This window comes from Chanodichthys erythropterus, chromosome 13, assembly GCF_024489055.1.
Source record: "Chanodichthys erythropterus isolate Z2021 chromosome 13, ASM2448905v1, whole genome shotgun sequence".
In the NCBI taxonomy this organism is placed as follows: Eukaryota; Metazoa; Chordata; class Actinopteri; order Cypriniformes; family Xenocyprididae; genus Chanodichthys; species Chanodichthys erythropterus.
In genome coordinates this window covers 44,093,835-44,382,192 of record NC_090233.1, presented here as the reverse complement: position 1 = coordinate 44,382,192, position 288,358 = coordinate 44,093,835, and the positions used below count along the sequence as shown (strand labels likewise).

Genomic DNA, 288,358 nt, shown 5'->3' with positions numbered 1-288,358 from the left:
CTTGACTGAGGTATGTTCACTAATCCTTCAATACATTTTATAGGCATCTTGTTATCTGAAGTTTGTGCTGGGTTTAAATGTATATGCTTTGAACAGCCTGTGCCAGCATCCACACAATCGGTGGTGAGCAACCTCGCTAGATCTAAGCCGCTTTTCCACAACACAAGCGAGAGAGTGGCACTCGATTACAATGGCCACTGTCATGCATTGCCAAGAGGGCCCATTTTATAGTGATAACATGTGAAGCCAAATGTTCTCCACTGCTGATGCTGGGCTGGGGATGCACAATAGCTGGGAACTGCTGAGTAGTCACAGTAGGAGATTAAATAGTACTTTGAATCATTTGTTCAGATAATGTAAGATGTGACTTTGTTGAGATTTGCTTCACTTTCTTAGAACATGAAGCTCAAAGCATTTAAAGAGGAAATAGTGCTGCAATCTACTGTAGAATATACTGCATTCAGTAATCTTGTGTTTGCGTTAGCTGTTATGTGTATGTATGTATGTATGTGCACTGGCAAAGCGAGGATGGCATGACCTGCTTGATGGTGTTTGTTTCAGCTGATCCAGCAGTTTGCTGTTTCAGCTCTGTGCAAGCCCCAATCTAATTCTTCTATTGCTTTTCAAGGAGCTTCAGGCTTTGAGGTCTCAAGTTTCTGTCCTAAAAAGATGCAAATTATACTATCTGTAAAATTGAATGTAGTTTGTGCCAAGATTTTTCTGAATACCACAATAAAATGAGTGTAGGCAGGATTTACTTTGTGGGTGGGTCTGCTAAATATGTTTTACTTATTTTTACCTATTGGCAAAATTACAATGAGATTTTCAGTGAGAATTTCAGCTGACGTGAGCCAACCCTGCAGTCTGCTTTCCACTAGTTTGTCGGCGTCGGCTTGGTGTGTTCCTGCCTTTAATTGATTAATTGAAAATTACCTAACCATATAATGTGTAGAACTGTAAATGGTTTAACATCATTCTATATGTAATTTTACTGTAAAATACTGTCAAATGTATGGTTTCTGGATTCTGGAAAAATTGCCAATTTTGCCATATCATTTACAGTAAAAGTCCCTGTGTGTGTGGCAGGGGGATTCTAGACTTAGCCCACAAAGCCATAATATAATAAGAAGATTCCTTCCTTCAATGACTTAAACAAAAATGCCACACTGTCTGCGAAATATCAATTATTATTCAGTATTAAGCGCAACACTGAAACAGGTCAGGTGCAAAATTAATGAATCAAACTCATTTAAATGCCCCAATCCCTCTTGAGGAATTTGTAACGTCTAATAAATTAGAAAAGTGTGAACAATAAAAATAAAAAGTGTGAACAACTGTAAAATGTCAATTTATGCATTTTTATTTTACTGTCAATTTTAAGTAGGGCTTACTGACCAGAGTTCATTTAGAGCCAGAATTTCAGCCTGACTTGTTGATTTTGTACTCTGATTGATCATCAGTAACTTTAATCTCTTGTATGATTTTAATAGCGCACGGTCATTGTATTGAAAAGTCTGTGAAGATTCTATTTTGTTTGTTAGTTCCATAGAAAAAAAATAGCAACATATGTGTTTGGAACAAACTGAGGTTGTGTATGTAATGACCCATTTAAAAGCATAATCTAAAACCAAAACAATTTTCTTGGCTCGAGAGAACATGATCTATGCGAGAATACAACAAAGTGAGAATCTTTCTGTGCATTGTGTGTGTAAAGCAGCTTTATTTTACAACACAATTCTCAGCTGAGTTAAAAGGATGAGGCATGTGGTGAGGTGTACAATAGGTGAAGAGATCAGACTGTTCTGCTTACACTTCCTGTTGTGTTTTAGGCAGCAGTGGCTCCAAAATATTATCACAGCTGCTCAATGAACTTTCGAAGTTTGCATTGGGAGAGAGATGATCTGGTTTGCTGACAAGATGTGTTCCTTATATAACTGCATACTCTTTTGCCAAGTAAATACAAGTTATTCTTTAATTATAATACATTTTATAAACTGAAATCTTTGTAATTTGTAATAAAGTTAGTCACACATACTGTACTCCTGGACTCTCTCTATTCCATGTTACAAAGACGATCTAGTCTAGTCTTTATAACATGATGTACTTACCTTCAAGCTCACAGCACATAATGCGCAGCCATTATTCTTTTTTTTTTCTTTTTTTTTTTTTACACCCGTGTAAATCTCCTTTGTGCTTAATTGATTCTCAATGTCAGACTGTTCCACATTCCCTCTCTTATTGTGTAACGAACCCAACAGCTATCTATTTACCTATCTATCTATCTATCTATCTATCTATCTATCTATCTATCTATCTATCTATCTATCTATCTATCTATCTATCTATCTATCTATCTATCTATCTATCTATCTATCTATCTATCTATCTGTACAAGTAATGCAACTTGATTAGTCTTTTCTAATACAATACACCGATTTAAGAAAAAATAATAATTGACACCTGACATTGCGAGTAATTTAACCAATATTATATAAGTTGATGAAGTTTATGAATGTCTAATTTTTAACTTGACTGTCTGCCTTCAGGGTAGATAACTGGCCACACAGATTTGCAGCGTCCGGGGTTGCAAGTCAGGGCTTGAACTTAGATATTGTGAATTTGATTTATGTCTCCTGGTAGGACATAACGTCTGCATAGCATTGAATCCCAGAGGAGTCATCAGTTCTGAGATACACATGCCAAAGTACACAATCCTGGAGTTTTGTAGCCAGCAAACCACGACTTTTGTTTCCAAAACATTCCACAATGCTAAGATTAGATGTCTGATAATAGAAACTGTCTAATGTCAAAGAAGAAACTGTTGATTGGTTCTTTTTTTCCAGGCCGACTAACTAAACTGCAGGAGAATGATGGCATGAATCTTATATAGAAAAATATATAGAAAAAAATTATGTGGTATTTTACTGTCTATGTGTGAATCCCTTTGAAACCCACATACCTTCTCCCCCGTCAGGAATTATCCTCCCAAATGCAGACGAGTACTGTCATTTAATTTGCTATGCATATATTTACACACCAGTCAGCTGAACACAGTGCAAATATCCAGCTGCTCAGCTGGGGTGTGAGATTTGTTTCTCACTAGTTTGCTCATGGTAAGCTGAAAAATGTATTCCTAATGCTTCTCAAAATGAGCAGAGCATTAAAGAAGCCAAGCAAAGTGATGGAATAATTCAAGACAAGCAGATTAATGGGATAATCTCGAAAAGCTCAGCCTGTGCTGTTAGTAAATTTGCTTTAACCATATTTATACCGTTTAACTTACAGCACTGACCAGTTGATTGACTGACATTTCTGTTTGCAGTAAAGGATTTATACATTTTGAGACTTTATTGTTGGAGCAACTATAATTTGATGAGAAAGAGTCCTGTCAAATGTGTTCAGAAATATATTCCCTCACTATATATGTGGGATAATTGCAAGAATTACATATAAGAAGAAATGTACAATCTTTCAATCAAAACTTTTGATTGTTTTTAGTAAGTTTGATTTTTTTTTAACATATTTTTATTGAAATTTAAGCATGTAAAATGACAAGAAAATAAGCCAAGAAAATACATTTTAAAATATTTTAACCACCTTCCCAGAACCCCCCTTGCCCTACCCACCCCCCACCCCCAAAGCATCCAAAAAATTAATTACATGGGTAAGGTTATTATACAAAGGCTAAGACAGACATATCCACATATCTCAAAATACAAAAGCACAACATGTATCAATCAGTAGAGTGAGAGGTATCTAACCTTGCCTGTGTTGATATTTGGTTATTTTCCAGGAAATTTATAAAAAGATCCCAAATTTTATGGTAGTCCTTTAGTTTGCCCTTTATACTGTAAGTTATTCTTTCAGTTGCAATAAAATGTGCCAGATCCTTCAACCAATGATCAATAGATGGACCTTCTATGTTCTTCCAGTAAAATGCTACCAAACGTCTTGCAAGGACTAGACAAATGTCAATCATTTTAGTATGATAACCTGATAGTGATAAATTTACAGGAATTAAACCCAAAGTACATATTTCAGGAGTGACTGGAAATGGTTTTGAGATTATTGAGGAAATCACTGTTGTCACTTTTTGCCAGAACGTCTTAATCACCTCACATTCCCAGATACAATGAAAGAATGTTCCCTTATGTTTTTTGGCATTTAAAACAGATGTCTGGAATGTTTGGGTTATACTTATTTAACTTTTCAGGGGTTACATAAGTATGCATTACCCAATTAAATTGGATCAGTTTAAATCTAGTATTAATTGATAAATTTTGGGCTCTGATACATATCTGGCTCCATTCTAAATCTGAAAGGTCATACTGCAGATCTGTACCCCAAGCAACTCTCTTGGATTCAGATGATTCTTTAGAGCTATTAACAAATTTGCAATAAAACTGTGAAATTTGGTTTGTACTAAGATCCTCAAAAAACATAGCTTTTTCTAGTTCTGTTGGTGATGGTCTAGATAGGGAATAATTTTGCTTAACATTGATATAACTGCAAATTTGTAAATATTTAAAAAAGTGTGTCACTGGGATTCCAATTTTTTCGTTAAGATCTCTAAAGGCCATCAATGTGTCTCCCTCAAATAAATCTCCAACCTTACGGATACCCTTTAATGCCCACTGTTTGAAGCCAGAGTCATTATTCCCTGGTCTGAAGTCCCTGTTTCCCCAAATAGGAGAAAAGTAAGAGAGAGTTGGAACTTCTCCTAGTATGTGCTGAACATCATTCCATACTATTAAAGTATTTTTAACAAATGGATTTTTGGTAGCCTTTTTTAGATTCTTATACAAGTCAGAGTATAAATACAGGTCCATACTCATTTCGTTTACAACTTTCGATTCTATCTCTACCCAGGGTAACTGTGGCTTTGAGGAAAACCAATAGGTGGCATTAGTCATCTGGGCAGTCCAGTAGTACCACTGCAAATTGGGTAAACGTAAGCCTCCTCTGTCATAAGGAAGATATAGTAATGTTAGCCGAAGTCTTGCACGTCTATTATTCCAAATGAATTTGGTTAATTTTTTTTTCATACTAGAGAAAAAACCTAATGGAGGGGAAAGTGGAATAGAGCGAAATAAATACAGAAATTTTGGTAGAATATTCATCTTAATAATGTTTATACGGCCAATCAGTGAGACTGGTAGGGAGGACCATCGGTCAACAGATTCATTGACTTTGGCTATGACTGGATTATAATTGGCAGGGACTAACCTGTCAACTGTAGGTGTTATGATTATGCCTAAATATTTGAAGCCATCGACTGCATTATGGATGCCCAATTGGTGGTTGACGTCTTTCATGGGTATTTAAAAAGAGTATTGATGATTTGGTATTATTAATTTTATAGCCGGAGAACTTTCCAAATCTGTCAATCAGTTCGAGCAACGCTGGAACGGATCTTTCAAGCCTTGTCAGAAAAAGAATGGTGTCATCTGCATATAACGCTATTCGATGATCACGATCTTTAATTTTAATGCCCTTAATGATAGAGTTGCTTCTAATTGCAATTGCTAGGGGCTCCAGTGATAAAATAAAGAGCAATGGTGACAGAGGACATCCTTGCCGTGTTCCTCTATATATATTAAAAGTTTTTGACGTCGTATTATTAGTCCTAACTTCAGCTATTGGTTTAAAGTATAAAATTTTGACCCAACGTAGAAATGAGTCTCCAAAACCAAAATGAGTTAATACATCGTTCATATACAGCCACTCAACTCTATCAAACGCTTTTTCTGCGTCAAGTGATAGAATACATGTGTCTGAGGCTTCTCTTTTTTCATACAAAATGTTTAAGACCCGCCTAATATTATGACTAGCCTGACCATTCTTGATGAATCCATTTTGGTCTATACCTATTACAGATGGTAGGCATTTTTCTAATCTTGATGCCAAGATTTTGGCAATGATCTTTACATCTGTATTAAGTAGAGAAATAGGTCTGTACGACTCACATTTAGTAGCAGACTTATCAGGTTTCAAAATTAAAGTAATTAAGGCACTCCTCAGCGTAGGTGGTAGATAGCCATTTTTAAATGATTCTGCGTACATTTCCTTTAGAGGACCAATCAGTTTGTTTTTAAAAAGCTTATACATGTCGATTGGTAGACCATCAGGCCCAGCAGATTTACCATTCTTCAGCTTTGATATAGATTCCAAGATTTCACTTTCTTCTAATGTACGATCTAAATATGTTTTATCTTCTTCTGATATGAGTGGGAACTGAAGATCATTGAGAAATCGAGCTTGATCTTCAATAAAATGGGCTGATTCAGAATTATATAAATCTTTATAAAACAAAACAAAAGCATTATTTATCTCTAAAGGATTAGATGTTGGTTCCCCATTCAGAGTTTCAATACTATTAATGGCTTTTTCTGTGTCCATTTTTTTTATCTGCCATGCTAATAATTTTCCTGCCTTTTCTCCATGCTCATAGAAAGATTGTTTCAGTCTTATTAAGCCATTTTCAGCTTTTGTTATGGAAAGGGTGTTGAATTGAGCCCTAAGTTTAAGAAGTTTGTGATCTATAGTATTTGAAGTGTCTAAATAAGCTTTTTCCTCTGCAAGTTTAATTTCTTTTTCCAATAAATCTAATTCCAATTTAAATTTATTACTTTTTGAGCTTGTATAACAAATTATCTGACCTCGAATATATGCCTTGAATGCTTCCCATCTTATAGCAGCTGAAGTTTCATTTTTATTCTCTTTAAAAAAATTATCTACCTGTACTCCAATAAATTTTATAAAATCCGAATCATGTAACCATTTTGGATGAAGGCGCCAGCGACGAGTTTCATTCATATCACTTACTGATTTGTAAACTAAAGAAATTGGACCATGATCTGAGATAACAATGGAATCATACTGACACAATGTTACTCTTGGAAAGAGGTCATTGGAGATTAAAAAATAGTCAATACGAGAATGACCCTTCGTCACAGTAGAACAACAAGAATATGTTCTTTTACTGGGGTATAACCTATGCCATGGGTCACACAGATTGAGTTCTTTTATGTAATCCCATATCTTTTTCCTAGACTGTGTGTGTGTTGTATCTAAACCTGTTGAGCGGTCAAGACTAGGAGATATTGTGCAATTAAAGTCTCCAGCAATTAGCAATTTTCCTGGTCAAGAAGTAAAAGAAATAATTTTTCAAAAAAAATCGGACAATCTGTATTAGGGCCATATACATTTGCCAATATAATGTTTTCATTTAGAATAGAGCCTTGTATAATTATGTAACGACCTGCTGTGTCCTGTAAAACCTTGGATATTTGAAATGGAACTGACTTGTGTATTAAAATCATTACCCCCCTAGAATTAGGAGAAAATAAAGCTGAGTAAATTTGGCCTTTCCACCGCCTTTGTATTGGTGTTATGTTATTTGAAGAAATATGACATTCTTGCAAAAATACAATTGATGGATTAAGTTGTTTAATTCTGGTCATTACTTGCTTAATTTTAGTTAATTTCCCCAAGCCTCTCACATTCCACGATGTTACTTTTAACTCTGAAATGGAACCCATTACAGTATTAGTGCATAGATTAAGAATTGCATAATATTACAATCTTGTCCCTTAGCTTGTTTACAATAAAATGCAATTTGCCCCATGACTGAAAAAAAGTAAAATATACACAGGATGCTTTTACTAGTACTGGCACCCTGAACTCGCCAGCACTTTGCCCCTAACACAAAATCTAAAGATTCAACACTTTGTGTCACCGATCCTATTGCTAGGAGCAGCATAACGCGGATCAAGAGCATGCTCGTTCATTACACGCTCCCATCAACAAACGGCTGGTCATATTAGAAATTGAACAACAGCCTATAATAACAACTGAAGTAACCAATCAATCAACTTCTAAATATACAACAATTTATAATGAAAATAACTGAAAAACAATATAGATAGTTGTAGAAGTCATTGATCACAACTGAACTAAATATCATCCGTCAAGTGTTTTTGAAAAGTCAATCAATCCTATTTTACTCTATAAATACGTTACCAGTCTCGTAAGAAAAGAGAGAAAGATTTCGTTACGTGACGGCTCCATTCTTCTGTATTCGGCCTTCCTGCCTGAAGGATTATCAGTGTGTATCCTTAAGGTTGCGAATAAAATTCTCCACCTCGACTGGGCTCTCAAATGTGCGGTCTCGTCCTGCGTGAGTGATGCGCAATTTCGCTGGAAATATTACTCCGTAACGAATGTCCATGGCCTTTAGCTGTTGCTTCACTTCGTAGTATTTCCGTCTTTTCAGATGCGTTTCTCTGGCGATATCTTGGAAAAACTTCACTTCGCGCTCGTCGTATGTTATCTTGCCTTTGGCCCGCACAGTGTGTAACACTTTGTCTTTATCATTTGAATTCAAGAAGCGCATAATAAGTGTTTTGGGAGCGTTTCGATCTCGACGTTTCTGTAAACGATGAGCTCGTTCGATGGTTATCGGGTTGGTAAAAGATTCCGGTCCCAGTACCTCAGGCAGCCATCTCTCAAGGAAACCCACCGTATGCGAGCCCTCGGCTCCTTCAGGTAGGCCGATGAGGCGCACATTATTGCGCCGACTTCGATTTTCCTGGTCTTCCAGTTTAACGCCAAGAAGTTTCACCTGTTGCTGAAGGGTATCTACGGTGTTTTGCAGTACGGATACTTGATCCTCTGTGTCGCTAATATGTTGTTTCGCTGTAGACAATCTGTTAAAAAATTCTTTGACGTCTTGTTTAACCTCCTGTATGGCTGAGAGGATTCCTGTGAATTTGACTAAAGTCTTCTCTCATGCTTGCGATTGCGCTCATAATGTTGCTGTCTTGGTTTTTGTCTGTATTTGCGTGGGCTTCTTTAACATTACCCTCGATTGTCATGCTAGCTTGATGATTAGCCTCAGCGTTGGTGTCGTCTTCGTTTCCATGTTTTTTCTTTGTAGTACGCGAAGTCATTGTGGTGTTATATTGTTTACAGTTATTTATATATTTGTTAAGTTATAGAACGATACTAAGGCTGCTAGAAGGAGAAATTGTCGAATGTTGTAGGAGCGTGAGTAAACGGGTGTGATCAACGCGCCGCCATGTTGAGTCTCCCCGTAAGTTTGATTTTTAGTAAGTTCATGTTAAATCATGTGTACGTTTTTGGCATCATTACTGAAATAATTTTGATGACATTTGGAGTGGTTACCTGCGAACTTTAAACAAATGTCCTTTATATATTAATATTTCTGTTGCCTATACCTATCTGAATTTCTGTCCTCTTCTGAACGGAGTCAGTAGTAATAGTGAAAAATAGATTGATTTTCATGAAACAGACGAATAACCCAACTTGATTTCAGAAGTTGTTTCAAACTCAGATACTTACATTTGCACTATAATACTGTCACATTAATTCGGTGATTATGGCTTCACTGTAAAGTGTTACATTTTACCCTATCTAACACTTAAACTTAGTTTAGTTGGTGCAACCTAATGTATTTAGTTTGATTCATTACATTTTCGACTTGAATAAAATCAGTTAATTCAGATAATGAAACTCATTTTAAGGATACATTTTCTCCAGTGTATCATGCCCTTGCAAAAATGTCAGCCTGGATTTTACCCATGAGCGAATTTATGTTTCAGTTTATCAGGGTGTTTGGGCAATTGTGATGTCTCCTTATAACTCTGGATAAAACGAGAGAAGAAAACAAATTATTCTGACAGCCATTATGAAATATTATACACAGGGACGGCTTGCCAATGTTCCCATATTCCACACCTTGAACTCTCATTAATAATATATTGATTGAGATTAATGATGTGTGTCCCTCTTGATACTTTAAATCATTACATGGGAAAATGTCGATTATGCTGTAATTAAAAAATAGCACAATATAGATTGTTAAATACTATCAGCCTATATTTATTTATGTTTATTATTATTATTATTATTATTATTATTTTTACTGCTGGACAAGATTGCTCCTGTACAATAATAGCATCCCATTTCCATTTTAAATTCTATTATAAACAATCAGTAATATTTAATAAAATAAAAAATAAAAAATGATAAAAAAAACATTGATATTTTAACATAATGCACAATGCTACATGAATATCAATGTAAATGTTCATAATTGCAGAGAAATTACTAAAATGAGTCTAACTTGAGCAGAATCGATTTAAACTACATGCCCATGCTGTTTTTTTCAATCTTTATTCAGTATGATTCAGGGTCTCTAAATTCCTGGCAGAAAGACAATGTCCTAAAATGAGTGTTAACAGGAGCCATAATTCCCACTTGTCCTTCTCAAGAAACTAATTTCAGCAAATATCATGAATTAGACTAATACAATGAGATGTCTTTAGCTAAGAGGATATGGCTTTGGAAAGTGCTAAGTACTACCATTAGGGCAGCCTAGCATAGCTACATTTAAGCCAAGGTTACTCAAGCATGGTACAAGTGTAGCTTGAAGATTGCTTCCATAGAGAGGGGGAGGTTTCTTTTAAAAAATGAACACCCATTTCCAAAATTAAGACTGGGCCAGAGGGTGTGTGATATGGAAATGAGAGAAATGAGGCAACAGTAAGCAATAAACATGCTAATTTACGCAAGCATAGCAACCACTTATCTGTAACCTAGAAGAAAAGAGCAGCTGAAGCTCAGTGTAATTTAACCCTACATCAAGAGCTGGACTGTAGCTAACACCAACTTGCTGAAGTACAGTATGTGGGTCAAATAACCATAAAACCCACACAATATAAAGCACTTTTTTCTTGCGCACTAATATACTTTTGGGGTAGGTTTCACCTCTTATGGTGAGGGAGAAAGACTGTGAAAATTGCATTAGGGGACATGCACTTCGTTTGATTTTTTCATCACAATGTGAAAGAAGTTTAAATAGAATTGATGGATCAGCCAGTCACGGTAACAAGATTTCAGTGTTTATCAGTTGAAAACAGAGCGATAAAGGACAAGGGAGATTAGCATAAAGAATGCAGGTGTGTAGGAATGTGAATTCTGTAGACATTACGGTCACGCCAAAATCTCAGCCTGGGTCCTCTGGGGATTATGGTTCACTGAAATACATGACATAAGAGCGGTGTTTTGTGTTGTAAAGGTATTTTGCATGCATTTCTCTTTTCTTTGTTTTACATTATGTACTGGTTGCATTATAGTCACTGATTTAAATTCATAGGACTATGAAATACAGCTCATTGTTAACCTGTATTTGCATGTCTAATATATTCAAGGCAATTGATTGATTGAGCATGCATCAAACCTGATTAGTGACCTGTAAAAACAACCATAAATGTCAGCTCATCCCTCCCCCTTTCATAGTTTATTGTTGCTATAAAATTAAACTGTCATCTGTGTAACCTATAAGATTCCTCTTTGATTCAAGGCCTTTTATATCAGCATATACTGAAATTTTATTTGGTTTTTAATTCTTGTAAAGTTTTCCATCATAATATGTCTTCTATACTATACAGTTTATTTTTCTTTATACAGTTTTCTTACACTTACAGCTTTAGGCAATAGTTTTGACTGTTGCTTCTGTCACATTTTACACTGCAATTTTTTGTCCCAATAAAATTCTGTAAATTATTGTCACTAGGTAGTACAATGGTAATGCACTTTTTTTTTTTTTAAATTCGTACTATTATTTTTTATTTATTTATTTATTTATTTATTTATTTATTTATTTATTATTATTATTATTATTTATTTATTTATTTTTTGCTGTTTAGTTTTTCAATGTTCACTATTCTTCTAAATCTGAAATGTAAATCAGATTCTCATCAGGTTCTCATTGGCTAACAGTGTAAACACATTCATTTGTGAGTAAAACCAGTATTATATTATATTATATTATATTATATTATATTATATTATATTATATTATATTATATTATATTATATTATATTATATTATATTATATTATATTATATTATATTATTATAAAACTGAGTGACTCTGCAAAATGTTTTACTTATTTCATTATTTCAGAAAAATGCAGATGGTGTACTTGTTCACACAGTTGGCCAATGATAGACCCAAAAACACAATCAAGAAATGTAAATTGGAGAGGTTCTTATTGGCTAACTGTGTGAATGCATGCATCTGTGGCCAGATGTATTGGCAGTGATATAAATTGTGTGCTGCTTCAGTATTTGTAGATTAGTTTTTCGCATGTGTATGGTATACTGGAAAACAATGATAAGCAGTTCCTAAGTTTTAAAGGGTTTTATTGCCAAAAACATTAAATATATGAAGAGAGTAAAAATTTACAGTGTTGATCCTCCTGAGCCTCTCCACAGCAGACAGCAAGCCAAAACAGTTTTAACATGTATGCTAAGATTATATGGTTAGTGAAATGATGTTAGCTGATCGTTTTGTGCAAGGGCCAAAAAACAGTGAAATTTGGGATTTTTTTTTTTTTTTTTTTTAAATGTTGTTTGATCAAAAATGACTTTTTGTGGCAATAAATTAAATTAAATATTTTTTTATGACACTGAATGACCCTGCAAAATCTTCTACTGTAGCCATGTGTTAAAGGGTTAGTTCATCCAAAAAAAAAAAAAGAAAAGAAAATTCAGTCATTAATTACTCACCATCATGTCATTCCACACCTGTAAGACCTTCGTTTATCTCAAGAACAAAAAAATTCAAGGTGCCGTAGAATGTCTTTTTAAAAGATGTAATATAAGTTTAAGCTGTCCCCTGAATGTGTCTGTGAAGTTTCAGCTCAAAATACCCCATATATGTTTTTTATTCATTTTTTTATATATACATATATACACACACTTTATAAAGGTCTACTGGTCTTGTTATGAACCATAACATAATCTAAGACCCATTCAGTCACCCACAGTAACAAATGGGAGTCCATTCATATGGAAAAAAAGCAATTCCTTACAAAATTTATGTGGCACAGATGTGTTTGTCAGGAAATATCAGATCAGGACCCTTTATTCTTTCCATATTTTCTGGAAATGCACCAAAACAGCAGTCAGTAACATTTTTAGAGCTTTATAAATGAACACTTTCTTTACAGTCACTAGTGGGTCTGGTGGGATTAAATGAGTTAAGCAAGCAATACACTCATTTTTAAACGAATAGTTGAGTTAAATAAAACTACCCAGCAGGTTGGGCCAACATTTAACCCAACCGCTGGGTTCGTCCATTTTCAACCCAATGTTTTTTAGAGTATACCTACAGAGAACAAGCATACTTGTAAAATATATAGCCTTGAACGTGCTGTAGGTAGGATATGCTTTGGATTAAAATGTCTGACAAATGAATTAATGTAGTAGCCAATTAACAGAATGAATATATATATATATATATATATTATTCATTCTGTTAATTGGCTAATATATATATATATATATATATATATATATATATATATATATATATATATATATATATATATATATATATATATATTATATATATATATATATATATATATATATATATATATATATATATTATTAACTGCATAGGTTGCATTTGTCTGCTGCAGTTGTGAAAATATATGTTGAATACATTCATTGGATCTGTTATACAACCTGGGAGACAATCTCAATAAATGACACAAATGTAGAAGCTCCTGGTCATTAGATTATTCTCACACCCAGCCTCCTTTATTGTAGGATGTCCTGGAATGGATTCTGAAATGGATATTGAATTCTCTCCCCTGGAGATTTTAGATGAAAAAAGAGCATGGCTGGAAATCGAATCATCTAGCGAAGTGAAAATGCTGTGTAAAACTAGGATTTGTGTGAATTGCAAGAAAACATCAGACACACACACACACACACACACACACACACACACACACACACACACACACACACACACACACACACACACACACACACACAGAGACCTTTGTGGGCCTGCACGAAAAAGTGGGGTCAAAGCTAACACAACAATTCTCAAGCTAAGATTTTGTATGTGCCATTCTTCCTTTATGGTTTAGAATAGTCTGGGTGCTGTCAACTCATATCTATTTAGTATTCAATATCAATATGGACCCCTGCATCCATTTCCAAACCTCTGGTGTTCCTCTGCCTGTAAATGTTGTTGTTAGCGGTAATGATTGTTTAACATAAAAGATCCTAATTTTAATTTCAGATACTTTATTTTAATTCCATTCCCCAGACAGCATTTTAAAAAGTGTGATCCAGTCAAACTAGAACATAAAGCGAAATGAACCTGAAGTGTTCTCTGAAAGAATCGATTGAAGTTAATTTTTTTTTTCTTACCTCCTGCCTTACTGCCGAATAAAACCAATTACACAGGAGCGGACTGGTTTCTGGGTGACAGGCTTTGAGCAGCGAATATGAAAAGTGTGTGCATTATGTGCTTGTGTTCAAGTTCAGAATGGGGCCACTTGTCTGTGGTATGAAAAGAAGGAGGTATGGGAGTGTGATCACGAGTATGCTGTGCATGACATTTTCTTTTGTTTACTCCGGACCATTTTGGCAAGAGACGAAGAGCCTCAAATTATTTAGATGAGAAAATAATTGACAGAAAAGAAATAAAATAAAACAAAACCGAACATGAGATGCATTGGCTTCTTTTGAAACTATTTTTGTTGGCAATGGGGAAAAACATACAAACTAGCTGGCCAAATTTTGTCTGAAATGTAGTTACTTGATATTAACTTGTTTATAGAACTGTTGTATAAAAGCAATATGTTCTCGCTGGTGTGGCGCTGATATACACCAACAAATAATAGCACAAATGGAGAAAGAAAAAAAAATCCTTTCTTTCAAGTGAATATACTATGGAAGCCCGTTTCCGCCACTAAAAAAAAAAAAAAAACGCCACTTAAAAAAAAAAAAAAAAAGCCACTAAAAAAAAAAAAAAAAGATTAATTGCGACTTTTTATCTCAGAATTGCGTGATAAAAAGTCAGAATTCTGAGATATAAAGTCGCAAATGCGTGATAAAAAGTCAGAATTCTGAGATATAAAGTTGCAATTGCGAGTTATAAAGTCAGAATTCTGAGATATAAAGTCGCAATTGCGAGTTATAAAGTCAGAATTCTGAGATATAAAGTCGCAATTGCGTGATAAAAAGTCAGAATTCTGAGATATAAAGTCGCAATTGCGTGATAAAAAGTCAGAATTCTGAGATATAAAGTCGCAATTGCGTGATAAAAAGTCAGAATTCTGAGATATAAAGTCGCAATTGCGTGATAAAAAGTCAGAATTCTGAGATATAAAGTCGCAATTGCGTGATAAAAAGTCAGAATTCTGACTTTTTTTCTCGCAATTAACTGATGGTCAGTATCTCTGTCTGTAACAGCGCATCCAACGATAGACGTGCTGCAGTGAAGTCTGAAGCTGTTGGATGTATTAAAATGTGCCACTTCAGCTTTGTCTGATTTATTGCGCCTCCGCCACAGCTGATTCTTCTTCTTCTTCTTATGATTATTATGATATTGTTATTATCGTGTAAAATTCATTAGTGTATCCATTCTGTTAAAAACAACTTTTATTGTCCAAATACCTCGACTGTAATTTGCAGAATTGCATGATTCTATTTCTACCCTTGAGTTGCAAAGTTAATGAAACATGATAGGTATTGGTTGTTTTAGTATTAAGCCCACTAGATGGCAGTAAAAGCTGTTTTTTCTCCTTGAAACGCTGTGTACAAGGTTACCGTGGAAACATTCTATATGCATATTCCTGCGTAATGCATATGTCCGGAGACTAATCTATATGTGTCTCCTCCAGTAAATTCAATATTTCTTTATTGGTAAATCGGCGCTAGAAATAATCCTTTATGATGTCCTCTATTTAATGTATAATAATAACAAAGCAGTAATCCTGATGGTCAGTCGCAATGAAAGGAAACGCAAGCAAAGTAAGAACTGTGAGAAATAACGTTTCACAGTAGTGAGAAAAAGTCAGAATTCTGAGATATAAAGTCGCAATTGCGAGAAATAAAGTCAGAATTCTGACTTTATATCACGCAATTGCGACTTTATATCTCAGAATTCTGACTTTATAACTCGCAATTGCGACTTTTTATCTCAGAATTCTGACTTTATAACTCGCAATTGCGACTTTATATCTCAGAATTCTGACTTTATAACTCGCAATTGCGACTTTTTATCTCAGAATTCTGACTTTATATCACGCAATTGCGACTTTATATCTCAGAATTCTGACTTTATAACTCGCAATTGCGACTTTTTATCTCAGAATTCTGACTTTATAACTCGCAATTGCGACTTTATATCTCAGAATTCTGACTTTATAACTCGCAATTGCGACTTTATATCTCAGAATTCTGACTTTATAACTCGCAATTGCGACTTTATATCTCAGAATTCTGACTTTATAACTCGCAATTGCGACTTTATATCTCAGAATTCTGACTTTATAACTCGCAATTGCGACTTTATATCTCAGAATTCTGACTTTATATCACGCAATTGCGACTTTATATCTCAGAATTCTGACTTTTTATCACGCAATTGCGACTATATCTCAGAATTCTGACTTTATATCACGCAATTGCGACTTTATATCTCAGAATTCTGACTTTATAACTCGCAATTCTGAGATAAAAAGTCGCAATTAATCTTTTTTTTTTTTTTTTAGTGGCTTTTTTTTTTTTTTTTTAAGTGGGGTTTTTTTTTTTTTTTTTTTTTTAGTGGCGGAAACGGGCTTCCATAATATACAGTAAGGGTGTATCGTAGAAATTAGATTTAAAAGTACTGTCACTGCATTTCTGCTAACCACTAAACTAACTACTGACTGTTTACTTAATAACTTGCTTACTCAAGTGGTAAATTAGACATCACTTTTGATTGGAGAATTTTAAATAATAAGAAATAAGAATAATAAGAAATGTTTCTAATTGCAAATCAGCATATTAGAATGATTTCTGAGTAATGATGCTCAAAGTTCAGCTTTAATATCACAACAATAAATTACATATTTTAATATTTTGAAATAGAAAAGTTATTTTAAATGAACAATAATAGTAATAATGTTTTACATTGTTATTATTTTTACTGTACCTGATCAAATAAATGCAGCCTTTTGAGCATAACAGACTTCTTTCAAAAATATTAAATAAATCTTACCGACTCAGAACTCTAACCAAAATGCTTGAGCCTGTTTTTGGAAATGTAGGTTATTTAGCCCTTAAAGGTGCTCTAGAATCAGAATTTGAATTTTCCTCGGCATAGTTGAATAACAAGAGTTCAGTACATGGAAATGACATACAGTGAGTTTCAAACTCCATTGTTTCCTCCTTCTTATGTAAATCTCATTTGTTTAAAAGACTTCTGGAAAACACTTGGATCTCAACATAACACCGACTGTTACGTAACAGTTGGGATCATTAATATGTATGACCCCAATATTTGCATAATGCCAGCCCATTCAACGCATTACCGTGTGTTCACACCGCCGCCGGCGAGAGCATCAACATTCGCCTTGGCCGCCCTGCCAACAACGCTGTACTGTTCATTCAAACCGCCGCCGACGGGAGGGTCAAAGCAGAGCCAACGTAAATGACAAGTCACGTCAACCAATCGGAAGCCTCTACAAGCCTCTACATTCTAATTGGTTGCCGCCGAACCGCGTCATAGCTCATTACCATAAAGTTAACTGATTTCAACTCTCCTCGACGCTTCGCCATCCAAGACGCGCCACGCCGCTCTCGCCGGAGCTCGCCGCCGGCTCTCATTGAAAATGAATGACTAGCGTCACTTTGGCGCTCTCGCCGCCGGCGGTGTGAACACACAGTTAGACAAGGAAGGGCAGTATTAACAGCTGGATCTGTGCACAGACAAGGTAAGCAAGTAAGAACAACAGCGAAAAATGGCAGATGGAGCAATAATTGACATGATCCATGATAACATGATATTTTTAGTGATATTTGTAAATTGTCTTTCTAAATGTTTCATTAGCATGTTGCTAATACTGTTAAATGAGGTTAAAGTTACCATCGTTTCTCACTGTATTCATGGAGATGAGAGTCGTTGCTATTTTCATTTTTAAACATGTGCAGTCTGTATAATGCATAAACACAACTTCATTCTTTATAAATCTCTCCAACAGTGTTAGCTTTAGCCCGTTAGCCACAGAGCATAGCCTCAAACTAACACAGAATCAAATGTAACCATCTAAATAAATACTTTACTTACATAATTCGAAGCATGAATGCAGCATGCATGACGAACATCTTGTAAAGATGTTATATTAGCTGTGTGAACTGTGTTTATGCGATGTATATATAGTCGAGAGCTCGTGTGGCAGAGGAAGCGCATCTCTTAAAGGGGCCGTGCTGAAAAAATCAGTGCATAGTTAATGATGCCCCAAAATAGGCAGTTAAAAAAATTAATAATAAAAAAAAATCTATGGGGTATTTTAAGCTGAAACTTCACATTCAGGGGACACCTAGGACTTATATTACATCTTGTAAAAAAACAATCTAGGGCACCTTTAAGGGTATGTTTACATGACAACGATGTACTAAAAAACATTTTACTTCGTGCAGATGACGTTTTCAAAACCATCCTCGTTCACACAGATCCACGCAAACTACTAAAGAAAGCTGTATTACGCATACCAGATAAGTAGCTGGCGATGTCACTTTGTAAAGAAAGACTACAGCAATGCACATTCTTTTACAGAACAATCGCGCCAAAAGCGCATGCCTATCCACCTTTATTATTTATTATTTTTACAGTTTACTGCACTTTGATATTCTTCTCGTTATTTCCCTAGCGACTTATAAATAGGAAGTCTCGCACATTCACAGAAAACACCTTATTTTTGCACTGAAAGTTAAGGTGGATAAACTAAACACATAATGCGCTTGTGCAAGACGTCACTGTTTTCACAGATTCACGTTTTTGCAGTTTACATGGAGATGATAATGGTATCTCTTTTAAAAACTTCCAATTTGAAACCTGTTTTCAAAAGTTTGTGTTTTCAGGCCACCAAAACGCCATTGTCGTGTAAATGAATGGCCAAAACGCATAAAAAGTTTCCGTATTTAGTTGAAAACGGTGTCGTACAAACAGCCCCTGAATGTCTGTGACTACAAGTCTCTCAGGATTACTTTATAAGTATTCACACTTGATGGTATGTAAAATGTACACATATTATATCTTTTATATATATATATATATATATATATATATTACACACACACACATATATATGTATATATATTTTACATGTATATCTGTCACCGTTTTGCCAGGCTCCACAGTTACCCAACATTCACAATCTCCTGAGTATTAACCAGTCACACATGTTCCCAATCATCTCACCAATCTCCAGTACTATAAGAGCACACATGCACTTCTCACTCCCTCACTGTCTAGTCTCCAATGTGGACGACGCCTCAAAACCTGAAAGACTCTTACCTATTCTCCAGTGACCATTACCTTTGTGACTCTTCCTCGATCTCCAGTGTCTCCCTCATGTTCTCCAGCAACTCATTTGATCCCTTGCCATACTTGCCTGCTCCACTTATCTCTCTCCAGGTCCTGGAATCCACCAATCTCTATTCAGGGAAGTGTACTCAACATTCAGTCTATCCATTCCTGTGCTCCCTCAAGGAATCTGGTAAAAGAGAAAAAGACTGAAAGAACAGAATCAAAATATTGGGGAATACGATCAACAATCACTTGAACTAAATTCAAACTTTCATCACTCGCATAAGCGCCATGACTATTTCAGAGCTTATTCATTAACCATTAAGCCACAGCTCTGACCTCACGCAGATAAAAGAAATATTTTATTTTCTTCAGTTGTGAAAATGTATAAGTAATTTCATAATAAACTGTTAATTTTCTAAATTAGACCGGTTATGTATAGTACCACAGATTAGTGCTAATGTGCAGTTTGAATTAAATGTTATTGATTCATGGTAGTAGGAATGATTAAGAATATGTAAGCATGTCTATCTCCTTCATCAAACAAGTTGATGTTGTGTTACATTGCATAATCACCTCTTTATGTCCTCTTATGCCTAATGTGTACCTGTTATTGCCACCCTTTATCATTTTCCATTTCCGGGCACAGGCAAGGACAAACACTGAGGGATATATCTAAGCATTGGCATTGACTTTCTCATCAAAAGCCACTGGATAATCAATAAATGAAGCACAGCCAGAATTACAGATGACATTACAATGTGTCTTCAGTTTGTTGATAAAGCTGTAGTTATCTCACCTTTACTAATGTCTTTTGACTTGGACGCTTCCAAACAGCAGATTAACACCGGCCTAGAAACATTAGCACCTGGTTTTGCTATACATATAGTGTTTAGTCACCAAGTCAAGTATGTAAATAACTGAAGTACTCTGCCTGAAAAAGGTTGAGAACGTGGTTGGCAATGAGATGGCCAGTCTGCAGGCGTGATGAGTGGGGTTTTCCAATTTCATCCTTCCACAAACTCGCACACTTGACATTTCTCTGATACAATCCCAGAGACATCTTTGAAGAGCATAAAGCCTTGCAGAGACTGTTTCTGTTTCCACCTCATTGATTTGGAAACGGCAGCGATGAAGGCAGCGGGGTAATTAACAGATTTGCAAGAAGCATTGTAAAGACAGCCAATGAAAGTCTTCTGGCTTATTATCTATAAGTAGATTGGAACTAGTACTGAGGAATTTAAAATGTGCCATTTTACACTTCAGCAAAACCTCTCAGAATAAACTGCTGTGGCAAAAGGCAACTTGAGGAAAACAATTTGGTAATTTACAGAACATTTGTAAACATTTTACGAGTGGTATGTTCCAAATAAATAAGTTTAAATGGTCTTATATCTGGAAGAAAAAAAAATCTCCATAAATTCAATGTTGTTTTTTAATGACACCCAAAAACACAATAAACAACATATGATATAATATTACAGATTATTTTGTGTCAGATGAATGTTGCTGTCATATCTGTATTCTGTAATAATAATAATAATTATAATAATATGGTGTTGTTATTGTAAGGTACTGATACGACATCATTGCGCTACATTTTCAAGTTTATTTAACTAAAATAATAATAAAGTAAATAAAGATTATTATTAATAATATTATTTGTGTTAGTTAAAAGTTTAAATGTCATATTTGTATCTTGTAGCAATAATGTTGTTGTTGTAAGATACTAAGTTGACAGTATTTTGCTACTCTTTCATCAAATATAATAAAATAATGAATCATTTTTATTATTATCATTAAGAAGGTTTAACACACTATTTTCATATCTGTATCTTTCTAAAATTTAGCCCTCTCTCATTACTAATGGCAGTAGCCATAGAAACCTTGAGCCTACTGCAACATAAATAAAATGGAGGACAAACAAACTGATGGATAGCTTTGTATTTATGCTTTTATTTATCCATATGTTTCCATTCATTGAGTAAACAATAATGTGATGACTGCAGTGTGTATTTGCCTTTGTGGGATTTTGGTAAACAACTGCACACTTAATGCACACTCACACAAGCCCAGACTCACACCCGAAAACAGACACACATCCACATGGTCGCATTCTTATCGTATGTAAATACAAGCAAGACTGTCTGCAAACAAACACTGTATGATCCCTGACGTTATTCTTAGTATCAACCATGAAATGGAACTGCTTCCAAAACTGCAAATATGCTTCTTTTTTTTTTCACATAAAAGAAAGAGGAAACTTTTGACTTTTTGTCTTTCAAAGCATCTAGGATATTCTTTGTTAAAGAACCGAATGGGTAGGCATAGATCAATATTAAATTTTCGTCTAGTACTCCAAAGGCTGCCCTAACTTTAACCTTCATGGCTTACATTAATGTTAAAGGCATGGTAGGCAATTTCGGAGAGGCTAACAATAGCACACCTCCTTCAAAATACATGAAAGCAAACATGCAGTCTGCACAGCATCACGAGAGATGACGTTAAATTACCTCATGTCTCAAACCACATAACACTGCAATAATAATGAACATCTCACTGAGCTCTTACTTTTACCTCCTAACTGCTGCAGATTCATTTCGGCATCGATAGTGTTGACAAAAAAAACCCCAAATAAATCTGAGTCTGAGGATGTGAACAGCTCCGGGTAACGTCACGGGTTGTCATCTCATAATTACAGTTATGACATGGTGTGAATGCAACATACGCTCATTGTTTTGGTTCAGGAGGAAATATAAAAGGCAGCTGTTTGTAAGTCACTTTGGATAAAAGCACTTGCTATCAATGATTAAATGTATATGTAGGCGGTTGTTGTTTGTTTTTGGTGCTTGGTGCACCGTGGCTGCATTTAACTCCAATTATAGACATACACTCGGAAACTTCCCTAAGCACTTCCCCTCAGGGGAATCCCACTGCCATTTGAAGTACTTCATCAAGTGGATAAGGAAAGTTTATTTGGACAGACCTTTAACCCTCGATTTTGACTGAGGGAGTGAGTCTACTCAACATGTACACTTCTAACAGATCCATAGACCACAATGCACCATGATTGTGATGTCACAGCAGATCGTTCTTAATTTATATATATATATATGACCGATCGTTTCACTAGACAAGACCCTTATTCCTTGCAAGGGATTGTGTAGAGCCCTTTAAAGCTGCAATGAAACTGCAATTTGGACCTTCCACCTAGTGAGCCCCACTGAACTCCACTACATGGAGAAGAATCCTGGAATGTTTTCCTCAAAAACCTTAATCTAAAGAAGGAAAGACGTGAGCATCTTGTATGACATGGGGGTGAGTAAATTATTAGGAAATTTTCATTCAGAACTTGTGGCTACCTTAAGCATTTTTTTAAAACACAGTTATAGTTTATTGTATTGTTATCTACTAATATATTCATATTAAATATTTGTTTACATTTAATTTTTAACAGCCCAAGCATACAGGCCTACAGAATGGAACATAAAAAAATTTTAATAAATTAAAAAAAAAAAAAAAAAAAAAAAAAATATATATATATATATATATATATATATATATATAGCTTTATATCGGATGCAAACAAGTGATCAAGGGCTTAGGGTGTTCTGTTTAAACACATTGTAAGGATTCTACCAGTAGTGGGCACTCATGCAATGTAAGCAATAACTTATATCTGAGTGAAAGTGATGGAGGGAAGTTAGCGAGGGAAGGGCATAAAAAATTGGACTTAAACGCAGCCGCTGCATAGCCTTTCAGAACCCGCTGATCACAGACATGTGATGTCTGCGCGAGCAGTGTGTGCGGAGGAATGGAAATATATATGTTGACGAACATTTTTGTGTCGTGAGACTTTCATAGAGGATATATGTACGTTTTAATATTTAGACCGCTTCTATTATTGATTGCTATCAGGATGTGAAGAGAGTTCTAACCAGAATAACAATAAGTGTTTATAAAACAAATTGCCTACCCTACCTTTAACCTTTAAAAAAAAAATCTGTCTAAATCTGTCTTATTGACTTCTGCAATGAAAAATGTAATATTGTTTTGTTCCTAATATGATATGATGCTAAATGGGATACAACAGTGAATACTTTGATGACCAGCCACACCAGCAATTTATTTTTGCTGGTTTATTTTCCTCACAGAGAAGAGTAAATATAGTCCACGCTCACAGAAATTGACAGAGCATCATATTTGATGCTGAGACAGGGAATTGTTTCTTGATCACTAGGTTGTAACAGTTGTTGCCCTTAGGGAACCACAGACACATAAGAACAAAACAAGTGCAATATAATAGGAGTGGTGGTGACTATTCCCAAAAGAAATGCAGTATGGGTAACTGTTTGATAACTGTGTTTTCTTTTCTTTTCTTTTTTTGTATTTATATTTATTATTTTTTGTATTAATGTGTGCACTCTTAAAAAGGGTTCAGTGGGGTTCTATATAGATCCCTGGGGTTCTTGAATACCATTTTTGCCTAAAAGGCTCTATGTAAGGAATGATTGCACAATATATATATATATATATATATATATATATATATATATATATGTTTTTTTTTAGTGATAAAGTATGTTTAAGAGTTGTTTAAATAAAAATTAATCAAAACAAAATTAATTTAAAGGATTAGTTCACTTTCAAATGAAAATTACCCCAAGCTTTACTCACCCTCAAGCCATCCTAGGTGTATATGACTTTCATCTTCCTGATGAACACAATTGGAGATATGTGAATAAATATCCTGATGCATCTGAGCTGTATAAAGGCAGTGAACGGAATCAATGAGTATGAGCTGAAGAAAGTGCCTCCATCCACATCCATCCATCATAAATGTACTCCACACAGCTCCAGGGGGTTAATAAATGCCTTCTGAAGTGAATCGATGCATTTGTGTAAAAAAAAATTAAATAAATAATAATAATAAAAAAATCCATATTTAACAAGTTATGAAGTAAAATATATAGCTTAACTTACGCTATATATTCTGGGTTTTTTTTGTTCTGTTTTTTCTCCATAATTTCATAATAATACGGAAGGCGGTCTGGCAGAAGCTAGATATTTTACTTCATAACTTGTTAAATATAGTTTTTTTAAATTATTTAATTTAATTAAAAAAAAAAAAAAAAAAAAAAAATATATATATATATATATATATATATATATATATATATATATATATATATATATATATATATATATATAATTTTTTTTTTTTTTTTTTAACACAAATGCACCCAGAGCTGTGTGGAGTATGTTTATGATGGATGGATGTGGATGGAGGCACTTTCTTCAGCTTCACACTCATTGATCCCGCTGACTGCCATTATAAAGCTCAGATGTGTCATGATATAACCTTTTTCTTATAAGTGTGTGTGTGTTTGTTGGTGTGTAAAAGCATATTGTCTTCAAGCATATTGTGTATTTGGTGTCTATTTGCATTTTCATACTCAACCTCACTGCTTGTTCTTAATTGGAAATGGTGAGGTGACAAAGTGAGGCTGGATACAATATAAATCATACACATGTAGCACGTTGAGTCGTGATTCATTGAACCCAGCATGAGTCAACAGCAGCATCTCTGAACACATGTGCACTGGGGTTATATATTACAAAACCTTCAGACGGGCACAGCTGACATGCTCCTTCCACTTAATATCACCAACCTTGTAGAGGAACAACAAAAGTCCTGAAAATCAAACCTTCAGACCTTTTGATAAATGTTACAACATATTTCAATGTCAAGAATCAGACAGCTTTTCAGACCAGAATAAAACAGACAAGACAAATGATTAGTGCACGCCTGGAGACAGTCGAGTTGTCTTTTCTGTTGTATACTATTATAAGATTGTTGCAACAGACGACTTTTATTTGACTTACAATTACTGTATATCAAGCAGTATAGTTAATTATGATTTATTTTAGTTTAAAAGAAAAGGCACTAGCAAACAAAAAATGTCTCATTATAAGACAATGTACTATATTAGGTGAAGGTCAGGCAAAACAGACACAGCCCCACATCTGGCTTAAATTAGAGAGACCATACATTATATGTGTTGTTGTTGTTCCACCAACGTGTGTGTGTGTGTGTGTGTGTGTGTGTGTGTGTGTGTGTGTTTACTTATCCTTAAAGGTGCCATTGAACGTTTTTTTACAAGATGTAATATAAGTCTAAGGTGTCTCCTGAATGTGTCTGTGAAGTTTCAGCTCAAAATACCCACAGATTTTTTTTTAATTAATTTTTTTAACTGCCTATTTTGGGGCATATTCATGTTGCGGCCCCTTTGAATGCTCACGCTCCCCACCCACGGAGCTCGCGCTTGCCTAATGCTGCGTTCACGCCACGTCGTAGTTACCGGAACGTTACCGGAACACGTGACGTTATATTCGGAGCTGTTCACGTCCTTGGACTGGGAATTATGCGTTTCCATGGCACCACTATCAACGCCTATGAATCTACAGTGGTCAGGTGGCATAGCGGCCACGTGGTACATCTGGGAGCTTTCAGAAAACTACGATCTCTACGAGGACTTGAACGCTTTTTACAAGTTAGAATCTCATAGTTACAGGAATTACGAGGCCGCGTGAACGCACCTTTAAACAGTGCATAAACAAAGTTTACGCTGCTAATATAACCCTCAAATGGATCTTTACAAAGTGTTGGTCATGCATGCTGCATGCAAGCGTCGAATTATGTGAGTATAATATTTATTTTGATGTTTACATTGATTCTGAATGAGTTTGAGGCTATGCTCCGTGGCTAAAGGCTAATGCTACACTGTTGGAGAGATTTATAAAGAATGAAGTTGTGTTTATGAATTATACAGACTGCAAGTGTTTAAAAATGGAAATAGTGACGGTTCTTGTCTCCGTTAATACAGTAAGAAACAATGGTAACTTTAACCACATTTAACAGTACACTAGCAACATGCTAATGAAACATTTAGAAAGACAATTTACAAATATCACTAAAAATATCATGTTATCATGGATCATGTCAGTTATTATCGCTCCATCTGCCATTTTTCGCTATTTCGCACACACACACACACACACACACACACACACACACACACACACACACACACACACATACAAAAATGGACATTTCCCCAAAATATCTTCGTCTATGTTCCACAGACTGTAAATGCCTTATATTTAATAATAAATTATTGTATTAATTATTAAAATGTAATGTATTATAGTATAGTAGTTTATGTAACATATTTTCCTTACATTTTTGAGCAAGTGTAAAGAAAGATTATTCAATAATACATGGATACATTATTAAATAATAAACCGCTTTATTTATTTAACAGATAATATTGTAATTATATTTTATAATTTTGTTTAATAAATGTATTTTTTCTTTCTCTATTTACATCTACAGTAGTGATGTAATTATAACACATTTGATTCTGAATAACTGTGCCTGGATAAATATGCAACTCAGAATCTTTTGGGAGACTAGCTGTGAGAGTTATGATTCATTATGACAAACAGTTTTAATATTAGTATAAGTACAAGTATAAATATAAATATTCATTTTCAAGATGCCACTTTTTAGAACACTTGTAGACAGATATCATGCCAGCTTTCAGTCACAAATACTTTACCCAAGACATCAAAGGTAGCCATGTGTTTTAATGAGTATATCACCATTGATAAATACTCTCTAAACGCTTAAAACAAAGATGAGAAACAAAGATGAGGATAGCCTTTCAACAGCTTTGTATCAGGGTATCTTTGTATTAAATATCGTTGTATCAGATTTGACTTTTATTCTTCTTTTTATATATGTAAACATATTTTTGATATCTTTCTTGTCTTCTGCTCTAGTAAGAATGCATGGTTTCACGAACAATTGCTGTTTGCAGAACACATTATCACTTGTATATCAATATAAACTATTTCTCAAATAAGCTACATGTACTGCCTTTACTCGAACAGAAGGAGCTATAGGAATGCAACCACCTTCCAAAACTGCTGAATATTAGAATCATGTCTTTGAGCCTGAGTGCAGGGGTTATTTTTGCTTACCCTCACACAACATTTGCATGTGATATTTACTCTCAAGTTGCACTAGTCTGCTCAGATCAGAAGATTCACATATTTACATACTTTTGATTTCCTCCTTTTTCATATTTTACTTGCTATTGATTAATATTACCCTGTGAAAGAAAAACCCATCTATAAAGTTGTCTAACATGATAAATGGGGCCATGTTAGCATGAGAGATGGGAAATGCAAATGATTGATCTATTTAGTGTGTGGATGTCTGGGTAGGGAAATACTATGTGTGCATATGAATATCCATATCATCCAAGACAGGAAATTCTGATCCCCCATGTGCCTTTGCCCAAGCAAGCATTTTACAACAGGGAATTAAATCTCAACTCAGGCCACCTGGGTGTGAAACAATATAGTACATTGCAGAGATAAACATGTCTTTTCTTTGAAACGGGGGCGTGGGGTTTAGGGAGTTCAGAATAATTCATATTCAGCAGATGAAACAACAATCAGAGCTTCATTAAATGAGTATGTCGCTGTAAATTCTTTAAGTCTGTCTACTATCTCTTAGATCTCTTGTTTTAGAAAACCACATTGTACAGTAAATCTATGTGTCCCTGCAAATGAGAGCATGTGAGATTGTGGACTGCTGAAAAGGCAGTCATTGCCATCTCAAAAGGAGTTGTAATACAAACATGGAAGAAAAGTCTGTTGTGAATGGTAATAAACAATTTTATAAAGTTTGTAAAGTTTAATTTTCCGTGCTGTATTTTAAATAAATAAATAAAGCGGTAATGAACTGCTTTTTTATTTTATTTTATAATATTCTTTGAGGTCCACTTATAATTATATTTGATATGTTTGATTTTTACATTAAAAAATACTAATTTGGATGTAATAGGCTATTTTCTAAGCTGTATTTGACCCTCTCTCTGAAACACTCTGTTTTAGGCATGCCGCATGCATAGTAAACACCCACTGCTATGATTGGGTAACAGTTTTTGCATATTAAAATCATTGTCAACATCCCCGCTACGTGTGTGGGATACTTTTGAAAACTTCCAATGTTCACCTACATCTTTGATCCTGAATCAGAAGACAAAGCTATACATCAAATACTAAGAATCAGTAGCGGCTCCTGACCATACATTTAGGGCAAATTCTGGGTCTAAGTGCTATGCTTATGATAGGCTAAACATTTTTTGGAAGCTTTATATTCTAATCGCTGAAAGCGCTTTTGGCAGAGGTTGCATTATTCAGCCTGAGGGTGGCGCTCTAATGTTGATTGACAGTACACACAACGCAAGTCAAGTCACGTTTATTTTTATAGCGCTTTTTACAATGCAGATTGTGTCAAAGCAACTTTACAGTTATAACTGGTATGAAATTTTGGCTGCACAGCAGCTATTAAAGAAAATGGTGTCATTGCTTAAGTAAATTCAGTATTGATTCATTCCATTGTAAGAATCAATAGTAAGTAATTTAGTTAATTTATCTATATCAGCACTGGAGTAAACAGTGATGTCATCATCCAGCTCAGTTTAATTCACAAAAATTGATGCAGGCAGATCAAAACATTGTTGAATATCAAATGTCAAGTGTCCCCAACTAAGCAAGCCAAAGGCGATGGCAGCAAGGAACCCAAACTCCAACAAGTGACATCAGGTGGCAAACAGGTGTTAAAATGAAGAAAAAAACCTTGGGAAAAACCAGGCCAAGTTCTCCTCTGGCCAACAGTGAACAGTGCATGATTATGATTCAGGCAGCTTTCATAAGTCTGATTGGGATCGCAACAGTCAAAGTATTTATTCCAGTTCCATCTGGTTGAGGATCATATCATATCACGCCGGTATGGGACGGTTTTTGTTGAAGATCTGTGCCACTGGCTGTCGTGTCGATGAGGCCTTCACAGGGGATGATCTAGTTGATAAAATCTCTGCTGACACTTAAGAGCTGCGTTGTCGTCTTGTCTAGCGCAGGTCCTCGATCTCACCTGGATACGGTCCGGATCCGGCCCTGATCCGGCTGACTACGGTAAACCTCGGGATAAACAGCGAGACGAATATTAGCGTAGATGCCATTCTTTTTCTGATGTAGCGAGTACATCTGGTGTTATAGGAAGTGTTCCTGGTTCCTGCTGAACTAATTTATGCAGCCTAACAATTCTTTAACAGATTTGAAAACATAAATTGATAATGTGTTATGTGTATGCCAGGATAAAGAGATGCGTTGTTAGTCTAGATTTAAACTGACAGAGTGTGTCTGCTTCCCGAACAATGCTAGGAAGAAGACTGTCCTCGAAAAAAAAAAACCCAACCCTATAGGTCGTTTTTCAATCTTATTACGATCTATATTTATGTTTTAAAGTCATGCGCCCTCTAGCTGGCGTAAAAATAATGACGTCATGTTACGTCTGTCGTCATGAAATGACGTATGACTGTCGTTACCAATCAAAATGCGTGTTCATTTAAATGCAATGTGTGTACTTTTTTTAAACCATTTGTCCTATTTCCATTTCCAAACTATTTTTTTATTTTTTATTAACGACTACACCCACCCCACCCATTTATAGTGCATATACACTTTATGAGCACATGCATTTCCTGGGATCTAGCCCACGGTCACATGATCACATGATTGCATAATGTTATATATTGCAATGCTCTGCCAATTGAGCTATGCGAAACCCGAAATATAACGCAGATAAAAGTGAACAATGCATTACAATGAAAGTGTCCTGTTGTCAATAGGGGTGCAACTTTAGTAAACATTCCTATGGGTCATATTTCAGGGAAGTGACAAATGTATTTGGTGTATTGGTTGGAGAACATGTTGCTAGGCAGATTGTTTCAGAGTTTAGGTGCAAAATAGGAGAAGGATCTACTGCCTGCGGTTGATTTTGACATTCTAGGCATTATAAACTGGCCTGAATTCTGAGATCGCAATAGACGTGAAGGACTATAATGCGTTAAGAGCTCGCTCAGGTACTGGGGAGTTAAACCATTTAGTGCTTTGTAAGTAATTAGCAAGATTTTAAAATCTATACAATGTTTAACAGGGAGCCAATGCAGTGTTGACAGAACCGGGCTAAAATGGTCATACTTCCTGGTTCTAGTAAGAACTCTAGCTGCTGCATTTTGTACAAGCTGTAGTTTGTTTATCAAGCGAGCAGAACAACCACTCAGTAGAGCCTTGAGGTCATAAACGCATGAACTAACTGTTCTGCATTCTTCATTGAGAGCATATGTCGTAGTCTAGATATATTTTTAAGATGGAAGAATTACTGGTCAACTTTTTTTTTTTTTTTTTTTTATCAGCTATGCATTCCGCTAATTTTGTGAATTGGTACGTTTCGTCAGGGCACAAAGAAATATAGAGCTGAGTATCATCAGCGTAACAGTGAAAACTAACACCATGCTTCCTAATGATTTCTCTCAAGGGTAGCATGTACATAGTGAGCAGCAATGGTCCTAGTACTGAGCCTTGTGGTACTCCATACTAAACTTGTGATCAATGTGACATCTCTTTGTTTACTACAAACTGATAACGGTCAGATAAGTATGATTTGAACTAGGGCTGGGCGATGTATCGAATGCTTTTGTCACGCGCATTTCTTCAGTAAAGCCGGTTCCCTGATTGCCGCTAAATCGCCATCACCTGCTTTCAAATGAAGCGGCATTTAATAGACAGAGCCGTAGTTCACTGATAAGACACGCAATATCGCGTTCAATATCGATATGTATCGCCGTCGATATTGAACGCGATATTGCGTGTCTTATCAGTGAACTACGGCTCTGTCTATTAAATGCCGCTTCATTTGAAAGCAGGTGATGGCGATTTAGCGGCAATCAGGGAACCGGCTTTACTGAAGAAATGCGCGTGACAAAAGCATTCGATACATCGCCCAGCCCTAATTTGAACCATGCCAATGCAATTCCACTAATGCCAACATAATTTTCAAGTCTATTTAAAAAAAAATGTTGTGATCGATAGTGTCAAATGCAACACTAAGATCCAGTAACACTAAGGGCCCTATAATACACCCGGCGCAATGCGACGCAAGGCGCAGCGCAAGCGTGTTTGCTAGTTTGCGTCCGGCGCCGTTCGCGTTTTCCCGTTCAGCACCACGTCCTTAAATTAGTAAATGCATTTGCGGCAGTTAGTGCGCCCATGGGCGTGCTGGTCTAAAAAAGAGGTGTGTTCAGGTGCATTGCCGGCGCATTGCTATTTTAAGGAGCTGAAAATAGACTGCGCCATAGACCAACTCAAACCTGGTCTAAAGTCTAAAGTCAATGGCGCAATATTTTTTTGTTAGAGCGCGTTGGTAGAAACTGCGCCTCTGGGCGCGTCCACAGTGCGCGTTGACTTTGCTTATTACACACAGGGATGTGCATCACACAAACATGCCAAATATTAAAAACAAAAGGATTACAGTGTAAAAGAATATTATTGTTTAGGCTACATAAATATAAAAATGTAATGATGTATAGTCATTGCGTGTAATAGAATTAGGCTACCTATTTTCAATTCAGCCTATTATTACTTATAACGATGAACGAAATTGGCTAATTAATTAAACAATCGTGTCAATACACACACATATATATTAACTGACTCTTCGCGCGGAGCTCTTTGAAAGTCTGCATTTGCAAGCCTGCTTTAACTTTGCGCACGAGCAGATCGGTTTCTTCGCTTGAAAAGCGTTCAGCTTTTCCGCCAACAAATTCCGCAATGTAAATAGCAATCCACCATGGCGCAAGCGCATCTCGCTCTTAAAGGGAATGGGAGATGACACTCTGATTGGTTTACTGAACGTTACGCCTATTACTCATTAAGAGAATAGGGACAACCCATTTCAAAAATGCGCCCCGGCGCACGGACCGTTTTCCGTCGTTAAAATAGCAAAAGTGGAATTGGACACGCCCTGAGTGCACCTGTGCCGTGCGATTTACACTTTGCGTTTAGATCGTTAAAATAGGATTTACACTAGCTTCTACAGTGCTTGTCTGTATAAACTGCAGGGGCATAGGCTGAACTTCTCCATTTCACTAATAGCAACATTGCTCTCACCTTGAAGAAATATGAGATCACCTGTGATATATAGCTGTCAAAGCATTATATGACAGTCACATTTATTGAAAGAACACATTAAGGATAGATATTGGTCTGATGATACAAAAGCACTATATAAATGATCTAATGAATATCAGACTTCAGATAGCTCAGGGTCATATGAACGTTTCAGTCTGATTTTAAGGGGCAGGAAGATGTACTGCTTGAGTTTCACCACATCCTTATTAAACGGAAGGACAAAAAAACAAAGTACAGGGGAATGATACTTAACGGACACAAATTTACAGAAAAAAAAGAACTAAAGAAAGGAAACTGAGAAGAAATTTAAAAAAAAAGAAAGAAGTGACAAAGTGATCTTTTATCTCACTAACCTGATAAACATTACACTATCTAGTCTCTTGAGTCTTTTCAATTGCTTCGCTACTGTAGTTCACGTGAGCTGCTGACCTGTGCTGTAACCTTTCAGTGAAGACACAATTATCACCTAGCCAGAGGCAGAGAAATGGATTGATCTGGCTGTAGTTAACTGTAATTCATTGGCCTCTGTCCACATTAAGAGTCCTGTGGGGAGGATTAATGTGGCAGAGGACCTGATAAACCAACCTAGTTCTCTAATAATGTCCCAGCTCTCCTGTTGTATGCAGAGTGAACTGTTTGCACTTGGGATAAAAACATTGAACATATAGACTACGGTTTGACTTCTGGATTATTTCATATCTAGAACAATGTTCAAATATACCTCAGTGTGCCAATAACATCCCAGGACCTTTGATTCAATATAATATTGATTTGAACTTGTAGTTTTTGAAGAAGTGATCATTGTTATTACTGTATATAAGTCTGGAGGATTAATAGTATGTTTAAAGCATGATTATTTGTTTTCTTTCTGTTTGCTGGCCCATGAAATCAAGTGGGAAGCTTGAATATTGTGTTTTGTTTTTAATTTAAGATTCTGGAGAAGAAGGGCTCAATTAGAGCATGACATCTGAAATATGTTGTCAGAATTATAAAATGCAATTAGGTTTTATGGTTCAGTGAAGTGCATAAACCACAACTGTGGGTAAATTCTGAAAGTGAAGTATAACATTGTTTTCATGACACATATTTTGGATTTCAACAGAAGCTCAATGTGAATGAATTGTGGTTTTCAGTTAAGAAGGGGGCATTTATAGGGCAAAGCTAAATGCAACATCTACAATGGATAGGCTGACTTATTCAGACTTTTTGTAAGTCTGTTAGTATTCAATGAAGAGATTTAATGCAACTTTTTAATCTGAATGATACATTTTCAAAGCAAATATTACGTACTGACAATTACTCTCTCTCTCTCTCTCTCTCTCTCTCTCTCTCTATATATATATATATATATATATATATATATATATATATATATATATATATATATATATATATATATATAATGCATTGATAATGCCCTGATATTGTGGCAATAGTTTGGGGTTAGTAAGATAGTCTATTCAGCAAGGATGCAAAAAAAAAAATATGTGCATATTAGAATGATTTTGAAGGATCATGTGACAGACTGGAGTATTGTCTGCTGAAAATTCAGCATTTGTTCCACAGGAATAAATTACTTTAATATAATATATATTAAAATATAAAACAGTATTACTGCTTTTACTGTATTTTTGTTATATAAATGTGCACAAATTTTTATTTTGTCACTTGCAATTAATAGTGTAGACAGCCTGTCTGAAATGATTTGCCTGCAGTCTGGACATAGCCTAAGATGCTTCTTTTAAAAATATAAAAGATAAAAACGTACTGACCGCAAACTTTTGAACAGTAATGTATATTAAATAATTTACCTTGTGAATTCCACTATTTGCTTAACATGCCTTTATCCACACAAAACACAGTGGAACACAAAACTATGCCAACACTGAAAATTGGCAATCATGTCAATTCACACTCCATTTTCTCTGAATCTGAGCTTAGCTGAGCTAAACCTGTCTGCCGCAGAACAGATGATAGTCTAAGAGACAATTTTCAATTCTAAATTTTGACAGAATACAAAGATTTAGTTATTGCATTGTACCTTTGAATAGCTATATATTTGAATTTGTATAGTATTTAGAATTTGTACAACACATTGTAAGAATTTTAATATTTTTAAAAATGGCACACTTCACTTTTATCATCAGCGCTCTCAGAAGTGAGAACTCCAGCATCACAGCATGTGTTTCTAATGAAATCCCTGTAATACCAGATAAAAGTATCACGGCTTTGTTTTGTCATGTTTGTGACTCTGGCCAGGGCGAGAAAATGCCAAGGAGGAGTTAGATGATATGCTCATAAGTCATGACACTGTGCATTAAATCTAGTGCAGGTGTGGCTTATTGATCTCCCAAGAGAAATATAGTCCTTCCATTCTGTTCCTCTTCTGCTGATATACGGCCACACCAATGTTGTAAATGAGTCTCAGGGCCATTTACAGAGGTTTGGACAAAGGGCACCATGCTCAAAATCTTTTATCGCTGAGCAACCTTTACCACACATTTGTGAGAAAGAAAGAAAGAAAGAAAGAAAGAAAGAAAGAAAGAAAGAAAGAAAGAAAGAAAGAGAATGTTATATAGGGATCAGCTGCAGAAGGAGATCAGTGTAAAGAGGCCAAGATGATCTGCAGAGATGCAATGATGTTTTTTTTTTCTTCTTCTTCTTTTTTTCCCTTCAACATAGAGTAAACAGAGTAGATTGGGGAGAACTTAGGCGAAGGTGTGTGGGAGGATGAATCCAGAGAGTCCAATAAAGAAACACATCGACAGTTGTTTCTCCAGGGGAGCTCCTATATCTCTGTGTAACTGGGGGGAATATTACACATGCCTCCTGTGTACACCACAGTTCCTTATGTGTGAGATTACATTATGCTGACTTATTATTCTTGTGTGTTTGTTTGTTTGTTTTATCAGGGCATGATTGGCATTACTGTATGCATCTGTTGATATGTATGAAAATAATGTAAATATTATTAATTGTATATTAAAGGATTAGTTATTAGTTAATAATCGCCTTGCACGTGCTTCCGCTTTCTGTATTCTTCAAAGCACTTACGCTGTATGTCCTACACCTTTCCTATTCTACTTACGGAAAAAAAAAAACCGAAACTGGTGCTGCGTTCGTTCCATAAGTAGAATAGGGAAGGCGTAGGACATAGAGCGTAAGCGTTTTGAAGAATACGGAAAGCGGAAGCACGTGCAAGGTGATCATTTGTGTTTATAAAGCATATACAGTTGCATTTTTTTTTTTCAAAAATGACCAATCGTTTCACTAGATAAGACCCTGGATGCTGCACACTGGTGGTGGATGAGGAGAGACCCCTGATATGATTGGAAAGCGCTTTGGGTGTACAGTTGTACATATGAAAGCGCTATATAAATGCCTCATTCACTCATTCATTCCTTATTCCTCGTCTGGTATTGTTTAAAGCCCTTTGAAGCTGCACCTAAACTGTAATTTTGACCTTCAACTGTCTGGAGGCCATTGAAGTCCACTATAAGGAGAATAATCCTGGAATGTTTTCATCAAAAACCTTAATTTCTTTTCGACTGATGAAAGAAAGACGTGAACATATTGGATGACATGTGGGTGAGTAAATATCAGGAAAATTTAATTTGAAAGTGGACTAATCCTTTAAAGGGATAGTTCACCCAAAAATGAAAATTGGTGGAAAAACTAATCATTTTTGACTACTGAACCACACACAGACATCAATAAATCAGCATATGAATCTCAATAATGGTGACATGCTTCATGCTGCAATGCATTCTGGGCACACCATACAGTGTGAGTTTTGTATGGTGTGCCCAGAATGCATTGCAGCATGAAACATGTCAGCGTTGTTGAGATTCATATGCTGATTCTTGATGTTTGTTTGTGTGTTAATGTCAAAGGAGTTTAACAATTTTTTTTTATTTTATTTTTTTTTTAATAATTGATATTATCTGATTAAAACACTGCTGGATCTAATACTGAAGAACCACAGAGATGCTATAAGAAATAGTGTGAAATTAATACCATAGATTAGACAAGGTGAAATCAGATTATCAGACCAATATGCGATGATAATGTCTTTATCATCAATAAATAGCTAACATCATCTGATCACATATTATTTCGCTGTACTTGCCATAACAAATAGTTACAGCAGCCAAAGAAAAACTAACATTAAATAGTTAAGAGTCCAACTAAAGCAAACAATGATCACCATCATGGTGAACCAAATTTTACTGACAACATCTAAACCTCTGTTTATTTCAATAAGAACTTTCATACACATATGACAGAAATAATTATAAACCTGGTTTGTAAACCTGGTGTTGAAAAAAAAAAAAAAAAATAAATAAAACTTGCCACTGAAAACATTCCCAGAACATTCTTAGAACAATAACATTTCTAGCTGGGTAGTATGAAACAAAATACAATTCTATGGAAATCAATGGGGCCCATCAACTGTTTCATTACCAACATTCTACAAAATATCTTCTTTTGTATTTAGCAGAAGAAAGATATTTAGACAGGTTTGGAACAACTTGAGGGTAAGTAAATGATGATGTATTTTTCATTTTTGGTGAACTATCCCTAACTATACTAATGTGTTGTGTATATACAATAATTGCAATCTTTAGTTAAACTGAAGCATAAAGTGGTGGCATCTCAAAGAGAGCATGGCGAATACAGAAATATTAATCTTTTTATATTTCAGACAATGCCGTTCATATCTGAATTTGGCTAATTTGCAATCCAGGATCATTGGAAAAACTTGCATGTGGCAACATTTATGCAAAATATTATTTTGCTTCTTGTAAATTGTGACACTTTCATAGTGAAATGTTTAGTAAACGCTACATGTGCATTCAGTTTTATCCAAAACAGATGAATCTGGTTTTATTACAGTGGTTGTTGCATGTATCATGAATGGCGCTAAGTGAATAGTTCAGAAATGGTGCTAAATGTCAATTTGAAAATATCAACATACCCCACCCTCAATCTAACCAATAGTGTTAAGAAAAGCAGATGTGAGATAAAAACACATTTGCTGAAGCATCCATGCAATTATAGCTTACTTTTTTAAGTCTTTGTGATTCTTTATTGTGCCTATTGTTTCACAGGACTCATACTTGAGTGCTCCGCATCAAAAGTGCAATGCTGTACCAGGTGGGCTACTGAGCAAGTTTACTACAATGGAAAAGCCATACAAATGGAGCTGATTATGTGATGCTTTTATCAAAATGTGTTTACAAAAAAAGTGTTTTGAGGTCATAACATAGTATTGTGCAAGAAACTGTGCTAAAATAAGTCTTTATAAATCGATAATTTACCCCTGTAATCAGTATATGTGTAAAAAGGAATAAAAGATGTTTTTTTTTTTTTACTGCCACTAGTGTTCTTTTCAGCTGGAAAGTGCAGTGACTTGTATGTATAGGTGAACTGTATGTATACAGTGAATTGTACACATGATCCTAGTCTGATTGGATGGATGGCATTTCACTTAAACAACAAAATAAACGGCTAATTAAAGATCCTACAACAACATCAAAGACTGCATTACTCTGTCATGGAAAATAGCTTTGTAACTGTGTTGTTTGTTAGCTAGAAAATGTTACTCAAAATAATAGCTATCAGATGTTTGCTGCAGAGAGCAAAAAAAAAAAAAAAAAGAATACAAAAATATACATGTATCATAGGCAGCAAAGAACTACAAAGGACAAATGGGATGAGAGTAATACTGGAACATTATCACTGTGTTCATGTCAGGTCATGTTCTCCGGTCTTCAAATGTACATATTTACAGTAGGCTATATAAAAGTATTTGACAAAGTATTATTTTTTTATTCTTATTTTATTCATATTTGCTGGTTTGCAGAGCATCATTTGCCACTATGTGCATGAGGAATGAAGACAAAATAGGCTGGATAAAATTCTAGTTTCCAGTAGCTCTACTGTAAGCAGGAAAACCACATAAATTCCAGTCTATGTTTCTTGGCTTGTTTAAATGGGGGATAATATAACCTCTGCTCCGTCTATTGGGGACAAAGTAGAACAACATTTTTCATTCAACGATTCAGTGTCTGACAGCCAGCAAACTAATATAAATGCAGCACGGGACCAGCAGTCAGCAAAATGAAACAAATATGACTTTCAAACACAGACAAAACTGAAAGTGCAGATTCCTCTTAATTTAGGCCAAGTGCTTCACAAAACTTCTACAGAGTTCCTTGGCTCGATGCGTCAGAGGAACAGATGGAGAACATAGACCAGTGGCAGAGAGCAGTTATTATGGTCTCGCACATTAACAAAAAAAAAAAAAAAAAAACTCACTGCAAAATAATCCTTGTCGGCTCCGCTTTCCCAAGCCTGTGGAAACACTGATGAAAATGTATATTTTAAAGATCATGATTTGCAGGGTGTTTTGAGCATTGCTCCTTTGAAGAAAGAGCTCAGGGGCTTTTGGGAGGGTATTGCACTGCTGTATCCCACTGCGGTTCAGGAAGACAAAAGTAATATTCTCTGGTGAATTAATGCAGTGTCGCTAATTCTGTCTTCCCTGCCTCTACTCTCTTAGTGCCGTGGGGTTTGAAAGAGTGAATAGAGTAATGAACATGGAAAAAGAGCGACTACTGCCAAAATTCAAAAACATGCTGCTGGATGGATGGAAGGCAAGAAAAAACATTGAAAAGGCTACTCAAATCCCTTACTTCTAGAAGAGGACTCAAAGGATTAAAAAAAAAAAAAAAAAAAAAAAAAATATATATATATATATATATATCCCTGAAATAATCCTTCATTCCAACATGACAACAATGAGTGTTCTGCAGGTATAACATGGCATATGCATTAAATAAAAAATATCAGTCATAAGCCTTGTGGATGTTACAGTATACTTTACAGGCAGAAGACAATGAGTTTCTATACCATTGAAACACTGAGTATTTTAACATTTATGGGCAGGCTTTTACTGAATATTTTAATCTTGTTTGTGGTAATGAACATGATGTTGCAGGTGCTGTTGATGTGAACTTAACTTGTACTAAACCCTGAATATTGATTTTGTCAGTAGGAGAGACACCTTTTTTGAATAAGTGTTATGAATCCCGAGGTACTTGGATGTAAGGTAAATAGTACACCTTGCTGCAACTGAATAATTTATATTCCTGCGTTCTTGCACATATGGAACAGTTATTTTGTTTTGTATAGCATAACCGCAGTAGAGCTCTATAAATATATTCAGCTTTCAGCATTTATAGATTCTTTTTCATAGATTACACAACCTGTATAAGAGGTGTCCCTGGTATGATCTGCTCTTCACACGTGTTACATACAGAAAGAGCAATAAGCCTCTAAAGTACCCCTCAGAGGATTAGGAAAGGGTTTTACAATTTTTGAATGATGGTAAGCAGCTGTGTCTGATGTGATGTATATGGAGATGCTCCACTTTATTGTCTGTAATTAATTAAACGTCATATCAAATCACCAGGGACTGGAAGTCAAATGTTGTAGGCCATGTCGGATAAGTATTCATACCAAACTTCATCATCCACAGTTGAACCAGCCAGCATAAGGATTTTGCTCCTTTTATGCTAATGAAGGGTATAAAGTGGTGTAATAAATCGACAGCTCGGGCTTGCTTTAAATTGTTTTATATTTTAATGTGGGATTAACGTACTCCACAGTCTGTCAATGATTCAAATATTCAAAGAGATGTGTGTCCATTAAAATTAATGGAGTTACTATGCGCAATAAGTACACTTAACCCATTAAAACAGAGATTACTACATGAAAAGCATAATGATTTGGATAGAGAAGAACGGAGTGTGTTGTAACACCACAATCTTTTCTGTTGGTTGAGTAGACAGGATGGTTGTAACACTTTCCAGTGTACTTCAAATGGACCCACAAAGACTTCACAGGATGGGAAAGTTTATACGCTTACATTTTCCACAGTTGTGAGAGACTAACATACACATACACATTTTTGTTTTTTTCCCCATTTTATTTTTAGCAATGTATTTGTATATGTATCAGAAAAAAACATATATATATATATATTTTTAAGTAAAAGGATAGTTATCCCAGAAATTAAAATTATTTCATTCTCATGCCTTTCCAAACCTGAAACATAAAAGAAGATATATTCAAAAATGTTGGGAACCAAAGTTTTGATGACCATTTTGTATGAACAAAAAAAAAAAGGTCACACTTTCATTTATAGTGTCCTTTTTACGTTACATGTAATATAGTAATAGCAGTAAATTATGCATAATTATACAAAACTAACTCTAAATCAAACCCTAATCCAAACCCTATAGTAAGTATGTGTCAAGTCACACCCTGGTCTCGGTTCTGTCATTTGCCCGTTCGTGCTTCCCACACCTCACACTCATTATTTCAGCGTACAACCCGAATTCCGGAAATGTTGGGACATTTTTTAAATTTGAATAAAATTAAAAGAATTTCAAACCACATGAGCCACTAAATGAGTCTAAGACTCATTTAGTGAATGAGACTAAGTGTGTCCTGTGGGCCAAGGCTCATTTAAAATGGACTGTCTCAAAATGGAAAAGTGTTCTATGGTCAGACAAGTCCAAATTTGACATTCTTGTTGGAAATCAATGACGCCGTGTCCTCCGGGCTAAAGAGGAAGGAGACCTTCCAGTGTGTTATCAGCGTTCAGTTCAAAAGCCAGCATCTCTGATGGTATGAGGGTGCATAAGTGCATACTGTATGGGCAGCTTGCATGTTTTGGAAGGCACTGTGAATGCCGAAAGGTTTATAAACATTTTAGAGTAACATATGCTTCCCTTTAGACAACGTCTATTTCAGTGAAGGCCTGGTGTATTTCAGCAGGACAATGCAAAACCACATACTGCAGCTATTAAAACAGCATGGCTTCGTCGTAGAAGAGTCCAGGTGCTGAATTGGCCTGCCTGCAGTCCAGATCTTTCACCTATAGAGAACATTTGCCGCATCATTAAATAAAAAGAACATCATAGACGACCACAAACTCTTCAGCAGCTGGAAACCTATATCAGGCAAGAATGAGACCAAATTCCAACACCAAAACTCCAGAAACTCATAACATTGATGCCCAGACATGCCCAGACATCTTCAAACTGTGTGGCTCAGCATATAGTCAGAGAGGTGGACAACGACGACGGTGCCACTCAGCTATAGTCCCTTCAGTCCAATCGTGATGTCCTCGATGTGCACCAAGCCCATAACAAGCTAATGTCTGCCGTCATGGAGCCAAAGCTGTCTGAGAAGTCTGACCAGGTGTGTGTTCTGGGTTGTACTTCTGTACCTGTGGGAGTCTTGGTGGAGCTAAATGAAGAATAAATGGTCATTACAGTCCATCTGCATCAGAGAGTTTCAGTGTTCCCCACCTGAAATTCTGGAAGTCTTGGTTTCCTTCTATGTCTAATCCCTTCCTCCTCTTCGGATCCCGGTCAGTCTCAATTCTCCTCTTGCTCCAAGTCTCCTATGTTGATGCTCCCACCCTGCCTCCCACTACCACCTCCTCAGCCTGTTCCATGTCAGCAAAATAGATGTTCTTGAATTGTATGTCTGCCCAGTCCTCCAGACCTGCCTGCCCTGCCTCTCCTCAGCCTTTTGGCTCATGCTGATTCACCTCAGTCTGACTCTGTGCCAGTGCCAGCCGAACCCTGGATGGTCAACCCTGTAGCTCCACCTAGGATCACCAGTCAGCTTCACCGTGGCTCCTAGCTCCCTCTGCTCCACCTGGGACCATCGTCTCTATGGCTCCACCAGCCTTCCTCGTCTCATCAGCTCTGCCTTGTTCAGCTGTTGCTTTGCCTGTGCCACAGACTTCCAGGCCTTCAGCTGTGCTTCGTCCCTCCACCCTTCTGGCTCTGTCGGCTCCTCCTTCTCTCCAGCTCCACCTTGGTCCTCGGTCACTCCGTCTTCACCTCAGTTCTCTGGTACCATGCTCCAACTTGGTTGCCTGTCACTGCAGCTGCACCCAGCCCTCCAGGACCTGAGTCTTCATCTTGGCCAGCTTCATCTTGGTCCATCGGCTCCCTGGTTTCTCCTGCCAAGTCTTCCTCATGGCTCCTCCCTCCTTCATCTCTGCTGTGGGCATGCGTCCTGGTCGTCTTGCGGGGGGATATTACCTGGTTTCTCCCTCCCTCCACTCCCCCATGGATTATAGGGAATATTTTGGAACATCTGAAATCCCCTCCTAGAGGTGAGGGTAATGTCATAGCCACACCCTGGACTCTGTTCCGTCATTCACCCTCTCTCACTTCCCAGAGCTCTAACGAGCCGCACCTGATGCTTGTTATTAGAGAGTGTATAGAAATGCTGAAACTGTGCTCATCTGCAAAGGACCAAACTCACCGAATGTTTCCTGTAATGATGTTTGATTCTCTGAAAGGACACAAGTTTTAGCTTGATTTTGAACAATACGCAGCAATACGCGATTTGTGAAAACTTACTTGAGATACATTCTGCTCTTCGTTTCAAAGACTGTGAAAGACTTTACCTATGAATAATTACCTGAGTTATGTTTGATGCATCATTCCAAAGACTTTGAAAAGCCTTACCTGTGAATGCTTAACTGAGTTATGTTGAATGCATCACTCCAAAGACTTTCTAATCATCTGAGTTGTATCTTGTTCTGCCCTTTCTGGTGAAAGCTTTCCTGCTTCAAGTCTGTGCTCTGCCTCCTGCTGTTTCTCACTGGTCCAGTCATCTTGCTTGTCTGCAACAAATTATTTTTCAGATTTTCTAGACTACTTTAATTAGTAAAGTGCAGGATATACTAAAATTTAGTGCATGGCTTTATCAAGCATACTAAGTGGGGCAGAGGGTGCCTGAGCCCTCCCAAGCTCTATAGCACCCCACACTTTTCCAGTGTAAATTTGTGGTGAAAATAATACTGCAGTGCACTCTAATTGAGAGCCATTGGGACAGTTTTGAGACTGCCCAGCATATTTTTGTTACCTTACGTAAACCTTGCTCCAGACAGAGATGATATATAAATCCGCTTCAGCTGTGTGCATATTGGTCTGCATCAGGCCAGTAACTATCTGGCATGTCTGTTCTTCCTATGTGGAGTAGCGTATCAAATCAACAAAAATATAAATCCTTTAGTTTAAACATGCTCATGTGAATAGCCTTTATACAAAGCCCCGCCCCGGACATGACATGCAGGAAAAAAATGGTAGGATAGATCGTGCGCACAATTTAATTTTTTTTTTTTCTTGCATGTCATGTTCGGGGCTCTGTACCTTTATGTACTTCTGTTGTGTTTGTTTTATGTTTTTTTTCTGAGAATAGACATAACTTTATTTTCCTCACTGGAAATTCCTCTACGTGTGTGTCTTGTGTGTAAAAGCCTGTCAATCAACATTACAGCGCCACCCTCAGGCTGAATAACATTAGACAGCTGCCAAAACTCTGCATGTGTTTAGCGATTAGAACGTTCATGTGACATGCGTTTTTGGTCATGTAGTGTAGACAAAGATTGTTTCTGAAATGCTGTGGAAACGCCAATGTAGACAGAAATCATTTTCTTTTTAAAACACCATTTTAAAATGAAAATGCACTAGTGTAAATGGGGCCTAAGACACCGTTGCAGCTGTGTAATATTCTATAGATGGATGACATCAAACATTCTGAGCCATTTTTAGAACACATACTGTAGGCCGTTTAGTTTTAACAACAAGGCACACATTTCTGCGTGACTTTATTGTGTTCTGAAAAAAACGTGAAAGTTTATAACTTGTGATCCTTATTCATTTTGGCCCCGTTTACACTAGTGCTTTTTCCTTTTAAAATGCATGAGTTTTGCTATGGTTATTTACACTACGCCGGCATTTTCGAACCTCAAAAACGGAGACTTTAGAAAATGCTGCAGAGTCCGTTTTAGGCTACGTCTACACTAATCCGGATATATTTGAAAACGGAGTTTTCGTCTAAAAACTCTGCGCGTCCACACTATCATTTTCAAACATTTTCCAAAAGTTGCTCATACTGAAATGCATGAAAACGCTTACACCCCCCTATTGCGCACGAGCAAAGCTTCGACCTGCATTATTCCCGCTAGGCGTTTATTTACTTTCCGGCTCTTTGAAACTTTGAGGCAATGTCGAGGAAAGGCACTGAGTTTTTTAAATGGACCGACAGTGTGGTGGAGTTGTTGCTGCGAGTAACACAGGAGTATAAAGTGGCCAAATCAAGCGAGAATGTAGACTGGGAGATGTGTCTTGGCTGAACTGGTCATATGACTGCATCACATGACTAAAAATGCGTCATAGTATTCAAAAGCCTCCGTTTTCACAGTCCACACTACGACGCGAAGACGGCGTTTTCAAATTGATCCGCTTTGGAGAGCGTTTTCCAAAAGCTATGTTTTCGTTGACTCAAAATGCCGTCTCAGTGTGGACGGAAGGCCAAAACAGAGAGGAAAATATACGTTTTCAAACGAAAACATATTAGTGTGGACATGGCCTTAGTTTGAAAACACCGTTGTAAACCAAAATTGAGACTTCAGTGTACCAAAATTGAGACTTTTGAAAATGATGCCATGGCTGCCCATGTTCGCTCTGCATATATCCTTGACGACCGTGTAAACAATTACACAGAAGGTGCATGCCAATTTGCATACTTATGCACTATTCTATGACGTTTTTAAGTATAAATAGTGCAAGTAGTATGTTCACACTGAAAATAAAAAAAAAAAAAAAAAAAAAAGTACACTTTAAATACCCAGATGATGCACTAACCACGGATTAAATTAATGAAAAAAAAACAAACAAAAAAAAAACCAAAGTGTGGAATGTTGGACACTTCATGCACTCAACTGTCGCAGCTTTAATTACGTAGCGGAGGGGAAGGGGCTGTCAGACTCTGATGTTAAATAACAAAATAACCTTATACAATTCACGCACTACATAGATAAGCACATAGTGCATAAGTACATAGTGTATAGTGTGTCGTTTGGGATGCAACTAGAGTCTGAAATGCAATCTTTGCTGGCTTTTGTTGTCATTTTTAGCAGCCACTGTGCAGTTAAACTCTGCATTTTTAAATACTGCATCTACCTACATGCAAGAGATAACTTTACACTTGTACACCATGTGCATGCCCAGTGTGCATGAACAGTCATGTGACATGCGTTTTAGGTCGTGTAGTGTAGACGGAGATCGTTTCTGAAACGCTGTAGAAACGCCAGAGTAGATGAGTATCGTTTTCATTTTAAAACAAAAACGCACTAGTGTAAACGGGGCCTTAGTTTATGATACCCATTTTTCTCTGTAACCATACGAAGTCGGCAAGTGTATGATACCAAGTGCTTTAAATCTGATTTTTATTTATTTATTTATTTATTTTAATTCCAATCCGAGTGGTGTGCTATATTTGTTTTTAGTTTTATTTTCTTTCTTTGGATTAAAATGTTTACTATTTGTTTTCCCTTTATATTTTGAAATTGAAATTTTTGGGTTAGTGATGGCATAATAACAGTAATTAATGCATTAAAATTATTTCAACTGTTTTAAACTCACCCAGGTCGCGAGGTAGGTTGTTGCGCTCTCTGTAGTTCATTTTACTTTGTAACAGATAAATATGGGACGATCATATCAAAGTTTGATATAAATAGCAAAGACTTCAAAGCAAAAAATTGTTACAGCAATCCCTCGTCTCCCCTCTACAGGGCCATCCCACTATCTCACCTACAGACACAGAGAGAATAGTGTGTGTGTGTGTAAGTCTGTGATCGGAAGGGAGGTCAGAACAGTTAAGCCTCTGTACCTGTTCTACATCAGAGCAAAAAGAGCGTCTTTCGAAATACACTGACAGTGTCCCACCCATTTGGATTTCGCCGTTCGTTCTGTGTATTGGAGGTTCCAGGGCTGCTGGGGAGGAGCGAGGCTCGTCTTTATCAGTAAGACAGCGCCGCTGCTCGAGCGCTACACTGACCGTCTGCCGCGCGCAATCACCGTTTGATCGGGACCCGCGCGGAGTCTCTCCGTTATCTCGCCGCGTGCCACTGCAGCAGAAGGGTAAGAGGAACTCCTGAGAGGATCACTTATTTAATCTCCGCTGACCCTTCCTAGGAGAAAAAAAAAACCCACTGACTTAACTGACACCTGTACAGGGAGATACTTAGTAGATAACCTTTGCGTGTAACTCAGTGGAAAAAGAGAAGTTTTAACCGTAGGTACCGTTGGACGTTTGTAACCTTGGAACTCGTAGCTGCTGTTCGGTGAGGATGGGACCGTTGCTCGTCTCCATCGCCCTCTGCGTGCACCTCGCTGTCCCGCATCTCGTCAAAGGTGAGTGGCAAAGCGCAGAATGCATGTTTTATTTGTGAGTGATGTTGTTTAACTTTAAATTCCCGCAAGACAGGGAGACAAAATAAGAACTGTTATATTTTGGCACATCACAGAATACTCTTAAAAGGCACGTTTAAAACAAAATGTTTATTGTGCATCTCAAACATGCCCTGAAATTAACCACAGAACGCATGATTAGTTTGCAGTAACTGTATATGAGCACAAGTCAGATAAATATTTAAAAATGCCATTCATTATAGCTCATGCTGTTTTTATTGGTCAAATATGTAGTAGGAGAAACATTATTTACACGGCATCCCATTGACAGGCTGCTACGGCTTTCATGATCATACTCCTACGGTTTTTACATCTATGGCAAGCTCTTTTAACATTTAATGCTTAAAACAAACAAGTTTCAGATTTATGCTACCGGTTCTTGTGATTTATTTTAATGATCATCCAGGTAATCCAGTAGAGACTAGCTATCTATTTTTTTCAATTTCACCAATTATTCCTTAGTATATCCCATCAACAGTCATAAACTTAATAGATACTATTCTCTATGCTTATTTAATAGTATACATACTAATATACTTCTCAGTCAATCACTCAGTAAATCAATTTATTTATAGAGCACAAATAAACATGTCATTAGTTGATGACTACTTATTCTTATCTATTCCAGCTTTAATGTTTTTGTATGTTAATGAGACTCTAGTATGTAAATACTATTATGCCTTGAAAAAAAGTCTGCTTAACTAAATGTAAAACTGGAACAGGTACTAGCAACAGTTTGAACCAACCCAATGTCATGAGAAAACATACATATTTTACGAGGTGGCGATTTCGTATGAATTCGTACGATTTGATTTGTACAAAAACGTACAATTTTCAGACAAATCTCATTATGAAGAACCACTCCTAACCCCACCTCTAAACCTACCCATTTCTGGGGATTAAACAGATTGTACGAATTAGCCACCATTTCAGCAAAACGTCAAACAGTTATGAATTGCTGTGAGATTTTGTTGGTTTGAACATACTAGTCTGTAAATAGCGGATCACCTGAATCACAGATCATCACTGAATTAATTTGTTACCAGTTAACCATGGAATAGTTACTTGTCATGCAATACAATAGAGTCACTGTAAGTAAACAGTATGACTATTTTATGAATAGTTACTGTAGAAAAAAATGCAAAAAAGGGATACTAATCAATAATGGATTACTTACAAGTAATTAAAATGTAAATCCTAGTAAAATACAATAAAAAATATCTACTAGTTAGTTTTAAGGAATCACTGTTAAGATAGCTTGCCACATTACATCAGTATTTTGAGAAATGGGAGACTGATCAGTTGACATGCTGGATGGACTAGAGATCCATTTACCAGAGCTCAGTGGATGTTTCTCCTTGTTCTCATCGATCTCCAGTCACAGCGTATGTTTTCTTCTATCGCAGACATGAGAGTAATGCATATCCATTCATATTCAGATGTGCAGTCATTGTGAGAGTGGACAGGTTTCCTGCCTGCTTCTTTTATTGTGAGATTCGCAACAAATAGATTTCAACATTATTTAGAGCAGACTGTTATACTGCTGTATAACACCTTAAAGATAGCGTTCAATGATGTCATGAACCCACGCATAATAATCATTACAAATAAAATCTTTGTGTTTTGGCATGAAATTAATATGTGTTTATTAACTTATTAACTTATACACACTATTTTAGATGCTTCAAATGTGATTTTGTACATTCAGATCAGCATTCTGACTCTCTATCAGTAAAAAAAAAAGTCTCATCCTCCATCTGCCACATGTAGAAATTCCATGCATTCTAAGAGAAGAAGGGGAATCTTATTGCTTAGTTGTTCTGGATTGAGAGAGACTGTGGAAGTCTCAGTTTTGTGGCATTAGATGTTTCTTTAATTTCATAGGAGGAACAAAAACATTTGATACACATCGATTATATATTTGCACAATGCAAATATATAACTAAAAAAATGCAGATAAAATATCTCAGATAATTTGGAAGAATTTGAGAAGAAATGTCTAAGTTCATACTGAAACTTTGATTGCAGACTTTGGTTTCTTGGCAAATCTGAGCACAGTTTAAGACACTGAGATCTCTTTTGAATCTCTAAAGGAGACACATGGGAGATTACTGGGATCTTTTTTTGTCTTGAGAAAAACCTGAGAAGAAAAATTCTTAAATATGCTCTCTACTGAATCTCATTGCAGTCTAGGAGAAACCGTTCTCATCTGCTCTTTTTTTTTTCTCCCTGAGGGGATGAACCTGTTTCTCAAAGTGTCTCCTTGAGGCTGCAAGAGCACTGAAGTATATAATGATGAAGCGTTCTCACGCTTTTTAGAGGTGTTGAATTGTGAATACTTCATCATTTAGTTATATATGTTCCTCAAAAGCAGATGTTATCGCTTTCTAAGTTTGGATGCTGTTTAAGTATAGACATATCAGTCCAAACATTTTTCAACTGAAAGCTATGTTCCTAGATACGAGAACTAAATATTAAAGTAAACTAATATTTGAACATAAGTTGAATGCTTGTAACTTTGTTTGTAGCTTCAGTCTTCTCGACATCACAGGTCTGTGATTTTAAGTATGCTCACCTCTTCCACTCTTGCTGTGCTAGGAGCTATAATTGTAACTGAGCATGGCCTCAGAGCTTCCTGGTGTCAACTGTGCTTCTGCAGCTTGGAGCTGCAGCCTCCTCCTTGAATAATGGATTGTTAGCTACAATACCTCAGGGTGCACTTGTTCCTTGGCTTGGTGAGAGAGTGAAATCATCAGTGGCAGTTCTTCAATTAATCACAGCACATTCAGACGTCACACATTCGACATGCTTCAAGGTGTGATTTGGTGGCATGCCACATTTTCAGTCACGTTTTCCTTTGTTTCTTACACATGAATTAGAAACTTCATAGAGTTTCTATTCTATTATAGTTAAAGGTAACTAATATTATGTTAATTTAAAGTAATAGTCCAGCCAAAAATTAAAATCCTGTCATTATTTAGTCACCCATATGTCATTCCAAACTCTATTTTTGATGTTAAAATATTTGCTTTTAAAATTGAATTTAGGTTAATGTCCAGTGGTGGAACATTTGTTTTAACAATCCAACATCTATGGAAGCAGACGATAGATGACATATCTTGCGGTATGTCTCATATTTTTTTTCCACTGTGTGCGAGACTGTGTGGGAGATTTCAGTGGCTGCTTTCATTGATGCATGTAACTGTCGGGGGGCAATTACAAGCAAACACCCTATTCTCAATGTCAGAGGCCACAGCTGCTGGCTTGAGCGAATCGATGCTCCTTAAACAACTCTCGCCTGGAAAGACTTGCTGTGCATCGTCTCATGCCATTTTGCTAAATATGAAAATGCTGTGTGGCTGATAAATAGGCATGTGGTTTGTCTCAGACAGACCGTGAAATAACACTTGTTGATGACAGGGGGCATGTTGCTGTATGTATGCTCTGTTCAGTTATTTTTTATTTTTTTTGTTTGTTTGTTTTTTCCCCCCCCACACGTTTCAAGCAATTATGTAAAACTAAAGTTGCAATTGTAAGATATAAAGTAAGAATTATGAGAAATAAATTCTCATTTACGAGAACACAAGCTGAAATTCCAAGAAATAAAGTCACATTTTTTGAGAAATAGTCACATTTTGAAATACTAAGTCACAATATGGCAAATATTCACAATTATGAGAAATAATTAGTAATGTGAAATAAAATTTACAGCTGGTAGATGTTAGGTAAGAATTTAGAAACTAAAATTCTGTCATAACAACTCTTTGAGGCCAGGTTCACACCGCAAGCATCAGCGTGAACTGCAGTTGTAGAGACGCGCGTGTATTCACACTGGAAGCGCTTGTACAGCGTTACAGCAGCGGCTCGAAGCTACATATAAAGTGAGCATTTCTTTACAAAGGCAGCTATACATTTGTTTTTATAAGTTGGTCATTTATAAACTTGATAGTCTTGAAAGTTTGTTAACATTGGGAGGTGTACAACATTTGCATATAATCGTCAAATAAATAAAATTAAATTAATAAAAGCCTTGTGTTATCAATTGCTGCACACAAATGAGGTAAGCTTTGTGTTTTACATCATCTGACGCGTGAACGTTACAACACAGCAAACTCAACGAAAAAAGCCAGCAAACTCGGGTTTGATTTGGGTATGCAAGAGCCTATATAGCTGTCTGTGTAATAACTAAAATAATGTTTATATATCATGTTTTCTGGCTAGTTTACTTTAGTTTTTTTATAATATGCCATACTTTAACCCAAACTGAATAATTAAAAACAAGTTTAAATGAGTAAATCTTCTATAAATATTTTTTTAATATACATTTTCTTTCCTGACATACTTTAATTCTTGTTAAAACTCACTAGATATGCTTATTCTGTGCATTATGAGCACTTTTTTGTGTGAAATCATATTTATTTTGGTAATAGATAGGAAAATGTTGATATGTTTCTCTGCTACGTTGCTGCTGCAGATCAAGTACGGGACTTGTTACTACCAATACATACACGATACACTGCTGTGAGCAAGTAAGACATGCTGCTGTTTTACAAAATAGCATAAATAAATTACCTATAGCAGATCTGTACAGGTGGAGCTGGGGAAGTTGGAGGGTTTCTGAAAGCGCACTGCAGTTCTTGCAAGTAGATTGAGTTAAGGATCTATCAACCTGCGCCATCTACAGTTTCATGACAGAACTTTGTATTTGCAGTTCGAAGAAATAAAGTTGCATTTGTGAGATATAAAGTCACAATTATAGAAAATAATTGGAATTATGTGAAATAAAACTGCAGTTGGTAGATGTAAAGTCGCAATTGAGTCACATTTGTGAGAAAATCACATTTTTGAGATTATATCACATTTATCTAGATTTTTCTTTAAAGTGGAAATGGGCTTTTGTACCTCATTGTAGAGTATAGATGAAGTTTATGAGTGACATCCACTATTTATGCATTTGTACTTGCATGTATTTTGTGAGTAGTGAATCTGTTCACTACAGTTTAGGCATCAAGAGCTTTATTTATCAGTATTTATTGCATTATATTTTCCATGTTGTATTGGGCACCCTATCCGTGACAGTGTAATTTTTTCCCAGCTTGAGGACAGGAGTGTGTTTGACAGAGGACCCATGTTGAGAGTGTGAGACAAATTTGTTCTGGTTGGTTGAGCCTGTGGGCCCTTAAGCTCTAGTAGTTCAGGTCTTTATCCCGCACACATGAACTGTGCTGTCAGCGTCAGCTGGCCACTTCATTAGAAAGGCTTCCCTGCGTGAGTCCTGCATGCTTTATTTGTTGTGTGACATTTGCGATTACATTGTGTAAAAATTCAAAGTAAGCACCTTAGAGAAACAATCCACTCCATCTAACGAGAAGACCATCAATTGTGTTGAAAAATAGATTTGCTTATTAAATAGGCCTAGTTCAGATGCAAAGCGCTATTAGATTCCTTGTTAAAAATGTAAATGTGACCACAGCATTTTCCCAGAGTGAACTTACAGAGTGAAATACCGAGTTGATTGCAATTTTGAGCGTTGACATGAACTTTTTTATGATGGAGTACCAGTTGAATTGTTTTCTTAGTTAAGCAAATGACTTTCCTCCCTTGAGAACAACATGCAGCCGTATTACACAAGTTTACCATCTGATAGGCTCACAAGGCTCATTTTGCAGGTTGCTAGGAGAAGTAGATAGTTTTGTCATTTGTTTTTTTCTTCTATCATTTTCACTCTCTCTTTAATGAGTGTACAGAGGCCATTTCTTTCTAGATCATTGGTTCTGATAGGCTCACAGATCACAATTAATCATGAATGAAGCAACATGGCTGCTGTGGTGAAACAGAACTCAATCTTTCCATAATGACCTTCTGTTCTGATGAGGTGTCATTGAACTTTAATCATTGCCCTTCTTTTGCTGTACTCTGGGGTGTAATTGTGGTCATCACTGTCTGGACTGTGCCCATGCAATACAGCTAATAATAAAAGATGGATTCATTCTTCACTTGTTTTGACAGACTAATGGCACCGTTGGTGTTTGTCGATGAGCAAGATTTGACCCGTATTATGTCATGGTAGGGCACCTCCATCACAGGAATAAGATCATGCTAGACTGTGTGAAGAATATTTCATGTGCTTCTGGGAGGACTTGCACTAGCAGTTGGTATTCAGATGAAAGGGAATGTTAACAAATGGCTTTTTCTAAGTATTATAGAGAATTTCAGGAATTTGTTGTTTGTGGGGGATGTGGTGCGCCTTTGGGGATATCCTCAAATGCCACTGAGAGATCTAGAGTTTTCTCAATAATGGTAACTATGTAAGATGCCCAGACCTGTGAACTTACTGCCTGTGGGGCAATCTAAGCTTGGCTGTCTGCTTCGGGAGGAAACATTGCAGTAGGGTAAACTTTGTCACTGTGTCTGTCTTGTCTTGAACTATGAGACAATACACAAGAAAGCAAGACTGATTGCTGCAGATCGTTTTTCTTCTTTACCTGAATGGTAAAGGCATAATGGGAGATGTGAGCTTTTTGTAACAATCCAAGTTAAATAAATAGTGGTGCACCATGAGATGAACAGTGACCTTTTTTTTTTTTTTTTTTAATTTAGGGACAGGGAGTATTACATAGCTCAACTCTTTGTATAATGCTTAGTGAGTTATACTGATTCATTCAATAATTATTTTTGTTGATAATACCCCTGTTCACACATCTCCTGCATACTGGGGATGTTAACATCTAGAATCTTTAGCTCAGGGGTGTCCAATCCTGCTCCTAGAGGGCCACTGTCCTGCAAAGTTTATCTCCAGCCCCAATTAAACACACCTGAACCAGCTAATCAAGGTCTCACTAGGCATACTAGAAACATTCAGGCAGAACTGTTGGGGCAAGTTGGAGCTAGCGGCACCCTTGGCACATATCTCAAGCTCTACTATAGACTGTAGCTAAACAAAATGCTTGTATTATTATTATTATTATTATTATTATTATTATTATTAATAATTTGTAGTGCTTTTCACCAGTACACGCATAAGGCAAATTTATTTCTGGTTCCTTTTGTCATATTTTGTTTGTCTTTATGACCTATGGTGGGTGTAGTGTGTCATCACCGCCTGTGAGTGAAGGGACATTCATAATGAGTAATGAATTAGAATAGCAGATGGCAGGAAGTCAAAATGAATGAATGTGATGTCACTCCCTAGCAAATAACCCTCTTCTTCTCTGTGGGAAACAAATCATCCTCTTTGAGAACATGGCTACCTCAAGTGGCATTTGTTAACAAGGACCACCGCAATACTTATTCCAATGTGGCTAAAGAGTGATGGGATAGAGGGTGGATTGGATCTAGATTGCTGCATATTTAAACAGTTTATTTAAAGCTGTGCTAAAATTACCTGTGTAGCAAGTTCTCCATGTGTTCCCTTAGGTCCATAGCTCTTTTAAGACATTGGTTTAAAGACTAAAGTTGATTAAAGCAAAGCGCTTTGCAAAGAGCTTATTACTTTTAGATCTGATATCAGCAATCATTAACACTAATGTAGAACTGCCAGAAGTCGTTGTATACCTAAAACCGCCAGCGGGTAAAATGTACCCACGCACAAGACTATATTGGTAAAAAAATGTATTATGCCACTGTCTTCACAAAGTAATGTCTAGAGCCATAAAATCATAATGTTTATTCATCAACTATGGCTATTTTAAGCAGGCTAATCACTTTTCTTAATGGTGAATATAAACCAGCCTGCAATGACAGCGAGAATTAGAAGAAAATAAATACGTATTTCGGTGGTGTAATATTATAAGAAAATCACTATGATAGATATGATAAATGGGTAAATTTGACCCACTGGCACTTATAGGTATGAATGCCCTGTTTTTTAATCAGGTTTTATCTAAACATATTTTAACAACAGGGGATAGTAAATAACACAATTTTAGTAAAAGTCAATGACTGGGAGACTTTTTGTACATTTGAAAGACAGCCACGGGTAAATTTTACCCTGTGGCGGTTCTAGTGTTAAGTCTGTATTTGATTTATTTATTTAAAATGCAGATTATCAAGCTGCACTTCACCTACACTAGTAAAGCATACTGTAAGTACATTAGACAGCAGGGTTGTATTACATTCAGAACTGAATTGAGAATGCCTTTTAAAGTCCAATTTAATTAATTAATTTTAATTGAAGTAGTATAATGGCAATTCAAGTTTGAATGTAAACTATAAAAACTATAAAAGCAAAGTCTGTTAAGACTTTTAATGTTGACTCAACCAGACATGGAAAAAAAAAAAAAAAAAAAAAAAAGCTACAATTTTATGGTTTGGCGAATTCATATATATCTATTTAATGTGAAAACATACCTTTTTTTTCTTCCTTTTTTTCTTTTCTTTTCTTTATTTATTTAGAAAATAACTAAGCAGAAGGTCCAGTCCTAAACCTAATCTTTAATGGGGCATAAGCAGATCGTAGGAAAATGTACAAATAAGATTACTATGAATTTGCCACAATTTCACCTTATGAATGTCCATGAGAGTGTGTTGGTTGACTTGGCAAAGCCTGTTTGAAAGTTTTGCAAAAAGTACAAAACATTCATATCTTTACAAAATTCAAATTCCAATTCAGCTTCCTGTGGTGTTTGAACAATCCTCACACACAAAAAAATAGGAATTAAGAAAGAAGGATCTCATACAGTACAGTTTCAAATCAGTAAAATGGTGTGTTGAAATCAATGAAGTAGAAGACATAATAGCAGACCTCAACTGTAGTATGTCATATTCTTTAACATAAACACCATCTACGTAAGGTGTGTAGGAATTAAGAAGGTCCTAAACATCAGAGAAAATTCAAACATTTCATGTCTAGCCAGGTGCTTCATTAGCAAGTAATTTGGAAGTAAACACAGACACTTGGCTAGTCTTTGTGCAATACTGGGAGTGGGTGGATTGTTTGAGAATTATTGGCTGAACTCCGGTTGTGGTTCTCTTGGGTTCTTTCATATTTTTCTAATTAGATTAGCTCCATCACTCAAACTCCTCAAAAGAGTCTAGCCAGCTCTGTCCAAGTTCTGCACTGACTGCAAGTATACGCGTTTCTGTACAGATATGCTGTGCTTAGCAGTTGTGAACTCTATAGAACAGCATATTCCACAAGTACTTTTGGGTATTCACCATCTCTCTCACCTCTGTGGAGCCATGAATTACATTATTCAGCCCCTTTACTGACATGAGATGTAATAAAATTCAGATGCAGATATCAGTTTCATTTATCTAGATCTGAGTGAACTGCATTGAATGAAGGCACCCCAATTACTCTCAGGCCAAGGTTGATGCCTTGGCTTGTTTATTGATTATCAGAAAACGGAGGTTCAATTTGATACTCAGATGCAAACCTTAAGCTGATTATATTCCTCATGCACAGCCATTTCGTTTAATAGCACTCGCTGTCTGTCTGATTTCGAGGCTTACATCTCCAGTATTCTCTGTTCCCAGACACCCTGTGCTCACAGCATGCTATTGTTAGGCACATTAAGTACATTAACCACAGTCGATATCTGAGTATTTGTCTCTCTTCCCTTGGTTCTGTTCTTAGGGCAATCATCTCACGCTCAGTTCAATGCAATTGCTTTCTTTCGGCTAGTTCTGATGTAATCTGATGTTTGAACACCATTGAATGTATGTGTGTGTCTGTCTGTGAAAGTAAAGGGAAGAAGCATGTGTCAAACGTGTTTATGCATGTGTGTGTCTGCCTATATTTTTAGCTTTTATTGTGCGTGTGTTGTTCATTATCGTGCGAGTGCATTTGTGTGTCTATGTGCATTAAGCAAGTGGATGTGTTTTCTCATAATGAGGTGCTATGTGTGCCATGCTCAAAAAGCTTTGAAAGCTAACCCAGAAATGTCATCACATTAATAAGGGCTTCTTCACAACCACAGAAGCTTTTTCAGAAACTTCTACAGCAGTGTGACACCATCCAGTCTCTCCGCACACCTACTCATATCAAACCTATATGCTGATTCTACTGTTTATTGAAGGTCTTAAATCTGATTGAAGCTGCATTTTTCTATCTATCTATCTATCTATCTATCTATCTATCTATCTATCTATCTATCTATCTATCTATCTATCTATCTATCTATCTATCTATCTATCTATCTATCTATCTATCTATCTATCTATCTATCTATCTATCTATCTATCTATCTATCTATCTATCTATCTATCTATCTATCTATCTATTTACTAAAGATACAACAGGCTTACTTGAGATGAAATATGAGAAAAATCAAGGTAAATAATACTTGTGGGTGGAACACTTTTATTGTGTGTCATTTCCAATCAAAGTGTAATTTCATGTCAAATTATTCAAAAATGTGAGAAGAATATTTAATTTTGTTTATGTAGTATAGCTGCTGAAATTTGCCTCAGACATTGTGTGTGTGTGTGTGTGTATGTTTTAAAAGATTTGTTCACTTTCAAATAAAATTTTCCTGATATTTACTCACCCCCATGTCATCCAAGATGTGAAACGATCAGTCATTTTAGAAAAAAATATAACTTTATATGGTTTATAAACACAAATGATCGCCTTGCACATGCTTCCGCTTTCCGTATTCTTCAAAAAGCTTACGCTGTATGTCCTACGCCTTCCCTATTCTACTTATGGAAAAAAAAGGAACTGGCTCCAGGTTCATTCCGTAAGTTGAAAAACAATGAACAACCCTTCAAAACATCTATATTAGTTCCTTGCATACGTCATTTAGGGATGTTGCGGTGACGGATTTTTTCCACCGGTTAATTGACGTGTAAAAAAAATGGTAATTCCGGTGTCACCGGGGTTGCGTGTCGGGGATTTCGGGTGGCCGAAAGTGCGGTCGTGCAGACGTGCACACGTCTCAATTTACTTTCACTTTAATTAGCGGCAATTCAGTAGCATTTGTTTGAATTAATCATGGGTTAATTTATTTTATTCTTAATAAAAATACACAAAACAATAAGACACTCGCTTGTATTACACACATCTTTATTGCAAAATGAATAATAACTTAACACACCATGCAAAAACTAAACAAAAGCACTTATGAAACACCTTTAAAGTGCATTTATTAACAAAACGAACCACTGCACACATCGTGCAAGTATCAAACAAGAAATTATATAAAAAAATTCACTATTCGTTAAATAAGTGCCTGCCTTTTTCAGCAAAAAACAAAACAAAACAAAAACACCGCACAACCATCGAATATGAAACGAACGAACATCAAAAACTTCGTTCCCTGTTGGCATTTGGTTTGAATCCAAAATATTTTCAAATAGGTGCTTTTGCATTTCGCTTTGAAACCAGATCTTACGCCATCCTTTGCCAGTTAGCTTACCTCACTCTCCTCAAATGATAAATGAAATCGGACACCGGCTGCTGCTTTACTGCGGCGCTCGTTCCGCTTATGCTAAATTACGAAGGCACGTAGTCACTAACAGAATTAAGTGCTTTATTGCTATAGGCTAAAACTTCAACACGATGGGGACGGTGCCGGTGGTCAAGTGCTATGACCGGTAGGTGGGTTAAACACCGTGTATCACCGGTAACATCGACTATCGCAACAGGCCTAACGTCATTAAATGCAAAATGGTTGAACTAGTTGTCAAAAACTGTCAAGCATATTTTCTATACATTTCTATTAGATGTTTTTTCCCTTTTTTTTGTTAACGTGTCCTGAATTTATGAATTGTGGAGGTGAATTCACTAATGAAGGGAAATATAAAGTGCTATCAACCAATGATCAACCAGTTCTCTAAAATAGCTCAAATGTGCATTTCATGAAGCTTCATGTGCCAAGCAGTACAGCACAGAGTTTCAAATTCTGACAATGGAAAAACAACAAGGATACAAACAGGGTCAACAGCTGGGAAGAAGAAGAGGAGTAAGGATGCGTGCTGGAAGGGTACAGAGGCAAAACAGTGGAAGAGGTAGAAGAGGCCTTGCACACTCGCACACTTTTCAAAACCTTATCTGCTCTTCTTTGCCCTCCTTCCCTCCCTCCTATATCAACTCTTTCAGCTGACGACTTTGCCACATTCTTCACACACAAAATAACAACCGTCAGTGGACAATTCTCCACACCACATACTGACAATCACATCTTAATGGAAAACACACATGTTCTCCCCTCTGCTCTCAGAGGCAGATGTTTCCAAACTCATCCTTTCCAATCACCCTACTACCTGTCCGCTTGACCCTATCTCCACTCATCTTCTTCAGGCAATCTCCTCAATAGTACCTTCACTCACTCACATTATCAATTCTTCTCTTCAAACGGGTACATTTCCCACAGCATTTAAGCAGGCTAGGATTCCCCACTGCTTAAGAAACCCACTCTGAATCCAGCACTTTTAGAAAACTACAGAGCAGTATCCCTTCTTCCCTTCATTGCAAAGACACTTGAGAGAGTTGTGTTCAACCAACTGTCTACTTATCTCACACAGAACAACCTTCTTGACATAGCTTCAAGAGTGGCTACTCAACTGAGACTGCTCTGCTCTCAGCAGTTACTGAATCCCTGAGACTGGCACGGGCAACTTCACAATCATCAGCACTCATCTTGTTGGATGTGTCTGCTGCTTTTGACACCGTTAACCACCAGATCCTTTTGTCAACCCTCATAACAAAGGGCATCTCAGGAACTATACTCCAGTAGTTCAAGTCTTACCTCTCAGGTAGGTCCTTCAGAGTATCTTGGAGGGGTGAGTTGTCTAAGTCGCACCATCTTGCTACTGGGGTACCTCAGGGCTAAGTGCTCGGACCACTTCTCTTCTTCATCTACATGTCATCACTAGGATCTGTCATTCAGGAACATGGTTTTTCCTATCACTTTTATGCTGATGACACACAACTCTACCTCTCATTCCAACCAGATGATACGACGGTTGCTGCTCGCATCGCAGCCTGCCTCACAGCCATTTCTGCCTGGATGAAGGACCATCGCCTTTAATTCAACCTTGCAAAAACTGCTTTTGGTAAGCGCCAACCCAACACTTCATCACAACCTCTCCATTCAACTTGGTTCATCAATGACAGTCAGGAACCTTGGAGTGGTGATGGGCGACTGTTTAAGCTTCACAGAATATATCGCTACAACGGCCCGGTCCTTGTACAACATTAGGAAGATCTGACCCTTTCTGTCAGAGCATTCCACACAAATTCTTGTCCAAGCTATTGTTCTATCCAGACTGGACTATTGTAATGCTCTCTTGGCAGGTCTCCCAGCATGCACTGTCAAGCCTCTACAACTGATCCAGAATGCAGCAGAAAGAGTGGTCTTTAACGAGCCAAAGAGAGCACACGTTACATACCTAAACTCACTACCTAAGACTTATGCGCCCTCAAGAAGTTTGTGTTCACCTTGTGGTGCCAACCCAAAGGGGCACAAAATCACTCTCACTGACCTTCTCCTGGTCTGTTCCCTGCTGGTGGAATGACCTGCCATGCACTACCAGAGCAGCTGAGTCTACACTTGACCCAGTAATATTAGCTTTGGAGAAAAGTGTCTGCTAAATGACTAAATGTAAATGTAAAGGCCAAGATTGTAGACATGTTTCTGAAAAAGGGACACTATTGTGGACCATGTTCTCAATCATGACCTTATGGTCGAGGCAGGTTGAAAGGTACAGCCGAATATTGGGAGAACAACCATGTCCTCAATCTTTGAAATGTTTGTAGACAGAACAGGTATGTAATCTACGGTGACCGGGAGGAGACATGTTCGGTTCACTTAGTTTTGTGGTGGCCACAACATAAAAACTCGTGGGAACGTGATAATATGTCGTGGCCACAAGATATTAATTCGTGGTAACGTGATAAGTCGTTCCCTCACCATATGATCTAGAGGCCACGACTTTACGTCGCGTGGCCATGACATAAGGGTGCATACATTGAATTGCATATTTGTGACATCAATTTATATATATATATATATATATATATATATATATATATATATATATATATATATATATAGCCTATATAAATAACTTTTTTGTCCGGCAACAAAACACGTGTGATATAATGAATGACATTTTTATACATTTGTAAATTAAATTAATTCAGAGAGTTCGGAAACTGGATGAACTAAAGCTCTGTGATAGTGAGTAATATAAGTGATAATAAGCACATGAGAAAAATGGAAATCAAAATCACCAAACTAAATTCTTTAAATATAAAACAAAGGAGAATCAGAAATAGTATTTGGTCCATGGCAACACTGTGTGCTCGGGTGTACTCGCTCATTCGCGTCTGTCAGATGCCGTGCACTCAACGGTGCTGCTGCTTCTCTCAGCCACTCAATGAACAGAGTAGATGCTAAGAGAGGTGTGACGGCAGCGGGAAAGCAAGACCTCGCGCTCACAGGACAGTGCTGGTGACATTTGAAAAGTTACTGAGGTTTGTCCAAAAAGTCGCTAAATTTGTCGCTAGGCGCTTTTTTGAAAAATTGTCGCCAAAGTGGTCTGAAAAGTCGCTAAATCTAGTGACAAAGTCGCTAAGTTGGCAACACTGAGTGAACGGAACATGTCCCCTCCCAGTCACTGTAATCAGACAATGTTCACATTACTGTAATACTGTATACTTACTATAATGTTATATTACAGTATTCCACTTTCATTTTACATTACACAGTAAATATACTTTATAGATACATAATGTAACACACAAACATACACACACATACATATATACAGTGTGTGTGTGTGTGTGTGTGTGTGTGTATGTAAATACTATAATTTGTTGACAGACAGACAGTAAGTGTAACTGTAAATCCTGCAAGTCTCTTGCAATCAATATCCCACATACAATAATGTGTAAATTTGTACTGTTGAAATTGATATATGCCATACAGATGAAGTGCAGTCTTGTGAATTTTCTGTTATTGTCATCAAAATCGTAGCCATATCTGATACTGACAGAGTACACTGTTATTGACAACATGACTAAGCATTTTGACTATCTTGTTTATGAACAATGACACAGGACTTGTCATTCTGATGGCACTGATATGTTCACTGACATAAATACTTACTTTTGAGAGATGAACTAAGGATTTTGAGCAAGTTTCAGGCTTTTGCAGGTAATCCATTGTGTGGTTTTTGAGAAATGCATTTACTGGTTTGCAAATCTTAAGGATGATTCAAGAAATGTACCAAAGCGACTGAGGAAAAACTGTAAATTATGTCCCAGTGGTTCAGCCTTGAGGACCATAAGTCATGCTGTCACTTGCCATGTGATGCTTTAAACCATCAAGCAAATGTTTGAGAAATTCAAAAAGGTTCAGTTCGGGTAACCATCAAGATTGGCGCAATCACAACCCCTAGAGACTGGAAATGAGAGTTTGTGAAGAGTTGTCCAGCTGTTAGACATTACAGCTCAACCATTCTCATGAGCTGAGACTGTGACACTCTGTGAAACCAAATGCTCTCCTAAAAGCTGACTCAGATGGAATGGGATAGTGTGGTGTTTTTGTCTTTTGTCTCCCAGATGGGTTTGACACAGTGTGTAATTGTATGAAAGGTCATAGCCTCTTGCACCACTCATGATAATTAGAGAAATGCTTGAAATTCAAACAGGTTGCAAGGGCTTGATGTGGGGGTTTGCAGCTTTTCTTTTTGAAGTTCGAACAGATTTTTAGAAAACACCTGTTTCCTTCTGGAGGCCGAAACATTTGGTTTTAAGATCAGGTGACTCAATTTTGTTATAGACAGTGTGTTTGTGCATTATTATACATTGACACTGTAAGTTTCAGTGTGTAGACAGACTATGTCCTCTTCATTTTATGAAAACCAATGTTTTTCATACAAATAAATTTAAATAAGTCTAAATCTAACATAACAGCTGACCCAGCGTGACATTTTGTAAGGCATTAGCCAATAGATTATGCGGCATTACTCAAGATATCACAGTTATTACCTAAATTGTATGAAATCAGAGAGGGATTTTATAGAATAATATGGAGAGAAATTAATATCAGATGTAGCAGACAGAAGAATCATCCCTTGCCTCCAAGGAATGCTTCATTTGTAGTGCTTTACAAAGGCGGCATTTAGGTCAGTGCATTTTAGGAACATAATGCTGAATTGAGTGCTTAATTGATCATGAATCTGTTGTGATACTGAATTGTGGATACTTAATTCTTGGTAACTGTTAACTTGCTGCTATGAAAGTCCATTAACCAATCTGGTGATAGAAACTTAACGCACTGGCCTTGTTGGAAGCGATATGATGTTATTAAACTCATTATTTATGATGTATTTTGGTCCATCTGCATTCGCTTTCTATTTTTTATTGCCACTGAGGTTTAGCATGACTGGAATGTTTTGGCCGATTTCACCTCAACTACATTTCCATATCCTCCATCTTTCATTTGCCTAATTAAATGAATAAATATGCGTTCAGCTTTCTAACCAGTTTACAACTCTGGGTTGTTTTCATTTTTCTCAGAAGGCTACTGCATAAATAAACAATAATATCATTTCTACTGCACATTTTATTAATCACATTGTGAATTTTATGTTAGTGCATTTGTTCTTGTGCGTATTTGCGTGTGTGTATCATGAATAGGGTTTGAAAACGAAAACCGGTTCTTATTCAGTATTCAAACAACGTTCAGTTCTGTTAACATTTCTAACACATAAATCCTTCTGTGGATTTAATACTGAGCTAAAATGCTCAGAGTTCCGTGAAATTTGCAGTGCTGTTATTAGCTAAAAAAAAAAAAAAAAAAAAATCTGTTTTTGTTAAAGCTGCTATCCATAACTTTTTTGGGTTAAAATGATCCAAAAATAAATTTTTTAACAAGTAGATAACCAGTTCAAAACTATCTCCTTATCTTAGCCCAATTCACAACGGTATAAGCTTGTAATAATGTTTTCTAATCCCAGTGTTTCTGTTGGGTTTCAGAGGGAAATTCGAGCACACCGCCGTTCATCTTTGCATCTTTAGGTCACGTCTGTTTACATAAGAACGAGTCCCAGTTAGTAGGCTATATCATGTCAGGATGCTGCAGGTGGCGAATAATTTATAGCCTTTTCTCACAGCAGCTGGAATAATTAAACTTATTTTGATGGTGGATTGTATGGTATGACAAATGAACGTTAGATATTAGACAGTACAGAGATTGCAATCTACAGATAATGCTAATACACACTAAATACACATAGTCACGCAATGCTGATGTTGTTAACATTAACAATTTGAGAACAAAGTATAACAATAATAATACTTTGCATGGTTTGATATGATATGAGCTAAGCGATCATTAGATTTAATAACCATTGGTAGCACAATTTATTGTAATGCTTTTTTTTTTCAGTTGGTCAGAACAGAAGTGGCAGATTTATTATTTACTTGTTCAGATGACATTCTCAGGTGAAAACATCACATGTACAGTATCCACCATTCTCCTCAAAACATAAGATTCATCCGTGCTGAGGAGCCGTGCCAATGCACAACCCACGTAAAGATAATAATTCTGCAAATAACTGCAATTGCAGGTTTTTGAACAGAGATGGCGACAAAGAGGCAAAACTTACGTACTGCAGCTTTAACTGAAATGACGTATAAATTACGATGAAAAACTAGAAACTAAAAAAAAAAACTTAAATGAAAATTAAAAAAAATTGTTGAAATAAATTACTATAAGCTAAAACAGATTTCAATTAAAGCTAAATAGAACTATTTTATTAAAACAAATCAAAATGCAAAAGCACATAACAAAATTACTTTAAACTTAATTTTAAACAACTAAAATTAAACTGAATATACAGCACGATACAGCGTGACCAGTGTAGTCCAGTTACACAACAAATGACTCAAATGACTGTTTTTTTGGGGGTTTTTTTAGTGAATCAAACAAATGCTGTTTACAAATAACTGTGATACTTAAACCAACAATGTTACAGGTAGAAAGTTTTTTTATTATTGAAATAATCTTTTTTTTTTCTCCTTAAATACTAAAATAATCATTAATGGAATAGTCAAGGCACAAGATTTGTTAAGATGAATCTGAAATGGAACCATTAAGTTCTTAAAGATTCCCATTCCTCATCAGGATCATATCTCAATATCATCAGAAATTGTCTGGTGGCTTGTACCAGTCAATATATATATATATATATATATATATATATATATATATATTTTTTTTTTTTTTTTGGAACACTGACTATCAGGTTGTCTTAACTAGAGACATTATATTTTTGAGAAGGTTCTCTCTGCTGTAAAATGGTTTTCAGGATGAGATTGCAGAAGATTTTATTTCAGCAAAGAATTTAGTGCTCTGACGTTTCTAAAATATGTAATGATAGTATATTGTTAAGATCAGTTAAGCATAGAAGTGGCCAAATTGTTACTGGTGATTCTGGGAAAGAAAAACCCACAATGCATGGCGGTACATTCAGACATTAGCTAATCGGGAACCACAGCAGACATTCTTCAGATATGAGTTTATGTGTTTGTGTAGGTGGGTGTGTGGGTTGATGGTTTCGAATGAATAAGCGGATCCGATAGCTTCTTTCCAATGATGGTTTTGTATAGTGGGGTCAGACTGGAAGAGCTGGAACATGCTAGCTTTGTGAAATTTAAACTAAAGAACCTCCGTACACAAAACAGAGAAATAATGCTTGTGTGCTGAACAAGGTCCCTAATGGGATAGCAGTGTTTTATAAAGCAGGTGCCTAGAACAATATTCTCTCATTTGTTCATTTTATTCTGTAACATTTGAAACTTAGCAACACCTGCAGAAAAAAACAGTATTCTGCCATAATGCAGTGTAATGCTCTGGCTAATTTAAAGCAGTCATTGTTTTCACTGTTATTCCTTTGAGAGTTCTATATTATTACAAAGATGCAGTTTTATTAACTCTTTGTGATCTGACAGAATAATTGGTAACATTTAAATTATCTATCTTATGTTACATGCTATGTGTATGTATTGTTATATTGTTGTGCTGACAAGAATAAATAAGATATAATTCATCCATACACAGTATTTCCCTAGAAATTATTAATTTTGTAGCCCATTTATAGCCCAAGATTTATAGCCCAACTGCAGAGTCAATTTGACAGATATGATGAGGTTATATTTCTCATTACAATTAGTAGACAGCTCATATTTTCAGTATGGTGAAATCTACTGGTATTGAGAACTATGTGGAAAAATAAAAACTGTACAGGGCAGCCTGGATTGGTGCTTATCATCTGTGTATCTTTCATTTTTGATCAAGAACTGGTTATTCTGATTGATTGTGTTCGAAAATTGGCAAATTCACCAATCAGACACTTTAGCAGACAGTGTAGAACTGGCATGTGTGATTCAGCTCTTATTTATGGCTGCGTTAGCATTGTTACCTGATTTTGATATAGTTTGATACAGTGCTCATGAGTATGAGTACACCCCCTTTGAAGTAACCTTTTAAACAAAATCTCAATGAACACAAAAACAATTTTTATATACAAGTTTTATATAACATCTGTGTAACTTATAACGTGAAAGTAAGGTTAATAATATAACTTACATTACACATTTTTACTCAAATTAGGGTGATGCAAAATGAGTACACCCCACTGAAAGTCTCTGGAGCAAAGCTAAATTTTAGACTACAAATGTCTAATTTAAGAAGAATTCAACCACAGGTGAGTCTAATTATTCATTACACAGGTGTCCAGCAGACAGTTGACTATATAAGGGTGTTAAAACCCCTTCCCATTTCATGTTGTCAGCAATGGCACTACATGGAAGAGAAATATCACAAGACCTGAGAAAGAAAATAATTTCTTTACACCAGAAAAGTGAAGGCTACAAGAAGATCAGCAAAGCATTACTTATCAGTCAGAACACTATAGCAAAAGTGGTACAAAAATGTAAAAAAAGATAACCACCTCACAGAGACCAGGTCATCCACGGAAGTTGACACCTCCACAGGGGTTGAAGAAAATCGGCATGCGAGTTCACTGCAGTTATCTAAATAAATAGAAAGCCAAACTGGGGTGACTATTTCCCGTGACACAATATGGCGTACACTGCAAAGGAATGGCATGCATGGGTGCCGTCCACAAAAGAAGCCTCTCTTAAAGCCCAGGCACAAAAAAGCCTGCCTAGAGTTTGCCAGGGCCCATGCTAACAAAGATGAAGACTACTGGGACTCTATATTCTGGAGTGATGAGAACAAGATAAATGTTTTTGGAAATGAAGGCTTCAAAACTGTTTGGTGTCGCAAAGGTGAGGAATACAAAGAAAAATGCATGGTGCCTACAGTGAAACATGGTGGTGGCAGTGTCCTTATGAGGGGCTGCATGAGCGCTGCTGGTGTCGGGGAGCTGCATTTCATTGAGGGCATCATGAATTATAATATACCGATAATAAACTTTTTTCCAGGCTTCTGATTGGCCAACATGGCTTTTGACTGCGCTTCATAGTGTGTTTTTGCAATTTCATGTGGACAGGGATTTTTTTTAAACCATGCTTGTGTGGACGCAAATTTTTTTTTGTTAACGGAAGAGGAAAAACTCAGTTTATAAAAATACCTGTGTACCTGTGAACTAGGCCAAAGTTTTTTTGTTTTTTTTTTTTTGCGAAAGTGAAAGTGGAAAAAGCGAGTGCACATTCAAAAGCAATTTTAATACCCCGCATGTTGATAGCGGCTCCCTAATGCCCGCAAATTATATACAAAATGTGGCCATGGATTAAGAATTCATTCCCACAACTTTTTTATTTGTTCCCTAGTTTACTTAATAATTTGGTCCATTATGGCCACGATTTAGTTAAAACGAGAGAACAACCTAACCACAATTTACCTAAAATGAGAGAACAATTAATCAAACTAAAACATGGGAACCAATTAATAAAACGTGGTCACAATTAATTCAAATTCTTCATATCTATTTTTCCCATGTCATGCTGCCTACAACCAACTAGCAAATAGTGATGAAGTTTGGGATTGGTATGATTTTGAGATGTTTTTGAAAGAAGTCTGCTCACCACGGCTGTATTTAGTTCATTACAAATACAGTAAAAACAGTATTTTTGATAAATATTACAGTGTTTGAGAACTCTTATTTCATGGCTATGATATCTATTTTCCCCCCACTTGTCATGTGCAGGGCTCCATAGAAAAATGATGTTTACATAAAACATAATATTGACTCTGTCCAACCTTAGGCGTGTGAACAAATTGTTTCTGTGCTGTCTTTTATAGTATTTGCATACATTTATTGAGCTATTAATACCGAGTGATCCTTATTAAACTCTGCAATATAATCCAGCTTTTAATTTCAGTTTGTTTGGACCAGCAGAAAGTGAGGAATTCACTTATATTAAATAGTGCTTTTCTTAGAAAGATATTAATTATTCAAAAGCATGTGTTCTGAGTTTTCTCCCACCTTTGAGGTACTGAAACATCAACGTGTGTAGATACAGCTTAAATAAGAACATGCCACCTCATAATGCATAAATTTGCTGTCTTCAGCTGGTGAAAAATCTCTGATTGTGTGAGCGTGTGTTTGTGTTTGCGAGGATCCATGTGTTTTGAGTGAGTGCCGTTGTTTGATCTCCACCTCGCTCATTGATTGAAACCATGTGAGCAGCTCATGGCAGCTCACCATTAGGATCCACGTTTCCCTGCCCTGTGATTTCCAAGCACACACAACTTGACATCAACAAAGCCGGGTGTCTTGTAAAGCTCGCACATGTTTTGGCTCAACATTCACACTGCTTCTTTGCACAAACTGTGAAATGGTCAAGGCCTCATCTGCTAACCAGTTTTTCACAGTAGCACGTGCCTACTGGTACCGACCCGTGGTTGACACGGTGGGTGGTTGAGGAGGGGAAAGAGTTGGCGTGAGCTCTTGCAGCATCTGTGACATCGATCAGCCTGGCATACCGTCCGGCATAGGAAGGAAGAGTCATCATCAAAAGCTACATCTGTGACAAGCAGCCCTTACGGATTTGGCCAAAAAGGATTTATGGGTTGAGGTGAGAGAATTCTGAAGTAGTTCTTATGGATGGGTGACCTAGTTGAACAGGTTATACTTTTCCTTGCAAAAACGCATAGAAGAAAAATATACGACCCACACAAGAGCACTGTGTGTGAGTTATGTGTGGTAAAACAAGCATAAGAATAATTTACATTTTAACACCCACCTCTTTTTAAACTTTCACATCTTCATTTTTTGACCCTCTTTTTTTCCCCTGCTTTCTAACATTGTGGCAGAAGCAGTGGGCTTTCATGTTCTTTCACCTGCTGTTTGGATTTGATGATGGCAATTCATGTTGCCTTTTACTTTGCTTTTTTCCCCTCCTCTGGTTCCTTTATTGACAACATCGACTGATGTGGGATACATGTAATTTACTTGAGCCTGGCGCTCTCTCCTCCCATGGCTAATTCAACAGCAGGCTGTAAACATTGTTAAAGAGGACAAACTGGAATCATAAGTCATTGATGCCTGTTTTTCTCTCTGTTTTTTCCTTTGTGTTATAGCTGTTTTTTATTTGTTTTGTTTTTCTATGCTGAGATCTATATACTACTGTAATCATAAAGGTTTATCAGATATACACATTGAAAGTGTACAGTCTTTCTCTTCCAAATAATATTGATGACACTACAGATTTTTGTCCAATCAGATGCTCTCTAGAATGAGAAAGCCCCACATGGTTACACCATCTACAACCAACTAGCAAAGAGTGAAGTGTTCATGTCATTTCAGAATTATCATACACAATTAAAAGTTTGGGGTTGCTACGATTTTCTGGAATGTATTTGAAAGAAGTCCTTTATGCTCACTACACCTGCATTTATTTGATCGAAAATACAATAAAAAATAAATATTGTGAAATATTATTACAATTTAAATTGTATAAAAAAAGTGTTTTCTATTTAAATACATTTTTAATTGTAATTTATTCCATTGATGGCAAAGCTGAATTTTCAGCAGCCATTACTCCAGTCTTCAGTCACATGACCCTTCACAAATCATTCTAATATGCTGATTTGGTGCTTAAGAACCAGTTGAACCAGTTATTTCTTTGATTAATAGAAAGTTCAAACGAAAGGCATTTATTTGTATGGAAGAGGATTAGGGCCAAGCAATAATACAAATAATAAAACCATCTCGAGATTAAAGTTGTTAAATTTTGAGAAAAAAACTTGTTAAATTTCAAGAAAAAAGTCAAGATAAAATGTTGAGAATAAAATCATTAAATTACGAGAAAAAGTCATTAAATTATGAGCATAAATTCGCAATTTAACAAATTTGTTCTTGTAATTTAATGACTTTTTTCTCATAATTTAATGAGTTTATTCTCAACATTTTATTTTGACTTTTTTCTTGAAATTTAACAACATTTTTCTCATAATTTAACAAATTTGTTCTCGTAATTTAACAACTTTTTCTCGTAATTTAATGACTTTATTCTCAACATTTTATCTCGACTTTTTTCTCGAAATTTAATACGTTTTTTTCTTGTAATTTAACGAGTTTATTCTCAACATTTTCTCTCGACCTTTTTCTTGAAATTTAACACGTTTTTTCTTGTATTTTAAAGAGTTTATTCTCAACATTTTATTTCGACTTTTTTTCTCAAAATTTAACAAGTTTTTTCTCCAAATTTAACAACTTTAATCTCAAGATGTTTTTATTTTTTATTATTGCTTGGCCCTAATCCTCTTCTGTATATTTGAAATAAAAATATTTTGAAACAGTATAAATATCTTTAATGTCACTTTTGATCATTTTAATGCATTCATGCTGCATAAAAGTATTAATTTCTTTCACAGACACATATATGGCACATATATGTTCAACCTTAATGTTATGAAGTGATGAGAATACTTACTGTGCGCAAAAACAACAACAACAAAAAAAATAACAACTTTATTCAACAATTTCTTCTCCTCTATGTCTGTCTCCTAAGCTGTTGACGCAATAAATGCAGTGCAGTGCTTCCATGTTTACGTCCGAATGCCGGCTCAGCATTGGCCGACACTGTCCACGTGAGCAGTATGATGCATGCGTGTGGTGCTGATGCAGGAGCCGGCCAATAATGAGTTGGCATTGTGACGTAGAACACGGAAGCGCTGCACTGCGTTCATTGCGTCAACAGTGTAGGAGATAGAAATTGTTGAATGAAGACAATATTTTTGTATTGTTTTTGCACACAAAAAGTATTCTCGTCGCTTCGTGCATTAAGGTTGAACCACTGTAATCACACGGACTATTTTAACAATGTTACCTTTCTGGACCTCAAAAGGTGCGGTGACGTTGCTGCCAATGTGTGGTCCAGAAACCCTCGGATTTCATTAAAAATATCTTCATTTGTGTTCCGAAAATGAACGGTGTTACGGGTTTGGAACGATAACAGGGTTAGTAGTTAATGGGTTTCATTTAGTTCATTTAGTAGTTAAGGTTTCATTTTTGGGTGAACTAAACCTTTAAGCGATTTCATGGGTTCTTGAAGTAAAGTGGGAGAAAACAGGGATTTAAGGCCCTTTGAATGGTTGCTTCAGCTCAAATAAAGTGTTCTTGCTGGTGTATGTGCAGACATATCTCTAGTCTTGGCTTTCTGTGGTAGAATCATAATCATTAATCATCTCGATCATTATCATGACAGCCATTTCCACTCAAACAGACCTTTAGGCATTCCTCTGCAAGATTCCCACTCACTTTACCTGGAGTATATGTGAAAAATAAATCAAATCATCTTTACCAAACCCTCTTAGTGACCTGATGTATATGAATCTTATTTGTCACTCTGACAGTATTGGTACAGTATTTGCAATTGTTGTAGCATTTGCCTGAGCGCTTGACTTGCGTTTGTACCTGTGCTTTGTTTTAGGTTACTGTCTAATATAAATATGAACGTAAATGAGACTTAAATAAACTGATATGTTTATAATCGCAAATGTAGAGAGCAGGTTGACCAATATAATTCAGATATTTGATGTAATTCAATTTAATGTTAGTGCTCTATATGAGAAATCAAATCAGCACATTTGAATGATTTCTGAAGGATCATGCGACACTGAAGACTGGAATAATGGCTGATGAAAATTCAGCTTTACCATCAGAGATATAAATAACATTGTTAGAAAACAATTACAGTCATTTTTTTTTTTTTTTTTTTTTTACTGTATTTTGATCAAATAAATGCAGCCCTGTTGAGCATAAGAAAATTTCAAAAGCTTACAGACTTTTGAACAGTAGTGTACAGTATATACACCTTTTATATTTTACTTAATTTTGAAATATTTGCTAACAATAATCGTATGATTTATATAAATGATTGGCCATTGGTGATAATCAAAAAATCTCCAAACATCATCCAAATGGGTTGTCTAAACCTCTCCAAATCATTGAATTCTGGTGTTCCAATTACAGTAGTCAACATTTGAAGTGGATCAAAACCTTTCATCAAAGTTGTTCTAAAACCTTCTTCTTAGAACAACTTAGTTCTTAGGACAACTCTTGATCCACTTCAAATGTTGACTACTATAGTTGGCCACAGTGATAAGGTCTGTAAAATCAAGCACCTAGCCATGCAGACTGCTTCTACAAACATTTGTGAAAGAATGGGTCGCTCTCTGGAGCTCCGTTAATTCAAGCGTGGTACTGTGTTAGGTTGCCATCTGTGCAATAAGTCCATTCATGAAATTTCCTCACTACTAAATATTCCATGGTCAACTGTTAGTGGTATTATAACAAAGTGGAAGCAATTGGGAACAACAGCAACTCAGCCACAAAGTGGGAGGCCACGTGAAATCACAGAGCGAGGTCGGCGCACAGTGCGCATAAGATTACAACTTTCTGTTTTTTTTATATATATAAAAATTAATTACATTTAGAAGAAACTACAAGATAAGTGTTTAGGTTTTTATGAGTGTTTCTTTTCTTTTTCTTTTGCTTGGACTTGACAATGTGGATGCTGTCACAGCATAACAGAGTTGGAATATAAGGCCTGACAGATATATTTCAACCGAAATTTCAATCAATAGACCAGGACTGACAGAGCACACTCATAACATTTTAGAAAGTTATGACAAGGACGACCTACTTGACTAAAATATTTCACTCCAGGTTGTACTTCACCTTGTGTATGTGGGTGGAACAATGTAGGCTTTTGGTTGAGGCATTGCAAATCTTCAACATGACTACAGATGTCTGTCTTTTTCCGACGTAGGAGTGTATTCAGAATGACACAAGTTGTGTTTCATGGGAAATGTAAAACATTTCAATAAAGTTTCAAAATATTTTTGCTTCTGCCCTTTGAGAAGTGTTCCCTTTTCCAAGCTAGTGGTCTCACTTTTCCTCTGAAGTTGACTTTCCAATTGTTTAGAAACTGTTTTCATTATCTACACATGAGCAGAGCAGATCCCTTTCTCATCATTTTGAAGACTTGCACACTACACACTACAAAATGAAATTGCTTTCTTACTTACAGATTGCAGAGTTTGGAGATGCAGACAGAATACAGACAGGAACTTTTGACAGCTCATTTTTGGACAGGCATCTCACACTAAGTAGCATAATCTCTCTTTAAAAAAAAACCTTTTCCAGACAGTCTGCAGTTAAAATCGTTTGCCGTTTTCAGAAGAGGCCCCTACATGGACTGGCTCTTTTGTGGGTTTATGGATGTACTTACACTTACTTGTCTTTGGAGAAACAAGAGAAAGTACCCTCAAGGGACCTGTGGGATGTATCAAATCGTATCTTCAGATGTGGATTCTCATAGTGGAACGGCTGTTTTTATTGGTGTTGGATGAAACCACCCACCTTGCATAAACGGAGGCCGGTCAAGGTCGTAATGTGGGAGTGAACGACATCTTTACAGGTTCATAACAGAGCGCTCTTTTATCTTTGTTCAGCAAGCCATCACAGACTCAAATTATGTTTCATGATTTGAGTTCAGTGGCTTGCTGTTCTTGTTGATGCATACAAATTCACAGACTGAAGACCGTTCGAAAGGACGGGCCCTTAGTCTTCAAAGACTTTTGCGCTGGCTCCTCTCACTGGGATCAGCCCTCCTGACAGCAACTGAGTCTTTCAGTGCTAAATGTCTTGCCTTTCCGTCTGCTCTACCTGCTATGCCTCTCACTTTGGTAAATTGCATCTTGCTCTTTTTTTCCTTTTCTGTTTTTCTTGTTTAGTCTCCACACTCTGAGCTCTTTATCTCTCGGTGTCGGCTTGTTACAACGGCAGTTGCCTCTAGCGCAGATGTCTTGCAGTGTGTGTGTGTGTGTTCATCCTCTGTATTTTACACCAGGAGCAAATTCCCCCCAGCCATTATATCCAATTAGCAAGAGAATTTCTTTTCTTCTTCGCCGCCCCTACCTCTCAACGCAGAGTGGTAGAGGGGAATTCTGGCTGCATGCTTCTTTGATGAGAACAAATCAAGCTAGTCACTCAATGAGGATTTAAGTGCCGTTAGAGTGCACATGCTATTGTCTTTCTTTTATGTTCTTTATATTACATTCTGACATTTATATCTATTATTTGTGTGCTTGCTGAGATTTGTGTGATGTTTGTTTCAAGACTAGCTGCTGTTTGGAGTCATCATCGGGTGCTAATTATTGTATTCATAGCCAAAAATGAGTGAACACATTGTAATAATAAGGAAAATTGTGTTAAAGTGTCTACATGCAGTAGCACGCTCATTATTGCACAATAAACCTTGATGTGACAGACCAAATAAGTATATACAGAGTGCAATTTAAGAAGCTGTTTTATTTGAAGCCTCACTAAATATTTTCAGTCTTATCTGCATTTTAATACAGCAGAACAGATTTTTTTTATGTGCACCAGTGACCCATTTAGTTGTTTGCATAATGCTTCTTATAAAATGGTTATTTCCTGTCCTTGATTCCGATTGGTCAATAGCTGTGTTTTATTCATGATAAAAACACGGCTATGATGGCTTCACCCAATGGTTCTGTGTATCACTACACAACACCCTTAGCAACCTCTCTTAGCAATGTAAACTGTATGTTCTCAATTGAAATTGTCTGTTGAAGCTTACTGTATTATTTAGAAGAGTTCAGTGAGAAAGAGATCGAGTGAACAAGTTTATTACTTGCATTCAGATTTAGCATCTGAGCACAGCCTCTCGTATCTTATTGCTTACATATGTCTTTATTTTAACCTTGACAAATAAACATCATCAAAAAAGTTGAAAAAAAAAAGTAGAAAAATGTTATAGTGACAAAAAATTTGTAATTTATAAAACAAAATAAATTTCTTAATTTTTCTTTAATTTTTTCCTTTATCAAACAATGTCCCTCTGGGCTTTTAATCCAAAATTGTTTTCATTAAAAAAAAAAAAAAAAAAAAAAAAAAAATATATATATATATATATATATATATATATATATATATATATATATATATATATATATATATATATATATATATATATATATATATATATATATATATATATATATATATATATAAAAGAAAGAAAAATAATTTATATAAAGATTTTATAAATATTGAAACGATAGTTCACCTAACAACATCATCACCTTAATGTGGTTCCAAACCTATATGACATGTATTTTTCTTTTCTGGAACACACTCCAGTGCTATTTTTGTCCATTTAATGTTATCATGGACAAAACATTATATTTATTATAATGTTAATGAAAATCATACATGTTTGGATCAAAATAAATTTTCATTTTCAGGTGAATTTACATTCACATCTAAAGTAAATTTGCACTTCATGTTCATTGTGTTAATATGTTTGTGACCTTCAAATTTCTTCAGTGGAAAACTTTTAAATCCATTAAGCATGTTTTGCACTTTTTTTACTACAAAAGCAAAAAAGCCAATCCCAAAACCCCAATTCAGCAACACAATGTTCAATATTTAAATACACATGCAATATACAGAGTTGGTCACACTGACACACTCTGCTGAACAATGCATCCTGCTTTAAATGACTGCTAACCCACATGGTTCCACTTAAACTATATGATTTATGTGCTGTGCACCGTCATATTAGAGCTGCGAGTCTGTGGATGAAGAATGTCCTCTCGAAACCGTTGCCCACAACATGCAACTGACTGCGTGTTTTCCATAGGTTAGTTTTAAAATGGAAATATTTCTCCTTTGGTGTCCTAGTTTCTCACCATCTAAAACTCTCTGAATTGACAATTTTAGGTGGCAAATAGGTTATATTCAGCACATGTGAATTTACACCGGATTTTCTCGGTGCCAAGATGAGAATGTGGGTGTTTGCAATTTGCATGTAATTTAAATTAATGCCTCAACAGCGTAATAAAGTGTGCGTCTTTTGAGGCAGGTGATTCTGTTCTGCTTTTGAGTCACTGGTAAGTCATCAAATGGCACTCTGACTGATTCCTTAGCATCCAAATAAGATACTTTTAGGTGTTGAATGTTTTCTAAGCTTCTTTTCTACTCTAAAGCCTCTTTTCAAACCGAACCCTTGAGGTGCTTGGCTCAGTATTGATGCCTACATTTGTGAGTGCTACCCAGTTTTTGCTAGACTCAGATGTGGATGATAACTTACATGAAAATCCACAGTCATGAAAGTTTACCTAGCACTGGCAGTCCTTTCACAATCATTTATATTTTTACATGGCTCCCTGCAATGCGCAATTATGATTCTTCAATCAATACATCTAGTGGTCTGTTATAACATGACAATTGATAACAAACTGTATAAGTGGGTATTGCGAATAATCTTTAGGTAATGAAACATGTCAAATTAATATTTTGTGTTTAATTATTTATGTGGCAAGTAGCTGCATAATAAGTGGGATAATTTCGCAGTGGGGCCTTGTATCACCCTAAAGAGGTTTCTTTTGCATGTACTGTACACTGTCCCTTAGTATTGCCTTGCCCCTTTTTATTACTAATTTTTAATATCCATTTGTCATATAGAATGATGTATTATAATGTTGTAACAGTAGCAGTAAACATTTACATTTCAGTTATGACAACTCTTGGGGTGAATTTTTTAACCAGCTTTTTTGGAATGTGGGCATACATATACTTAATTTTGGTGGATGAGATCTAATATGCTGCTGATGAGCAAATACAAGACTTTTTAAAATAATAGACATCAAGGAAATGTTGCTGTAAGATAAGAACCCCCATAGCAGATCTATACAGGTGGCGCTGGGGAGGAGGACGGGTAAATAGAAGTTCCCATTCAGTCGGTCACGTTCGACGTACGTCGGACAGACCGACGAATAGGAATCTCGCTAGAGAGGCCAATCTACTTCGAGTGTAACTAAACGAGCCAATGCACATTGGCATGCAATCATATGCATCAGCTGCTCGCCTCGCAGCGCGGGTATATAATGAGCAGCAGGTGCGTTGCATCTTCAGCTTTTCGCTTCGGAGCCAAACCTTCTATGAAGACAGCTACTGAAAGCGAGTGTGGTGAACGAGTCTCTCTTCAAGACGTCTCTTTGTTGCGAGGTGCAGGCGGACAGCGCAGCAGCGGGGCCGATTCTCCTTTTGTTTTTGTTTTTGCCTTTAATTTGATTGAGCAAAGCTGTAATCAGCGTGAAGGCCGTTCTCACGGCTGGTGAAACGGTGCGCCTAGAGCGCTAAAAAGCTGTTGTTACAGCTGGTAAGAGGAGCGCCTTCAAGGAGAGTGCACACGACAGGCTGCACATTCCCTGTCTGTGCTGCAGCGGCTATTCCCCTGCGTGCTTCAGCACCTAAAAGAGTCAGTCCTTGAAAGAACTAACACGAGTAGTTCGCGTCTTTTTAAAGATGTCGTTCTACTTGTGTGTTTCTGGATGCGGTCGTTACCTGGTGCCTCGGGATGGTCACCAGCGCTGTATCGCGTGCTTGGGCTTAAGGCACGCTGAGGCAGCGTTTGTGGATGAGTCATGTACCCATTGTGGGAAGATGACCATCGCGGAGTTGCGGTCGAGACTCCACTTTCTGCAAAGGGGTGGAGTCCCGGTCCCGACGCCTCGCTCCAATCCTCCTCAGAGGGTTGCTGCGAGCGGCGGGGCTGGTGACTTGAGGATAACGGTGAGCGCGCTTCCTTCGGGGAACCAACCCCCTAGGAACCCTCCCCCCTCGTGCGCTCCGCAGCCAGTAGAGCTGCCCTCGGAACGTGGTGGACCACCCCAGAGGTGTGTACCATCCGTTTCCTTCGGAGCTCCCCCAGACGACCGGATGTCGATCGCTGCATCGGAGGGTGAGCCTGATACTTCTGGGGAGGATGAGTCGGCGCAGTTGCCTCCTTCGGGGGTGACAACTGTGCCCGACACGGACCCGGAAATGATGGCAGGGTCGGGCTCGTGTGGAATCCTCCACCGTGTCCCGAACCCTCGAGGTTGGATGACTGGTATCTCGGTGTGGCCAGGGCTGGTTCTCAGCCCCCCACCCCAGTGCCCTTCTTCCCGGAGGTGCATGAAGAGCTCACGGGCACGTGGACAGCACCTTTTACTGCCCGAAACCGTGTCGGTGGGTCCTCCTCCCTCACCACCCTTGATGGCGGGGCAGCGAAGGGTTACACGCGCATACCCCCTGTGGAACGGGCCGTTGCTATGCAACTGTGCCCTAACTCCACCTGGCGGGGGGAGCCGTCTCTCCCTTCCCGGGCCTGTAAGTACTCGTCGGATCTTACCGGCAAGGCTTATCAGGCCTGTGGGGAAGCTGCCTCTGCCTTACACGCTATGGCGTTGTTGCTGGTCCATCAGGCCACGGCAGTGTGGCACCTCCACGAGGGTGGTCATGACCCACAAGTTCTCCAGGAACTTCGTGCCGCGACGGACCTCGCGCTTCGAGCGACGAAGGTTACGGCGCGGTCAGTGGGTCGTGCGATGTCCACTATGGTGGTCCAGGAACGCCATCTCTGGCTGTGTCTTGCGGACATGAGGGATACCGACAAGGTCAGGTTTCTTAATTCCCCCGTGTCCCAGACCGGCCTTTTCGGTACGCGGTCGAGAACTTTGCCCAACAGTTCTCGGCTGTACAAAGGCAGTCTGAGGCCATCAGTCACATCCTGCCGAGGCGGTCAGCTGCTGCACCTCCACCGCCGGCGGCACCAGACTACCCGTCGCCGAGGGCGCCCTGCAGCCGCCCCGCTCCCGCGCCCCAGCAGCAGCAGCCTCCATCCAAGCGGCGCCGTGGAGCCGGTCGCGGGCGGGGCGCCCAGCCCGTCCAGCCACCCCCCAAGAAGAAGGGTGGCCAAGTCCAAGCGGCCCTAGGACGGGCGACCCGGAGATGGAGGGGACTGCTCTTCAGGAGGTGGTGAATGCACCACTCTTCCCCCGGAGGAGGGCCGGGTGGAGAATCTTTGTTGTTTCCTTTTGTTCCGCCGCTGGCTCAACGGCCAGCGGTACCCAAATTTTCAAGAAAAGAGCAGTTTCCTTATCTCCGGGTCCGAAGAGGGCTTGGAGAGCAGTGAGGGCTAGAACCTCACCACTCTCATCCACCTCTTCTGTCGCCAGCGGACAACAGCGAGCAGCAGGTAAGCAAATCCTCGACTGCTCCCCTCTGTCCACCCGTGGAGGCAGGTAAGTGTTGCACAGCACACTGTGACCCCGCTTCGGGCCGCCCTCACACAGAGAGCCTCCCGGGCCGCGTCCCTGCGTTCCACCTCGCTGCCCCGCGGCGGGTACGCCGGTGGTCCCCTTGGTGCCGCTGGTGCGGTCTCTGGGAGCCTGGCTAGCGCTCCCCAGTCCGTCTCGCTGGCTCCTCCGGACCATCAGGCTCGGCTATGCGATTCAGTTCGCCCGGCGTCCCGGCCCAAGTTCAGGGGCGTCCTCTTCACTTCAGTGAAAGATGTCGATGCCCCTGTTCTGCGTGCGGAGATTGCAGTCCTACTGGCGAAGGACGCGATAGAGCCGGTCCCTCCAGCCGATTTGAGGTCAGGGTTCTACAGCCCCTACTTCATTGTACCCAAGAAAAGCGGCGGGTTACGACCGATCTTGGACCTGCGAGTTTTGAATCGGAGCCTTCACAAGCTACCGTTCAAAATGCTTACGCAGAAACGCATTTTCGAGTGCATCCGTCCCCGAGATTGGTTTGCAGCGATCGACCTGAAGGACGCGCATTTCATGTTTCGATTCTTCCGCGTCGACAGGCCATTCCTGAGATTCACGTTCGAAGGTCGAGCATATCAGTACAGAGTCTTACCCTTCGGGCTGGCCCTGTCTCCCCGCGTCTTCACGAAAGTCGTGGAGGGAGCCCTTGTTCCCATGAGAGAACAGGGTGTTCGCATTCTCAACTACCTGGACGACTGGCTCATTCTAGCACAGTCTCGGGATCAGTTGTGCGAACACAGGGACTTAGTGCTCAGGCACCTCAGCCAGTTGGGGCTTCAGGTCAACTGGGAGAAGAGCAAACTCGCCCCAGTGCAGAGGATATCTTTTCTCGGTATGGAGTTGGATTCGGTCGAACGGGTAGCACGCCTCACAGAGGAACGTGCTCGGTCGGTGTTGAACTGCCTGAATACGTTCAATGGCAGGACAGCGGTCCCACTGAAGTTTTTTCAGAGGCTCCTGGGGCATATGGCGGCTGCAGCGGCTGTAACACCGCTCGGGCTGCTTCATATGAGACCGCTTCAGCACTGGCTTCACGGCCGAGTCCCGAGATGGGCGTGGCAACGCGGCACGTTCCGGGTGCCAATCACTCAGGAGTGCCGCCGAACCTTCAGTCCGTGGTCGGACCCTTTGTTTCTCCGGGCAGGAGTGCCCCTAGAACAGGTGTCCCGGCATGCTGTGGTTTTCACAGATGCTTCTGCCACCGGCTGGGGTGCCACGTACAACGGGCATGCAGTCTCAGGGGTTTGGACGGGACCCCATCTGCATTGGCACATCAATTGCCTCGAGTTGCTGGCAGTACGCCTTGCGCTGAGCCGCCTCAAAGGCCTGCTTCGCGACAAGCATGTACTGGTCCGTACGGACAACACTACGACCGTTGCGTACATCAACCGCCAAGGTGGTCTACGCTCCCGTCGCATGTCGCAACTCGCCCGCCATCTCCTCCTCCTGTGGAGTCGGAAGCATCTGAGGTCGCCGCGCCATTCATGTCCCCGGTGTGCTCAACCGTGTGGCCGACGAGCTATCACGAGCTGCGCTGCCCGGAGAGTGGCGACTCCACCCCCAGGTGGTTCAGCTGATCTGGAGAGAGTTCGGAGAGGCTCAGGTAGACCTGTTTGCCTCACCAGAAACCTCCCACTGCCAGTTGTTTTACTCTCTGACCGAGGGAACACTCGGGACAGACGCACTGGCTCACAGCTGGCCCCGGGGCCTGCGCAAATATGCGTTTCCCCCAGTTAGCCTACTTGCACAGACCCTGTGCAAAGTTAGGGAGGACGAGGAGCAGGTCTTGTTAGTTGCGCCTTACTGGCCCAACCGGACCTGGTTCCCAGAACTCTCACTCCTCGCGACAGCCCCTCCCTGGCCCATCCCTCTGAGGAAGGACCTCCTCTCTCAGAGACGGGGCACTCTTTGGCACCCGCGTCCAGACCTCTGGAAACTCCATGTCTGGTCCCTGGACGGGACGCGGAGGTTCTAGGTGACTTACCCCCCGAGGTACTTAACACCATCACTTCGGCACGTGCACTGTCTACGAGACGTGCTTACGCCTCGAAGTGGAACCTGTTCGTCGAGTGGTGCTCTTCTCGCCGAGAAGACCCCCGAAGATGCTCGATCGGTGTCGTGCTTTCCTTCTTGCAGCAAGGGTTGGAGCGTAGGCTGTCCCCCTCCACCCTCAAAGTCCATTCTGCTGCTATCTCCGCTTACCACGACCACATAGATAGCAAATCTGTTGGTCAGCACGACCTGGTCGTCAGGTTCCTTAGGGGGGCGAGACGGTTAAATCCTCCTCGTCCCCCCTCCATACCCTCTTGGGACCTTACTCTGGTGCTCAGAGCACACCAGATTGCTCCCTTTGAGCCTTTGCTGTCAGCAGACTTAAAGATTCTCTCTATGAAAACTTTGCTGCTGGTGGCATTGGCCTCCATCAAGAGGGTAGGGGACCTGCAGTCATTTTCGGTCGACGAATCGTGCCTAGAGTTCGGGCCGGGTGACAGCCACGTGGTACTGAGACCCCGGCCTGGCTATGTGCCCAAGGTTCCTACCACTCCCTTCAGGGATCAGGTGGTGAGCCTGCAAGCGCTGCCCTCGGAGGAGGCAGACCCAGCCCTGGCTTTGCTCTGTCCAGTTCGCGCCTTGTGACTGTACATAGACAGAACTCGAAGCTTCAGGACCTCAGACCAGCTCTTCGTCTGTTACGGAGGCCAGCAGAAGGGAAAGGCTGTCTCCAAGCAGAGGATGGCCCACTGGATAGTGGATGCCATCGCCCTGGCTTACCAAGCTACATGCGCATTCTATTCTCCAGAGAGTCCCTACGGGCAGACCCTGTTGAGTCCTCCGGTTACCCTTCGGCAGCCGACGTGGCGGAGCGTCTGGCGCCAGGCCTATACTCCGTTGTATCCTTGAGAACCGGATTTAGGCTGGGTTCCATATGTGTGACCCTACGGGGATCCCATATGGCTTTTTCCACGGCTGCTCCTAAACGAAGCCCGTGTCTTTCCCTCTGGGAGAACCCATCTCTCACCGAGTGGAGTCACCCCAGTTCTTCCATATGTTGTACAACCTACAAGGTTAGTCCATATGTACTTATCCATATAACTCCTTCGGGGAAGGATATGGCTTCCGCAGCGTTCCTTATCGCATGTAAGGCTACGCTTTCCCAGCGTTATCCAATTGTCGCACTGAGTGGGTTTGGGAACAACAGTGATCGACTCTCTGCGTGAGCCTGGTCCCACCGTCCTTAGGCAAGGGGTTCAGGTGGCTCACGACAGAGCGCTGGAAGAGGGCAGCCCCTGTGGCGCTTTGGTAGGGATTCCTATTCGTCGGTCTGTCCGACGTACGTCGAACGTGACCGACTGAATGGGAACGTCTCGGTTACATAGGTAACCCTCGTTCCCTGAAGGAGGGAACGGAGACGTACGTCCCGTCGCCACAGGCGTTGTCCTGCTGATGCTGCCGCCTGCTGGGTTCGGCTCCTCAGCGAAAACCTGAAGATGCAACGCACCTGCTGCTCATTATATACCCGCGCTGCGAGGCGAGCAGCTGATGCATATGATTGCATGCCAATGTGCATTGGCTCGTTTAGTTACACTCGAAGTAGATTGGCCTCTCTAGCGAGATTCCTATTCGTCGGTCTGTCCGACGTACGTCTCCGTTCCCTCCTTCAGGGAACGAGGGTTACCTATGTAACCGAGACGTTTTCTTAATCAAGCAGTAGGGCAATCATAGGCTAGGGTATGAAATATATGCTTATATGGATTAAGACCTACGTCTGATTGGCTAATGCTGCAGGGTTAGAAGACCCAATCTGTGATCGGTTTGTCTCATGAATGAACTATGCATTTATGCATTTGGCAAACACTTTTACCCAAAGCAACTTACATTGCGTGCAAGGTACACATTTTATTATGCATTCCATCAGTTGTCATCAGCAACAGGAAATACTAATCAGCTTGTTGTTATGGGTGTGACACATAATTTTCTCTGTGTGTGTCATACGTTACATATTATTTAGGCCTTGAAATGGTTAACTTCAGTGAGCTACTAAAATATTTCATCATTATCTGTTAATGGCCATATATATATGGCCATTTTTTTTTTTTTTGTGAAAATTGGGTGCTCTTAAATCTTTGGCATATGTTTATTAGCAAACATTTTCAGTCTCCTCTTCATGCTCTGCAAAAATCCAGTTTATTTCCTTTTTCTGAGCTATTCCGTGTGTACCACTCTGTTCTATCAGTTGGCTCATGTTTTATTTACACAAACACACATGAACACTTACACATGCAGCTCAACGAGTTATAAAAAAGGCTATGAAGTTGCCCTCTTGCTGGCCCATATGTTCACAATATGCCACCACTGTGATGGTCTAAATACAACTGCTGGAGTTGGGTAATGGAATTAGTCACTATTTCCCATGTGTAGTGGCAGGCAGAAAATGGGCTGAACCCTGATGGCCATGTGCCACACAAATTGATTTAATGAGGAATGCTGAGATATGAGCTATATCACCTATCACCTCAGTTTTGCTGCTGCCAAGTTGCTAAACTTTCTATCTATGTGGATCGAGTTATGGCAAAGCATCAATGTCTTTCTTTTGGAGTTACTTCTTTGATTCATACTGACAGCCAGTTCCTGTTGATTCTGGGAAGTTGTTTAACTTTCTAAAATATGCAGAAATGTTAAAGGGAAAGCAAGTTAATGGTGCAGAGATTCTAGCATTGTAAGTTGTTGGGTGGACTGTTTATCAATATCTGATTCTTCATGGGTTGCTGTGGTCGATCATACATAACCTTTTGCAAATATGCATTGATACTTTTTAAAATCCATGTTGTTAGTCATATTCCCCAAAGCCAGCTGGTTCTCAGCTCAAGTTTAGTGTGCTCTTGTAGTGTTCTGATTTTGCACTTCAGATACATCATCTGATTTAGCTGTTTTCTTGCATTTAGCTTTCACATTAGCCATTTTGCTGCACCCTGCTGAGCAATTTATCTCTTCATCCTTATTAAGAGTGTTTCAGATAAGATTCCTCTGGAGTTCAGCAGTTGAATTTGAAGGAAGACATTATTAAATCAATGTGTCAAACTGGTTCCTCTCAATAATGAGTAATTTCACAAAAATATTGGCATTTCCCCACAACATTTGATGAAGTGCATTAAATGCAAAAAAAAAAAAAAAAAAAAAAAAAAAAATTTATAAAGAGTTTATTAAGAGTTTGTCTATTAAGAGTTTTGCAAGCTTGAAAATATTTAGTAAGTTAGCTGATTGTAAACGTATAATTAAAAAAAATAATGATATGATAATTGTATTTTTTGTAATAAATAAAAGAAAATATGCATTTTGACATGTCATTAGTCAGTTCTATTTAAAATATTCACAAAAGTGTTACCATTATATAACACTGAATTAGTTTATATTTTCATTCACAATATATCAATCATATTTATATGCTGTCAAAGAAAAATAATAATTAAAACAGGATAATGTACTTTTTTTTATTATTTTGTTTTATTTTTAATATTCCCAACATACCATTTCTTTACCTTCAAATAATAGTGAACTATCACTTTAAATGATATGATCAAGAGGAAGTGACATAATTTGAGTCTTCAGAGGAGCCATGTTTCAAACTTGGTAAGCTTTACTCTAATTTAACATTCATAAAGTGTCGTTTTTCTTTTCAGGCTTACATTAGCATATTAATTCTGTCACATAAAATCTGCAGAATGTATTTGATCATAACCCTGGTAACAGGAAGAGAAGCAGACATTTTTTCAACACTATCACAAAATGAATTGTGGGGCTGATTCAAACTTGAATACCCTGTCTACTACCTGGCTAGCTCATCAACTTTTTTACTCTATACAAGTGAAATGTTTCAATTAGTCTACCACCAGATTTTTTTTCTTTCTTTCTTTCTTTTTTTTTTTTTTTAATAAACATTTGATAGTAAATCGTTGGTTGGTTGAGTTGGGATGCAGATGCAAATATAGTTATGTTGCAAACATAACATTTGTCCATTCCGCCATGCAGATCATTGGTCCGTGCTGTGTAGTTCAATAGTTAGCACTGTTTTATTTTGTTTTTGGAGTGTTTAGCTTGTGGTGTTTCCATACGAAAGAAAAAAGCAGAGCATAACAAAATAGCTCCACTGATGGAGAAAAATAAAAAAATAAAAACGGCTGCAAACTGTTGACCCTAGATTATGTTTTTTTTTTTTTTTATTTGACAGTAAATTGGGCTTTTGTGTGCCAGTGTTTGACTTTGGACATCTGTCACATTTTGATGTGGATTTCATGGCATTATGTGTCGTTGTGGTCAAACATCTAGGCTGGTATCAGAAATTTAGTTTTAACCCTCACAACAGTGTTTCAAACACTTTCACAATTGTTTTATTGAGCAAGGCCATTTTCCAGGGTGTCTGTCCCTGTAATAAGTGTTCTGTAAATCGCTTTGGATAAAATACTTACTTACATGCTCTGATTATGATTAACTTTGTTATTAGTTACAAGCCATTGCTTTATTTATTTATTCAAAGCTTATTAAGTCAAAACTCACAACAAATGATACAGCCATCCCTGAGTTTCTTTTGAATGTTCCTTATGAAAACCTCAAACAGCCACTAATTCTGGCTTTAAAGTTAAGCCATGCATAAAAAAACACAATAGCACAGCATTTTGAGTGTTGGTGATGTGCTCAGTGGCCTTTTAAATGCTTAGGTAGTGTAATTTGGATCTCAGAGTGCGTGTGGAGCTGTGCGTGCCAAAGCACAGAGCTACTGAGTACCATCCCGCTGATAAGCAATAGGTTTTTGGCAGGACATTTGAAAACAGATGTGGAAAACACATTGATTTAAAGCAAATTATGCCAATAGCCATAGATCACTGTGGTCAATGTGCCTAAGGCATGGCATAAATGAACATTTATCTGAACAATAATGATTCCCTTTGTGCATCGAGGTGGGCCGGAAGAGCCAATTAACATTGAGTTGTTGCCTTTTATTTAGAGTACATATCCCCAACAGATTTTACATTATGATGTTCATTTTAACTTTTATAGTAGTAAATTAACAGTTTTATTACTTACTACTAACTACTCCTTTTCACTTTTGTGAGGAACATTTTGAAGCGATATTCTGTTCCCTATAAGCTTTTAAATGTTATCTACATGAGACTTGGGAGGTTCTCAGAGGACTTTAAACCCTTAAGTCACCACACTGTGAAATCTATAGGCACGCACTTTCTGCTGACCAGGCAGAAAAACATTAGAATTAACCTGAACTCGGAGGACTGAAAGTCCTAGATTGAAAAGAAGTTAATGATTCATGTTTGTGTTGCATTTATGCATGGGCTTAGCTCCATTGTGAGTATGACTATGTGTGTGCTTGAGGGAGAGAGCAATATGAAAGTCATTAGTTTACATTGTTTGAATACTGTTGTTTGAAGAATGTGCATCTTAAGGATTTCAGGCAGTGCCTGCAAAGTTAAGCAGTGGCCAGTGGGATACAGGATCTTCATAAACTTATGAGGCAAATAGATTATGGTGTTTTACTATCTTATTGAATACAGTATGTTGTGCATTACGCTTAATTGTCTGTCTATACTGAATGGGTCAATGATGTGGCACTGTTGTTTTACTGATCTTTGCAAGGTTGTATTAAAGGGTTAGTTCACCCAAAAATTACATTTCTGTTATTACTTACTCACCCTCATGTCTCCACACCCTTAAGACCTCCGTTCATCTTCGGAACACAAATAAAAACATTTTTGATGAAATCCAAGAGGATTTTTATTTTTTTTCATTCCCAATAGAAAGCAACGTAATTACTGTCATTCGAGGTCCAGAAAAGAGCTAAAAACCTTCTTGGATTCAATCAAAAATATCGTAATTTGTGTTCTGAAGACGAACAAAGGTCTTACATGTCTGGATCGACATGAGGGTGAGTAGTTAATGACAGAAATTTCATTTTTTGGGTGAACTAACCCTTTAAAAATGATCAAAAGTGACGGTAAAGATTTTTACATTATTACAAAATAATCTATTTCATACACATAGTTATTTTGGACTTTCTATTCATTTTTTCAATATTGTGCCTGTGAACAAGAAATATATTGTTTTTTGATGCTGATTATAAGTTAATAAAGAAAGACTGATTGAACTAAAAACAGTGCTTGCAAAGATACTATGGCTGTATAAGTTTATTTTTTTATGTTTAGTATTTTGCTTCCGTTTTACATGTAAGGTATGAGTATATCTATCTATCTATCTGAAATTTGAGGTTATCTGTTTAAGTTTACCTACTTTGTGTGAACTTACACAGGAAAGTCGCATGACCTGCTTTCTGGAATAACCTCTGGATTGATGTCACAACCATCAAATCTGATTTAATCTTTTGATGTCCACACATCACGAATATACTGAGTTTCCCGCTGTTGTCGCATACTAACCATCCTACTTTTCTTTGTTTTAAAAAGCAGACCCTATTTCTATGTCCTAATTAGGAGTTGAGCACATAAAGGTTTATGCCATGATGCTTATATTTATCAAAAAAAAAAAAAAAACCTTGCCCTTCCTGCGCCCAAAACAAGGTGTCTGCAGATGAGAGTTTGATGCAAGTTGTAAGTCATATGTCATTACGCCAGTTCTCCAACATTGCACATGAGCAGAATTTTCCAGCTTCCATTTTCAATTGGATTTGGTCAATTCATTCCGTTTGACAAAGATGCAAGGGATTTTTTTTTTTTTTCTCAAGTGTGTTACTAGTCTGACTACAATCTGATTATTAGACGCAGCTATTGACCCATATACTTCTGTCGATTCTGCTATTAACCTTCCAGGCTAGTCCTATTAGTGCATAGAATCAGCTTTTGTAGACCACGTGCGTGCATGATCGAGTCGTGCATGCCATTCTGTCTCTAATAGTATCCAGCTGTCTTTCAGAGGCATAATGATGTGTAAGAGGAAGAGAGCAGATGCGGTCAGTGCTCTGAACTAGCTGTACACTGTTAATGTTCTACAGAGGCATTTTTGTTTCAAGTGGAGCGCTATTAGAACTAATGTATTGTGCAGATATAAAAGTGCCACTTATGAAACAGAACAAATCATTCTATAATGATTTTCAGACGTCTTTCTGTCAAGGTTGGTCGGACCTATCCTTAAGCTTGAGACTAAGGTACTTATAGAGCACATATCTGCGTCTGTCCGCAGTGATTGTTTGCTCTCCACACAGGTTCTTGTCATCATTTTAGCTCTCTTCAGAAGAAGTGTTGATGTTAACTTAACATAAGTGTGTTGAGTATGTAATCCTCAATGTGATGTTGTAGGTGTAGCATTTAATCCAGCAATTCCATATGATGTTATCACCCCCTGCCATCCTACTGTATATCACTTTACATTCCTACATATTTTTGTAAGGTTTCTCAAACACTGGTCTCAAATGATACACTGATTCTTGAGCCAGGGAATAAGTGTTATTTTGTTTATCTACATTGGAGAGGTATTACATATGTTCGACCTCCTGCTTTTTAATTTTTGTATGCATGTGAACAGTCATATTTTCAAAAATTAACCCCTTGCTTATCTGAGGACAGTAGTACGAAAGAGGATTAGGGCCAAGCAATAATAATAATAATAATAAAATAAATAAATAAATAAATAAAAAAAAAACATCTTGAGATTAAAGTTGTTCAATTTTGAGAAAAAAACTCATTAAATTTTGAGAAAAAAGTCGAGATAAAATGTTGAGAATAAACTCGTTAAATTACGAGAACAAATTCGTTAAATTATGAGAAAAATTTCATCAAATTTCGAGAAAAAAGTCGAGATAAAATGTTGAGAATAAAGTCATTAAATTGTGAGAAAAAAGTCGTTAAATTACACGAACAAATTCGTTAAATTACGAATTTGTTCTCATAATTTAACAACTTTTTTTATTATGAGAATTTAATTTAACAAGTTTTTTCTCGTAATTTAATGAGTTTATTCTCAACATTTTATTTTGACTTTTTTTCTTGAAATGTAACAAGTTTTTTCTCGAAATTTAACAAATGTAAGCTCTAGCGTAAGTTCTGCCGGGAAGACTCTAATGTTACGTCATTCATTAGATCAGATCTAACCAATCATTATGGAACACCTTGGTATAAAGCATCGGCACTTACACTTATCTGAGTTCGCAGATGCTGACGCCAATCTCCACCTCCATCCTCCCCACCACCAGGATGGTCCCTGTCCATATCCATGTGGGGGTCGGCTTCGCCCCTGCCTTCATTCCGGGCAGGATACGCCAAGCCTACAACCATTTGGATGTGTGCTACGGACGGGGCCTAGGCCAAAGAACTTTATCGCGTTGTATAACTTTCTGGTCGTTAATAAATTGTGTTAAAATCATTATGTTATTTTGCCTCCTGAGTCTTTCTGGTAGAACTTTAATCTCAAGATGGTATCTACAAAGTATTGAGTTTTTTTTCTTGTAAAACAAGAGAAATCCATCCATCCATCCATCCATCCATCCATCCATCCATCCATCGCTATTTAACTACAGTTTTGGTTCCCGTTTTTTTTTTTTTTTTTTGGACCATACAATCAATCTCAGTGGGAACTGATACTGTACTTTCTTGTTTTATTGTCCACAGAAGAAAGAAAGTAATTCGATTTGTAATGACATGAGGGTGACTAAATTATGACAGAGTTTTCAACTGTTAAAACTATCCTTTTAACAGTTTTCTTTCTGTCTTTGATAGGTCATTGTGTTGAATTGCTGAAAACTGATTTTTAGTGAATTTTACTGAAAAAAAAAAGAAAATTACTGAGTGTAATGAATAATTTATTTGCGTTGTAATGGGTTTCCAAAAGTATTTTTTTTTTTTTTTTTTTTTTAAGCGGCAAAGGTCAAGAAGCGGCGTATCTCATTGTCACTGACTACATTAATACAAGATTAGATCATGAATATTTTCCTTTATATTCAGTAAAGTTTTAAAGGTAAAGTGTGTAAATTCTGTGTCACCAAAGCCAAAAAATTACAATGATAATTGAAGTAATGTTTCCCAAACAACATGCCTGCCACTGGTTGGACAAACAAATAGTCAGATGCTTATTGTTCATTTATTGCTTATAGTGTACATTTGAAGTATTTTATCAATGCATGATACCTTGAAAATCAAACAGATGACCATGCTTGCTACCATCATACTCTACCAGCTACAGAAAAAAAAAAAAATGTTGCTTAAACAGAATGACTCGATGTCTGTGTTAGACAAAGACACTCTCATACTGAATACACCCCCTGAAGCTGCTGTTTAGTGGGAGGTGACAGGCCCGTCACTTGGAATGCCACTGTGCTAAATGCAGATTAGATCCATTACCCAAATCTGCTCTGACCTTGTCACAATCTGTTGGAAGAGAGATGTGGATGTGACTCTCACAGCGCTCAGCACTGTATGCCGCTTTCACACATCCACCATCCGCTCATTTAAAGTATGATCATTTAGTAATTAACTTTGTCAAATGATGAATGCTCTGAGGAGGCTACTTAGAAACAGTTTCAAATGAATTTGATGAGGAATAATTACTTAAAAAGAGGACATTAGCATTTCTCTGTATCATTGAGAGCTTATAAGTTTAGAAGTCTTTTCTATGCAATAACTGTAGTATAGTTTGATGTTTGAGTGCAAATTGATGGTCAAGTGAACTATTTCTTTGCATTTCATCCAACGTCCCCCTATTCTTGGCTGTAGTTCTGACTCCCATTCAGTGATCTTATATTTGATATAAAGCAACAGCTATCTTTCATATTTCCGCAAGATCCACAAGCCCTCAAATCCTCACTTAACCTAAACCCTCCCCAAGCTTCTCTTTAGCTTCCCTGCTGAATTATCTAACACACCTGGAATTTATATAACTTATTTGTTCTAGTATGTGAATATCAGCCACAAGTACAGGCTTTTATATTTGGCTTAGGCTTGATCTTTTGATATCCAATTGATTTTCAGCAATAAAAACTAATGGTGTGACTGAAAGGTTTCTTGCTGGTCAGGGAGTGCTTTCTCAAACTCAATAAATGCTTATTTGTTTTTTTGTGTATTCATTCTAAGTAGATTGTTATGATACAATCTATGTTTTGTACAAAATATCTTGTCTTTGAATGGACTGTAACCAATAATGGTTCATCAGTGGTCCCATAAACCTTTGCGGCACCTCTGTGTGTGTCATGCTCCACTATCTTCAGTGTGCACCTTTAGGGTGGTATCAGCCTTGTGCTTTCTATACCTATTACATTATATTTGGATATTACTTTCTCCAGGATTTCAGTAAGATTAAGTCAATCCGCCCCGTGGCTTAGCCATATCACCTTGGGCTTGGATTATCTACATGAGTAGGGACTGCTCTGTAATAAACCATCATGATTCATTTCTTCTTGCCTTTTCTAAACTTAGACTCAAAGAGCATACTTTTCAAATGGAAAAATGTGTGTGTGTGTGTGTGTGTGTGTGTTTTTTTTAGGGGGGGTCATGAGAGTCAAATAGACAATTTAATGGCCTGTATGATTGTGTTGTGGAGTCTTGATGTCTGTGTTTGACTATTTTGGCCATGACGTTTGCTTCATTTAAGACCTTTTGCACCTCCATTCTTTTGCATGTTAGATAAAGTTTTGGGGTGGATCACTGTGTGTTTTACTTGGATCATGATGCCAAGCATCTGACATGTGTTTGGGGAAAAATTTGATTCATTTCCCTCTAAAATGAGCTGGCATGGGTGAGAAATGGGATTATAGGGAGATGAAAGGGTTTGTGGGTAATCTGATCGGCTCTTTTCCATTCCATAAATCTCTCAGTGCTTCTCAGAATCGCTGTTGGAGGAGTGGACACTCCTTAAACTGCAAAAGAGCAGAACACATGTTGAGAACAAACTCTTGAAAACAAAACCAAACAAACGTCAACACACACACACACTGGCTTTTAATTTGAAAGTCCAAATATGAGTAAAATATATTTAATATATTTTGAATAGGGAAGAAAAGAACACTAAACTTTATGACATTTATCTGACAAATTATAGGCAAACTACAGCTACAAGTTTTATTTCACTATGCACTTAAAAAAAAAAATAAAAGACAAAAAAAAAAAAAAAAAACTTGGAAAAAAACATACTCTGACTACAACATAATCAGCTATTAATTTTTTGTTGGTTCTCTCTTGTTTTTCTATCTGTTCATAATTTAAAATTATAACTAATAAAACAAATGACTCAAAGTACAACTGTACAATATGCTTACAAAACATTTTACAATTATTTTACATTTACATTTGTAATAATATTTGAATAAAGGATATTGAAATGAATATTTGAAAAGCCGGACAACACTTTTGGCCACTGCTGTAGGTCTTGATAAAATTTACTTCAGAATGACATAATCATGATTTTAGATACATTAAAGAATTGAGTTTGTATTCTTTTTAGGGTTACCATTTATGAAATGTAGATGATATTGAGAAACTGATAAATGATATTTAAGATATATTTCTATTAATAATAATAATAATAGTAAAATTAGTAATAGTAAAATTATATATATTTTTTTTAATTAAAAAGACTATAGCAAATCTACATACATTTTAGACAGCGGACACAAAGACAACCCAAATAGTTTCAGAATACTACAGTTGTTGTGGCATGAAATGTAGTTTTAAGAGTTTTTAATCAAGTTTAGTTTAATCTTCAAATCTGCAGTCAATTTATAAGAATGTAAGGATTTATAAAGTGCCTACTTAAAAATGTGCTTAAATGGAGGTGAAGTTCCTCTTTTATTTAATGAGACAGTCTCATTGTACACGTGTTGACATGTAGTATTGCTGTGTCAGCTAGCTTCTGTGGCTTTTTCTGTTTGAAGAATTGTCTGCAGCTGTTATTTGCATAAATCCATTTATATAAGACTTGATCAAATGTGTGTGCCTAAATGGTGTTGGGTTATGTGTGTGGAAATTAGAGGCACTTTCACAATTTTTGGATTTGATTATGAGTTTCGCAGCAAGTTTTGCAGATGTATCAGAGACTGCTCTGATCCGTCAGGTAGCACAGCCATTTAATCAAAATCAATCTGAGGGCTGTATTTAAATGATTGACTGGCTTGTGGGCAGCCAGGTGAAAAGCCCTGCCATTCAAGGTCAGTAATCTGTACTTTGGAGAGTGTATGAAAGAACTGTTATTTAACGTCTAGTAATGCATGATGCACAGTTTGTCTGTCACAGACCATGTATTCTAGCACTATGACTCATGGCACTTATTTTAAAAATCTGTAATTAACTGTCTCTGCATAACTGACTCAAAGAATATGATGCCTGCTATTGACACACATCCACTTTAGAGAATGGACATTTGAACTGATAAAATTCTCATTGGCATTGATTAAATTTGCCTCTGGCTATGTTTATTAACTAGCTTTTTAGCAGTTATCACTAAGGGATGTATTTTAGAAGTAGCATCAGGGCAGATGGAAAGATATTTGTGAGAAAGGAGTTGTAAACAAAACATAAATGTAACACTCAGTGGCTGGACATGATGGCTTAGATAATGTGAGGTCAAGACAGAGTTTGTGTGTATGTGTGCGTATATCAATGGTATTTGTCTGCAGGCCTACAGTATTGAATATCTAATTGACCTTCATGGATTATTTTTAAGCATTATGAACTGTCATTGTATAGTTGCAAGAATTTAATGGGGACCTATTATGCCCCTTTTCACAAGATGTAATATAATTCTCTGGTGTCTGTGAAGTTTCAGCTCAAAGTACCCCATAGATCATTTATTATAATTTGTCAAATATGCCCCTATTTGGGTGTGAGCAAAGCTGAAAACACCATATGGTGATTTAGTTCACCCAAAAATGAAAATTCTGTCATTAATTACTCACCCTCAAACGTTCCACACCCAATAAGACCTTTGTTCATTTTCGGAACACAAATTAAGATATTTTCGATGAAATCCGAGAGGCATATGACTCGTCCATAGACAGCAATTTAACCACCACTTTAAGGTCAAGAAAGCTACTGCAGTGGTTCAACCTTAATTTTATGAAATGACGAGAATACTTTTTTGGCAAAAAACAAAACAAAACAAAAATAATGACTTCCTTCAAAAACATCTTCTCTTCTGTGTCATTCTCATACACTGTTTACGTTCTAATACGTGCTAATAGGGCAGAATGTCACCAGTCATGGGCCGGGCTTTAGATTTCCCTGTATGCTTAAGTAACCACGCGTTTGGAGATACTATTTTAATATATATATTTTTTTTATTGGGTGGATTTTTACCAATATAGGCTGGTTGTTTACACACACTGTGGACACACATCTGTCTTCAAACACCTTATAAAAGTGAATTTTGCATAATATATTCCATTTAATGCTCAACTTAGAAGTCTTAAAGGATTAGTTGACTTTGAAATAAAAAGTACCCCAAGCTTTTCTCACCCTCAAGTCGTGTATATGACTTTCTTGTTTCTGACAAAGACAATCTGAGAAATATTAATAAATATCCCGACACATCCAAGCTTTATTATGGCAGTATAATGGCAAATATAAAGCTTCCGCCTTACTGCATTCCATATTTTTCAAAAATCTTACGTTGTACGTCCTACGCCTACGCCGGAAGCTTTATATTTTACTTAATATCTTGTTAAATATGGCTATTTTTAATTTTCTTTTCACAAAGCATCGCTTCGCTACAGAAGGCCTTTATTAACCCTCTGGTGCTGCGTGTTTATGATGGATGGATGTGGATGGAGACACTTTCTTCAGCTCATACTAGTTTGGTAGCGCATTACTTCCATTATAAAGCTTGGATACGTAAGGATATTTATTAATATTTCTCCGATTGTCTTCGTCAGAAACAAGAAAGTCAACCTAGGATGGCTTGAGGTTGACTAAAGCTTGCGGTAATTTTAATTTGAAAGTGAACTAATCCTTTAAGGCTACATACAATTGGAAACATGCTTTAATGTACTCAAACCCATTCTTTTAAATTAATAATTATTCCTCATCAAATTTTAAATGTGAAAATTCATAATTGTTTTTTTTTTTTTTAATTCATAAAAAATCTTACCAGTCTCAAACTTTTCCAACAGTAGTGTATATTTGATCAGTATATTTGGTCCCACTTTACATTAAGTAGCCTTAACTACTGTGTACTTACAATGCACTTATTGTGTACATGCATGTTTTTATATTGTACTTATATTTTAAAAACACCTGCATGTAATTAAATCTTTAATTAATTTCTGTTATTACATTTTTAATTACACAGTTGACCCAACCCTTACACCTTACCCCAACCCTTAACCCATCCCATACCACCAAAGCTTTCCCTAACCTTGCCTGTATCCACCTCAATAGCAGCAAAAGTGTTTTGCAATTCACTATGAACCCAATAAGTACATTGTACTTATTTTTTGATGTAAGTACATAGTAGTTAAGGCCACTTAATATAAAGTGGAACCGTATATTTATGCAATATTTGCCATTATTGATATTTAACTCTTTCCCTGCCATTGACAAGATTATTTGTCACTTATGACACAACGCTTTCCCACAGTTGACAAGTTTTTTTTTCCAGCAAAGTTTATATGGTAGGGGCTGCTGTTACAGATCTTCTAAAATAGTACATGATTTCTGGGAACCAAAAACAAGCGAAGAAGAAGATCAGCATAAACCAGCAGATAGAAGTTGTTCAAACATTCAACTTCATATCAAAAACTGCCTAACATTACAGAGAAAAATGTCAAACTCACAAAGAGGTGCAAGCTATTCTGGGGGCCATTAAAGTTTTGTGAATATGATCAAAAATGGTGGAACTGGCTGGCAACTCAAAAATAAAACACGGGTGGGGAAAGAGTTAATTAGCCATTTTCATATTTAGATTTGCTTTTCCATCATCTAATGCTCAATTAATTTAAACTTTTAAATCACTAATACTTAAAAACAGAGTTAAATTTAATATTTATATCAATGTTTAATGGTACATTCAAATATTGTAATGTCTATATTTATTTATAAATCTATTTATTTACACAATAGTACATCATTTCAGTGTCTGCCATCTATCGGTTATCGCCTGTATTAACAGGAAGTTTGACAGCCTTTGTGTAGTTGCATATTGTAAAATGTTAGTTGCTCAGTGCTGTTGTACTGCAGTTTTATTTGAGGAAAAAAAAATAAATAAAAAATATTCTGAGTACTTGGAATGCTCAGAGCCATACAATTGGTTTATCCCTCTAATAGCAATAATATTGTAGAATCGGATGGGATGTTTTGTTGCCTGCTAAAAACTTGGATGATTTGACCACATTTCAAGTCTTTTTCTAAGTTGAACATTTTTAAACCATAATAAGTTTTATATTGTTTCTATTTCTCTGTGATGTTAATTACTGTAAACTAAATGAAAGTGTTACGAAACACTGTACTGACGAACCTGGAGTTTAACTGGCAGTTAATTGATGTCTGAGCTGCCATAAGAACACATCTTGTTTGTGTACACAATTTTTTGAAGTCTACATCCATATTCAGTTTTTGTCATTCAAGAGTTGCTCTCTTGACCTCCACTGCTTTCATCTTTTGAAATGAAGTGTTTCCTCTCACATTTTTGATTAACTGAATGGTATAAACATTAATTTCCCTTGCTAAAACCTGAGAGAGTTGTTTTATAAAGAAAGGTTCTTCAGTACAGTAGCATGCCTGGGATGAGTATAATGACAGCTGTTAAGAACCATTCTGGCTAACTACCATTTCACAGTAATTATATAATAGCTCAGATTTTGAATTATCTGTTAGACCCAAGGGTTTTACAACAGGCTTAAAAAAAAAAAAAAATCGAATTGTCCGGTTTTATTTTCAGAATGAGTGTTGTTTATCAGCCATTAAATATAGCTGAATCAGAAGAAAGAATGAGCTTTTACATATCTAACCATAGTTACACAGAATTAATCAAAGTCTCAGAAGAATGGGGCGGAACAGATACTACACATCAGTTCCAGCACTAATTGAATGAGTCTGTGACGTCTGGCAGCAATGACTTTCTTCCTGTAATCAGTTTACAGAGTCTGTGTTAGAGACGGTGCGGTGTCATCATTTGTCTCAGATGGTGTTTGAACTGCTTCTGGAGAAGTTGCCGCCTATTTCTTCACCCAGATGTTAAAGACGATCCAGTGTCTGATTTATATCTCTAGTCTACGTGCTACAAGGGAAGCACGATATTAACACACTGATGCAAAATGCTACAATACTTACAAAAAGTGCAGTGCTGTGATACAGAGATGGTATCAGAGGGTAATACTATGGTAGAAAACTGGTTAAAAACTGGTTTTAACCTGTTAGCATACACCACCCTTTTAATAAATAAGTAAATAAATAAATAAAAGAAATGCCATACCCAAATTAAATAAAATACAGTTTATGAAGCCTTTGCACTAAAAACATAAGTGTGAAAGCAGACACTTGGCAGTTGGTTATCAAGTCAGTCTGTATGCCTTCCTGCAGTGTAGAAATGTACAAGCCACAACAGGCCTGATCATGTTTTATTTCAAATCTGAATATAACTCTAAAAGTTTAGATTTTTTTTTTTTTTTTTTTTAAGACCATGTCAAGTGATTTTATTTAGAGAAGACTCTAAAATGATAACTGATGTTTAATCACATCTTCTAAGAATCCATTTAGTCTATTGTGTCTGTTGTTTTGTTGTACAAACTGACTCATTCATGTTGTCTCCCTGCATACATTCACACCTCTCTGGCTGGGGTGGCTCTAATTAATATTCTTTTGTCTTTTGTTCTATTCACACTGTTTTAATCCCTCATTTATTTGATCAAAAACTGAAAGCCTTGATAAGTTGACTGAACTCGATTGAGTAAACTCATTCCCTCAATTTAAATGAGTAATGAGGTCTCCCAAAACTTCTTTATGTAAGTTCACTTAGTTATTTTTATGGTATGTTATTGTAATAATACCACAAAAGTTAACTCTTTTCATTTGTGATTCTGATTGCACATTCAAGTTTAAAAACTTTATATTTACACCGTGTTAGTACTGTGAACTTATTTAATTTGAGTCCATTAAAAAGGAATATTTCTTAATGTAAAATTAAACTGCAAGCACTTCTCAAACACTCGAACTAGTGCTGTTAAATTGATTAATCACAATTAATCATATCTAACATAAACATTTGCATTTACATCATATGTGTGTATACTCTATATTATTACATTTATATATTATATGTCCGTGTGTTATGTAAACATAATTATTTGCATATACTGACTATCTGTGGTCATTAAAAATCCCAGGATGTCTTTCAAAAAGAGTAGGGGTGTAACCCTGGCATCTTGGCCAAAATTAGCCCATTGGCCTCTGTCCATCATGGCCTCCTAATCATCCCCATATACTGATACTGTCTCCTCTCCACCATTAAGCTGGTGTGTGGTGGACGCTCTGACGCAATATGGCTGCCATTGCATCATCCAGGTTGATGCTGCACATTGGTGGTGGTTGAGGAGATTCCCTTCCATATGTAAAGCGCTTTTAGTACCCAGAAAAGTGCTATATAAAATACAAGGAATTATGTGCTAATGTTGCATACTTCGCAATGAGATCATCACTGCATCAGAAACCACATAGTTACTGTCTTTAAATAAAGCAACATGCAGCATAACATCAGTGTTTCTGGGTTCATCCTTGACTTAAACACAGGATCTACTCTTCAGCACCATGGTAACCCAGAAAACTCTGACAACTGAAACACTTTAAATCCCAACAGTACATTAAACACTAACACACTCTTTTATTGGGTTGTGCAAAAACAATTTAGTTCAACATTTACTTTCCTGGTTCACATAACTTCTATTAAGTGCAATGAAATTTCACTAATATTTGAGTGAAATTAACTTGTTTCATTTAGTAAATCTGACTGTTAGGTTTTACATAAATTACTGGCAGCAAGGTTGCTTGCTACACAACCAAAACTGCAGCGTTAATTAACACTTCTCAGTGTTTAAATACCAAGTTAAGTGAACTTAAATATACACGTTTTGGGAGACCCCATTACTCAATTAAATTGAGGGAACAAGTTTACTCAATCAAGGTCAAGGTCAAGTTTATTTATATAGCCCTTTAAAACAACATAAATGCTGACCAAAGTGCTGCACAACATACAAAACAAAACATCCTCGTACAATACAATTTAAACACTAATAATAAAATATTGAAAGAAACCAAAACAAAATTAATAAAATTAAGACAAAAACATCATGCAATATAAAACAATATTTAAAATGAAAAATTAATATCAAATTAAGCATATGCCTGAGAAAAAAAGTATGTTTTAAGAGAAGATTTAAATGTAGATATGGTAGGGGATAGTCTAATAGGCAAAGGTAGGGAATTCCAGAGCTTAGGACCAAGACCTGAGAAAGCTCTGTCACCTTTGGATTTAAGTTGATCTGGGTGGAAGGTCTGAGCATTCTTACTGGAGAATAGGAGTGGAGAAGGTCTGAATATATAAGAATCAGTTTCCTACAGTCAACTTGTCAGGGTTTTCAGTATACTGTACAAATGACTTCCAGCCACAGCCTAAGATGAAATCAACTGAGGATAAAAGAAGAAATTAGATCGCTCAAGATATCAGCAGAGGACGAATAAACAACTCCGCATTACTGCTTCACTTATTACAAACCAGTCCCGATTTTTGTCATATGTCTACAAAAGTTCTTATTGTATAGAACAAAAAGTATATCAATGTGGAAATCATGTTCTTTTCTGTATAGAAGCTAATATGTAATATGTAATTAATTAAAGCTGTCAGAATAAAATAGCAGGTATTTATTCATTTTTAATGCTCGAATAACAATAACATAAAGAACATTGCCAAGGGATTACATAAATAGCCCACATAAAATGAATACCAGATACACTCAAAAAAATAACTCATTGGATGAACACAAGGTTTTCCATCCAATAAATATGTGTGGCCCCAACTCAAAAAAAGACGAATTCATCCAATGAAATGCAATTGAGTTGGTCCAACTTAATTTTATCAAATACAGTTTAAATGAAATTGATTCATTTATAAAAAGAATTTTATTTATGCCTGTCCAACTCAAAATAAATAATTTAGTTTGACACAAAAGTTTGTTTTAGTTTGTTTTTATTTAAAAGTCATAAAAGCAGGTATAAAACAGTTATTTACTGTAAAACCATAATATTAAAAACAATGGAAATATGCACTAGCTGTTAGTGATCAATATAAAAAATAAACATTTGCTGTTTAGTAATGAATTATTGCATTCATAACTTTGAAATATTAACCATTTAAACATTCATTTAGCCAACGTTTTTATCCAAAGCAACTTAGAAATAAGTAACAATTCATCATAAGGAGGCAATAAACACAAGAAGTGCTAAAAAATACAAATATTCAAACATTATTCAGAATAGTACAGACTAGAACAGTGAGGGATTTAATAGTGAAAGCATAGTGTTTTTTAAGAGTCAGCAGGATGCCATTAAGTGTTCACAGAAGAGATGAGTTTTCAGTTGTTTCTTGAATATTGTCAGGGATTCAGCTGTCCAGTTATGGTTAGAGATTGCAGATGTTTGAAGAGCGTTGCAATAGTCCAGTCTAGAAATGACAAGGGCCTGGATGAGAAGTTGTGTTGGACGCTCCATTAGGAAGGGCCCCATCTTCTTGGTATATTGTAGTGCAAACTTAAATGACCAAGTTGTCTTTGTAATGTGGTCTCTGAACGTCAGCTGGTCATCAAAGATTACCACGAGGAATTACAGTTGATGAGCCTATGGATAGCTTGGGTCAGGGAACACAAGCTCATTTGCATTTAAAGCAACCCACCCACAAAAAGGCTTGCTCACACCCAAATCGGGGCAAATTTGACAAGCTATAATAAATGATCTGTGGGGTATTTTGAGCTGAAACTTCACAGACACATTCTGGGGACACCAGAGAATTATATTACATCTTGTCAAAAGGGGCATAATAGGTCACCTTTAATAATCGTATTGTGTGGCAACCGTTTTATAAAAGCTGTGAAGCTGTGGTTTACAGTGAATAACAGTTAAGGGTGTTTTAAGGGGGTTTAACAACGCCCCTTAACTGTTATAAATTCACTGTAAACTAATGCTTCTTGGGGCTTATTGTTTTAGGAAATAATCCTTTTGTGGTTGAAAGATCATTGTAATGTTTTAGTGTGATAAGAAACCTTTTTTTTTTTTTTTTTTAAGAAAATACAACATTAAAAATCTTTTGTGCAAGAACTGAGCTTTGAGACATATCTCATTGCCTTGGAATTATAAGGTTCTGTCTGACATTTGTCAAAATTGAGTTATTCACATTTTCTTATTCTGCGACAACTTATTTACATTATGTGATGCTTTTTTAAGTTGTGTACATTTTGGGACTTTTTATTTAGAAAACAAAAAAAGGTTCTATCTACAAAGTTGAATGGAATGCAAAAAAAAAAATGAAAGCTCAATATCTCAAAACCACTCAGAATGCAGATAGAACCTTATAATTCCAACAATGGTGACAATCAACAAAATATTCAGATGGAGACACCAACCCTGAATATAAGAGCTGCTAAAAATCACAATACAAACAGCAGCAAAAATAAAAGCAAATAGTAAGACTTAAAGAAGTTAATAGAACAATTAAGCTTTATAATTTATTTATGCTACAATGCATGCTGGGAGTTTTATAGGCTGCATTTTGGTCATTACATTGCATTTTGTCAGCAATGTAATACCATCCTGTTAGCCTGTGGGAGGACGCTGGCATCCTCAACTGAAGCGTTCTTTGCTTACATTAGTTCAAAGTTACTGCCAGTTTTAATAAAAAAAAGGATGCAATTAGCTTGACAAACTACGTTATTAAAAAGGTCTAAGACTCTGACCTCTGCTTTACTCCAAAAATCATATAGTGACAGTCATTTCTTAATTTGTGCCAGAAGTTATGAAAATGATGAATGGAGTCGATACCTTTAATATGAAATTTGAGCCTCAGCCACATCCATTGAGAAAAAAAATCCTGTATGGTTGTCATGAAAGCTCTTGACCAAACAACATTCTTCTTTTAGTTCAAAAAGTAAGGGTGGCTTCCCTATAGTGGTTCAGGCTGCAGGATAGCCGAATTATTAAAGAAACGTTATCGGCATGATGGTGGCACCATGCCATTAAAGTAAAGTAAAGTAAAGTAAAATAAAATAAAATAATAAAATAAAATAAATAATAAATAAAAAAATAAATAAAAAAATAAATAAAATAAAATAAAATAAATAAAATAAAATAAAATAAAATAAAATAAAATAAAATAAAATAAAATAAAATAAAATAAAATAAAATAAAAAATGCTTATACCAAGGAAGTTTCTTGGATGTGAAGACCAGTTGTGATGTGAAATACAGTGTGGTTTGCTTTCATTAAACTTCAGTGGGCATTTTCCAGACACTGCATGATGTCATGTTGAGACGGAGCACATTTGTGGTACAGTTTTAGTTTAATTTTTTCCTCACCAAAGACCACCTCCCTGCCCAACAAATACACACATACTCTTGTCCCCCGTTTCACAACTGCACAACCTTGTTTTTCATGTTAGACACTCCAGGGCCAAATCCCCAGTGTGCAGCAGTATGTTTCAGAAGGAAGATAACATAAGACTCTAAGAAGGTTCTAGAAACCAGACCCAGCAGAAAGAGGGGAAGCAAGAAAGTGGGAAGATGTAGCATGGGGACTGGCCCTTTCATGTCTTTGAGCTGTCACTCTGCTCTGTAAAAGAAAGATAGAACAGCAAAACAGAAGAAAACCACAAGATACAGTTCACAATGGATGGAGTCAAGTACTTGGAAGTGTGATGTTGTATTTGTATTCATACAGCTCTTTAAAATGCTACAAAGCTGTTTTATGGCTATAGTAATAAATGCTGTTAAGTGTGTTCCTGTGCCTTTGAGTTGTTTTATTAACATAAAGGCATACTTTGTGCCCTGGTTGTGCATGTGTGTGTGTATATTTGCCAGGAAAGGCTGTGTTTGGTACGCATAAGCTTGAATACTGTGTCTGCATGTCTTTGTAGTTAAACTTCTGTCTTGGCTCAGATAATGACTCTTATGAATGCTGTGGAGTAGCAGACATTGGCACTCACCCGAGTCGCTGTGTTGTTGCTGGGTTGGTACAACCGCACAGCTCAGATCTCTCTTTCTTGCTATCTTCAGCCTGTTTACATGGATTATTGGAGCTTTGGCATTCTACATATTGCTGCCTCTGGATGAAAATACCAAAGGAAGTAGAATGAAGTTCGATATCAAAGTCAAAGACATTTTTATATATGTATTTTATATACTTTTCTTGACGGGAGAGTACACAGAGGACAGGAAATGAAATGAGCTGACCTTTCTATGTGGTCCACAGACTAGCATATATCTGCGTAAACTGTATGCTCTAGATCGCTAGACACATGAACTCATTTTAATTACATAAAGTGTAAATAGCTCTGGCCCACGCATTGTATGTACACCCCAGCAGTCTGATGAAGCTATATAATGCTTATTCCACATTGCTCCTTGTACAGACAGACCACTAATATTCCTTTAGAGAGAGTTAACCTCCAGTTACCACCAACAATACAAAACCCCAAACAATTCATCACATGCAGCCAATGAGGATAACTTAACCTCAGTCCTGATACGATCGGGACCCAAGAAGAGCTCTTTTCACAGCGAGATGAATAGGATGAAGATGGAGTGAAGAAGAAAAAAGGGTGCCATGAGTCTTCCCGCTGTAACGTGATCAAGTTGATGGAGGTCGATGATAATGGCCGGAGACAGGTTGGGTTCATTCCTGCATTTAAGGCCCACAGCACAGCAATTAACAGTCAAACACATGCATGCTCAGCCGGATAATCTGAGTGCTGCTGCTGAATGATAAATATGGGCTGGGCTCCGGCTGAGCTAGTGGCGGGGTCAGACGCAACAGCTACGTTTAGATATTGTATTAAAACTTGCCCTACGAGACTGTCCTAATTCCAAAGAGCCTGACCTTCAGGCGATTACGAGAACGGTCATCGGCTACGTTCACACAGCAGCAGCAGCAGCAGTCTGTCGGTCCAGTTGGGAGAGCTAAAATAAGGAAAGGAAATGACAGCCGTATTATATTCTTCTTCTGACTACCGCACATTTTCAGACATCACAAATGGATTTTGAAAGCGAGTTCAGCTGATATGTGCTGTATGACCAGAATGGCAACAGACAGTATCATGTCATTGATATATGTATGAAATCAGTACGTGCTTCCCAGGTTATTTTTTTGCTGTCAGTCACTAATGTAAGGCCTGTCAGCCTCTCTCAGGTTATGAAAAATGTCAGGGAAAAAAAAAAAAAAAAAACTCTCTGGAAATCACATATCTATATGAAAGCACTAGGAGTGTCTCCTGAAAATGATGTTTTGTTGTTTTGTAGGAGTGTTTTATACATTTTTTGGTGACTCAAATGAGCCACCTATTAAATTTCAACAGCTTTGGTGTTATCAGAGAGATTATGAAGAGGATTGACCACCTCTCTCTTTCTCTCTTTCTTCCCCTTCAATTTCTTCATATCCGTCTATAGCAGCAGATGGTGAGGATCCGACTTCAGCAGGTGGGATATATCTAGATATGGTAATTGTTGTGCTCCCCATTTGGCTCCTGTATCTCTCTTTGTTGCACATCCTTCTACTGTTGTCAGTTTTGGCATGTGTGACCTTCCCTGCATGAAATTCACACGTATTTTTCGGAGCTCTTCGCTTACCTCTTTGCCTCACACCTTCTCAAGATCTCTTCTAATGTCACATCGTCCTTGCTGTGTTATTCTGTCTTCTCACCATGATGTTGATGCATAGAGCATCTCAAAACATGCCGCAGAAACACCTTCCTGCCCCCCCGCTTATGATATATCACCTGTTCTCTGTTCAGATGCTGCTATTCTGATTGCTCACTTGTGACTGAATTTGGTTGCTGTCACTGTTGACATTTCTGTCTTGCCTTTTATAAAATTTGATAGTTTTGCAGATTTTGCACATACGTGCACATGCTCTCACACACACGCACGCAGTAATATAAGGTGTTTGCTTTTCTCCACCTCCTCTCGACCTCCTTGGCTCCTCAGTAACACACCCATTGATTCCTCTCATCTCATCATGCCTGGTCAGCACTCACTCTCAAGCCCACTGATCTCTGTGAGCTGAACTGCTTTGAAGAGCGCTCAGACTCTTCTCTCCTGCTTCGTTGTTTTATCGGGTTCCAAGCTTTCAATAAAACACTCCATCCCTCCCGTCTTCATGTTCCCGTGTGCTCTTCTCACATTGTGAACAAGAAGCACATACATCTGTTGCTCTCTGTCACCACAGAGAATTCTTTTTTTTTTTTTTTTTTTTTTTTAACTTTGATCACTTATGATGACTTTGATTTTCCTTTTTAGTTGTTAATGTACAGACACAGTTACTGTTATTCAGCAAATTTTCGCATGCAATATCCAATAATTTCAATGGAAATTTTTGCATGAATTAATTTTGCAGCGAGTTCAAACTGGTCATGCGGATTCACTATTTTTGTTTGTTTAAAGTGTTAATTCTCACAAAAATGAAAATTATCATGTTTTTCCAAACCTGTATGACTTTTTTGTATGACCAATACTGAACCGCTGTTCGGACTTAAACACTGAAGCTCTGCAAAGAAAATAGCGTAGCAGTAAGACAGGGGACAGACAAATTTGTTGAATAAAGTCGTTATTTTTGTTTTGTTTTTGCACACAAAATGTATTCTCATCACTTCATAATATTAAGATTGAACAACTGCAGTCATGTCGACGATTTTAATCAGTGGCGCAAAAATGGGGTATGCAGTATATGCAGTGCATAGGGGCGCCGATTTTCTTTGAAAATCTTTTTGAATAAAACGTTTAAAATAAATTTAAAAAATGATGTTTGTTGAAAAATAATGTTTGTTTAGCATTTTAAATTAGTAAAAAAATGTATATTTTATTATATTAAGTGATATCAACCGCTCACCATTTCGACAAGAGCCGTTGCTCTGTTACGAACAGTCACATGTCCAAAATGGACAAAAGAGGGAAGCGGTCTGGGGCGCAGAACCTATGCGCAGAACAGAAAAGGTAAAAAAGAAAATGAAAAACAGTGTCTTAAAATGAGGACGTCGATGTCCAAGAGGATAACAAGAAATTTGTAAGTGTAACCTATCATTATCAATTTAAGTCTTTGATGTCATACACCGGTCGGTCTGCGTGTAGCGCCGCTTTAAGTCTTTTATGAATGGTCCGCTGAATCACTTTTGTTACGTACAAAATGCAGATTCAGAAATTTAACACTGCTGTGTATTGCGTGGAGACGAACAGTTCTGTTTTGTCTTTATAGTTTCATTTCATTGGCAAAACTGAATAAAACAATTTTTTGTCTAAAATAACACAATATAATCTTACTGAACTGTAATATATAAGTATTGCATTTGCATTTTGTTATATTTGGGACAAAAACAGCACTCACTATCTTGAGTTTTGCATTAAATTAAACTGCATTAAATTCCTATTCATGCAACGGAATGTAATGTCAGATGACATACTGTAGGTTTGGGGTGGGGCAAGTGCATTAAAAATTTTAATTTTAAATCGACAATAAAATGCAGTTTTCTGTGAGGGTTAGGGGATAGAGTACAGAGTGGCAAGAAAATTGAAAAATGTGAGAAAATCCTCTGCAATAATTGATCATATCAATTGCTCAATGTCACATTCATCAAAGTCACAAGTAGACAAACACAATGTAGGCTAGTTAACATAATAACATACAAAAAATATAATCATGTCACAGTGTTTTGAAAAAAGTAAGTGAAAAGTTTAGAGTGAGCAGTTAAACTGCTCAAGACAAACAAGACTGTCCAATAAAGGCATTAAAGAAACTTATTGTTTGTGTTGTAGTGTGTCACATTGTGTTTTGTCTATACTTGTGACTTTGATGAAGATCAGATGACAATTTTATGACAAATTAATACAGAAAACCAACTAAGTCAAAAATTCAATTAAATTCAATTAAATTCACATTTATTTGTATAGCGCTTTTCACAATACATCTTGTTTCAAAGCAGCTTAACAGAGAATGCAAGTCAACATAACAATTTAGAGAATGCAGTTAGCTAATAATGTAATCATTTAGGCAATTAATTTACAAATCACTGTTAGCAGTTTAAACTTGGCCAATGCCAACGCCAACCATGATCTTGCATACTCCTCAGCAAATGTGCAGTTGCGCCCCTGATTTTAATGATGTGTTTAGTACCTTTCTTTACCTCAAAAGGTTCAATGTCATTGCTGCCTATGTTTATTATTAACCTTTATTTAACCAGGTAAGTCAATTGAGAACCAGTTCTCATTTACAATGACAACCTGACCAAGAGGCAGCATAAAAAGCCAGTACAATACAATAAAAAAAACATAACCGAGTTACAAATAACACAGTTATAAACAGTGACACATTAAAAAAAAAAAAAAAAAAAAAAAAAACTTAAAACAAGTACAATGATCTTGAATCATTGACTGAATTGATAGAGAGTGATATTAAAGAACTAAGCTTTAGAGTCAGCTGCAGATGATTCCAATCGTATGCAGAAGAAAACGACCAAAGGAGGTACGGACTTTAGGTATGCAGATTAAAGAGACTGCTAGAGCGCAGATTACGACTTGTATTATGAACATTAAACAATGACTGTAAATATGATGGAGTTTTTCCAATGAGAGTTTTATAAATGAGCAGAAACCAATAAATTTGTCTACGGGAATAAAGAGAAGACCAATTCAATAAAGAATACAGGTGGCAATGGTGCGTGTTAAATGAAGCTCCAGTCACAAAGCGGACTGCAGTGTGGTAAATAACATCCAGTTTATGAAGGAGAGTTTTTGAAGCAGACCTGTAAACTACATTACCATAATCCAAAATTGGAAGCACTGTCATTTTAACCAAAAGCTGTTTTGAAGAATGTGTAAAAGAAGATGTATTACGATAAAGAAAACCAATACGAGATTTAACCTTTCCAAGCAGTATGTTTATGTGAGTTTCATCTGACAACTTGCTATCAAGCCAGCTACCAAGGTATTTGTATCATTCAACATCGATTTCTGAACCATCCAATGAAAAAACTTTAGGCAGATATTCAACATGTGGTAGTTTTCTGTTAAATTTTGTTTTATTTGTATTTAAAACTAATTGAAGACTAGAGAAAGCATGTTGGATGTGAGTAAAGCTGGCCTGCGATAAAGACAGTGGTCAAGGAAGAATTAAATGTATAAATGATAGTGTCATCAGCGTATAAATGTACGTGAAAATCACTTGCAGCAAGAGCAATATCGTTAACATAAATATGTAAAAAAAAAAAAGTGTGGATCAGATACCCTTGGATCATCAAAAATATCTTAATTTGTGTTCCGAAGACAAATGAAGGTCTTACGGGTTTAGGACGACATGAGAGTGAGTACTTAATGACAGAAATTTCATTTTTGGGTGAACTAACCCTTTAAGCCTAGACTAAAATGCATGTTTGAACTATCTTAACTGAAAACAACTTGCACTGACATGTCTTAAAATATGTCAGTGCCATTGATTTGTCTCAAGATGCATACCAGTAATGTTTTTGTTTTCTTCTTCTAAGGCACGTTTATAAAAGTTTTTTAAATGTTTTAATTTAACTAAGGCCTGCTCATGGCTAAATCTAAGCCCTTTTAGTGAAACCTGACCATTGAGTGTTACACATTCACATTCACATTTCTTTGAGTAGGCCGTTTCCTCCACTTCAAACGGACTGGTTACTTATATGCTTTTCCCAAAGAACCACACTATCTATATTGCAGCCATCATATCCTATCCAAAAAACTGTCATTTCATATTAGTTTAGCATTCAAAGTGGCTTTTTAAGCCTGCTTAGAATTTCAGATTAGCACTGCTAACTCTTCAGACAGCCGTACTTTATGCTGATGCTACTGTATATGTTCAATAGTTTACACATACCAACATCTCTTGGTTTCCCCAAGGAATTTATGATCTTTGATGCACATAAAAGCCTGCAAATGTCACTGCTTACAACTAAATTGTGCTCACATTACTTAGCATATCTGCAGTATGTGAAAGAATAAAATATCATCTTAAAAGGGTTGTTAAGAGGGTTATTCTAGGCTTGATTGTATTTATGGGGCATAGTTTAATTTTAACATTTTTTTAAAAAGCTGTATTTTTCATATTTTACCTTTATGCTACACCTCTGTCTCCATTGTCATTTGAACGGCTTGTTTGACTTCCTGCTTCTATGAAGCCACTCCCTCCAAAATACGCAATGTGCCCAGATTTGTTAGCTGGCCCAGTCTATTGTGATTTGCTGAAGCGTCTGGAAACGCCACGCCCCTTACCATTAGTTGTTACATGTGCTTCAGTGGAAATGTAAATAATGGTGTCTATATTGCTGTATCAGATTGAGCCCGAATCAGACCCAGATGAAGAGGGTCAAGCAGAACCTCTGCAATCACGGCTTTTAAAGGACGTTTATGAATGGTACTTCATTTTGAATTTGTGTCAAAGTGTTTAGATATGTTGTCACTGCTGTTTGTTAGCTTTCAATATACGGGTTTATCCTGACTAAAGCTTTACTGTAGCGAATACATGACCGAGTAGTAGTGTTTTTGTAAAGGTAGAGTTTGATTTATAGCATGAGCAACTGTTTGTCTATGAACATAGAAGTTTGTTGGCGTTTATTGGAAAAGTGTAAATAGAATTTAGCTAACTGGCTAGCAAAGCAAAAACACATTGGTCTTTGTTTACATCCTTGATGCAACCAAAAAATAGCAACATAACTATACATTTAAAATACATGAACAAACAATAAAACGTACTTACAGGTTCGGGACCATAAACAGCAGCTTCTGCTTTTAAAGTGGGAACTGCTTCATCTTTCAGTAATAACCTTGGTGCAAATCCAGCTTTGAACTCGTGTAGATTCTGGCAGCTGTCTTCCACGGCGCATCCAGTGTAGAAAATATCACAGATTATAATGGGTTCTATTATCTATTGACGTGTCATTCGCATCCGGTGTACACAACTCTTCTGCTTCCATTATGCTGCGCGACATGGCCTCGCCCACTTAGTTGCGTGTTCCCAGGGGCGTGTTTTGCAGGGTTTATGATGTCACCAACCCGGGAAGAGGCTCATTGTAATCCAAACTGGTCGTCATAACATAACATAGACAATATCTCCGTCTGCATTGAACTTTCAGTGCTATAACTTTGCAGATACTGTTTGTGCTCAAGCAGCAAGATTACACACTAACTAAAGTTAAAAAAGTGAAATCGCATTGAACCACCCCTTTAAATCATTGATTGTCAACCACAAGGTTCATGGACAGATTTCGATCTTGCTTGCTTAGTTACATTTCATATATATTCTGTTTCATTTAAAGGAAATAAAGAAAGTGTGATATGCTACTTTTATACATTTGTCTGCATAACACAAATGCCATTATTTTTGTTCTGCTTTACAGTGTGATACTTCCCTAAATTGTAGATAAAAGGAAAGTGTGCACCCAAAGAAAGATGTCTTCATCCAAAAGATAAATAAATAAAAATGGATTTATGAAATTATGTTGTCAATCTGAGTCTCATAAATCAGTTTTGACAGATTTGAAGCGTGTACATGCATCTTCATTTGACATGAGTCTTTGCGTGTGGACCACATTCAGAAACAAAGCCACAGAGCGAATGACTTTAGATTTTTGTTTGGGATAGTTTTGATTGGTTTCAGCTCTAAAGCTCACATATAATCTGGTATTATTTTGGATTATTTTATTTTCCACAATCCACAAGGGTTAGAACAGTGACCTCAATGGGTTCTTTAATAGGGGCCTGGGGCATTGATTTTAGACTTTAATGTTGATGCCAAAATTATACATTTCGTGGGGTTGTTAAGTACATGCAGAAATGTACTTTTGTGCGTCATCATTGGATTCAATGGTAAACATGTGTTGTGATGCTAGAATCAGTGCGCTCCTGCAGTATACTGCTCAGTCGAGATCCCAAAGCTGTCAGCTTAATAGCATGCTACATGTTTGATATAATTACATAGATTAAGTGAGATCAAAAACACTATTATATAGGTAATCATTAATTCCCCCTCAAATGCATTTATACCTATTACAACACCCTTATCATCAAAAGCTATTTGCATTTAATTGTCTTGCCAAGACTGAAAGCAGGAGGTAAATGGGAAGCAGATTTATTTTTGTTGCTTTTTATTGCCCCCACATGTCTTTTTTACCGAATGAACTCTGACTTGGTATTGAGGCAAACATTACAAACCATACTGGCTATGTTTACATGCATCAATTTTCGTCAAACAAAATGAATTGAATCCAATTGCAGATCTGTTTACATGTACTCTAAACATTGTAATCCGAATCAAATATCCATTTATATGTGTTTTTTATACATTCCGATTAAAACCTTTGCGCACACTCTGCATGTGAAGTCATATCAATCACACTTGCGGAGAATAATTCAGCAATAGTTTTTTTTGTGAACTGATGCCATCTTTACAACTAAAGACGTGAACGTGAACTTGTGCACTGCGTAATGCGTGTCAACATTGCACTACGCATTGCCCCAGAGACTTCTTACATGGTCATTTTTTTGCTTTTGGATCAGATTAGAAAAGGAATATACCACCCCTTCCAATCCGATCGAAATTTAATTCGGATCGAGCTCAATCGGATCAATTCAGGTGTTTATATGAATGCTTTTCAATCCGATTGAGCCCTCAATCTGATTACAAATGGATTATTTGGGTGCATGTGAACGTAGCCATCTTTGTGTTTCAAAGGGTGCAAAAATGGATTCGTATAAGCTCTTTTGACTTTAAATCCCACTTTACTTTCAGAGCTGCAATTGGACGAAATTTAGAGGCGACACTCGGATGACACATGAATATAACTTCTGAAGTTAAAACACAATCTGAATATCAGCTCCTGTTAGTTTTTCCTGGATGGATCAGAACCGTTTTCTTTTATTTCTTAACAGCATCACTGTTCTTTTCACTTCTACATTCTTTGTTCAATTATGGATTCGATATGTACATTTCATATGCAGCTTGAGAACATTCATCGTAGCCCACTGGGCCCTTATTAGTGTAGATGCTATGGAGGAGCGTGTTGCATGAATAATATACTTTCTTCTTCCTCCTGGGGAGTTTGAGTGATGGAGTGGGTAACTGCAGTGAACATTAGTATGCCATCATGCAACTAAAGGTGGGCCCCGAGTTCAACGGCCATTATTATGACCCCTCCATCAGACACTCACATGCTAAAAGCCCTCCTTTTTCAAATGCCCTTCCTTTGGCCACAGCACCATTTTTGTAATCCGAGAAACAGTATTTCAATTTGCTGTGTTGTGCCTTTCCACTTTGAAATGGAAAGAGGTGGCTTCTATTCTAAAGCAGGTTCTGCTATGCCTGGTAATTGTTAGCCTCAAACAGTTGGCAATAATTTGAAGGGTTTACATTAAATGTGGCCTTTTGAAAAGCTCTGTACAGTTTCGTAAGCAGGGTAACAACACAGCTTGCCATATATTCTAGGAGAAAAAAAAAAAAAATGGTTGGAAAACTATTGACACATGTTAAAAGGATTGCTCCCCTAAAAATTAAAATTTGTTGCAAACGTTCCTAAGTGTGTTCATGGATATATAAGCATATGTCAAATATATGTCCATGAATGCATTTAGGACCATTTGCAGCAAATTTGAATTTTTAGTGAACAATCCCTTTAAAGTGTATATGGATATATAAGTATATGTCCAACTTTTTCCGGATACATACAGTACAGTATACTCACATCATGGTTTGATATATTACAGTATATAGCATATCTCAATTGCTTGATTTGTTTGTATCATCACAAAATGTAGATTGTAATATTGCCCAGCTCTAATCTGCTAAATGTGACTATGAAGGTATTATAGACATTATATATATTATATTTGCATTTGCATGATTTTCTGTAAAGCTGCTTAAACTCTGTTTTGTGAAAAGCGCTATACAGATAAATTTGACTTGACTTATATGTGTGATTCATTCATGAATTGTGATATTCCTTCAAAAAAGCAATTACGTTTTGCTAAAGGATTACAAAATAATCACCCTAATCTATCCAAAGCAAACTGTTGCAGGAGTTTTCAATTGGCCATGTCTGTTGTTATCAGCTCTGCATTCTTGGATGGATGTGAGTTGACAGGAGAGAATCTCCGGACTGTTCTTCTCCTGCCAGACTGCTATCATGGTGACATTTCCATGGCATTTCCTGGCTTCCTCTTACATTCTCTCACCCTCAATATCCTAAAGACTTTCCAAGGTGAGCTTGAACTTACTTTGGCTCCCTCAAGAGATTATGCTGCCTTGGTGGAGACCTGGATGGCCACTGATTACTTTCTTTTGCCTCTGTTCTGATTTTACTTTAACTTGTAGTTGCAACCGTTCAGTGTAGTCAGCATGTCTTGTCATATAAGAGCTCAGTGAACTCTGGAAATTAGAGAGAGGGCAGACGGCTCTAAAAGCCAGAAGTGAGTGCTTTTCTCTGCCAGTCTTGGTTCTTAGTGGGAGAGGCGAGTGTACTGGGCAGGAGGCAGTGAACTAGGAGGCTGATACTACACTGCCCGTAAAGGATGAAGACAGAATTAGGCCACGTATGAGCTGTGTAAGCTCTTACCCTGCAAACTCTGTGAGCAGAACATCTCTTTTAATGTGCCTGCATAGGCATTAATACGAAGGTGTGGTTTTTCTGTGGTACAGTGATTCTCGATTAAGGACACAGTGTTCTAAATTACAGCATTGCTTCCCACTGAGGGCACGTAAAATGTGCATTCAACTTTTGAAGTTTGAAGACACATGCAAGTTTTATATATATATATATATATATATATATATATATAATATAAATGTAAGCAATAAGGTACTCTAGGCTGTGCTGTAATGTGAATAAGTCACGACTGAAGGCCGTTGTAAGGTACTTCATGCCTGCAACCCCTTCAGCTGTGACTTATGCATGATACAGCACTAGCCTCAAGTACCTTGTTGCTATTATAAAACGGTTACCACACAATACAAATATTAAAGCCAAAAATATGTATCAATGCAACTTTTCATGAAGCAAACTTTAACTAAAAGCCTTCCCTCCGCTGGAAAAAATAGTCCCTGACCGTGAACAGCAACATAAGTTACATTATTACGCCATTAGATGGTGGCAAAGACTGTCTTTATGAGTGTGTCAGTCAGTAGCGAAGACTTTTACATTGAGAAATGCTTTGACTAATGCTGTCAGTCACAAGAAAACTCCTTAACTTTTAAAGGTGCCATCAAACGTTTTTTTTAAAAGATGTAATATAAGTCTAAGGTGCCCCCTGAATGTGTCTGTGAAGTTGCAGCTCAAAATACCCCATAGATTTTTTTTTATTAAATTTTTTTAACGGCCTATTTTGAGGCATAATTAGAAATGCGCCGATTCATGCTGCGGCCCCTTTAAATTGTGCTCTCTCCGCCCCCTCCCAAGCTCTCGACTCTATCACTGCATAAACAAACATCACACAGCTAATATAACCCTCAAAATGGATTTTTACAAAGTGTTCGTCATGCAGCATGTCTAATCGCGTAAGTACAGTGTTTATTTGGATGTTTACATTTGATTCTGAATGAGTTTGATAGAGCTCCGTGGCTAACGGCTAATGCTACACTGTTGGAGAGATTTATAAAGAATGAAGTTGTGTTTATGAATTATACAGACTGCAAGTGTTTAAAAATGAAAATAGCGACGGCTCTTGTCTCCGTGAATACAATAAGAAACGATGGTAACTTTAACCACATTTAACAGTACATTAGCAACATGCTAACGAAACATTTAGAAAGACAATTTACAAATATCACTAAATATATCATGTTACCATGGATCATGTCAGTTATTATTGCTATTGTCGGTGTTATGTTGAGATTCGCCTGTTCTTCAGAGGTCTTTTAAACAAATGAGATTTATATAAGAAGGAGGAAACAATGGAGTTTGAGACTCACTGTATGTCATTTCCATGTACTGAACTCTTGTTATGTAACTATGCTGAGGTAAATTCAATTTTTTCAATTCGATGGCACCTTTAAAAGGACAATGTATTGCCTTTTGTGGACATATTGGACAAGATACTGGACATTTAAACTGATTTTTTCTTATGAACATAGGACTGACCTGAAGGAAAATGCTAAATCTGAATGCAGGTAATAAACTCACTCACAGGATCTCTTTATCACAATACTCTTCTATATTATACAGGAAGCTTCAATGAACAATATCAATTGAGAACATACAGTTTATGTTGCTAAGGGTGTTGTGTAGTGATACACAGAACAGTTGGGTGAAGCGGTCATGGCCGTTTTTTATTCTGAATAAAACACAGCTATTGACCAATCAGAATCAAGGACAATTAGTTTTAGTTAGTCTTCCTTACATTAATATCCGAATAGCAATCCTACATAAAGTCTTCTCATTTTAAATTTTGGGTTTATTATAAATGCAAAATAAACACGTTTTCATAGAAATGCCTATAATTAGGCTTAGTACGAGTTATAAAATAAATTCTAAATGGTACACAACTCTGCAACATAGATTGGGGTCGGAAATTGAAAAAAATAAACTAGAAAAAAGTTTTGTAATCTTGTTTCATTTAATGCAGATATTTCCCTTAAATTATATTATCACCATAACAAATTGAGTGAAAAGCTGAATGGAAAATTTCAAAATGTTTTAATATTTAGTTTGTCCTTTTGCTTTAATGACAGCAGCACTTGAGCTGTGTGAAATTAATCACAATTAAACATTTATTTTCAAACAATATGCGGTATGAAATCTCACAGCATGAAAGAATAAAACATGTTTGTCTAAAACCAACAGCATGATTTGAGATGACCAAAAGAGCATCTCTGCCTGTACCAAGAGTCAAATATATAAATGTCACAAATGTGATTATTTGATTAGTAAAATAGTGCAGAATTTTAGATTTCTAATTGATTTTATATTGCAACATTTCTTTATTTGAAAATGTTCAAACTTTATTTCCTAGCTTAAATAAAAAATAAAAACAAGTTGGTATAGCTATATTGAGGAAAAAAAAAAAAAAAGGTGCTCTGGAATCCCCAGCCTCATAAGATACATACAGTTCGTGTGCACATGACCTCACCGTTGCTCTGGGCTGGTGCTGTGCTTGATTTGGCTTCACGGGAAGTCTGATTTGAGCTCCAGCTGCCCGCTTGCTCACCTCCCTACCTCCCAAATGCTCGGCTCAATCTGCTCATGATAACTCAGACATGGAGAGGCTGTCTGAGCCCCTCTAACCTCCATCACCTTCACCCTGGAGATCATTTGAGGGGACTGTAATTAAAACACTTACTTCCTCCGGATGCCTAGGTACAATTATCCATTGGGCTGTTTGTTATATATGATGCTCTATATATGGTGCAGTGTTTAATTATCTTAGACGGATTGCTTTATTTAGTGACAGCTTTATTTGCATGAACCTCACAGAAGTCAGATATAGGTGATCCAATCGATGGCTGAAAGGTTTGTTCAGTGAAAACCTGCACAGGTTCAGACGTCAAAGCTGTAATTATTATAATCCAACCAAGTGATCACCATATCTCCATATTAATGAGTTACAATTTCCATACCATCCCAGTGACATTACCACAATCTGCATAAATGAATACATTAGACAGTGTAACACATTTGGGGTGCTTACCTGTCTCACTTCAATAAGGTTTGAGTTGATTCGTATAAGCGAGCAACTAAAATGAATCCTCTTTTGGGAATTTAGTTGGGAGCATCCATCAGAGGGTGATTAATTGCGCAGGAAACATCGGACGCTTTGTTGTGTTTAACCACCGCTGAGGTTTTACTATGCTGCTTTCAAGCCAGGCTCTTCTGATAGATTGGCTTCCATTGTGACTTGTCGGAAAATCGGGATGCGTGCGCCAGCCAACATCAATTACTTTCCTGCCACAAGCACGAGCGGCCCAACAACGGCTGACATTCTTGTTGATCCCCTGACTTGCGCCACAAAAGGGAACAGCACAGAGGACAAAGATTCGTTTCATCGGCCACAATGCCTGGCGATGTCTCTCAGGAACATGTGCAAATGTGGCATACGTCCCCCTCCTTCCTTTCTCTCACTCCTGTTTCTCCTTCTCGTACTGTCTCTCTCTATCCCTGTCTTGCTCGCCCTCTTCTTACTTCCATCTCTCTGGAGGTAGAGAGGAGGCTGTCACAAAGCTTTGTGTCGTTATAGATCGTCATGTCATAGCTTTCACCCTATCCTTCAGCATGCAGAGGACTTTTCTTAGAGTTCTAGCAAGGTTATTACATGGTGTGTCCCTTTAATTAGCTACTATCTAATAGATGATAAGATAATGTTGATATGGTTACCTTCTGTGGCACATTTCTTCTTTAAGTGACTTTTTTTTTTTTTTTTAAGTATGTTGTCTAAGAACACTACTAACTTTTTCCCTTTATAACGACTTGGCCTGACTTCATGCAATGGATACATTTGTATGTAAAACCAACAGGAAAAAAAAAAAATAGTGATTTACAGTATACAGTTCAAAAGATTAAGTTTTAACTTAACTTTTTTTTTAAATACCAAATATATATTATTTTCCAAAATGGAATTCATTCCAAAGCTGACTTTTCAACAACCATTACTCCAATCTTCAGGGTCACATGATCCCTACAAAATGTTACTTAATAAACCGGATGTGGAGGACAGTTGGACGTGGTGTATTAGAGGTAAAAAATTATATAAATAAATACTGTTCAGTTTCTCGCACAAACCAATTGTTTTGTGTCTTAGGACATCAATGTGTCGTCACAAGCCACAGGGTTTAATTTGGATTTGTCTGTGCATTTTTTTTTTTTTTTTTTTTTTACTTTTTTTACTTATATGGACTTATATGGACTAAGTTCCCACTGACATGCATTATAAGACTGACAGACGACAACGGTTGGAGTTAAAAATCATCATTTGTGTTCTACTGAAGAAACAAAGTCACCTACATCTTGGATGCCCTGGGGGTAAGCAGATAAACATCAAATTGCTATCCCTTTAAGAATTTTAAACTAATATAACTTCAAAACATACAAGAAAGTAGCAAATAAGAAAGAGGAGCAATGGAACATAATTACAAGCAATAAACAAAGAGTGCTTTCAGTATTTAAGATTATCTGAACGTTTTCTTTCTCATGTTTACTGTCTATCATAGATAGCGGGAGATCTAATAAGCTGCATTCACACATGGATCTCTTTTGAAATATAATAATTAATGCGGTTTGTCCTGTCCATTCAATCCCTTAAGACAAAACTGGCATAAAACCATTTTGAGACGCAAGTACATTAAACTACTTACGCGGAGTCGCACGCAGCCGTATGCGCGAGCACTCTTCACAAACAAAGCGTCAGCATTGTTTCTGTAAGCGAGTTTTATTTTAAATTTATAAGTCCACTGCATTCCAAACGACATGGAACAACCTCACACAACAACATCAAACAAAGCGCGCGTCCCTCACGGCGCATCCTGTGCAGTGAAGCCCTCGAATGTCGTAATTCGCTTTAACCTTTCCGAACTTTATGAAACATTATTTTACGGAAGGTTGTAGTGGTGTATGTGTGTGAGGAATTGGAAGCAAGCAGAATCCGGGTGTTTCTAAAGCACACGCAGCATCATTGCGCATCTGAATAAAAACCAAGCTCAGAATCGTTTCTGAAATTCTCAGAATCGATCCAGAATCCACGATGCATCAAAATGATTTTTTTCCTCCCACCCCTACTGAATAAAAGTATTTATCTCTTTAAAGGGTTGGTTGATTATGATTTAACTTTAGTTAGTGTGTAATGTTGCTGTTTGAGCGTAAACAACATCTGCAGAGATAAGGCACTCAAAGTTCAGTCCAAAGGGAGATATTTTCTTTTACGGAAATCGCTATTTAAGGACTACAACAAATGGCTGGTAGGGATTACAATGAGCTTCTTCCCGGGTTAGTGACATGTTGGGCTGCTTTAGAGAAGGGGAAGAGTTGTTGTAGTAGAGTGTTGTTGCCATGCCATCATTTTACGTCAGACAGCTTAATAAACGAGGGTCAATTCAACGCTGGACTTGAACATAAGACTAACATGGCGGCACATGCCGATGAGTTGAATCAACTCCACAGCAACTACATAAATGCATCCACTAACCATTCAGAAACATCCAGCTGCTTTCTAAAAGTTGTAACTTCTTCCTGAGTCTTTTCATCAGTGTCCGACTCCGGTTTGAACGATGTAAGGCTGAACACCGCTACTGACAATCGTCATTTTGGCTGTGTGAGATTCTCCAGCTTTGATGTTGTTGAGCAACCGAAGCATGAGCTGTTAAAATTCCGCCCTCTTCTGGAAAGTGGCAGCAGCTCATTTGCATTTAAAGGGACACACACAAAAAACTTTTTTTTTTTCTTTTTTTTTTTTTTTTTTTGCTCACACCCAAATAGGGGCAAATTTGACAAGCTATAAGAAATTATCTGTGGGGTATTTTGAGCTGAAACTTCACAGACACATTCTGGGGACACCAGAGACTTATACTACATTTTGTGTAAAGGGGCATAATAGGTCCCCTTTAAAAAAAAAATGCTCACTGACCACAAACTTATGAATGTTAGTGTTTTTTTTTTTTTTTTTTATATCTTTCAGAGATCCTTGTATTTCACTTTCAAACATTTTGCATCAATCAAACATTTGTTTTGTTTTGTCGGTCTTTGCACTTAAGAGCACATTGATCATATCTCTGTAATTCATCTCTCTACTCCACCCGTGCCCTCTTGCAGAACTTGCTACTGATATTTTGAAAGATTAAACTGACTGCCCTGCAATTTCATCAAGCAACTTTTGACAGGACACAACCCGATGCAGGCACTCTAATGTTTTAAACATCAGTATGGTATTGATAGGCCATGAGATATGGGCCTTCTGGGGGTTCTTATGAGCTTGACTTGCTTGCAAATGCAGGATTTGTGAAGACTAAAAGATTAGAAGCTACTCCAGAACAATCAGTCCATTGCCTGAATTTTGTTTTAAAAGCTCTTAGTGAAATCAGCATTTTGATTGGTCATTCATGACTTCACACAAGGTGTTTTTTTTGTTTGTTTTTTTTTTCCTTTCTTTTTTTTCGATGGATGAAATCAAAATGGTTTTCCATTTGGAGTAGAGACACTCAAAGCATTAAGAACAAATATAAATCTCATATCCTTATACACTAATTTAAGTCAAATCAAATCAAGTCACTTTTTACAATACATATTGTTTAAAATTAGGTTTACAAAACTATTGCCCCGAGTGAGCAAAAAATCAACTGACTTGTGATGAATTTATTACTTTTATTCAGCAAGGGCACATTGAAGACATTTATAATGTTACAAATTTCAAATAAATGCTGTTCTTTTGAACTTTCTCTTCATCAAATAATCCTTAAAAAATGGTATCCACAAAAACAGCATAAATGTTTTTAACACTGACAATAAGAAATTTGAACATTTTTTATTATCATCAATGTAACAGTTTTGTGGATACTTGAGCAACAAATCATCATATTTTAATGATTTCTGAAGGATCATGTGACACTGAAGACTAGAGTAATGGCTGCTGAAAATTCAGCTTTGCCATCACAGGAAATACATTTTGAAACATATTAAAATAGAAAACAGTTATTTTACATTGTAATAATAATCTGCAATACTACTTTTTAAACTGTATTTTTAAAATAAGTATCAAAATAAATGCAACCTTGATGAGCATTAGAGATTTCTTTTAAAAAAAAAAATACTAATAATAATAAAAAAAAGATATAAATCTCCTCATATATATCCTCATAGAAATATAATTTATAGTTTATATTAATATCTTATATTAAGTATAGGGATCTCACTTCAAAAAGTCATAGAATCACCTCATATTTTACAGCATAAAAGAGGGATAAAAAAAACAAGTGGAAACAGAATCAGCTGGGGGAGACAATCCTCCTGCCAAAGCATATTTCAATTACAATAAATGCACATATGTCACATATGATCTAGTTACCTAATATATGGCATATGTATCATACTTTTACTGAATCCATCATTCACTTATAATGTCATTAAACTGACATCCTGTCAAATAGCGTTGCTCTATAACCTTTTCACATACTCATCTATTAATTTCTCCTCTGATTTAACTCTCTGGGTGATTGTAGCAAGTGAGTGAAATGCCATCTTGCTCTCTCTCTCTCTCTCTCTCTCTCTCTCTCTCTCTCTCTCTCTCTTCTCTCCCTTTCTCTGTCTGTGTGTTGACACTTTGCCAGAATAGGTAATGCAGTGCCCACAATATCATTTATCCCTCAAGCTGCCCCATGGTGACCTCAGCAAGTGATGCTTATACTTACATTTCTCTCTTTTTCTATTTCTCTCTGTGACTGTCTCCCATTTCATCCTTTCCTTCGCTGTGCTCAATTATTTATCTTTTTTTCTTCTTCTGTATGTCACTGCAGTCATTCTTGAACCACTGTAGATAGAGATTCAAGCGCTTCACTGCAGGCCATGTTATAAACTGCTGATGTCTGTTTCTAACCCATCTGTTCAAAGCCATTATGTGGGTTGTGAACACTTGCATACATAAAAAAAAAAAACAAAAAAAAAAACACTTCAGTCCGTCTGCTTATTTATATTTGTCTATATTACAGGACCCTGCCACCCAAACCCTTGTCACAATGGAGGCACCTGTGAAATCAGTGAAACGTTCAGGGGCGACACATTCATTGGATACGTCTGCACGTGCCCATCAGGCTTTAATGGAATCCACTGCCAACACAGTAAGTTCATACAGTGACTTGTTTCCTAGTGACTTGTTTACAGCACTGTTTCCCTTAAAGTCCCCCTGTGGTGAAAATCATGTTTTCAATGGTGGTTATATGTCAATGTGGTGTTTTTAATATGCTTTAAGACAAACCATGTGCAAATTCACAAGTCAACACCATTCCTGAGTATTTTCTGTTTAAAACTGCAGTAAACCAAAGACAAACCCGTGGTTTGAAATCGCTGGTGTTTCTGACGTCACCTTGTAACCAATCATGTCGTCCCGGTGGGCTTTAGCATATCATTAAACATGACTGCTCTGAAGCAGAAGAGTCTCTAGAGAATATATCCCAGTATATTTTTCTGTTGATATAAAAAATTGGGTATATTTGGCGTATAGCGGGTGTATGATGTATATAACGATGTTATGATGAACTATATGCCTATATGCCTTAGAAGACAGCTGTCGGACTTGCGAATGGGAATATGGTTTGTGTAACATTAGCAACACATTATTAGCTGTTTGATAATTGTAAAAAGTGATACCATTATTCAGAGTTTACCTCAGTAAGTTCACCGAGCTTGTGTGAGTGAGTAGAGGGGGGCTAATTAGCATATTCATACACTATATTGACAAAAGTATTGGGACACCCCTCCAAATCATTGAATTCAGGTGTTCAAATCACTTCCATGGCCACAGGTGTATAAAATGTTGTTTCTACAAATTGTTTCTACAAACATTTATGAAAGAATGGGTCGCTCTCAGGATCTCATTTAATTCAAACGTGGTACCGTGATAGGCTTCCAACTGTGCAATAAGTCCATTTGTGAAATTTCCTCAGTATTAAATATTCCATTAGTGGTATTATAACAAAGTGGAAGCAATTGGGAACAACAGCAACTCAGCCACGAAGTGGTAGGCCACATAAAATTACAGAGCGGGGTCAGCGCATGCTGAGGCGCACAGTGTGCAGAAGTCGCCAACTTTCTACAGAGTCAATAACTACAGACCTCCAAACTCCACCTGTGGTCTTCATATTAGCTCAAGAACAGTGCATAGAGAGCTTTATGGAATGGGTTTCCATGGCCGAGCAGCTGCATCCAAGCCTTACATCACCAAGTGCAATGCAAAGCACCGGATGCAGTGGTGTAAAACACACCACCACTGGACTCTAGAGCAGTGGAGACGTGTTGTCTGGAGTGACGAATCACGCTTCTCTGTCTGGTAATCTGATGGACGAGTCTTTGTTTGACGGTTGCCAGGAGAACTGTACTTGCCTGACTGCATTGTGCCAAGTGTAAAGTTTGGTGGAGGGGGATTATGGTGTGGGGTTGTTTTTCAGGGTTTGGGCTTGGCCCCTTAGTTCCAGTGAAAGGAACTCTAAATGCTTCAGCATACCAAGACATTTTGGGACAATTTCATGCTCCCAACTTTGTGAGAACAGTTTAGGGATGGCCCCTTCCTGTTCCAACATGACTGCACACCAGTGCACAAAGCAAGGTCCATAAAGACATGGATGAGTAAGTTTGGTGTGGAGGAACTTGACTGGCCTGCACAGAGTCCTGACCTCAAGCCGATAGAACACCTTTGGGATGAATTAGAGCGGAGACTGCGAGCCAGGCCTTCTCGCTAACATCAGAGCCTGACCTCACAAATGCGCTTCTAGAAGAATGGTCAAAAATTCCCATAAACACTCTCCTAAACCTTGTGGAAAGCCTTCCCAGAAGAGTTGAGGCTGTTATAGCTGCAAAGGGTGGGCCAACTCCATATTAAACCCTACGGATCAAGAATGGGAAGTCATTAAAGTTCATGTGCACGTTAAGGTAGGCGTCCCAAGGGTGTAGAGTTACATTCAAGCTATTTTAAGCCATGAAGAGATTTTTGATTTTTTTCACAGGAAAAAATGTAAATGTGCCATTTTTGTGATCTAAGATGAGTTTTAAGGGATAAAATAATTGACTACAGGGGGACAAGGGGTGGGTTGTTGGATGACTATTGGACTACAGTTGTTATATTGTGTTCCACTTTTTTTAACACATGAATGCATCTTATGTAAACACTTCCAGTTGCAGATGGGTCTGAAACCGGCCTAATGCTGGGTTCAGACTACATGATATTTTTGTCTGTTATGATAGTCACTTTGTCAGATTATGCAATTTTGACTATTAAATTCTTGTTGTGTCATAAACAACATGTCAAACTACATGTTGCTTCTCAACCAATCATCGCTTGCTGTCTTTAACAATGTGCATGATGTCATCGAGAAGGCAGAAATAGGAACTGACTTCCGGAAACAAGAGTGTAAACAAACAATGGCTGCCAAAGCAGCATGTTAGCTTAATGCTAATTCCAATACTCACCAGGTTGCTGAAGCACCTCTGCTATAGTTCGCCAGCATTTATCTCTTTTCATTCTGTCAAATTTATTAGTCCCTCGAGGAAACATCATAGTTGCAGTAGTATCGTTGCAGTAGTAAATTTGCAATAGTTACACAAACATTTCCTCCATTGCATAATTCCATCTAGCAGCAACAATACACTGTCAGAAAAAAGGTACAGTGGTTGTCACTGGGGCAGTACCCTAAGGTACAAAAGTGAAAAGGTACTAATATGTACCATATAGCGGTAAGTAAGGTACAAAGATGTACCTTTTCTCTTTTGTACCTTAGGGTACTGCCCCAGTGACAGCACCATACTGTACCTTTTTTCTTCTGAGAGTGTACCATCATCTCTTTTTCGTTTCACAATGCTTGAAAGCTGTGTACGGAAGAGCTTGAGACCTATTGGTCAACTCCACAGATGTGACGGAAATCGTCATGGAGTATGGAAAAAAAAAACAAAAACATATTAGCCTTTTTGTTGTGACATTGTGAAGCGTCACATATACTGCGGCGTTTGTCATTCACTATGACACACTATACCAGATAAAACTATCGATTCTTGTGTTCTGATGCCCATTGTTGTTTACGAATCACCACTATATCTAACGTCAAATGGATTGTGCCAAAATCAGGCTGATATTGTGTTGTCTGAACCTGGCATAACAATCAAATCATTACAACACCTTTACTTTGGTATGTGTGTGTTATATAACGTGTGTATGGTATGTGTGTGCTATATATTTGTTATGTGTCAATTTAGTAAACTTGTTACTGACAGTTTAATGAAACTGTCCAAACTGCAATAGTTATTTAACAACTGCAAAGCATCCAATATGTAAAATATAGCTGCAAGCAGCGATGACGGGTCAAAACCTGGTGGCACCGCCAACCCGTGGGATTTAGGGCAACTGTGCAAAGCAGGCAAAAGGCATTTAAAATGGGAAAACATAAAAAGGACTATGTCAAAGTCATTTGAATACACCACATTTACATTTTTCTTTCAACACCCCGGAAGGTTGAAAAAAAATAAATAAATAAAATAAATAATAATAATAATAATAATAATAATCCTTAGGGAATCAATAGGGCCCTGCGCCTTAGAGGCTTTGGCCATAATAATAATATTTGCACACTAAATTCAGCAAAAACTCCTGCACAATCTGCATATTTTTAAATGCATTAAAAACGTTGCTATAAGTGCATCACACAGCAATTGTCTGCTGCCAGGCATTTCCTTACTATACAGTAGGCAAACAGCAATATGTGAAAAGAGTAGCATGTCAGAATTCACAGTATTCAGGAAAAAAAGTAACCGAATGACCTACTATTTCCTCTGGTATTATGAAGTATGCACCCAGTGGACACTAACTATCCCATGAGGCCATGGGAGTTAATGTAAGCGATTTCAGATGCAGATATTAAACAGTATTTCATTGGTAGTGTCATATTAAAGAATATCACTTTCATTTTTTTTTTTTTCTTTTTGTGGTTAATTTACCAGGCCTAATGTAATTTATGTATGTATTTATATCCACTCAAATGCAAGTGCACACACATTGCTTTTTGCTGTTATTATTGCAAACAGAGACAGATGTTATTGCATGATTTATTTTCACTTATTTATTTTTTTTCCCCACTCCTCTGCTGAACATATGGTCAGAAGCAGTCTGATCTTTTGCCACTCCAGCATAAAAAAGGCAGAAAAATCAACATTTACTGTTGCATATTAAGTGTGTGTGATTGTCTGTGGATACAAGCTTGAGGATAAATCAGAGATGAAAAGGGATTTGAATATAAGCTCCTTAACTGTTCTGCTGCTGTAACTCATAGTGTCTCTATGTCTTAATTTCTAATCTTAAAATTATCTCAGTAATAATTGTTTAACCCAGGAGTTCCTTTCTATTGTCTCCTGGACTTTCCAGTCAGTTGGCATATGGGAGATTTTGCAATTTCCATGGGGTCGGCACAATGTATGAAAATCATTGAATGCTATAGTGTTTGGTTAAATACAGTGTTATTTTAGTATCATTTTTTATAAATATTTTGAATTAGATTTTATTTTTATATTTTTAATATTATTGTAATTGTTGCCTTAGCAACAGTGGGTATGGAAGGTAGGTCAGAGCTGAATGTGATTGTTATACTGTTAAAGGGGTAGTTCACCCAAAATGAAAATTACACCATGATTTACTCACCCTCAAGCCATCCTAGGTGTATATGACTTTCTTCTTTCAGACAAATACGATTTGAGTTATATTAAATAATGTCCTGGCTCTCCTAAGCTTTATAATGGCAATAAATAAAGGACAAGGTTTAAAAAAAGTCCAACCATCCATTAGAGTTTTCAAAAGTACCGACTTCGGTACAATGTTGGTACTGGAATTAAAAAAAAAAAAAAAAAAACGCTATTGAGCAGATACGTAAACACATCTGATTGGCCATTGATATGTCTGTGATTGGCTTCAATGATCAATGCTTCAAAAACATTGTAAATAGTCATCAATGAGGCTCTTCACCGAGTGCTTGCACAGATACACACGGGAGCGTTTGAAAACAGGCGTCTATCGCGGACCAGTCTGCTGTTAGATGCCTGCTTTCAAACGCTCCCGCTTTCAAAACACTTTCAAATTCAAAAAACTCTTCCGTGTGCTTTCAAACGCTCCCGTGCTTTGATCATTGTAGCCAATCACAGACATATCCGATGAGAGCATGAACACAATAGCCAATCAGAGGTGTTTACGAATCCGCTCAACAGTTTTTAAAATTTCATCACTGATTGGTACCGAAGTCGATACTTTTGACAACTCTATCATTCATCATAAATGATAACCACATAGCTCCGCGGGGTTAATAAATGCCTTCTGAAGCGAAGCGATGTGTTTGCTGCTCCGGAGCAGAATTAGCATACACTGTAAAACTTTTCGCTGTAAATTTACAGTAAAGTACTGGCAGCTGGGTTGCCAGCCACATATATGCACAACAGCTTCCGCATTGTATGTCGTACTACATTTTGGGAGTTTCTGGTAAAAGCATTCAGCTCACCAATTTACACCACTAACCTGCTGCAGTCCAGTGCTCATCTTCTCATTAACTGTTTTTCTCTTACTGTTTTTCTCATATTTTATACCTGTTGAATTTACATTTTAATTAATTTAATAAAGTAACGATAAGTACAAGCTTGTGTGTGTTGGTGCTCTTATCCCAGTCTTTTACAATAGTTAAATAAATGGTACCTGCCTCAAGAGATTTAGCAATGTTAAATATTTAATCTTTAAGGGTTAGTTTACCCAAAAATTACATTTCGGTTTGTTGTTAATTACTTTCCCTTGTGTTGTTCTACACCCGTAAGACCTTTGTTCAATGACATGAGGGTGAGTAATAAATGACAGAGGTTTTATTTTTGGGTGAACTAACCCTTCAAAACAGTAATGCACTGGCAGCGGACTGACAAATATACTTTAAATATTAAGAATTTTAATACTAAGAATTGAGTGAATTACATACAGTGAAATGATTGTCAATGAAAAATAAGGATTAACATATTTAATAAAAAATAAATGAAGGTTGTTTTGATCTTATTCATCAGGTCTCACACACACTGCAGCATCGATCACTAAGCAGAAATAGGCAAGCTGTATTATTTCAAAATGTAAGTGTGTTACAAGCCTCAGTGCAAGTAGTCTATTCTTTGCCATAAACCTGATTACATCACATGTGAAATTAGGTGCAATACTTACGTTAACAAAACCATATTTCACAGAAGGCAATTTTCCCCCCTTTCTGGTTCTTGAGTCATGATTAGGGTGTATGTCAAAGAGCCTAAAAGCAGAAAAGCAAAGAGAGAGAGAAGTGAATATTGTGCATTCATTCACCATAGCATTTTTGTGAACACAAGGACTCACAGCTAAGCATATGATCTCAGTAATGTGTCCTGTTACAATTCAGAAAAGATGCATCTTAAAATAATGCTTAAAATAATTGACAAAATAAAATTGTTTATTCACTTAATTCTTTATCATAAACCTGATACACGTGAAAATAAGCACAACACTTACGTAAACAGTGTAGCTCTTGCTGTGTTAACCCCCGCTTTGCAGTGCTAAATGTGTACTGTACAGTGTGAAACAATTCTGAATGCTAGAATGAATCGACATCTAAATACATGCCTTATATTCACAGCAAATTTGCAAATAAGAATGTTAACCCACGTGTTTAGGAATGTACAGTGTAATACGGCGGCTTATGAATACCTAGGATTAATTGTTAACCCTCGTGAAATTCTGAGCAGTGTAAAATCTGAAGTAAGATAACACAGGATTCTGTTTAACCGGGGTTTAGAATGACCCAAGGTTAACTATTTCAAGGGTGAAATGCCCTTTTGTGTTGTGAATTGGTAGCAAATAAAATATCCCAACAGTTGTGTTTCCAGCAGGCATAGTGTTAATGCAGGATAACAAAACTTTTTTTTTTTTTACCCCCCCATGTTGGCAAGCTTGTGTATTAAATTCTCTCTGTTGGAATCTCCCTGAAATGAAAAAGTGGCTTAATAATCACTGGGCACATTTTTCACTGACTTAAGTCTACAGTATATAGTGTCTGCTCAACAGTGCTTCAAATTCAGGCCAATGATGAAGATGCTTTTACATTTTACATAGAATTATTTACTACTTAATCGGATTCATAAGTTCCAATGTATAAAATCCCACATCCTGTGTGTCACAATAAAAGAGAAGGGCAAACTTAATGCTGTTTACAGTGATTTTATGGTTCAGTGGTGCCATTCTAGAGAATAATAGCTATTCATTGTGCCTTCTAAGATTTTCAGAAATAGCTGAATAAATAGCATTCATTATCATTAGATTTACAAGCAAATCCTGTGAAATAAACAGAAATAATACATTTTATATTTTCTTATTTGTATTAGATTTCCATAATGGGCCAGTGTAGTACATATGAACTGACATGATCTTATGCTTAAGAATATAAAATATTAGCATATATAACTTTAGATGATAAATCAACAAGACTCTGATGTGAGTCGAGTATTACTTAAACTTAAACCTGGGAAGTTTTCACTTACTTCTGCTAGGGAAGTCCACCTCCCTGAACTGGCATATATTTAAACCAATTAAAATAATAATAATAATAATAATAATAATAATAAAATGAATAAACATAAAGCATACATGCATACATGCACATATGTTCATTTGAATCCACAGTATTAATAATTATTCTTTGACTAATTATTCTAGCATTCTGTTAAACTTATATTTTGTATCTAAATTATATATTCTATAATAACTGCAATGGGATGCAGTAGGATGCAAGCATAGGTTGCAAGCATGCAAGCATAGGCTGCTGTTGGATGAGATTCCTGATAATGGCAGATGGGGCACAGGTGAGGGGATAATGATGGCCAAGTGTGGATCAGGGCAAGAGCTAGTAAACATTGCGATGGGTGTCCAAAATGTGGGAGGAGAAGAGGAATGAAAAAAAGAGTTATTTCCCTTAGGAAAGAGCGATTAATGTAGTAGTGAAAAGATAAAACGGTAAACTGATTTGCATGTAACCTCAGTTTCTCCAGTGCCAAAATCATGTGTCAAAATACAACAGTTTACTTGACCAAGCGTGGCTGTTTGACATTTAAGTAGAATTGAAGGATTGTTCAGACCTGTGACTCATTTGTTATGTATAGTTTTAGACACTTGAAATTCACCAGGTTTCTGTCTGTTTTCAAGTTGTCCCTTGTGCGTATTTATAAACATTCTCCAGAAGACACACACATTTCTTCAAAAGGAGACTGTATGTCTTATCAAAGCCAACTTTGAAAGACTCATGTCATCAGCCTTGTGTGATTACCTTCAGTTAAGCTGAGTAAAGCTCTGCTCTGTAAGTATGTTTGATAAATCTCAAAACAGCTAAAGGTCTAAAATGGGATCCAATTTCTTTTTCACTTGTTGAAATGGATTGGCACATATACAGTATCTAAAGACATTAGGTAACCAAATCTAGTGTCTGGGTAATTCCTGCAATTAAATGATAAAAGGAAAGTGATAATAGAGCCCCAAGAATGACAGCTTAGTGGGCTTTGTTGCAGCCATGAACAGTCTTTGTAATTGCTGACAGGCTTAATAGGACTGATAAAATTGAGTTAGTGGGATTTTATCAGCAATAATAAACCCTGTGCTGAATGCTGGTCCTTTGTTACGAATGGAAATGACATTGGAATCAGTGTGGAAATGGAGAAAAATAAAAGTGAAGCATGAAACATGAAAAGAAATCTACCACAGATTAATTGGCAAACAGACAAACCCCAGAACAGCTACATAACTTTTTTCCTTAAAATACATATTGGCTCTGCCATGTTTTAGTGACTGGTCTGCTGTTCCTGAGGTAATTGATTTGATTTTTACTTTTAAACACATTCAATACAGCTGCAAGCAACAATAAGCATAATACAGTAGATATTTTAAAGAAATAGTAATTAAACCAGATGCTATTTTTGTCATGATTATGTTTAGTTTCATGGACACATTTTGATATGCTGTTCATTCGTTTCCTTGCTCTGTTTAGTTTCAGCTTTTTTGGTTTCTGATTATGTACCTGTTTGTTCCTGTGGTTATTTATAATTATCATCAGCTGTCTCTCATTTAGTTCCTTGTTATCTTCTGCATATATTCTCCCTGTTCTGTTTAGTGCTTTGTCGGTTATTGTCTTTATGTTGTCTTTCCAGTGTTCTTCCAATGATCTCCTGCGTTTTCATTAAACACTGTTTAAAATATTCCTAGTTCATTCGTATCCTCACCATCACATTACAATTTTATAAAAGCAGATAAAATTAGTGACTTATGTGGCTATAATTAAAATATTGAGCAAAGTTCCAGATTTTGCTAGGTTTTTGCGGTTAACCTTGAGGAAGCTCTTCTTCATACAAAAGCTGTTTGTGAAAAAGATAACCTCCATTTTGCATTAGAGGCTAAGGATTTGCATTTTACTTTATTTTATATTTTGCAAATTGACATTTTAAAATTCTTCTTTTTTTGGAGGGGGTGGGGGGGCAGAGTATAAATGTAGCAACATTCTCAATCATATGCAATTAGCAAAATTATCACAATTAAACTAAACCATCACAGGAACATTCACAATTTTTTAGTGAAACATCATGCTTTTCCTTGTTTTCCATCCTGAACACGTTCTGTTCATACTCAGAATGATCTCAGTCATAGCATTCTACTTTTAGCTAATGTGATTTAATTTTCCTGCATGTCATGGGTATTTTCAGGCTACATCGACAGACATGGCTCATTGAATTATAAGCATCAAGAATAATTCACAGCTTTGTTCATTATCTTTAGCATGGCCTGCCAATGTGACCTTGCTATTTAGATCAGTCAGGGCCAACAGTACTGGATAAAGAAGATAATAATCCCTGTTTCATAGGCAATGTTATGGATTGAAATGTTGAGGTCTGATTCAATTACTGGATGGTACCTACAATATGTATAGTCAGCCGGCCATTATCACAATATATATCCTAAAGGGGTTTATTAAAACAGTTAGCAGAGAGGTTGTGTGTTGCAGTGATTTTATCTTGGATAAGGGGTGTTCTTTGGCTCAGTGGGAAGCGGATAAACCTTACAGATAATGACTGGCTGAGTCTACACTGTCTCGCTCATTACATGGCTACTTGCCAAATAAATAAATGGACATGAAATATTGATTTGAAGTGTTTAAATTATTATTATTATTATTATTATTTTTTTTTTATTATATAAACATTTTACAAAATATATTTGACCACAAAAGGCATACAACTTGGATGGTTGTAATACTGGTCACAAATGTAAATTTTTCTTTCTGTACCGCACAGCTCTGACTTAAAGGGTTAGTTCACTCAAAAAAAAAAAAAAAATGTAATTATTTATTCACCCTCATGACGTTCATGTAAGAAGATATATATAATATGTTCCACAGGTTTGCATTTTTGTGCTGGATTATGCTTGTTCACCTTCAAGAATATTTCACGTTTTGTCCGAATGTAATGGAGGCAAGCTAGTAAAAGCTGTGTGAGTAAACCTCACTCCCCTGGCCTCAACAGACAACTTGTAGGCTGAGGGAGGTCTTTTGGGTCCTTGCTAGCATGCCCCCTCTCATGCCGGAGACGACGGTTCAAATCCTGCTCGGAGTGGTGCTAGTAGGATCAGTGGGGTTACGTTGGTACCGTGACCCGGATGGGAGTGAGATGTAGGGTGGTGAGTGTAACAGAAGCCAGCTAGTAAGAGTTGTGCGAGTAAACCTCACTCTCCTGGCCTCAAAAGGCACACTAGCAACTGACACTAGAGGCTGCTGTCTTTAGTGCGCTTGTTAGCGTGCCCGCATTCCATGCACAAGGCGCCAGTGTGAATCCCTCTCGGCGTGGTTCTAGAAGAACCAGTGGGGTTACATTGGTGCCATGACCCGGATAGGAGTGATGTTTTGGGGGGTGAGTTTAATGGAGGCTAGCTTGGCCTCGAGGCACTAGAGGATGTAGTTTTTAGCCTCTATCCTTGTTAGTGTGCCCACCTCCAATGCCAGAAACATTGGTTTAAATCCAGCATGGAGCAGTGCAAGTAGAACTGGAGCGGTTACATATATACTTGTACACTCTTATACATTACATTCATGTACATTCAAACATTCAGATTTATTTTAGTCATTCATTTTGAATTCTGTAAAACTTTTCACTTAGTTAGCATCCTTGCCGATTTCTGTGAACTCCCTGGGTTGATGAGACCCACTGGTGGTTAGCTCTAATACCATCATCATTATTATTGGGGAAATCCAGCTTGAATCTCTGCTGTGTTCTCATTACTGGAATGATGGGCTGCCATGCTCCCACTGTGTCAATGGGCAGATTGGCAGGCCAACCGGGGATGGAGAGTGAATGGCCAATTATTATAATGGCATGTCACGACAAGCTATTGGCAGGCAGAGAAGCATGTGGATATTGTCAGGTTGGAATAGGAGGAAAGGGGAATCAGGACATTTGATATTATTACTGGTATTGGTTATAATGCTAATAATCCCCAAATCATGTCTTTGAACTACAAGCCTTTTATGTGATATGCCACGTATTGCATTGTTTATGTCGTCACTGAAAGCTCCTTGGATTCAAATTGTGTTTATCTCCCATCAGCCAGCTGTCATTGTCACTTGTGGAAGACTAAACAGTCATCCTGACTGTCACTGTTTAGAAAATTAAACATTACAATGCCATGATAAACATTATTAATATTTTGTTAATCTGTGTACTATTAACCAGACAAGATTCCAGTGACGACAATAATCCATAAGCAATCTCTTTGTTCATATTTGATAGTTTTTTTGTTTTTCTTCCAAGCAACCAATATGTACACACACACAGACACACACAGAACCCACAGAAATGATTTAAATAAAGAAATGGCTTTAATTATTTGTCACATCATGCATGGTTAGAATGGGTAAGGTTAGGTAACTAGTTAAGTTACTTGGTTTAGTACATTTCTTACAAAATGGCAAATTGAAGGCATTTACACAGACAAGAAAAAGTGAAAAAATAAGGTATTCTAAAAGTCAGTTTTAAAATAATTTAAGAATAGCCTATAGAAAATAATGAATAAGAACAAAAACTGTGAACGCAGATTGACAACAGACCCAGAAGAGAAGACAATGCTGAATAAAGTCGTAGTTTTTGTTATTTTTCAACAAATTCTAACTAACCATGGACTACTTTGATGATGTTTTTATTACGTTTCTGGACATGGACAGTATACCGTACATACATTTTCAATGGAGGGACAGAAAGCTCTTGGACTAAATCTAAAATATCTTAAACTGTGTTCCGAAGGTGAACAGAGGTCTTACATGTCGTTCTTGTCATTTGGAACGACATGAGGGTGAGTCATTAATGACATAATTTTCATTTTTGGGTGAACTAACCCTTTAAGACATTGTGATATGTTTTTATTTTTTAGTATTTTTAACATGAATGGCCAATAACTAGATTTTATGGTCTGCACTGTTATGCATAACACAATTAATGATTGCTTTGTTCTGTTTTTCTGTTTATGTCAAGGTTATTAAATTTGAAGGGTTTTAGCTTGCAGAACTGTATTTTTAACTTTGTTTCTTAATGATTGAAGATGCAAAAAGTTCATCAAATCCAATACAGGCCAAGTCTGTGGGATATATCACATGGTCTGACTAAAGGCACTGCAAACAGTCATGTTAAAGAAAATATATTTTAAGAAGTGCATATAAGAGGAGATAATAAAGTGAGGTTAAAAAGCTTTTCAAGCAGGGGCATCTTGAGTGGGCTGGACTACACTTTGGCTAAAACTCAAAAGACACCAGCATTTTTATATCTGAGCAAGAAGTCTTTTGGGTGATTTAATTTGTACTTTGATCAATAAGCAATCTTCGGCTTCTTACGGAATATTCCAGCTGTTACGGTGATCGATTTGGATTGAGGGAACATGTGCTAGGTTTTTGGACCTGATCTGTATTTGATTAAATATTGACAGACACTTGTGTGGCTTGTTTTCTTGGCTGCCTGGTGGGTTTAAAAGAAATATGGCAGTCTGTTCATAGGGAATATGCTGGTGAATATGTTTTTTTATACAGTTTGCAGATGATGTCGAGATAAAACCAGATCATGCCGCCTCTCAGTCTCAGCAGTATTAGAATAATTTTGGCTAATTCAACACAAATACAAACAACAAGTTCTGTAAATGCAGTACGTGCTGAGCTCCTCACTTTGAAGTTAAAGTTAAGCAGAAGCAATCAATATTTTTGCTCTCTTCGTTTAATCTCATCATCCTTTTTAATAACTTAAATTGTGGGGATATTGTGTTTATACTGTGCCATATGCATTGCTGTTGATTTTCTGAGCAACATCTTCCAGAATCAGCGGGAATGTTTACCTTGATCCACATTTCCATTGTGCTTGTGACTGAGAGCATATGGAGTGTAGATATGCAGTCATGTCGGTGAGAGTTTGTCCTCACAGAGCTCTCAGCTCAGCCTCCACCTTGTCACCCCCTCAGAGCTCGACACAAACTGCTCCCTCTGCTCCGGTAATAAATAGGATCATGCCTGTAGGCACCACTCTGAGGGACAGACAGAGAGAGAAGGGTTATGTGTGTGTGTGTCTGTCTGTCTGTGTCACTGTGTGTACTTTTTACTGGCTGTTCAGAAAATCCAAAGGTTACCATTATTACCAGACTTTCTTTAAAGGTGAAGTGTGTCATTTTTTCAATGTTGAAATACTTTCTCCTATCTTATCCTAATAAGCAGAGACAACTATAAAACTATAGGCAAGTTTTAGTATAATTTCCCTGGAGGAAAAAGAAAAAAAATCCCATGAAGTTCTTATATGGGATTATATATTGTGAAAATCTACAATACCCATTATTCAGCAAAACAATCTCCACTATTCAGAAGTGCGTTCAAAAGAGCACTGTAGTACCTTCCCACTCGTCAGTCTCCCTACTTTCTAACTATATTTTGCAATGAACGAAAAATTGTTTCTATATCAACATCTTTGTATCAATAGTGTTATATTTCTCCCTTGTATATTTGAATATATCTCATGCACTGATTCATGGGATTGTAGTGTTCTTTCCCTCATTCTTATACCTTTGTTTTTGTTTGTTTGTTTGTTTGTTTGTTTGTTTGTTTGGTTGTATATATATATATATAGTGCTGCTTGAAAGTTTGTGAACCACTTGCAGAATCTGTGAAAATGTGCATAATTTTAACAAAATAATCATACAAAATGCATGTCACATTTTATTTAGTACTGTATATATAATATATATTCCTGAGGGAAAAATTAATAGGAAAAATATTTCCACAACAAGGCAGCTGGAAAAGTGGGCAGGCACTGTTGTACACTATTCTGGTTGATGACACAAGTGAAATAAAAATGACTTACTTCAGCTTTAAAGACTTAATAAAAGCATTTTTGATTCTGATGCAGTTATTTTTAAAGCGCTATTTCTACATGATCAAACCCTTAAATATATGTTTGTAATCGGATGTATTGCAACTGACTATTGCAATAATGTTTTAGACTTGAATTAATCCAGTTAGTTTAGATATCACTTCATGATGTACTGTATATTTTTGAGTTACCTAACAGAACATTTTAAAGTGAACTTTATGCATCCTTCCTACAAATATATAATATATATATAATATATATTTATTTATATTTATTTATTTTTTTTTTGGTGGGGTGATTTGCATTAACTGGGAAACTAATTAAAATTAATGATTATAAAAGGGTAGTTGGATTTATAGGCCTTTTCAAGACTTGAATTGGTATCGTGCTTATTTATTCACAAAATGATTAGCCAGTTTCCTGTTCACAGAGAAACACCTATTCCTCAATCTAATAATTAAGAATACGGTAGATGAAGCCTAGACATTATTTTCTCCCACAGTAATACACTGAGACCTTTGGTTGAAGTGTGCTTTTATGCTGAAATTAAACTCTTTTGTTTGAATTCAAGATTAATGCTCACTGCTTGAGTCTTGACACACTTGTCTCATTAACAGAAGTAAAGTGTTTTTTTTTTTATTTCATTTTATTTGTTTTAATTATTATTTAAACAGTAGCTGTACGTCAATAAACATTATTCTTGATCACCACAGCTCTCAAGCTCTCTCACAATCTGGGTGGCCTTCCCACAGAGCTCAATGATCCAGTACTATGCGAAAAACCAAATCATCTGGAGATTCAGATGACAATCCCATTCCTGAACCCACAGCCCACACACATCACAACCTTCTAACACAATGCAAAACCAAGAAGAAACAAAACAAAAAAACAATTAAACTCTTGACAGCACAGAAAACGTTAAATGGGGATGAACAGATTTCAAAGTTCCGGTGTTCTGGACTGTGATTATACTGTGTGCAATGTTTCGGGCCATATATTTCCTGGAGTTTTCTTCATAGATTATGCCCTGCACATGCACGCAAGACGTCTGTAAATGAGCACATTATCTAAAAAGCATCAGGTACTGCTTTACGCACAATATTTCAGTACAAACACCTCATTAAAAAGGGATTCACATACATTCTAAATTATAGACATCATAAAAACATTTAAACAAATTCTAAAAACATCTTACAGATCACTAATACACATGGGAAAGCGTCCTCAGAGATGCATGCTAAATGTGTACAGATTTATATTTAGTGTATTCAGTGAAAACATAAAATACAGAGACATACTGAAGTTTATGTTGGTCACAGATGCTTCAGATTATAGAGTTCTTGGAAGGTGTAAGTTTAGCTCTACAAACTGAAAAGAGAACCAAGTTAAACTCAATCATATTCTTTAAACAATAAATAAATAAATAAATAAATAAATTAAAAAAAAGAATATGTTCTCCTGCCATAGTAAACCTAATGCAATACCGGACTGATGTAATAATAAATAGTACTCTGCTGTTCTTGCCCAACAAGCGTATATAAAGCGTATTTCTGTTCCTAGATTTATCTCTTCATTTTTACCCAGATGTTTCTTGTTTGTTAATTGCTTTATGTGTGTGTGTATATTAAGTCTATAATACCTGGGGAAAGCTAAGTATTCCCATTCATCTCACTGACATTTATTTACAGCATTTTTTTTCTAACAGGGCCATGCTAAGCAGTCCAACCTTGACCCCTTAGTATATTACCATATGTTTCCTTTTGTCATTATCAGATATTGTCCTTGTAGGCTGTTTTGGTGCATGGTTCATAGTTTTTGTTTTGTTTTGTTTTTTTTGTTTGTTTTTTAAACAACAACATTTAGCTCACTACTTTTTAACCCTGCTGTTACAGTTCAGCTCATAACTGTAAAAAAAAAAAAAAAGGGCGATCACAAAATAGATGCGGTTGCAAAAATATGTTACAAAGCTAGGGGAAAACACAATGAAATGAAAAACAGAAAATGTTCAAATGCCGACCAATTTATCCATGGTCACAAGGTAAATGGGACTAACAAGGGTCTCATGATAGAAGAGGAGTTCTAATTCGAGGGAGCTTGCCCAAAATGCAAGAAAAGAACAAAGAGTATCGAACTACCCCATGCCACCACCAGTAAGTAATCACTTAAATATCCACAGCCCATGCAGCCCAGGGGCCTCGTACTAAGACTTGCGTTGAATTCATAGTAAAACATTGCGTACGGACAAAGCTGTAAATGTGCGTGCGAGCACAACACCCCACCCAGTCTCCTCCCTTTATTTATTCAGTTTTAGTATGGTAATGAGACCACTTTGGCAAAAGCAAGCAGAAAGAAACAAAACTTTACAGAAAGTGAATTGGAGGTGCGACTATCGGAGGTAGAACTTTGTCTTCCGGAATTAATAACAAAAGGAAAAAAAAAATAAAATGAGTGGGAGAGTTTGGCTGATACCGTCAATGCGGTGGGATCTGAAAATCACACTGTAAATGACCTTAAAAAGAAATGGTCTAATATGAAGGTGGAAGTTAAGCGGAGAACTGCTGCACACCAACAAAGTGTGGGCAGAACAGGCAGTGGTACATGTGTCGGTGAACTTTGAGCAGAGAGTTGCCTCTATTATGGGTGACAATTTACTCTCTGGAATAGTATCTGTTGCTGTGGGAGATTTACTACAGGACTGCCACGAAGGTAACTCATTTCTCATTTGTCTGCTTAACTTTGGTGCACATAGCTTACCTGTTTAATTTTCAAATTCCTGCAATTTAGCTGACCAAAAGTACACCAGAGATTTTCCGTATCATTTGCATTTATGGCAAATGCATGTACCCATTAATAAGGAACAGACTTAAATCACAGTTAACATGTGCCTGTGTTTATTTGGACTAATATGGTGCAATAGCAGGAACGTCCACTGGCACACACTCAGAATCCGCCCCTCCTGAGCAGCCAGGGCCCATTGTGTCCAGCGTTTCCAGTGTCTCTGGCGTTTCCCGTGCTCCCCCCAGTGCTGAGGCCCATCCATCTGGCCGCGTCTTGACGCATGCTGTTCTGGAGTCACAACAGCAAATCGTTATGGCCATCAGAGAAATTAACAGTCACCTGAAAAATATCACTGCCATACTCAGGGACATAAGCCACTCATTAAAGGAATTGGTCAAAAAATGAACTTTGTCTCTGATTACCATTTATATTGTCGCAATCACATGTTGACGGGCCTGAATGGCTTGTTGGTTGTGCTGCACATACATTGGTCTTGGGTCGGGGTCATCTGGTGGTGCTGCCACCTCACCAAGTGGTATGCCGTGCCACAGCACGCCACAAGCCAGCACGATGCAGCTCACCTTGTCAGGGCGGTATAACAGCATCCCCCCGGTCCTGTCAAGGCAGCACCTCCGACATTTCAGTTGCCCAATCGCCCACTCTACAACTGACCAAGCATCATTGTATCAGTGCTTTCGGTCAGTTTGTGGGTTGGTAAGGGAGTTAACAGTTAACATCTTTAGTGGATAACCGCGGTCTCCTGATGGGCAGTTGAATAATTAAATGCAAAAAAAAAAAAAAAAATCAAAATAATAATAATAAAATACAATTAGATAGTCCGATTAGGAAAACCGGCTATCGCTGCAAATTGCATTTTTAATGTTTGGCTGGTCAACTCCATCGTATGGGAACCTTATATACCTGGTAGACATGCGGATGATTCCGTCCCATACAGCTGGCATTGCGCGGCTCAAAGACGACTGGCTTATTCCTGAGCGCTCTGCCAGCTCCCTTTGGAAAGAACCAGTTGCCAGGAAACCAAGTATTGTCAGCACCTGTAAGGGAACAGGTATTGCGTGGCTCCTCGCTGTCTCTCTCTCCAAATTCAGACCCAACTCAGCACAGAGCTCCAAGAGGATAGCCCTTGGAAATCTGAAATGGCTGATAAGTCAGTCATCATCCTGGGCCAGAAAATCATTGTGGTCCCTAAAAGCTTGTTCTCTTCGGATTCTGCCATAGAGCAAATCAAAGGCAGACATTGAAGATGACAGAGAGAAAGAATGAAATTAACCAAATGAAAATAACACAGCAAGAACGTGACTAATAAAAAATGGAGGACCTTACCTAAGGGCCTCATTTACTAACCCTGTTTTAAAAGGTCAGAATACAAAATTTAACATTTAAAATTTGACAGCACTGTTTTATCATTAATTAAATCCCATCACCAACACTTCATTTCAACAACGACTCAGTGCATTGCCAAAGTCATCTCTCTCATCTCACACTTAGTATCTCCCTCTCTAGCAATTCTTGACGCCTAAGAAAAACAACACTTAAGGTGAGAGCAATGCAAAATGAAAGAGACAAGATACTAAGATACTATTTCGGTCTCAGCAAGTGTCACAAGGAGCACAGGACAAGGTGTCAACCCGGATTTTATCCACACCCTGTATGTGCTGAATGTCTAAAGAGTAGAGTTGTAAAAAAGAGAGCATCAAACCAGGCATTGATTTGGGCTCTGCAAAGAATGAAAAAAGGTCAGTGGGTTATGGTCAGAAAAAAAAAAAAATAAATAAATAAAAATGTTGTAATGCCCAAATCAATGCTAAGGTCTCATTTTCAATTGTTGAATAATATTCTTGATGAGAATTGAATTTACAAGAGAAGTAACTGACCGGATGGTCTACACCATTTTCAGTGGTATGTAATAATACAGCCCCAGCACCAACCTGGCTAGCATCCACCTGGATCTGAAAAGGTGATCCAAAACGTTGGGTAGCTAGGACAGGTGCGCTGCTAAGCAACCTCTTAAAATTTTCAAAAGCCTGTTGGCAAGGTAAGGACCACTTGATTACAACAAATGAAAAGTTAGGACAAAAACTCCTATAATATCCTACCATGCCTAAAAAACACATTAACTCCTGCTCAGTACTTGAAGGCAGGGAAGTTATCAATAGCCAGAACCTTAGCCCACACAGGACGCACCATGCCTTGTCCAACTACTTTACCCAAATAGGATACCGCTGCTCAGGCGAACTCACACTTCACTAAGTTAATGGTTAACCGAGCCTCAGCAAGATGTTCAAACAGTTCAGAAGAGATGTTGTTCCCAGGAGTGACTATAGACCACAACATCATCTAAGTATACAGAACAACCCTCTAAACCGGATGTCACCTGGTTCATTAGGTGCTGGAGAGTGGCAGGAGCATTGTGAAGACCAAAACTCATCACAGAATAAGAGTATAGACCAAATGTAGTGATGAGCGATATAATTTCTTGAGCACAAGGGGTAAGAGGTACTCGCCTTGAAACACGCACTGCAACAATAATGTTCGTTCACTATCTTTCCATCCCATCAATTTTGATAGACGCTCAACTAAAGTAAAGGAAGTGTCCAACTCATCTTCATTAAACTTGGGCATAAGATTAAGACTGCTTGCAACATCAAAACCCTGCAAAAATGAGTTACCCGTTTGTAACTGCACAATATTAGACCGAACCTCTAGTTTACCTTCTCTAATTAATTGCAGTCTCTTCGCTTTGATATCTATCTGTTAATTTTCTTATTTTACTATTTTCCATTTCTAAGAGCATTAACTCTTTCTCTTGCTCATAAGTTAAGGAAGGAAAACTTTTTTTAGGATTAACTTGTTATTTAGGGTCTTCAGACAAACAGATTTCTCAGGGTTAGTTGTAAACACACCCAGATCCACTAAGCCTGATTTTACAATAAGTCCTAGACCTTCTTTTAGACTTTTTTCTTTAGCTGTGAGTTCAATGTCAAAGTGTGCTGCTACCTCTAATTTTTTTAGACATTGTGTCAAACTCCTTCTCAGTATGATGTTTCACAAACTCTTCCAACTCTCTTTTTATTTTTGTATTTTTTGTATTATTTTTTTTTTTTTGTATTTTTATTTTTTTTTTCCACAAAGCCTAACAAAACTCTACGTCTAATTAGTTAAAAAAAATAAAATAAAATTCGAATTCCTCATAATCAAAGTAATTTCCCACTACAAAACAATGTTTTAACTCAGGGGTCTCCAAACTTTTTTAAAAGGGGGCCAGATTCAATGTTGTGGACACATCTGGGGGCTGGTTCCTTTTCTATATGACATGTTTTGTTTCTTGAAACTGACAATAGGGTAGCTTGAGATAGGACACAGATGTAAATTTAACCAAGAGCTGGGTTCCTTTAAGCCCTTATATACCATCAGCACCAATACCTCTCAGATAACCAGAGAGATACAGTAGCAGTGGCAGTGCTCTCAGCCTAGCATCAGCACAAAAATAACAAACTAAAACAAAAAATTCAGTGCACAAAGCATTGCTACAACCTATAGGGAAACAACACGTTTTATGAGAAACAAACATTTAACCTCGCTACAATAAACAATTTTACATGCTTGCGGCCAAGATAATAACGCTGCATAAAGTGATCGCACTTCTCATTGCTGATTTAAGAAGATTCATTCATTAAACATTATAAGTTCACATTCAAACTCCTAGGAAAATTAGTGTGCACAACTACATTGTTTTCTAACACTTTTCAACAACAAAATAATTCTTTCTCTCTGATTATAGACAGAAAGACAAATAAAAACAAAGGAAAATAATACGGTGAGACTGGGACACTACATTACAGTGCATATATATTTTAAAACAATGTTCCCTGAATATTAGAATGAGAAGCAGACACAAACAATATCTGTAAAACTTTTTACAACCTCGTTTTTAAAGGGTGACATTTAAATATTATTATGGAGTTAAAACCCTCTTGTTATTTTCTGATCTAATTAGATCACCACAGGTAAAACCACACATGGGCACCTCACTACATGGAAAAAAGTAAAAATATTGTTTTTATATCTAGAACGGTTTATGATATTTAGTCTATAAACACATTTAATATTATACAAATGCACAAAACTGTAAGTTTGACAAAAAAAGTCTGTAATTTGGCCTTTATATTAAAAATGAAATAAAATGAGATATGAGCCTAAACAACACATTTTATGAGAAACAAGCATTTAACTTCGCTACAATAAACAATTTAACATGCTTGCTTAACATTTTTTACAACACTGTTCCCAGAATATTAGAATGAGAAGCAGATATTTAATAGCATCATTTATCAGATGTTTGTACACTTACATGACATTTAAAATAAAATTCACTCGTTCAGGCGTTTTGCTGACGTGTCCTTACTTGGAAAATACATTTAGTATTATGCATCATTTATTTAAACACAAAATCTAAACACTTTATTAAGCACATTTTGTATTTTATTCCATGCTTTGTGAAGAACAAAAAAAGAAGAAGAACAAAAAAACGAGTAATTAATTATTCAGATATTTCATCAATGTCTAGGTAAACATGTAAATGTTTTTGGGATATGTTTGGTAATGCTTAAAGGGGTTGCTGTGGATGATCAGCAATATTTTGTATCTCCACCCTCAAGCTCAGGCAATGAATTATTTAAAATAACCTGCAGCTGCACTAAATGCCAATACAAGAAAAAAGAGAATACAATGAAAGGGGTTTTGTTCTTCAGGCATTGTGGTGAGAATAATCCTAGCAAATAAGAGTGTGGAAAAACAAGCTGTGCACATGCATGGAAACATTTTTACATTTCCTAGTTTGTTTGATTATTTGAGAAATAATCAAAATGTGTGCATTTGTCTTTTGAATTTATTCAGCTGTGAATGATGTTTTTAGAGGTTATGTTGCTCTCCATTTAATCTCATTGTGTAGGAGAAACAATTCTTTCCTATAGACATACAGTACACAGTTTATTGAGGGAAAACAGATTGCTTCAAAATAAGATTGTAGGCGGCAAGCCACACTTCTTCTCAGCCATCTGATTCTGTCGTGTCTGGAACTGCTGTTATCTCTGAGCTGTCTAAAGGCATCAGGGAAAACAAACAGCATGGATAAAGCCTGAATCCGAAAGTTTCATGGGTTGGTGATCCTGGTTTCCAACATCAGTCCTCATAGAGTAGTTTATTCTGCCTAACCGGCAAACACACATCTCATAGATCACTGCTGACCTTTCCGTTTTCCATGTGAATGTTTGGCAGACTGGACAACACGGCCGTGAACATCACTCATGTCATGCTACAGTGTACTTGTCAATCACATTGCTGTATCTGGAAGCTGACAGTAACATAAGCTGAATGACTTGTTGAGGAGGAGGGGACAGGACATAAGAGGATACTCTTATTTTACTTACACTAACTGACACTGCAGCAGAGGAAAAAGGTACCAGCTTGTTCGTTTTCAAAAAGTTAATATTCACATCCACATTTTAACACATTTCATACATGGATGTAGATTTGGGTATCAACGTTAAGGATATGTACCTATCAGAGTTAAGGGACTACTGAATAATTTCTATGTTTAGTGATCACAGTTGACTGAAGTTGACAAATCTGTGCATGTTTCCGTGTCAGGTTTTCATTTGTAAAATAATTGATTTTCCTTTTATACATTAAAATAACAGTTGCAATCTATTTATAAGTTTTATAAATGAAATAATCTTCATTGTACAGTTTGGTCTTTTTATTCAGAGTGCATGGTAGTGGACAAATACTCATGTCCTTAAAGGGTTAGTTCACCCCAAGATGAAAATTCTGTCATTAATTACTCACCCTCATGTCATTCCAAACCGGTAAGACTTTCGTTCATTTCAGAACACAAATGAAGATCTTTCTGGTGAGAGAATGCTGTCAGATTTCCATCTATAGACTGCCTTTGCAACTACCACTTTGACGCTTCAAAAACTTCATAAAGAGATCGGAACTTGATCCATTTGAATTGAGCGGTTTAGTCCAATTTTTTTTAAAGATAATGGAACGCTTATTATGATGAACAGATTTAATTTAGGCTTTTACTCACATGTAAACATTAATCAGCTAATATAAGCAGAAGCTCAACCGAACCTGAAGCTCAAACGTTCCGCATAACCAATGAGGTTCATTCTCGTGTATTACGCACAAGAACAATCGGTAACACTTTAGTATAGAGAACACATATTCACTATTAACTACAACTTTTCCCTTGTTAAACTCCTAATTTACTTCTTATTGATAGTTAGTAAGTTAGTTGTTAAGCTTAGATATTGGGTAGGATTAAGAATGTAGAAAGGTTATGCAGAATAAGGCATTAATATGTGCTTAATAAGTACTAATAAACAGCCAATATTCTATTGATATGCAAGATAATAAGCAACTAGTTAAAATACCTTAAAATAAAGTGTTACTGACCAATCCTCAAAAGAGGATTACTTGATTCATAAAACCGCTTGATTCATATGGATTAGATTCAACATGTTCTCTAACCGATATGTCTATATAGGTCGTTTGTCACTTCGCTGAAATACGATCCATAGGAGCGTTTACTAAAGTTGCACCCTTAATCAACAACACAACACACTTTCATTTTAATGCATGAAATACGACCCATAGGAGTGTTTGCTAAAGTTGTGCCCCTGTCGACAACAGGACTCTTTTATTTTAATGCATTGTTCCCTTTTATCTGTGTCATATTTTGGGTTCCATGTAGCTCAATTGTCAGAGCATTGCAATATATAATAATATGCAATAATGTTATCATGATCATGCGATCGTGGGTTCGATCCCAGGGAACGCATGTGCTCATAAAGAGTATATGCACTATAAATCACTAAGAGTAGGTTTAGGGGTGGGGTGGGTGTAGTTGTTAATTAAAAAAAAAAAAAAAAAGTTTTACTCAATGGAAATAAGACAAATGGTGTAAAAAGTCCACACATTGGGTCTCATTCATGAAACAAGAGCAGAACGAATTTTTGTGTAAATCGTGTGTAAAGTGGTTCTGGCATAAATTTTCGGATTCATTAAAATGTTCGTATTTTCCAAATGTTAGTTGGTACGAAAGAAATCTACACCTGCTCCCAGTCACGTGTAAATAGTGCGTTTAACATCCGAACGTTTTGCTCAGTAATAAGGCTGCATTTTAATTCACCTTAATAAGGTACATTACACAGCATTTTGAAAAAATATCATATATATAGTAATTACATACGTTTTTTCTTTTTCTTTTTATTGTGAGAGCCAGTAATAGCGTCTGCAAACAGAGCATTTTAATCAAATAATGGATAGATTTCAATACGGTTGGGCAAACTAATGGCCCCTTATTTGTTATGGAAATTGTTTCCTATAAAATGTCCAAAATCCTTCGTTTGGTGTCATAATATGATGCCCTTATATAGTTGTCAGTCGGATTTAATGGGCGGGATTTATGGTAATTGAGAATGAACGTGCACGCGCGTCCCATTTACGACTGATTGGAATTCATTAACACACATACACATTTCACTATCACTTCTGACGTTTACGAAGTATTTGTGAATCAGGAGAAGAGTTTTCGGGAAAGTCTCTTTACGCGCAAATCACTCGCATATTTACTCGTATATTTACGAATGTTTCATGAATGAGACCCATTGCATTTAAATGAACACACATTTTTATTGGTAAGGACAGTCATACGTCATTTCATGACGACAAATGTAACAGGCGCATGACTTTATAACGTAAATATAGGTCATAATAAGGTGCTTGAAAAACGCTTAACACTAGAAGTCCCAGAGATTTGTAACCCTCCTTTAGCCAAGTGGATGCTAACTGGCTAGTCTTTTGGCTATCATTAGCATCAATTCATGTGTAAATATGGTAATTACCTGAGCAATCTGCAGGGGGGTTGGGTGTGTGTGTGTGTGTGTGTGTGTGTGTGTGTGTGTGTGTGTGTGTGTGTGTGTGTGTGTGTGTGTGTGAATGGTTGCTAGTGGCTTGTTTGTATGTGTGGGGGAGGGAGGGCTGCTAAAAGCAGAGAACTTGATTGACCATGGGCCGGTTTCAGAAAGGAGGTTAAGTGAAAACTCTGAGTATGTTAACCCTAAAATGAGGGAGTGCAAGTGATGTTTAAAAAGTTAACTCACTCATTCACACTGCAAAAATGCTTTTCATACTAAGTATTTTTTTATCCTATTTCAAGTAAATTTAAAAAAAAAAAAATCTTAAATCAAGATGGATTTTCTATATGAGAAAATGATATGATATTTAGTCTTGTTTCCTGGGGGGATCTAAATTAAGTGCATTTTACTTAAGTAAAATTATCAATATCTGCCAGTGTGGTAATAAAAATAATCTGAATGCAAACGGAAAGTGTTGGAGTGTCTACCCAGGTGAAAAAAAAAAGTGCAGTAAAATACACTTTATTTTAGTACACTTTTACACTTCCATAATGTACAGTGCTCTATTTCCGTGCTCTTATTTTGTACTTAATATACTAAAAGCTCTTCTTTAGTACTTCTTAAGATAATCTTAAGAACATCTAAGTGTACTCAACTGTGCTATTTTGAGACACCATGAATTCTAACTAAAATGTGCTTTTAACATACTATCTCTGTATGGAAAAATGTATTTAGTTACCACTTGTAGTACACTTGAACACATCTTTCAAACAATTTTAAAAATGGACTTATGTATTTCAAATATAAGATTAATAAATAATGAATATATACAAAATGTATTTATAATATATTGCCAGGCAGTGCCAGGATTGTGAGTGATTGCTGGAATGCCGAGTCTCTAGCCATTTTCAAAAAAATGCTAAAGACGTATCTTTTTAGTCAGCACTTGACCCAGTAGTAGTAGCACTTACCTTGACTAATATTCTTCTCCTATCTGTGTATTTATTTATTTAAAAAAAAAAAAAAAAAAAAAAAAATTTCGCTATGAGCACTTTACTGACATAACTGTGACTTCACTCAGCACTTACATACTGTTGTTCTCATGTTGATTTAATTGATTCTACTACTCTCATTTGTAAGTCGCTTTGGATAAAAGTGTCTGCTAAATGACTAAATGTAAATGTAAATGTAAATGAATGTACTCACTCACTTTTTAATATTATTTGTAAATATATGTACAAATGGTTGGTTTCTTTATTTTATTTTGTACTATTTTTATCAATAGATCTCAGCAACAAAGGAAAAAAAAAACATGTGTGTTGATTTCTCTCTAAGATGGCAAAGTGAAACACAAGTTTCCTTGAAGTGGCTCAGCATAGCCCCACATTGTTTACATAACAAAAGCAACTGTTCACAGCTGATTAAGGATATTAGCCTAAAGCCTTCCAGCCCATCGGCTGTCCTGCGGGTTTTATAGGTAGAAAAGCCAAATGGCTGCTCTCTGGGACTTCTAGTGTTAAAGGGTGTTTTTTTTTGTTTTTGTTTTTTTGGAAGACATTCTGATTAGTTTTCTGATCTCTTTATGAAGTTTTTGAAGCATCAAAGTGGTAATTGCAAAGGCAGTCTATGGAAGGAAATCTGTCAGCATTCTGTCATCAAAAAGATCTTCATTTGTGTTCTGAAGATGACCGAAAGTCTTACGGGTTTGGAACGACATGAGGGTGAGTAATTAATGACAGAATTTTCATTTTGGGGTGAACTAACCCTTTCTGCATCGCCAAGTGGAATTAAATTTTCAAATACAGTTTCCAAAATTCTCCATTTATCTACCATTGGTCAGAAAAACATATAGCCTGCCTTAAACTCACCCCATTGGTTGAGCCATGAATAAACAGAGCACTGTTTTGAAAACAGCACAGAGACAGTATTTACACTTTTTGGGAAAACCAGCTTGCAAACGGATTAGAAGATTTACATAAAACAAAGACGAACTTCGATTTTAGAAACTCTTTTGAAACAAGACACATTTACAGATTCACAGTGAGAGCAACATGATTAATATATGGGATATTGCTTGAGTAGTTCCAATTCATTTTATTCATAATTAATCTGATTGCTCTACACACCTACAGTAAATTCATCTCTCTGGGATGGCCTATATATAGTCAGGAACGGTATTGTCACACCACCTGACAATTCTAGCTGCAATGGGTAACCTAGTTTTGTGCATATAATGTGTTTGTTGGTTTTCTTCCTACTTTAAAAGTGCGCTATCCAAAACATCAATTGATATAGTGCTTTTTAGCTACAAAGCCTCATTGAAGGAGCAAAGTGTAGAGCTATTGTATTGTTCTTCACCATTGTTCTACAATCCCATCGAGACAGAGCTTCTATCTGTGTCCCCTGTGCTGCCATATTGCCTACCTCTTGATGGTTTCCCCTGTTTTTCTCTCTCCTTCTTCCTATTTCTCTTCCTTTCCATCTGACCCCAACACTCTTCTCATTTATTTCTCTTTTTCTTGTATCCCAATGCTTCTCTCCCAACCTATTTCTCAGCTTTCTCTCTTTTCATCTCATCTCTGTCATTTCTTCCCTCTCTACTCTCTTGCCTTTTTCCCCATCTCTCCTCCTTCACTGAAGGTTTATGTGCTTCTTTTCCCTCTTTGTGCTGCAGCCAAGCCTTCATCTCTGCTGCCGGAGCTCCATTGGCAGGCTGCCAAAGCCTGTTAGTACAGAAACCTGCCCATTCTTCAAACATCATCCACTGCACTTGCATTAGGACTCAGCCCATCGTTATAGCCAGGCCATCAGACTAGAATCATCCCAGCAGCTTTTTTTTTTTTTTATACTGAGGGGTGAATTCAGTAATCAGTGTGACACTAGTATTTCTGTCTGTCTGTCTGTCTGTCTGTCGTTTGTTTGTATCCAAGTCTACCTCCTTGGTGTATCTTATGAGAAATTGTTTAACACTTAAATGCATCGGGTCTTTATCGACCCGGGACATCAATCTATACCCTCCTCCTCATTCATTTTTCATTAATTAGTATTCCTATCAATTCATTATAAAGAATATAACAAGAAAAAAAAATCATAAAATTATATAAGAATGCATATTTTCCCTTTTTTTTTTTTTTTTTTGTAAAAATTGTATAGGGTCGCTAACGACCCGAGGTGTGTATCAGTGTATGTATATTTTTTTTTGCACAACAATAACTGAATTTTTGATGACGGAAATAAGCACAATTCATGTTTATTTCACAAGGTGGCAATGTCTGATACACAATGATGAAGTGACGTTTCATTCAGACAGAAACTAAAGAATAGGCAAAACATGAAATGGCTCAGTGATTTACTGCAGAGCAAGTACTGAATGCAATCAAATATGAGTGTCACTGTCACTTGATGGAGGATCTGGTGAAGCTATCAGTTGGCAAAACATTGATGCATTTAAGGGTTAAGTTGTAATTAATTTTATTCATAATTAGTAGTACTTTCTACACACACCTACTGTAGAATAATTTCTCTGGGATGACATACGCAGATCCTGATTTGATGAGTTTGACTTGTTCCTGGGTCAGCATATTTTGTTGATCCTGGAACAATATTTATGTCTGAAAATCTAAATGTAATCATATCCCTACCTCTAAACCTAACTCTACCCATAAGTTATCACTGATGTAGAAGCACTTAACTCTGGTTGTAAGCCTAAACTTGACATAAACTGTAAACTTATCCTTCAAATCCTAATCCTGATCCAGGAACAGGTTACACTTGGTGAATCAGGTTCTGCATGATTAATTGTATTAATGTGCAAATTCTTATGTATAAATTTATATTTTATATTATAGATGTATTCATAATTTAGTTTTATAGATGAAGTTTGTTATATTATTTTTTTTTCTTGATAATTTGACTTCAGGATCATACCTCAAGATAACTTCATATATGACATATGTTGGGTCTGACACACAGACCCAATTAAACTTGGGGTTGCACTAGTGCCATCCAAGATCCAGACCCCCAACTGCTCAAGGCACCTGTTAAACTAAAGATGCCGAGCTGAGAGAAAATGTGAAATAACTGAGAGAAAATTATTGGTAATAAACCAAAGCCAAAGCCTTTTGATGAACAAGATTTCAATTCTCGAAAGAATTGACTGAATTAAGCATCTCTTGTTTCACGTTCACTCGATTGTTTAATAGTTGCACTGAATATGTGGACTGCATTCAAGTGAAATATACCCAGTAAATTGGATTATTGCAAAGCATAAAAAAAGTGTATGAACCAAACCAAGCTCCACTATTTCAAACAGGCACTTAATAAATTATAGCAGCTTGGGCTGGTATGAAAGTTAACACAGTGTCATTTTTATGTCTTAAACCAGAATTCTTCAGCTTAGCGTCTGCTATTTCTTTCCCGCTGAGGAGTAGATAAGCTGATAAACTAATGATATACTCTCAGTATGGTTTTAGTCAGCAAACAAATTGCACTTTTCTGTGCTCAGGGCAACAGTAAAAATGAACTGTGTAGTTTTACAGCTGTTTATTGAGACCTATTGAGTAATGAGCCCTTTTGCATCAGCCTTGATGCAAACTGCTTGTCTTGATATAATGCCTGCGACCATGGCATTTTCAATAGAGTTACTGAATCATCACCTGGTAGATCATATATAGTGCTGGGTCTCATCTGATGTAATACTTAAAAAAGAAAAGTAAGTTTCAATTCGAATGCAAACTTTCATCTGCTATTGTTAAACAGCAAATCCAATCATAGTAGTAGAGCACAAAAAGCACTCATACTGCAAATGGAATTAACAAGCATTTAAAGATCCAACAATATGAAGTGTTATGGGAAATATTATTAGATTTATTTGTAAGGACTGCATTTTCTACTGACCTTCATGAAATTCACATCTACTACTGGCATATTTTGTACATTGTTGAAAAGTGAGCAGGGACAAATGGAGTACCTCTTGAAAAAAAAGAAAAAAAAAAGTTTTGTGTAAATGAACTGGCAACACATCTCGTTAATACTCATTACGTATTTTATTTCTCCATTCAAATGGAATATAGGCAATAAAATGCATAAGAACAAGTAGTACTAAAACATTTAGAACCTTTAGAGTTTTAAGAGGAAATATTGCCTGAAGAAAAACAAACAAACAAACAAAAAAAACGCTGTTCATTCTGTAGATTTACACTACCAAAAGTTTGGTGTCGGTTAGATTTTATCGTGTTTATGAAAGAAGTATCTTATGATCACCAAGGCTGCATTTATTTGATAAAAATCAAGTAATGTTGAATAATATTATTATTTAGTATTCTATTTTAATATATTTTAAAATGTAATTTATTCTTGTAATGGTAAAGCTGAATTTTCAGCAGCCATTACTCAAGTCTTTAGTGTCACATGATCCTTCAGAAAATATTTACCTGATTTGGTGTCCAAGGAACACTTTGAATTATCAATGTTGAAAACAATGATTTGGTGCTTAAGAACCAGTTGAAACAGTTAAGAAAATAAAATAAATCTTATGCCAAACGTTTACACAGTAGTTTTGCAAACATTTGTATCTAGAATGACATGGAGTTAATAAACTACAAAAATGTATTATTCAACAGTTTGATTGGATGGGAAACATTTCAAAAAATGCTGAAATGAAGTCCAACAAGATATTATTGCTGAATAATTTTAATAAAGGTTATTCTTACGTGCTCTTTCATAGTAATACAGATGGATTGTTCAATATTTATGAGGCTCATTGTTGTGGTGGACACAATGTAAACATTATAGAAGACGTAGCATATTATTTGGACGCAATCTCACTCCACATATTGAAGCACCATATTAAGTATTGATATTATTCACTTTTGGCTGATAATTGACTTGTCAATCAAGCAGTAGCTGTTGCCCCCTGAATCTTAGTTATCAAAGCTCTATTTATTGTACAGTAACAGACTGAAATGCACTAGAACTGCACTAGTGCACTAGTTTCGCACACCTCTGCCCTCTGTAGCCCCCCATCTCTAACACCGTGTCCCACTGCACCCATCTCTGTTCTTCTGCATGGTTCATCCTCATCCGAGCGGCTCAGAGCAGGTGTCCACGCAGTAGGGGTCACTGCTGCCTACCGGAAAGGCCATTTCCCATTCCATCGGCTCTCTCCTGGGATGTTCGGCTACCAATTTAGTGCTTACTGTTACTGCCCTTCATGCCGGAGTGCTATTCATCTCTCTCATTATCCCCAACTGAGAGCTGCTTTGAGCCGAACAGCAAAAAGGGTGAGAGACTGTCGACCACAGCCAATCAGAGTATGGCCTGAGACTAACTATAACAGCAGATATTGTTAAGGGCCTGATAAAGGGTTAGAAGGTAGTCATAGGGGAGTGTGGCACACTTTGGAAGATTTTTAAAATCCTTCGGTAGTGGAGAGCGGGAGATTCTGGAGTTATTTTCTGTTGGGGGGAGGCATGGCGGTTAATGTGGATTGGAGGAAGGCTTAAAAGACACGTATACACGCATGCTTCACTGACAAACACACACACACACACACACCTCCATCCCCTCGCTCTGTGGAAATGGCCCTATGTGCTCTGAACACTAAATCAGGTTAAGCCTCCACTGTCTCCCGGCTAGCAGAGCACTTCATCACTCACATGGCAGACAATGCCACAGCAAAGGACAATCCCTCCTCTCTCTGTCTGCCTCTGCGTGTGCATACTAATAGATATGAGTTGTAAAATCCTTCCAACGTTTTTGTGTCTCTGTTTGATCTTTACAAAACCACCTGGTGCAGTTTTGAAGCGACTTTCACGTATGTCGTTTTCACAAAAACACGTTTTTGTACAGTTTTGTTTTGCATGTCATACACTGAATGCAACAGATGTGATTAGCCCTTATATGCTCTGTTGAGATTGACTTTAATTTGTGTATGTTTGGGATCTTAGAAATCCCAAATTTAACACATTCATCTGATCCGTTTTGAAAGCCAGTGGGCAGATATAACCATATAGCTTACTGTATCATATTTGATATATGAATTTCTAGCCTCTAAATGACCAACATGATCAAAACTTGCTTAAAATAAATAAATAAATAAACCTGTAGCATACAATCTACTACATACCTTCTGTGAAAAGGCCTTTTAGTATAATTATAATTGTGTCCACCTTCAGGTCATTGTATCCATGCCTTTTTGCTGTAATTACTTTCATATTTTAAAAGGTGAGTATCAATTATGATACAACAGGCACATCTATCATTCATCTCACACACACACACACACACACACACACACACACACACACTACAGAGCTTTGATCTTAAAATTAAGCATTTAAATATATTAAATATTATATGTCTTACATATTGAGTGACAAGTGAGATTTATATGCATTTTTTTAAGGGTTAGAGTTAGGGTAAGGGTTAGAGTAGTCTGTTATATGGATTTAAAAAGCCCATTTATTTGCATTACAAGATATCAGAATTCCATCTTACTTTTTGGCTATAAATAACAACACATGCACCAAATTGCATATTTTTGATCAGTTTGGGACTAGGTTAAATAAACTATTCCATTAAAAAAAAAAAAAAAAATGTTCCTGACTATCATGCCATATATCAGGCTCTACTGGGTTAAATCATTATCCCTCACTTTTGCCAAAGAGTACACACACTTTGAAGAAATCTGATAATATCTATGTAACGAGGTTAGTAGATATGGGAAGAAGGAGGCGGGAACCGGCGAACATTCAACGTAACTTTAATATAAAATAAACAAACAAAACGAAAGTAATGCCGGCAGACCCTCGCGGACGTCTGCCGGCCACACAAACATAACAAAACATAAAATAAAGTCCAGGCCTGGTCCTCTCTCGTCCTTCACTGATGTCGCTCCTCCTTTTATGCCTCCGGAGCTCCTCCGTGAGAGACTCGAGGCCGGCACGCCTCGCAGGTGACGCTCATTATCACTCGCGTCACCGGCCTCGCGCCGTTCCCTCACGGCTCTCGCCCGCCCTGCTCGTCACAATCTATTATGGTAATGTTGTTTCCTCATTAAACCTCATTCTCTGATGAAACTGACTTATGTGAAAATGTTTTGAAATGTAATTTATTTAGCAGGTGCGATCATCTACAGAGTGTACAACTGTCTGAGAATGTGAAAATGTCTTAGGTTACTTGTGTAACCCTTGTTCTCTGAATAGGGAATGAGACGCTACATCATATGACGTTATGGAAACCTTCTGCGTGATTGCGTCGTGAAGCACTCTTGTATCTAACCAATAATGTGACGAGACGTCAGAGGCGGGTGACGTCACGGAGCAGGAAAAACTATAAAGCATACCCAGAACAAAGAACGCTAGCTTCTGGATTATTGCTGAACACAAGATGCTCGTCTCGTTCCCTATTCAGGGAACCAGGGTTACACAAGTAACCCGAGACGTTCCCTTTCATGGGAACTGCCGACGCTACGTCATATGATGTTAGGAGAACACTGTCCCTATATGCTGTAAGACCAAGTACATGTCTGTTATCTTGTATAAAAAATGAGGAACCTAGAGTGGAGCTTACATCCAGGTTGTAAAACCTAGTAAATGTGTGCTGGGATGACCATCCAGCTGAATCACATATGTCATTAATGGATACTATTAAGGCCTTTGAGGCTGCCATACCCCTAGTAGAGTGGGCACGGACAGCTAATGGAGATGGCTGTCCGGCCGCCTCATAAGCAAGTGAGATAGCCTCGACCACCTACTTGCTCATTCTCTGCTTAGATGCTGGGCCTCCTTCCAAACAATTGATCTGTTTTGACCCACAGGGCAGCTCTGTGGACATATGCATCTAAAGCCCTCACTGGGCAGAGCAGATTGAGTTTCTTCTGATCCGAAGTTGTAAATGGGGGAAGATAGAAGGCCTGAAGTACGATGGGACCTGGGACGTTGGTGGGGACCTTAGGCATATAGCCTGGTCTAGTGTGCAGGAACGCTTTGACCATTCCAGGTGCGAATTCCAGACACGAAGGAGCAACTGAAAGTGCTTGAAGATCTCCTATTCTTTTACGAGATGAAATAGCCAGTAGAAATATGGTCTTTAGGGTGAGGGATTTCTCTGAAACTTCCTCTAGTTGTTCAAAGGGAGCCTCAGCTTACCTTTCTAATACCACGGCCAAGTCCCAGGCCGGAGTCCTTGTACGTACTGAAGGCCTCAGCCTCAGAGTACCACGGAGGAAGCGTATAAAAAGGGGGGTCTTTACCTACCAAGGAATCCCCCAGAGGAGCATGGCCTAATGGTGCTGGATGAGATAGGTAGAACCACAGTGGACACTGGGTTGATTCTCCTGAAGCAAATAGGTCGACTTCCGCTCGACCAAAGTTTTCCAAAGTGAGCTCCACCAACTTGGGGTGGAGTCTCCATTCCTCGAGCCTCGGCCCCTGCCTCTACAGGGTGTCTGCTCCCACATTTTGATGCCCTTGGATGTAAGCTGCTCTCAGTGAGAGGAGCTTCCCATGGGCCCACAGGAGGACCCGACGGGCCAATTGCATAGTTGGCTAGACTGCAGACACCCCTGATGGTTGATATGAGACCACCGACATGTTGTCCGTGCGGACCAACATGTGATGGGCCCTCAGCTCTGGGAAGAAGTATTTTACTGCAAGAAATACCACCATCATTTCCAGCCGATTTATGTGCCAGGAACTCTGATGGTCCTCCCAGAGACCGTGAGCTGAGTGACCATTCATGACACCCCCATCCCCCCTCCACACCCCAGACCCGTGAGCGAAACATCCGTCGTAAGCATTACGCGACGACAAGGAACCCCCAACACAGGTACTTGCAGCACCCATTTTGAAATATTTGGGAGGAGTTTCCATTCTGCCAGAAAATTTACAAAGGGGACCAGACTGGCAGTTTCTCTCGAGACTGGCTTCTGGTGTTTTTTAAGCACTTGACTCGGCGCCCTGAATCGGCGAACCGGCAAGGAACAGCCGAATCAAGTGATGATCGGCCCTCCTCGGAGGGTCGGTGGAGACCGCTGTGCCCTGAAGCACACTGGGTGGCAGGGTTAGCTGAATGGCCCCCTGAGGGCGCCAAAGAGGGATGGGTACCAAGTATTTTAATACCCGTCCCTCTTTTTGGAGGGGGCTTCCCTCCAATGTCCCACGCCATTGGCATCAGGACCTCTTCGAAGCCTTCTTGGTGATAATTACAATCCGCAGATCTGTGTTACCCCACAAAGACTTCAGCCATGTCGCCTGTCCCTGTCCCCAAGCTTTCTGTGGGGGAGCATGGGTGGCGACACTTTCTTTGGATGAACGGTCAGACTAGTGCCCTGAAATGGCGAACCGCTCTACAACCCTCCACTTTATTGGAGGCACACTGGAAACCACTGCGCCCTGAAGCACACGAGGTGGCAGGGTTGGCAGAACAGTCTCCTTTATTTTCTTTTAAATTCCTCAGAATTTAATGTATTCAATATTTAATTTAATCCTCAAATTAAATGCAGCCAGATTTTTTTTGAACAGGCTGAATACATTTAGAATACAAAAAAGAATTATAGCTCGTACTAATTCACAAGGTATTTTAGGGAATGAGAGAAAGGGAAACTCCCGTCTACTCAGTTCCCTCCAAATATGAATACATATACATATATATATATAATTACAGACACGTGATCTATGCGCAGCCTCGGCAAACGCAAGATCCGAGCCGTATATTCTTTCTTGCAGACTTAATCTATGCGCTGCCTCGGCAACGTGAGATCCGAGCTGTATATTCTTTAATGAAAACTCAATCCATGCACTGCCTTGGCAAGCGCGAGATCCGAGCCAACAGGAGTGGAGTTAAAAAACTCCCGCTAGTGCATGCTGCTCTTCGGGACATTTTTATGAATGAACACCATCACTGTCAGCTGTGAACTGACGTGCATGCTCCACTCCCAGCAAACAACACATAAATCGTGTGTATCCCCACTCACTTTGTAGTGTAGCACAGGGGGAAATGCGATTCAAACTGCTGTTCACTATTGATTTGTTATAAACGTGTGATTTTGAAACACGATATGTGTGTGACTGTGAGGTGGCGAGTCCTCAGATCGATATCACAATATCCACCTCCTCAGAGCTGGACATGTCAGTACCGGTGCCTCAACCCGGGGGAAGAAACCGCAGAGCATGCTTCCACCTGGGAGACGGCACTGAACCTGGCAGGTAAGGGCAGAGAAATGGCGGCGCCCGTCTCTACCCCCTCTGTCAGATCCATTTGTGAACCTCACGGATGGAGTCTCCGTCCTGCCTCAGCAGAAGCGGGACCCAATCCACGGGGAACACTGGAACACAGTTTTTTCACCCCATTCAACTGCTGTTTCTCGCCATAATACGTGTCTTTTTTATATATAAATACATGGATTGGTGAGAGATGCTCTTGTCCTCAGACGAAGAGATCGTGACTTGTTTATATGTAATAAGACAAACAACACCAAATAAGACTCACGATAACACAGAGTGCTTGCTGAAGACAACAGAAGCTAGCGTTCTTTGTTCTGGGTATGCTTTATAGTTTCCTGGTCCGTGACATCACCCTCCTCTGACATCTCGTCACATTATTGGTTAGATACCAGAGTGCTCCACGACGCAATCACGCAGAAGGTTCCCATAACGTTGTAGCGTCGACAGTTCCCATGAAAGGGAACTGCATTTATTCATGGTCATTCATTGCACTTATGCACTTTTCATGCACATTTCATTACATGTTATGTATGTTTTTCAAGCCTGTGGGCTCTTCCAAACCACAAACAGAACATGAGGGTTAAAAAGAAGAAAACAAAACAAAACAAAAAAAATACAAATTTACAAGGCTCATGCATGTGCAAATGTAAATATGAGTGTTCACATGTGAAATTTATGAAGTTTTCCTTAAAGGGAACCCCTGGTGTTAAGACTTGTATGGCTTAATATAATGTAAAGTATGTCTCTTACTAAAATATGTAATAGAAAACCCATGAAAGATTTACATTATTTAAAAAATCCATGACATATTTGGAACGATTTGGACAATGATCGGCGCCATTTTGTTTGCGTTCCATGTCGGTGACGTCAAATGGTTGCATTCACTGCTCTACTGACACTTTCCTATTGCTATTTTTAATGCAACACAACTCGGAATATAATATACGATGCCACATTGTGCAGCTTTTGGTTGTAATTTTCGGTCGATGAGCCACAAGAAAAACGATGTAAGTCTTTACCGCTTTAAGAGGAGAAAAGAATGGGAAGCTGTGAACGATGTGGATGAATAAAACTTCCTAAAGATCCACGTTTTTGTTCTCTTCACAAGCCCTGGTGCCTTTGAGGCTTTTAGAAGACCACAGCTGAAAGAGCTTACAGTTGCCGATGGACATAAATGTATGCTATAACCAAATGCCGCGCCTGTCGTGGAGACTGACGAAGGTAAGCCTATAACACATCTCAACTGAGACAGACTGCCTCAAAGCGCGTGTGTGCTGTGATGCATGAGACATCTGTAATCACATTAAATAGTTGCATCTTCTCAGCATGTTTAACTGTGTGTTATGCATTCAGGTGCTCAGACAACAGTAGTTCGAATAGCCACAGAGACATTGCACAGCTTCGATGTTTTCATCCTCACTAATTTTGCGCTCTCTCTCAAATTAAAAAAGGCTGATCGTGTTTTAAAAGGAACCCATGGATATTAAGACCTGTATGCATTACTAGATTACCGTTGCACCAAAACATACAGATAAAAAGCCTCAGTTATCAGGGCTTATGAAGAGAACAAAGATGCGGTTAGAAAGTTTTATTCATCCACATTCTGCACAACTTCCTATTTCTTTCTCCTCTATCGCTAGTAAAGCAGTAAAGACTTACATCGTTTCTCTTGTGGCTCATCGACTGAAAATTACAACCAAAAGCCCCACAATGTGGCATCGTATATTATATTCCGAGTTGTGTTGCGTTAAGGCCCCGGTATACTTCAAACGAAATCGAAGAAAGAACTGATGTGACGTCATTTCGAACAAAATCAGGCCAAAACGAAGTTCGTTTTGTGTTCTTTTTTGGAAGTTCAAAACGGCTTGCCAAAGCGAACTTTCAGGAAAAGTTCATTCCAGCACCAAAACACCTTCGTACTACCATTGGTCAGTGACGATAACGTAACAGGAGGTGTTCACTGAGGCTCCGCCTTCACTCGCATGGACCGCGTCTCTGAATCATTTGATCGGTAGAGTTTGTTGAGGTAAGATCTAGACTAGATAGCTGCTTTATAGTACAAAATGAAGTTGTGCTTGTAAAAAAATGAGGCACTAACACTGTTTTTCATGTTTGATACTGTAAAGCTGCTTGATTTTAAGCAATCCATTGAATAAAGTGCTATATGAAGATGTGACGTGACTGGAGTGCTAATTTGCAGAGCTAGTGCTAACATTCCCATGCTGTTATGATCAGACCCTTTTCTTATGCTTTCTATAATAAATGCTTACTGTTTTCTCATTTTTGTTGTGTTTATTTTGTTACTGAGAAGAAAGTGCACAGCACACATTTACATATTCATCTAAACATCGCTCTCAGCAGTGTGGGCGGCGTCAGATGTTCGATTACAGTATATCGCTGGTCATGTATTTCGAACTTTGTTTTACCCCGAAACGAAGAACGAAAAAGAAGTTCGTTTGAAGTATACCGGAGCCTTTAAAAATAGCAATAGGACAGTGTCAGTAGAGCAGTGAGTGCAACCATTTGACGTCACCACCATAGAACGCAAACAATATGTTGCTGCCCATTGTCCAGATTTGTCCAAATATGTCATGGATTTTTTAAATAACATAAATCTTTCTTGGGTTTTCTACATATTTCAGTAAGAGACATCATTTACGTTATATTAAGCCTTAACACCAGGGGTTCCCTTTAAGGGATTTACATCATCATGATTAAATTTATGATGTTTGTACTCATTGACACTACTAGCAGTAAACATATTATTCTGTATGATCATGTCTTACATGAATTCTGGAGCAGTGCAAGTTTTATAATATTTATAATCATATTTCTCTCAGTATTCCTTGTGTCTCAGAGTAGCACAGTGCACATGAGAGCGTTTGGTCAGTGAGCAGGAGTTCATTGACTCTGATGGCTTCTAGTTGAGGGATCTTGATGTCAGGTATGGCAGAGTTTTGTTTACTTGACCTTGAGCCTCTCAGTGTCTGTGTCTCCCCGACTGTGTGGATTAGCTACTCTTCCCCTGAGGTAATCCTCTCTCTCTTGCTCTCCCACATGCGCTCTGACAAGCGTACACACTCTCGCTCTCCCTGAAAATCTCACACACCCACATAACAGATTTAATTGCCCCTCACTGATCTAAAGTCTCAGTCCTTAAGCTGTCTCTCACTCTAGGGTGGCTACACCATCTCAAAAGGACCTCCACTCTTGCCAGGTTGGATCTGTCTCCATGTACACATGAAGTGCCAAATGCCACCTGATCATCTATCAATTCATCTCCAATGGTTCTATGAACACAATGGAAGAAAAAGCAGGAGTTCTTCCAATAAAGAAGGAGCCGAGACGCTTCTGTCCTTACATGCCTACTGCAGGTGCAAGGTCTAATTGTAGTAAATTACAGTGAAAGTGCAGTGCAAACCGCAGTGCGACGCACCATCACCAAAGCCCCACACCGTTCATTTGAGTGAATGTTTTTGCTTTCAATACTTCATGCGGAGAAAGAAGGTACCATAATTTGAGTGTTTTTTGAAGATCCTCTGCTATTGAAAAGTTAAATGAGTGTATTGTGTGGTCACAGAACACTTATGTCATGATCTGAATTGAACTAAATGCTCGAAGATTCACATTCACAGAGACCTGGAAGCTCTTAAAACACTCATTTACTATACTGGTGAGACTGAAATGTTTTCATAGCTTGTTCTTTGCTATATATCAGAGAGCATTTCATACAAATGGCCATTCAAAGCAGCATTCGGTTCTTCTTGATCAGTGTAAATAAACAGACTACTGTGAATATGCATTCATGACAGAAAATGGCACCTGTAAGTTTGTCTTTACATAACTTCTGATGTCTATGTTGTCTTATCGCATTCATGTGATCTGCCTCCAGTTTAATTGTTTTTAATACTGCTGCTACTACTACTACTACTGTTAATTAGCACAAAAACAATATTATTTAATATTAATAATAATAATAATGTATTCATTTATTCATTTATCTATTTATTTATTTACATTTTTGACCAGTTTTTCTCTGCCTTTAAAATGGAACAGTATTTTTTTTTATTTTTTTTATTTATTTATTTATTTATTAACCGTCTGGAGGCCATTGAAATCCACAATAAGGAGAAAAATCCTGGAGTGTTTTCAGCAAAAACCTTAATTCCTTTTCGACTGAAGAAAGAAAATTATCAGGGAAATTTTATTTGAAAGTGGACTAATCCTTTAACATTTTTTTGTAAACTCAAAATATAGTACATAGGACTGTGTAGAGGGGGCCCAGAGGCCTTGAGGGCCTATAAGGGTCTTCCCTAGGGGCCCCGGTCCTGGAATGAGATTTCTACTGGCCCTCCGACCACACACAACCCACAACCCACCTCTCACTCATTCCCCCAGAATTCGCAATAATGCAATGACCAGTACAGGGAGGCCAGTTTACCTTGCAATGTGAACTGAGAGATACAACTCATAAAATCCAAACTACATCAAATATTTCAAAAATTCCTTTGGATATGTTTTACTTAAGTCCAGATGACATAAAAAGTGACATGAAATTATTTTTTGCTGATCATTTTCCAGTCTTGCCTGTTTAAGGGTTAAACTGTTATTTTATGACAGGATCATAAAACAAAAGGCTCTGAAATCAAACTAGAATTATCAGAAATTAAAAATTAAAATTAAAATTCATTCACTTGTTTACGATCCCTTAGAGGACTATGCAGAGCAGAAGGTGCTACACAAGTGCTACTCCTTGTGTTACTGTTACTAATTGGTTTGGCCATATGAACCACATTTTCCCATGGTCATTAAGCTGTGACGCATTTTTTTTTTTTAGGAATTTGAACCAAGCAAATTTATTTCTCAAAAATAAAGTCCCTGTAAAGACAATTCTGAGATTTGTTTCTAAACACTTTATAAATGTTAGAAATTTATTGCTCAAACACATTACAAAGACTGTGAACTGTGTAGTACTGAATTGTGGAGTTAGACCGTTGAACAGTTTTTCAGTTTTTCATTCCTGGATTTTTTGGGCAGGCCTAAAATCATGGCTCGATGACATACTGGAGCCACTGAGCATGGCCCCTCCCCTAACATTTTAACTAGCGCATTTGCATCAGTTCGCTCGATCAGTCGCGAGTTATTGTCAGTACCATTAGTTTCTACAGCCTATAGTTTGCTAGCTATGCCTTTGTCATGGAAATGCGTATTACCTGGTTGCGATAATTTACAAAACAGATCATTGTCCTTATTTAAATTTACTAAAAATGATTATATCAAGAAGAGGTGGATTAATTTTGCGAAGAGACACCTTGATGGAGAGCTGAGGATCTCCACCAACACAATAATAATAATTTTACAATGGATAGTTTTAAACACTTTCATCGGAGACAGCTGGGATTCACTGATAATCTGCTGTTACTGGAGAATGGGGCCAAAGTCTTTGCAGAACGGTCAACAGCTATCATGCATGTCTTTCAAAATAAAAGTATTGCATCAGAAAAAAAAAGAAAAAAATGTTGTTGTTGTGGGCCACTCAGCAGCCCACTCAAAAATGACTTGGAACCCACTTTTGGGTCACAACGCATCATTTAGTGGATTAGCTCATCAAATAGTCAGTGTTGATGTGCGTAGTTATATGTTCATGTTTTGGGTTTATGATGTCAGAAAGCCAAGGATTTCAGAACGAGAATGCTCTTTTCTTCTTGCGAAACAAGTTTTGAGTAATAGTATGTTTTTATAGTAGGCTGAACTCTTATCTACAAAGACTAAGGGAAATTTGATTCCTCATGATATGACCCCTTTAACGAATCAGCAAATTTGTGAAATATAAAAGTAAACATTAGCGCGTAATTTTGATTTTGAAGTAGCTATTAACTTAATGATAATTTGCCCATGTCAATGTCAGCAGTGTGCTCTCAGGTCTTTGTTTGTCAAGTTAATGATCGTTAATGAGAGCGTTAAGCCTCTCTCACTTGAATTAATTAAAACATAATCCTCGTGATTGTGACAATCTCCTGCTATGACGATGGCACTATGTCTGACAAGGGCTTGTTTGTGCACCCATGCTAATAAAGCACTTCTTCAGAGAGAGGAGTGCTTAGAGCATAGTTTTCTAATTTGAAGTTGCATGGTCATTAAGATGTGTGAAGTAGTGAAGTAATTGTTGTGCATTTTGTTTTCCATCACAAGTGGTGCAGAGTTTGTTTCACATAAACAAAAATATGCATATCAAGTGTGAAATCTAAAGTACAGGTCAGAACTACTGCACACACTTTTCATGATTTGAAGGCCAACCATTTGCTGGCACTACTAAAATTATAATTCATAGGAGTACAAATGAATTTCATGTATGTTACATGAGCATTGGCACTGACTTTGTTGGAAAGATATGTATTAATCCCAAGCCAAACCTAGATCAGAAAAATATATAGGGATTTATGGATTCATTGTACATATGCATTCAATGTCCGAAAATACCAGCAGGATTTTAAGTCTTTGATTTATTAAGGACAGATAAGTTAAGCAAATCAAGGCTGCTGTTGAATGGAAGCTTATCCTCCGAACATCAAAGCTAAGCCCTTCAGCTCTGTGATGGCTGCTTGTAACATTTTCTGCTTTTGAGATTTGTGTGTGTTCGGTTAACCCTTGCGATGTTGTCCTCACAAGGATAGTAAAACCTGGTAACAAATAACAGCTTATAAATCATACTAAATGATGTTTTGGGGAAAATGTAAAAATGCAGAATTTTTTTTTGGTGAGGGTTGTGTTTAGGGGTAGGGTTAGGGGATAGAATATATAGTTTGTACAGAATAAAAATCATATCTATGGAAAGTCCTTATATGAAAACCCAACATGTGTGTGTTTATCAAAAAAAAATAAAAGTATACACACTGTATATAAATACCCAAAACACAGACAGAGATTATGTATAAACAAACATTATCTATAGATATGTGCAAGGGAAAATATAATGCACATATAAATTGTGACAGTATAAAATCATTGTCAGTGTCAAGTGGATAATCCCATGAGGCCACAAAAGCTAAAGAGTCACCAGATCATATATGTATTAGGGGCGTAGCGGTACACAGAAGTCACGATTCGGTACGTACCTCGGTTTTGGGATCACGGTTTAATACGATTAGTTTAGGGTCCAATTCTCACTATTAACTAACTATTAACTATGACTTTTGCTTCAATAAATACTGCTTATTAATAGTTAGTAGTTGTTAAATTTAGGTATTGGGTAGGATTATGATCATGGAGAATAAGGCATTAATATCTGCTTTACAAGTAACAGCCAATATCTTAGTATATGCGTGGTAATAAACAACTAGTTAATAGTGAGATTTTTATTTTGAACAGACAGTAGTGCAAAGTTTGTTTCACATAGTAGCATTTTATCCCCTAGTTGGTACAGTACAGCCTCCTATAGTGTATTAAGCACTAAGTAAACACAATGCACTCTTGCATAGGACATCTTTTTTTCATATTCATATTTTTGTCACAATCAGCTACAAAACTGAAAAGCATTGTGTTATAAAAGTACAAAATAAATTGAAAAAAAAAAATGCAACTGTTTATGCTTTATAAACACAAAATATTGCATTCTTCAAAACGCTTATGCTGTATGTCCTACGTCTTCCCTATTTTACTTACGGAAAAAACTAAACTGGCGCCGCGTTCGTTACTTTGTTGAATTTAGGACATACGGTGTAGCGTTTTGAAAAATGCAGAAAGCGTAAGTATGTGCAAGGTCATATGTGCAAGGTCATATTTTGTGCATATACAGTTGTATTATTTTGAAAATGACCGATCATTTAGCTAGATAAGACACTTATTCCTTGTCTGGTATCATTTCAAGCCCTTTGAAGCTGCACTGAAACTGTAATTTTGATCTTCAACCGTTTGGAGGCCATTGAAGTCCACTATAAGGAGAATAATCCTGGAATGTTTTCATCAAAAACCTTAATTTATTTTCGACTGATGAAAGAAAGACATGGATGACATGGGGTGAGAAAATTATCAGGAAAATTTTAAGTGGACTAATCCTTGAATGTTTTTAAAATATATCTTGTATGCTCACAAAGGTTACATTTTTTTTTTTTTTTTTTTTTTTTTTTTTTAATCAAATAAAAGTAATATTGTGAGATTCTATCAAAATATAAAATAACTTTTCTATTTGAATATATATTTACAATATAATTTATTCCTGTGTTGGTAAAGCTGAATTTTCAGCATCATTACTCCAGTCTTCTGTGTCACATGCTCCTTCAGAAATCATTCTAATATGATGATTACTGAAATATGTATTATTATTATCAATGTTTAAAACAGTTGTGTACAATTTTATTTCAGGATTCTTTGAGTAATAGAACAGCATTTATTTGAAATCAAAATACTTTGTAACATTATAAATGTCTTTAAATGTCACTTTTGATTAGTTTAATGCCTTCTTGCTGAATAAAAGTATTAATTTATTTAATTTCCTTAAAAAAAAAAAAAAAAAAAAAAAAAAAAATTATTGACCCCAATTTTGGATGTGTGCGGATATATATATATATATATATATATATAACATTTTTTTTTTTTTTCATTCTTGGATTGTTTAATTGTTTGGATCTACAGTGGGTACAGAAAGTATTCAGACCCCCTTAAATTTTTCACTCTTTGTTATATTGCAGCCATTTGCTAAAATCATTTAAGTTCATTTTTTTCCTCATAAATGTACACACAGCACCCCATATTGACAGAAAAACACAGAATTGTTGACATTTTTGCAGATTTATTAAAAACAAAAAACAAAAAACTGAAATATCACATGGTCCTAAGCATTCAGACCCTTTGCTCAGTATTTAGTAGAAGCACCCTTTTGATCTAATACAGCCATGAGTCTTTTTTTTTGGAAAGATGCAACAAGTTTTTCACACCTGGATTTGGGGACCTGATGGAGGGCTGCAGTGATGGTTGGCTTTCTACAACTTTCTCCCATCTCCCGACTGCATCTCTGGAGCTCAGCCACAGTGATATTTGGGTTCTTCTTTACCTCTCTCACCAAGGCTCTTCTCCCCCGATAGCTCAGTTTGTCCGGACGGCCAGCTGAAGGGTTCTGGTCATCCTAAACGTCTTCCATTTAAGGATTATGGAGGCCACTGTGCTCTTAGGAACCTTAAGTGCAGCAGAAATTGTTTTTGTAGAGTTGGCCAGATTTGTGCCTTGCCACAATTCTGTCTTTGAGCTTTTCAGGCATTTCCTTTGACCTCATGATTCACATTTGCTCTGACATGCACTGTAAGCTGTAAGGTTTTATATAGACAGGTGTGTGACTTTCCTAACCAAGTCCAATCAGTATAATAAAACACAGCTGAACTCAAATGAAGGTGTAGAACCATCTCAAGGATGATCAGAAGAAATGGACAGCACCTGAGTTAAATATATGAGTGTCACAGCAAAGGGTCTGAATACTTAAGACCATGTGATATTTCAGTTTTTCTTTTTTAATAAATCTGCAAAAATGTCAACAATTCTGTGTTTTTCTGTCAATATGGGGTGCTGTGTGTACATTAATGGGGGTAAAAAATGAACTTAAATGATCTTAGCAAATGGCTGATATATAACAAAGAGTGAAAAATTTAAGGGGGTCTGAATAATTTCCGTACCCACTGTATGTAAGACGTTTGGTATATGGTCTTTTGGACAAATGTTTAGCACTACGACCTTCTCTGTTTGTCATTTTGTTTGAACTCTTTAAAATCCAAAAAGTTACACACTCTAACTTTATTCTTTGGCCAGACTCACATGAATCTCATCTCCTGCAGTTTGGTCCTAGAGAGTTGAGGGTTTCCCTAGACCACACAGCTATTGTGACTGCTCTTTTTCAGAAAGCAGCTGTCTATATCCTGTTAGTCTAACCACAGAGGAATAAAAAACAAAGGTGTGCTTTTCATCAGGCTAATTTATGGTGAGGCCTCGAGATGATGGGGTTGAATTTCAATGTCCCACTTCTGTGTGCACGCTGCGGTAGATGTTATAGTAATGACCCCCATCACTGGTGAGCTCAGTATGTCTTGAAACTGATATCATATTTTCCTGTGTGTATTTCAGTTTCTCTTCAGTAGCAGGTTGCAGCTCACTGTTCAAACACTCTGTGGGGCTCATGATGTGGGCTGATGTATCGGTCTAGTAGCTTATCATGTGTCAGTGTAAACATGTGTTATTAAAAGAAAAGACTGCATTCCCATCAAAGCAGTGCTCAGTGTTCAGCAAGGGGTTTGTGTGGGGTTTTTACATTTATTTACATTGGCATTTACATTTATATTGATTTTCTTGCCTTGAACAGTCACTTCAGCAGGATGTTAACAGTACAAATTTCTTATTGGAATTCCTTTTACCATTGTTTATCCTAACTTGCTCCAATGCCGTTGTTCCTTTTTAAGTATACTTTATGAATATAATTTTATGATAAAAGACAGTCAGAGATGTGTGAGACCTGGACTTACATGTGGGCGAAACAAGTTAAATCCGTCTTGGATCATCTCCCAATCCCAAAATCCCCTTCTATACATTGTTCCTGCAGGGCTCCCAAAGATATATATCGCATTTTGTAATTTTGCTCAGTGAAATGCTTAATCAGAATTGGACAACATTCCTATTCCTAAACTTGAACAACTTGTCTCCTCAGTCCCCAGGCATTTGCAGACTGTTATAAAAAAAAGAGGGGATGCCACACAGTGGTAAACATGGCCTTGTCCCAACTTTTTTGAGATGTGTTGATGCAATGAAATTTAAAATCAACTTATTTTTCCCTTAAAATGATACTTTTTCTCAGTTTAAACATTAGATATGTCATCTATGTTGTATTCTGAATAAAATATTGAAATTTGAAACTTCCACATCATTGCATTCTGTTTTTATATGTACAGTGTTACAACTTTTTCGGAATGGGGTTTGTGTATATATATATATATATATTTTATATAAAATATATTTATGTCAACTGTGTCAGAAAAAAAATAATCTTAATTATGTCAGATAACAATTAAGCAAAACGTGGTCAGGTCAAAGTGTTTTACTGGTAGTCCACTGTATGAAGAATTTTTTGGTATAATATTTATGTATCCTCACTTACATAAATGAACTATTGTGTCCTGCACCCACTAGTAAAAATATATAAAAATATATATATATATATATATATTAAAAAAAAAAAAAAAAAAAAAAAAAATATATATATATATATATATATATATATATATATATATATATATATATATATATATATATATATATATATATATATATGTATAAAATATATATATATATATATATATATATATATATTTTTTTTTTTTTTTTTTTTTATATATATATATAATTTTTTTTTTTTTTTTGCCTCAGTTTCTGTTTCTTGTGTCTGTTTCAGATGTAACACAGCTTTGAATTTAATCATGTTTAATTCATCAAGGGCTTGCTTGTTTTTGCTTTGTTGTCAATAGTCAACATTTTCAATCGCTATAATTTGATTACATGGCTGGAATTTTCTTTTAAGCTGTATAAGGAAAGAAACAAATATCAAATAACAAACGGTACAAACCCAATAAATGGCCTTTACAAGTGAATTTGAATGAGAGATGTTCCAGTAATTGCCTTTAAGCCTGATATAAATGATTCCTTTTTCTTCCTGCAGATGTTAATGAATGTGAGAGAAGCCCCTGTAGAAATGGAGGGATCTGCACAGATCTCGTTGCGAACTATTCCTGTGAATGCCCAGGAGAATATATGGGGAGAAACTGCCAGTACAGTAAGTTCATGCTTGTGTTTTTATGGATGCTTCCTTCCCTGTCCCATTTCTTCTCCCTCAGTCCATCCAGTGGGCTTTGTATTAAGTGAATTTTGTGACAGTTCAGAGCATCTGTTTCACCAAGTCTATGGAGAAGGATGCGAGAACAGCAGAGAACAGGCAGTTATGCCCACACACAAAAGACACATTGTGGCAGGGTGAACAGAGATGGGAACAGTGGGTGTGGCGTCATGCCTCGGAAAGGGATTTAATTGAAATAAAACAAACATATACTATTGAAAAGAGATGATTTGGAACATTGTTCCATAATGAAAGGGGGCGATATGTTTTAGCATCTTTTGGAGACCTGACAGCCATTGCTTCCACTCCCAAAAGTTAGCTTACCCAATTACCCAATCTTCCTCAAAAACTGTGTGTATGAAGGAAGAGACCGAGGCATGCTTGGCAATTAAAGGCAACAGTGATGGAGTGAACAGGGTGGCTTTACATTCATCACACTCATCTCACACTATGCAAACTGGAATAATATGTCATTTAACCTTCCTTCATTCAGTAGTCAATGCTGATGTACCAGGCTAATATTTTAACATAAGCTCTATAAAAGAACTGAAACACTTTGATTTAGGTATGATCAAACGCTTTGATGAAATAGTATTTCATCACCTTTCATCACCATTTTATCTGCATTATGTAAAACATTTATATTGCTGCTGCTGTTTTTCGAATAAATGGTCAATGAGACCAAGAGAAAATGCAGACGGATGGAGTGTGACTGAATTACTGAGAGAGATGGCAAGAGGCAGAATATGTCATTTGTTCACAATAGATATGCTTTATCGCCATGAATCAAAAGGGATATTAGTTTTCTCTGGGTTATTTGAGATATCTCAAGACATTTATTAAATGGAGACAACCACCTCTATCATCTTTTTCACGGTTATTACTTTAAACATTAGCAATTTTATACCAGCTTCCAAAATAATGATCAATATATATATTTAAACAATTTGTGGGCTGTTAGTTTAATGATGGCTGTTACTTTAATATTGTGGGCTGTTAGTTTAATGAGGAAAAAAATAAATAAATAATAATTATTCAATTATAATTGTGTTAAAATCAGCACAACAGAATGGAATAGAATGCTTTCATCTGCAATAGTGATGTCATTTTCAATTATCCTCTTTTTTTCTTTTTATATGAGCACAACAATACACAAATTAACAAATAATTTGTGCATGAATTATCTTTATTTGGAGGCATTTTTCTGCAAAAATAAAAAATAAAAAATTGATTTATGGGAATAATTGTGATTCATTTGATTCATCTATTGTTTTGTTAATCCAATTAAAAATTATATTGATTGACAGCCATAATAATGGCACACACACACACAAACACAGGCAGCCATATTAAAAAAGAAATAAAAATTCTCTACCAAACCAAGCCCAGGAAGATGTGTCGCAACATACCTAGAATGAGTTTGACCAAAGCCCTGTCAGAAAGCCTTCACTCATGTCTTCCCACACTGCTAAAATCGATTGCTGCTAAATTCCCCCAGTCATTTGACTGACAGTCTCGCTCTATTCATTTCACCTTTTTGTCATGTTGAATCACTGCCACCTCCTTTGCTTTATTATGTGTAGCAAGCTGGCACACTGCAAATCATTTGCATGTTGAAAGTTTAAGGTTCCCCTCACTCTCTCACTCTCTCTCTCACTCTCTCTGTCTGTCTCTCTCTCTTTGTGTTAGAAATGCTGTAACAATGCAACTACTTTTTGGTATGAGCTAAGTAAACTCAACCCTAAAAAACCTGCTGGTTTCGATGCTTTAGATCCCTTCTTTTTTAAAGTAAGTGCATCAATCTGAACCTTTAACATATATTTTTAATTTGTCTATAACTACAGCAGAAATACCTCAAATCTGGAAAACAGCTATTGTATCTCCAGTTTATAAGGGTGGTGATAAAGCAGATCCAAATTCATATCGTCCAATTTCAGTACTACCATGTGTCACAAAAGTAATGGAAAAACTAATTAATAAGCAATTGATAGGGTTTCTAAATAGATGTAATATAGTATCTGATGTCCAATCTGGCTTTCGTTCATCATTTAGTTGTACTATAGCAGTTATAAAAAAGTTATAAATGATCTATAATGCACTAGAAATACAACAATTCTGCGCAGCTATTTTTATTGACCTTGCTAAAGCGTTTGACACAGCTGACCATTCTGTACTAGGTTAAATAATATTAGTGTGTCAGATCCATCTTGGTTCTCTAACTATTTATCTAATAGATCCCAATATGTAAAGATTGATCAGCAATTATCTGAACCATTAACTATTAACACGGGTGTTCCACAAGGCTCTGTGTTAGCGTCAACTCTGTTTTCCATCTACATTAACAATATCTCTCAGGTGATCTGTAGTCAGAAAACCTATATCCATTTATTTGCAGATGATACTATTCTTTACGTTGTGGGATTGTCATATGATGAAGTTTTAAAACGGGTACAAGACTGTTTTAATAAAATTCAAGAAGCTTTTAATGATTTAAAATTGGTTCTAAATAGTACAAAAACTAAAGTAATGTGGTTCGGGAAAAATCAACAAGGTAATAAAGATATTACATCCTTAGATGGGGCAAAAATTGAAGAAGTAGCTTCATATAAATATCTCGGAATTTGGCACGATAGTTCTTTGACTGTCACTTATCATATAAATCAACTTCAGAAGAAAGTTAAATCAAGACTTAGTTTTCTATATCAAAACAGATCTGTATTTACTATATCAGCTAAGAAATATCTTGTTGAATCCACTGTTTTACCCTTGTTTGATTATGGTGATGTGATATATAGAAATGCACGTAAAGGTGTTCTGGAACAATTAGATGTGTTGTATCATGCAGCAATTAGATTGATTACTAATGCATCATTGTGAAGTATATTCTTCTCTGAACTGGACATCATTGCATACAAGACGAGAAATACACTGGCATATCGTCATTTATAAAGCATTACTAGGGTTACTACCAAATTATCTTCAAAAATACTGCAATTTCAAACTAATACATATGCAATTAGATCATCTAATTATATCTCCTTGACTATTCCTAGAAAGAAAACTACTTATGGTCGTTCTGCTTTCGAATTTACTGCCCCAAATGATTGGAATTTATTACAGAAGTTATTGAAATTAGAGACACATATTTCAGTTTGTGCATTTAAAAAATTATTAATGAGTGCTTTTATTACAATTTTTTTTTTTTTCCTGGTGTATGCATATCTTAATTTATGGCTGTATGTCTTTCAGGAGACTTTTTGTTCTCCTGCCAGGCCTTTATTGAAAATAAGAACATGTTCTTAATAATTTGCCTGGTAAAATAAAGGTTAAATAAAATAAATAAACTTCTTGACAGTGATAATAGAATAAAGAAACAAATAAATCAATTCAGTCAAAGTTAGCCACACTGGCTGAAAAAGAGTATTTAGACATATACGTCACATTAAATTGTTTTAGTTTTGTTCTTTCTTTCTTTCTGAAATGTCTCTAAAAATGGCTTAATTGTCCAAATACTTTTTGGGGACAGTGTATATTGGGAAATATCATACATTCTTCGTTCTTGTACAAGAAAGTCTCTTGTGCATATAGCTGTAAATGAGCAGAATATCAATGAAATGTGTAGTTGCCTATTATAATAATAACAGGATATCTCACTATTTAAAATGACAAAGCATGCAGCTCCCAGTATATCAATATCAAGTCATACTGCTATAAGGATCTCAGGATATGACAAGTCATCTTGATAAGCTGTCACAGTTAAATCAGAAGGCCAAACTTTATACTGCAGTGTATTTACATTCCTCTTTGTAATCATAGGCTCAAGTGTTGAAGGCATTAATTGAAGTCTGCAGCAGCATTTTCCCACTGAGAAACTGTTCTCACAGTTTGCTTTGACATTTACTTGTGTGCTTGCTCATCATTTGTACAACACGACTGACATGAACACATTGTCAGTCAGGATGTTTGCATGTTTTCATTTACCCCCATGTTGACAAAGTTCCTGTAAATTGGTTACATCTCTGTTGTACAAAGTGGCCTTTGCTTTAAATGACTTGTATGTTTTGAGCAACTAGACTTGTTAAAAAAAAACTAAAACAGAGCATGGTTTTGTCCTTTCTATAAACAAATAAATGTATTAGTAGTAGTAGTAGTAGTAGTAGTTGTAGTATAAATAAAATAATAATAAGAAGAATAATTACAATTTCATAACTCAAGATGTTTTGCCATTTTATTTATTTATTTATTTATTTATTTATTTATTTATTTATCAAGACAATTGGTTGTCATTATACCTTGTAAGACTGCTGATTTGTCCAGTATGCAACTGCAAATAATTTGTTCAAATAAAATCCACATTTTTGTATAGCTCTGTTGCACATCTGTATGCACATCATCAATACAAGTGTGTACAAAAGGAAATCTAGTAAAACATATTATGTCAGAACAATGTCTTGGTAACAGGCTTGGGCAAAATTGGCTTCAAAATTTTAGAATTTTACTATATATAATATAACTTTAAGATGTAATCTGGATTATTTAGTTCCATTTGAAAGAGGAATTTCCAAAAAAAACTTCAAATTTACCCCAAAAATCCATAATAATCCATAATATATAAGTAATAATTGACGATGGGCCTCCGAATTATTAGAAAATACTGCACACCCAAAGTAACAATGTGGCCACGACACAAAACAGAGGCTGTAAGGTCATTTGAAATAACTGAAATAATTTGATAATGAACTGTAATGTGGTCAAGACCTGCCTGGAACTACTTTCCTGTGTGTTTCCTGGAATAAATATAACTGCACACCTTAGAGCATTCATCAGCCAGTCAGAATCAAGCCCTGTAGTATAATGTTATTTAAATACTATGCTATAATACACATGCAAAAGGTCTTAAGGGTGTGGAACGACATGATGGTGAGTAATAAATTACATGATTTTCATTTTTGGGTGAACAAACCCTTTAACATGGGCAATTCATGTAGAAAAATTAAATGCATTATTAAAAACTACACTTGTAGCAGTTCTATTAATTTCTTTGAAGTTAATTTAATACTTATTTCTTGATACCTTTAATGTAGATTTAAAATAAATAAATAACTGTACCCTGTTTTCTAAACTCAAGATCAGTAACTGTACTGGAATTAAAAATGAGGCTGTTGAAACTGTAAAATTAAGGGCATAACTCTACTTCGAAAAATAAATAAAATTAAATAATGTTTTGTGTCATGAAAAAGTAGGAAAGCAGTTGTCAATGGAAATTAACACACAGTTGTCAGTGATATGAATGGAAGTTTATTGTGAAAAATGGCACAGTCAGATAATCCATCTCTTGAGAGAACATCCATCATTTTCATCAGTTTTGAAATCAATATTTGGCAGCTTATTTATTCCAGAAGGAGCTCCTCATAGACTTTTATTCTCCATCCAACCATTAGTCAGTATAGAGTGCCAGTGAATTCATGGAGCCAGGGCCGTCGCTAAAATTCATGTGGCCCAGGACAAAATATTTATGGTTTGATGCCTATATTCCCTTGGACTTAATGAGTGGTCTATAACAGAGAGGACCTTAGTGAGCCCAGGACAACCTATGCCAAATTTGATTTAGGGTAAAGTATGTAAATGCATTTCCATATTTGTGGAAAACTGATTAGCAGATTAGCTGTTCAATAAGGTTTTTGGATACGCAGCACGTGTGCACAGAGGGAAAGACACGCACGTGTGTGTGTGTGTGTGTGTGTGTGTGTGTGTGTGTGTGTGTGTGTGTGTGTGTGTGTGTGTGTGTGTGTGTGTGTGTTTAGAGGGAGTGTGAGAAAAATAAAATAATCAAATATCCAGCGAGGAGCCATTCCTGATTAGAATGACAAATTCTGAGCAACAAAATATTAAGGGATCCTTGTGAAGACTCTCAACATGTGGTCTTGGTTCACCTCATGCAGAGAGATATAACGATGTAAGATGTAAGAGAGAAAGATGTAAGTTCTGAAGACCCATTTAAGATTTTTTTATTTATTTATTTATTTATTTAGCCAAATAATATTTTCATTAAAAGTAACAGATGGGAAATCCAGTTTTCAAAGGGTGTTATTTCAGTAGAGGAAATATAAATGTGCTAAACAGGAATTGGCAAATTTGAATAAATTGAGGCAAACCAAAGCAGGACATTACAGTCAAAAAAGTACAATCTTAAATGAAAATCACATAATAAATATCCATTTTAAGAGCATGTTCATATGCTTCTACAGTGACTTTATTTAGTTTCAGTGAGCACCAGTTTCAGAGGTTAAAGTTTGATGTAATACGTCAACCTTGAAACTAAAAAAAAAATAGATAAATATTCAAAAAACAAAATTAAATTAAATTAAACACTTGTGGCTGTATCCATTTTAATCTTGACAAGGAGAAGCTAATTCCCATACAGTTCTTCCTCATTAGCACAAGCACCAAAGATTGAGGTGGCCTTCAATTTAATTTATAGATTATATAGGTCTGGTGTAAAATGGATTCAACTGTCGCACCACTGTGCCTGTAGCATTAGTGATGGCCACTGTCTGTTGGGCTGCTGATGTATGCTGGAAGGTCAATAAAAGCTGCTGCTGTTGCTGTGGTGGGCGGCTGGCAGCCAACTCATTCAAGATGGTAGATCACACACTGAGCCTCGTGTCATCACAAGTCACAACGGCGCCAGAGAGAAAATCTGAACGAAAGGGATCCACTGATGCTCATACAATGATAGACAGAATATCTCTGGGAAATGCTGCCAGCAGTCCTTATGCTTTGCAATATGTAAGCCAAACTGCATGTTGTGTATCAGTGTTAATAGGACTAATACAGTGGTTCTCAGGTTTTTTTTTTTTTGCCATTAACCCTTTAATTTTCATCCACTGGAACACAAAAGGAGATAGACAAGGGATGAAAGAATGGTGAATGTAACTGAAAAGATTTAAAAATGGTCCATACGCTATGATTCACAGATTAAATGTTATGTCGTTATACACAGAAAATTACCTCCTTACCTTCATTCAAATCTGATGTATCAATGCAGCTATTCAGAATTGAATTGAAAATACCTTTTAAATTCCAAATCAGTTCTTGAATTTGGAGGGAGGGATGGATGGAATGTGTGCTGTTTTTTTTTTTTTTGTTTTTTTTTCAGGGAAATCACATATATTACTGTTAAAATGTAAAAATCAGTTTTTGAATTTGGATGGTTGGATGGATGGAATGTGCTGTTTTTTTTTTTTTTTTTTCAGATAAATCATATATATTACAGTTAAGTCCTATAACATTGTACTTGCAGTCTCCACTGGGCTTAAATTAATACCCCACAGAGAAACAACAGATCCACAATGATAAAAGAGCTCTATGGAATTCGTGAAACATCTCTTTGATGTTAAAACTGTGAAAATAAGAAAGTCAGCGCGGTATAAAAAAAGACATGCCAAGAGAGAGGGGAAAAAGAGAGAGGATAAGTTTTGAGTTATTTATTTATTTGTATTTTTTATTTTTTGTTTGTTTTGACATAATTGAACTCTGAATCCACGGATCCACAGCAAACAGAAATCTGTTGTGACTGTAGGTGTCATAAGTTTACTCTTGTGATGTGCCTGTTCTTTGATTCCTCACAAAACTGTCTTTGTGATTGAGGGATAAAAAGGGAAGAGGCAAAACAGAAACTTCTGACTCCTTCAAACAGCACCAGGCAATTGAGATAAATCAATCGGGAGCTATGGAGTGCCAAGCCTGGGTAAATATTAGTATTGAGCACCCGGGGTAAAGAAAAGGCACCTGAAATGTCAAAGCCCAAATTGAATTGAAGATGTATATCAACACAGTGGCCTATGTGCATTTCCAAACAATCAGACCACCACTAGGAATGTATTTGCTATGCAGGAGAAGAGGGATTCTGAGAAATATTAATAGATGTATTTGTGGGGTTACAACCCAGGCAACATTGTTAAATTACACAGAAATGGAGTGGAAAATGAGGGCGTGTGTGTTGGTTTGGTGTGGTGATGCTGTGCATTCAGAACAGGCAATAGATGGTGGACATTTAGATTATCTATACAGCAGAACACCAAATGTCATCTTGCTAATTTCTTTATCTTAGTGGGTTTTTTTGTTTTGTTTTGGTTTTTAATCAGATGAGGAACTAGAGCACTGTTATTATCTTGTTGTAAGGTGGTAGGTTTGAAACTGACAGATTCACAACAGTGAGAAAAGGCAATAGAGATGTGCTGATGACTCAAAAATCTTTATATAACATATATATATATATATATATATATATATATATATATATATATATATATATATATATATATATATATATATATATATATATATATATATATATATATTATATATATATATATATACAGCTATGGAAAAAATGAAGAGACCACTTAACATTGATTTCTGAACTTGGAATGGTCTCTTAATTTTTTCAATAGCTGTATATTACGGCTGTCAACATTAACGCATGCGATTAATTCAAAATCCTTAACATGTTAAAATAACTTGATGCATTTAACGCAAAAAAAATTATGGAAGCATGTGAAATTGAGTTTCAGTTTGATGATCTTAAAGTCCATGCTGATTATATCAGAGATGGCAGAGACAATTATTCATTCCAGTGTCTGTTTCACTTTAAAACACAAACTCTCTGTCATATTTTGTCATTGTATATGAAGAGCACGAGCCCTCCCGCATCACGCTGTTCCTGTCTGAATGGAACGTCAAAACATTCCGCCACTGTATGGCCAGATGATATGAAAACTGTTTCTAGGCTGGATAAAGCAAACCAGCTTCTTGCTATGAAAGTTTTGATGGATGAGGATCGCAATCAAAGTAAAGACAATTGCGGTGACATACAGAAGCATGCATGAGTCTGTTATATTGATGGGCAGCAGAGGTGTCAAGTAATGAAGTACAAATACTTTGTTAACTTACTTAAGTAGAAATTTCGGGTATCTATTGTAGTGATTTTTACTTTGTCCATCCAAGGACACGAAGTAAAATAGGGATTGGTACTCACGTCACAGCTGACGTGATTTTTGGATTACACGTCTCTTAAGGTGTGATTATGGGTACATCAGATGACCACTTCCCCCCCTTTCCCTAGTTCAGGGCACCAGTCAAGGTCGTTTACCATCGGCAGTATGAGAACCCTCCCAACCGGGGCTTTCATTCATTTAGAATTAATGTAAAGTGGTCAGCTGATAAAGTTTATTAACAAAAATATAAACAAGAATAACTAACACAACTACTAAATGAATACCATGAATGATAAAGGAATAAAGTGCGTAAGATACATAGAATACAAGTGATTAAGTTGGGTGTGGCTATGGAAGAGTTATGTTATCTTATGAAAAGATAAACTGTTTCTCTGAAAATAATAAGGTGGAGAACCTTATTATGCACCAAACAAATAACCAAGAGATTATTTGTCATTAACTAACATCAGCTATATTACATCTAATGGGAATTAGGATATTATATACTGATAATATACAACAATGCCAAGGTCTCTGGAAAGAGGTTTGGTTAAGTGATATTTAGTCCGATGACGGTGACGTCTTCCACTGGTTGTGCTGGGTGACAATGCAGTGGGGAGAGGAGCCAGAATCTGTTTCAACAGTCTTGAACACGAAGCTCAGCTGGATACTGATCTCCTGAAGCACCAAAGGGTCCTAAAATCTGGAACAACCAGATGAGGCCCTGGCATAGGTGCAGGAGGTCCTTAACAATCTGGAACACGCAGACGAGTTTGAAGGTTTGCTCTCCTGAGCTTAACCTTGTTGCAGATGTCGTCACTGTCTCACTGGACGGAAACTCTGAACGTAGTGTTTGTTGATGTCTCTTTCCTCACAGGTTGGAGGCTTAGAACGTAGTCATCTTTGTTGCTGCCTCACAAGCTGTAGACTCAGATCATGGGATCTGTTGTTGTCTCTCTGGATGGACCAGAGGCTCAGAATGGTGTTGTATCTGTTAATGTCTGTCCCCGTGCAGGACAGACTCAGAACGATGTATCTGTTGTGTCTTTCCCCTTTGACGGGCAGACTCAGAACAATATATCTGTTAATGTCTCACTCCATACAAAGTTGAGACCCAGAACAATATCTGTTATGTCTTTCCCTGTTTGAAGGGCAGACTCAGAACCGTGTATCTCAGCTTCGCAAGCCGGGACTCAGAACATTGAGTGTCTGTTGAAAGGGTACCTTTATCCTTTTCCGATGAGGAGGATATTGCAATTTGGCGCTTCTCCATTCGAGTGCTGTGATTGGCCGCTGGCATCAGAGGGGACACACAGAGTGTGGCCCACCCTTCTCTCCCCTGTGGAACTCATTTGCATAAAGCACAAAGTTGGAAGTCTTTACAGTGTCTTTAATGTTTACTGCATTTCTCACTTTCCAAACCACCACCAGAATACCTTTGGCAATATTCTAAACATCCAGATAGAGTGAATTTGATTGTGGTTGGATGAGAATAAACATTTACCATTCTGACACCCTATTGGTTTGTACGCGATCCATCACATCTGCACATATCATAAATCATGTCGCACTCCAGCAAGGACAACAGTGTTGGGGGTCGTTACTCAAAAAAGATTATTTCTTAAAAGTTATTATTTCTCCACTACTGGCTCATTTAGGCTATCAAATGGGTGCTTTCTCTTCGTCCTCTGCAAATTAAGCTAGGTAGTTCAGTAGAGAGAGGTTTTTGAATAAATTAGCGTATACACCGGTTTTAAACCTTTTTTTAGCACGACCCTTTTTTATTTATGTGACCCATAGTCATATACAACCATGTAGCTAAACAAGCCAAAACTAATTAATTTAAAACGAAACTGAAGGTAAACCTGCGTTGCTCTCATGGTGTTATACCTCTCTCTTTCGGTGAAGTGGAGCAGTGCTCTTGCTGAATGGCACGAATTGCACTATTGCACTAGACTATTGTACCTTTCTATATGTTATGTTATATGTTTTATATGTTTATACATTCCATGCCCTAATCCCTTCAAAGGGTTTACCCTCCGGAGTGAGAGCTTCGAAGGGATGAAGGGTGTAGGGGTCAAATGACTCGCACTTCTGCGTCATCTTAACGAGACAGTCAAGGAGGATGGATTGCGCAAACTGCGCCCTTTGTTTAACGTTAGGTTATTTATTTATTTTTGGTTTATCGCACCATAATGTATATTGTGTCTATGTATTTTAAACATTTGAATGGACTGATAAAGGGAGCTGTAAAGTATTTTTTGTTGAAGTACAATGTCGTTTTGACCATAATAATGTAGCTACTACATCTAACTTGTATAAATATTACAGTAGTATAGAAAAATACTATACATACATTTATAGGTAAAATCGAGCTCCGAGCCTCCTGTACCTATTCTGTGATGTCAAACAACTTCCCTGTGCAAAGGATTATGGGGGCCCGAAGTGTCCATCAGTTGTATCCTTCGAAATCCTTCATTCTGAAGGGCCCTTTAAAGTGGCCAGTTTTGAACACTTCGGTTTGGAACAACCCTTCAATATGGTGGCCATGATTGTTTTGACTCCAAAGTGCTCTTCAGAGGGCGATATATCCCATTTGAAATGCACCAAGAGTTTATTGCCGTTTGTTGGATGCTCAGACAACCAAACAAATGGCGATTAAACATGTTCAGTCTGGTAAAAACAGACTTCGACCAACGCCAACAGGGTTATCACACCTATCCAACAAACTCCAACAGACGAGTGCGGTGTGAACTGAAACAGCTGAAAACTTCCCGCATTTAGCAGGTTGGCGGGTGTTAATGTCAAGCCCTGATTGTTACTAAGCCTACCCTGGGTACACCAAAACTACCCGCTCTCGACGCACTGATCACACATTGTATTTATGCATATATACACATTTTAGTACGTTCATATTGTTTTCACACACATTCAGAATAATGTTTGGAATTGTCCTGTGTATGTTGGTGTGTACTTTAGTATATATGCAGGTCAAGGCAGTTGGTTTAGGATTTTTTGGCATCTCCATGTGGTCCTGTTCAGTATCGCAACTTGACTTGTCTAAAATGTAAACAAGCTTTTTGCATTTGCACATACTATACAATTCGGTTACAATTATATATAATTTGGTTATTTGGTGTCCTTTTTTGGAAAGACATCTAAATTTACCTTGAAAAAAGCTTAAAAAATACAGTTTTGTGAAAATCACACTTCAATCTGATGGTTTACCTTGCTGGATATAGGCAATGATGGCAAAATGGCTGCATTAACAGATAAATGGTGTATGCTTAATTTCATGATAAGTGTGATTAATCGCGATTAAAAAATAATAATCTATTGACAGGCTTAATTTCTCTCTCTCTCTCTCTCTCTCTCTCTCTCTCTCTCTCTCTCTCTCTATATATATATATATAGATAGATAGATAGATAGATAGATAGATAGATAGATAGATAGATAGATAGATAGATAGATAGATAGATAGATAGATAGATAGATAGATAGATAGATAGATAGATAGATAGATAGATAGATAGATAGATCATTTTGAATTGATATACAATGCAATTTTATGTTGTAACTTTCACTAGTGTAAAGATTTAATGTGAATTCATTTCTCCACATGGATATCAGTTCAGCTGCTGTTATAAATATGCAGTGGTCTCTGTTACTTATGGTCAGAAGTTCAGCGTAAAGGTTCTGATGGTAATTTCATGATTTACACCCCTTGACCTTTTATTCATAACCTTATCCATCCATTTCAGATTGATGTAGTCAGATTTATGCAGTTTTTCTTCAAGACAAACTTTGTAATGTTTAAGAGTCTTTCAGCGTTATGTTAAGAAATGAACTGTTTTTCATAAGTGGTGAACTAGCCGGCCACATAGTGGTTAATCTGCATCCTGTTCATCTTTGAAAGGTTTTCCTTTTATTTTCTCTGTCTGGGAAACAGTAGATTGTCTAGCAGCAGGCATGCTAAGTTTCCTACAACACTGCATTTATCTGGTTTCTGCATTCTATTGTTGTCATTTTTTTGGTCTTTGGAAACACATGCAGAAATGTTGTCTTCCTCCACAGTTTGGTTTTAATTCTCTGGTTTGATCTTACATTAAATGTATCAATAAATCAAATTTACTGTTACTGTAATGTAAATAACATTTAATTAGATATGCATTTATATATTTAATTTTAAGATAACTTAACTTTTTTTTTTTATTTAAAAGAACAAAACTGCAAAACTAGCATAGCTTACATTTCTATATATAAAAATAATAATAACCATAATAATAAAAAATACTTTACTGGTTTCTCCTAGTACATGCCCCTGCTGGACAGCACAGGCCAAATGAAAATAGCAAGCAGAGAAAAAGAAGCAAAGTACGGGCTTGAATAATTGAATCATCCACATAGCCCTTAAGAGGGGATGTAATGGAGGAATGTCTTTGTACATATCAGTATTAAGTAAACAAACTCACAAACATCCTCTCTTTCCCAGAAGGCTTTGAGGAAGTTCATTTTAAGGATGATGATTCAGCATTCCGGTATTGATTTGGTTGATGGGAGACTAATTACTGGAACCTTTTTAAATGGGAACAGAAAAGGTTCAGTTGCAAGTTGCATAAAGAGGGATGCTTGATGTAAGGACATAAGGACTAAAGAGGCTCCAAGAGTCTTAGTAATTCCACTGGGACAAAAAGATAGAGATGCAGGTTTATATGCTTACAGATTAAAATTAGACATTGGCTCAATCTGGTACAATGTATTAAATGGAAACATTTATGCTGAATATTGTACATGGTCCCTTTCAAAATAGCAATAAACCAAATAAAGTAAATTACAATAATGTTGCTGTTTTACTGTATTTTGATCAAATAAATACAGGCTTGGTGAGCATAAGAGACTTCTTTTAAAAAAAACATATTTAAAATTTTACCTAACCCCAAACTTTTGCACGTTAGTATATTTACAGACAAGAAAAATTTGTCATTTTACAGCTTATTATAGGCTTTTACTTCATAGATCCACCACAATGTTATGCTGTATACTGCATGTGTTTTCAGCTCCATGTTTTACATTTTGTTCTTCTCTTTAGTCGTTCTAAGAAGATCTAGGTGGAACCTGGTTGTAAAACATAACCGATAAAATGTTAGCATTGAAAGTGTGCACATTTTATGTCAGAAGATTAAAAACACAAGCTAGTTAAAGCTCTTTTGTTGTTCAGGTCATTGGTAATGCTTCAACTTTGAGAGATTTGAGTATTTTTTGTACAGAGAGAGAGAGAGAAAAAGACAGATGAGAGAGAGAGAATACCTTTGAGGCAAAATGCAAAAAAGCTAAAAGTGATATTTTGAACCAAAATAAAACTGTACTCTTTCTGACACTTGTAGAATATCTAATTGCATTACATTTCTATGGAAGTCATGCTTTTCCAATTAAATGTTCACACAGCTGAGGTATTTAAGCACAAGCAAGCGTACAGCCTGTGAAAACACCATGCTGACTTTGAAAGTAAGAGATGCACCTGAAAGCCTCTTTTTGGAAGAGAGCCTTAAGAAGAAACAAATCACACCTTTCAAGGTCGAAGAGTACAGGAGCATGGAAACATGTTCACTTAAGGCTTTTTATGCACTGTAAAAAAAAAAATAAAAATGGAAAATGTACTGGTAGTTTATGTACAGGAAATTTATGTTAACCCTAAAACACAACACAATGCAATGTGCAATTCAAAATACAGGTAAAATGCCTGTAAAAAAAAAAAAAAAAAAAAAAAGTCATATTTATACAGTACATTGTGCTCTATTTTTACAGACTTTTTTAACAGTGTGAGCTTCACTATTATGAAAATGAGAACACCAAGGCCGATATTGCCCTTAATGAAAACAAAATGCAAAATGGGATTCCTGTGGGTGAAATCATGTCCCTAGGTGGGACGGTGGAAATCAGCTCATAGGCTGAATGAAAGGAAATCATTTTTGTAGCGGAAGAGGAAGAACAGAGTGTGACCATTGGAGAGATCTCAGAGGAGGATAAAAGCAAGGATAGTGATTCCCAGGGCGATTCTAACAAGGACGCTGAATGGTCAAAGGAAGCGTCACTGACAGCCAGGAGGTAGAAGAGTATGTTTGATAAGCAAGGGCCATGTTTTTTTGGTATTTTAAGGGTTAAGTAAAATGTGTGTTCCTTTTCTTCCTAATTAACAGTTTCTTTTGTCCCCCTGCTAAACTTCTGCTTCTGCTAAACATTTACTTCTTGCACCCGGGGACATGCCGATTAAAAGTTTTTTAAGAATTATTTCCTACTCAAGCAACAAGGCACTATTTGACTCCAGTCATCTCTATCCAATAGGAGCAAACTGGGAGTTGCTTTGGAAGGCAACATTCCCATTACATTATGCTTGTTGAAGTTTTCCTAACTATTTGGCAAAACAATTGCCCTTTTTCTATTTTCTCTAGTCATGTAGCACTGATTTCAGTATTTATGTATGTATGTATGTATGTATTTGCCTTTCTATTAGATAGGCAGACAAGTTTTTTTGAAAGCCTATTTTGCCAGCAGTGAAGTACCCCATTAATTGTACGTTTATGGATAATAGACTCTATACAAATAAACCTAGCATCCTTAAATCAATAAAGTGTGCATTGTACTTGTTGTGGATGTGTCATTGTAAGTCTAACCTCTCCATTCATGTGTCATTTCTGTGTATTGAGCAGAATGTTCCGGTCCACTGGGCATGGAGGGTGGAATCATCTCCAACCAGCAGATAACAGCCTCCTCCACTCACCGAGCTCTCTTTGGCCTCCAGAAATGGTACCCCTACTTTGCCCGGCTGAATAAGAAGGGTCTTGTGAATGCCTGGACCGCAGCCGAGAATGACAGATGGCCCTGGATTCAGGTAACAGATTGACACGGGCAGATTAAGTCTGGATGAAGATCCATCAACTGTGAATGAACCTGTAGCAGGGAGAATTTTCTCTTCCTGTCGGCAGGTTTATCTGGGAATGATGATCATTGTTTTTTGTTTTTTTTATATATATTTTTGTATTTTACATATATATATTTGCTTTGATAGATTTTGTTTCATAGACAAGCTAACTTTTTTTTTTTTAGGTTTAAAGCTTCTGTTGTACTATTTATGTGTCAAATTATATTCCAATTTATTTTGCTTTATTCACATGGCATACTTTAGTAAATATTGCCAAAGCAATGTAAAGAAATGCATATGTAAAGCACACAAAAAAAAAAAAAATCAATAAAAAAATAAAAAATATATGTTATATAATATATACTACCAGCCAAAAATTTGGGACAGTCGAGAATTTCAATGTTTTTGAAGTCTCTTATTTCTTTTTGAAGTCCCATTAACTTGATGAAAAATACAGTTAAAACAGTAATGTTGTGAAATATTATTACAAGTTAAAGCTGCAGTCCGTGACTTTTTTTTGTTAAAAATGATCCAAAATCAATTTTTGATCAAGTGCATAAACCAGCCAGTGTTCAAATATATCTCCTTACCTTAGCCCGATTCACAATGGTAAGCTTGTAATAATGTTTTATAAAGTAATCTTTTTTTCTTCTTTTTTTATGAATAATAAAATCTGTAATGGTGGGTTTCCACAGGAAATTCAAGCATGCAGCCATTCATCTTTCCGTCACATCTGTCATTACGTCACATCTGTAAACAGAAAGGACTCTTAGCTAGTAGGCTATATGGCATGTGAGGATGCTGCTGGTAGCGGATCATTTATAGCGTTTCTCAAAGCAGCTGGAATAATTAAACTTATAATTTTGATAGCAAATTGTTATTCAGAAAGGTCCAAATGACAATCCTCAGTGACAACTGGAGACTCACCCGTAGTCAAAAGCAAAAGACTTCAGACTGCGAAGTGGCTACAGAAATTAAAATCTACGGGCCCTATAATACACCCGGCGCAGCGCAAGTGTGTTTGCTAGTTTGCGTCCGGCGCCATTCGTGTTTTCCCGTTCAGCGCCACGTCCTTAAATTAGTAAATGCATTTGCGCCAGTTAGTGCGCCCATGGGCGTGCTGGTCTAAAAAAGAGGTGTGTTCAGGCGCATTGCTATTTTAAGGAGCTGAAAATAGACTGCGCCATAGACCAACTCAATTTGCAAGCCTGCTTTAACTTCGCGCACGAGCAGATTGTTTTTTTCGCTTGAAAAGCGTTCAGCTTTTCCGCCAACAAATTCCGCCATGTAAATAGCAGTCCGCCATGGCGCGAGCTCATCTCGCTCTTAAAGGGAATGGGAGATGACACTCTGATTGGTTTATTGAACGTTATGCCCATTACTCAGTAAGAGAATAGGGACAACCCATTTCAAAAATGCGCCCTGGTGCACGGACCGTTTTTCCGTCAATAAAATAGCAAAAGTGGATTTGGACATGCCCTGAGTGCACCTGCGCCGTGCACTTTACACTTTGCGTTTAGATCGTTAAAATAGGGCCCCTACAGGTAACACTAAAACACACTAAATACACATAGTCACGAAATTCTGATGTTGTTAACATTAACAATTTGAGAATTAAGTGTAACAGTAATAATAATTTGCACATTTGACGTGATCTGAGCTAAGCGATCATTAGATTTAATCACCATTGGCAGCGCAATTTATTGTAATGCTTTTTTCTCAGTTGGTCAGAACAAAAGTGGCAGAAATGTTAACATTTTACAGTAAAATTCTTATTTTGGTCATACTTTCAAGACTACAGTCTGTGATTCTGAAGTACAGTATCCACACCGGTGCGGTGACTGACAGCAAACATTAGATGCACAACCCACATAAAGATGATAATCCCACAAATAACTGCAATTGCAGGTTTCAAACAGAGATGGCGACAAAGAGGCAAAACTTATGAACTGCAGCTTTAAAGGTCCCGTTCTTCGTGATCCCATGTTTCAAACTTTAGTTAGTGTGTAATGTTGTTGTTAGAGTATAAATAAAATCTGTAAAATTTTAAAGCTCAAAGTTCAATGCCAAGCGAGATATTTTATTTAACAGAAGTCGCCTACATCGAACGGCCAGTTTGGACTACATCCCTCTACTTCCTTCTTTAATGACGTCACTAAAACAGTTTTTTGACTAAACTCCGCCCACAGGAATACACAAGAATTGCGTTTGTAGAGTGTGTTTGTCGCCATGTCTTCGAAACGCTGTTATTTTCATCCCACAGTCCAATCACCGGGTCTGATTCCGGCTCAAATTAATATGTTAAAATTAAAGACTTGTTTACAATAACACTGAGCGCATGCATCTCCACGTTATGATAAGAGGCGTGACTTTTCCGGGCACGGTGCGCTCAGAGCTGTCGAATCACAACACAGGAACCGCTGGCATTCTCGTTACGTATTTCTGAAGGAGGGACTTCATAGAACAAGGAAGTCATCAGCCCGTTTTTATGACAGTGGAAACAGCGGTATACAGATAAGTAAATTATGTGAAAAATACTGTGTTTTTTTACACGCGAAACATGAACACATGTTATATTGCACACTACAAACACAATCAAAGCTTCAAAAAAACATGAAAAACTGGACCTTTAAGAGAACTGTTTTCTATTATAATATATTTTAAAATGTATTTTAGTCCTGTAATGGCAAAGCTGAATTTTCAGCAGCCATTACTCCAGTCTTCAGAGTCACATGATCCTTCAAAAATCATTCTAATATGCTGGTTTGGTGCTCAAGAAAAATTTCTTATTATCAGTTGAAAACAGTTGTGCAGTTTTTGTTCGTTTGTTTTTGTTTTCTTCAGCAAGGAAGCTGTGAATTCAGTGTTATCCACTCAAGAAATCAAAACAGTTGTTTTTCTAACAAATTCCCTCCTTGGCTGCAACTCTGTCAGAAATGTTCCAAAAGAGCAGAAATGTTGCATTCACAGAACCACTTCATGTTAGTCCATTACTGTTGATTGATGGTGATGGTAAACTTACATCTTTGTGTATCAATACATTTCTTTGAGTTTCTTCGGGTAGATGGTTTAGTATTCATATGCGGTTTCTTCAGCAGAGTACATTTGATTGATAATGCAGACAATCACACTGGATGGAAGTCTCAGTCCATTTATCTCTAGTTTTACGATGAGTAGCCTCATGTCAAACTCAGATTCATTCTTTAAATGCCTGCTTGTAAAAGACAGAGAGACTGAATTGGATCCTTCATTGAATTGATATTCAGCGGCTTGTCTGTGCAGGAGTGTAGTGTAAAACTGACCTCTGTTAGGAGCTGAGATGAAATTCGGCTAAAGAACAAAATGACTGGGAGAGTCGGACTGCAGACTCCTGAGCGTAACAAATTAACCACCATTTGTGCACCAATGGTTGCTCGCAGGTAGAGACTGAGGATTATAGGTGTAGCGAGAGAGAGAGAGGGAGGGGAAAGTAGTAAAAAGGGAGAAATCTAAAGCATTTAGGGAGTTTGTCTGACTTTAATGATGCCACTTGGGATGGAGGTTTTGGTGCTCTGGAGCTGCTAGGTTAGAACACAGAGAGGTGTGTTAGAAATATCAGATTGGCTTAAGGCCATATGCTGTGGTAGCCTCCACATGACCTCTCTTGAGCTCTCAAATCAGAGGTGACATACAGCGTGTGTTTGTCTGCCTCTCGTTAACACACTTTTTCTTCACTGTCACTCTTATTCTGTCCTTCCCTCTCATTCCAGCCTGGTCTCATTGTTAATACGTAGTTATTAATACGTAACTTTAAAAGACACAAAACGTACATATTTGTACGTTTTGAATGGTGCTAAAACGTACAAATACTGACGTAATTATGCCACCAAAACGTAAACATACTTACGTTTTTACTGCGAATAAAACGTAAAATATTTACGAATCTTTCATGTCATAAAAATATATGTATAAAATATATATAAATGTTCCCTTTTTAACATTTTTAGATGAATGTAATATCCCTAAACCCCACCCCACCCCGAACCTAAACCTACCCATTTTATACATAATGTTAAAAGAATAAATCATAATGGACAGAAATGTGTAGGAAAATGACAATTTTAGTAAAAATATGACATTAAAACGATATTTTGAGCCACTTATCCTACACCTACCCCTAAACCTACCCATAACAATTTCTTAAAACTACATACTGTTAATAAATGAAAAACAGACAAACAAGCGTAACGTTAATCACAATCATTTATTTTTTGCAAATATGTCAAAAGTGGTACCAAAAGTTAAAATGATGATGAGTTCCAGTCGCAGTCCTCTCTGGCTGTAACATAATAGTTTTTATAGGGTACAGAGCAGAATATAATTTATTAATCCGTGAAATTATGAATCTGTCTTCTCTCTGTCAAGGCGCGCACTCATTTCAAATGTCAATCCACTGAAACACGGCAAATCGCAATCTGCGACGAAGCAGGTGAGAACCAATGAGCGTTCGATATCAGTGCCGTAAACCATGTCGTAACGCTTCTCGAGGGTGGCGCAGGCGCACTGGCGCTATTTTTTTAAATTTGAATCATAACATTTGCGGGCTTTGACTGTGACGGTCGCTGTTGCTGAGAATGAAAGTGAAGATCGACAGATAAAGGGCTGAATTTGAATCTGTTCCTCGCAAACATATGGATTCTAAAGATATGGAGTACAGCAAACAAATAAAATGGGTGTGATTTGTTAATTTATGTTGTGCTTTGGTGTATCTTATGGTTGTATTGTCAGTCACTGCATAGGAAAAAAATCGCACAGCAAAATATTACAAAACGATTATAGAAATGTTATTCATTTTAAGGTTTCAAAGTGTAGTCTCGTTTAACATTATGTAACGTTAATGACAATTGAACACAACATATTTTAATCATTAAAGCCACGATTTTAATATTAATACATGGTAATTCATATACATTCACACTTTACGTTAGATGTTTTACGGTTTTTAAGCTGCTAATACGTAAGTATTTGTACGCTTTAGTGCTATAAATACGTCAATGTTGTACGTTTTTGTGTGTATGAAAACGTTAGTAAATGTACGTGTGGTAGAACCACACTTCACGTAAAAATACACACGTATTCTCATGAGATCACGTTGCTCATTCATACCTCAGCTTCTCACTGTCTTCAAGCCTTCAGGTGCTGTGGTGGTGAATAAAATGCAAGCTCTAGCATCATTTACATCAAGGGCAGTGGGGACGTCATCACCAAATTCTGCCATGTTTGGCAATGTTGTTTTTGTGAACAAATGCAATAATTATGAATCATTCCACCTATGCATTCAATTTTAAGAGGTTTTGAGCAAAATTAGACACTTTTTATTCTTTGAAATTCAGGTATTCCTACAGTAATTCTAGCAAAAATGTAAAATATAGGCCCTAAAAACACTTGGAGACATAACTACCTACCTTCAGATCAAAGCTCAATAACTTTTGTTTTGAAGGTAATAGAATGACAATTAGTTTCCCCCCGTATGCTGGGAATCAAAATAAACTTTCAGCAGGAACGTAGATCAAATAGATCCTAAAAACTCTCAAACTCTCAATATGTATTTAATGTGTTTTTCAGTGTTTATCATAAACTTATAAACACATACAATACATTTGTTTTTAATTATTCCACTTATTTATGACAGTTTAAGGGGTTTTCTAAAAAAAAAAATTGACCTTTTTTTTTGTCTATTTACTCCAATGTATGTGGGTAATGCAAAATCCAACATGTACCCCAGAGCTGAAGAGGTTAATATGGGAATTTGTTAGTGGATTACAAGCCCTCATACTCAAAGCAAAAATGTAATCTCCAAACCAGTGATTCATCTTTAAGATTAAGCAGTTGATCTCTGCATATCCACTGAGCTATAAAATCTCAATAGTGACAGCGGCAGATGTGGGAATTAAGTTATGGAATAAAATTCCATTCCAGAGTTCATGTAAGAACTTGAACTGATCAGTGACAGTGAGTGCTCCCTCAAATCACTGTGTTATTCTGAAATGTTATTCCAATTTAAAATAACTGCTTTTTGTTTTAATATGTTTAAAACTGTAACTTATTCCTGTGATGGAGCTGAATTTTCAGCAGACATTACTCCAGTCAGTATCACATGATCTTTCAGAAATCATTATAATATGCTGATTTACTTAATGTTTTATCCCCAAATTCTTTGATGAAACAGAACAAAAGAACAGCATTTATTTGAAATAGAAATCTATTGTAACATTATAAACGCTTTGCTGTCACTTTTAATCAATGTAATGGATCCTTGCTTCAACGAATCACTTTCTTTACAATCGAATCATACAATTCCCATCTTTTGAACGAAGATAAATCTATTTGTTTATAAAATAGAGGGAGAAAGAGCTAGAGGTAAACATGGAACTCTTTGAGGGTGGAAGAGGCAGATTTGTCTGTAGCACTTGCATCTTGACTTTCTTGTGTGAAATTGCTTTGTGACACACTGGGGAAATTTCTTTAAGCCCATAGTGGACAAAAGCGTGAGATTTCATAACTGAAGAAGTGGCACTTTTGAACATGAAGGAAGTGGAATACTCAGCAGCGTGCTTTATTCATTTATTTATTTCATTTCTCGGGAGGATCAGGATTTGGCACGTCTCCTCAATATCCTGAATCTCACCATTTAAGTTCTCAACTGTAGCATCCAAGGCTTTCAGTACAACATATCAGCACTTATCCTTGCCAGGCATGTTTTAATGTTACCTGTCAGAATCGATTTGTGTCATTTATCCACAGTTTATCTTTACAAATATCGCAACCGTACACAATTAAATCAAGTATCTGAGGGTAGAAATTTGTTTGTGACTGCTGTCCGTTCTGGGTATATCAGCCATGTTGCCAATAACACTCACACTCATTTGACTCATTTGAGTCAAGGCCAGACCGTAAGTGGGTGGACCTTGGTGAAATCGAATGGACCCATGTCTTTTCTCTCAAATTTCATTGAATATATATATTTTTTTATGAGGCAATATTTGACTGCTGCATAGCCTAATTAACTGTACAATGACAAAAACAGCACAATAATTTCACAATAAGAGTTCTCAGCATGCACTGAAGCATTAATAAATCGTGCACACTATGCTTTACAGTTCACTGTTTAATGCATTATTTGCACTGCTGTTGCTGTTACGGCTCCATTAAGTCATATTGTGTTAACTGCATCACAGTGCTTATACAGTCACGAATGTGGCTGAGTAATTGTTTGTGTGTTGGATGTTATGTATCACACACAATATTTTGCAAAGACATCACACTTTGTAGATTATTGTTTGCCAAACACATATAACATGAATGAAAAGCAGAATACAACACTGTTTTGGGACATTTTATTGTGACTCTTAAAGGAATATAGGTGAGACAATACTGCACGGCATGGGTTAATTATCTGCATGACTCACTAGACAGTGTATTTAAAGTCTCTGTAAACATAATTCAAATATTTCCTATTTAAATCAGTGTATTTTAAGTTACACTACTATTCAAACATTTGGGGTCAGGATTATTATTATTTTTTTTTTTTTTTCTTTTTAAAGTAATACTTTTATTAAGCAAGCATGAATTAAATTGATAAATAAAAAAAAATGACAGTTAAGATTTCAAAATATTACTGTTTTTACTGTATTATGATCAAATAAATGCAGCCTTGGTGAGCATAAGAGACTGTTTAAAAAACATTGCTTACTAACTATTAATAAGCAGGAAATTGGGAGTTTATTGAGGGGAAAGTCGTAGTTAATAGTCAATACATGTTCCCTACACTTAAGTGTTACCACTATTGTTCCCTGAATGTTCCGGCAGCTCTGACTGTGTGGCATGAAAAAGTATGTGAACCACTTGCAGAATCTGTGAAAATGTGAATAATTTTAATAAAATAAGTGAGATCATACAAAATGCATGTTATTTTTTGTTTAGTACTGTCCCTGAGTAAGATATTTTACATAAAAGATGTTTGCGTTTAGTTCACAAGACAAAACAATAGCTGAATTTATTAAATAACCCCATTCAAAAGTTTGTGAACCATTGATTCTCAATACTGTGTGTGGTTACCTGATGATCCACGACTGTTTTTATGTTTTGTGATGGTTGTTCATGAGTCTCTTGTTTGTTCTGAGCAGTTAAACTGAACTCTGCTCTTCAGAAAAATCTTATTCAGTTTTCAAGGATTTTTTGCATATTTGAACCCTTTCCAGCAGTGACTGTATGATTTTGAGATTCATCTTTTCACACTGAGGACAACTGAGGGACTCAAACTCAACTGTTAAAAAAGGTTCAAACATTCACTGATGCTCCAGAAGGAAACAAGACGCATTAAGAGCCGAGGGGTGAAAACGTTTCAATTTAAATATCAAGGTAAATTGTACTTAATGTTTCTTCCGGGAAACATGCAAGTATCTTCTGTTGCTTCCGAAGGGCAGTACTAAATGAAAAACAATTATATTTAAATATAAGAAGAAAAATTGATATAATAAGATGTAATATAATATAAATATAATAAGAATGTTTGAACCTTTTTTAATAGTTGTGTTTGAGTCCCAGTTGTCCTCAGTGTGAAAAGACGGATCTCAAAATCATACAGTCACTGCTGAAAAGGGTTAAAATATGCAAAAATGCTTGAAAACTGAAATTTCTGCAAGACCTGGAGGATTTTCTGAAGAGCAGAGTTCAGTTTAACTGCTCAGAACAAACAAGAGACTCATGAACAACCATCACAAAACATAAAAACAGTCATAGATCATCCAGGTAACCACACACAGTATTGAGAATCAATGGTTCACAAACTTTTGAATGGGGTTAGTTTAATAAATTCAGCTATTGTTTTGTCTTGTGAACTAAACGCAAACATATTTTATGTAAAATATCTTACTCAGGACAGTACTAAACAAAAAATAACATGCATTTTGTATGATCTCACTTATTTTATTAAAATTATTCACATTTTCACAGATTCTGCAAGTGATTCACATACTTTTTCATGCCACTGTGTGTGTGTGTGTATATATATATATATATATATATATATATATATATATATATATATATATATATATATATATATATATATATATATATATAATATGCTACATGGCTATGGCCTCTCTATCTCACAGTATAGAGCTTTTAAATCTCCCTGTTTCATTGGAAATGAAATTTGAAGCATCTCTCTCTGTTTCATTCTCTCTTTGCCTGTCAACTTTTATTTGCACATTAGTCTGAAAAACTTTTTTAAACCAAAGGTGAAGAAGTAAATGTCAAAATCATGATTATGTGGGATTATTGTTGCCTAAAATCTGCCTTTCATCCAACATTAAAAAGGTTTGAATACACAGCATAAAATGAGTTTCTGCTTTGCAGCATGTTTCTCATACAGACAACATATACTGAAGTCAGTGTTCCCTCTAATTTTATTTCTCGCTGAGCAAAACTTTTCTCTGTTGAGCACACATTTTGGCCACCTGAGCAAAAACATACTTTATATCAAACTTGTACAATGAACGTAAACACACATACACACACACACACAAAAATAAAAAATAAATAAAAAATAAATAAATGCACTCTAAAAACTCCTGGGTTATTTCTTTAACCCATTTTCTGGGTTATTTGTGTTGGGTTAAAATTATGGATTATTTTTTCAGAGAGTAACCATTTTCTGGGTTATAGGGCTAATATTTTGACCCAATTCCTGGGTTGTTTAGGTTTCTGGGTTATTTTTCAAAGAGTAACCCATGTTCTGGGTTAGCGCCCCTCTCCCTGCCCCCCGCTGTTGTTCTGGAATTTTCTCACAACAGTCGTTTGGAATAACCGTCACTTGAACTTGAACGCACTCGATCCGTTTTGGTCTGGGCTTCTTCGGTGCAACTTCGTCGCGTATTCAAGGTAAGCAAGTATTTTCAGTGTCAATGTAACGTAAAGTTTTCTGTGTCCATGTCCCCGTTGCTAGTTTAGCACCATTTGTAAAAAAATGACCATGGCTTACCGTGGTAATTCTGTGGTGAGCATGTAGCCGCCTGCGGATATCGCAACAACATCTAACTAGTTTAAAGTCCGTGTAAAGTCAAAAATAAATGTGTGTTTTGAATTTGTCAGACTAAATAAGAAAGTGTTATTAACCACCCAGCCAAATTTGAATGATTAAAAATAACGATAAGTTCATGAAATTAGGTGTCAAAATGGTTGAAATGCTTTTTTACACATAGTTGAGAAACGTGTGACCTATTTAATGTGTTTAGAAGGAAATGACAACTGTGCTGTACTTATCTCATTGTTATAATACTGGTAATAATACGATAGGTACGTGCAGCTAGTGGCGACTTCATGCCGCGTTAAGGGGGTTGAACACCGGACGAGAAGCGCCGCGCCGCGCCGCGTCTAGAACAACTCGAGGTATCGTGTACTTTCTCAGTTTATGGCCAGCAATATTGTTATGTTTTAGGACATTGTGGAATTAAGATAATGTCAGTATGTTATGAGTGTACTGTATAATTAAATACAACCGTTGCTGAGTATGCAGTCTGAACACTTTAAGTTACCTCAGAGCGTCCGTTAACTGAATGGAGAATATCACCTGAAAATCCAATAACATCAGCAATTTGTATTCATGCAGCTGATTTCTGTAAATTAATGTAAAACTAACTTTATATTGCAGCACATGGTGAAGTCAGTATATACATTAACGACGATTTGAGACAAATAAGTGTAAATTTAATATAAATCTATGTAACATTACATAGCGCGCTGTGGCGCTGCAGGATTTTGAACAAGGTCCTGAACCGTTGCAGCCGCTGGTGTGTGTACACTCATAGAGAATAATGTGTTTGAATATAACGTTACGCTTCTCTTCCGGTGTGCGACCCCTTTAGCCGTGGCTAGAGCGACGAGGCTACAGAATAACGAAGCTGCGCTGTGCTTATCATATTATACAGTGCTCTACGGGCTGAAGTAGTGAGAGTTAAAGAAGCGGGTCAAGTCTTCAAATTGTTGCTAACCTCTATATTGCTATGTTTTCTCCAGGTCATTTTGAATGGACAGTTTTGTCGCTGATAAGCTAACTGAGTGGCAGCTGTCTGAGCTGACAGAGAATTTTAGAGGTGAGCATTTTACTCTTTAAAGGGATAGTTCACCCAATAATGAAAATGTGATGTTTATTTGCTTACTTCCCAGGGCATCCAAGATGTAGGTGACTTTGTTTCTTCAGTCGAACACAAATGATGATTTTTAACTCCAACTCGTTGCCGTCTGTCAGTCTTATAATGCGAGTGAATGGTCACACAATTTATAAGAGTCAAAAAATATACTTAGACAAATCCAAACTGAACCATGCGGCACGTGACGACACATTGATGTCCTAAGACACGAAACGATCGGTTTGTCTGAGAAACCACTATGTCAGTTGGACATAGTGGTGTTTTAGAGGTAAAAAATGATATAAATCATTTTCGGTTTCTTGCACAAACCGATCGTTTTGTGTCTAACTGTGTGTTCACACCGCCGGCGGCGAGAACGTCAAAGTGACAGGAAGTCATTAATTTTCAATAAGAGCACGGCGGCGAGCTCCGGCGAGAGCGGTGCGGCGCGGCGCGTTTTGGACGATGAGAGCGGCGAGGGAGAGTTGAAATCAGGTTAACTTTATGGTAATGAGCTATGACGCGGTTCGGCGGCAACCAATCGGAATGTAGATGTCCTCGCTTGACAGGCTTCCGATTGGTTAACGCAACTTGTCATTTACTTTGACCCTCCCATCGGTTTGAACGAACAGTACAGCGTTGTTGGCAGGGCGGCCAAGGTGACTGTTGACGCTCTCGCCGGCGGCGGTGTGAACGCACGGTTAGGACATCAATGTGTCGTCACGATCCGCAGGGTTTAATTTGGACTTGTCTAAGCATATTTTTTGACTCTTATAAATTGTGTTACCATTCATTCGCATTATAAGACTGACAGACGGCAACGTTTGGAGTTAAAAATCATCATTTGTGTTCGACTGAAGAAACAAAGTCACCTACATCTTGGATGCCCTGGGGGTAAAGCAGATAAACATCACATTTTCATTTTTGGGTGAACTATCCCTTTAACTGCCCTCATATCATCTCTCTATACCTAAATATTTTTCTTTAATATGGCTTAAATGTGTCAGTGCAAGATTTTGTGACAGTCACAACTTCTTCGACAGTGGGGAATGCATCTCTATAATAACCCTTATAGTTAAAAGATACTTGTGCCTTGTCTTTAAGCTGTTATGCATAATAATAGGCCAGATATTTACCTTCGCATTAATGTCATTATTACACTTGTTAATGAAAGAAAAGATGGACAGTATAGACTGTCATTCACACAAAATGGGTAGTGCTGCAAAAGAACCACATTAGTTAACTAGCAAAAAGGGCCAGGATTTTATTTATGTTATTCTTGTAGTTATTAACAAAAACAAAAAAAAACAGCATTCCCATAAAAGTGATTATTTGTTAGCTTGATAATCAGAGTGTCCGGTGAGTGGTTCACAATTGTCTCGACTTATTAACAATACTCATGTTGTCTTGTTTTCTGTCCTTCAGGTGAAGACAGAGATGAGGAGGCATTTCTTCTCTTAGATGAGGACACTATCAAAACTCTTGTCCCTCAAGTTCAATCCAGTTATTGAATGTTGTCAAATGTTTGAAAGAGAATGAGTTGTTTATTTTTCTATTTTTTCTAATGTCTAATGTTATTACAGTGTGACCTAAGATAAATAGGTCCAAGTGTGTAGAGTTTATGTAGAGTTTAATTTAATTTTAATGCAATAAAAATGTAAAAGTGCTTGAAGTGTGTAAGTGCCTGAAGTTTTATTTTCTGAAATAAGGCATACTGGCATAGTAACCCAAGTTAGGTTATTTTTGACCTTTGGTTAAAAAGGGACCTACTCATTTCTGGGTTATTTCAACCCAGATATTGGGGTTGTTCTTTTGACCCAGAAGTTGGGTTATATTAACTACAATTTTGGGTTATTTTAACCCAAAATTTGGGTCAGGTATTTGACCCAGAATTTGGGTCAAAAAGAATAACCCATTTTTCTGGGTTGAAATAACCCAGAAATTAGTTGGTCCCTTTTTAACCCAGGATTTGGGTCAAAAATAACCCATAATGGGTTATTTTTGACCCAGGAGTTTTTAGTGTGTGGTTTTATCATGCAACTGTAACATTTAACTTCAATGTGCCAGTTCTATTTTATTTGACCCTTGATGTAACTTAGTGATTTATTAAATAATATGTTTGAAAACAAGCAGTTCAGTCACTAAATTACGCACATTTTAGGTTACTTGAGATTTTTTCACATTGCTGTATTAACTGTACCAGTCTTTACAAAGAAATTATATATTAAAAAATTATTTCTGTCCTCCTGCAGGACTGTTCAGTTCTTTATAATATAATATAAGCAATTGCAATGATGGTTTGGGACAACCATAATGTGTTTTTGTACAGTCAATTATTAGCAACAGACAGTGTTAAACCATCAAAATTACATGATGGATCCGAAATGGTCAATATTCATATTCATGCATTTCTATTAATATTTATGTTAATCGTTTATGGCTTGTGATTTATCAGTTTTACTTTTGATTTCATATATTTATGTACTTCTTTACATATTAATTCTCATCATATTTTCAAGTATTCACTAAGTCTTGTTATTGTACCTTTATGGTTATTCTTATTTTATATTTAAGAGTATGCTTATTCTTCGAAGTGTTCCAGTGTGACAGGTCACGCTGACATGATTGTGGTTAGACAATGGACGCCTGCCAAGTACTGCAGAAGTGATGTTTTTCAGAATTATTGCTCATTTGAATCTGATCAAAATATGTCTGTTATTATTCCTGCTGACATTTAAAAGGGTAAGATTTGCAAACTTCTCAAAGGGGGTCAAAACAACTCTTATATCCATTTTTGACACTGGACCAGTCTATGATTAATGGGTAAAACCATTTAACCTTTTCTTTTAGAACAAAAACATAAATTTGTGTGGGATGTAAATTTCCCTATGCTCATGGTATAAAGCTGACCGGGTCATTGATAATTCAGCTTTTTCTCACCTTTACTCTCCTGGGCTTCTGCTTCGTCTCTCTTATCTGCAAATGTATAATGTTTTAATTATTTTAGATTTTCATCTATTAGATACAATACTCTGGATTTTACAATGCACTAAATTTTATTATTGACTATTGACTGCTTCTTTATCGTTGTTATTTTACCTTTTGGTTTTATTAAGTATTTTCATTATCGATTAAAGTTTGCGTGTGAGGCTAAATTTAATTGGAATGAATAAATAATTTTTCATCAACTTTATCTACTGCCTGGATCTAATTTTCACAAGAATGTGCACCAACATGTTTATTGCTTATGAATTTCCCAAATTTTATATACCAGGAGGTTAAGATTTTCCGTGCCAAGGAGCTCTAAACAATCCCCTTGTGAGATCTTTTTTTTTTTTTATTAGGCTTACATTATAATATAATAAAATATAATATTTAAGTATTTAAACTGATATGCAGTATTATATCAGTTTAAATGCTTCCATTTGTTTTAATATATTATATAGTGAAAACAAACTGAAGCATTTAATAACAGATCTGATAGCTAAATATTTTTAAGAAAAGTGAACGTTAACTCTTTTATAGTTATCTAAACATCCCTGAAACCCACACCACCACCACACACAATAAGTATATAACTGATGAATTTTGAGTTTGCACGCTTCACCTGTGGTGGGTGTGTGATTGTAAATGTCTCAGAGTTTTGTTACCATTCTGTGCCCATCATCCGTTACTTCCACCACTTTTCATTAAAACACGACGTTTTATTTCACATTTCTTTTCGTTTCGCGTTGCCTCTCGTATTGAGGTTTTTAGTCCGCAAACATTACAGTATTCTTACCGCGACTGTTTTGGCTCAGGGCCAGCCAGCTCACACGCGCTCAATCGTTCTCTTTCTATGAAACCTGTAAACCGCATTCACCGGTTCCAACTCTATAGCGACAATAACTCTATAGCGGTTGTCCAGAGCACTGCAAATATTCCTCATTTAAACTACTACAATCATTTTCATGTCTGTTCTCTGCGCGGCAATTATTTTTTTCTGCGCGGCCGCGCACGCGCGCAGCTTAGAGGGAACATTGACTGAAGTGTGTCTTTTCTGTCTGCAGATTATCCCTGCAGACACCAGTGACAATCCCGAGGGATGATACTGTCAGTAAAACGTAGCACATCACAATATCTTTGAAAATGCCCTCACCACAGCAGAAAGCCTGAATGTTTGAGGTGGGATAATTATGACTGTGTGTGACTCAGCAGATTGTGTCATACCATGGGTTTAATAGGCTGGTTAACCGCTTTAGGTGGTTGAGTTAACTGCAAGCATGCTCCTGTGTGAGATAAGTCATAGTTCATTAAGAGGTAATGAGCAGGGCTGTAAGCCATGCCACTGTCTAGATGGAAGACAGCAGCAGAATACTGCTGTCAGTGCTATATATATACAGAAACTATATATACTGTATGTACATGCACACAAATACTATATACTGTTTAAAAATGGACATGGACAAAACAGTCACTCATTGTAAACAAATGTTCAATGATGTGCCGAAAGCTCTTTGACCAGTCATTTACACCGTCATCACCCGGGTATTGATAGCGTGCAACGCGAGCGCAGGTGAGACCTGAACATCTCACGTTGCTATCTGTGTTTAAACTAAACTCATTCAAACCTCGCCAATTTAGATTCATCCGTAAGACACAAAAGAGAACTCATGCGCTATGAGGAGATTTTTGTCTGTACTCATCCGAAGTGCGTGCACGGACACGGTACGGACAAATTCATAAAAAAATTATGTCAACATATGTTTACTGAACATAGCACATACCGAACTGTACCGAAACCATGACACTAAAACCATGATACAAACCGAACCGTGAGAAATCTGAACCGTCTCACCTCTAATATATACATGGTGCAATTTGTGAAAAAAACAGAGGGGGGATGTTTTGAAAATGTTTTTTTTTTTTTTTTTTTCTTCAAAAATAAATCATAAACCACAGTTTTAACCTTGAGATTTGAAGTACTTTTGCACGTTATTTAATCTATAATAAAATTATTTGCGGCACGCACCACCGCATTTGCTTGTGCAATTCTTGAGTTTGCGCCATGAGCACAGTATACGGCTAATTGGACAGTCATATTCATTTTACTGAGTTTTACTGACATAGCCTGACAACATCTCATCTGACCGCAGTTCACTGTTGTTCAGCTGAAGCTCCCTCGTGTGAAGAAGCATAATCCGGGGGGATATTTATTTATATAAAAATAATTCAGCAGAGGCAGGGATACATAGACCAGACGGGGGAAAATCTGTATTTATTTATTTAAAAATATATATTATTTATTACTGTGATGGCAAAGCTGAATCATTACTCCAGTATTCAGTGTCACATTCTAATATGCTAAAGTCTTTATTTATTTATTTATTTATTTTTATCAGTTTAAAACAGTTGCTCATTATTTTTTTTTTTTGTAGAAATGTGATACATTTGTCTTTGATGAATAGCAGGTTCAAAAGAACAGCATTTATTTAAAATAAGATTTTGTTATAATAATGTAAAAGTCTTTACTGTCACTTTTGGTAAATTTAATGTATCCTTGTTAAATACAAGTATAAATTTATTTTAAAAAAAAACTGACCAAAATATTTATATTGATATAAATATTGATATAAACATTGATTTATTTATAGTTGTTTGGTTGGCAATGGAAACAAAACTCATGTACAATAATAAAGTATTCAACAACTCTTTTCACAGTTTATATGCATTCTCTCATCTGAGGCAAAATCCCACATGCTATTTTGGGTATGAATTTGACTTGTGACTATACGAATGAATATGGTTATCCTACTGCTCAAAAACATTCACTACTAGGCTTAAAGGTGCAGTAGAACGCCTTTTTAAAGGATGTAATATAAGTCTAAGGTGACCCCTGAATGTGTCTGTGAAGTTTCAGCTCAAAATACCCCATAGATTTTTTTTTATTTTATTTTTTTTATAAATAACGACAGTCCTTGAATACAGTAAGAAACTATGGTAACTTTAACCACATTTAACAGTATATTAGCAACATGCTAACGAAACATTTAGAAAGACAATTTACAAATATCACTAAAAATATCATGATATCATGGATCATGTCAGTTATTATTGCTTCATCTGCCATTTTTCGTTGTTGTCCTTGCTTGTTTACCTAGTCTGATGATTCAGCTGTGCACATCCAGACGTTAATACTGGCTGCCCTTGTCTAATGCTTGAACATGAGCTGGCATATGCAAATATTGGGGGCGTAAATATTAATGATCCCGACTGTTACGTAACAGTCAGTGTTATGTTGAGATTCGCCTGTTCTTCGGAGGTCTTTTAAACAAATGAGATTTATATAAGAAGGAGGAAACAACGGTGTTTAAGACTCACTGTATGTCATTTCCATGTACTGAACTCTTGTTATTCAACTATGCCAAGATAAATTCAATTTTTAATTCTAGGGCATCTTTAAGAGATATAAAGTAACCAGTTTAGATGGAAAGGATCTCAGGCAGACATTACTGTAGCTATACTCATGACATGGTACTTCCTTGAAAATAAATTCCAGCACAGCACTACGAAAACTATAATTAAATGACCCTTCACAATAGATAATGCTTTACAATGAACTGTTAGAGAGCTACATATGGCAATTTATCTGTTCAATAAAATATCTTACTCACCTGAGTAATAAAAACACCATCTCCGCATCACTTTTACAACATTTCAAATCCCTCAGTTCTCGCCATTTCCAAAAAAACAAGCCAATGTTGATTTTCTTTTTTTCTTTTTTTTTTTTTGCCAGCAGACTCTCCTGTGTTTCACCATAAAGAAACAAAACAAAAAACAGGTGATTCATCTGAGGTTCGAGATTTAGCTGCTTTATCTTGACCTTTCTCCTATCTTAACCCTATGCCACTCCCATACCATACCTGCATCAAAATAGCCGGAGCAACTTTACAGACTGTTTAAGGGTATGTCGAGACACACATGTATGTATGTGCGCAATTCCCCTTGAAAACCACCCTGACAGGTCTAAAATATAAATGCTAATTGGCTTATTGTGAATCAGGGTAAAACAAAAACACGTTTTAGGAGAAGTATTGATGATGTATTGACTCATTATTTAAATTTAGCAAATTTTGAACAAAAAAAGTCACATAGTTTACCTTTTAACTGACATCTAATGTGTTCATGAAGGCAGATATGTTATTTACTGGAATCAGTAGAGTCTGTGGTGTTTGTGTCTGTTTATGTCTGTGCAGGACTTTCATTCTCCTACCACCCACCACAACAACTTAAAAACCCTGTCAGTGGCTGGAGAATTGAGATCATGATTGGTAAATGACTTTTGTGTGATTGTGTGTCAGGCTGATAAACGGCCTTTGGGAATTACAGCCGTTTTATGTCCACCGTCCGCATCCGAATCAATTTCCGCAAAACTGACAAATATTGCCCTGCCAGATGTTTCCAATGGCCCCTCCACACATGGCACCGGTGTGTATCTCCATTAGATGAAGTGACTCCAGCATCTGTGGCCATTATGAGCATGAAGTATCACCCAGTCATGGCCTTTTAGCCACACAGTTTTAATTGGTCACCCCTGTTTTTGTCTTGTGCGAGTCTATGAATGAATAGATTGAGATTAATTTGGTGTATAATTAACATTATTGGTTGGCCGTGTGACCAGAATATTATATCATGGTAGGAGTAATTTTATATCGCAGTGACGGATATATGATTATATAGTTTGGTTTTTCATAAACTAAAAATATTAAATAGCAATGTAGTGATGACTATTTTTTGATAATCCAGCAAATTAAATATTTTACAAATGAAAGATTCTTTCTATCATTCATTTATTTATTTATTTATTTATTTATTTATTTATTTATTTATTTATTTATTTATTTATTTGTTTGTTTGTTTGTTTGATTATTTGTTTGTTTATTTATTTATTTATTTATTTATTTATTTATTTTCTGGTGTGATAGTCAAAAAGCAAAAGATAAGATTATTCAGAACAAATGAATGATAAATCTGGCATCAGAATAAGTTAGAGGTCCTTTAATGAAGCTTTTACAAAATGAGACAAAATTTATTTATTACCTGCTTTTTTAAATAGTTTGGATTTATTTTTACTCTTGTTAAAAAAATCAACTTGTGAGATATAACTTTGTATCAAAGACTATTTTGAATATTCAAAGGTGAAGATCTCTCCATAAAAATATGTGAGTGATGTGCAAATTACTGTTACAATTATTTTGAATTAACGTACAAGCCTGCAAGCATGTCAAACTAAGATTTCACAGAAATTAGAAAAGTGATTGTTCTTTCAAAAACTTGACGTGTTCTCCCAGCATGTGCTCTATATAGCCGCCGTCAGTGGTTTAGTGAGTTTCTGATACATCTTCAAAGAGACTTAAAGGCTAGGAGAACGAATTCAGCTAGTGATTTGTGTGGCCCCTCAAAGTCCCAGCCCATTGCTCACACACAGTAGGGTGGTGAATTAGCTGTCATCAAGTGTAGCTGACTGTGAAGCAACGCGCACACACACACACACGCTCTCCACTCAGCGATAACAAATCATTTTAAACCCTGTATTATGACTATTACTTTTCCCCCATTTCATGGCTGTCTGTCTACGAGCTTGAGCTGTCTTCCCATTCCCTTCCACACTCTGAGCACTCAGCTTCGCTCCACGCCCTGTCCCTCAGGAGCCTCTCAGACAGCTTTTTACCTCTAGGGAAAACAAAGACTTGACTGACTGCTTTCACTCGCTGTTTGAAGGCAGACTAAATGCCTTAACTCAGTCTAGGGTCTTCAAGCATTTCTCCATTAGTTAGACAGAGGAGTTATGCTGAGAAATAGTGTGGGAGTTATTTTGAAACGCTCATCACTTCTTTGCTCAACGATGGCGGTTTATGTGTACATATGTAGAGTGTGATAGATGGGGTTGTGCCATATGTGCACAAGTGTATGCATTTATACATGTGTATGCATTCAGGCAGGTGAAAACTGTGAGTTGAGCATCAGCATGTGTTCATTTCCATATTGCTCTCAGTCTCCCTCCTGTCATGAAGCCATGCAAGAAGGACATTAGTGCTTCTCTTTCTCTATCTCTCTCTCTCTCTCTCTCTGCTGTATGCTGGAAGTGTGGAGTGTGTAGGAGGGAGCTGATTTAAAATTTCTTTATTTTAATTTAGTCTTTTGCATTCTACTGCATATATTTAATACATCACTGGTTCTCAACTGGTGGGTCGTGACCCTAAAAATGGCTCGCAGGATAGTTGTGATAGGGTCACGCACAGCAGGGAAATAAAACAATGCTGAATGCAAAGCATAAAATGTAACTAACCATATAATAATGCATGGTTATAGCAAAATAAATAGTCTTTAAAAGGGAGGGGAAAAAACACTTTCCATATTTTGTTGTTGAAGATCATACGTCCAATAATACAGCTAATGTTATTGCAGCTAATATGGGTAATATTATTTAGTTTAGTACATTGTTTCTTTCATGTGTTAGACTCATAAATCACTACTGTAGTATATACATGTTGGCATGTTAATAAACAAGCAAACAAAAAAATTAATTAAAAAAATAATTTATTATGCATATAATTGAGCTTAGGGTAATATTAATACAGTGTAGTGTTTTGGGAGGATTAGTGTATGAGGAATAGTGTATGATAAACATAGTATTTGTAATTGTTCCATGTGTTATGAAAAGTCATACTTGTGCTGTTGCTTAGGCAATTACCAAATATGTATGTATGTATGTGGGCATGTATGTGGGCATGTATGTATATAAATAAAAGCCAACAAATAACATCAATTATTAGCTTTGCATTTCAATATTCTTAGGGTGATGTTAATAAAATGTAGTGTTTTGGGCCCATTTTGTTTAATAGTGTAAGTTAAACAGTATTTGCTCCATGTATTATGGTGAGTCATACTTTTGTTTTTGGATGGATGGATGGATGGATGGATGGATGGATGGATGGATGGATGGATGGATGGATGGATGGATGGATGGATGGATGGATGGATGGATGGATGGATGGATGGATGGATAGATAGATAGATAGATAGATAGATAGATAGATAGATAGATAGATAGATAGATAGATAGATAGATAGATAGATAGATAGATAGATAGATAGATGGATGGATATTAACTAGGGCTGCACGATTTATCACAAAATACGGAAAATAACAGAACTTAAACGCGATTCTTAGTGTGATTATGAAATCGCAAAGGCTGCTATTATTATTATTTTTTTTTTATGCACAGCTTGTCAATGAAGCTCCAAATGCTAATCCATCTGAAAGCACTGTGAGTCGCTTATTATGTACTTTTTTAAAAATGCAGGGAGGGCATATTTGGAGTTTCTGCGCAAGAGCGCCCTCTGGCTTTCAGATGGAAATGCATTTACTTGTGATCACAGAGCCGTACAGCTCTGACAAGCTGTACATAAAAATAATCACAGCTTTTGCCAAATCGCGTGTGGTTTAATTGCGGTAAACCATGCAGCCCTAATATTAACTATGTCTGTTGTTGTGCTTTGGGTAGTATTAATATAGTGTTTTGGAGACATTTTGTTGTGAATTGTGTAGTGTGTTGGGTTACCACCTGATGTCCGATAAAAATTCTAGGTCCTGAAGCAAAAGCAGCTTAGAATCACTGTTTTACATGATCTTATCTTAGATCCCCCCCGTTCTTCCACTAAGCTCTTAAAGGTGCCCTAGATTGTTTTTTTACAAGATGTAATATAAGTCCTAGGTGTCCCCTGAATGTGTCTGTGAAGTTTCAGCTCAAAATACCCCATAGATTTTTTTTTTAATTATTTTTTTTTTAATTACCTATTTTCGGGCATCATTAACTATGCACTGATTTTTTCAGCACGGCCCCTTTAAGAGATGCATTCCCTCTGCCACACGAGCTCTCGACTATATATACATCACATAAACACAGTTCACACAGCTAATATAACCCTCAAATGGATCTTTACAAGATGTTCGTCATGCATGCTGTATGCATGCTTCGAATTATGTGAGTAAAGTATTTATTTAGATGGTTACGTTTGATTCTGTGTTAGTTTGTGGCTATGCTCTGTGGCTAACGGGCTAAAGCTAACACTGTTGGAGAGATTTATAAAGAATGAATTTGTGTTTATGCATTATACAGACTGCAAATGTTTAAAAATGAAAATAGAGACGGCTCTCGTCTCCGTGAATACAGTAATAAACGATGGTAACTTTAACCTCATTTAACAGTATATTAGCAACATGCTAATGAAACATTTAGAAAGACAATTTACAAATATGACTAAAAATATCATGATATCATGGATCATGTCAATTATTTTTGCTCCATCTGCCATTTTTTGTCTGTGCACAGATCCAGCCGTTAATACTGCCTTTCCTTGTCTAATGCGTCAAATGGGCTGGCATTATGCAAATATTGGGGTCATACATATTAATGATCCCGACTGTTACGTAACAGTCGGTGTTATGTTGAGATCCGAGTGTTTTCCGGAAGTCTTTTAAACAAATGAGATTTGCATAAGAAGGAGGAAACAATGGGGTTTGAAACTCAATGTATGTCTTTTCCATGTACTGAACTCTTGTTATTCAACTATGCCGAGGAAAATTCAAATTCTGATTCTAGGGCACCTTTAAATTTGAGTAATGGTGTCTGTTAAACCAGAGCTGAGTTGCACTGAGTCGTAACCTACACAACAGTTTGGTTTGGCATGATGTCAGTCCCTGTGGGCACATCCTCCCTCTCTCCCACAGCAGGTTCAGTTATGTGCTTCAGATTAACAGTAACATTGGGGATGTGCCCTGCTGTGGAAGAGCAAACTCACAATGGCAGCATGAAGTGAAGGGGTGAAGCCAATTATGCTATGGTTAAACTTGTTTATATAAAGCCATTTTATAGACTCACAGAGTTGACATACTTACTTACAAAACACTCACAATGAAGGGAAAAACATGCACTGTACAATTGAATGTGATTATTGATTTGTGTGCGTAGTTGACTGAATACATGATGCAGGTTGACTGACATGAATGAGTGGCAGTGAAAAGACACAGTAGGAGCCTTCACCAGTCCAGCTGCTTTTCTGTGATGTGCAGGGAAGGTTTATAGAATAAAAACATAGTTTCCATCCAATGTGTTTGAGAGAACAAAATCGTCATTTGCAAAATATGTTTAAAAAATGTAAAAAAAAAAAAAAAAAAAAAATTCAGAGAAGCCACTTTAGCTTTTTTGTACAAATCATAAATTGCTTGCATCTCAGAGTGTGCAGACGAAATGCAATAAATCTCATGTTATCTAGGGTTTGGAGGCGGATGCCTGGTGTTTGTGAACGCAATCATGTGAGACAGTTCTGGGAGGTATATACCAAACCATTTTGATAGCTTTGGCTCAGGCATTTCCAATTGGATCAAACCAACATTTGAGATGTTGTGCAATGAATTTGGTCCACTGGTTAGTTCAGTAATCCAGTCACACCATATGTTGAGGCAAACTGATGTGAGTTTTTTGTTGCGCATCGAGCAATTAGCTCTTAATTTGTTACCATGGTTACTGATTAAGTTGCACACCTGTTTCTAGTTTGCTTAGTTAACCTGTGTCTATGAAGCCCTCGGAAAAAATAGGCTATGTTTACACATGGGTGGCTATTTTCATAAACGGACATTTCAACCTCTCCGGTTTCAAAAATAACATCGTGCACACATGTCAGTTTTCAGAAAAGTTTTCATTTATACCCGTGTATGTATGACGTCAAGAGTGTAATGAGCAGTTCAAGCCCACGTAAGCCAATCAGAATCCCGAAAAAAAATCCCGAATTCCTCTTGAAGTGATTCGAAGTTGTTGCAAAATTGCTGATTTCCGAGCACCAGCATTCATCTCTGCTCCTCAACATAATGGAGCAGCTGTATTTGCAAATGCAAATGGTTTGCACCAACATAAATGCGACTGCTACTCTAAACGCTTCCATGATCACATGTAAACATAGGTGCGAGCTCTGGCGCAGACTGTGACTTTGGCTGCCTAAACACCCGTTTGTCTCAGTTTACATGCAAACGTGCAAACAAAGATTTTCAAAATCTCCACTCTGGCCGGAGTTTTTAAAAAGACTTGTTTTCAGAGGCGAATTCTCTGTTTGCGTGTAAACGAAGGGTGCAAACGAAAGGAAATGTCTCCGTTTTTCAAAATAACCATGTACGTGTAAACGGGGCCTTATATAATATGAACACAGTCCACTGGGGATAGGGGGGAGGGGGGAGCAATTGAACTTGGCTTCGGTCCAGGCAATCGAACCAAATGTGAAAGCGCCCTAAGTAATTCTTTGTCTGTTCTTGTTGCTATCATAGTGGTTTGCTTCTTCATCCATCTTCGCCTGTTTCTCCTGTGTTTTTTTTGTTTTTTTCATTGTCAATAAAAGGTAACGCTGCACATATATATTTATTCACTGGTTAAAATTGACTTTTAAATTTTAATGACTTTTTTCACATTTTTCATGATTTTACTGATAACCAAAATGTATTGTAATTGAAAATCACAATAAATAAAGTATTCAAAATGTTGTACACTTGCTGAATATAAAGGAGAAAGTATTTAAGAGATAAATTGCCAAAAAATGACACCATTGCCTGTCTCCATCAGACACATCTAGGAAACCTAGAAAAGTCTTGTCAGTGTATACAATTTAACTTAAACTTAAATTAGTAGGTTTTTAATTAGTAGTTAAAGGGTTAGTTCACCCAAAAATGAAAATTCTGTCATTTATTACGTACCCTCATGCTGTTCCACACTTTGTTAATCTTCAGAACACAAATTAAGATATTTTAGTTGAAATAACTAAAGTCCGATAGCTCCATGAGGCCTCCATAGGGAGCAATGGACACTTCCTCTCTCAAGATCCATAAAGGTACTAAAAACATATTTAAATCGGTTCATGTGAGTACAGTGGTTCAATATTAATATTATAAAGCGACAAGAATATTTTTGGAGCACCAAAAAAAACTAAATAACGACTTATTTAGTGATGGCCAATTTCAAAACACTGCTTCATGAAGCATCGGAGCATAAATGAATCAGTGTGTCGAATCATGATTCGGATCGCGTGTCAAACTGCCAACGGCTGAAATCACGTGACTTTGGCGCTCCGAACAGCAGATTCGATACACTGATTCATTATGCTCTGATGCTTCCTGAAGCATTGTTTTAAAATCGGCCATCACAAAATAAGTTTTTTTGGTGCTCCAAAAATATTCTCGTCACTTTATAATATTAATATTGAACCACTGTACTCACATGAACCGATTTAAATATGTTTTTAGTACCTTTATCGATCTTGTGAGATGAAGTGTTCATTGCTCCCTATGGAGGCCTCACGGAGCTATCGGATTTCAACTAAAATATCTTAATCTGTGTTCTGAAGATTAACCAAGGTCTTACAGGTGTGGAACGGCATGAGGGTAAGTAATAAATGACAGAATTTTCATTTTTGGGTGAACTAACCCTTTAAGTTAGTAGCATTGCTACTTTTAGTTATCTCCTCCACAACACTGGTTACCGAAAGCATTTGTGATCCATTGTGCTTGCAGTTTACCTGTGTGGTGTTTTAGAAAAAGATCAGAAAAGATGGCTTTGATATTCTACAGGCTAGCTACAAAACTAAGACACTCCCAGAAGGCTGTCAGGTTGCGTGGCCTACTTTAAAACCAGAGGCCTGTAGCTATTCAATGTGCAGAGCTCAAAATACTTGCTAAAATACTAAAAATGCACCTCAAGTAGAATCAGTGGTGTCCTGGAAGGATCAGTCCTATTAAACATAACAAAACAAATCTGTATATGGTGATTTTGTTTTCGAGGGACATGTCTTTTCTTAGGTCAGCTTTATAGTTTGCAGTAGAGCCCTACTTTAAAGATAAACTGCAAAGCTATGTGGTATTACAGCTGTAGTTTGTCAAACACAATATGTTCAAAGACTCAAAGGATGCTCTGTGGGTGTATGACAAAGTTTAATCAGCCAGATCTTTTCCTAGCATGGAATGGTTCCCTTTCGATACTTCACTCGTACTGCGTATGGGGAAAGGTCTCCCTTTTTCCCCGCTGCTGAAGCCTTTTTCAATAACGCAGTGTAACTGCACCGTCATTGGTTCACTCATAGACAAGTTGTTGAACCAATGGCGGCGCGGCATAGCTGCGCGGCCTATGGCGACAAAGCGCGCGAATATTCCCGCCGAAATGGGCGGGGTATAGGGCTATATAAGCAGGCGTTTCGCCATAGGATTTCAGTGTTTTCTCCTTCAGCGACGACATCTACTTCTCTTCGCTGATCTCCGCCTGAAGCCGAAGAAGCTCGCCGCCTTCTGCTCTCGCCGCCGTCTGAAGAGGCTCCCGCAGCGGACTCGCCTGGACTCGCCGGTGGAAGAAAGCGCCGGCGCCCTCGCGGACTGCAGCTTCTAGCGCCGTCGCCGAGCCGCCGCCTCCCGCTTCCCGCTTCCGGCCGCTTCCTGTGCGTCCCCTGCCGCCATCCGGCGCGCCGCCTGAGAGCTTCATCCGCGGCTTAAACGCCGCTCTAAAAGAGCGATTTCCAGCGGTTTTCACCGCTTTAAGAGCTTCCGCGGCCCTCGCCGCTCTAAAAGAGCCACCCAATTGCCGTTTTCACGGCAGCGGCGTCTCACGATGCCCCGCCACTCATGTGGTACTTGCAGGGCCCCCTGCACGACGACGATGGACACAGCGAGTGTGTCGCTTGCCTGGGCAAGCCCCACGCAGACGGCGCGCTCGCTGGAGACTCATGCCCGCACTGCGAGTGTATGAGTCTCGCTTCCCTGCGCTCGCGGGTCGCCTTCTTCACTGAGGGCGATCTCGCCGCTCGCGCCCTCCCGTCTCCTTCCTCCCCGCGGTCCGGCGAGGAAAAGACAGCGGGGTAGAGCGACTCAGCGCCAGGAGTTGAGCGAGCTCACGCCGGCCCAGCCCCCGCGTGCCTCGCCCTCTCCTCCCAGGGAACTCTCTCCAGTTCTGTTCTCTCGCCCTGAGCAGCGTCCCTCCGCAGAAGCGAGTGACCTCGTCTCATTCGGGGGAACAGACGACGAACAAGACGACTCCATGTCTCTTGCGGCTTCCGAAGCGGAAGGATGGGCTGGCGAGCCGGAAGACCCCGCTCCACCGCCTCCCTTGGAACCCATCGAGCATGGCCAGGGCATGGATGCCGAGCTCTTCCGCATCCTGTCTAGAGCCGTTGAAGAGCTGGACCTCGAGTGGGCCCCTCCAGAGGAGCCGTTCTCGCAGCCGCCTGGACGAATGGTTTCTGCCAGGCCGCCGCCAAGCACCTCGCCAGCGTTCAGCGCCCTTCTTTCCTGAGGTCCACGAAGAGCTGACGAAGTCGTGGCGCGCTCCTTACTCTGCCCGCCTCCACACTACGCACCGCTCCGCCCTCACCGCCGTCGACGGCGCCGAGGAGAAGGGATACGAGCGCTTGCCACCCCCTAGATGAAGCGGTGGCTGCTCACCTCTGTCCTCCCGCGGCTGTGGGTTGGAAGACGAAGAGGGCCCTTCCTTCCAAGCCCTGTCGGACCACCTCTACTCTGGCTGGACGGGCTTACACCTCGGCGGGCCAAGCTGCCTCTGCGCTCCACACCATGGCCATATTTCAAGCATTCCAGGCCAAACTCCTCCGCTCTCTGGATGAGTCTGGAATCGACGCGCCAGCCTTCAAAGATCTCCGCAGCGCCACGGATCTTGCCCTGCGAGCTACGAAGGCTACGGCCCAGGCCATCGGTCGTTCCATGGCCAGCCTGGTCGTGTTGGAGCGCCACCTGTGGCTCAACCTAACGGAGATCAAAGACCTAGACAAGACGGCCTTCTTAGACGCCCCGGTCTCGCCTTCTGGTCTCTTCGGGCCTGCAGTGGATGGCTTCACTGAGCGCTTTACTGCCGCGCAGAAATCGTCTCAGGCTATGAGGCATTTCTTGCCTAAGCGCTCCAGCTCCGCTTCTGCGTCTAGCCGCCCCAGGACTGCGCCGGCTCAGCAGAACAAACCAGCCCCACCTGCAACACAGGCAGCGCCGCCCCAGGAGCATCGCCAGCGCTCGCGCCCTGCGAAGCGCCCTCCCTTCCCGAGGCGCCAGGGACCCCGGCCCAGGATTGTGCTGGACCCGGTGCCTCCGAAGTCGTCCTGATTCGTCGGACAGGAAGAGGATGGGGACCGTCCCGTTACGACCGGACCACCCCAAAAGCTCCCACGGGTAATTTCCCCTCCGCCTCGTTTATTTCCGGGCGTGGGAAACATACTCCAAGTGACAGCTGGGCCCACACCTGTTGCGCCCATCCTAAACGCCGTTTTCACGGCGGACAAATTTTTACCTCATCACAAAAAGAGCAAATTTCCTCTTCCACCCCTCGCGGTGTACGACCCTCTCAACGGCGGTCTGTCACCCAACATTATTCAACCCCTAGCCACTCGGGCCGAGGCCTGGCAGGCCATCCCCGATGTGTCAGAATGGGTCATGGGGATCGTAAACCAGGGCTACTCGCTCCAGTTTGCACGACGGCCCCCCCGCTTCGCCGGGGTGCTTCAAACATCGGTCAATCCGGACGACGCTCATGTCCTCCGGGCCGAAGTCATGTCGTTGCTGGAAAAAGGAGCTGTGGAAATGGTTCCTCCGTCAGAGAGCGAGACAGGCTTTTACAGCCGCTACTTTCTGGTCCCCAAAAAGGATGGCGGTCTCAGACCCATCCTAGACCTCAGGCTTTTGAATCACTCCCTCATGAGACGGAAGTTCAAAATGCTGACGCTGAAGCAGATCCTCGCGCACATTTCCCCCCGAGGACTGGTTCTGCTCGCTGGACCTGAAGGATGCGTATTTTCACATCCAGATAGCCCCCCGTCACAGACGATTCTTGAGATTCGCATACGAAGGGGTGGCATACCAATATACGGTCCTGCCCTTCGGGCTGTCTCTGGCTCCCCGCACTTTCACCAAGTGCATGGACGCGGCGCTTTCCCCTCTGAGACAGATGGGAATCCGGGTTCTGAATTACCTCGACGACTGGCTCATCTTAGCCCGTTCGCGAGACGAGCTGGAACGCCACAGATCCGTGCTCCTCAGCCATCTACAATGCCTGGGTCTCAGGGTCAACTTAGCCAAGAGCTCGCTATGCCCCACTCAACGAATTTCGTTTCTGGGAGCAGTTTTCGACTCGGTCCGTATGACGGCAGTAGTCTCGCCAGAGCGCGCCCTGGCAATTCAGCAGCTCACGGCATCTGTCACGAACAAAGCCTATCTCCCTCTGAAGTTTTTCCAGAGGCTGCTAGGGCTGATGGCTTCCGCCTCCCCGGTGCTGCAGCTAGGCCTTCTTCGGATGCGGCCTCTTCAGTACTGGTTGAAGTTCCGGGTTCCTCCCAGCGCATGGCGGCACGGCCGCCTATGTCTCAAGGTCAATCGGGCCTGTCTTCTAGCCCTGAAACCTTGGATGGATCCAGTATGGTTCCAACGCGGAGTCCCCTTACAGGCGGTCTCACGGAGGACGGTGCTCTCAACAGACGCCTCCAACTTGGGCTGGGGCGCTGTGTGCGAGGGCAGACCGGCCTTCGGCTCGTGGAGCCACGAGGAAAGCCATCTACACATCAACTGTCTAGAGATGCTAGCAGTGATGAAAGCCCTTCAGTTCTTTCAGGCTTACTTGACGGGACGTCATGTTCTAGTTCGGTCAGACAGTATGACGGTGGTGTCATACCTGAACCACCAAGGCGGTCTTTCGTCCAGCCGCTTATGCGCTCTGGCGAAACGACTGCTGGAATGGGCTCTTCCGAGGCTTCAGTCGCTCAGAGCGACTCATGTTCCTGGCAGGAACAATCTGGGTGCGGACATGTTGTCACGGAGCAACATCCCCTCCGACGAGTGGATGCTCCACCCCCAAGTGGTCCTCACGATCTGGGAGTTCTTCGGGAAGGCAGAGGTAGACCTCTTCGCCTCAGAAGACAACTCTCATTGCCCAACATTTTTCTCGAAGGAAGTAGATGCTCTGGCCCACACATGGCCCAGCACGCTCCTTTATGCTTTCCTCCGATCGCACTGATCCCCCAGGTCATCAGGCGTATCAGAGAAGACCAGCACAGAGTCCTTCTGGTGGCCCCGCTCTGGAGGAACCAGGTTTGGTCCTCAGAGCTATTCAGGCTCTCTCTAAGAGCCCCGTGGCCGATTCCCCTGAGACGGGACCTCCTCTCTCAGGCAAACAGAACAATCTGGCACCCACAGCCGCAGCTCTGGGCTCTGCACCTCTGGTCCCTCGATGGGAGCCGACTAGCCTCCCCGAGGACGTCCTAAATACCATTTCTCAGGCTAGAGCCCCATCTACGAGGCGCCTACGACCAGAAGTGGTCAGTCTTGTTGATTGGTGTTCAACACGCAACATAGACCCTGTGGAGAGTGGCGTATCTTCCATACTGTCTTTCCTCCAAGAACGCTTGGAAATGGGGCGCTCCCCTTCCACGCTTAAGGTTTACGTAGCAGCCATTGCAGCGTTCCACGCTCCTATTGCTGGCCAATCGGTGGGACGAAACGGGCTCGTGATCCGTTTTTGAGAGGTGCTAGGCGTTTGAATCCTCCTCGCCCTCTCACTATTCCCTCCTGGGACCTCTCGTTGGTCCTCAGGGCCTTGAAAGGAGCCCCATTTGAACCAATGGGTTCAGCCGACCTCAGGCCCCTAACACTAAAAACCGCTCTGCTACTAGCACTAGCATCGGTAAAGCGTGTTGGCGATTTGCAGGCCCTCTCTGTGAACCCTGCATGCCTCGAATTCGGGCCTGGTGACTCTAAGGTCGTTCTGAAACCTAGGCATGGCTACGTCCCTAAAGTGCTCTCAACTCCGTTTAGAGCTCAGGTCATCTCGCTCTCTGCTCTTCCTCCCTCGGCGGACGAACCAGAGCTGCAGCTACTCTGCCCAGTCAGGGCATTGAGGACCTACATAGACCGATCACAGTCTTTCAGACTGTCGGATCAGCTCTCTTTGTTTGTTTTGGCGGCCGCACCAAAGGGTCTCCGGTCTCGAAACAACGCATTTCCCGTTGGATAGTGGATGCTATTAACCTGTGCTACTCCTCACTGGGCACTAATTGCCCCATAGGAGTCAGGGCCCACTCCACTAGAGGAATGGCTTCCTCGTGGGCTTGGTCCAACGGAGTTTCCATCCAAGACATCTGTGAGGCGGCCGGCTGGTCTTCGCCGTCCACCTTTGTCAGGTTCTATCACCTCGATGTCCCGACCTTACAAGCTCGGGTCCTGTCGGTGTGATTAGCGGCTTCCAACAGGTCCCGCTTCACGCCACCATAGGAAGTATCTTCCTTCAGTGTAACCATGGGTTCGGTTAGGCTTTGCCTCCGCTTGTCCTTTTTGCCCCCCTCTGGGTGGCCAAATGCAAGCTATATCGTTCCCAGCCGTGGCACGGCGTGGTTGAATTCGTTCCCCATACGCAGTACGAGTGAAGTATCGAAAGGGGAACGTACTCGGTTACTAACGTAACCTCGGTTCCCTGAGATACGGAACGAGTACTGCGTCACTTGCCGTGCCACGAGGCTGCGGCTCAGGGTCGTCGCTTCAGTCGATTGACACTGAAATCCTATGGCGAAACGCCTGCTTATATAGCCCTATACCCCGCCCATTTCGGCGGGAATATTCGCGCGCTTTGTCGCCATAGGCCGCGCAGCTATGCCGCGCCGCCATTGGTTCAACAACTTGTCTATGAGTGAACCAATGACGGTGCAGTTACACTGCGTTATTGAAAAAGGCTTCAGCAGCGGGGAAAAAGGGAGACCTTTCCCCATACGCAGTACTCGTTCCGTATCTCAGGGAACCGAGGTTACGTTAGTAACCGAGTACGTTTTTCTGTCTTGTCTTAGGGTTCCTAGGAATGTATAATGGAACAAGGCATGGCTTTAACAGCCAGCAGTATACTTCAGAAACAGTGACTACGAAATGAAGAACTGGGAGTGTCTAGTGGAAACAGTTTTTGGCAGGTTGTCTAAATGGAAATGCTGGCTGTAGGGCTTCCACGACTACTGGTCTGGAAGAGCAGTTGACTAGTAGGCTAGTCATTGTTTACCTTGTATAAATGACTCTCATATTGCAGTATAAGCAATCTTTGTGTGAGAGTAGTGATGTCTGAATGTCAGAGAAACGAATGGGTCCATATCTCCATTACTAGATTCATGCCGCTTGTACTGTCGTAAACAGTGCAAAACCAGTCCTGTCCTACTCATTTATGGTTTCTGTCAGCCTTTGGCCAACACTTTATTAGTATCAGGGATGTTTGCAAGAATTTAGGCTTGTGTGTCAACGCTCTAAATGGATCCCTTGCCTTGTGTACGTGCTTTGTATGTGTGTAGTTCCATTGGAAGTGTTCCAGTTCCACTTTATTTGCACTTCTGCATGATTACAAATTGGCATGAGCGTTACAGGTCATCATACAAATGGGGTGGGGGACTGATCAAACAAGTTGAGATTTTTCTTATAAAATTGCAATTGCAATTTAAATAATTATTTAATTAAATTGCAGTCTTTGCGATTTGATAAGCTACAGTGTGATTGCAGCTTTATTTTGATTTATCATGCAGCCCTATGCTGAAGTTGGCCTCCAAATTCTCCAGATCTTAATCCAAATGAGCATCTGTGGAATGTGCTGGACAAACAAGTCTGATCCATAGGGGGCCCACCTCGCAACTTACAGGACTTAAAGGATCTGCTGCTAACATCCTGGTGTCAGATACCACAGCACACCTTCAGGGGTGCACAATACAGTACAACACAATATTAGGAAGGTGGTCATAATGTTATGCCTGATCGGTGTATGTGTATGTATATAATTAAACAGTCTGTGTAAATATGTCTTAGGCCGTGTGTCCACCAGAGCGTTTTTAGCCAGCTGAAAACGCTAAGCGCTCTGCTTAAAACGCCCGTCTGTGAGCGCTTGAGAGCGCTTCTGCAGCGCAGCGTTTTTTTTCCGTTGAGACGCTTCGTTGTTATGATACGGATTATCAGTTGGCCAATGTTGTATTTGTCCCGCCCCTCCTTCACTCTGATTTGACGACTGGCTAAAAAGTGACAGTGATATGCGCAGCGTTTTACTCATATTGAACATTCTTCACCTCGAGGCGACCTGTAAAAAGACGCTCAGCGCCTTGTTACGTTCTCGGCGTTTAAAAAACGCGGTGCTCCCATTGAAAACAATTGAAAAAGTACGCTAGCAGCTGGAAAAAAACGCTTAGGTGGACACACGGCCTTAATGCCACTTCAGGTGCAGCTTCTGTGTCTCCTCTGCAGTGTTGCAATGGATTTTGTTGATATTGATTTCATTTCATCAGCATCAGGCCAGGAATCTTTGCTGCCAAAAAGAAAAGACTCAACTATTCTGGCAATATTGAGCACCCACAGTTCTTAATTCGCAGATCTGCACCTAGCAGGTCACTGAATCAGTCTTCCAAAGCTGCTCTGCTCTTGAACTCTTATCTCTGAGGTTGGCTTGTTTTCTTCACACCAATCTATTACCTAGTCCCACTTGTTTCATGACATCCAATAGTTATCATTGGCCAATGAGACAGAGGACTGTAAGGTGTCTCTCTTTGAACTATCCAATGCTTGCTTCACTTCACAGCGGCGCAACTCAGAACACAATCAGAGTTATATTAATAAATATCCTGACGCATCCAATCTTTATAATGGCAGTGAATGGGACCAATGAGTATAAAGCTGAAGAAAATAAATCCATCCATCATAAACATACTCCACACAGCTCCAGGGGGTTAAAAAAAGCCTTCTGGAGCAAAGCGATGCATTTGTGTAAAAAAAAAACAAAAAAACATCCATATTGAACAAGTTATAAAGTAAAATATCTAGCTTCCACCAGACCACCTTCCATATTCAACTTACGAAGAAAGTGTAATGCCTCTCGCAGTTCAAAAAACGTACACTACGTCCTACACCTTCCGTATTCAACTTAGGAAAAAAGTGTAAAGCTTAAACTCTAAAGAGTGACTCTTACTGAAAGTTACATCATCACAATAAGAAAGAAAAGACTAACACAACATCCATTTTATGCAGCAACTTCTCAGAAACGAACCAAGCCATCATTGCTATATGCAGCTCTAATGTGATGTTTGTAATAAGTAATGGAAATTAGACACAAACTTGGACACAACGGCATACTGAATCTGCGTGTTCAGTAAAACCTCAAGGTTTTTGAGGCTGCCTGAGTTTATTTTGCGAGTACTGAATTGATTAAAACCGAACCTAAAACTGAAATAAAAATAAATTCAAGCTATATAGAAATATAACAATACTAAAATAAAACCATAAAGAAGACTCTTTCTGTATCTTTCTTTGTCTCTAAATCTGTTCTTCTCTCTCTCTTTTGTTCTTTCTTGCCCTCGCTCAGATTAACCTACAGAGGAGGATGCGGGTCACAGGAGTGATCACCCAAGGAGCCAAGCGCATCGGGAGCCCAGAATATGTTAAGTCGTACAAAGTGGCCTACAGCGATGACGGAAAGACCTGGAGGACATACAAAGTCAAGGGCACGGAGGAAGATATAGTGAGACATTTTTTAATTAGCGAAAAATAGCCACATCAGTCACTCAGCATGTGCTTTTGCTTCCCTCTATGCCGTATGCATTTTCAGGCTGGATTTTAAGGGGATAAATGAGAGCTGTCAGGGCCTCAGAGGACATATGGTGTCCATCATCTCAGATGCCATCTTTTTTTATTATTAGACAGTGTCCAAATACCCTCTAATAACTTTGAGTAGCTGCCATTTTGATCATTTCAGACACTGTTTTGTTATTAGGGGATATTAGCCATTAGATTATATTGTATTGTCTTATATTATATATTCATGCTTTAAACAACAGTGATAATTTCATCAAAGTATTTACATACCAAATTTTGATCAGTATTCTCTTTTGCATTTATTTTGCATACTTAAAGAGAAGCCACCCAAAAACTCATCATTTATTCACTCTTATGTAATTTCAAACCTCTATGACTTTCTTTCTTCTGTGGAACATAAAATAATATATTCTGAAGATTGTTGGCTTCCATTATTTGGACAAAAATTACAATGGAGATCAATGGGAACCAAAACAGTTTGGTTACAAATATTCTTCAAAATATCTTCTGTTATATTAGATATCTTCTCATACAAGTTTAGAGTTGATAGAAAAATGGATAAATGATTTAGATTTGGTGCTAGTAAATGCACTTTTGATTAAAGACCAGAACAATTAATTGGTATGACTGTGATGGAGCAGCATTGACTTGTCTTTGCTTTCTCATCTTGTGAAATCTCTGCACATTCTCCCTCCAGATCTTCCGTGGGAATATTGATAACAACACTCCATATGCCAATTCCTTCACCCCTCCTATCGAGGCTCAGTATGTGAGGATCTACCCGCAGGTCTGCAGGAGGCACTGCACTCTTCGCATGGAGCTCCTGGGTTGTGAGCTCACGGGTAAGTCACCTCAATGGACAGCATACATCTTTCTGAGAGCATGTCCAAAGGGGACTTTAAAATGGTATTGTGCCTCTGAAGCATTGTCCAGACTGTCAATAAAATGCAACACAACAGGGTTGATGTCAGTTCTGTTTTCTCTAACCCAGTTCGGGGAATTTATTTTATAGGGATGATCTAAATAAAAGGAAGGCTCAATAAGGATTTTATTTACTTTCTGTTGGTCCAATTGTAATTTGTGCCAGTATTTCGGATTTTTACTTGCACTGCCAATGCCCCCACCACAAAAATGATCAATTATTTTAGTACTTGAATCTTTGTAAGTATATATACAGTGGCATGAAAAAGTATGTGAATCACTTGCAGAAACTGTGAAAATGTGAATAATTTTAATAAAATAAGTGAGATCATATAAAATGCATGTTATTTTTTGTTTAGTACTGTCCTAAGTAAGATATTTTACATAAAATATGTTTGCATTTAGTTCACAAGACAAAACAATAGCTGAATTTATTAAACTAACCCCATTCAAAAGTTTGTGAACCATTGATTCTCAATACTGTGTGTGGTTACCTGGATGATCTATGACTGTTTTTATGTTTTGTGATGGTTGTCCATGAGTCTCTTGTTTGTTCTGAGCAGATAAACTGAGCTCTGTTCTTCAGAAAATCCTCCAGGTCTTGCAGAAATTTCAGTTTTCAAGCATTTTTGCATATTTTAACCCTTTCCAGCAGTGGCTGTGTGATTTTGAAATCCATCTTTTCACACTGATGACTACTGAGGGACTCAAACACAACTATTAAAAAAAGGTTCAAACATTCACTGATGCTTCAGAAGAAAATACGATGCATTAAGAGCTGGGGGGTGAAAACTTTTGAACAGGAAGAAGATGTCACAATTTTTCTTATTATATTTAAATATCGTTGTTTTTCATTTAGTACTGCCCTTCTTAAGCAACAGAAGATACTTGCATGTTTCCCTGAAGAAACATTAAGTACAATTTACCTTGATATTTAAATTTAAAAGTTTTCACCCCTCGGCTCTTAATGCGTCTTGTTTCCTTCTGGAGCATCAGTGAATGTTTGAACCTTTTTTAATAGTTGAGTTTGAGTCCCTCAATTGTCCTCAGTGTGAAAGACAGGTCTTAAAACCATACAGTCACTGCTGGAAAGGGTTCAAATATGCAAAAAATCCTTGAAAACTGAAGAATCTGCAGGACCTGGAGGATTTTTCTGAAGAACAGAGCTTAGTTTAACTGCTCAGAACAAACAAGCGACTCATGAACAACCATCACAAAACATAAAAACAGTTGTGGATCATCAGGTAACCACACACAGTATTGAGAATCAATGGTTCACAAACTTTTGAACGGAGATATTTTTATATATATATATATATATATATATATATATATATATATATATATATATATATATATATATATATATATAAAATAGGGTTTTTAATTTAAATAATAGCTAGAAATCATCCAGCTATAATATAACTTTATGACAGTTATAAATTCATAAACACTTTTGCTGGAAAAATGTTTGCATTTAGTTGTTTTCAAGACTATTACATTTAATTTCAACAAAACCTCATCTGTGTATACATTCAGATAGGTATGAGTCTAATCTTTAGTGTTTAGTGTCAAAAGTGTCAAAAATGAAATTTTTCATGAATTAATCACCCTCATGTCATCCCAAACCCGTAAGACCTTCATTCATCTTCAGAACACAAATTAGGATATTTTTAATGAAATCCAAGAGACTTCTTTTTTTATCCTCAATAGAAAGCAATGAAATAACCACATTCAAGGTGCAGAAAAGTAAAAATGTCAACGTGACTACATTGGTTCAACCTTAATGTTATTCTTGTCGCTTCATAACATTAAGGTAGTCACATTGACTATTTTTACGGTGTCCTTACAACCTTTGTGGACCTTGAATGATGGTAATTATATTGCTTTCTATGGGGGATAAAAAAAATAAAAATAAAAAAAAAACTTAGATTTCATTAAAAATGTCGGGTGTGGAACGACATGAGAGTACTTAATGACAGAAATTTCATTTTTGGGTGAACTAACCCTTTAAAATTCCAGCAATGTTCAAAACATGAAAGCAACTATTTATGTTAAAAGACATAAAAACACATTAATGATCAATATGAACAGAGGATGTAAGAACACATTGCTGGCCCAATTGGGAAAGTAAAAGCTTCATAAACTGTCCTGATTCTCTTTCACACTGGCCTTGGACCATCCTTATTGTTGAGCCCTGAAAAAACACACAATTTCATAATATAATCCATATTTTCAAGCTCAATATTTGAGCATGAGATGGTCTTATTATTTTTTTCAACTTCAACTTGTTATATAACACCATTAAAAACAGCAATTGCTGACCATTGTGCTGTGTAATATGTCTAAGGACAATCAATCAATAAAATCATATACAAAAATAACAGATTTCAAACCTAAAACAAGAGCAACAGCTACACAATAAATCCACTATTATTAAAAGCCAGAGAAAATGAATATGTTTAAAGCTTTGTTTTAAAATCATGTGGTGTAGGGGCAGCTCTAATAAACAGGTCGGCTGTTCCAGAGTTTAGCTAAAGCACAATCATCTCTCAATTTCTGCCTTGCCCGGGGAACATTTAGCAGTCCCTGGTTGAGTGACCTTAAATATCTTAGTGAAATGTGAACTGATAGTAAGTTAGAGAGGAATGCAGATGCTAATCCATTAAGGAGTTTAGAAACAGGTAGCAACACAAACAAATCTATTTTGTATTGAATTGGAAGCCAGTACAAATAAATTAAAACAGGTTAGAGGCCTGGTAGCTGCATTATATCTTCTTTTTATGCTTGAATTTGTTATTTGGAGCTAAACAATACATAAATGATTTGCATTCCTTGCTAAAAATATCCAGCATGGTTGGTCATGAAACACTAACCTGCAAACACTAGCGGGTGCCGGCAAGGAAGTTGATTTGGGTGTAATCTTGTCAGTGAGCTAATGACATCACTTTGAATTCTTCAGGGTGTTCAGAGCCAATGGGTATGAAGTCTGGCCACATTCAGGACTACCAAATCACAGCCTCCAGCATCTTCAGAACTCTTAACATGGACATGTTCACCTGGGAGCCTGGGAAAGCCAGACTGGATAAACAAGGAAAGGTCAATGCCTGGACGTCTGGACACAGTGACCAGTCCCAGTGGCTGCAGGTAAGGTTTATTATAATGTCCTTATGCTTACAAACGGTCTACTGTTACCGTGTCTGTTATTGGCTCTGATTCTACATAAAAGCTGCGAATGATTACATGTAAAGATGAAATGTGTGTTGTAATGAAAAGATCACTATAGGACAGCTCAGGGTGTAGTCTACATAAGACAAGATTCATTGTTCAGATGATCCCTGATACAGAACCTCAAAATAGATCAAAGCTTTATCTTGAGGAACAGATTCTTGCTATTTAGCTCCAAGAATCAAAGTTTCAAAAAAATCCCAGTTACCCCTTCTCCCTAGAGCATCTAGTTTCAGCTTGCTCACTCACTATGCATTAAGGTAACCGATCACCTTACCTCAGGCTTCAAGCGAGAGCTATTTGCCATCGTTCAAGCCAATCATCTTGATACCACTGTCATCACTTCACATTTAACCATATTTCACTTTATTCCTGGCTGTAAATTCACTGGCTTAAATTTTGTTTTCATTTAAATGTGTAGTAGTATAAATTACATTGGCATATCATGAAACTCTTAATATATTTTAAAATGCAATCATGTGATGGCAAAGCTGAATTTTCAGCAGCCATTAGTCTTCAGTGTCATATGATCCTTCAGAAATTATTCTAATATGCTAAATTTTGATTAATGTGTTAGTGGTGCTCCAACACATTGGGAGTTGCATGGCTGCTGCAGATTTGTCGGCTGCACATCCATGATGTGAATTTCCCATTCCACCACATCCCAAAGGTGCTCTATTAGATTAAGATCTGATGACTGTGGAGGCTCTTTGCGTATAGTGAACTCAATGTCACGTTCAAGAAACCTTGAGATTATTTGAGCTTTGTGACATGGTTCGTTATCCTGCTTGAAGTAAACATCAGAAGATGTCCTTTAGGTGTTAATAAAAGGATGGACATGGTCAGTAACAATAATCGGGTAGGCTGTACCATTTAAATGATGCTCAGTTGGTACTAGGGGGCCCAGTGTGTGGCAAGAAAATATCCCCCACACCATTACACCACCAACAACAGCCTGAACCTTTAATACAAGGCAGGATGGGTCCATGCTTTCCATGTTGTTTATGCCAAATTCTGACCCTACCATCTGAATTTCCCAGCAGAAATCGAGTCTCATCACACCAGGCAAAATTTTCTTTTCAATCTTCTGTTGTCCAATTTTGGTTAGCCCATATGAATTGTAGCCTCGGTTTCCTGTTTTTAGCTGACAGGCACCGCTGTGGTCTTCTGCTGCTGTAGCCAATCTGCTTCAAGGTTTGATGTGTTGCGCATTCAGAGATGCTCTTCTGCAGACCTCGATTGAGTTGCTGTTGCCTTTCTATCAGCTCGAACCAGTCTGGCTAGTCTCCTCTGACCTCTGTCATCAAGGCATTTTTGCCCACAGAACTGCCATTCACTGTATATTTTCTCTTTTTGGGACAATTCTCTGTAAACCCTAGAGATGGTTGTCCCTGAAAATCCCAGTAGATCAGCAGTTTCTGAAATTCTCAGACTAGCCCATCTGGCACCAACCGTTCTGTTTGAACTTCAGCAAATCTTCTTGACCATGTCTAGATGCCTAGTTGCTGCAATGTGATTGGTTGATTAGATATTTGCCTTGACAAAGAAGTTAAACAGGTGTACCTAATAAAGGTGCCAGTATGTTATAATTCACTGGCAGCAATTACAGGATGTTTTTTTTTTTTTTTTTGTCCTGCATTAATATATTATTTTTGATAGACAGCTCCGTAATAGATGGGGTTGTGCCATTTTTCATAGGACATGGACTGTTGTTCATGAGATGCAGGGAATGTCATCACATCTGAATAATTTTCTAGCTCATGAGGTGTTAAAAGTGATTAATATCCTGAAATTACTGAATAAATGCTTCAGTGCAATCACAAAAATTGAGCGAGTGTGAGACACAGTTGGGCACATTTCAGACATCCGTTGCCATGGTGAACTGTGAGCTTCTGCAGTGGTTACCCCAATGGAATAATCAATACCAGTGGCATCACACGATGACTTTAGGCTTAATAGATTAATGGAATTAATCAAGCTTAATGACAAATTAAGTATTCTAATTAATCAAGACAATTGCATTGCTGCAAAGGCAAGATTTACCTCACAAACTGCAGTAACGCCAGAGACATTTTGACCGAACGGAAAGCAGTGCTGTGCTGAATCACACTACATCAAGATCCTGAAGATGTCAGCATATCTCAGTGGTGCACTTGCTTTTAGATCCACTTTTACAGTATGTCCATTGATTTTGGTGAAAACAAAGCTGCTGTTACTCTGAGCCCTTTATTTCAGTTTTTGTTAATGATCTTGGTATTTCCAGTTTGTTAAACGGTTTGGTCTCTCTATGTTGACATGTTCAGTCAAGCAGACATTTTACATGGCGCATGTTCATGTCAATATTGAGTAAGACTCCAAGTGAAAAGTTTATTTGCCTCCATTGATTTAGCTGGATTAGGAACTGCATCAAATTGATGCAAATAGAGTCTTATATTGCCAGGCAGTTTGTTTTAGTGAATTAAAATGCAGGCGGGAGTCACAAACAACAATATCTTTTAAATCTGTCGCAAAGTTTCCCTCCATTAACCAATCAAAAAACAAATCATACTGCTTTTCCAGGGACTTCTAAGGTCAAACAAACCACTCACATTAAAATGTATATAAATCTCACTGACAGGTTTTGGAGCTGTTTGAATGAACCAATTACTCACCAGCCCTTCAAATACACTGCAAGTCAGCTCTTTTTCCTCTGTTTGGACATACTCCACAGAAAGAAGGCCTCTGTTGATTGCTTCAAACATGCTGAGTCGACCAACAGGCAGTGAGGAGACGGCTATCCTCCTCCTCTTACATCTGTCTAGCCTGCCTGGGTCTATCTTTGGCTTTTCTCCCCTCAAAATTTGAAAAATTGCCTTTTCGGCTCATTCCTCTCCCTCCTCTTCTTGTGTAATGAATCGATTTAGTGTCCTCATTTGTGGTTTCCTGTGTCTTCGCCACTACTCAAACAGAGATGTGACCTCAGTCCCACACACAGAACTTTTAGCCTTCATCAGGCAGGCATGAGAAAGAGCACTTACATTCATTATGGATCTTAAGCCTGCTCATTATGGTCTATATGCATGAACAGTTTGAGAAATCTTTGCAATGTCTTTTTTTTTCTTCTTCTTCTTCTTTTTTTTCAGTAAAGATGAGGACTAGAATTTACAAGAATTAAATCAAAGTCAGCGTTTCTCCAACTGGGGTCTGTCTCAAATAGCCAGGGGGTCTGTGGAAAATTTCTGAATTGAGAACAAAAACCTTTCTGCAAAACCATGACAAGCAATGTGATAGACCGCAACCGAGCAGCCTGGGTTCTGGAAGGATTTTTCCCATTCATTTTCTCCATATAGACATTTCAAAATATTTTTCAATAAGCCCTAAACCAAACCATGGTTTCAACATGAATCACATTACAACATCATAAACAAATTTGAACAGAATTTGAAAAAGATACGAGTACATGATTGTGTACTTATGATTAACCATTCATATACTCACATCTGCAATGATGATATAAAACTGTTGATTAAAGTGTATTAATGTGTTTAGTTATTTAGTCATGTTCAGTTTCTCAGGATTGGGTTTAGGAACCTCTTCTTTGTACTCTTTATAAAAGCATTTATAACCCTGCAGTGGCCTGTTATCTGTCTCAAGCTCTTCATATTGTTAGGACCACATTTATCATTACCCTCTAGAGGGGTCTATCTTTTCACTAGAAAGACTTTATACTAACCAAGATGTGAAAGAAGTTTGACTATGGTAATTATAGCTGGATAGAGTAATTTCTCATACATTGCACAATAATTTATTTAATTTTCAGTCAAGTATAAATATGTTAACATCATGTTAATTTTGTTAGAGGTCACATATGTTTTTTGAATTATTCCCTTTGTACTGCAGCCTCACAAGAATTTGACATTGTATTTCATTTGGCCTGAAGTCATTTTAGACAAATTCTTGCATAGCGATTTCGTCAGATGATTTAGGACATAGCAGACATTGTTACATGCACTAACATTCAAAATTTATTTGGCAAGGATGCATTTCATTGATGAGCAGCAAAGACTTTTACACTAATGCAAAAAAAAAAAAAAAAATCAATCAATTTCAAATAAATGCTGTTATTTTGAACTTTCTATTCACCAAAGAATCCACGATTTCTACAAAAACATTAAGCAGCACAGCTGTTTTTAACGTTGATAATAATGAGAAATGTTTCTTGAGCACCAATTCAGCATGTTAGAATGATTCCTGAAGGATCATGTTACACTGAAGACTGGAGTAATGATGCTGAAAATTTTAAATTGTAATAATATTTCACAATATTACTGTTTTTACTTTACTATTGATCAAATAAATGCAGCCTTGGTAAATATAAGAGACTTATTACAAAAAAACCTTTAAAAAAATTTAGTGACCCCAAATGTTTGAACTGTAGTGTAAATAACAGTGTAAAGAGAGTGCATTGTATTTTCATTTAAACTGCAATATTTGTGGTTAACTCTTTATTTCTGTACTTTTGGCATTTTAAAGAGCTGATTCAATTGTTTGGATAGCAGTGTTAGAGTGATTCTGAACAGTCACAGTAAAGTATAACCGATCGTGGTAGTCCGCTGCTTCCTCCACAACTGAACACTCAGAAATCTGGTCTGTTAGAAGGGAGATTGCACTGTGCAAATTGTGCACAGCACACATTTTGTTAGCGACTTTACCTTGTTTGCATAATTCCTTTAGGGAATTAGGTGCTAAAACTGCATGTGCAAATAAACTGAGTAATCATCGGGCATAATTCATTCTTAGTTAATTCCCCCTTTTAATCTCTTAATCAGGGAATTTAATGCACCTTCAACTTGTTTGAGAATTACAAACCTTTTAGCTTTCCTATTTCCTTCCTGGCAACTGACCAACTTGTTGGATCATTCTGTGCGTTGGCTGGTCTCCCTTGATTCTGCTGCAGGCAGTGTTTTAGCATTGGACACAAACTCCAACCTACAGTCATTACAAAAGAAAGCAGTCAGAATCTTCGATAACGTTGGATATCTGGAACAGACAAATTCATTATTGTTAAAGTCACGTACACTGAAGTTCATTGATCTGGTTAAATTTAAATCATGTTCAAAGCAAGAAATAATCTACTTCTGGGAAATTTACAAAAAAAAAAAAAAAAAAAGTTTATGGAAAGGCAGAATGGGTATAACTTGAGAGAAGAATTCAACTTTGAAAAGCTCAACATAAGAACAACTCTAAAAAGTATGTGCATCTCTATTTGTGGTGTGAGGTTGTGGAACTGTTTGGAACAGGTGTTAAACATTGTACAAATATTAAACAGTTTAAAATGTTGTATAAAAACACTTTATTAAAACAAGGATATGAGGATGGACAAAGGTGATTGTGTGGGGTATAATACTGACTGCATTGGGATGTGTGATTTAAGTTGGTGGGTTTGTTCCAAAATGTATAAATATGGTTGGTGTTAAATTACTGTAAAATTACTGTAAAATTAAATTACTGTATTTGCTATCTTGATATACAGTAAATATGTAAGCAGTAAGATATGTGAGGCTGTGCTGTATCGTGAATAAGTCACGGCTGAAGGGCGTTGTTAGCAACCCCTTCAGCCGTGTCTTATTCACGATACAGCACAACCTCAAATACCTTATTGCTTTTATAAAACGGTGACCACACAATACAAATATTAAAGCCAGAAATATGTATCAATGCAACTTTCATGAAGTAAACTTTTTTCTAAAAGCCTTCCTTCGGAAAAAAAAATTGTCCCTGACCGTGAACAGCAACAGAAGTTATATTTTCACACCATTAGATGGTGGCAAAGACCGTCTTTATGAGTGTGTCAGTAAGTAGCGAAGACTTTTACGGAATTGTTGTGAACATGGAACAAGACACAACTGACAAATGCTTTGACTAGCACTGTCAGTCATGTGAAAACCCCTTCAATTCAAATGTTAAAAGGACAAGATGATACATCGGACATTTAAACAGATGTTTTATTATGAACATAAGACTGACTTGAAGGAAAATGCTAAATGTGAATGCAGGTAATAAACTCGCTTACTCATATATATTGTTCAAAAAGAAAGAAAGAACGAAAGTCATTGTAGTCTGAGCAAGTTTTATATTCACTGTCCATGAGGTTATGACCCTGCATAAAAACCCTGCATCAAATTGACCAGGCATGCTGTGATTTTGCTGGGTTTTTTTTGTTTTTTTTTTGTTTGTTTTTGATATTCCATGAATTCATAACAAAACTTGTTTCTGACCCTCATCAATGTCATTTTCAATCCAAGAATGCTTTATTATTATTATTATTATTATTATTATTATTATTATTATTATTATTATGGTAACACTTTAGATTACAGCCCGGAAAGTACTGCATAATTACAACAAATTTACAGCATAACTTTCAATAATTATAGTGTAACTATACAGTAAGTATGTGTAAGTATAGGGGAACAATATGTGAAGTACTGGGAATAAAGGGGTAACAACCAGGAAAATAACTAATTATTTATACTGTAAATATTTTATATCTAAGGGGTACTTATGACATATAACTAAGGGGTAAGTATGACATTACGGGCCGTAAATTAAAGTGGAGCTTGTTACCCTCTTATTTCATGTAGTTACAAGGTAAGTAATTAATAAAATGCAAACAATCTGATATCACTGACTTCGAAACCTTTATTTGAAAAACAACTTTATTAAAAACAGGTCTACAACACTTATTATTATTTTTTTTTAAATCAATTTTTCATTTCAAACTCTAAAGTCCTGACAGAAAGTAACAAGTTTTGTCCATTTTTTGGTTGTTGTTGTTTCTCGCTTGGCTTCCTCCTGCTCTTGTTTCTCAGCTGATGAATCTTAAGAAGGAATCCCGTTGCTATTCTGTATTATAAGAAAATACAGTACACCCCGAAAATTTTCTCATGGTTTAGGCTATTCATCTTTTCGCTTCTGACCAACTGTCACCAGCGCCTGCATGAGAGTCGACTTCGCGTTCGATGAAGCACATTGAAGCTTTCATGACGTTCTCACGGGAGATTCGTCTGAAACTCGTGCGAGAACTGCCGTCTCTGTTATTCTGTCTTGTTTGTTTCTCATTCTCATTATCTGTTATTCTGTGTATTTTGTTGTGAGCATTACTAAAAAAATAATAATAAAAAAAAAAACTGACGGCATCCAACATCTGCGTGAGTTTCTCGGCATGCCTACGTCATGCTTCAAGTTACGGCAAGCATGAACTCTCAACCCTCGCATGCACGTGAGCTTGCATTATAAAGCGTTCCCAGATGATTTATTTTTTTACTAAAATCCTTTTTGTGTTCATCTTAAGAAGGAAAGTCGTATACATCTTAGATGGCATGAGGGTAAAAGATGAGTGTGAGCACATTTCCAGGTGTTCTGTATTTTTTAAATACAGAATAGCAAATGGGATTCCCTCTTAAGATTCATCAGTGGAAAGAAAGAAAAAGAGGAACAAGAGGAGGAGGAAGCCAAGCAAGAGAAACAAATAAGAAGTGTTGTAACTTTAAATTTGGTAACTTTAAACAAGTTTTGAAATAAGTTGTTTTTCAAATAAAGTTTTCCAAGTGATATGACTGTTTGCGTTTTTATTTATTTATTTTTATTAATTACTTACCCTGTAACTACATGAAACAAGAGTGTAACAAGCTCCACTTTAATTTACGGCCTGTAATGTCATATTTACCCCTTAGTTATAAAATATTAAAAGTATGAATAATTTGTTATTTTTCCTGGTTGTTACCCCTTTATTCCCAGTACTTCACATATTGTTCCCCTATACTTACACATACTTACTGTATAGTTACACTATAATTATTGAAAAATACGCTGTAAATTTGTTGTAATTATGCAGTACTTTCCGGGCTGTAATCTAAAGTGTTACCATTATTATTATTATTATTTTATACGTTTTGGTCCATTTATTTTCTTGAAACTTGGATTACTTATGGATTACTTAAATATCTGTTGTGACTTTTTTGCTCTGAGTAAAAAATTGCCTCAGACACCTACACTGTGTCTAAATACGCACATCTCTATACTAGTATTGGTAAAAAAAAAAAAATAATAATAATAATAAGTGTGTGAAATGAGTAGTATGTACGTCTGAATTCACAGTATTCATAAAACAGTAGGCAAAAAAATAATAATAATAATCCATCGTGGAAGTGTTTGACTGCTCTACCATTATTTTCATTTGTTCTGAATTTCAATTACATTCCTGTATTGGCTTTTTAGACTGATCAGACAGGTCCTCAAACACTGTGCTCTGGAATCCAGAAACAAGCTTCACACTGGCAGATATGGGAATGAGATTAGAAGCTCACTCCCTTTTGGGGGATGCTTGAAGATGAGATGGTGAAATCTTCAGAAGCAAACAGTGAATATGTTCAGTTCCAGCTGGCAGAGGCTTATTAGTTAATTATGCACATTAACAGGCTAACTGCATAACACAGAGAGCCTGCCAGAGTGCACTTGGCTCTTTTTAGAACTTCCTTATTACAGAATCATTGCAGCAATGCAAGCATATGCTAAATGTTATGCTGACCCTGCTGGTGCAACAACAGTTACTCCAAAAAACACACAAGAAAACACAGTTTTGGTTTCTATTTTATTTATTTATTTATTTAAATGGCCTTAGAAACCAACCTGTTCATTCATTAATTTTCTTTCAAATTATAAGTATTAGATATAACTCTATATTAGATAAATTAGAAATAATTAGGGCTTTCAAAGTTAGTCACTACATGCAGTTATTTATGTTTATGCAATTTTTGCATTAATGCATAACTGTTTGATTCTATTGTTATTATTATACCAAATTCAGATGGGATGTATAACAAACAAAAAGTCCAGCAAAGATGTGAGAGGTGCATGACTTAATTTTAACCAAAGCGTTTTAACTATTCTGTGCACTGCTACTCACAGACGTTTTGTAAAATAATTTTAAGTATGTTCAATGAATATAATTTCATATTAGCTTTGTTGTAGGTCATGTGTCTTTTAAACGTTTCCTTTAGGTTGCAGCCTCATAACATTTTAATATGGTATTTTATTTAGACTAAGCATGCCACATATGGCAGAGGACCTTATTTGGTCTGGTGTGGCATATAAGAAGTTTTAATAAATACAGTGTTTATACCTGTTGTTTACCAAGATTACATGAGACCTCTGATGATTTAACAGTAAATATTTCAGTACTTTCTGTGGTTTATTTTGCTAATCATGTTTCTTTACATCACATGGAACATACCCTTCAAACTGTTAAGCTGCAAAAATCACCTCCTGAAGATCTACTTCTCACTCCATGTAATCTCAACAGTCCAAGCACCTCATAAATAAAGCTATTTGTGGGTTTTGACACTGTTTTCCATCTGATAGTCGTGTTTTCTCAGTTAATTATCCCCTGTGCTGTGATAAATATGCCAGTTTACCTGAAGCTCTACATTTAATTAATATCTTCTCTAGCTTTTTCTTCTCATATGTATATAGCTACTACAGGAGAATTTCTAAATATGCCATTTTCTCTGATTAAAAGATTAGTTCACTTCAGAATTAAAATTTCCTGATAATTTACTCACCCCCATGTCATCCAAGATGTTTGTCTTTCTTTCTTCATTTGAAAAGAAATTAATGTTTTTGAGGAAAACATTCCAGGATTTTTCTCCATATAGTGGACTTTCAACAGCTACCAACGGGTTGAAGGTCCAAATTGCAGTTTCATTGCAGCTTCAAAGGGCTCTACACGATCCCAGCTGAGGAATAAGGGTCTTGCTAGCTAAACGATCGGCCATTTTCTGAAAGAAAAAAAAAATATATATATACTTTTTAACCACAAATGCTCGTCTTGCACTAGCTCTGTCTGTGATGCGATCATCACATTGGAAAGGTCATGTGTGACATAGGTGGAAATACCAAGCAAGTGTTTACAAAGCGAACATGCAAAGACCAAGTGAAATGGCCTTGACAAAAAAAAAAAAAAAGCTATCTATATATATATATATATATATATATATATATATATATATATATATTCATATATTCCTTGGCTGAGATTGTGTAGAGCCTTTTGAAGCTGCATATAAACTGCAATTTGGACATTCAGCCTATTGATAGCCATTGAAGTCCACTATACGGAGAAAAATCCTGGAATGTTTTCCTCAAAACCTTAATTTATTTTCGACTGAAAAAAGAAAGACATAAACATCTTGGATGAAATAGGGGCGATTAAATTATCAGGAAATTTTAATTCTGAAGTGAACTAATCCTTTAAAAAAGTGCACTATCTGAACAAGGCTTTCATTACAGAGCAGCAGTGAAACAGCAGTGGACAAGCTTTTTAAATACATCCCTCAGTGAACATCTGCCAAATCATGTCATTAAAGAAGTACTTTTTTGTTGTTGTTGTTGTTGTTTAGGATAAGACCACTTATCATATCATGATAAGCTGCCTGTAAAGGTTTTAATTTACAGATCTTAATTTAGCCAATTGAAAATGATTCCCAGGTATCATTTAAAGGTGCCATCGAACGTTTTTTTTAAAAGATGTAATATAAGTCTAAGGTGTCCCCTGAATGTGTCCGTGAAGTTTCAGCTCAAAATACCCCATAGATTTTTTTTTTTTTAAATAATTTTTTATCTGCCTATTTTGAGGCATAATTAGAAATGTGCCGATTCAGGGTGTGCGGCCCCTTTAATTTCTCACGCTCTCCGCCCCCTCCCGAGCTCTCGACTCTATCACTGCATAAACAAAGTTCACACAGCTAATATAACCCTCAAAATGGATTTTTACAAAGTGTTCGTCATGCAGCATGTCTAATCGCGTAAGTATAGTGTTTATTTGGATGTTTACATTTGATTCTGAATGAGTTTGATAGAGCTCCGTGGCTAACGGCTAATGCTACACTGTTGGAGAGATTTATAAAGAATGAAGATGTGTTTATGCATTATATAGCCTGCACATGTTTAAAAATGAAAATAACGACGGCTCTTGTCTCTGTGAATACAGTAAGAAACGATGGTAACTTTTACCACATTTAACAGTACATTAGCAACATGCTAACGAAACATTTAGAAAGACAATTTACAAATATCACTAAAAATATCATGTTATCATGGATGTCAGTTATTATTGCTCCATCTGCCATTTTTCGCTATTGTCCTTGCTTACTTACCTAGTCTGATGATTTGGCTGTGCACAGACGTTAATACCGGCTGCCCTTGTGTAATGCCTTTCATAATGTTGGGAACATGGGCTGGCATATGCAAATATTGGGGGCGTATGCCCCGACTGTTATGTAACAGTCGGTGTTATGTTGAGATTCGCCTGTTCTTCTGAGGTCTTTTAAACAAATGAGATGTATATAAGACGGAGGAAATAATGGAGTTTGAGACTCACTGTATGTCATTTCCATGTACTGAACACTTGTTATTCAACTATGCCAAGGTAAATTAAATTTTCAATTCGATGGCACCTTTAATCATTAATTGTAAACAGTGTCATTATGAGTAAAGCTGCAAAAAAAAAAAAAAAAAAAATCAGGAAAATCTTAAATAATCACTGATTAGTTTACCCCAGTATAGCTGTTGATAATTCTCATTAACATTCAGGTTCAGATTTTTGTTGTGTGTATTGATATTGCAGTTGTCTTGGGCGACACAACAGAAGCATATTGATGGTGTTTTTGCATTGCAGTGAATTTTCCGGAGCAAAGCGGGCGTTTCAATTCATTCGAAGCTGAGCTTCACCCTCTCGTGGTGAATTGTGATATTGACATTGGGTCAGAAAAGACATGAAGAGCATCCAAAAGTTAAGAAATACTCAAATTTATGCTAATGTTAAGCAAAAAACATTGAACAGCAACCAAACACTGTGAGAACCATGTAGTTACGTCTGTACTGTATATGCCAATTGTTTTGGACTTTCTGCTGGATGTACGGCATAAATCATATTGTTTACATCCATTGCAGTTGATATATGTATGTTAAATTTTGGACACTTTTGTTGTGATTAGGCTGTGTTTACAAAAGTTTGTTATTTTGACACTGTATGTTTACTTTGGCATTCGGGAACAAATCTTTCATCTTTCTAACTTTAATCATGTGAATGATATTACACTGGCTATGTGCTGAACAAAAAATACATTAAACACGCTCAGTACAGACACCCCAAAGCGAAGGCGTTGTAGCACAGTCAGTGGCACTGAGTGGAGATTTGCCGCTGCAGTTTAAGTGCACCATAGGCCAAGATGTGCCCAGAAATGGCAAACAGTTTTACTGATACCACACAGATTTGAAGCCAATCTAAAGAGACTACTGATCTACTGTCTACGCTTGAACAAATTGCTCAAATGGTGGAGCCTGGGCGTGGGACAGTAATTAGGAGTAATGCAAGATTGATTCGTACTCAGCGGCAATGCCTTGATTAATGTCATGCTCTCTGCAAACAGAAACATGTGTTTGTGTTAATCAGAAGGTCTGGTATAATTGCTCTGTGTTTGGAGGGCTGTTTTGGTATGTAACCTGGTGGATGCTTCTGGCGATGAAAACGAGTTCCCTTAGTCAACAGCACTGGGTGCATCTTGTCATGTCCACAGCTCAAAGCTGCTACTTACACGTTGATTAAATTTCTGCTCTGTCGCAGTTGTTTATTGTGTACACACTTCAAAAATGGAATATGTCACCACCCAAGACAACATATCTGAGAAAACTGCTGCCTTGGAAAAATGAGGGAATCGACATGACAGAAGTTGAGAGGAATTGTAATTGTCTCCTAGAGCGGTAATGATGACTAGCTAAATAAAGGCTGGGGCTACTGCTGTTTTGATTAAATGTCACACATGAAAAATGAAGCTCAACAAGCAGCCATCAGAGCTCATGGAAAGAAGGATCTGCAGGATGCCCTGGGATTTCATTCATGGGATCGAAACGGTCCACAAATGTATTCTGGTACAGCAAAATGTCTGAAATATGTTTGTAAATGGCATTTTTATAGTCTACCCAGATTATTTTTTTTCTTTTTTTTCTTTTTTTTTTTTTTATCAACACCCCCCAACAGTGCATTGACATGCATTGCTTTATGCTGAATGAAATAACATTTTAATGTTATTTGACTTATTACCCAGCCTTGTAAAGGAATCAATAGAAACACTACCTGAAGCCATGTTGTCTCACTGAACTAATTGTGAGTTGGAAACAAAGTTTTCAGGATTCAATTATTGAACAGGCATGATTTCTTGATTCTTGCTTCCAATCCAGCACATAAATGAAACGGAACAGCTCCCTCAGTGAGTCGAATCTGCTTTGAGCTTTGGGAAAATAAGCATTTATTTCACAATAAAATCAATACACTTCTACACATCCCAATTTTTAGTTATGTAATTTACACTAAATTATAAAATGGAGAGTTCCGGCCCTTGATTCTGATTGGTTGAACCGTGTTCGAAGCCATTGTAAAATTCCGGAAAACATACAGCTGACCGCATTACATAAGTATTGTTGTGCTACTGAGTGCGTATGTTGCTGCATCTGTCCTGACAACTACTCTTAGCAACACAAACATATGTTTGTTCTTAATTGATTTTGTTCATTGAAGCTTACTGCATTATGTTGAAGAGTATTGGGAGAGAGAGATCGAGTGTATTACCTGCATTTTCCTTCAGGTTAGTCCTATGTTCATAAAAAAAATCAGTTTGAATGTCCGCTGCCATTTTGTCCTCATTTAATGGGATTCCCCGTGCCCTGCTGACACTGACAGCGCTAGTCAAAGCATTTGTCATGTGCATCTTGTTCCGTGTTCACTAGAAGTTTCAATATAAAAGTCTTTGTGACTAAGTGACACACTCATAAAGACAATCTTTGCTGCCATCTAATGGTGTAATAAATGTAACTTCTGTTGCCCCTGTTTTCCAGTGGAAGGAAGACTTTTAATGATTTTACTTCATGAAAGCTGCATTGATACCTTTTTTTTTTTTTTTTTTTTGCTTTAATATTTGTATTGTGTGGTAACCGTATTATAAAAGCAATAAGCCCCGTTAGCTGTGGTTTTCAGTGAATTTATAACAGCTAAGGGGTTAGCAACGCCCCTTAGCTGTTATAAATTCACAGTAAATTGCGGGTTCTTGGGGCTTATTGTTTATAGTACTATTTCACGGTTGATTCTAATGGCTCAGTCACAACATTCTACGATCAAATATTTTTGTATAATGACCACCATGCTGCATAATTGTCCATTGTCCCTGGTCATTAGCGCAAAGTAACAAGACAAGATACAACAATTTTGTATGTTGGATTGTTCCAACACTACAGAGCCACATTGTATTGTCAAAAGTCAGACTACAGATGGAGTGATGTTTTTTGCACTTTAAAAATGAGATAGGAAAAAGTATTTTAACAGTGAATATTAGTCACTTTACCTTTAACACATTAATGATTTCCTGTGAAGTTGTTTGCTGAAAGAATGAGAACGCAACAGATGTCTATGTTCATGTGCCAAGAGAAGATGCTTCCTGTTTTTTAATGTGCGCTGGTGTGAAAAGGTGAAGGGCAGGAGTACTTTCAGATGCATCAAGGTCTTTTTGTGGGCAGATGGTGATGATGTGATCACCAGGGAAACGGTTATTGCAGGGTCTGGGGTGGAGAAAAGGAACACTTGGTTTCACTTGCTATTAATTACACATGTGAAAATGTTCATACACAGATTTCACACACACACACACATATTAGTTTTTATGCACGGTTAGTGAATGCCCATTATCCTTCATTCCAAAACCTCAAATGGCTTTTCCTCAAGTCTTCAACCTCAATTTTCTAGGTTCAGGTGTTTTAATTTATATATCGCTCCATTTCTATGCCGTAGAAGCACTAGAGCGATGCTGATCGGTGTCACTTTCACGTTTATCTTGGATCTTGGTTTGAACTAAACCTACTGAAATGTAGCATTAAAGACAATCTGTTGGGAAGCTTCATTAGCCTGTTTTCAACATTTGAGATGTGTTCTTTTTCTCTCAGAATGTTTTTGAACATCAAGTATGTGGGTGGTTGTTTACGTACTTTGGGGAGTTTTCCCCCTCTCATCCTGAAAGTCATGTAACTGTTAACTCAGTGTTTGCGAAATGATCTCAAAATTAGCTGATCTAATTTGAGAGTTTCTAATCCACATCACAGACCCTCTGTTAGATAAAGCCCAATGAAACTTTCACTTTACCCAATTTGAGTTGATTTCCCTGAGTGTCAGAGTAAATTCGATTGGTCGATAAATGGTGTTACTTCAGGAAGAGAGGAGATGCATCTAACTCTGAGGTTCCCTTAATATTCTTCAATCATTGCATCTATCTGCTTTAAATGCATTATCACTGTGTCACTGTGCTCTTCACTTGTGTTTATAATGGGCTGAGGGTCTTATGTATTTCCCACCTATTGGAAACTGCAGAAAATTATCATATAGCTTGAGGCTTGAGTCTCTTGAATGTTAGCTCATACATATTCATGATGGAATATTATTTTATATTGAAATTATGTAGGTTTCCAGTTTAAACTATTCAAAGATAAATTCAATCCAAACACTATTCAAGAAAATGGATTGGGAATTTGTTGTACATTAAGGAAATTGACGTATACAAAATATTCATTTGAATTTCGGTATGAAAATAATCTTTTGTAACTATTCAATTTTCTGCTAACAATCTGTTAACTCTCAGTGGTACTTTCAGAAATACAGCTAAATACATTTGGATTTTCAAGCTCCACAATGGAAGTTTTACCTGTGGCTCTTTTAAGTAATTGAAAGGAAATAGACCTATTTCTTTAATCATTGCTCTTCTACGCTCCGTGACAGCACAACAAAAAATAAATAAATAAAATGACTGGTGCGTGAGCTGATAAATATCTAAGCTTCTATCCTGTCCTTTCACAGATGAACAAGAATGATTCAACACGTCTACTGACTAGGAGCTGCATTTGTCACCTTAAGAATGTCCTTAGCTCTTACAGTTTTTTACAGACGCTAGGACACATTTCTCAATACTTAGGTCACTTTTGCAAAACTCTTCACACAGTGAGCACAACAGAAGTCTATGTGGGCTAAACTGAGGATCAGTTATCATTGCTTTGGCACAAAATGCATTCAATGACTACATCTCTCAAATTTCATGAATTCTTTTCTCATTCAGACACAACAACTGCCAAAACTCTTTGTACGTACAGGCCAATTTGCACATGCTTACATACTGTTTTCAAAACTGTTAAACTTATGTTCAAAACAATAAAATAATACAAAACTGAATAAGACAGCAATTTGCTACATTTCTACAGTAATATTGTAATGAAATATATGCTGAATCTAAAAAATCAAATACTATCAAAGCAATTAGATGAAACTGAACGCCTACACAAGCATTCGTTTTTCAATTTCATTATCATCCATTCAAAGAGGAAAACTTCGGAATCATTTTGTACTGTTATGTAAACAAGGTTCATGTAACAAACTGCAGTGTTATTCTTGTTTTGTTAAGAAATTTTACAAAACAAAACATTGTATAATGATACCTGATGTTAGTGTTTTTAGGTCAGTATTTTATGACTGACAAAGTGTGTTTGCTGGGTGAAAACCTTTGCTAGTGTTCTGGAAGAATGAGTTGATTTGAGACATGAATGAAGTGTTTTGGTAGATTTAGTGCATTTTGAATGTGAAATTAACAGCTGTGCCAAGATGAAAGTTGGTTAGGAGAACTGTGTGAAGAGTTTTGAAAAAGTGGCCTAAGTATTGAGAAATGTGTCCTAACGATTGTAAAAAACTGTAACTGGATTTGAAGCATGGATGGCTAAAGAAATTGATATCCTCCAGGGAGTAAATTTTTAAAATGATCTATAGCTATGCTAGAATGAATGAATGCAGTGATGGATTTTTTATTTTTATTTTTTTCTTATAAAAATCGGTGTTAGAGCCTTAAGCCTCTATAATACAAGGTCACATTTAACTCGCATACGAATGTTCACCAAAGCACATGCTTTGTTTTCAAACGGGCTTCTAATTGATTGAATGCACTTTTTTGTTTGTTATTCTCACAAATGTTTTTTTTTCTGCAAGAATTAATTGTGTGTGTGCGCGGGTGTGGTTGTGTGTGTGTGTGTGTGGTTGTGTGTGTGTGTGTGTGTGTGTGTGTGTGTGCGCGTGTGTGTGCGTCAAGCTCTTAGATGAGGTTTGGTTGTGTGAATTATGCATGCAGAGCAAGCGCACTCTGAATTGAGAAGCTGTCAAGTCTGTTCGAATCTGGACTCTTGGTATGAATTGGAGATGCTTTTACTCGTAAAAATGTGTCTTTTTTCCCTCTACCCCTCTCTCTCTCTATCGCTCTCTCTTTCATTTTCTCTCAAACAGAGGTATTCCATTTTCCAGGTCTGATTTGTATGCAGTTTGTTAAGCAGTGGAACTAATTAATGTAATGGGATGAAAAGAAGCGATTTAAGTGCGAATCTGTACAGATGAAAAATGATTCAGGCTTGAAGGAACTGAGTGGAGCAATAAAATATTCACCACAAGGGACTAATTTGCTCCTAGTCTTGTCTGTTTTGAGGGGCTCATGCTCACTTTCTTGTTGTTCTCTTATCAAGATAACAGGTTAGATCTAGTTTCATATATTCTTATATCTAAAATAGATGACAGAGACAGTGATGAAATTGTTACATTTCTGAATGAAACTAGTACCAAATCAAAGAAGTCTGTAATATCTATACAATGATGTTAGCATTCCCATTCATTTCAGTGGCAGCTGCTCATCAGGTTCAGGATTTGCTGATGCTTGATGTGCTGTCTTAAAAACAGATTTGCCAACTAACTGTGACGGCTTTGACAGCATTATGCTTTAAGCAAAGCCATAAGTGCCCCTGACTGCAAGTTTCCCAAAACTCTTCTGATGTCCCATCATCTTGTTCAGCAGCTTCTTTAAAGCCTCTATTTTATTCATATGAAAGGGACCACAGGGAGAAGTCCTGGAACTGAACATATATATATATGTATATATATATATATATGTTCAGTTATATATATATATATATATATATAATATACACAAGAACTACTTTCTTTGTTCATTCCAAAGCCAAAATCAGTACAATTGTTTTGTGGTCAATGGGAAATATTGCAGATGCAAAGTTTAGAGGTTTTCTTTAGTCATAGCACCCCCTAGCATCAGAAATGGCATCCTCCATCAGATTGTGTGGGTGTCCTTGTGTTACAGGTTTCGAACAAGTATATTTCACAGAAAAGATGGAAAAGGAAAACAAAGACAGGTTTTAATTTTGATCCTAGCCCAAATGTTTCTAAAGTTATTATTGAAAATGTTAGTGTGCTTATTATAGCGCTACATAATGTCAGAAGAATGTGTGTGCATGAGTAGAGAGTGAGATTTTAGGGATGGAAATAAAAGTGATAAATAATCAAAAAATCTGAACAAATAAAGCATCAGCTTCATTGTTTTTTACCTGTTATAATTGTCCCTATACACAATTACTTCCTGATTTTCGATGAGCCAGCTTGGCCATTTCTGGTTAGTTGTCATTCTGTACTCACTGTACATTGACACAAAACCATCAATGGTTGACTTTTTATTGTTGTATTTATATTTTAATGTAGTTATCACACTTACCTAATTTGCCAATAAACCAGTTTTATTGATTGCAATAAAGACGAAGCTAATGGGAGCGTTTGAATAAGAAACATGCAACATTTTTCCAGCACTTACATTTTTAATGTGATGACCAAAAACATTTGTTCACCCTTCTTAGACTGGGCCCTTTTGTAAAGCCAAACATTTCAAGATGTAGGAAATTCAATATTTGACAGAAACCACTTTAATTTAAAAAAAAAAAAAAAAAAAAAAACATTAATTACCACTATAACCTGTAGATGGCAGCATTATTGGATCATTTCCTATTTTTTTTCCCCACACATTTCACTTTTGAATAAATATTAAACATTATAAAATCACTAGCATTAAAAATAAATTTTGTCAAGGTGAAGTATGAAGTACTGTCAAAGTCTCATGAAAAACAATAACTTTTCTTGTGAATGAATTGCACAGAAAGGGAGCACCACTCTTTCCCTCCCTTTAGAAGCTGTCAGTCAGTGCAGCACAAGCTCAGTGATTTTGGCACGTTTGTTCAATGAATCTAACTAAAGTGCACAATAAATCCTTAATTTACATTTTTTTTTTTTTTTTACACGAAAGTGTGAACACTAATGGTCGAATTGAATTTTTCTGAAGAGGAACACTGAGGGATGCATCTTTTTTTATGTCATCTTACATTTGAATAACTAAATTAATGCTAGGCCTGACTATTTAAGTGATTATATATTTTGATTATAAACTAAGTATTACACTATTGATGCTGTTAAAGCTCAGATCATTTAAGTTACTGACACACCAGTGACATTTCACCAGAAGTTTTCCAGCTGGCTTATATTATAGCAAAAGTTCTTAAGAATGTTCCGTACATATGGTCAATTCTAGAGCGAAAATTATGATGTAGAAAACACAATAAAAGGTAATCGCATATCTTTTTCTGCTTATAAGCATGGCCTGAGAAAATCTCAGGTGTTGTGTGCACAGTACAGGGACTGCTGTATGCTTTATTGGATATTATATGTTCTTGTCGAGCAGACATACCTCATGGCTTCACCCCCACTTGTACCTTTCCATCTGATTCTCTCAAGTAGGCATGAAAGTGGGTCAGAGAATTCAAAGAATTATAAATTAAAGGAGTTTTCAACATAGAAATAATTTAGTTCAGCAGCAGAGACCCTATATCGCAATTGTGGGACCATTTGAAGTATGTGTTCACAAAAGTCATATGCAACAAAATGTAGTTTATTTATAGTTGAGTATTTACAAAGCATAAATACAGAGTGTAATATGCCAGATTACTGTTTTGATAATGAATATCAACACTTGTGGGTGTTGTATTAGAATGAAGAGACAATAAAATACATCAAGACTGTGAAAGGTGACACACTGGGGTGAATACAGTAAACAGTTGTGCTACTTTTTTTGAGTGCAGTATGTTAGCACAAAAACTAGCTGCAGTGTAATCAGGCTATTTGCTGTATTAGTTATTGTCATTCTATTCAGCACAAACAAACCTTTCTATGTTCATTAGGTTTATATATTGAGTCGTATTCACAAAAGTCAGTGCAATTTGGCTGATGCAATTTAGATGGGGCTATTACCAATCACAGAAATGGTGGCATTGACTCACTAAATGATAGAGAACAACATTATAACCAGCCATTTGTCTAGCATGGTGTAGACAAGCATACTTTTGGCATTTTAAAAAGCAGATTCAGATGATTTATGCAAGTTTATGGCATTACCTGATTTGCATAATTTCTTTACTGAATTGGGCATTCAAACAACACAGACAGCATTCGCAAGATTCATTCTTAACAAATTCCCACTTTTTTATTTTTGTTTTTTATTGTCATTTAAAATGGTTAACAAGCTATAACACACCAGAATTCATTCTCTGACATTGAAAAATAAAACGTCCCCAGGTTTACACATAACTGCAATTACTGCCTCAACGTCAAGGTCCTCCTTTGTTCAGACGGACTGGCTTGATTCATTGGTCTGAGTGAGATTAGCTTTGGGTTCAAGCTTCTGTGTGAAATCAAGGACATTCAGGTGTGTCAAGCACTTCCATTCATTCCAGGTCACTCACTCTCCCTGTTATCATTGCAATTACCTTGAAAAAGCCACATTTGTTGTAATATGTATACGCAAGTTATATTTTTATGAGTCTAGATGAGATTATCTCTGTTCTACACCATTTTAAAAAATGCATGAATTTATTCTTACAAAAGAATGTCCTATGCCCATAGATGTATATGTGTTGACTGACTGTATTTAAGAAGTCAAGTGAAGGTTGTTTTGCTGTTGTGGGTTTCTCTGTCATAGAATAATAAAACAATGTAGTTTCTCCAGTGACCTTGGTGCAGAAGTTTAGAGTTAGTCACACAGATTCACCACGCTGACCAACAGAAAGCTGCTTGGTTGAAGTCTATTTGAGCTGTGCGTCATACATTGACAGTGGACCTTGCTGAAATTTTGCTTATGTGATCGCACCTTCATGGCTTGAGAAATTAAGCTCTTGTGTTTGGTGTATTTGTTCTAGTACTAAGGCTCTTCCAGAGTGCCGTGGGTTTATATGAGTGATTTTGTTTCCCAACCAATACTATCTGAACACTATCTCCCTGTACAAATATGCGGCCTTCTCCTTTTTGTTCTTTGGTGTAGTTCTAACCATTTGTGGCCACAATTCAATAATAATGACTGTGTCTAACTTTATCGAGACTGCTGCAGCCCGATGTCAAGATAACACGTTCAAGTCTCTAACAAGTCTACTTTTTAGGTGCTTATATACCATCGGCTCACAAAGCACAAATGCATTTAATTTTAATTAGTCAAGTTATCTGAAAAATAGAATTTAGTGTTGCAAATAAACAGTTAAAAGTACACATTTAGGTTTCTTTACAAATAAGATTGCATGAAGATTACACTTTTTTTTTCAGCAAAAACAAAAAAACAAAAAAATCTCAAATACAAGCACATAAAATATTAACCGAATGCAATTATCACATATTGCTGTGGCTAGCAATCACAGTTCTGCTGAGCTGAAATAAAGGCTACTTCTTATTGCCCACTTTGCTGTGAATAATTGATGATACACATCCAAACAAAATTACTGTATCTTTAGAAGTTATTGCCCAAGATAAGGGTGAAAGATTCAGGCTATTTGGGAAGTCAAGTAATCACTAAAATATCCTACTGGTAGAAGAGCTTTCTCATTCTGTGTGTATGTGTGTTTTTTTTTTTTTTTTCAGGTTGACATGCTTCGGCCAACAAAAATCACAGGCGTTATTACCCAGGGGGCTAAAGACTTTGGACATGTTCAGTTTGTCGGCTCCTACAAGGTGGCTTACAGCAATAACGGCGAGAGATGGTTTATATATCAAGATGAAAAACAGAAGAAAGACAAGGTAGGATTCTTTCTCTCACACTGTTGCATGTCAAAAACTCGTATTTTTGCAAGACCAAAAGAACTTTTATCTTTTGACCAAAGGCGCTTTTATCTCAAGGTTGATGTGGATCACCCTGATTTTATTTTTTTTAAACCACATACTGCACAAACCTAAACACTACTCTAGATAGTCATTGTTTTCATAAACTTGGCTTCCATGGACATGTTTACATCACAAAGTCAATAAAAGAAGCATCTCCTTGTCTGGAAACAGGGCTGTATATTCTCCTCCATCCTGTCAGCACTGTCCCAGGGTACCTGGACAGACTCTGTCTCTTTCTCCATGGTCTGCCCACATACAGATAACGGTCCAATCTGCCCAGGCTCAGTGAAGAGTGTGCCAGAAATGTTTGTTTACGACCCTCTAGTGGGTTAAATATGTCCAGTCTGTTGGCCTGAGCTTGTCTTCTGAGTCTTCTGACACTATTCTTAACCTAGCAATAAAGATGCTGATGTGTGTATGTACATTCTGAAGACATTGTTGAATATACTTTTTAGTGTTTGAAAAAAAAGAAAGAAAAGAGAACTTTTATCAAGGAGTCAGGGTTTTTAAGTGGTTTCTCATTTCTTATTCACTTTTTTTTTTTTTTTTTTTTTTTTCCCGCTCTGTTTTTCCCAAGATCTCAGCTACATTAATATGATATAAAGCTAACAAAACCTCTATTTAATCATACTTGATAATAAGATGCAATATACTCCGATTTCTGGGTATAGAAATCAAAATTGAATCCCATTTTAAAATCACATTTAATAGTCATTGGTTTTTGTAATTATTCCAGTGCTCATGAGTTGAATCATGGTGCTTATGATAAAAAAGTTTGAGTATGACATGCAATGTAAATATGCTCTCTTTTATTAATTTCCTGTAGCCATCCACTGTACATCCATCCATTAAGATATGTCAAAACTCCCAAAATAAACCATATATATTAGAATTAGGGAAACCATAAGTGGTGTTTTCTATGGAAAAGTCAGGATGTATTCAGGGTGTTGCTTTGAAGTTACTTGGGTGTTCTGGCTAAGTGTACTGTAAACTCTATTACCAACCTACCATTTCTACATGCTTGGTTGGTTGGGTTTTGGTCAAAAGCCTAAAATAAGATATGTGGTTAATGCAAGCTCAAGATATTTTCACATTTTATTCTATGATTAAAAATCACCCAACTCTTGTTTTTATTATTATTATTATTATTACTATTATTTATGGCTTTTATGTGTCATTAATGTACTCTAAACGGCAAGCTGGTAAAATCATCACTCACTAGTCCACTTTTATAGCCTCAATGATAACGCATTACGTATATATTTACAACAAAATCTGTTTTTTTTTTTTTTTTTTTTAAATAAGTAACGCAAGTTACTTTTACCTATTTATTGACTGACACTTCTGTCCCCATGTAAGAGTTTTGAACTTTCTTCTTCTACATCCAATTCTTCTGCAATCCAGAAGCAGCACAGCTGAAAGTTTTGTTTGAACTGTGCCCTCTACTGTACAAAGGTGATTTTGCATTTTCTTCAGCCTGAGGCTTATTCATTTCACTCTTGGTGTGAAAGGGCCTTTACATTTGCCATTTGTTATTATAAAACAAACAAGCAAGCCTAGCCCAGATGAGAAAAGGTGACACAAAGCAAAATTACTTTCCATCAAATGCATTGCTTTCCATAAAACGTAACTAACGCAGGGAGTAACACAATATTGTAATGCATAACTTTCCCCAGCATTGATTATCTTAATGAACAAAACGTGTAAGGATCATAAACTTTTATTGGTCACAGAGCTTATTTCCTGCAAGAATCCAAAAGCCAATGGAAAAATTCTACTGATGTGCTGTCAAACAAGACCAGGTTTTCAGGATGGCCTACACAAATATTGTATGTCATTCCTGAAGCACTCTATAGGAGTCAGTTTGGTGGCAAAACTAATATCAAAGTTTGTGAATTAATACCTCTTTCCCTTGCACCACAGTTAGAGTAAAGAGACACAAATTGACAAACTGTCATTGTCCACAAGAGAGTGGTGTCAATGCATTAACAACTAGTTGTTCAGCTTGGTTCTGTAAACACTAGAATGATTTAATTAAAATTGATTCGGCTGTGGTTGTCACTCCCCAATATAACCTGCTCTGTGTGTACAGACCAACATTAAGCACTCAGAAGAGGAGTGACAACCACATTTAGGTGTAATGTGTACCCATGTGTCCCATAATCATTGTAGTGTGTTGGCCAAACCCCATCTGAGTGTGTCTAACCTCAAGAGACTCACCTCCTCACCAATTAAAAAAAATATATATATATAATAATAAATTGTTTGCACACTCACATAATGCTTACTTACCTCATAACTTCCATAAACAACTCCTAAAAAACAACTTTTACCTGTTTTGTCAGAAATCTCCAGCCCCCCTGAAGCTTTTGGTAATGAAGACGCTGTGATTGGCACAGTAATGCACACCCATCATTGATTATCCTGGGGTCAACGTCAAGGGGTTAATTAGCCTGTGAATAGAACTATTCCCTCGCAAGCAATGGGGTAAATAAGATCACATCACAAGATTAGCTGCCAGTGGATGCCCTACCCCCATCCAGGCATGTATCCACATTCCCTTGATGACCAGTCAAGGGGGACGTGAAGCTCTGTGGTCTGTGTTAATTTAGATTGTGCTGTATATTATACTTCTTAGCCTGAAGATGGCAGTTTGATTAGCAGTTATGCATTGGCTTATTAGATTTATATCAACATTTGAATGAAGAAAGAAAAGGGATCGGATTCCCATGATGGGTATGACCAGCAGAAAGTTATATATGGAAATGGATGGATTATTCACCTGTTGTATCATCTGTTCAATGTCGAATCATGACCAGAAAAGGTGCATGTTCCCTTGCGTCTTCTGCTAGTAGGTGCCCTTGATGTCTTGCAGAAATCAATACTGTGGAAACATTGCCCAATGGGTTAAATAGAAGGCACAGACCAGAACAGATTGGAGGGGAAAAGTAAAACTCTATTTCCAGCCAGTGAGCAGGAAGTTAAAGTGAGGCTTAGTGACCCACAAAGGGCACAGTGGATATTATTAAGGAGAGCCCCTTTTGAATTTTAGAGGTGCTCTTCTGAAATGCCTTCATTAATACCTGTGAAGACACCATATAGTAGATGGACAGGCAGTTTCTTCCTTTTTACATTATGGCCAACAGTTTTACATGATTTTTGGCATGTTTCGGTCACAATATCGTGTATCACTTGGTCTTGTTCTTATCACTCCGTAGTCACAATACAGCTTTCAAGCTCTACTGAAATCTCATCTCACCCCCCTCATCCACAATTGCTTTCAACTCAAGGGGAAAAATGCAATATCAGATTGTATCATATCTCTTTTTTAACCTTTCAGATTTGGACCTCGTGTAATGGTAGTCTTAGAGTGCTATTTATCTGGTTGTTGGCAATAGGGTTCTGGGGATGATGGGCTTTGAAGATGAAATTGAATACAATGCAACCCACTATTTACTGTCTTCAGGTGAGATGAGCTCTAGAACAGCAGTTGCATTAGCCCAGTATATTGACTAGCAGTCACAGAGATCCCTCTTCTAACACAGAATCATTTTCCGAATCACCGAACAATCTCTTGATGGCTCTGAGAAAAGGTACCAGTTTGGTAATACATTACAGAATGAGTGAAATGAACTATGTGTAATGGGTCTATAATGTTGTTGTTGTGTAATGTTGTTGTTTTTGTTTTTTTGTTTTTTTAAATGAAAAAAAAAGAAAAAGCTGTCCTACATCTTTACTGTATATCAACAAAATAAAATTACTAGGGCTGTAAAAGTAAACATGTATGGTTCGTTTAAGACTATTACTTTTGTTAAGACCTTTAACACAATTATTTATTTAGTAACATTTTAAATTATTTATAGCTTGTCCTTTAGTCTTGTTACAGTATATGTTATTCTGTGTTTATAAAAAAAAGAAAAACATTCAAAACTGATTTGAGACGCTGCACAATTGTCTCATACATACACTACTGTTTATGCATTACTGTTTTTTGTTTGTTTGTCTGTTTGTATTAAGTGATACAAATTAAGTATTTTTTAAAGAACTTACTCTCAGCATTCATTTGATCAAAAATATAGTTAAAATTGTAATAGTGTTGTGAAGTATTATTACAATTTAAAATGACTTTTCTATTTTAATATATTTCAAGATGTAATTTATTCCTGTGATGGCAGAGCTGAATTTTCAGCAGCCATTACTGCAGTTCTCAGTGTCACATGATCCTTCAGAAATCATTCTAATATGCTGATTTGGTGTTCAAGAAACATATCTTATTATTATCAGTTGTGTTGCTTAATATTATTGTGGAAATTTTTTGATATATTTTTTCAAGATTCTTTGATAAAAATAAAGTTCAAAAGAACAGCATTTATTTGAAATAGAAATTAACTTTTGTAACAAATGTCTTAACTGCCACTTTTGATCCATTTAATGCATCATAAAAATAAATAAAATAAAAGTATTCATTTCCTTAAAAAAATCTTACTGACACCAACCTTTTGAACTTAAAAATATGTGTCTGTGTTCATGTTTAAGTATATAAAAAGTAAGAAATTAATCATAAATAAATATTTTTAATCAACTGACAGCTCTGTAAATTGCACAACCATCATTTGAAAACTGCCAACTGAGGTTTGCTTCAGCAAAGGGGTAATGAGTAGCTTTGTTAAGTTGGCACGCCTCTGAGAAATGGCAGAAATTCGGATCAGGCCCTTATAGGATTGTTTACCTGCTGAGTCAGATCAAATCTTCACAGTTTTATCAGCACTCAGGGGAAATAGGACAACTGTACCCATGGAACCCTCACATCTGATCTGTTGTTTGAGGCTTTTCAGCTCCTCTGTTACTAAATAAATGAGTTAAGGAAATGAGGAAACTGACTTACGAGGTAAAAAAAGAAAGAAAGAAAGAAAGAAAGAAAGAAAGAAAGAAAGAAAGAAAGAAAGAAAGAAAGAAAGAAAGAAAGAAAGAAAGAAAGAAAGAAAGAAAGAAAGAAAGAAAGAAAGAAAGAAAGAAAAGGAATGGTACAAACCCGATTCCAAAAAAGTTGGGACACTGTACAAATTGTGAATAAAAAAGGAATGCAATAATTTACAAATCTCATAAACTTATATTTTATTCACAAGAGAATATAGATAACATATCAAATGTTGAAAGTGAGACATTTTGAAATGTCATGCCAAATATTTGCTCATTTTGGATTTCATGAGAGCTACACATTCCAAAAAAGTTGGGACAGGAAGCAATAAGAGGCTGGAAAAGTTAAATGTACATAAGGAACAGCTGGAGGACCAATCTGCAACTTATTAGGTCAATTGGCAACATGATTGGGTATAAAAAGAGCCTCTCAGAGTGGCAGTGTCTCTCAGAAGTCAAGATGGGCAGAGGATCACCAATTCCCCCGATGCTGCGGTGAAATATAGTGGAGCAATATCAGAAAGGAGTTTCTCTGAGAAAAATTGCAAAGAGTTTGAGGTTATCATCATCTACAGTGCATAATATCATCAAAAGATTCAGAGATTCTGGAACAATCTCTGTGTGTAAGGGTCAAGGCCGGAAAACCATACTGGATGCCCGTGATCTTCGGGCCCTTAGACGACACTACATCACATACAGGAATGCTACTGTATTGGAAATCACAACATGGGCTCAGGAATACTTCCAGAAAACATTGTCGGTGAACACAATCCACCGTGCCATTCGCCATTGCCGGCTAAAACTCTATAGATCAAAAAAGAAGCCATATCTAAACATGATCCAGAAGCGCAGGCGTTTTCTCTGGGCCAAGGCTCATTTAAAATGGACTGTGGCCAAGTGGAAAACTGTTCTGTGGTCAGACGAATCAAAATTTGTTCTTTTTGGAAAACTGGGACGCCATGTCATCCGGATTAAAGAGGACAAGGACAACCCAAGTTGTTATCAGCGCTCAGTTCAGAAGCCTGCATCTCTGATGGTATGGGGTTGCATGAGTGCGTGTGGCATGGGCAGCTTACACATCTGGAAAGGCACCATCAATGCTGAAAGGTATATCCAAGTTCTAGAACAACATATGCTCCCATCCAGACGTCGTCTCTTTCAGGGAAGACCTTGCATTTTCCAACATGACAATGCCAGACCACATACTGCATCGATTACAACATCATGGCAGCGTAGAAGAAGGATCCGGGTACTGAAATGGCCAGCCTGCAGTCCAGATCTTTCACCCATAGAAAACATTTGGCGCATCATAAAGAGGAAGATGCGACAAAGAAGACCTAAGACAGTTGAGCAACTAGAAGCCTGTATTAGACAAGAATAGGACAACATTCCTATTCCTAAACTTGAACAACTTGTCTCCTCAGTCCCCAGACGTTTGCAGACTGTTATAAAAAGAAGAGGGAATGCCACACAGTGGTAAACATGGCCTTGTCCCAACTTTTTTTGAGATTTGTTGATGCCATGAAATTTAAAATCAACTTATTTTTCCCTTAAAATGATACATTTTCTCAGTTTAAACATTTGATATGTCATCTATGTTGTATTCTGAATAAAATATTGAAATTTGAAACTTCCACATCATTGCATTCTGTTTTTATTCACAATTTGTACAGTGTCCCAACTTTTTTGGAATTGGGTTTGTATATTAAAAGCGATTGTGTCCTCATTTGGTTCCTGTCAGGGTGTGGGATGTCAGCCCCCTGGGTAAATCATGTGGACTGCCACTTCTTAAACACTTTTATAGACAGTCCAGACAGTGTCAGGGAAGGGCGAGAGCTCATGAAATATCCTGATAATTAGTTAAAAACATTAAATTGAGCGAGCTAGTGCACTACAGATGAGACCATAACATGCATAATATGAATTTGGCTCAGACGACTGCAATTCAGAGGGATAATGCCAGCTGGCATAAGATAAAGCAATATTAAACCTTTAGAAAGATATAAAAGATGTTGTACTTAATAGGTGCTCAGTTTTATAGTGGATGTATTTGGCAATGATTTTAAACTCATGTGGTCTGTCCTTGTACATGCACGTGCATGCTTAACTATCAAGTTTTGAGTTTGTAGTACCCATGCAAGTTAATTGCTCCTAACTTGAAGTACTGAGTTAGCTAACTCATACATTTTGATTGCAATTAACATAAAATATTTAAAGAACTTTTTTTTTGTGTGTGTGTGCAAATCAAATGAGTTTATTTCACTGTAAACCCTAATAAGAAAATTCAGAAAATGCCAACTTGCTTATTTTCTAACATGTTAACAATAGCATGGTACAGCACTCACTGCATGAGTACAGCAGCTTAAAACATGTAACCTACCTGCTCTCAAACCAAGCAGCAGCCGCCACTTGTCACCATGATGTTAACTCTCCAAAAGCCCACATTTAGTCCAACTTATTCAGGTTTAGTATTATTATTTAAATTTGTAAAGTAGCTACATATAGGATAAAAGTATGTGACAGAAACTCTTCTAAATTAGCATAACAAAACATTAATCACTACTAAGTCTACCTTACCATTAATCTTGCACACACACACACACAAAACCCCCAAAAAAACATTAAAAACGTTTCCACTGATCAGCACGGTTCAGTATAGTTCAGTACGGTATGCAATGTTGCCATTTCTGTTGTCAGAAGTTGTGAATGGTAACCTAATTCCGAACCGTACCACTATTTGAAACCCTTCAATTGGGGTACCTATAGTATCAATAGTACCGGTACCAAAAGGGTGGAGCTACACTCACTGCAGAACGTTGATTGGTTGACAGAGAATCGTCACTTGCGCATGCTACAAGGTGAATGACAATGCAATATCTTTGTATTTTTGGGCTGTTTTTGCTTTCGCAGCCTTCAGCCTTTGCTCAAACAAACTTTGCTCATTGTTGTTTACTGTTACTTTCTTATTCACATGAGAATGACGTCGATCACTACTTTCCAGCATATACCATGCCTATCAAGTAAGGGTACTGTTGGCAGTGGAAACGCAAGCCAGATTAGGGTTTGCCGTCCCGAATCGTACTGTATTATACTGAACTGAACCGTAACGCTTGGTGGAAAGAAGCCATAAGTGTACATTGATTATACTGTAGGTATATAGGGTAGATATTATTTGAATGGTGAATTGGTGAAGCCCATCATTTCAAAGTAATGTCATCTGTGTTAGTTTGGCACACTAAAACTGTATTGTTTTAATAGAGAGAATTTTAGGCTTTATGTCAGAAAAAAAAGAATAGGCTAGTGTGCAATCTTGTATTCTTGTATTCTGCTGGCCCTGTTAAAGTTAAGAAAACCTGGAATCGAACAACCCTAGGTCTGTTGAAATCAGTTGAGTTGAGGCTCAGTTGGTATTTTTGTGGTGTATAGAGTTGGTGTCTATAGAGCGTTCCATGATTTTTTTGAATGTCCAATCAATTTGGGCCAACAAGGATCTATCTGTCTGTATAACTGTCTGTCTGTCTATTTATCATTTCTCTCTTTGTGTCAATCAGATTTGGAATAAGTTGCAAAAGCCATGCTCAGATGTAATAACCAGATCTCCCTACAGACAACCTTGTTTTGCTATGCTCCAAAAGGACTTGAGATTGCCTTGCCACTTTGAGCATCACTCGAGGGATTTTCACACTGATTCAGCTCCATATGAAGGACCCACTTCAAAGGACGTGTTTATGAATTGAGCAGTCTTGAAGCTTGAAGAGGCTATGAAGTGATAAAGTGTCCTGCCCTTGTGATCGAACTCCAAAAGCCCTCACCTCCAAATAGAATATATCTGCGTTACCTGATGTACCTACTTAAATAATCCTCCATTTGTTTCTGCATGTCAAAACACTCATTCAGTGCTCTAAAGACAACTTTCCTTTCCACAGCTTTGCAGTCATGAGCCGAGCAGTGCAGGGATTAGATTAAGCAGTAAACACCAGGCACAGATTTATGGGATGTCTTAGAGATGGATTTGTTTTCTTTGCAGCTTTTATGCATAATCGTTCCAAATGTTCTTGGGTGCGCAGGGAGAGAAGGGTAATTGAGAGTGACTTGTTTCCATCATTCCTTCAGAGAGTACATCAGAAGAGTGAGATGTCTCATTTGGTTACGGTCACAGAAAGCGTAAGCTTTCACTGAAGTTTTAGTGATTACTGTTGCGTGAAAGGCTGAAATGGATAAGTACTATAAAAGAGATGTGCACTACATTACACCCCCGTCAGTCTGTTTTTATTTACGGCTTTTACGAGTTAAATAGCAGCTTGTTTTTCAAGTAATTAACCTTAATGTCTTACCTGGTAAATGATGTTCATTTTCATTTTAGACAACTTCAGCTCAAGCTTTCATAATTAAATAATAATAATAATAATAATAAACATGGTATTATTCTAGAATTGAATGTATGATATGAATTCCAGTATGAGTTGAAAAATGTGGGTTACACTTTAGATATTCTACTAACTATAAGTAACTACATATCAGCTAACTCTCATTCGAGTATTAGTAGACTGTTAGGTTAGGGTTAGGGTTAGAGTTAGTTTGATAGGGCTGTGTCTCTATCTTCTCGTCTGCAGATCTACCTCCATTTTTAATTTCCAATCAACAAACCACCAAACTACTTTTTTTTTTTTTTTCTTTTTTTTTTTTTCAATAAGCTATTATACTCGGATGTTTGTCACAGATCTGCCACTACTTCCTTTTTTTTAATTGTGATTTCATGCCAGATGGTAACACTTAAAATTGCTTTGTCCTGGTTACAATTTACATTAGCTGAGCAACATTTACCTTAACCTGCAACAACAATTATAATATTTGTAACATGGGCACTGTATTGTGACAATACCAATCTACCACTTCAACCTCTGGTCCTCTTCGTTTAGAAGTCACAATTTGCTTCTTTACGGTCAAAAATTACCGAAGCCTTTCCACCCCAGGAAAATCAATTAATTAAATTTGTGTTCAATACAATTTTTTGTTTATTATTTAGAATTTTAATGGTATTTAATTATACTATGCAATATTTATACAATTTTTATTAGCTATTTTTCTCCATTAAAAATAATACACTTTTTTTTTCTAATATTTTTTTTAAAAAGTATTTTTCAATTAAAGCAGTATTCCATGTTAAAATAGAGACATTTAAAATCCAATTTTTTGAAGGTAGATTAGTGCCATCTGGTGGGAGTAAAAAAAGAAAAACTTATGTAATGCCATACTGTAACCACTAGATTACTATATAGTTCTATATAAAGTGGCTTATAAATTAATGTTTTTAGACATAAATTAAATATAAACAGAAATAAAATTTGTATTGTAACAGAAAAAATCAATAAAAATGTAACAAAAATGAACAGATATGCTTTATAATGAATCTATGATCTGATTTCAACCTCTTATTTGAGTTTTTTGGCTCAATTTTACCATACTGTTACAGCCACACCAGTTCATTTGTGTGAATAATAGTGTGTTGTGTGTGTGTGTCTCTCTGCGTGTGTGTAAGTGATCGTGTGTTTGAGTGGGTGTGTCTGTTTTGTACTCTCGATGTTTTAGAGTGTAACCTCTTCCTTGCTGTTATTTTTTTTTTTATTGCTTTGTGGCTGAATTATTGTTTTTATTTCACACTTTTGCAAAAACTTGCTCTGTGTGTGTGTGTGTTGGGGGGGGTTGGGTCTATTTTGTACTCTTGATATTTTAGAGTGTCCCCCCTTCATTGCTGTTCCCTTTTTTTCTGAACAGTGGCTGATTTGTAGTTTGTACCATCAAAAGTTTCTCTGAATTTTAGTATTTTTTTTTGTATTTCCCATTCATTTATTCATTTCATTTTTGACCGCGAAGGAGCCAAGTGTGACTATTTATTTTACAATCCTTTAACATATTCGAATAATGTCCATAATTTATTTATTTATTTATTTTTTGTGTGTGTGTGTGTGTGTGTGTGTGTGTGTGTGTGTGTGTGTGTGTGTGTGTGTGTGTGTGTTCACATAGCTAATGCGATAAAAGTCACCAAGTTTCATCCCATTTCGATGAAAAAAAAAAAAGTCATTTTTTGACCGAAGAGGACCCAACCATTTGCAGCTTATGGTACACATATTTGTAACAGTACACGCATTCCTACTGACAATTTTCAGTTCGACACGCATGTGTACCGAATAAATGCAGCGTTGTTTTAACCACTGTACATGCAGAACTTGTGTGTTTAGATATCAATATACTTTGATGTTCTGAACTCATCTAAAAAATAAGGGAGGACACAGAGTGAGTGCTTGTGGGACAACATTGAAGTAAGACCTCATCTTCTCAACAAATAACTTGTGTCCTTATTTGTAAATGTTAGAAAATCTTGCCAGTATTTCCATTTTGCACAGTCCTGCTGCAGTGAGCATTTAAGATATGCTGCTGCTGCATGAATAGACATATTGTACATAAATGTCATAACCAATTTAGAAGGGTAGAGCTGGGGGAGGAGGAGGGTTTCAGAGGAACTGATAACATCCTCATCTAGGGTTTTAATGACTGAACTAGATATTTAAATAACAGTCAAACCTCCCATCACATGATATAGTTTATTTTTACAAACAACGAGGATCTAAAACAGAGTGACACCATTACATTTTAACAATTAACATTTAATGGCATTCTTCCCCAACACTGACTTCAAATACCGTCATGCTTGATTAGGGATATACCGTTTGGTATTTGCCCATAATTGCATCGCACAGGCAATTTGAGGTGTCATCAGGGTTATATAAAATGTTAAATGAAAGACACAGAGTCAGAGTTGCAGTCTAATAAATCTTAACCTTAATCTTTCTCACCGTACTATCTATCCACACTCATGGCCAAAGTATGCAGACCTTATCATTATAAAAGTCTGGTGGGAAATGCTTGACATTGAAAGACTTTCCTCTGCACGTATATTCCCTGCAAACACACAGGGCATCAGACGAGAAGTTCAGCAAACAAGTTTCATGTTTTGAGCTGCCCTTTTGCCTAATCAATTTTTTATGACATTTCCCCTCGCTGAGTGCATTGGAAAGAGCCGAGCCGCAAAACACGAGATTGGTTCCATGGTGCAAAATGGAACGCTGATTCAGTGCGGAAATAAGAGAGAGAGAGAGAGAGAGAGAGAGAGGGGCATAGGTCACACATTTATGTAATTCTTACGACACCAGCAATTAGACACACAGGATCTCTGTGCTCTGATTGTTTACTCTCTACTGATGAATATGTGCTGTCAGTGCTCTGAGAGCTCAGCGAAATTTGTCTTTGAAGCCCACATGAAGACTTAGTTCCCAGCCTGCCACTTTGTTGTTTGCTGAAATTTACCCATCTCTGAACTCTTTACACTGAATGCACTTGAGCTTTGTTTGCCTTCAGCATCAGTTCAGCTACACGGGGTTATTCATAAATCATGAACTGTACTTCCTTTCTCTGACTCTGTATTGTAAATATGCACTATTTGATTGATAGGTAAATGTGTTTATATACATCTTCTGTTGGAAATATAGTCAAGCTGACTTCACCAAGAGCAAATGAAATAATCTGCCTGTTCACTGTGAATTAGCCTATTCTTTTGAACTTTTAATCGGCGACCTGTGAGCCAAAACTGAACCGTTTAAAATGTTCAGTGGCATTTTAATATGCAGATTTGGTTCTCAGAAAACATTTCTTATTATTATCAATGTTGAAACCAGTTTTGTTGCTTAATATTTTAGTGGAAACTGTGATGCATTTATCACAAATACATAAATGTGACAGCATTGTTTTTAAAATATATAATTATTTTGTAACATTATAAATGTCTTTACTGCCACTCAGTTTAATGCATCCTTGCTGAATATATTTCTTTTTAAATGTATATATAATGGTGTATATAATGTCACACATCTAGTGTTGGAGAGCTCTTCTGTAGCTCCTCCTGCTACTGTGTGTAAACCTGCTAACAATATTCCTCATGACATAAAAAAAGTTTTTTTTATTATACTCAATTGTACATTGAATTTATTATATAGATTTTTATTATCAAAAGACTGCCAAAATGTTTCATTTTGTGCATTTGTTAAATATGTCTGCTATATCTGATTGAAAAGTAAAATAAATCAGTGTATAATTTGATTGTTTTTTTTTTGTTTGTTTGTTTTTTCTTCAAGGTCTTTCAAGGAAATTTTGATAATGACACCCACAGAAAGAACGTGATAGATCCTCCCATCTATGCCAGATTCATCCGAATTCTTCCATGGTCGTGGTATGGAAGAATCACTTTGCGCGCAGAGTTACTGGGATGCACAGAGGAAGAGTGAAGACCTCTATTCATTTTCCCTTTGCTATACTTTGGTCCATATTCAATATAAACTGTGCTTAAACATGTAAAATTAAAATTGGTTTCATCCAAATTTTCCTCTTTTTTATAGATTATTATTTGTTTTATTTTATTTTTTTCTTAAAGAGGTGGTTTTAGTCACCTGTCATACCCTGCTTGTCTGTCCTTTTTGTGGTCTGTTCTGTTTAGTGAATTATTTCTTTTAATTTTAATTATTTTTTTGAGCTAAATGGAGGGTGGGGGTTATTTCACTGTGGTTTACACAGTGGAACAATAGCCACTGTACAGTGTCACTTTAAACATGAACAAAAAATTACATGCAATGCTTTTTGGGCCATAATCAAAAAAATCACAACTCATAGCAGAAAAGACTAACATGTAAAATATGTTTCTACTTTCATTTTAACAGCAGGCCTGAATGAAGTTATATCACAACCGACACTGACATTGTTGTGTAGACAAAAATACGATGGTATTGTATTATATGTAAAACGCAAAATAACTGCATGATGCAAAAATGACTAGAAGTATAAGACAACAAGATGTATAAGTTCAAATTAAAGCATTTCGTAGATCATTTTTATCAATCATTTCAAATTTTTATGATCTGATTTCCTGTACTTTTCTAAAGACACTGTTACATGATCCATAACGTAATGACATGCCATAAAAATAAAAACAACACTACAGCATCCATAACAGGTGAATCTTAACCAGATTAACAATGTCACACACATAGACAACTGATGGAAAGTTATGAAGGCAAAGGTACATTCACAGGTTATTATGTCAGCAGTCTGTAACAACGATAGGAAATTGGAAAAATAAACTTTTAGAAGGTTTTTTTATTATTTTTTTTTTATGTGTACAATATTTTTTGTGTAACTTCCAGATGTCTCAGTTTTTCACGCTGTTTACCTATTACTTACCTGTACTACTGTATTTTTGTTTTTCTTGATTGTAAAAACCTCAGGATAGATGTCAATTTTACAATCCTACAATTAAATCTAACTTTGGTGGAATGCAAATCCTTCTGAAAAATCCCTCATTTGTATGTGCTTGTTAAAAATGTGAAGGAATATAAACATACAAAAATGGGTTGTATGGACTACACTAAGTGGGGTTATTCTTTTCCCCTTCCTTTGCATATAATAAAGGCACCATTAAATAACATGTATGCAAAGATTAGATACAGATGTTTATACAACTGTTAGGTAATCATCAAAATGTATTTATTAATTTTAAAGGTGAGCATCATTGGGTTGCGAAATCACTGCATCAATCTATTTGTTACTTTTTTTGGGGAAATTTTCAGGGCTCACAATACTTATGTAATATATATATATATATATATATACAAGAACCCATGAGGGAGGAGGGGGGGTTAACACTATTTGTACTGTCTTGAATGTGACATATTAATAATAATAATAATAAAAAAAAAAAGGTCAGAGATGTGTTGACATGAATTCAGCATATATCATACACCAGAAACAGCATCACGTGCAGTACCATATTTTTTAACTAACAGATAAATGTTGGCATCATGTTTCTATGTTTGACATATATGGAGGTAATATCAGTAATTCTTGTCTAACATTTCCCTGTGTCTGTGAGATTCTTCTCTAACACTGTTCATATGACTTGTGTGCACATTTAACAGTTTTGTACAGACCTTTTGAGGATGACTGTGTATTAAGAAGGAAAAAAAAATCAAAATATGAGGTCCACAGGCACATTTTTAAAAGAATAAGTAAAATATATATATATTGGTGGGTCTGATAGTCCAGCATTTCCATTACATGTGCTGTGAATAGTGATTGTTTGAAAACATGTATAGAGTTCAAATCAAGAGAGACCCAATGGGCCACATAATCTTTTGGTTTTGCGTTTATGCTGTCAGATGTTCAAAAAAAGTGTCATATTTCTTTTATGTTCATTCTGTGTCAAGCAAGTGCTATATGGTAAAACATAATTATACACTATTAGTTAAAGCGAAGTGTACAAAGGAGGACAGCCATTGCTAACATATAGACAGCTCTTTTGTTTGACAAATAAAAAGACATATGTGAAAAATCTTTCGATTTCTGTCTATCGCTTTTCGCTTCACTTATGTTTTGGTTAAAAAAAAAAAAGAACTCTCCTGTTGTTGTTTGCTCCAATGCATGATTTGGTATGCTGCTTGTGCTTTTCACTTGCATTGATTGCTTTCCTCCTTCTCCCAAGCCATTCTTTGTTCAGGATCACACAAGGTGCATCCTATGATTGTGATATCAGATCATATACTGCTTCTGGCACTTCATGTGAAGGAAAAAGAAGAGGACATGGCCAGGAATGCCCAACTGTGATCTCTAGCAATGAATTTCTATAACATCAGTGCCAAAATACTCTTTAAAGCATCAAATGTAGATTGCTTAAAGAACTGGCATAAACACACAGGTTTTTTTTTTTTTTTTTTTTTTTAAGTATGTTCATTATGTGCATCCCAAGCAATCTTCTCTGTGCCAAACTGCCAAGCTGATATTATAAAAGCTGTGTTGCAAGTGTAACATATCATGTGGGCAAACAGAAAGCACATAGAGTTGTAGGATCTTTCTGACAATGCCTCTAATAGACTTCATACAACTGTCTTTGATTTGAAACCCATGCAAGGAGAAATTTGTATGGGCTTTATGAGACCTGCAATCTAAAATCAGCTTTCTCAATCAGCCCATTTCTGAGCACAATGGTGGGAGATGTTAGCATGAGGCTATTGTACATTTCTGATTGTGCTGTTGGATTATTAATGCACATGAGTGATTGCTAGGAAATCTTTCCTTTGCCAGCGAGGTGGGCATGGCGCCACAAGCAAAAAGCGAAGTGAAAAGGAGGTTATCCTGCTTCATTGTGATTTTCCTAGCGCAAATTAGAATTGCTTTCAGATGTAACAGCTGATTGCTTCTGCCCGTGTCATCTTTCTGTGAAGGCGATAAATCTTACCCAAGCCTGAAACACAGCTGTGCGCTACACATGCAGATCACATACTGAGAGGAGTTTAAAATCTTCAATCAATAGGTCATAGGTCTTGGAAAACTCAAATGTGTATTGGGTAGTTTCAAAAGTTTTACACGTTTAATATTTTAAATAAATTGTGCTTTGTGGAGAGTCATCTGAATGGATGAAGGCTGTACAAATAATAGTTTTCTATTAAAGGTGCCGTAGAACATCTTTTTAAAAGATGTAATATAAGTCTAAGGTGTCCCCTGAATGTGTCTGTGAAGTTTCAGCTCAAAATACCCCATAGATTTTTTTTTTTTTTAATCATTTTTTTTAACTGCCTATTTTGGGGCATCATTAAATATGCGCCGATTCAGGCTGCGGCCCCTTTAAATGCTCACGCTCCCTGCCCCCGGAGCTCACGCTTGCCTTAAACAGCATAAAAAAAGTTCACACAGCTAATATAACCCTCAAAATGGATCTTTACAAAGTGTTCGTCATGAAGCATGTCTAATCGCGTAAGTATAGTATTTATTTGGATGTTTACATTTGATTCTGAATGAGTTTGTTCTGATGGGATTCGCCTGTTCTTCGGAGGTCTTTTAAACAAATGAGATTTATATAAAAAGGAGTTTCAACAATGGAGTTTCAAACAACGGAGACTCACTGTATGTCATTTCCATGTACTGAACCCTTGTTATTTAACTATGCCAATGTAAATTCAATTTTTAATTCTAGGGCACCTTTAAAAGTATTTTAATTATGTAAGTGAGAGAATATTCTTGCTCATTGGCTCCCTCTGTAGATAATCTACAGTATGAGAAGAACGTAAATTAGGCAACACACTTTTTGTCGTGCTTTACAGGGGAGACAATGGGACAAAAAGTACCCGTATGGCAGAAGAAGCAGAAAAGGTCTGAAGCCAGAAGACAAAAAAACAAACAAACAAAAACATTGGTACACACATGGTGAAAATATACAGAGAAAATCCTGAAAAGTGATGCCCAATTCAACTCCGAAGCAAATGGAACTAAGCCAACGGAAGCTCAAGCATGTTCACTTGACGTGCAAGAACCAATGAGGATCATTCTCATGTGTTACGCAGCACGTTTGAGCTTCCAAAAGAGGTTTGTTCCCGTGTCAATCAGGTTCAGTTGAGCTTCTGTTTATGTGTGCTTGTTCTTTTAAGGTACACAAAGAGCATTAATGCTAAAGCTAGCTAAAGAGCTACTGAAAACACCTTTAAAAGACTGAATTATGAGAATCTAAGGTATTTTTTCTCAGTTCCTCAAAATACAAATCTAAACTGATGGACTTATGAAAGGCTCTAAAACTTTAAAATAAATGTCATAAAAATGTTCAAACAATACTTTTGATGACCAAATGCTAAGTAACAATCCATAGCCTACTGGTGCTAAGGATAATTTAAAATTAGCACTTGTTTTTCTCAGCTACATATATGTTAAAAGGTTCATAAAAGTAACAGAGGACAAGGGATGTTGACATTGTGACATCTCTCTTGACCACATCAGTCTGTGTATTTCAGTCTGAAACAGACTGTAAGAAAATCTTTAACTGTATATCTCTTGAGAAAACACTACACGACTGGAGAGTAAGTGTTTAATGTAGGACACACTTAATCCTCAGAATGCAGTTCACAAAAGCACATATTACAGGATGAGAAGATACTTTGGCTGGAAGAACTGATTCAAATGTATTTATGAACTCCTACAGATTGCATTTAAGGTTGCATTGATATGAATAACTCTCTCTTCCTCACTACCTTCCTCTCCTTCCATCTTGAACATGTTTCTGGGATGTTGTTTTTTGTTTATAGAGCATGAATATTCCATATCTGTTTGGAATGCAGTGTTAGTTTACTACTGTGCCGAGCCACTCTGGCAAGAAGCCACCCCTGTGTGTAAAACAAACATTTCAACAAGCTGATATTACACATGCAAATGTGCCTGAGCTAGAAATGCTATGCATTTGAGAAACATTTTTTTACAGTAATATTCAGCCCACTCAGTAGCTTCCTAACAAAATATATCAGTGAGCAGCAATTACAAAGCTGAGCATGAGAATGGCAGCATGTGCAATGCACTAAATGTGACCTTAAGAGAGAACCATTATTACAGTCTGAACAATTCAATAGTTAAAGTATCCATGTTTACAATTTTTTAATCAATAGGTCTTTTATACCTTTGCAAAAGCTTGATCCAATGTTGTTATGGTGCATTTAAATTAGGCTACTTTGCATGTATGTTGAAGCTTGATCATTTCAATTGTATAATTTATCTTTTCATATCGAGTGCATTGTGCATGCATTATAAATACACAATCCTCTTGTATTTGATCAATTTAATAAATGTAATTTAAAATTTTCACCCTACAATTTGTTGTGTATGACATAGTGTATTTTTCTTTCACTTTAGCAGACTCATATCATGACCTGTCTATGAAGATGTTATGATTAATTTTTACCACTCGTTGTCCCAAAACTTCTCAGTCAATCTCAGGATTTAGTACTTTTCAGAAGGTGTGGGAGACCAACCCCAAAATGAACACCAGGAATGTTCAGACTACGATCATGTCATCAAGCCTCAGCATGAGCAAAGAGACTAGTCCAATCCAATTGTATGTCTTAAAGGTATGCAGTTATACAGTAACTTTTAGAGAACAATTCTGCATTTATCCATGTTCATTACAATGCCATCTGTTCCTCTACCCACACTTACAAATAAAATTAATTTGACTAAATGCTTGTGGCAGGCATTCTGTACAAAACCAATGGACAAACCACATCTGCTGCTCCGAAAAGCCTTTCTATTATTCCACAGGAAAGCATTGGGGAAAATCTCCTAATGCTGTTTTGGCACTTGTCGAGGCCTTTCTTCTGGAAGGGTCCAGGTCCTAATTAAACTCTTTAAGAGCTAAATTCTTGGCCAGCATGGCTCATCATACACCCTCTTATGTTAATTAAATATAGTGAAAACAACTTGAAGATACCCCCCACCCAACAATATTATTGTATGTATTTATTTTGTCAGAATTTTGCTTCCATTTTTGCCAATTATGGCCTATTTAAGGTCTATTATAAGGTCAATTAGGTGGGCTTTGAAATAGAAAAAATTGTATATAGGCCTATTATGTGGAAACTTGAACATTTAGGTTCTCTAAACTAAAGCTTTTAATGAATGAATTACATATACATTTACAACTGCAGTGGAAGGAATCAAAGTGACATATGACATCAATATAAATTACGATTTCTTTATTATTATTTTAGTTCTACAGACAAAAGGCCTAAATACACACATTTAATTTATTTATTGTTGTTTTTTTTTCATGTTCTCAGTATCATCAACAATATCAATGTCCCCCAAACAAAGTCCAACAATGGAGAATTGATCCTGAGATGAATATTAATAAAAAGGGAGCTCTATGGCAGGGGTTTTCAAACCAGTCCTGGAGGACCCCCTGCCCTCCACATTTTGTGTGTCTCCCTTATTTGACACACCCACTTCAGCTCTTGCAGTCTCTACTAATGAGCTGATGACTTGTTAGATGAGGGAGATTTACAAAATTTGCAGTGCTGGGGGTCCTCCAGGAGAGATTTAAAAAAAAAAAAAAAAAAAAAATGCTCTATGGTCTAGGGCACAGGTGTCAAACTCAGTTCATGGAGGGCCACAGCCCTGCCAGAGACTGTATATTATAGGGAGATGAAAGGGTCTGTATCTCTTACCATTGGAGAAAGCGTAACGGCTAACTTAATCACGTGCAGCACCTCTCAGCCTATTGTGTAATGGCAGTGACATGTCACAACATTCCCTATCTGCCTTCTCTTAAAAAATACATTTTATCAAGCTAAAATTTACATATAGTTCCCAACGAAAGTATTGTTTAGTGTAAAACATGCTGAAGATTAGCAAACAGGCTGTCGATTAATTAAATGATTAGCTATTTCCCCACAAAAGCTGTTAATTCAGCACAGTGAAGCCTCTCATCCATTGACATCCATTCAAAAAAGAGCCTCTGGTCTCCTTCCCTGTGTACTGCCAGAAGCGGAGCGTTAGCATTAGCCGTTACGTGTTTTTGGCTAAAGGTTGCAGGCTTGCCTTCCAGTGCCTTTGGCCCTGCAGAGTTTAGTTTCAACCCTAATTAAATGCACCTGATTCAGCTAATCAAGTCCTTCAGGCCTATTTGAAAACAGCAGGTATGTGTGTTTGGTGCAGGGTTGGAACTAAACGCTGCAGCCCTCCAGGAACTGAGTTTGACACCCCTTTTCTAGGGCATTTCATAGTCCATCAAAAAAATAAAAATAAAAATAAATTCTAGGATGACCATGGCACTATTTACGATTAAAAAGCCTTTATTATTTCATACACAAAACTAAATTATCCAACATCATGGTTCCCTTTGGAGGGGAACCTAGTCTGAGGCACGTGTAACAACGCCATTCATGGCCTACGCAGTGCGATGACAGCCCCAGTGTATAAGAAGGGCACCTGAGAACACGTCATCAGCTTCTTTGTCTTCAGGAACCTGCTTGTCTGTGTGCTTTGTGAAGATAGCAGCGTGTAAAAAAAGAGAAGGTAAACAGACAGTTCAAACAGTGTGCCCCTACATGCCCTCATTTTATAACAAATGGTGATGGTCACAAGCTGTGTGTTATCCTCGAGGGGGCTGGATAGATTCATTGCTATGATTTCTGACTGAGAAAGCTCTGCTCTCGACTGGCTCTCTTCACTGCATGGGGGAGTTTCCCTCACCTCTTCCACTAGCTCCATTGTCCTTATACCAGAAGCTGAAGCCCACTCAGAGACGAGGAGTTATGAGACATGGTATCAGTAGAGACGTATATTACTAAAAGACCTTAGCTAAAAGACCTTAAAAGATTTTAGTCACAGATCGCTTTGTGCCACCTAGCAAGCATTAATCTGTGCCTTAATTAATGCCTCTGGAGAGGCATTAATCTGTGCCTTAATTTATCAGACATCAAGGAGTGTGACAAAGCTGTCATCCTAAATGCTCCAGTCTCTCCCTCTGGATTTTTTGGCTCTTCTTTTGAGACAGTGGTGGACAGGTTTAAAGAGTTGAGAACACAGTTGGCCGACTTTGGGAAGTTTATGCCTCACCGGGTTCAGGGTTCTCCTAAATTATCTGCATCCATCAGCTCCTGGAGAAAAGAGCAGAAGGCGAGTGTGGCCGCTTGAGCTCCCCCTCCAAGGAGTGGTGAGTGAAGGTGCTGTAATAGGTAACTGCACACAGATCCAAGTGTTGTGACTGCGGCAAAAAAAAAGTAGAGCGTGATTGAGCTGGGCCACTGGCCAAGATCCTGGCTCTTGTGGCTATTACTTTAGGGCCTTTTTTCACGGGCAAGGCTTAGATTAAGCCAGGATAAGTTCTTAGTTCAATTAGGAATTTAAGTAGCTTTCATAAACATGCTTTAGAAAAACACATTACTTGTGTGCATCCTGAGACAAAACAATGGCACTGACATATTTTACGAAATGCCAGGGCAAGATGTTTTATGTTAAAACAGCTCAATTATACATTTTGGTCTGGAGCTAGGCTTAAGCCTTGTCTGTGAAACTGGAGGTAGGACTGGGGCAGTCTAAGCTGAGGTTAGGCCCACTTGTTACCCTGAGAAATAAAGTAAGTTAAGCTTGCTTTATTAGGCCAGGGTAGACTGCTGTTTGGCTCCCTGATAGAATATTCTAGAAGTAGAGCTGGACAGATGTTTGATACAACTAAACTGCAGTTGTTAGAACCACATGTAAAAAAAAAAAAAAAAAAAAAAACCTAGTCTAAGCACTAAAGCTCAAAGGCCTCAGCCCTGAGCCAATAATGTGTCAGTGTGCGAGCAGTACACACCCTATACACAACATTGTTCCCAGTATCTAATATAGCAATGTTAGAAAAGGCCCTAAAGCTTCTATGCTCATTTGGAATCTCAAACTACTTAGAGCAGAGCTACCAGAAAATCGACATAGTCTCTGCTAAGTCCATGACCCACCTCTACAAATTTCCAACCGTAGACTGGGGAAATGAGAAGGAGCATAACCTTACTTAATATCCAGACCTGGAGAAGGTGACAGAGAAGAGAGTATAACCACATGCAGAACCTCTACATATTAATATTTAATTAATGTCAGAATAATTTTCAAAAGTGAAAAGAATTATTAAGGTTGACAGGTCTGTATGCTAAAACTGTGATGTTAACTCCATGATGTACTGTACTCGCTTGTAACTTCCTGTTTTCTTCTTCATGTCTGGTGATTGTATTTGTTACATAAGATTCCGTATATAGAGGGGTAGGAACTATAGTTCGAGGAGTTTGTTCTACCTGGGACAATTTCCACCAGATGAACCACTAGCTTACCAGGGCTGTGTCCAAAATTGCAATCTTTCTTGAGTAGGTACTTATTTTGAATTAGTAATTACTTTACAACATCTTAGAAGTATGATCTATATATTATGAATGTGTCACTATCACATGACCTAAGTAGTAGGTCATCTGGGTACTTTTTGACTGCTCTTTTATGAGTACTGTGAATTCGGACATACTTCTTTTGTCACATACTGTTTTTTCACCTGTTATATAGAAGGGAAGTATGTGATTTCGGATACAGCCCAGGTATATCACCAAATTTGCTGGAATAAAAATCCACACATTCATGTTTTTTTTTTAATGTTTGGATGCGGGATTGGACGCATCACCGTAAGCATTGGAATATCTTTCCGGGACAAAGTTTTTATGTGGTAAGAGATTCACTTCTGCTGATATTGAAGGGGCTGAGAGTCTGCTCATCCTGCATGTATCATCGGTGTGTGAAGTTTGGACTATGTATTTTATGGATGGTTTGTACAATACACTAATTTTGCACATGAATGTGGCATAACTCTCTTTGTTTTGTGTAATCTCACTAATATTGTGAGTTGTTACAGACAAGCAGGCATTGGTCAGCATGGCATTGTTGGTACTAACGTCCCCATAGCGTCAACTTGGGTAAATTTGGTTTTATATTCGCACATTCGGACTTCTGATAAATTCAGACTTTCCAATAAATGTGCAATAAATTAATGTTTGCGCAAATTTTAAGCAGTGACATGATATTGTCAACCAACGATTGTCAACTTACAACATTTTTCACAGTCAATCAAAATAGGCAAGTTTGTTTTAATGGCATATTTACTTGTGAATGTCCACTGAATGTCCAATGTAGTGTGATTAACAAGGCTATTGAATGTGCGAATATAAAACCAACTTTACCCAAGTATAGCGTCAGAAGACGCAGCGTTGAGTGCTCTCTAAAGGGATTGCTACATATGTGACCCTGGTTCCCTGAGAAGGGAACGAGACGCTACGTCACATTGCCATGCTTCAGGCATGTCTGCACATCTTTATTTAGACTATATGAATCTGATGACGTGTTCTCAGGTGTCCTTCTTATACAGTAGGGCACACCTTGCGATGTCATCACACTGCATCGGCCATGAATGCCTTATTGTTACTCGTGCCTTAGTAGTTGTTGTTTTTTTGCTTGTTTGTTTTCTCTGTCTGCCATTTGAAGTGCACTTATGTGAATGTTTTTTCATCAAGTCATGTAAATTCCCAGTATTTGTCAAACTTATTTAAAAAAAAAAAAATAATGAATTTAATTGAATAGATTGAATAAATGACTTAATGGCTAGACTTTATTTTTTAAAATTTGAACATGCTAGTTTTCTAAATATTACAATGGGAAGCAGTTGTCTGTGAATATGCATGGACATATCCTTTTTTGCCTTAATGATAATAACCTATTATTATCATTATTAGTTTGGACATTTCCATGCAATTATGTAATAGCCTATTTAATAAATAGGGAAATAAACAGTGTCTGTAAAATGTCAGAACAAATAGTTATTCTTTCTCTTAAAAACTGCTATTGTAGATTTAAAATGACTTGTAGAAAGAAGCAAAATCTTGTTAATTAAACATTTTGCCATTTCAAATGCATTGCCTATTCCCCTGCACTTCTAAAAACACACTTATTCTGTCTCCAAAGAATAAAAAGAATAAAAAAAAAAAAAAAAAACACCTACTATGTTAAATAGCCAATCACACAGCAGGAAGCAGAACAAAATAAGAGGGACCGGTGCTGAAGGAATTAATTTAATTCTCTTTTTGTGTAACCACAAAAACTTTGTCGACATGAAAAGTGCATGCATATTAAGGTTTCCCATTTCTTGTGGGAACATATTCTTTCCCCAGCCTAGATTTATTTGAAATGTTTCAACACAAAACAGACTGAAGTGAACTACAGCACAACATATTCTGTGCATTTTGACAAGTGGGACATCTGAAAAGACTGTAAAGTGGCAGAACAAACAAAATGATAAACAGAAAACAGCTTTGTTGACTCATAAATGCAACCCTGACCCCGTAAAATTGTCTCTAGAGCAGTTTATTATTGAAGCTTCAAGGAGAGTTCCTGAGAATGTCAAGAGTATCAATATGGCAAATTCAGTAATTGACCCCACTGTCTCAGGCCGGGAAAAGAATGCCATTTGTCAACATGATGACATTTGCAGAGAATCTTTCTCTCTATATATCTCTCCCTCTCCTGCTACTGTAGATGGCTTGCATTCCAATGATCTTTTAAAGAGGCCAAAGCTTACATGATGATTTCCAAATAATTGTTTTTAATTAAAAAATAAAACGCATGTGTAGTTGTTTGTCTCTATGGAGATGACTGAACAGATAGATGAGAAAATAAAGGGGGAAAAAAATAATGTTTTCAATTAAAGATTATGTAAATTATGTTAGTGTTGGGATTTCTGCCAGATTAACTATTGAATTAGACATGCATCCTTCTTTACAACCCTGCCCTACAATGATAACTTAAATCCTGATGGGTTTTTTTTTAAATATCAGCATCAGTTGCATAAACCAAGGTTGTGTGTATTGTCATGTGATTTAAAATTATTCCAAAGTCCTGCACATGAATAATTATAATAAAAATAATTATAATTATGAGTACATTTTTGTACATGTTTTACAATAAAACTGATTCTTTTGTTTCTTAAACCTGGCAATATAAGCTAGAACAATATAGGCCAACACTATAAATACAAGACAAATGTTATCTGTGGGAACAGCAGACAGATCTCTGTGCATATGCAAAATAAACCCTGGAGGTTTCTTATTCACACATTCAGCGCGATCACTGAGATGGGATATATCATTTTGAGTGATGTGCTTGTACCTTGTGTGTTGCACACTAAGATATCTCTGGACCTCACTGATAATTCTCCCCACATCCATCTCCGATGACAGCCTACGTGATGTTTACAGATGAGTTCATCTTAAGGTAGTCCTACAGTTTTTGTGAATGTTGGAACTGCATGATAATATAATCATACATTTGAAATGCGTTGGTGTGAGTACATATTGTACTGCTTTTCATATTGCTTCATATTTTCATTTTAATGTGAGAACAAAAGCATTTATGAACAAAAAAAGCAAGAAGCACAAATAACTATATTATATAATTACCTCGTCTTCTGGGAGTCATTGACAGAATCAGGCCGACTTTCTACAAAGCAGCTCTTAATGCCACTTTGCAACACCTTTACAAATTGAAAGTGGGTCTAATGTGAAAGCAATATAAATTTTTCCTACAGAATGAATGAGGTATCCTTGACCAATATCCTACTCTTGATGGTAACAAGATTGGTGTGCCATGAGGATGAGATGGATGCACTTATCATGTAATGGGAAGACTAGACCTATTTGAAAAGGGAAATTACAAGATAATGTCAGTTGATGGCATTCTTCAGTAAAGGACATGAACATGCATCTGAACTATCTTCATAGGCGGTACAAAATATTTTGTATAATATCACCTTGATGTCCTACAAGGTACATTATTCATACTTTTATTAATGAGCATTCGGATGTTCACATCTTTAGCAGGTGCTCCAAAGAACCTTAAAATACATCACAGAAACAATACTTTCTCTTTAGAAAAATGTCTCTAACCCTAATTTGGTACTGTTTATTCAGTTTGTAACAATAAGAACCTTTTTTATAAGGTTCCATATAGAAGACGTGATGGGAAGAAATCCAGTAACAATTTTTAAAGTGAAAATGTATAGACATTTCAAGAAAGAAATCATTTAACTGTTAAGAGTGAGTTGACATTCTGTGTAATTAAATGGCTGAGGTCCAGAAAATCAGTAATGAGGTGGTGCTGACAGTTAAAAATTTGAAAAACAAAAAGGAACAAAAAACCCTAAACGTTGACACAAAAGAACCAGTTCAGCATATAAAGTGTTCTTCGGGACGATATGGTTCTAAATAGAACTGTTACTACATGCAAAGAACCTAAGTTAAATTTCATGCTCAAGGACAAAATGGGATACGATAGGAGCTGCAGTTTTAGTCATTCATTAGCTCTCCAACATCATCCTTCAACCTAAAATCAAACCATTTTGAAAACCTCTTCTGAACATTTATGCTAACATCTGTTATTTATTTATTTATTTGTATTAAAAATATGTATATGTTTCTGGGTCATGCATATCTTTGTGTGTGCAAAATAATACAAATAAATGAAATCATATGACCTTTTAACTTACTGAGCTAGCAGTGCAAGTTAATTTCAATGGTACATTTCTAGCTTGACGTTAAATACTGTCCTTGAATTTAGAGGTTAAAAGGGGTATAATTACAGTAATAAAAAGGAGAAAGTGCTGTGACAGTATTAGAGCAGATTTCACATTATTCACAAAGGACACACAATCTCATTTGTCAATGTCCAAGTCTTTGCAAAATTTCCAATATCTCCTCCATGATTGTCCACTAACTTAGATTTAAGGCACCATAAATATACATGTAATATGTGATATTTAGTAAGGGTCATCTATAGGTATTTATATCTGAACTGATAACTGATACAAAGATAGAGGACAAGCTAGGTCTGATCTGGAAGAACTGATTCAATTAAAAAGATTAATTTATGGTGGACAGATTGAGAAGATAAAACAATAAAACTGGCACCAGCAGAGATTCAGAACTACCTCACATAACGGCATTTAGATGTAAATAGGTGATGAATGCCTTTTGTCTTCCACTTGTCCTGTAGGCGTCTAATGCTATGCAAACAATTTCTCTCTCTTCCTCTTCTCACTGCCAACGACATGCATGCTGCTCTCTGCTCTCTTTGGAACCAATTAAAATCACATAATATATATAAAAAAAATAAAAAATACTGAATGTGGCATCTGTGAGTGCAGCACATTGTAAAATGAATGATGAGGTTTTGTATTTACATACTGTGAACCAATGGCATCATGAAAGAATTGCTTCTGTCAGCCTGCCCAAGGACATCCAAGTGGTTTTAATGATATTCTCGAAAAAAATCATGAGGCATAAAATGTAAAGTCAAAAAGACAGAAAGTCTAATATTATTATAATCAAGCTCTGCAAACAAAGTCCCGCTTTATGTCCAACATTCATATTGTTTGTGCATTCATTACTTTCGCTGCAATTTGCAAATGCAAATACTATTAATCAAATTTTCAACTACATAATATGACAAGAAAGAAGAAGCAAGTATTTAAAACAACTGTGAATAGTCAAGGTGAGAAGGTCCCAGTTCAAGTCCCGGCTGAGTCAAGAGGCTTTTCTGGGATTTCCCCTGGGTTCTCCGGGTTCCACCCCAATCCAAAGACATGCGTAGGTGAATTGGAGACATTAAATTGTCTGTAGGTGTGAGTTTGAATGTGTTTATGCCTGTTACAGTCTGGCCATCCATCCAGGGTCTTTCCCTTCCTACACTCTAAAAAATGCTGGGTTAAAAACAACCCAAGTTGGGTTGAAAATGGACAAACCCAGCGGTTGGGTTAAATGTTTGCACAACCTGCTGGGTAGTTTTATTTAAACCAACTATTATTTAAAAATTGCTATATGACTAGCTTAAAATGAACCCAAAATAGTTGGGAAATTAAAAACCAGATGCAATTAGAGACAACAATAATAGACAAAAGGTGAATGTTTATTAATAAGTGTTAATATTTTATTAAAATAAATGTAATTGTTTAATAGTTTATTAATATAAATGTATTAATAAGCAATTTAATTTTGTTTATTGTCTAATAATTATTCATTGAACATTAATAAATGTTCATTTCCAACTTTGGGTTAATTTTAATTAAGCAATACAGTAATTTTTAAACAATAGTTGAGTTAAATAAAACTACCCAGCAGGTTGGGCAAACATTTAACCCTACCGCTGGGTTAAAACAACCAAATTGCTGGGTTTGTCCATTTTCAACCCAACTTGGGTTGTTTTTAACCCAGCATTTTTTAGAGTTTATGGCTTGATAGGCTCCAGCATTCATGTGAACCTACATAGAACAAGTCATTTGCAAAATGCGTAAACAATGCTTTTACACCCAGATGATTACTTTTTTCACCAAACATCAAACAGTTTTATGTGAATGACTAACGTTTGTTCTTTATTTAAAACAGATGCAACAAATGTGGATTATACAATTATCTTTTAATGAAAGCTCTTGGGAGATCTGAGAAACTAAAAGATTTTCAGCAATCACGTTGATGCATCTGCTACATTTTCAAACCTTCTGGATGAGAAGGCAAAATCATTGAGCTCAAAGCTCATAAAAAATATTGATATCACTGCATCCACATACCAAAATTGCCTTAGGCCTCGAAGCAGAGGGAGTCCTGCTGTGACATACAAAAAAAAAAGAGTAGGCCGAGCACAGAGGTTTTGTCCTGGTGCCTGTGATTCCTCTCAGATTCCTGCTCTGTATTCGGCATGCTCTCATGCCCTCATTTTCCATATCACAGCCAATCCATTTTCAGCTTCCTTGATGCCCACTCTGTTCTTCCAGCCGTACTGCTCGTAAAGGGAATTCTCCAATCTAAACCTCATTCTGAGTATGTGTAATTAAAAGGCTTTCATTGTAATAGTCCCTGCTTAGGACCCTGTTTGGATTGTCCCTCCAGCTGCAGGGAAGTCCAGCTTGCTCTTTCCAGCCAAAACTCATTATAAGGCCCCATTTTCAGCAGCCAAAGGCTGACTGGAAGTATGTTACAGTGGATGAATTGAAGGCTAATTTTATACAAGTGGAGTTTGGAGACCTGAACTTGTAATACTCAAATGAGCTTCCACACTTCAAAGAACCATGGCAGCTTTAAAATAATAAGAGGCTGCAAAATAAAGAACATTTCATGTTTCTTAGGATGATGATTGCTTAGGGTAACAACTATAAATATAGGTGCTCAGTTCGATTTTAAAACCACAATAAGCATTTAGAAGAATATCAATTTAGCATAAATATGCTCTTTTGGATTCAACAGTGCGATATGCAGCGTGGGACCAGACAACCACTTCCCAGGGACTCTAAACAATTTAAACACAAGCTTAAAACTACTCTAAACTGTTACCTTGTCTCCAAAGAAGAACTATATCTGGTATTTTATTTGACAGAGATCACAACAAAGGAATATAAATGTGCAATGAGCCTGCATCTCACATCAGAGACCACTCAGCCTACCTCCCACTTCCCATTCGCCTTCCTCTAATCTCTCACATCAAAGTTTAATGCCTAACATTTCCAGGGCCTCTGAAGTTTTATAAAACAGCTCCTGTCAAGTACTTTAATCCGTAGAAAAAAGAAAAAAAAAAGTCATATAAAAGTGATTCATTTCATTTGAGAACATTTTAAATTGCAACAGATAATGAAATATCCACAAAAATGAAATGTAAAGAGACACATTTTTATAGATATTCTCAGTAAAGCTTTTTTTTTCTTCTCAGCTTTATCTTTGAGAGACATGATATTTTGTTTTTTACTAATATTGTTTGAAGGGAGCCCAAAAAAATCAATCAGGCAGTCATTCAAAAATTAACTTTTACAGATAAAATGAAAATTCAGCCATCAGAACATTAAGAGAGCTTTGTATCTGAAAGTGTTCTTGCATGATCGATAAAGTGATTGGTCCACATACTGTAGGAAATAAAAGAGAGCTAGACTTTGTAAGATAAACTTTGTTCTTTTGAGTGGGTCCTCATCAAGCTCTTTTCAACTCTTTTAGTGCTTTTGTAACATCTGTCTCTATCATGAAGCAAACTTTTTCTGATTAGCTCATATCTCCATCTCCAACCAATTCGCCGCAATGCCAGATTTATTCATCTGTCATTTGTGTCAGATATAAAGAAAAGCATCTACACACAAATCCCTTTCTGAATGAAAACCATTGAAATCAGCCTCTCTCAATGAGCAATCAACACCATGTGAACTCCTACTGAGAACTCTAATTAGGATACATCATAATTTAAATGATTTAGAACTCTGCCATGTGCACTTCAATTTAAAACAGAGAAAACCAAGCATCGTAGTGATGGGAGGCTTGTGCTGCAGTCATTTTATTGTGTTTAGTGCTATTTAAGCTGACACCTAATGCAGAGTAAAGATCTCCTTTCCTTTCTGTATGCATATAGACGTGACATCAGCTATGCAATTGAGAATTATTCATTAGCTTCAGCTCTCTGCTGCACAGCATGCTAAAGTTATAAGATGGTGGTATCATTATTTATTGATTTTTCAACAGTTCTGTGCCTTGTAGGTCAGCGGGGCTGGGAATGTCTTTATATCTAACTTAAGGTGTCTGAGCTGTGATTGTGACTCGGTAGCTTGATGTGCTGCATGAGGAAAGAAGAAAAGGTGAGAGAACTGGTGGTTTGCACTCTCTCCCTGTGATTTCCTATCAAACCAGTTCCTTCCAAAAATCTGTCTTATCGGACATGCCCATTTGGAAGCAAGCAAGCGTCCAAACAATATGACGTTAGCTACCCTAACTACATTCCATGGCAGACCTCCATGTATGTCTGGACCGATCTCATCTTATGCTGACAGCCAAACGTGACATCTGTCCTTCGCAGCTGTGATGAATTCATACTCATCTGCGAGAGCTATTTCTTGGCCCTTGTCATCCAGCCTCGGCTGCCGATGAGCAAACCTGGCTGATATCCTCAAGCCAACAGCCATCTGATACATATCTATCCCTGCTTAAGGCCCACACAAATGTATGATACTGTCCACTGCCAAGGTGTTGATCTGAAGCATGGAGACTTCTGGCTCGTCTTTTTTGTGTTATTTTAATGGGAAGCTTGAAGTAGTTTGATGCCTGAAGAAAAGGTAGGAATATTTGGTGGTATTAAATCTTAGCGGGACTCTAGTTGATAGCTGTAATGAGGCAGCTGAATGTTGGTCTACTGCTGGGTTAATAATCGTACTCTCTGCTGTGCTTATTGAGTTTTATTGGCTGCTTATATTGTCTTGAGGGATCATTCGAATAATCCCCTACAGTGTTCTGTATTCTGATTGAGGGGATAAATACTGCAGAGATGTTTCGAAATGGTCAGTGTTGTTTGTCATATCAATGACATGTTCCAAGAATTGCAAAACAGTAGGCTAAAAAGTAAGTAAGAGGTAATAGATGTACAGTATTCCTACTTATTAAAGGCACAGTATGCAAGCTTTGCCGCTAGAGGTTGCTTGTTCAAAACAATACCAAGGGCGTACCTGATGACTCCATGAATGAGTGTGGAATCATGGGAGCTGTGTACTGTGGGTTAAGATTTTTGTTGTATTTTCACATGTGTCTCGTGTGCACAACATCATCATTTTGAACACCATCTGTTCGTATGTCTGCATGTATATAATAGGGAGGGAAGGAGAGGAAAGGTAAGGATATCATGTGATATACATTGTGCATTCCACAGTGAATAAATGTATGTATTATACACACTAGGTAAGGGGCGTGCATCACCTGCTGTATTTTTGTTTTGAGTTAGTAAGTGTAGTTTGAGGATATCTTCGGATACTGAAGATTTTTCTTTCCATTTCTTTTTCTTGTAGTCAGTTTAATATTGGTTTCTGAGTTAGAGTGTTATGTTTTTGATCATTTCTTTTATTTGATTGCTGCCCAATTCCCTTCTTCTTTTCCCCCGCCTGGGATTTCTTAAATCAAGAAAACGAGAGATTCAAATAATAAAACTAACCACGTTGAGCTATATAACAATTAGTTTCTCTGGATTTAAACATTGTTGGAAACATTTGGGATCATGTAAATACACCAGTCAACAAAATATTTAACATTGTTCTAGTGGTTTTTGGATGTTTTAATCCAAAAATCTTATATATTGTGCCTTTAAATGGGCATTTTCCAAATAAACAAATATTAAGACATGAAATAACTATTGGTTTGAATAATGCATTATTATGTCATTTAATTATTTTATAATTTGTCTGCATATTATCTTAAAGCTTCCACTAAGTAAAATCAAATTGCAATGTGCAAAACAGTGACAATGAAAATCACTAAAACAATATTTAATATTAATTCTAGTACTCTGTGGTCATTTTCACTACAATCAATAAATGAAATGTAAGGTAGTGACAGTTGCATTCGAGAGTGTGAGTATGTGCTGTGATATGAGTAAGTAGTGGCAATTTCATTTACTCGGATGAGCGGACTGAAATACATCTTTGCCATGTAAGCCTTTTTCCATGGTTAATTAGTTAGTTAGGACATAAAAAGTCAAAATATTTGTTTAAATCTTAATTAAACTTTTTATGTCATAATTATGACCTTTATGTCACAAATATGATTTACCAAAGCATGATTTTATTTTCATCTTTATGTGGAGGAAAAAGACTTCCATATGGACAACAGAGTTGTCATAAATATTGACAACATATAAACAATAACAGAAACATACAATAAATAAATAACAGAAATGAAGAAATAAATACATGTACGGTATATGTCATGAAGACTACAGTCTAAAGTCTTTATAATATCATTCTCTGTAATCATGTATATGTTCACAATATCCTTTTTGGAGAAAAATAAAAATAAAAATAAGAAGCCATAAAGGCAAAGGGAATTATAAATGGATGATTGGCAGTATGTAGTGATGGGGACAGAAGGAGCACATTCCATTTCTGTGATGAGCCTACTTGAAAGAGAGAGAGAGAGGGGGGACAAAGAGCTCAGGTTTATTTGTTGGCTTCTCATTCACACCTGGCTAGAGGCCATGACAATGTCTTTGTATATAATAATGGTTTAATTAAAGTAGTGCTCAACTGGCCTTGCATAGAAATATGAGTTCCCTTTCGAGGGAACTCGCGCTGCATCCGTTAGGATCGCTTTGGGAACGCCTCCAGCGTGATAGCATCTGATGCACGTTTGTGAACTAGTCCAGTGGCGAGAGTGAACGTCACGGGCGGGTGACATCATGACCAGGAAAAGATAAATACACATCCGGCGAGACCAGCTTCAGCATTTCTGCATCAGCAAAGCGCTCTGTGTAAAACTGTCTTGTCTATTTATTGTTGTCTGTCACGAAATAGCACATTTCGCCATCTGAGTATGAGGAGCTGGTGGCGCAAGTGTTAATGAGCATCACCTGGGAGGCGCACCGGCCTTGAGTCCCTCACGGAGGAGCTCCGGGAGCATAAAAGGAGGAGCGACTACAGTGAAGGACGAGAGAGGACCAGGCCTGGACGTTATTTTATGTTTTATTATGTTTGTGTGGCCGGCAGACGTCCGCGAGGGTCTGCCGGTATTACTTTCGTTTTGTTCTTTGTTTATTTTATATTAAAGTTTTGTTGAATGTTCGCCGGTTCCCACCTCCTTCTTCCCATATATACGAACTACGTTACATTGGTGCCGAAACCCGGGAGGAAGGAGGGACATGCTGTCGGAGAGCCCTCGCTGCTGAGGGGGATCGCGGTGCTGAGGAGTTCGGGCAGCGCGGAAGTGAAGACCGCGAGAGGCTGCCCGAGGCATTGGTACTGGAGCCTTGTGAAAGGTGGGACGGAGACCCGGATGCCGTGCTCCTGGGACGAGGTGGGGTGGCTGCCATCCAGACCATCCAGACCCAGAATTTTTTTTTATTCTTTCTTTTTCCTCTCTCCCCTCTCTCGTCCTGTCGCTCCCCTTGCTTCCGTCTCCTTTCTCTCGTCTCGTCTGTCCTTACCCCCAGGTGCTGCGGCTGCCGAGACAGGCCCGGGGGGGAGTAGAGCGCAGTCTCGGGAGTACCCCCCGACCTGCGAGGGGTGATGGGGGTATGTGGCGAGAAGCAGGGGAGGGGGGACTCGCTGCCAGCTGCCAGCTGCCCTCAGCCGGAGGAGCCATCGGCGGCCGCCAGGAGGCGGTCGAGGATCGGGCCGTCCACCAAGCGTCCAGTGCCATCGCATGTGGCACCGCGAGGAAAAGCCTCTCGGCGGGCTGAGGACCGAGCGGCAGTGTGTCTGGGAACCGGACCCCGAATTTTTTTTTATTCTTTCTTTTTCCTCTCTCCCCTCTCTCGTCCTGTCGCTCCCCTTGCTTCCGTCTCCTTTCTCTCGTCTCATCTGTCCTTACCCCCAGGTGCTGCGGCCGCTGAGACAGGCCCGGGGGGGAGTAGAGCGCAGTCTCGGGAGTACCCCCCGGCCTGCGAGGCGTGATGGGGGTATGTGGCAACCAGGGCGGGCGAGAGCCATGAGGGAATGGCGCGAGTGTTAATGAGCATTACCTGGGAGGCGCACCGGCCTTGAGTCCCTTACGGAGGAGCTCCGGGAGCATAAAAGGAGGAGTGACTACAGTGAAGGACGAGAGAGGACCAGGCCTGGACGTTATTTTATGTTTTATTATGTTTGTGTGGCCGGCAGACGTCCACGAGGGGCTGCCGGCATTACTTTCGTTTTGTTCTTTGTTTATTTTATATTAAAGTTTTTTTGAATGTTCGCCGGTTCCCGCCTCCTTCTTCCCGTATATACGAACTACGTTAAAATCACATTTGTTCAGTCCTCATGTGAAACACTACTCTGATATAAGAGGGCTGAAAGAATATGGTTATGGGGCAATGCCCCAGGTTGAACAGACGATTGCGAGCTATCTGCATCGGGCTCAGCATTGTCCCTGAAGGCCCCCACACTTCCCACAAAGCCACTCAAAACAACATCAGGACTAGTTGGGAAAGCATATACGGCAGCAGGTCAGGCTGGTGCGTGCTTGCACACTATGACTATTCTGCAAGCGTACCAGGCTGACCTGCTGAATCTGAATCTATCTGATTTAAAGGATAAAGACAGGGCCTTTCTCCTTGACGCCCTGCTTGTGCCATCTGGCCTGTTCGGCTACACTGTCACATCAGTCATCGACAAGTTCCAGGAGGCTAAGAAGCAGGCGGAGGAGTTCAAGAAGTATTTACCATGCTGCCATCCATCCTCTGGGGTTGCTAGGCATGAGCAACCCCAACTCCTCATACCGAGCACAGCAAAAAGAGAGCAGGCTCTGGTGTTGGAGCAAGAAATAAAAACCTTATTAGCAAAAGAGGCTATAGAGAGGGTTCCGGTTGCCGACAGGGAGTCTGGGTTTTACAGGTGGTATTTCTTGGTTCCAAAAAAGGATGGCGGGTACGAAAGCTAAAATTCAAGTTGCTGACGATAAATCAAATCGTGACTCAAATCAAATCAGAGGATTGGTTTGTCACAGTAGATCTCAAGGACGCATACATCCATGTCTCCATCCTTCCACAGCACAGGAAGTTCCTGAGGTTCGCTTTCGGAGGCAAAGTGTACCAATTTCGGGTTCTTCCGTTTGGCCTAGCTCTTTCAGAGGACCACTTTTCTTGGTGTTGTATGGGATTCAGTGACAATGCGAGCATGTCTATATCACCAGTTTGCATCACTGCTATTCTATAAGCCATGAAAGAGTTGAAGCTAGGCCAGTGATGCACTGTAAAAAAGTTTCAGAGACTGTTGGGTCTGATGGCAGCAGCGTCCAACTTGATACCTTTTGGCCTGCTGTACATGAGACCCTTACAGTGGTGGCTCAGGACCAAAGGGTTTTCCCCGAGGTGCAACCCACTTTGTACGATCAAGATCACGCGGCACTGTCTCCACGCCTTGATCATATGGAAGAAAAATTTGTTCCTGTCCCATGGCCCTGTGTTAGGAGCTCGATGTTGTTGTGTTCTTCCTCACACATCCAGCTCTTGGACTGGATGTCATGGTACAGACGTGGCCGAGGCTGCCTCTGTATGCATTTCCCCCAGTTGTTCTGCTCCTGGGAGTTCTGGAGAAAATTCGCAAGAAAGGGATAAGTCTACTGCTAGTAGCACCTCACTGGCCAAGCCGGATATGGTTTTCGGACCAGATAGCTCTTCTTGATAGCTCACCTTAGAAGATTCTGATCAGGAGGAACCTCCTGTCTCAGGCGGGGGGACATGAGTCATCATCCCCGTCCAGAAATGTGAAATCTGTGGGTTTGGCCTCTGATGGTGGATGGTACTACTGTTGGGAAAAACCCATTAGTTAGTCATTTCCTCTGTGGCACCCAGAGGCTGAGGCCTGCGATTTGAACGAGGGTCCCTGCTTGGGATTTGGCTATTGTGTTAGAAGGCCTATCTACAGCTCCATAGGTATATTCCAAAGGTTTTGACTAACGTTCCAAGGCCTATAGTGTTGCAAGCCTTTTGTCCTCCTCCATTTGTTACCCCAGACCAGGAGAAACTGAATCTGCTGAGTCCAGTGAGCACTGGACACATATGTCCACAGAGCTGCCCTGTGGAGGAAAGCAGACCAATTATTTGTGTGCTTTGGACCACATAACAGGGGTTGTCCTGCATCCAAGCATACTGTAAGCAAGTGGATAGTCGAGGCTATTTCACTCGCCTACAAGGTCTCTGGCCAGCAGTGTCTATTAGGTGTCAGAGCTCACTCGACTAGGACTATGGCCGCCTTCAAGGCCTTAATTTCGGGAGTTTCCCTCAAAGAGATCTTTGATGCAGCAGGTTGGTCCTTGCCTCTCACATTTGGTATTATGACGTTTACCTGGACGCGGCTCCAGGATCATTGGTTTTGCTGTCTTAAGTGTGCAAGAGTTTCACACAGACAGGTATTTGTGATTATGGCATTTTGGTATATCGTTCCCAAAGCGATCCTATCGGATGCAGCGTGAGTTCCCTCGAAAGTGAATGTCTCAGGTTACGTATGTAACCATAGTTCCCTGAGAAAGGGAACGAGACATTGTGTCGTGTTGCCATACACCCTGCATCCCTGTGATCGATTTGCTTCGGCAGTTTGAGCTGAAGTCGGTCTCACCGGATGTGTATTTATCTATTCCTGGTTCTGACGCCACCGGCCCGTGACATTCACTCTCGCCATTGAACTAGTTGACAGGCGTGCATCAGTCGCTATCACGCTGGGGGCGTTCCCAAAGCGATCCTATCGGACACAGCATCTCGGCTACATACTTAGCTACATACTTAGCCTGAGACGGTTTCAGCAAATAGTTCAAAACCTAATGTCACTTCATGTTCGTACAAATTCCTGATTTATAGCACCTATCTCCTTGGTTACAAACACTTTGAATCAAAAAAGCCTTCATGTTTCAAATTTAAAGAGGAAAACTATTTAAACAATCTTACAAACAACTGATTGTTATATGGGAGTTGTTTTATAATCTAATAAAAAGATTCTATGTCAATGCATGCAAAATATAACCATGTAGCCTGTGTTGCTGATTGTTTATATTCAGTGTTGATCTCTTTATTTACTGTATGCAGAATTATGTGCCAGTTTGGTCTGTTTGTTTTATTGACTCAAACAATGTCATTATGGCCAATGCCAGTAAACATATTTAAATAAGAATGCAGTACTTTCCAAACTATAAAAACATCACCTAGATCTATTGGCTTCATAATTGGATTATACTTCATCCATGAATTACTCTTATTGGCCTGGAGTGCCAAACACTACTGTGCCAAAAAGGAAAGACAGGGCCTGCAAGTCTTGATCTTGTAGTGAATTTTTCCATTACTCCTCTGTGTTCATGTTTGTATCTCTTTGGTTGATAAGCAAACATACATTCCTTCAACGTTTACTTTTTTTTTAACATTTATTTCCATTCGATTTTACAAAAGTGAAAGAATGTGATACAGAACATGAACACAGCCTGTAAGCACCTCTTAGGTTTCATTTGGAGATATAAAAAAACCCATTTGCATGAAAATGACATTACTGAAATTGCGATCAGATGGCAGCGTGCAAGGCTGAAGTGTCATTCTCGTGAGATGAGGTTGCAGCCATATCTTTAATTGAAAAGTGAATGGGGATAAAACCTTGCACTGATAAGCAGAGAATGTTCTGTTAACCCTGTCCAGTTTATTGTCTTCTCATTGTTCATTCTTTTATGTAGCCTATCTCTCTCTTTCTTTCTCATTGTTCTGTTCTCTTCATCTTTGTCCCCTATCTGTTTTTGTAATAATCGAAGAGGGTTTTTTATGCCTGTTTTTTTTTTTCTTTCTCTTTTCTTTTGTAAAATAAACAGTTATTACGATTACCTACAACAACATCTGCTAATGAATAGCACATGACTAAGAATGGATTACATAATATGCTACAACATGTGTGCTATACTCCTAGGTTACTTTTCCTGTTTCAAGATGCTCTCAATAAAAATTTTCTTTGACTGTTTTTATCATTCCACTGGTCTGTGTTTGCATGATCCAGAAAGATTGTCATTCTGCTGAATTCGGAAGAGCAGGCCGAATTCAGAGTGGATGTTTATGACTAAACATGGATGCGGTTGTATATAATGTGTTAAATTATCCACCATATTTCTACCTAAATTTAACATCTGCACTGGAAAAAATATTTAGCACTGCCTTTTATGCTTAACTTGAACAAGCAAAAAAAAAAAAGGCATTCTAAATTATGAAATGTCATAGAAATAATTAAATTGAACTTTCTAATGCATGTCAACACATTGTTACAACACAAATTTTGTTTTAAAGCAAATTATAAATAAATTGTTTGTGTTTCTTGAAAATTATTGCTTCAATTAATGTTTTGCCAGATAAAACCTTATAATTCCAAGCGAAAAGTGTTTTTTTTTGTTTTGTTTTGTTTTTTTTGTTTGTTTTTTGTTTTTTTTTTAGAATTAGAATTAGAATTAGAAGGTTCTGCATTTGACCCATTCCAAAAATCCCCATTTACAAATTTTGATATTTTGCATTTGGAATACATTTAGGGTCTCAAAACTGCTCAGAATGCAGATAGAACCTTATAATTCTAAGGTGATGAAATGTTTGAAATGGCTGCGCCATAAAAACTTAATAATTTCCATGGATTTGTTTCAGGTTTGAATAGGGTCTCCTCTGATGTGTTAGAATTGACAAGGTGGCGCTGTCACAAAAATCAAGGGTCCTAGAAATCCGATAATAAGACTATGGTCCTGAAACTGCAGCCTTGGGATTGTTGTATTATAGGCTACTATTGTAGGCCTAGGCCTATGCATTTCCAAATTCATTAGTGGTGGGGATTTTTAGTTCTCTTTCTGCAGATTACATCCTTATTACAACATGTTCTCCAACCAATATGCCTACATAGGTCGTTGTAAAGTCAATTCTGAGAATTCTTTCTAAACACTTTATAAATGTTACAAATGTATTGCTGAAACACATTACAAAGTCTGTGAATTGAGTAATGCTTAATTGTGAAGTTAGAGCATTAAACAGTTTTTCACTAAGTCTCTGCTCAGGATTTTTTGGGCGGAGCTAAAATGGGGGTCTAATGACGCACATCGTCCCCCGAGCATAGCCCCGCCCCTAAGACTATATAACTGTCGATGACGCACCGAGCGTGGCGCCGCCTCTAACGCTACAGCGGTTCACTCGCTCAGTCATTACAGTTAACGTTATACAGCCCTTTGTACATTTAGCTAATAATGCCTTCGTAATGCAAATGCATATTACATGGTTGTTAAAATATACAATATGCTCGGTCTCCTTATTTAAATTTCCTAAAACGATGATATGAAGGATTCTAAAGTGATCGTTGTACACCGGATATTTTACAAACTTTTATCAGACAGCTGGGATTCACAGATAATCCGCTGTTTTTGGTGAATGTGACTGAACAGACCTCGTCCACCCCTCCCGCCTCGGCCTTCTTACCGTCCCGACAATAACCGATGATATATGTGGCCGGACAATAGGCTTGTTTGAGATGAGCAAATTCTGCACAGAACCGATCACCGGTGATCACCGTGAGATGCATGCCGGTTAGAAATGTGTCCGAGGTTGGTCCGCCTTGCTCTGATGTCATGCTGACGTGTGTCAGGAAATTAAATGACTTTACAGGGACTTTAATAAAAAATGAGTTTTGCTAAATGGAAATAGGACAAATGGTGTAAAAAGTCCACACATTGCATTTAAATGAACACGCATTTTGATTGGTAACGACAGTCATACATCATTTCATGACGACAGACGTAATGCGACACTGTCGTTATTTTTATGCCAGCTAGAGGGCGCATGACTTTAAAACGTAAATATAGGTCGTAATAAGGTGCTTGAAAAATGAACTATTGGGTCGGGCCTTATTAGGTGGCAACAAGTGAGTCTTGTTTTGTGTTAT

At 37.3% G+C, this 288,358-nt stretch overlaps 1 protein-coding gene across 3 annotated transcripts; it reads left to right on the top strand.

Moving 5' to 3' along the window:
* Positions 1-46,379: 46,379 nt before the first annotated feature.
* Positions 46,380-262,898, top strand: edil3a (EGF-like repeats and discoidin I-like domains 3a). 3 transcript variants are annotated; one of them, XM_067406340.1, is made up of 10 exons: positions 46,380-46,812; positions 105,070-105,096; positions 122,300-122,428; positions 170,399-170,512; positions 186,280-186,461; positions 221,095-221,250; positions 222,022-222,166; positions 225,208-225,392; positions 247,372-247,527; positions 260,718-262,898. In XM_067406340.1, exons 1-10 carry the CDS (start codon positions 46,749-46,751, stop codon positions 260,865-260,867), a joined length of 1,308 nt encoding a protein of 435 aa, XP_067262441.1. In that variant the 5' UTR covers positions 46,380-46,748; the 3' UTR covers positions 260,868-262,898. The 3 variants fall into 3 exon arrangements, with proteins under 3 accessions (XP_067262441.1, XP_067262440.1, XP_067262442.1); XM_067406339.1 differs by having other exon boundaries at positions 105,067-105,096; XM_067406341.1 differs by lacking the exon at positions 105,070-105,096.
* Positions 262,899-288,358: the final 25,460 nt, after the last annotated feature.

What these genes read in the sequence shown, in the direction of transcription:
- edil3a (XM_067406339.1), top strand. Translation starts at nt 46,749, where the DNA reads ATGGGACCGTTGCTCGTCTCCATCGCCCTCTGCGTGCACCTCGCTGTC. An exon ending in ACAGATGGCCCTGGATTCAG is followed by an intron (nt 186,462 to 221,094) that starts GTAACAGATTGA and finishes GCCCTCGCTCAG; the next exon opens with ATTAACCTACAGAGGAGGAT. An exon ending in ACCAGTCCCAGTGGCTGCAG is followed by an intron (nt 225,393 to 247,371) that starts GTAAGGTTTATT and finishes TTTTTTTTTCAG; the next exon opens with GTTGACATGCTTCGGCCAAC.